Raw genomic sequence first — 288,358 nt, 5'->3', positions numbered from 1 at the left:
TATTGCAATTGAATTTTTATTATGAATAATTTTAAATGCATAATTTATCTGACAAATTCTAATTGCCTAGGTTTGAAAGTTTCTATTATTTCATTTTTTTATCATTGATATCTTTAAAAGTAGATCAATTTTTGTTGGAATGTTACAATTTTGAATTCATTCAGGGTATCTTAAATTGAGTTATAATATTGTTTATTTCCAAATTAAAGCTTAGAAAATAACATTAAAAGAGAATCTCTGGCTATTTCTTGTTTTTGTTGTACTCTTCGTAGTGATTATTATAATTCTTTGATAGTTTGTAAGTACTTGAATTTAAAAGCAATTAGGGATATGATTGTAGGAAATACTGATTTTAGTGTAACAAATTGTCCCAACTTTCCTTTATTACATTTCTTTAGTTAGAAAGTGTTGGGAAATTCTATGGTAATAATGAGGTGCGAATGATGAGGCTAGTGTTAGTGAAGAGATGTGACAATTAGGGTGGGGAATCCCCTCTGATTGGCGCAGGTCCAATGCAAAAGAATTCGCAAACCCGAAATCTAAGGCAGAAAAAAAAGAAGCTTTCCTAGTGGGCAAAACTCCTTATTAGGGGTTTGGCATTGAGAAGCCAGCTTTGCTAGGAAGACAGACTTCTTGGTGGTAAAAGGTCCTGTTTGGGAAATAACAAATGTTATTTTTTAAGAGAATATCTTCACAATAGATAAAAATCCTGGCAGGCCTTGCCAAGAAGAGAGCTTCCTTGGCAAAGCAAATTCCTGTTTTAGACTTCTGCAAAGATTTGGGGTTCAGAGTTGTTTTTTTTTAGCCTTCTGAGGTTTTAGACTTCAATGTTGTCAATACCAGGGGCTTAGATCTCTGATTGAAAAGAGCTTGTCTTGGGAGTTGAGCTACTGGGAGTGGTCCCAAACTAATCTCGAACTGAATGAGACCTTAACCCAGTGTGTCCAGGAAAGCTATCTTTTCTTAGGGGCTGGAAGCTCCCCAGAAAGGGATCCAGTACCCCCAAAAGATTTCAGTTTGCTTCAGTAGCCTGGGACATGCTATCTTAAAATTACTGGGACTTTGTTCAAAATGAGAACGTATTTCCTTTTCCTTAAAGTTCTCTTAGAAGTTGTGTCTATAACAATTAATTTTTAATATCTGAACCAAGAAAAGTATCAAAACAAGATTCATTTTCCCAGCTGACAATTGTTAACCTAATATTGCTCATTAATTTTCACTTTTTATCTATTATTTATATATATTTATTATCAATCAATGATATGTTTTTAAAGCAGTAGATATTACAGCTATTGAGAGCAGACAATTTTTAGCCATATTTCAAAGATATAAAATATTGAAATAATTTATGTATACACATGCTCTTATCTATATGGACTTCCATCATTTCAGATTGTAAGTTGTGCATGCCTTTTCATGCTGGGTAATTCTTGTTTATCTGCTCTGGTAAATCCCTTATAAAAAATATTCTCAATATGCTGGAAACCTTTCTCAAAGTCTTTTAATACTTCATTTTATACCAATACAACACTTGGCCTGTTCAACTTTCTATTGCTACATAACAAACCTGCAAACTTTTCTGATCATACATGTCTACATTGATGCTTTTTATGCCCCTTTGTGAGTCACCTGCAACTATGATTTTCAGAAACTGTAATTTATTCATGCACCATTACTTTAAAAAAAAAAAAAAAAGCTAGGGTTTGGCAGGAGGAAGTAATTTAGGATTACTAAATGCACTATCTTGTCTCCCAAGCACCATCCAGCTTTGTCTTTTCCTCCAATTCTATTCTATGCCCAGTTTATTGTTCAAGATATATCTCTACATAATGGAAGCTTTCCATAACAGTGATTAAAAACTAAGTAATTATCCCTTACTGGACCAAGACCACTAGAGGACCTTGCTATGGAATTACATTAGGAAGCAAAACTCAAAAAAGGAATAAAGCAGAAAAGGAAGCATATGGAGGTGAAACCGGTCAAAGGAAATAGAGATTGAGAATAAATTCAAGTTGCTCTCACAGTCTGCATCACTCATTCCCACTCACAGGCTATATAACAAAGCTTCCGAAGTCACATATCTAGGTAGACTAGAACCACTGCAATTTTCTTAAATCTAATCTGTTAGAAAAATCTTCATCCACTGCCTCTGACTGTCTTTTAAACCCTCCAAAGTCTCATCACTCAACTGAAACTGGTCTGTCTGAAAGTACCAATGATCTCTGAATTGCCAAATCTAATACCATTTTTTAAAATTTTCATTCTTTTTAATCAATCTGCAGCATCTTAAACTCAACATATCTTAGAGAGATCTCATCTTTTCCTCAAGAGAAAATTAATTATCTTTTCCATTTACCTTTTTATGAGTTTTATTCTTCAGTGTACACAATCCTTCCAGGTAATCTAAATCATAATCTAAATGTTATCTTTAAATCTGAACTCTTTCTTTCCCCACAATCCCAATCAATTATCAAAGCTTGTTTCTGTTTCTGTAACATCTTTCATTAATGTGCCCTTCTCTCTCCTGGCTATACATAGCCACCACCTCAGTTCAGGTACTCCTTACTCCTGTTGTATTAGTCTAATTGTTCCCCCCTTAAAATTATCCACTGAGGGATAATTTCAAAGGGGCAAGATGAAAGAGGAAAAAAATGGAGCAGTATTTCCATGGCATCTCCAGACCCAAGAGTTCCAGTATATCTTAATAATCCCAATACCCAGATGAGAAGCCTCTAGCCAATTCAACAAGCAAGTTTAGTACTATAAAGATGGTGGGAACACAAAAAACAAAACAATCCTGGCCCTCAAGTAGCATTATTTGGGGCTGGGAGGGGAATTGGGGGTGAGGGTAGAGAATATATTAAAAAGATAAATAAACACAAAATCTAAGTAAGGTAAATATAAATTAATTACTGAGGAGACAGATTAACAACCAGAATAACCAGAAAAGACTTCACAAGGGTTTTAAATGGCAGACAAAGGAGTTTGTATTTAATGCTAAATGTAATCTGGAGCTCCTGAAATTTCTTGAGTAGGAAAGTAACCTATACTTTAGAAATATCAATTTGGCAACTATGTGAAAAAAAAATCAAAGAGGGGGAGATGCTTGAAGCAGGAAGACTTTCTACATGAATGTCCCATAGTCATTTCAAAGGCAACCCCATCTTTCCAGTCACTCAGGTTCGTAACATCTGTGTCATTCTTGGTCCCAAACTTCCTCCACTATCTATATCCAATCTGTTAGTAGATCCTGCCTTAACAAAATTTTTACTTTCCATCATCTCTTCCTCATTGATGGTCATAAACCTAGTTTAGGTCTTTATCAGCTTTCTCTTGGACTATTGAAAGCCTTATTGAGCTTCCTGCTTCAAGAATCTCCCTTTATTTGATTTCAGTTCCACTCCATAATAATAAGAAGGCTAGATGTGTAGTTTGGGGAATAATGTGCATAGAGATAATAATGGTCATCGAGGTATTTTATGAAATCTTCAAGAGAAATAATAACACTTTTTTTTTTTTTAAAGGGGGCAGGATAGATTCTATGGAGCATTATCTGTGGTTCAGGGAAGGGGCATGGATGATGTTCCTCCAAAGAATACTGAAAAGTATTGCCTTGGTCAGGCAGGTAGATGGAGAATCATCTTAGTGTCAAGAAACCCCAAGGGAAGAGACTGTATCCAGAAAATAACTGACAATATTAAAAACACTGTAAGGAAGATAAAGATGGAGAAAGGCTAATTGATTTAGCAATTCAGCAATTATGAGTAACCTTGGAGAGGACAATACCATTCACGTGGACATTATGGAAGCTAGATTATAAGATATGAAAAGAGAATAAAAAATTATAAAGTGAAGCCAACTCATGCAACAGCTATTTCTAGGGGTTTGTGACAGAGAAGAGAGCAGTAGTATGATTGTTGATTGTTCAAGGAAATAGGGCAAAGTAATTTTAAAAAATTATAGAGGAGATATATCCATATTTTAGGTAATTAAGAAAGTCATAGGTAAAGTTTGGAGATTAGAAAAATGAGGTAATTGTTATTTGTCCTTCAATCTCAAAGAGAACTATGACATCAGGGAAGGTGATGTCATGATTTCCAGGTGGATTGGAGTTACGTGAAAGAGGATTATGCAAAGTACCAGCCTCATTCACTCCTCCAGAGCAATCTGGGTCCAGTGGTAAAATATAAGATATAGAGATGGCCGTGGATTCAGTGGAAGTCCTTGATCTTTTTAATTTAAGGTCTTTCTCAACTCTCATCTAAGGCAATATCTACTTAGTGGTTAAAGCTAGGTAACAATATGGTAAAGAATGACCTTTTACCTAATCCCAAAAAAGAAAAAAAAAATCAGAGAGGGGAAGACCCTCAAGGTTTCTGGCCAAAACAGAAACAATTATTATTTACACTCATTCTAGATTATTAGAGTCCAAACAATGACCAAATGTGACTTAGGTTTGGATCTAATTGTTGACCACTCAGTGACAGCCATATTGATTTGGGTTTAAGCATAGTCCTTAAAAAAAAAAATCTAGAGCATAATAAGAGGTAATAAATGAAAGGGCAAGTTGCTGAAGGAAGCGGGAGGTGAACAGAGCCAAAGATAGAAGCAATCCCTTGGGGAACAAAGCCAAGGAATTGGCCTTGACAAGAAGAATCAAGTTTTTTCTCCAAGACTGGAATAAAAGGAAGAGATAGGGGAATAATTTTAATAGGAGCTCATGACAAATCATATAACTATTGTTAGTAAAATATGAGACAAGATGTTCTGCTAAGAAAGGAGGGTCAATAACAGTATAGGTGAAGTAAGGAAAGAAGAGAAGGTTTGGAACTATTGTTTTTGTAAGGAAAAAACAGGGTAAATTGAAAACAAATGTAAAAGTTTCTATGAAATAACAGGAGCCCAAATGAAATTAGTTAATGTAAATGTGTAGTTGACTCAAGAAGCTCAATTCTGTATTTTTGTTTAGTAGTGTTTAGTTGTACCAGAGGTACATAGAATTCTAGTGGTATGGATGATTCATTGAGATTTAGAAAAATGTTCCTTGAGTAATGTTGTGGAGAAAGGTCACATGAGCAAGGAGTTTCAGATTATAAAGTTGAAGTGATTATAGTATTAAAATTTCAAAGGGAAAAAAGTGAGACTTGAGGAGTGATAGACTAGAAAACCAGGTTTGTGTTCACTGACTGGAGACTATGGAATAGCAGTTACAAAATAATAGAGAGGGTCACAAGATCATAGACTTAGAATTGGAAATGACCTCAGAAGTCATCTTTTAGAATAATTTTGTTTTACACAAGAAGAAAAAGAAGTTAAATAATTTGTAGTCATAAATCTAATACATTTCAGAGGCAAGATTTGAACAAAGGTCTTCCTAATCTCCAAATCAAGCATTCTATCTGCTATTCCAAGATAACTCTAAGAATTTTAAAGTTATGGATTGGAGGGAAGGGGCAGAGGCAGAATCAAGATTGTAAAGTAGGTGGAATACAGCAGATCTCTCTTCCACAAAATTTCCCCAGAGATCTAAGAAATGCACCAATACAAATCTTAACAGGTAAATTCCACACCTACCCCACCCACAAAGTCACAGTGAGTCATTTAAATAGCCCAGATTGATAAAGGGAGATAAACAAAGTAGCAGTCTGCAGAAAGCATAAATCATATTGGGCCACCTACAACTGTATGCTCTCAACTGGACTCTCACTGACCAGGGAGAAACTGTGTATCAGGACTAGAGGAGGTCCCAGACTCATAACAATGTAGTTTTAGACCCAGACCAATGTACCATGATGGGCATAGGTGTTAACTGCCTACTTCCTAGTTCTTGATCACAGATTCAGAGCATATGAAAAAAGGGGACTTGAACCTGAGAATGGCACTACCAAGTAAGAAGGTTGCGAGTGGGTAAATCCTAAAAGTACACCTAGAAAGAAGGAATTTCATAAGCATCAGTAATGTGGCTCAGAACCTAGGAGCATATCAGAAGCTCAGTTCCAACATGTAGACAGATCTACCAAAGTAGGAATCTCAGCCCAAAAAAGGAGACTACAATTCTGTCACTCTGAACCAACAGTGCTTTCCAAATGGCTATTAAAGGCTGAGTCCAACTGCATTCTATGGTGGTCTAAACAGAAACCCAGTTTCGGAATTGGCAATGCTCAGATCAAGGCAGAGGAGGAAAGCAACAATCAAACTCTGTCTTGAACCAGATTACTCTGGGAGCACTAACTATTTGCAAGTTTCCCAAGATCTGAGAATACACAAATCCCAAGAAAGTAGCAACAGGACCAGCTCTGAACTTCCTTGCAAAAGTACCATAAAGCTTAGCCATAATATCAAGTCTGAAGTCAGGAAGTAGGCTGGAAGAATGGACAAACAACAAAAAAAAGAATCCCACACTAAAGAGCTATTATGGTATCAGGGAAGCTCCAGACACAAATAAGAATAAAAAAATCAGTCTAAAACATATACAGCATAGCCTCAGAAAAAAGCATAGCTTAGATAGACACTCAAAGATAATGTCTAGAAGAGTTGAAGCAAGAGTTTTGGGGGGGTTTTAATTAATGTCTTTTATAAAAATAATAAGAGAACCTAAAGAAAACACTGTAAAAAATATGAAAACTATGAAAGAACTGGATAGATGATTAGCAATTTGGCACAAGTGATACATACCTTTGCCTAAGCAACAAACACTCTAACAATTAAAATGGACCAAATAGAATCTGCTAATGATTCCATGAGATGACAAGAAATATTAAAACAAGGTCAAAAGATTGGAAAAGATCAAAGAATATGTAAAGATTTTTATAGCAAAAATGACTGGCCTGGAAAACAGATCTATTTAGGAGGAAAAAATTAAGAATCATTGGGATATCTGAATTCCATTACTAGGACTGGAAAAAAAAACAAAAAACAACAACAAAAAAAAAAACCCAGACATCATATTTCAAGAAATCCTAAAACTGTCAGGATATCTTAAAACTAGAGGGGAAAGTAGAAATGGAATACACCAGTCAATTTCCTAAAAGAAATCTCCAAGTAAAAACTCTCAAGAACATAACAAAACTTAAGATATCCTATGTCAAAGTAGTATTTTTGAAAAATACGACAAGCAGCCACAAAGAATTCAGCCATCAAAAGCTACAAATGGGATCACAGTTTTAATAGTTACCATTGTAAAGGAGCAAAGAACTTAGAATATAATATTCCAGAAGGCAAAAGATATGGACTTAAAGCCAAAAATAACTTACTTAGCAAAACTGAGTATAATGTTATAGAGCAAAAAATCAAAAGAGGATTTCCAAGCATTTCTGATAAAAAAAAAAAAAAGACAAGAGTTGAATAGAAACTTTGAAATTTAAACACAGGAGTTAAGAGAAATACAAAAAGCTAAACATGAATAAATAATAATAATAATAATAAAGGGCTAAACATGGATAAACAACTTATATTCAAATTTGGGGAGATGATGCATACAGATGAACCCTATAATCATTAGGAGTTAGAAAAGGCCTTGGATTGGTTCTATTATGTCTTGATCTTAAGAAAAGAAGAGAAAGAGAAGGAAAAAGGAATATAGTTTTGGGGAAGGCAGAGAAAGATTAGGAGAAATTATATCTAATCAGGATGTACAAGTAGACACCTATACAAACAGGGAGAAGTGGCAATACAAGTTCCAACCCTTAAGCCTTATTAATCTGAACTAGTATTAAAAAAATTAATTAATTAATTGCAAGGATTGAGCAGATTTTTTAATGTAATCAGAAAACAAAAAAGAAACATTTTCATAATAGGATAGAATATTATCTTGTGTGGTATGGAAATGGTGAGAGGTCACCATTTAATAAAAAAGCTGGAAAGAGCTCTAGAGAAAAGCAAAGTTTATTGTACATTCTCTCAAGAAGAGCGTCCCACCCTTCAAGCAGACATCAAAGAGAGGAAACGCCTCTTGTGGGCAGGACAGCACCTTTAATCCTTAACGCAAAACACCCCCTTCCACCACTGACCCTCATCCTCATTGACTGAGAGTCTAACATTCTAAACTCAAGATCTACCCACGAAACTGAACTTGACCAATAAGTACATAGTTGCCCATATTTGACTGAAATAGGGAGGAGATTGTGTCATGGGAGGAGAGCTAGAAGAGAACTCAATTATGCCCTTGAATCAATGCTCAAAGTCCTTCAGGCCTACTCAAACTCTGAAGCAGATGAAGCCTTACTCGATTTTCACAACTGTCTTGAAAGATCTCACCTCATCTCATTCAGTCCCTCCTCTTATTTTGTACACTAGATCTCTTCAAATTTTTTTAACATAATTTCACATTCCCTAAGAATTCCTCACTTCCTTCTGGTTCCTGTTGGCCTTGGGCCACTGGCTCCACCCTTGTCCTTTTAACAACATCCATCTAACAGACCCTTCAGCTTTCTCTTCCAACCTGATCATTCCAGATAATGAGTTTGGGACAATTCTGATTATTAATCTGATCAAACAATGGATGTAGATAGGGAATAATATAACACCACTAAGAGCTATAAGGCCAAACCAAAGGAGCTGCTTCCACCAGCTTTCCAAACCAGGACCACCAAGAAGTATTGAACAGTAAGGTCCAAGTTTGTGTAGGAACATGAGCAAGTTTCCTAATGTTCTTAGGGATTTCTCTTACTAGATTTCTGTGTCATCAATCTCTATACAACATGTTGACAAATTTAGTTTAGCACAAACTCCCCCTTCCTCAGCCAACAAATAATCCAACACAAGTCTATGTTCTAAAATAACTTCTCTGGTTTGAGTAGCTTCATTAGCCAAAAGATCTAGTGCCTTAGCCCTATGATTGGTGATAATCTACAACTGCCTGAAGCCTAATTATCCTGTTCAACACATATATTGGGGTTCTATATCCCCAACTTCCATCTTGAGCCCAGGTGGCTGGCTCATATTCTTTAACTATTCTTTCTGGAGACCAGGCGTCACCCCAACCATTTGCATCTTCAGTCTGAGTAATGGAGGTATCTAAACTCCATTTCCCTCTTCCCGAATCATCGTACGACTGAATCCCTAAATTTTGGTTTGCCTATTCAGGAAGAAAGAAGATTTTGGCCTTAGTAGTCCAATATAACAAATCCCTGTCCAATTAAGAGATAAGTGAGTATAGGCAGTTAAACCATAGATCCAATAATGACCCTTTAGAGCAGGTTGTTCTATTTGGAAATATGTCTGAACTATTCCTTGTAAAAGGGTAATATTGTTGGTCTCTCATCCCTAGGGGCCCCCCCCCAAAGGTGACATACTGACATTTCCATGAACCTTGCTCCTTCCTCCAACTACAATTGGCAGCTGGCCACTGATCTATAAGGTTAAAGGCACTCCAAAATGTGGGAAACAGAGTCCCATGTTTCCGGGTGTCCCTGGGGTGACATTGTACCAACCCCATTGATAACTGTACCCAATGTATATGTTCCCTTTGGGATTGGTTACTAAGGACCCAGGCTGGGCTTAAGGGGACAGGTACCCATGGCCATTGGTTTAATTATTGGGATCCAACACAGATCCAACAATTTGATAAGTTAAAAGTTCTCCCTATATTCTGCATGAGCAGGAGGAACTGGTTCTCATCTCTGAAAAGTAAAGGTCTGGTTTCTATGCCTGTCATGAGGAAATAGGTAAACCCAAAGCTCAGGGAAAGCCCCATGAGGTTCAACTATTACAACACTGTGAAAGCTGCTTTGACTAAGTCCTAACAGTCTAAATCACAACCATTTAAAAAAAAAAAAAAGTTGAATTTCCTCTAGATTCAAACTAAAACACAAGCAAAATGAAATAGATGGATAATAATCCAGAGAATTTGGGCTTTGTAGACACATCAGTGTAATAACCCATTGCAGGTCAGGGCTGACCAAGTCAATATCTTACTTGTTTGTATTTGAGACCAAAATGAAATCAGATACTTGTAGTCCCACTGAACAGGTATAAAAGGAGATTTATAAAAGATTTACTTAATCATAAAAGGGAAAGAATACTTATCTACCATACCACAGGTTGATGTAGCTGAGCAAAGATCTTTTGCCTCTGAACTGCCCATGGTGTTCCACTGGTTAAGGAGGAACTAGAATTTCTCATGGATTTTTAAAATTCAGGTGACCAGAAAATGATAATAACGACCAGTCTTTCATTCCCTTAGCCAATTAAGTTTCAAGGATGGTTTCAATGTATTTTCAGTCCCAGTCTGAAAGTCAAGGGAGCTAATAGATATGCTTCCTACCATGTAACTTAACCTACAATTTTTACAGATTTTAACATTTGAAAATGACTTCAGCAACCATCTAGTCCAATTTATGTATGAAAAAAATTCCTTCCATAACATACCTGGCAAGTGGTTATGCAGACTCTCTAATGCAGATATTTAAGAAGTGAGGAACCTACTGACTCTCAAGGTAAACAATTCTACTTTCAGAGAAGTTATTTTTCATTAGTAAAGGTTTGCCTGAACATACATGTGTGTAGGTAATTCTTTATTTTACTTATTTCAGTAGAGCTAATGGCTAGGCAGTTTTACACACACACACACACACACACACACACACACACACACACATACACACACTCATATTTAGAGTAAAATCCCTGGAAAAATCTATTATTCTGGATGGTTTCATTTTGTTTTTTATGAATAGCTCAGGATTTAGGCATCAGAAATTTTTTTTTTAATCTTGTCATATCAGGGAGACAAGGCAGTTGAAATATGCAAATAGGAATAGTAAGGCAGCATCTGCAGTCAGCTGACTATTGCTGACAGTAAGAAGGGCATCTGAGACTTTCTGCACATAGTGATAAATCAGGGGAAGCTAGAGGCATGGGACCGGCAAAAAAAAAAAAAAAAAAAAAAAAAAACAGCAGGGCTCACTTGTGGCGAATGCTTGTAACTGGAGGAGATCTGCTGTTTTTAAATGGATTTCTATGAGTCTGTGTTTGTGTTCTCTGGTTTACATATGACCTTGAGGAAGTTTTGTTGGGGGGTTTTTTGTTTGTTTGTTTTTTTTTGCATCAGAGTATGCTTTGATCAATTCTGAAAGCTCAGGGATAAAAAATACTAAAATTATGGGACAAATTTAGTTTATCTGATCACATGAAAAAAATGAGAGTTTAATTACTAACAATACCCTAAGGTGTAATCATTCTGAATCAATGCAAAACTGTGGTACCTGCTTTTGTTTGATGAGAATGAAAATAGTGACAATCTTTTTTTTCCTCTCTTCCTCCCAAGGGATTTGTATTCATTCCAAAATGCATCTCTATTTCTTTACTATCTATTTTGTATTTCTGTCCATCTAATCTCTAAAAGCTGACATTAAGATAAAACTGTGGTTAACCCAATGCATTACTGGTCTGTATGTATTTCATTTTCTTAAAGACAAGTGCAAAAAAAAAAAAAGATATATAGACAGGTATACACAGAGAGAAAGAAATTTTCTTTCTAATTTTCTGGGATCACCAACTGGACATTTGAGAGGATACCAAAGAGATTTTATTGGTACCTTTTATTATTATAACTCTCCTAAAGCAAGGAAAAGATCAAACAGATTTGAATCCAAAAAGAAACCTAGACAGATGAGTCAGCAAAGTTCTAGAAAGAGGAAAGTTTTCATTAATTAGAGAATAGAAGTTACCTTGGGCAATTCTTCTGCCATAATTCTTTCCCCCTCTGAAGCAGGTTAAAGATAATGGAGGTCAGTGACTAATGAAAAAAACCCTGCTTATGGGAAAACTTCAAAAAAGGAAATAGGTGGCTCTGGCCATATTGTGTCTCAGGACAGATGAAAGAAGAACCAAAAATCCTCTTCAGTCAGATAACTTTTTATTATCACCACTGGTGGAGGTAATTAATCTTTATTTTTAAATTAATCAGGTTTATCATTTTAATTTCCCCACCACCATTCCAGAGAAGTAATTGCAGTAGTCTAGGTGAAGAAAGGATCCTGAAACTCTAAAAATCCTTGAAGGAGAAAATCTTCAACTCTGCCTCAGGGAGGGATCCTGCCCGAGGGAAACAAGACAGTTTCAATCTGTTATCTAGGTGGGGTTGGTTCAGTCCTAAGCAAAAGAATTCCAACCTCATTGAATTAAAGAAATTCATTCAATTCTATTCAAATTCCAGCTCAAGCTGAAACCCAATTTATAGATGAGCCAATTTAGGACTCCATCCATTAGCCCCCTTCAGCTTGTAGCCAAAGCTCCTATTATAAAAGAGCCAATCTAAAATCCTCTCTTTGCAGCGGTTCTAAATATGCCATACTATGCCAAGGAGTCCTCTGCCCACTGGAATAATATTCTTTTCCAGTGCTATCTTCTCTTTATCCTCACCCATTTCCTTAACAAGATTTTATGCCTCTCTATCAGGATTTCTAACCTTATTTCCCAATCCCTATAGTAAACTTCTTTAACAATCTAGGTTTTCAGGTTTGTAAATTCCTTTACAGAGAATTTCTACACCACCAGAAGGGGGATTTCCCCAAACTCCCTACTCTTGTGCCCAATCCCAAGGGGATGCAGGGTAGCCAAACCTCTCCATTTGGTTTCCTGAACCCCAAACCTGCCACTAGATCTTATCATTTAACACCCTGATCACCAGAAACTCTAATCTCATTTTAGTTCCCAAAATCTAAACCTCATCGTTTGGTTACTTGAAAAGGGAACTCCAAAACCTAAATCTCATCATATTTTTGATTCCCATACCGGGAATCCTGAAAACTAGAATTCACCTCATCATAGGGAGCTATTCGGTAAGGAAACTCCCTCTATTAATGCAGTTCTTCTTGCCTACAGCTTGAGCTATCTAGAACCCTGAAATGTTGAGTGACTTGCCAGGGAAGTCATATAGTGAGTACATGTCAGGATATGCTCTTGAACAAAAGCCTTCCTGACTCCAAGAACCAACTCTCTATCCACTATACAACTCTGCCTTTTTCTCTCTCTCTCTCTCTCTCTCTCTCTCTCTCTCTCTCTCTCTCTCTCTCTCTCTCTCTCTCTCTCTGTCTCTCTCTGTGCATGTGTGTCTGATATTACGAACACCAACTATTATATGTTTTAATATAGTGATGCCTCCAGGATCATCAAGTATGTACAACTATTTGTCTTCCCATAAGAGTTGTCAGTCTACTGAGCTATTTGAATTCCAATGTCTGATTTTTATAAGGTTGGGGGTTTTTTTGGTACCTATATTGTCACTTGTTACTTCCTGTTTTACAAGTCTACATTCTCCTCCTAATTTTCAAATTCTAGTCTGCTTTTGATATAGAAGAAAATTGTCATTAGGATTCTTTGTTAAATTAAGAACAAATATGTTCTGAGTAAAGGTCTAAAAGTCTTTCCATAGGTAAAATTAAAATGGACTTTACATGAACTTTACAAAAAATTTTAAAAAAGGAGGATGTTTAAAGGGGCTTTGTGTCTACTTTCTGGTTCTCAACTGAATTCCAAAATGTTAAGTGGTGAGATGATAGTGTAGATTCCTCACAGAAAGTTGCTAAGATTAAAATGATATTTACTGTTATAAAAGATAAAATGTCATTCAAAGTAGAATCTTGAAAGATGGCTATTAATTGAAGATTAATTGTTAATTCTCACCTTTAAAGACCTTTAAAAGCTCAGAGTCATAACCATCTCTAATCTTCACATAAAATGAGGTGTAATATGAATGCCTTGGCCCCACTTTCTCAGAATCAAGTATATCCCCTCAGTGTTCTCAGGTTTCTATTGCCATTGACTCAAGTCCAAATCTGCATTTCCTCCATACTTTCCACAAAAACCTCAAGGATAAAATTCCCCATATGCATAATGCCTTCTATACCAACTCAGTATCTGGGAAGGGTTAGACTCATAATTTAGCTCAATTCCTTCAATTCCTTAGTCACATTGAGTTCATATACAAATGGAGCAGAACTACTGAATGAATCTTTCAAAGGAGCTAGAGTCCTGAAGGTCATTACCAAAGATCACTACTTATTCCTCAGGGCATTGATGCTGAGTAGGAAGCAATATTGCTTTGAATTCTGAATCCTGGATTCTTGTGACCTGTGTTTTCAAACTAGATCAGAAACTCTTCCCTACACTTGGAACACTTGAAGAAAAAGACAAAAGGGGCATCATTTTTCAGGGGCCATTGGCCTTAGAGAGGAAACAAGGTTCTAAGATTTCTCCCTTTCCTCCCTTATCACATGGTCTCATTGATGTCACAGGTAAAAGAATGATTAAGCTTCCTAAACATAAATATAGTTAAGACAAGGATAAAGCTGACCAAAGTCAGTTGGTTCCAGTGAATTGAAAATGACTCCTCTCAATTACATGATTAACCAATCAAAATCAGTCACAGAATGTCAAGCTATGCTCCATAGTCTTGTCAAGGTATTTCCTTAACTTTGTTATCACAATCCTTTCGGAAGCATCTTCCCCCAGTCCTCCATATGGAGAAAGATCATCTCCCTACCATCCTCCATGTAAAGATGCTATCTGAGGCACTCTGCATATGCACCAGATCCCAATTACACAGAAAGAATAAGTACAATAGAGACAGGAGGAACAGCAAGGCTATGAACTCATGGATTATACTGTTGCAGCCCTATCCAAAAGACATAAAAAGCCTGAGGCCATTCTCTATACTTTCCCATCAAGAGCTTTCAACATTTCTTCCCTCTTCATAGAAATATATCTTGAAAAGATTGAAGATTAACCTCACTTCAGCTCATTCATGCTTATTAGATGTAGCAGAATTCTAGCTTTCCATGCATCTTTTCATCACATTTTTTGTTGTTTTTTTAGTTATTTTTTAACTTTTCATCACCCTATCTGTCATTTCTTGACAGTGATTTGCCATTTCCTTTTCCAGCTCATTTTACAGATGAGGAAATAGAGGCAAACAGAGTTAAGGTCCTTAGCCAGAGACAAATAGCTAGAAAATGTCTGACTAGATTTGAACTCAGGAAGATGAGTCTTCCTGACTCCAAATTTGGTACTCTATCCATCTATCTGCTCCTATAACACATTTAGCTGATCAGAATGAATTATAGAATGTTCTATGCATGCTCCAAATCAGGGACACTTCCACTATATATCATCATGCCTTTCCAAAAGCAGGCTGTCCAACGTCTTTCAGAAGGAGATTACCTCCAGTTACACTAAATTTTATTTTCATTTCACTCTTCTAAATTTTAACCATTACGTGAATTAGATTTTATCTTGGAAAAATCCCATAATATACTCATTTTCTTTATTGGCACTGTATGTCTGTATGCTGTCTTTTTCTTATTTGTCACCATTTATCATTGTATCTTTTGCTTGCAAACATTATGCACAATATAAATCTAATATAAATATTCACTCCTAAAGTGCATATAGTCAAGGACTATAAGCATAAAATAAGTTGAGTTATACTTCCAAAACTATATCTTTCTCTGTGAAAGTTTTTGTGAAAAATATTTGTCTCAAAAGACTCATTTGCATAGAGAACACAAACCTACCTAGTATACTTCCCCTTTTATACATTCCTCTGCTGAAATACCACTCATTTCTCTTTTCTTGCATCATACAAAGATAATTATTAAAATGAGTTCATTAATAAAAATGCATTTCTGAATAATGAGCTGTGAAGTCTCTATTTTCTCCTATTTACTTATTTATTTATTCAATAAATAAATAAGTGTGTTGGTGTCCGTGCTTTGCAAAGTAATTTGAGATGAACTGACTAGGAAGGCTTAGCCACATGCAATTAGCACCAAGCATAGTACTGCTGTGTGATTCGATTAATAATTCATAAAGTTATGGTACAATCAAAAGTCCTTTTTAAAAAAAAGTCCTGAAATAATTATGCCATAATCTAGCTCAAAATATTGCAGACTCTTACTGATTCTATATTATTTTATAAAAATGAAAATGATACACTTGTCAAGATGAGATGGGGAAGTAAATCATTGGGAAACTATGAATTCTAACTATCACCTGCTATTCCCAGAACAAAGACCAAAAATAAAAGATACCTGGCCCTGTGTAACAGCATCTTATTCCACTACTCAATTTTAAATATAAGGTCCCTTTAATTTTTTTTTTATCCTCTTGATTTGCAAACCATCTTTGGGGAGGAGAAACAAGGAAAATCCCCTTTTGTGCAGAATTTTAAATTTTGTGTCAGCATAATACACATAAATAAAATGGACACAGAGGGCAAACTTATAGCTTAGTTCATGAAAATTGATGATTCTTTATAATAAATCTATTGATGTAGATGTGCAGACAGACGCTAGAGGTTTCACATAGAATAAAAGGATTTGTTTGTCATCCATGTCATAATACAGAGGTCCTGGTAAAAAATAACATAAGCATGTGTTTACTATGAGCCTCCACCTGACATATTTGATGGAGGTAAGCATTTTTTTTTTTTTAGCTAACTGAGGCCCTACTCTTTTCCTTAATAACATTTACATGTTGGTAGCCCCAGAATGTCTCTGGAAACTGAGATCAGATCTAGAATTACCCTACCTGTTATCTGTATGGAAGGCGGCCAAGAGTGACAAAGCATGTCCACTCCAAAGGGTCCTGGAGATGACCACTAAGAGAGATTGGGATTATGAAGGCCATATGGCTATCCTGGACATCTACTACCTTATGTTAATGTATCTTAGAGATCACTTAGGTCAACACAGTGCCAGTAATCATTTAAATCTGGAACTCTCAGAAACCTATGAAGACTAACAAATACCCAGTCTTCTTTTGCCAATACCAAGGTTCTTTTTTCTTGATGTTTATATACACATAGATGGAAAGTGAAAAATTCCCTTTATTAAATTCTTCCCTCATCTAGAATATTAACATTGTCAGATGCAGTGACTAATAATACTTTTCAACAATGTTTCTGACACATACAATCATTATCTTATCTATCAGAGTGAATGGTTGGAATAGCAATGTTCCTCTTCTGACTGTAAGTCAAGGAGTTTTAAACTCATACAATTCTCATACAATTTTTTTGCAAATACGTATTCAAACCCACCCTATCTCATGACAGTGTTCCATTTGAAGGATGACCATCATTAAAATTACTAATTGAAAAAATGTTAATGTCAGAAATAAGGTTGGATCTTAAAAGTCAATTTGCATCTGGGGGTTTCTTCCCACTTCACTACAACAGACCAATAGAGGACCTTTTCTGAAAGAAATCCATCTCTTATCTTTGGCTTCTGATACAAAATGCCAAGGGAACTCAAAGTCACTACAGATCCTATTTTTCAAAGAATCAAAGGTCTTGAGAGTGGGAGACAGGATGAGGCTTTGCTTCCAGGGACTCAAAGAATAAAACTTTAATTTGTCAGCTCCACATTCAGGGGATTTTCTAGATTGAGCCTTATCCTCCATCACTTTATGAATCTCCAAGGAGTCTCATAATGAGCTGAGTTCAGCACAACTCTCTAAAGATCCATTTACCATTTTATAAATTCCTCCCTCCTGCTTCCCCATCCCTCCCATTTACCAGGATTATAAGAGTTCCTGTGAACCAAAGACAGTCAAAAAAATCACACCAACTTCATGCTCTATCATTACTAGATACTAGAAGATAAGTGCCCAATTAAGATTATTCCACTATGATATGCTAAGAAAGCTCCCAATTACTACTCCTCTTTTATCTTGTGAGTCAAAGTAGTGTCTGACAAGGAGGAAAATCACCCTTCCTATGTCTTCCTGTATTCACATATCAATATGTCTTACATCTGTTACTCTACAGTCAATAAATACCTTCTTCTCTCTCTTTACATAGCTACATGGCAAGTCTTTTATTCTTGCCTGATCAGCTTTCTATTGCAGTCTCCACAAGATCAATTCTAAATCTCCTCCTCTTTCTGTCCTTTTAAATCACATCCACATTCTCACTACCTCAGCAGAAGACTACAGTTACTACTTTATTGAGAAAATCAAAGCAAGAGTTCTCTCTTTGAAAGGATCAACCAAGATGATGAAGCAAAAGCAAGGACTCACCTGAGTTCTCTCCCAAGCCTCTCAAAATACCTTTAAATAATGGCTCTAATTTACATGAACTGATGCTAAGTGAAATAAGCAAAACCAGGAGATCATTGTACATGGCAACAACAAGATTATATGATCAATTCTGATGGATGTGGCTCTTCTCAATAATGAGACTATTCAGGCCAGTTCCAATGATCTTGTGATGATAAGAGCCATCCACACCCCAGAGAGAGGACTATGGGAATTGAGTATGGATCAAAACCTAGAATTTTTGCTTTTTTTGTTGTTGTTTGCTTGTTTTATTTTCTTTGTCATTTTTTTTTTACCTTTTTGATCTGATTTTTCTTGTGCAGCAAGATAATTATGTAAATAATAATTATATAAATATGTATACTATATTGGATTTATAAATATATATTTATTTTTTAATTTATTATTTACTTATTAATATTATTGTTTAATTTATATATATTTATATACTATATATATTATATAATAATATTAAATTATTATTTATTATATATTTACCATGTTTAACATAAAAAATTTTTAATTACCTTTTTAAAAAATAAATAAATAAATAATGATTCTAAACTCTAAAGCTGCAAAACTCACAAAAATATGGAGAAAAAAACACACTCAAAAGTAAACAAAATCAAAATTCTTTTATCCAAAGCCTTAAAGAAAAAAATATAAATTTGTCTCAGACCACAGAAGAGCTCAAAAAAGATTTTTAAAATCAAATAAGACAAGTAAAAAAAAAAAAATGGGAAAAGAAATAAGAGTAATCCAAGAAAATAATGAAAAAGAGTCAACAGCTTGGTAAAAGAGGAATAAAAAAACACTGAAGAAAATAACTAAAAAAATAGAATAAGTTAAATGGCTTTTTAAAAAGGTACAAATATCCAAAGAAAGAAGAAAAGAATGCCTTGAAAAGTAAAATTGGCCAAATAGAAAAGGAGGTACAAAAGCTCACTGAAGAAAATAATTCCTTAAAAATTAGAATTGAGCAAGGGAACGCTAATAACTATGAGATGTCAAGAAACAAGCAAAACAAAAATATGAAAGAAATATCTCATTGAAAAAGCAACTAACTTGGAAAATAGATTTAGGAGGTAGAAGATAAGGGATGGATCCATTGTGGAGGGGTAACTAATAGCAAGGCAAGTTAAGGAGTAGAATTTACTGTTTTTTAGATGAATGTCTGTGGTCTGTGTATATATAAATGTGTATGTCTATGTGTATATAGATATATGTATATGTGTGGTTGATATATATATATATGTATGTGTGTGTATATATATATATATATATGTATGTGTGTGTATATATATATATATATATATATATATATATATATATATATACCCATACTTAACTGTAGCCTGTTTAGGACAGGTGGGGGAAGGGGAGAGAGAAGAATGAAAGGGGAAAATAAGAATAAAGTAAAAAGTCTACAGCAGAAAATAAAAGAATAACCTACAAGGAAACAAAGCAAAGAAAAGATGAATAATCATAAACATATAAAATCTTCTATTATTATATATTTTTTCTTGAAATAGAAATTTATTGTTCCATATTTTGAATTCTCCATGGCACTGAATAGTTGTTTTGTTTTACTTTTATTTTTCTATTTTTTCTTATTATTTATTTAGTTATAAGTAAATCTTAAAACTGAAAAATAAAAATAAATGATAAATGATAAGATAAATAAATATATAAAGTAAAATAAAACCAAAAAAAGTTGACTTTCAAATACAAGATGAAAATGAATCATAGGCATGAGAAATCATAAGGGATTCAATAAAGTTGAACTGTTTATATTCTAAATGGGAAAATAAAATGTATAACTCCTAAAAAAACTTTCTCATTATTAGAACAGTTAGACGGAGCATACATAGATAGAAAGCAGAAGTGTGAGTTGAATGGGATAGTATGAATATCTAAAAAAAATTTTAATTAAATTAAGGGATGAGAAAGAAAATTGCACTGGGAAAAGAAGAAAGGGAAAGGTAGAACGGGATAAATTTTACATAAAAGAAATTGAAAAAGATTTTACAGTAGTGAGGGAAATAGAGAAGCAGGGAGGGAAGCACATGAACATTACTCTAATCACAACTGACTCAAAGAGGAAATAATATAACATTCTTTGAGTGTTGAAATCTATTTTACTATACAGGAAAGTAAGAAGTAAAGACACTAAGAAAACATGGTGGAGTGAGGTAATAGGAGAGAGAACAATTTGGGGGATGTAAAAGTCAAAAGCAAAACATGAGAATGGAAAAGGTAAAAGGAAAGAAAGAGTAGGATAAACAGGGTGAAATATGATGGAAAGGAATACTTCATTGGTAATCAGTAGTGTGAAAAAAATTTACATGAGTTTTTCATTTCATTTTTCAAACATAGAGAAAACTAAGTCAAAAAAGAAACATTTCTCAATTGTTAAATGACCAAAGGATATAAACAGGCAGTTTTCAATAAGCAAAAACTATCTATAGTCATATAAAAAGAAAGAGCTCTAAATCACTATTCATGAGAGAAATGCAAATTAAAATGATTCTAGTTACTACCTCACATCTATCATATTGGCTAATATAACAGAAAAGGGAAATGACAAATGTTGGAGGGGATGTGGGAAAATTAAAATATTAATGTATTATTAGTGAAATTATATACTATTTCAATCATATTAAAGAATAATTTGTAACTATACCCAAATATTATAAAAAACATGCATATCCTTTGACCAAACAATATCACAACAAGGTCTGCATCCTAAAAAGATTTTTAAAAGGGATAATTTTTTTTCAAAAATAAAAATATAATAATTCTTTTAGTGGTGGGAAAGAGTTAAAACTTGAGGGATGTTCATCAATTGGGGAATGGCTGAACAAGTTGTTATATATAGTTGTGATGGAGTGTTATTGTGCTTTCTTTAGGAAATGATGAACAGGATGCTTTCAGAAAAACATGAAAGACTAGCATGAATTGATGCAAAGTGAAATGAGCAGAACTAGAAAAACATCATACACAGTAGCATCATTCCCACCACTAAAAGAACTACTATTTTGTGTGTATGGATGATCTACTATAAATAATTTAGCTATTCTCTGCAATACAATGGTCCAAGACAATTCTGTAAGACTTATGATGAAAGGTGCTGTTCATATTTAAAGAATTGGTAGAACCTGAATGCAGATCAAAGATACTTTTTCTTTACTTTCTTTACTTTTTGTCTCTGTGTGTGTGCATTTTCTTTCACAGAATAACTTACATGAAAATGTCTTTTGCTTGACTGTACTTGAAAAATCTATGTGGATTTGCTTGTCTTTTCAAAGGGAAGGAGGAAAAGGAAGAAAAACAATTGGTACTCAAAACTTGAAAGAAAAAAAAGAATGTTAAAATTATGTTAACATCAAATTGGGGGAAAAAAATATTAAACAAGGTTTTTTAAGTTCTCCCTTCTCACCTACTTCAATCTTAAAATTCAACTTTTTTCAACCTATATTCTCTTATTCTTTGCTCCAGTCTCTAAGGAAAAAGTGATCCTCTCCTATAACAATCAAGCTTTAATCCCATATCCTCCTGTCACAACTTTATTCCTTTGATCATAGAACTGAAAGGAACATTAGAAAGTTATATAGTTTTAATTCCTTCATTTTATACATGGGGAAAGTAAAGCTCAGAGAAATTAAAGTGACTTGCCCATAATCACACGAGTAGGTGCTCTTCCATACTTATTGCTTCTTTTTTTTTTTTTTTTGACACTTTAATGAGTGACAAGTGAAACCTCTGAAGTATTTTGATTTGTGACTTTTATTATTAATGATTTGGAGTCATTCATATGGTTGTTAATCTTTTCCAGTTTATCTTTGGAGAGCTTTTTGATCCTTTTCCCAATAACTTATTAAAGAAGAACTCCTTCTTAGATATTTGTGTCAATTTACTGACAGATATCTATCAAAAACATTTAATGAAAATATTTTTTTCTACCTAACAATTCCTTTTCTTATTCATCATACATTTTAAATGCATAAGCTTTTAAATTATATATAATCAAAATTAGGTATTTTTGTGATTGCCTCTACTCCTTGTTCAGTTAAAAATTCTCCTAATAAATATAATTATAGAATATGCCTCCTTTCCTCCCCACAAGATTTTTATGATGTGAACTTTTGTATTTAGATATTTTATCTATTTGGAACTTAACTGCGAAGGTCTGGTCTAGCTCCTCTTGTCAGGATAAGCAAAAGTCCTTGCCCCACGTTGGGCGCCAATTGTAACGAGCTGTCGTCTCTAGAAGCTGCCGGATCACTCTCTGGGAAGAGATCTGCTGTGTCTTCTACTCAAATCTCTCCGACAGATTCTTCTTCCTGTAACGAACCGTTGTCTCCAGGCAGTTGCTGTTAACTCTTGTCCAGAGAAGTGACTTCCCTTCCTGCAGGGAGCCCCGTCAAGCCTGATGCAATGCAGAGTCTTCTTCTATCTCTGGGAGTCCTCTCTTTTATTCTCCCAGAGAATGGGCGTGGGATAATGCAAGGGCTTCTGGGAAGAACCACCTCAGCCAATGAGCCTGCTCCTTCCATCAAGTCAACCTGAGTTCTCACCTTGTAATTGTCCAACCTGAATTCTCACCTTGTCACTATCCAGACAATCCGAGTTCTCACCTAGTAATCCCAACACTTAACAGTTATATATTGTGTAAAATGATGGTAAATACCTAATTTGTTCCAATATCTGTTAGAAGATTCTTACAAGGTATTAAGACAGTGGAATTGATAGAGAGAAGAAATAAGATGGGTGCCAATGAACCATATTCACCTTCTCCATCAGAGAGAGATAGAAAAAAAGAAAAACCTCGAAACAAAGGAGAAGACCTAAGAACAAAATCTGCAGGAATCATTGGATTTCCTAACACAAGATAAGACTGTTGCAGGACTTGAAAACCAGCAGGAATCATTGGATTCCTTGAGATAAAAAATTGTTGATGATACTATTGCAGGACTTCAAAATGTGCAGTATTTATTGGATTCCTGGCACATGAACTAGAGGACAATATATTCCTTTTTTAACTATTTCTAGGATTTATGGACATGTATAATTCCTCATGTTGATTCATGTTATTTGTTACATCACTACTAGCCTGTGTTATATTGCTTTATGCTTATATAATTTATGTAATTATGTGTAATACCTTTCATATTGATAGATTGATGTATACCTGTTTTAAGAGTGAAACCTTTCAGAAACCTGCTAATCTGATTTGATTTCCCATTTCCTTTGATGTCTTCATTTCCCTTCTTGAGATGTCAGGGAGGGCGTGATCACCTTCTTTTTTGGGATTCTCACCTCCTTGAGAAGTCAGGGAGGATATGACCACCTATGTTCTAAATTAAAAGGAAGGGGAAGATGTTCGAATTTTTACAAGGTGCTAAGTCATTGGAATTGATAGAGATAATAAATATCTAATTTAGCATGGTTCAGTATGATTGATCTGATCCTACAAGGAGATGTTATGGGCCAGAACTTGAAACAAAGTACTAAGTGGAATTGAGTCTCCTCAGTGATTTAATCCTACACAAATAATGGTTTTCTAGTGATATAATGATTGATGTGTATAGCATATAAGCAAGAAGCTCTCAGAGCCAGACATAGAAGCCTACTAGAAGCTCATTTGAAGGAAGCTAGAGGCAGAAGCTGGCAGAAGAAAAGGACTAGTGGCAGGAGCTCTTGGAACCAAGGAAAGAGATAGGCCTCTAAGAAAGCTAACCGGGACCTAGGAAAAGAGACAAGACTTTGAAGGAAACAATAAAGGATTTGGACTTTAATACCTGGGTGATTACTCTGAACTGAAACTAAGGCTGCCCCCAGAAGTCCCCCAAGAAACCTACTCCCACAGAAGATTAAATTTTAGAGTAGAATATTACAAATGTCTTCTAGTTTTTTCCAGAAATTCTTGTCAAATAGGAAATCTTTAATTCTTCCTCCCATCCAAAGTATTTGTGTTTTGGTTTTATTGAATTCAATACTGTTTCAGTATTACTTCTGGGTCTTTCTTATATAGTCTATTCCACTTACCTTTCTATTTTTAAGTAGTGACAAACAGTTTTTCAGGGAAATTTTATTTTCAAAATGTATAACATGCTATATTTTTCTTCTTACAAGTCATATGTAGAATGTGAAATCATAGGAATATCACAACAAATTACTTGAATTGATCTATATTCTTATAGATTTTCATATTCACTCTGATATATTTAGATAGCTGCTCATTCATCTCTATTCATCTTCCATAACTCTTAAATATGTTGTCTTATAAAATTCCAGAATAGAGAAAGATGAGAGTATCCTACCCAAAATGCTAAAAGACTTCTACAAGATATTTCATTGAATGAACTTCTATTGAGAGCTGCCAAAAACACAACAAAATACTCAAATTTCTAGAAAATGGTAACATATTCAGATCCTTTATATTTCTGCTAATTCCAGCATTGAATTAAGTAGCAGCACCTGATATATGGCATGGCCCACTCTCCCTCCCCCTCTCTTTCTCTTTCTCTACTGATTTGTAAATACCTACTAGTATGAAAACATATTTATTGATATGAGAAGAAGGTGTGTTCTCAGAGCAGGACCACCATCATAAGACTATGTATGATTCAAATTCTAGAATTATTATGAGCAAAAAGATTTTGTTGCTACTTTAGTAAGTCAAGAGTAGAAGCAGCATAAATTTGCCTTTGTGATAACCAGAAGTGAAGCAACTAACAAATATTCTAGTTGGTACCATTAATAACATAATGAAACATCATGATCAAGCACAAAGAATACTTGAATTAGATTTGAGTTGAAATACTTTACTAATTATATGAACCTAAACAAATAATTTAATTTCTTTACTATCAGAATAGGGGATAATAATTTCTTTTGGTCAACATGGAAAAATAGCTATAAATGTATTTTGAGGGAGGATAGTAGAAAAATAATGTTATAAATGGGAAAAGGAAATCATGAAAAAGAGATGAGCTCCTTAACTTTTTGAAAAATTTAAATTGGGTCAGTGCCATACCAATCAAACTACCAAAAATAATTATTTTAAAGAGTTATAAAAATGCTAACAAAATATATCTGGGAAAACAAAATATAAATAATATTAAGGGTTTGTCAAAGATTAGATTGCTATTTTTATTCACTATCTTGCCCTGTGAACCTAACCTATGCCACTGATCAACTAGTCTATTTCTTAGCCAATACCAAATGGTTTTGGTGACTGTTGCTTTATAATATAGCTTTAAATCAGGTACACTTAGACCACCTTCCTCTGACTTTTTTTTCATTAGTTCCCTTGCAATTCTCGACCTTTTATTCTTCCATATGAATTTTGTTGTTATTTTTTCTAGGTCATTAAAATAGTTTCTTGGGAGTCTGATTGGTATAGCACTAAATAAATAGATTAGTTTGGGGAGTATTGTCATCTTTATTATATTCGCTCGGCCTATCCAAGAACACTGAATGTCTTTCCAATTATTTAAATCTGACTTTATTTTTGTGGCAAGTGTTTTGTAATTTTGCTCATATAATTCCTGACTCTCCTTTGGTAGATATATTCCCAAATATTTTATACTATCGACTGTTATTTTGAATGGAATTTCTCTTTGTATCTCTTGCTGTTGGATTGTGTTGGTAATGTATAAAAATCCTGAGGATTTATGTGGATTTATTTTGTATCCTGCGACTTTGCTAAAATTCTGAATTATTTCTAATAGCTTTTTAGCAGAGTCTTTGGGGTTCTCTAAGTATACCATCATGTCATCTGTGAAAAGTGATAATTTGATTTCTTCATTTCCTACTCTAATTCCTTGGATCTCTTTCTCGGCTCTTATTGCCGAGGCTAGAGTTTTTAGTACTATATTGAATAGTAATGGTGATAGTGGGCAACCTTGTTTCACTCCTGATCTTACAGGGAAAGGTTCTAGTTTATCACCATTACATATGATGTTTACTGAAGGTTTTAAATATATGCTCCTTATTATTTTAAGGAATAGTACATTTATTCCTATACTCTCAAGCGTTTGGATGTTGGATTTTATCAAATGCTTTTTCTGCATCTATTGAGATGATAATATGGTTTTTATTAATTTGATTATTAATATGGTCAATTATACTAATAGTTTTCCTAATATTAAACCAGCCCTGCATTCCTGGTATAAATCCCACTTGGTAATCGTGTATTATCCTGGGGATGATTTTCTGAAGTCTATTTGCTAATATCTTATTTAAGATTTTAACATCAATATTCATTAAGGAAATTGGTCTATAGTTTTCTTTCTCAGTTTTCCATCTACCTGGTTTAGGTATCAGTACCATGTCTGTGTCATAGAAGGAATTTGGTAGGACTCCTTCAATCCCTATTTTTTCAAATAGTTTACATAGCATTGGAGTTAGTTGTTCTTTAAATGTTTGGTAGAATTCACATGTAAATCCATCTGGTCCTGGGGACTTTTTCTTAGGAAGTTGATTAATAGCTTGGTCTATTTCTTTTTCTGAGATGGGACTATTTAGACTACTTACTTCTTCCTCTGTTAATCTGGGCAAGCTATATTTTTGAAGGTATTCTTCCAATTTATTTAAGTTATCGAATTTATCGGCATAAAGTTGAGCAAAGTAGCTCCTAACTATTGTTCTAATTTCCTCTTCATTAGTGGTGAGTTCACCCTTTTCATTTTCAAGACTATCAATTTGCTTTTTCTCTTTCCTTTTTTTAATCAGGTTTACTAAGGGTTTGTCTATTTTGTTGGATTTTTCATAAAACCAACTCTTAGTTTTATTAATTCAATAGTTTTTTTACTTTCAATTTTATTAATCTCACCTTTTATTTTTTGAATTTCAAGTTTTGTGTTTGTCTGGGGGGTTTTAATTTGTTCCTTCTCTAGCAATTTTAGTTGTAAGCCCAATTCGTTGGCCCTCTCTTTCTCTATTTTATGCAAGTAGGCCTGTAGAGATATAAAACTTCCCCTTATTACTGCTTTGGCTGTATCCCACACATTTTGGTATGATGTCTCATTATTGTCATTTTCTTGGGTGAAGTTATTAATTATGTCTATGATTTGCTGTTTTACCCAATCATCCTTTAGTATAAGATTATTTAGTTTCCAATTATTTTTTGGTCTATTTTCCCCTGGCTTTTTATTAAATGTTATTTTGATTGCATTATGGTCTGAAAAGGATGCATTTACTATTTCTGCCTTACTGCATTTGATTTTGAGGTTTTTATGCCCTAGTATATGATCAATTTTTGTATAGGTTCCATGAACTGCTGAGAAGAAAGTATATTCCTTTCTGTCTCCATTTAGCTTTCGCCAAAGATCTATCATATCAAACTTTTCTAGTATTCTATTTACCTCTTTGACTTCTTTCTTATTTATTTTGTAGTTTGATTTATCTAATTCTGAGAGTGCAAGGTTGAGATCTCCCACTATTATAGTTTTGCTATCTGTTTCCTCTTGCAGCTCTCTTAATTTCTCTTTTAAGAATTTAGATGCTGGGGGCAGCTAGGTGGCGCAGTGGATAGAGCATCAGCCTTGAATTCAGGAGGACCCGAGTTCAAATCTGGTCTCAGACACTTAACACTTCCTAGCTGTGTGGCCCTGGGCAAGTCACTTAACCCCAGCCTAAAAAAAAAAAAAAAAAAAAAAAAAAAAGAATTTAGATGCTGCACCACTTGGTGCATATATGTTTAATATTGATACTGCTTCATTATTGATGCTGCCCTTTAGCAGGATATAATGCCCTTCCTTATCTCTTTTAATTAGATCAATTTTTGTTTTTGCTTGATCTGAGATGAGGATGGCTACTCCTGCTTTTTTGGTTTTGCCTGAAGCATAATAGATTCTGCTCCACCCTTTTACTTTTAGTTTGAATGTCTCACCCTGTTTCAGGTGTGTTTCCTGTAAACAACATATAGTAGGATTCTGACTTTTAATCCAGTCTGCTAACTGCTTCCTCTTTATGAGGCAGTTTGCCCTATTCACATTTATGGTTAGAAGGACTAATTCTATATTGCTTGCCATCCTATTAACCCCTGCTTATGCTTTTCCCCTTTCCTTCCCTTTTACCCTTCTACCCAGTATTAAACTGGTGAACACCACTTGTTTTTCGCAGCCCTCCCTTTTTAGGATCCCTCCCCCACCTTAAAGATCCTCCCCTTATTTTACCCCTTTTCCTCAAAATTTCTGTATTCCCTTCCCCTTAGCTTACTCCTTCCCTTTCACTTTTCAATGAAGTGGAAGAAGTTTCACCATAAATCGAATATGTCTATTGATACACGCTATGTTCATCTCCCTCCTTTCTTTCTCTCAGATATAATGGGTTACCTTTGCCTCTTCATGAGATGTAGTACCACCACTTTATACTTTTTTATGATATAATCTCCTTTCCACCTCTAGTTTCTAAGACAAATTGTACATATGTTCTTTACATATTTTTTTGACAGAAGTATAGTTCTCAAGATTTCTTTTTACCTTTTTAGAGATCTCTTGAGCTCTGTATTTGAAGATCAAACCTTTTATGTAGGTCTGGTTTTTTCATCAAAAATATATGGAATTCATTTATTTCGTTAAATGTCTATCTTCTTCCCTGGAAAACAATGCTCATTCTTGCTGGGTAAGTTATTCTTGGCTGCATACCAAGTTCCTTAGCCTTTCGGAATATCATGTTCCAGGCCCTGCGTTCTTTTAATGTGGACGTTGCTAGATCCTGGGTTATCCTTATTGTGGATCCTCCATATCTGAATTGCTTTTTTCTAGCAGCTTCCAATATCTTTTCCTTTGTCTGATGGTTCTTGAACTTGGCCACTATATTTCTTGGCGTTTTGATTTTAGGGTCCCTTTCAGTAGGTGATCGATGAATTTTTTCAATGTCTATTTTCCCCTCTGTTTCCAGAATGTCTGGGCAGTTCTCTTTGATAATTTCCTTGAAAATGGTGTCCAAGCTCTTTTTTTCCTCCCATTTTTCAGGGAGTCCGATTATTCTCAAATTGTCTCTCCTGAATCTGTTTTCCAGGTCTGTTGTCTTTCTGGTAAGGTACTTGACATTCTTTTCAATTGTTTCATTTCTCTGGTTTTGCTTGACTACCTCTTGGTTTCTCCTTGAGTCATTCATTTCTACTTGTTCCAGTCTAATTTTCAATGATGTATTTTCTTCACTCACTTTTTTTATATCTCTTTGTAATTGTCCAATTGAGTTTTTATCTTCTATGGAATTTTTTTCCATTTTATCCATTTTATTTTTTAGAGAGCTGTTTTCTTTTTCCAGCTCACTAATCCTATTTTCCTTGGAGTTGTTTACCTTTTCCAGCTCACTAATCTTGTTTGTCAATGATTTGATTTCTTTATCCACTCTGTCTTTGAATGCATGGGATGACTTCTCCAGGCTCTCTTGCCAAGCTTCCCTTTCCTTTTCCCATTTCTCTTCCAGCTCTCTTGTGAGAGCCTTTTTGATTTCCTCTATGAGGTTCTTTTGTATTGAGGAGCAGCTTATATCCCTCCCAGGGGATACATCTGGGGACAGTCTGTTCCTAGTCTCCTCAGCATTTGAAGTCTGCTCCCTCTCCATACAGAAGCTGTCAATGGTTAGAGCCCTTTTGAATTTTTTGTTCATTTTGTCAGAGTAGGAATCAAAGAAAACAAACTGACAAGAGAAACAATTGGTCTTTTTGCGGGGGATGGGGCTGGATGGTATTAATGGGCTTCCTCTACAGACTGGGGGTAGGGCAGCAGAGAGCCACTAACAGAACAGCAATGACTGTACTGAGTCTGAGCTCTGAGGCTCCGAGAACGCACGGAGTCAGTCCAGGTGGGGTTTGGGGTGGCCGGGCTCTGAGAGAAGCTGGCTTTCTGGGGTTTTAATCTTCACCTCTGGTGTTTACACCCTCTCCGCTGCTCCTGGCTTGCTGCCAAGACGGAGCATCCACACTGGGGCAAAAGCCCTTTCACAGAAACGGCAGAGATCACACCCCTCCCCCTCAGGTCTGAGCTGTGTGAGCTGCCTGTCTTGCTCTGGCTGCCTGCCCTCAGTCTGTGCCCAGTCTGATTGACCCTCCCCCGAACAAACAGAGACATTTTCTGGCGACTTTCAAGGATGTCTTCTCTTGGTGATTATTTGTGGATTTCTTTCTGGGTCAAGTATTAAGTCAGAGGCTTGTCATGAAGTAAGTTCTGAGAGAAAACGAGGAGCTCAAGCAGCTGTCTGCCTCCACGCCGCCATCTTGGCCAGAAGTCAGATGTTAGGTTCTTACTAAGTGCTAAACAGATAATGAGATATTAGGTTCTTACTAAGTGCTAAGTCGGTACTTGACAATTCTCTAGTTCCGGCCTTTACTGGGAGTTTTGTCTGGAGGAGACTTGAGGCTGCTCCTGCAGGAGGGGAAGTTGGCTCTCTACAGGAAGAAGAAACCGAAAGATCCCAAATTTTGGGATAAGAATTCATTATTTGACAAAAACTGCTGGGAAAACTGGAAATTAGTATGGCAGAAACTAGGCATGGACACACATTTAACACCACATACTAAGATTAGATCAAAATGGGCCCAAGATTTAGGCATAAAGAACGAAATCATAAATAAATTGGAGGAACATGGGATGGTTTACCTCTCAGACTTGTGGAGGAGGAAGGAGTTTGTGTCCAAGGGAGAACTAGAGACCATTATTGATCACAAAATAGAACATTTTGATTACACCAAATTAAAAAGTTTCTGCACAAACAAAACTAATGCAAACAAGATTAGAAGGGAAATAACAAATTGGGAAAAAATTTTTACAGTTAAAGGTTCTGATAAAAGCCTCATCTCCAAAATATACAGAGAATTGACTTTAATTTATAAGAAATCAAGCCATTCTCCAATTGATAAATGGACAAAGGATATGAACAGACAATTTTCAGATGATGAAATTAAAACTATTTCCACTCATATGAAAGAGTGTTCCAAATCACTATTGATCAGAGAAATGCAAATTAAGACAACTCTGAGGTATCATTACACACCTGTCAGATTGGCTAAGATGACAGGAACAAATAACGATGAATGTTGGAGGGGCTGTGGGAAAACTGGGACACTGATGCATTGTTGGTGGAGTTGTGAAAGAATCCAACCATTCTGGAGAGCAATTTGGAACTATGCCCAAAAAGTTATCAAACTGTGCATACCCTTTGATCCAGCAGTACTACTACTGGGCTTATATCCCAAGGAAATACTAAAGAGCGGAAAGGGACCTGTATGTGCCAAAATGTTTGTGGCAGCCCTTTTCATAGTGGCTAGAAGCTGGAAGATGAATGGATGTCCATCAATTGGAGAATGGTTGGGTAAACAATGGTATATGAATGTTATGGAATATTATTGTTCTATAAGAAATGACCAACAGGAGAAATACAGAGAGGCTTGGAGAGACTTACATCAACTGATGCTGAGTGAAACGAGCAGAACCAGAAGATCATTATACACTTCAACAATGATACTGTACGAGGATGTATGCTGATGGAAGTGGATTTCTTCACCATAGAGAAGAGCTAATCCAATTCCAATTGATTAATGATGGACAGAACCAGCTACATCCAGAAAAGGAACACTGGGAAATGAGTGTAAACTGTTATTTTTACCTTCTGAATCCAATTTTTCCTGTGCAACAAAAAATTCAGTTCTACACACATATATTGTATCTAGAATATACTGTAATATAGTTAACATATATAAGACTGCTTGCCATCTGGGGGAGGGGGTTGGGGGAGGAAGGGAAAAAATCTGAATAGAAGTAAGTGCAAGGGATAATGTTGTAAAAAATTATCCATGCATATGTACTGTCAAAACATGTTATAATTATAAAATAAAATAAAAATTAAAAAAAAAATAAATAAAATAAATAATATTAAGGGAATTAAAGAAAAATGCAAAGAAAGGTGATCTACTCAAACCAGACTTAAACCTGTATTAAAAAGTGACAGTCATCAAAATCATTTACTACCGACTAAGAAAAAGAGTGGTGAATCAGAGGAATAGTTTAGGTACACAAGCACACTAGTAAATAAAATAATAATCTACTGTTTGATAAATCTAAATATTCCAGCTTTGGGGATAAGAACTCACTATTTAACTCTAAATCAAATGTTCTTTTCACTTGATCATGATGTTTTATCATGTTATTCATCTTACGAAGTAGATTATCTGATAGATGCTCCCTTCTGATCCTCACAAAGACAAATTTTTACCTCTTCTATTCTTGAAGCACTGAAACTGGAAAAACTGGAGAATAGTGTGGCAGAAATTAGGCATAAATCAACATCTCACATCCTCTGTCAAGATAAGTAAGGTAGAAATAGATTCATGATTTAGACATAAAGGGTGATATATAAGCAAATTAAGAAAGCAAGGAATAGTTTACCTATCAGTTCTTTGGAGAAGGGAGAAATGTATGAACAAACAATAAATACAGGATGTCATGAAATGCAAAATGGATAATTTTGATTATATTAAAAAAGGTTTTGTACAAACAAAACCAATGCAACAAAGATTAGAAGGAAAGCAGAAAAATGGGAAACAATTTTTACAGCCAATATTTCTGATAAAGGCCTTATTTCTTTTTTTTTTTCATTCCTTTTTTTTTGCTGAGGCAGTTGAGGTTAAGTGATTTGCCTATGGTCACACAGCTAGGAAGTGTTAAGTGTCTGAGGTCAGATCTGAACTCAGGTCCTCCTGACATCAGGGCTGGTATTCTATCCACTGTGCCACCTAGTTGCCCCAAAGGCCTTATTTCTAAAATATATTAAGAACTGAGTCAAATTTATAACAATACAAGCCATCCCCCCCAATTAATAATTGGTCAAATGATATGAATAGGCAGATTTCAGATAAAAATTAAAACTATCTATAGTCATATAGAAAATGCTTTAAATCACTATTGATTAGAGAAATGCAAATTAAAACAAATCTGAGTACCATCTCACACCTGTCATATTGGCTAAAATGATGGGAAATAAAATGATAAATATTGGAAGGGTTGTAGGAAAACTGGGACACTAATGCTTTTGTCAGTGGAGTTATGAACTAATCTAATCTAATCATCTATAGAACAATTTGGAATTATGTCCAAAGGACTCTACAACTATGCATAATCTTTGACTCAGCAATACTACTACTAAGTGTATCCCAAAGAGATCCCCAAGAAAGGAAAAAGAACCACATGTAAAAAAATATTTATAGCAGCATTGTTTTTCTTTTTTTTGTCTTTTTTTGTGGTGGCAAAGAATTGGTAATTGAAGGGATGGCCATCAATTGGGGAATGCTTGAATACGTTGTGGTATATAAATTAAATGGAATACTTTTGTTCTATGAGAAAAGATGAGCAGGCAAATTTCAGAAAAAATCTGGAAAGATTTACATGATGCTGAGTAAAGTGAGCAAAACCAGAAAATATTGTACACAGTAATGGCATCGTTGTGTAATGATAAGCTATAGACTTATTTCTTCTCAGCAATGCAGTGATCCAAGACAATCCCAAAAAACTTGTGATAGAAAATGCCATCCACATTCAGAGAAAGAACTATGAAAGAACTAAATGCACATTAAAGGATAATTATACAACTATAGCCAGATCATGTAAAACTGGTATCTTGGGGAGGAAGAGGAAAAAGAAGGAAAGTAAAAAATTTGGAGCACAAAATTTTACAAAAAGATTGTTGAAAACTATCTTTACATGTACTTGGAAAAAATACTATTAAGTAAAAAAGAAAATTTTAAATTATGAACTAGAAAATCATCAATAAACATGAATATATTGAGAAAAAAGATCATAATTGTTATTATGTACTATAAGACAAGCTATTTAATATTAAATTTTAACATGGTGGTACTGTTTATGTTCCTTTCTGAACTTCTGTTTTCCTCTGTGTACTTAAGTGATTAATAGATGCTTCAGAATCATTTTCACCCCTAGCATTTCCCTGAAAACTTCTCCCCAAATAAAAACCCTCCTTTGTAACAAATAAATCCAGTCAAACAAAACAAATTTGTGTTATCATGGTTATTTCTAAAAATACATGTCTCATGCTTCAATATCAACAACGTTCAGTAGTCAGAACAGTTGTTCAGTTTTTCAGTCAAATCTCACTCTTCTTGACCCTATTTGCAATTTTCTTGGCAGAAAATCCTGGAGTGGTTTGCCATTTCCTTTGTCAGCTCTTTATATCGATAAAGAAATGGAGGCAGATAGGGTTAAGTACTTTCCCCAGGGTAACACCCAGAAAGTGTCTTGTGGCTGGATTTAAACTCAGAAAGAGTAGTTTTCCTGACTCAAGGACCAGCACTCTATGGACTCTTCTGAATTAGAACTAGTTATTACATTCATTAGAGTTTTTGAGACTTTAAAAGTTGTTTTCCTTTAAATTGGCATGGTTATATATAAATAATTTCTTCTCACTTCACTTTTTCTCACTGATTCTTCTCACTTCACTTTTTTTTTTATCAGTTCATGTAAGTCTTCTTTTTAAAATTTATTTCTTTGGTCATTTCTTAAGACACAATAATATTCCCTCAAATTCTATACCATAATTCATTGGTTCAGCCATTCTTTAAATGATGGGTATCCACTTTGCTTCCAGATCTTTGTTACAAGGCGAAATGTTCTGACAAATAATTTTAAACATATTGGAATTTTCCCTCTGCCTTTGATCCTTTTTGAAGTATATAAATAGCAGTGATATTATTGAATCAAGAAGTTTATTCAGTCTAAAAGACTAAGGAAGTATAATGAGTCCCTCAGCAAGCATTTATTAAATTCTTTCTATATACAAGGTACTGTACCAAACACTGGGGATTCAAAGAAAGGCAAAAATGATCTCTGTCTTTTACTAGTGTACATTTGAAGGAAGGAAAGCAAAATGTAATAACTATAACTATATATACATACTTACATCTCACAGAGAATGTGAAGGTACTCTTAAAGTGGAAGGCACTAATAGCTGAGGGAAATAGCAAAGCTCTCTCATAGAAAGTAGCTTTGAGTTGAGTCCTTTTATTTTATTTTTTTCTTGGTAGCCTTTATTTTTCTAAATATGTGGGAAGAGGGTGTTCAACATTCATTTTTGTAAGATTTTGTGTTCCAAATCTTTTCTTCCTCCCTCCTTTATCTCCCTCTCCCCAAGACAACAAGCAATCTGATATAGGTTATCCTTTTAAACATATTTCCATATTTGTCATTTTGACCAAGAAAAGTCAAATCAAAAGGGGGAAAAAAAAAACATGAAAAAGAAAAAGCAACAACAAAAAAAAAAGGTGAAAATACTACGCTTTAATCAATATTCAGTCTCCTTAGTTCTCTTTCTGGATACAGATGGCGTTGTTCTTCCCAAATCTATTGAAATTGCCTTGAATCACCAAATTGCTGAGAAGAGCTAAGTCTATCATAGTTGATTATTGCATGCTATTATTATGTACAATGGTTTCCTGGTTCTGCTCACTTCATTCAGCATCTGTTCTAAGTCTTTCTAGGCTTTTCTAAAATCAGCTTGTTAATCATTTCTTTTAGAGCAATAATATTCTATTATGTTCACATACCATAACTTATGTTTTGAGATGAGTCTTGAAGAAAACCAGGAAAGTTAAGAGAGTGAAATGAGGGGGAAGAATATTTCAGGCATGGGGGGACAGCCAGCACAATGACATGGAAATGGGAGATGATGTTTAAGGAATTATAAATATGCCATTGTAGCTATATCAAAAAGTATATAGAGAAAAATAAAGCATAGAAAAGGTGAAAAGGGTAAAAAGGGGGGAAGTAGGGAGGTCCTGAAAAATTTCAAATGTTAAACAGAACAGTTTGAGGGACAGAGTTTGGAGGAAGGAATAAATTATTTTGGAAATGTTCAGTTTGAAATTTCTATAGTTAAAAAAGATGAGGTAAATCTGGGAATCATCTACATAGAGATTATAATTGAATCCAAGGGAACTGATAAGATCCACAAGTAAGGTAATAAAGAAAAGAGAAGGTTAGGCCCTTAAGGGATATATACATTTGATGGACATCTAGCAAAAGATCTACTGATAGTAGGAGAATCAGGAGAGAATAGCATAATAAAAACTAGAGAAGAGTGAGAATTCAGTAGAAGATACTGATTGATAGGTTTATAGTTCAAGATGATGAGAACTGAAGATTAGGCACTGAACAAATCACTGGAAACTTTGAAGAGATTAATTTCAATTGAAGCTAAATTCCACAGGGTTAAGAAAAGAGTTGAAGAACTAATTCTAGTTGTTTAGTGATGAAGAGAGCCATCTACATCCAATGAGAGAAAGGCCCATAGGAGCTGAATGTGGGTCACAATATAGAATTCTTACTCTTTCTGTTGTTGTTTGCTTGCATTTTGTTTTCATTCCCAGTTTTATTTTACTTTTTTGATCCGATTTTTCTTGTGCAACAAGATAACTGTATAAATATGTATACATATATTGGATTTTTTTTTTAAAGCTCCTTAGGCACAATAAATAGATAGATACAGCAGTCTTTGTATTGGATCATTTATAATTTCAGTACAAAGGTATTGAGGAGGAAACTTTTGTACTTATATAGAAAAAAAAAAACATTTACTTGTGGATATTTAATACTTCACAAAATTTTTATATGTACTTTTGTTTCATAAATTCCTTAGGACACTTAGAGTCCAGGTGTACTATGGGACATTTTTCAAAATTTCTTTGAATCGAAGCCACTACCTAGGAAACTCTGAAAAACAAAATAGACATCACAACAGATACTCCTCTTAAGAAATTCAAGAGAGTCTTAAAGCCTCCTGTAAAGTCTGAGGGACCTTCATTGATTTGGCCACTAAAAAAGAAAACAACAAGAAGGTTTTTTTTTTTTTTTCACATTATTTTCATTATAAGTCTCATAGTGAAAGTTCAGGCTAAGAATTTTTTCTCACTGATGTTATTATTCTTTATCAGTAATCCTGCCAAAATGTGCGGCCCCAAGTGCTTGATCAGGAAGCAAGGCCACACCATATTTTTGCCTTTTAAGAGAGCTAATAATGTTGTGTTTTAATATGGAGGCTTCAAATCTTTTTATCCTTTTTCTTTTGGTAGTCCTAAGGAAACTTTCAAAATCTAAGAAAATATACATACTACTTGTTAAGAACATGAGTTGAGAAATTCCCAAGTTTCTCACTAATAATCTCTTTATAGGTCTGGATAATTTTTCTAATGCTAGTGAGTGGAATTATTCAAATCATCCTAATTATTTTTGCTGAGCAAAAATAAAGAGGTTTGGTAGGATAAGTTATATATTCTCAAGATACTCCAATATGCAATCTAAGGACACAATATGTTTTGAGATGGAGTAATTGAAAAATATATAAGTTATCAGATTCCTTAAATTCGAATATTTTCTCCAAACTGAATGGGAGACTTAATACAATGAATGACAGTCAGGATCCAAAAACGTTTTCCAGGCTAAAATACTAGATTAAATCAAGTAATATGAAATTTAAGAGGGCTAAATGAAAAGCCTTACATGGGTCTAAAAGGTCAAATTAACATGTATAAAATAGAAGATACATAGTTGAACTATGTATTCTTTTTATTTTTTTATTTATTTATTTTTTTTTTTCCTGAGGCTGGGGTTAAGTGACTTGCCCAGGGTCACACAGCTAGGAAGTGTTAAGTGTCTGAGATCAAATTTGAACTCGGGTCCTCCTGAATTCAAGTCTGGTGCTCTATCCACTGCGCCACCTAGCTGCCCCCTATTCTTTTTATTTATTCATTCATTCATTCATTTTATTTTCCTGTAATTACAAGTAAAACCAATTACAAATATTGTTGTTTTTTTTATTTTGAATTCCAAATTCTATCCTCTTTTCCTTCTCCATCTCCCTGAAAAGATAATTTGATATAAGTACATAGGTAATTGATATAGGCTAATCATGTAAAACATTTATATATTATGGACTATATATGTTCTGGTGGTGTTAACAGACTAAAGATTAAAGATTAGTAAAAAAAATATATGATGTTAAAGCTTCCCCTCCCTCCCAAAAATACTAATGCATTTTATATAATATTTCATTTTATCTCAATTACATGTTAAATTAAAATTTTTTTTTCAAAAAAGAAAAAAAGAAAAGAGTTGAGGGAGAATAATTAAGGTCACCAATTGCAAATGGTTTTCTCAAGAGTTCATCCATGAATGGGAGGAGATTATAAAATGATAACCAGAGGGGCTAAATGGATCAAGTAAAGTTTTGTTATTATTGTTTTTATATCTTTTTTTTGTTTGTTTTATTATTAGAAAGAGGGAGACATGGAAATATTTGTAAGCATCAGGAAGGGACATAAGTATAGAGTGAAATACTGATGATAAGAGAAAAGGGGGTGATAGTGAGAATAATTTGCTACATAAATTAAAAGGGTATAGGATTAAGGGAATATACTAAAGGGTTTGCTTTCAGAAGGAGAAGAGACATTTTCAACTGAGATTGGAGAAGAGATAAAAGAGGAAGTTTCTTTAAAAAATGAGATAGTGATGTAGCTTGATGAATTGGCTTAATTATTCCAATGAAATATGGTTGAGATCCCAGGCTAAAAAGATATGATAAACATATCTTGTGAGACTTAAGAATCAAGATTTGAAATAACTCTTGAAGAGTAGGATAGCAAATCAATTAAAGAAGGATAGAATATTTCTCTTGTCTTACTGAAAGTCCAGTTGATATTAAATAACATGCCCAGTCATTATGGTTTTGTGATTTTTCATTACCTCTGTTCAGCAACAAATAAATAGGAATAAGAAAGGTGGGTGGTTGGTGCCTGAGTGTTGGACACAAGAATTACAAGAAGAACCAGCATCATTCAAGAGCTTTTCATGAGTAGGATCCTCCCAGAGTTCCTTCCTGAGGGGAAGGAAAGGAGAAGAGACCTGTTAACAGTTGGGGTAATTAAATGGGCCAATACATCAAAAGGCCAAGCCAGGACACTAATGAAAGATTTAAATGCTTGTTCTGACTATAGTCCTCTTCTCCATTTGAAAATTTGCTCCCATGACATCTCATAAGATTCAACACCTGCTATAGTGCTGTTTGCACTTCCTAGCATGAGGAAATTTACTGACTGTGCTGTGGGGGGAAAATAATCACATTTAAAACAAAAAACAGGGAATTGTTAAGGACCATGTCTAAGTGAAGGGGCAGGTCAATTCTCTGGGAGCCTATACAGCTGTGGATCATGACACTTGAGGGAGTTGTAGCTTTTACTAACATAGGTGTTACATGCAGACTGGGAATGAAATAAATTGGAGGCAGAAGGAAGAGGAGAGAAGTCAGCCGACACAACTGCCTCTCAGTTGAGAGGTCAGTCTCCTTGTATCATCATCATCATCCTCTCAGACGAATAGAAACATTCTACAGGTCTGAGTAAGACCTCCAGCAGCCACTGGCAGGTGATTCCCATATCACAACAGGTGGTGGGAGTATTACTGAATTGGAGCTTGGCAAAACATGATTGGAAATATAACAAGGACTCAAGGCAATAAAGAATAGAAGATAGTGTAGAGCAGAGTTGTTTCACCATGGGATAGAGATTGAGAAGGGAGATTATAGCCAGTTGGGAAATGATAGCCCAGGAAAAAACTGAGCCATGAAGGCAATGAAGATCATATTGAGGACAAAGAAGAAGGTTAAATATCAAAGAGAGATACAAAAAGATGGAATGGCAAAAGATTATTATCAGATAAAGGAATTTCAAAATTCATGAACATGGAAGTAGAACTATCTTTTATGTAATTGAAATATAGTAGAGGAATTCTTCATGAATTGAATAGATAGAGGAACTGGGAAGTTAAGGTAGTTGAATGTATATATACTGAAATTCCCTGGTATGAAGGTAGGAGATGGGGAGATGAAAAGAGTATGTGACAGGCATTGATTTCATTGAAGAAAGGAATACAATCCTTTGGAGGTGGAGTTATATGATTAACAGCCACTAAAGTTTGAATTGGAGTAGATGATAAATGTGTATATTTTGAATCTCAAAAAGGGTCACTTAGAGAATGAGGTCAAGAGATGTTCTGAAAGTGACAATGGAAAACAAGGAATAGTCCAACCTCCTTTTTTCCTGACATATGAGTGTAGTGGAGTGGGGAGGAAGAGTGGGGAGGTAGTATTGGGGAATATGAGAAAAATAATGTAGATCTTCATGTAGGGTTAATGAACAAAACAATGTCATTGAAAGGTTGGTGTATCTCAGTGAGAACCAGAAGACAGAAGGAGTGGGAAGCAAAAAGATTTAAGATGATAAATAACTGCCAGGAATTACAAAGAGCATAGTGAATGTACCAGGCAGTTCTGAAGTGGGATATCATATAAAGAAAATGGGAAGTAGGGTTGAGATAAATAGGTGTGAGGGAGAAGTCATTTGAGAATAAGGAACAGAGCTTGTAAATTGGCATCTGGCAGTTCAGAATAACTAGAATGGTAGAAATATAAAGGAATATTAAGCATTGAATATGAGTACAAGCAGAATGTCAGGGATTAGAGAGAAACTTGTTCAAGAGACACATGAAATTAGACCGTTCAAGATTCTCTCTTGAGGTTTAGTCTCCTGGCCAATATGTGAGAGCTAACCAAGTCCACCAAAAAGAAGGATCTAGAATAAAGACTATATAAAAGGTCATGTCTATAGGACAATCCAGTGCTGAAGACTATTTTGATGGAGCTCCACTAGGGTGAGAAGCAAGCAACAAATCTAATACCATCCCTTTCTTAGTGGCCCATATATATGTGATTCATAAGGCCTGAGAAATAGGCAGCGTCCAAGTATCTTCCCCATTCCCTAATTTTATGTGGCCAGTTTTAAGAAGTAACCCTAGTTTAGAGTCTTGCAAGAAGTCAGCAAGGGACACAAGAGGCTATAACCTCTTTCCTTCAATTCAATACTGGAGTAGCCCTAGTTCAGGGTCCAAATTATTATCCAGAAAATTAGACCAACTCAATTATACCAGTTGCAAATTAGTGTATTAACCTTACCACACACACTCTAACAACTGTTATTATTATTATTTTTTTGGTCACTTTTACTAATCTAAGCAGTGAGGATAGGAGAGGGTGGTACTACACTTTTTCATTTGCTTATTATTCATTGCTCATTTGCATTATCTTCTTCTGAGAACTACCTATTTATAGCCTTTGGTCATGTTTTAGGAATTGTTTTTGTTCTTATATAATCTCATCAACTATATGTTTAGGCTATTAGACCTTTGGCAACAACAACAACTACAACAACAAAAAAAAAAAAAAAAAAAAGATTCCTTCTTAATTCCATTTATGCCAAAATTTCTATTTTATATACTTACAATTGTCCATTTTATTTTCTGTAATTATTTGTATTCCTTAATTGGTCAAGAATTCTTCCTCTCTTCATAGCTGTAAAAGGTATCTCCTTCTATTTTCCTTTAATTTACTTATGATATGAACTTTTATATCTAGGCCATGTAACAATTTAAAACTTATAGTGGTAAATGGTGTGAGATGTTGATCTAAGGCTAATTTCTCTTGGGTTACTTTCCAGTTTTCTCAGCAGTTTTTGCCAAAAAATGAGTCTCCAACCTCAGTACTTGGTGTCCTTGGGTTTATTGAACACCATATAACTATTCAATTACTTCTAGACATTGTGTATCTATTCTGTTCTTTTGGTCAGCTTGTCTTTTCTTTTCTTTTCCTTTCTCTTCTTTTCTCCCTTTTTTAAAATTAAAATTAAATTGTCTTGATGATTACTGTTTTGTAGTATATTCTTTAAGATCTTATAGGTAGATGCATTTTCTTCCCACTTTTTTTTGTATTACTTCCCTTGAAATTCTTGCCTTTTTGTTTCTCCAGATGAATTTTGATATTATTTTGTCTAATTCAATGAAGCAATTATTTGGTATTTTGATTGATTGGCATAGCACTATTATCATCTTATTATAATGGCATGACTAAATCATGAACAGTTAATTTCCTTCTAATTATTTGTCTTCCTTATTATATAAACAGTATTTTACAATGATAATCATATAATTTCTCTGCATCTCTTGCTAAGTGGACTCCCAGATATTTCATATATTCTGTGATAAATTTGAATAGAATTTCTTTTTTCTTCCTGCTTCTCTTCCTTCTTTATTTTATTGGTAGTATAAATAAAAATTTACTGTATTTGTGGATTTGTTTTCTATTGTGTTACTTTAATACATTATAGGTCATTTCTATTAATTTTGTGTGGAATTTCTAGGGCTCTGAAAATAAATATTATCTGCAAAAAATGAGAATTTTATGGGTTTTTTGTCTATGCTTACTTCCTCAATTTCTTCCCCACTTTATTGCTATAGTTAGTGTAATGAGCTGTCGTCTCTAGAAGCTGCCGGATCGCTCTCTGGGAAGAGATCTGCTGTGTCTTCTACTCAAATCTCTCCGACAGATTCTTCTTCCTGTAAAAAACCGTTGTCTCCAGGCAGTTGCTGTTAACTCTTGTCCAGAGAAGTGACTTCCCTTCCTGCAGAGAGCCCCGTCAAGCCTGATGCAATGCAGAGTCTTCTTATTGAATCTCCTCCAGCTCTTATCCTTCTCCAGGCAGACTCACTTTCCAGGCCCACTGTTGCTTTTTATCCTCCCAGAGAATGGGCGTGGGATAATGCAAGGGCTTCTGGGAAGAACCACTTCAGCCAATGAGCTTGCTCCTTCTATCAAGTCAATCTGAGTTCTCACCTTGTAATTGTCCAGAAAACCTGAATTCTCACCTTGTCACTGTCCAGACAACCTGAGTTCTCACTTAGTAATCCTAACAAGTTAGTATTTCAAGAACTTATTTTATTATTATAGTTGGTATTTCTAAAACAAATAACAGTGATGACAATGGACATTAGCATACCAGTGTTTGTGTGTGTGTGTATGTGTGTGTGTGTGTGTGTGTGTGTGTGTGGTATGTGTGTGACATGTAGAGGGATATCACTTGTACCAATCCCTGTCCTTTAAGTTTGCCCAAGTTCAGCAGAGAAAGCCAGACCATTCAATAGAAATTCCCCTCTCAGTTACTAGTTCAGAGTACTCACTGGTTCAAGGTGTCCACACCAGGAGCAACTCTATCTTTGAATCAAATTCAGCAAGAGTGAAAAGGGTTAAAGATTCCTTGAATGTATAAAATCCAGAATGATTAGAAAAGAATCCAAGTACTTATCTACTACTATCATCTACTTCACTACTAGCATAAACCTCACTGGGACATTTGCAAGATGTTTCTTTTTGAGGGTTAATTGCCATTTTGCATTTTTAACATACAAAATCTGATCAATACTTAGGGGCATTTTTCTTTCCAGTGGTTTTTCTCTCTTTGAGTATCTCTTCCAATCTGTCACTTTTTGTCACTGCAACTTTTCTGGTAGTTGCTAACCTTCTGTTCAAGTACTTGGGAAGAATCTGGTAAGGTCCTCTACCATAAGAAAGAAGACACAAATGGGAAAGTGGTCTCCACATGTATAGTATTGCTTAGGAGGTCATGAGCTCATGGCTTGTAGATAGATAAGGAGAGTTTTCTCACTCTTACCAGACATAACTTAATGAATTTTCTGACACTTCAAATCCTGTAGAAAGAGGAGGTCTTAGTGGTGGGGTTCACCTTTCTATAATATGGAGTTTTGGCTCAGCAAATATTTTTTTTTTTTGCCTCTATTCTGTAAGCAGCCCTAAATCATTATTTAGTAGGAGACAGCCAGAGAACATCTCATCCTTGAAAGAATACCTGAGATAGGATTTGAGAACAGAATTTGGAGGCTGGATTAGTTCTATCACATATGCCTTGAAGCAGAGTCTCCCTAATCTTTTATATGCTTTCTTGGAACAAAAGTTAGCATGTCCAAAGGAGAAAGCTACATTTATTTTGCCACTACTCTTATTGAATAGGTAGGCCTGTGGTGGTTTTAAAAAATTATTATTCTTGATGATACTAGCTCTTGGTTAAGTTTCCTTTAATATAGAACTTCCAATATTTAGAAATCTCTGTGTTTTCAAGTACATTCAATTGGGATAACATAAAAAAGTTGTTAGGGGTAGGGTTAATATCTAATTCTGTTAGTTTAGGTTTGATGCTGATACAAAATGCAAAATGAGGCACCCATTTCACAATAAGAGAATTACTTCGTTGTAACAACAATAAGAATATGCTTGGCTTCTATAGATTATGTGTCCTTGGTTTCCATGTAAAAACTCATCATATCAACAGGGCAATGTGGTAACTCTCTGAGGCTGAGAAATGAGTGGGACCTTTTAAAGTCCTTAGATGGCCAGAAAGCAGCAATCACTGAAAGTAAAGTTTCATCAAGTACCAGTGACAACTTTGTGTTACCTTCTAGAGAAAACAAACCTATGTCTTGAGACTGTAGGGATAACCTTGGTAATTAGTCTTTTCACATAGGTGTTTGGAGCTTGAAACAAATTGGAAAATAACAAAATCAGAGAATTTAAAGTGTTTTTAAAAAGCAAAATGAATAATAATATAAAGAAAAAAGAGTTTCTTTCAAATAAGTCAACATTGATATGAAAGTCAAGCACTTCTGAAATTCATATTCATGAAAAAATTTAAAGTTAACTTGAAGAGCTAATATTATTTTATGTTTTATCATTTTAAATATCCCGGAAGTGGAAGAGAATTTCCCCCTAAGAAAGTAATTAATATTTCATTTTGAATTGCCCATTATTTTCTGGGTATCAGAGTACATTCAGCATAAAACAGGAAGATGTCATCCCTCAGAGGAAGGAGAGTAATGTTAATATATGCTTTGCTAAAGTATAATGAAGCTAAGTAAAATTTAAATGTGGTTAATTAGTAAACATATTTGAGTATTAATAAGTTAGTATCTGAGATGAACTGATCAACATTTATAGAAATGAGGAGAAATTTTACTTCTTTGTATGCATTTTTTGTCTGTATGTGATGTTGGCAAAAATTCAACAAAGCAGGGGAATGTAAAGAACTGAAGCAGCATTAGAAAGTATCCTTGCAGACCAGCTTTCTGAATGGCTTTGAACCGTTGCTTATCATTATTTTATGCACCTTTCCTTTGTGTTGATGGTAGGAAGAAGAAAAACACTGGAGACTAGCCTTTAGGATTTTTAATCAAAGCTACTGCTCTGCTGATTGCTGTAGTAGATTTTCAAAGGGAAAAGCAAATGGGCAAATTAAAATCCCATGTTCCTGTGGGCTGGAAGCTGAGCTTTTTGAAAAACTCTACAGCAAGAGCATGTTTTCAATTGTGTCTTACTGTTACCCTATCCTTTCTGAGAACATCCTCAATACATTTTTCTCTTTCCAGTTGATTGGCACAGAAGAAGAAAAAAGAAACAAAAACATACAGAAAGAGGCATGGAGACAGAAAGATAAAAAGACAGAGAAAGAAATACACACACACATATACACACACAAAGATAGAGAGATAGACAGAGAAAGATACAGAGACAGAAGGAAGAGAAAGTGGAGGTGAAATAAAAGAGAGAACAAAGATATAGAATACAGAAAGATGGAGACTTGAAAGAAAAAAAATGAAATAAGCAAAGTACCAAGAAAGTGACAGAGACACAAGAAAAAAACATAAGGAAAGCATTTTATGAGCCTTAAAACACCAATACTATTTTAAGAGAGAGATATAAGTATCTATATTAAGATATAGTACAAGGATAAAATCGAGAGCCCAAATAAGCTGGAGTTGAAAGTAATGAACTCCATTAATAAGTGACAACTGGAAGTATAACAGAGATTAGATAGGCAGACGGATCAGGTTCTTCATTTGAATTTTTGCCCTCCAAATCTTCTCAGCGTTGGCAGTGTAACACAGTGAAGAAAGAAAGTGATTTTTTTTTCTTTCTCTGAACAACACCTCCCACTATCACCCAAAGTCCCAAACATAGTCACTTTAATGGAAAGTTTCTTTTTCTGACCATTCTAGGTTGGTTGATTGGTTTCTTTCAAACGACAATTTCTCGCTCTTAATTAAACTTGCAAGCTACAGTTCCCTCCCTGCTTAACTCTTAAAACAGTCAAAAAAAAAAAAAAAGAAAAAGAAAAAAAAAAAGAAAAAAAAAAGCTCAAATATTACTTAGTAGTGGCACGATTAATTCTCATAGATTTCGAATCCCTAACACTCCAACTATGATCTGTGGGCAGATTTTTAGGGTATGCATGGACTTAGATGAGGAAGAATTATATTTTTATTTTAATGTAATTAGTTGCTTTTATAATTTAATGTATTTTTCTTTATGAATTTACAAACATTATTCTGAAAAGTTCACAGTTTTCACCATATTGCCAAAGGCATCCATAATACCCCTCTTCCCCCCCAAAAAAGATTAAACAAGTCTCATCTATCTTTCGATATAAAATTTATAGCATCATTTCAGTGTGTGGGTAATTCACAAAATGTTGAGACCGGAAGGACTCTTAGAAATCAACTTTATTTAAGTCCCTTCATATCACAGACAAGAAATTTATGGGCGCATACAACCTTCCATACTTTCAAATTTTATAAACCATAAGATGATGTAAAATATGAAACGTCTGTCTTATGGCTTAGGTAAGGAAAACAAATAGAGAATGTGACTCCTAGCAAGAGGAAGGAAAATGCCGGAGGGCTAGACAGGACCAGGCTATTGTGCTCTCTAAGGCTCAGCTGGTTTCTGGACACGCCAAGAAGTGGGGCGGAGCGTTTGTTGACTGCTTAAATACTTTGATGTAGAAACACGCGTTGGTCACTGCTCCGTCCAGGCAAAGCCTGAAACAGAATTATGTTGTGAACAAGTGCTGCGGGTGGGAAAAGGCGAGTCGGCAGACTGGGAGGCACTGAATGTTACCCCCGGTGAAAGACACCCTTTGTGCAAGCCTTCTGGAAAAGGGGGAAGGGAGTTGGGCAGAGAAAAGGATAGGGGAAACTGAAAGGCCAGGATTGCCATGCCCAGCTGATTCCGCCAGATGTGCAGGTACATTCCAGCGGTTACAGTAGCTGCTGAAAACTCCTGTAGGGGGCCATGTGGATTTCAGAGATGAGACAAGAGAGGACCAACCAGCACACTCCCTCGACCCTTCTTTGTAGGGGGAGGGGCGGGGAACTAGGAGGAAGGATAGTTTCTCAAAAGAGAGAAAGGAATTAAGGAATTCCCTCCTCTCCTCTATATAGGTGGCGGAGAAATCACGCTGTCATTAAAGGCACAACACCTCCCTTGGTTGCTGAACCAGGCTTCTGAAGACCCGTTAACCGACACTGAGGAGGGCAAGCCCCTCCAGGGTAGAGGTGTTAGAGATTTTTTTACCTTGGGGGGGGGGGCGGGAAAGGGGCGCTCGGACTGCGCTCCTTCCCTCCTGCACCAAAGCTGTATGGCTTGTGGCTTATTTTCCCAGCTGGCAAACGTCACCATGAAGACAAGGGAATGCCTGTGGTGAGTTGTTTATTTTGTTAGTTTGCGGTAGGGTTGGGATTGGGGGGGGAGGTGAAGACAGGGAATGAAGGGGTGTGGAGGAGAAGTAGGGGAAAGAGGGCGGTGGGAACTGAACTGCATTGCTTGGGTCTCCACCGGCGTAGTACAAGTCTTTCAACCCTAAAGGAAGCCACTAAGAGAAGGAGTAGTGTTAAATATTGCTTCTTCCTTTACAAGAATTGCCCTTTTACAACATTTGCAGAGTTGAACTAATTTAATGCATAACACTAGTAGGCTATAACAGACACTCGGCATACACACACTTTCACACAACACACTAGTTGTAAAACAGCATGTTCAGGCAGCAGGTTTCCAGTGTTAGCAACAGCATTTTTTCCAGAGCTACAAAATCAGCTTCTGTCTTTTCCGTTACTTCCAGAAAAGGGGTTCCTGTAAGATGAATAAGTGTGTATGGTAAGTTGGTGGAGTTGATGAAAAACTTGTCCCGAAGGAATCCCCCCAAAATAGGTAAACTTAGTGTATGCTTTCTTTGTATGTGGGTGATTTTCCTCATAATTCTTACAAATAGTAATACTGACTTAGTAGTATTTATCACTCGTGAGGATAAACTGGCTCTGTGCCTAACAGATGGGGAGGAACCCCCCCATAAAAGTATTTGATGCCCCCATCTTTGGGGCAGGTGGTTTCAGAGCCTGATAAAATGAAGCTAGGCCTAGGCTCAGGATCACAAAGTGTAACTGATGGTAATAATTGCCTGGAAGAAAATCCTAAATACATTAGTGAGATGGTAAAGCTTTTAAGGCTTTCTTGGGAGTGAGTGCCTGGCTAATGAGAGGTTAATTTTGTTTCGAAGGGAAGACTGTGCTGGTTTCCTGAGATAAATGGCCAGGAAGCACATTACCTCTCTGGCTCTGGCAATCGGCTCCCAAATGCTTTTTGCACCTGCTACTTTCAAGCTCAGTGAGTGGTTGTAAAGATGCTGGGATTCTGTCAGACAATTTTTGAAGGAACAATTAATGAATGCTTATCCTTCCACTTTTGGACAGGGTACTAACTGTTGTGTCTATTATCTAATACATAGGTTCAAAAAGTAAGTGCCAGGGTCTGAGCTTTTCAAGAAGTTTCCATGCCCCTTTGGCCCTCCAAGAACCTTACAGGACCATAAGGGTTAAAGATGATGTAAGTACAAACACTTGGAAGATTTGTATTCTTTTAGAATTTATTTTATTTTAGTCCCTTGACTGCACTCCTCAAAATGGTAGATAACAAGGGTTGGGGGAAGGAGAGTGGGAAACATATCACATATACTGTTTTAAAAATTGAAACCTCAAGTCTGATACCCAGCTGCTCTTCCCTAATGCATTGTGTATTAAACGGACAGACCTTGAGACCTGTGTTGGATTTCTGAAAATGGAGATTATATTAACAGGGGAACAGTTAAGCCATCACGAATGCCTTCAGGAAAAACAAACCACATTTTGCTTAAAATCCATTAATGCTTCTTGCATATGTTTGAATTCTACCCAGTTACAAATTAAGTTTATATTTTGCTGGGTTCTTAAATAGGTTGCTACCTTGTTTCCTCTTTCCTGGACTAAAAGAAGGGGAAGAGGAACTAAGTAACTGGATAAATTCCTGAGTTGTTTAGCATATTGTTAGTTTGAAATTTAAAGTCATTATATATGAGATGGAATTTTCATTGGATACTGTTTTTCCCAAAGTTAATGCTGGGGACCTCATCTCATTTTGAGTAAAAAAAAAAAAAGGCTGTGCCATCAGTGTCCATCTACAAAGTTCTTGGATTTAAAACCTGATATATTTTATTGATAACAACTCTAATTCACTGTTCCATTCCTTCAGCTCACCTAATGGCTTGACACTTGAAAATGGGAACCTCCATCTAGGTTAATTGTAAAAATTAGCATTTCCCTCTAGCCAACTATACACTTATATAGCAATAAAAAGTGAATTGTTACATACATAAATCTTGGGCTTGTCAAATTTTACAACAGAGGAACAATAAAGCACCTTAGAGGAGATTAAATTTTTCCTGTTAAGGAAGTGTCATTTAGTGATCCCAGAGTTTGCAGAGAGCGCCCTCTATTGTTACCAAGCTCTAGTGTGTCTTTTATTCTAGTAATGAAACTAAAAATTTCGAAATCAGGGAAAAAAAATTACCTAAGTTATTTTCTTTATTTTGAATATCTGTTATGTGCTGATGCTTCTTTAATTGGCTCTTAAAGCACAAGCTGGCAGGGAAAATGTTATTAATTGTGTCAGTTTTGTTAAAATACTTTGAAATATTTAATTGCACCTGTTTCTTTTTTAAAGAAAAAACTTCCATTGCAAAAGTTTTGATTAACTTAATATAGCATGATCATTACTTATGTCCTACAAAATAGCTGTGGCAACAGAATAAGACTTTGGTTTGCAACAAAATCTTGAAGTATGCTAATTCCATATTTGATTCCCCTATCAAAAATCATTTCTCCAGGTCGTAGTAAAGCTATTATTATGTTATAACATAATCAAAACTTGAATTATATCTTAGGCAGTGAAAGTTATGTTTACTACTTGAGTCACCACATTGTGTGTAATCATTATGCAATGAAAAAGGGCTGGCTGAATAGTGGAGGCAATCCTGCAAAAAGGCCCTAATCTTGGCTACAGCAGAGTCTGTAAGGAGTAAATTGTTGAGGGAGGATGCTGCAAACCTCCACACTATACAAATTTATTCGAATAGTGCATTGTTTAAAAAATAGGGAGGGAAAAAAGATTAATGTGTCCATGGATGACTATTTCCAAATAATGTCAAAGTTGTGAATCTGGAACTTATATGGGCCTTAAAAAAAAGTCTTGACTTGGACAATATAGGAGAGAGAGACAAAGTAGATTCAAGTAGATTGGATGGTATTCACAACTACTAACAATCATATTGAATGCTATTATCTTTTTGATAATTCAGTTTTCTCCCTTTTCAGTTTCCTTACAGATTTGTTTTTTCCTTATTGTTTTCAATTCTGGAAAAAAAAATGAGATTTAGCTAATGTGTTGGCTGTTAAGGCCTGGGATGCTTTACCTAAGCACGGTTACCGTGAGGCATAACAATAACACATTTTAAGTGAAATGCTTTCCTTAGGATAAACCTGTGAGGTAGGTAAAACAAGTAGCTACCTTTTTCAGATGAAGAAACTGAGGCTGTGAGAAGTTGTGACTTGCCCTAGCCATGATTTCACAATTAGTTAAGCATCTGAGGCAATGCATTAACTTCTCATTAGTCTAAATTACCATCTAATCGGGCATGTTAAAGTTTGCCCACTTTGGATGAACTAAGTAAAAACTAACCTACGGGGCCTAAACTAACAACTCTTGGCTGGTAACTCGCTAACTAGCCACTAACTCTTGACTTTGAAGTTCAAGTCAAAGGAGAGAAATCTCACGGGCGCGGCAGTTCCTGGGCCCGAAGGAGTGCCAATGGGCGATACCCGGGCCCGATTAAAGCTGCCAGTAAATTCCGCGAGTCCACAGAGACCTTTCTCAGCCAATCAGAGGGCCCCCGACCCGCCAGTAACATTCCGACCGAGAAAGCCTCATTTCTTTCTTGCACCGTTCCGCTCTCCAGATCCAAGTCGGAATGTGGTTTCGAGAGAAGTGATTGGCTGCGGAGGTGAAGCCCCGCACACGTGATTCCCAAACGCAGCTCCTCCGGAGCGTGGACGGAGATAGGGCGTGGCTGGCGGGGGCGGGGAGCACGCGATAGAAAACAAGCGAGCCGAACTTGGGAGGCCGAATGGGGCCCTGTAAAAGTAACCCAAAAAAGGGGTTTCCCGGCCCGTCTGTTTATATTAGACTACTTTAACAAAGCAAAAAGTAAAGCGGTAAATGGAGGTGGCGAGGCTGAGCGAGAGCGATGGCAAGTTGCTTCATCGCAGACAGTCTGGAACAGCCGAGCTCTCACGGCCCAGGGCGGGGAAGGCGGGCCCCTGAGGCCCCGAGAAGTGTCGGGTCTGTCTGGGTCGGCCGGCGCTCGCGGCCCCAGGGACGCCGCTGAGGTAGGAGGAGAGCGCGGATTGGCTGGGGGCGCGCCCGACGTGGGAGGGGAGTGCGGCGCTGAGATTGATTGATGGGGCGGGGGAGGGGCGTGCGAAGACACCCGAGCGAGGTAGGGGCCCCGCGCGCACACTCGCCCCCCACACCCCTCGCGCCGCACGCAGCGCCTACCCATGTTCTCGCCTGAGCCCGCGCGCTAGTGGTTTTCGGAAGTGGAGAGGAAGGTGGCGAGACTCATAGACGTTCTTTGTGTTCTTTTCTCCTCTTGTGCTTCTTGTGATGCTGCCGGGGGCCGTTCTGCTCCTCCGGCGCGGTGTTCGGTGCTGCTGCGGCTGCTGCTGTTGCTGCGGGGGTGGCGGCCGCCTCCTGCCGTCGCGGGACTGAAGGAAGAAGAAAAGGAAGCGAGGCCCGATTGCGTGTCCATGCAGCAGCCCCGGTTCCCGGGCCCCCACGCCGCCGCCAGAGCCCCGGAGGAGACCTGCATGGACGGGCATGGGGAGAGCTGCTCCTTTCTGCGCCGCCGCCGGGGCTGAGCCGCGCCGGCGCCGCCCCCATCGCGGCTGGCGCTCGCCTCCGCTGGCCGCCCTGCTGCTTCTGCTCGGCCTCGGAGGGTTGCCCGCAGGTACCGATCGTTCCCTCTCCCGCGGGGGGCAGCGTGGGGTTGTGGGGGGAAGGGTGCTCCCGCACGTGCCCCGGCTCCCACGCACGCGTACCCACGCACCGCGCCAGTGACAAGCGTGGACTTGCGCGGGGATGGGCGGAGGGGGAAAGTGGGAAAGACGCCCTTACTTTTACAATATTTGGAGAAACTCCCCCGGGGGAAGATGGTTACAGTGTGGTTGAGTTAGGAGGAGGGAGCCCACGGCAAAGCTTCGATTTCTTTGTTTCTGGCAAAACTCTCTTGAGATTGCATAAGTGTGTGTGTGTGTGTCTGTCTGTCTGTCTGTCTGTCTGTCTGTCTGTCTGTCTGTCTGTCACACCTGGCTGCCTAGCCACCTTTCAGCAAGACCCTGTAGTTACAACAAACTGTTTAAAACATTTGGCGAGTCTGCGAGATGCGTGTAAGATGGCCCCTTCTCCCGAGCCTCCCTCCCACTTTGCCCAGACCTCTGAGGGATCTCCCTCAGTGAGAGCCTGAGAGTGCTAGAGGGAAGCGAAGTGGGGGTGGGGGAGAAGAGATTTCTTTTGCGCTTTAGACAAATGCTCAGGATGCACTATTGCTTACTGCGATCTTACTTACCCAAAGTGGAGGATCTGATCTACTTTCCGTGGCTGCCTCTTCCCTGCTGGAGAGAAGGAACCTTGGGCGGTTTCTCGAGTGGGGGGGGGGGGGAAGCTGGTGAAGCCGACTGATTGTACGTTTTAACTAGAATGTGGAAACAATCTCCACGTAACTAAAATACTTTTAACCTGGCTTAAAGAAGCCTCCAATTCTCTCTAAAAACTCAGGATAAAAAACCATTTTCGGGGACTGTGAATGGGACGTGAGAAAGCCGTTGTGTGATCCATATTCTTCTCTAATAAAAAAGCACTATTTGGGAGCAGCAAGAGAAAGAAATACGTCTTAGCGGGCCAGAGTATATAGACCGGTGGAAGTGTTAAAAATTCATTGATTCGTGCCGCCTAAAGAGCTCCGATAGGCTTCTTTGTATAAGGCACTGGCTCAGAAAAACACGTACTAAAAACTGGGAAAGAGCTCTTCCTGAAGTTTAAATAAGCGCGAAGTTCTCTCCTTTTGCTTCTTCAGGATCTTTCCATATATTTATATTGCCCCCATTCATCAGAGCTTCTATCTGCAAAATATGTGAGTTACTGTGCGGTTCGTACCGTCCGGATGTAGTAATTGTTTATTTACTAGATCACACCCACCAAGTTAAAAATCGGGAATGTTTTGGGGGGAGGAGACAGAAGAAAACACTTTACTCCTTTTGGAAAACGGAACAATCAACTTTGTCTTGTGTTGTTTCCTATTGTAATTGCTGATAGGAGGGAGAGATAGAGACGCGAAGATTTTAAATGTGTCAGGTTTCAGAATTAAAATTTTAAAGGATTGATTTTATTTCCTTTAGAAAATAAGTAGCTAATTGCTAGATATATGTCCTCTTTGGCTGTGTTTAAATTATTAGAGGTTCTTTTGTAAAGATGGGAGGAGTCATTGCAGTGCTTGCCTCCCTTTCTGTTTGGGCTCCAAGAAATTAAATTGGACCAAAAAAATGTTTTAACAAAAGAGCATTTTTAACAACCGAATGTTTTGTATTGTATGGATTGATGTATAGAAAGTACTAAATGTCTGTTCTAAGAAAATATAAAGCACAATGTCTTGTTCATAGTTGTAGTGATAACCAATATTTATATAATACATTAAAGTTTGACATATATCTTCTCATTTGAGCCTTACCCTCTATCATTTTACAGAAAAGGCAACTGAGGCTCAGAGATCAAGTAGCTTGCCCATAGTTCCATAGTGTCAGAGGTGAGATTTTTGCTTAGATCTTCTGATTACCAAGTCCAGCAGGTCATCCAGTATACCGTACTGTCTAGTGATACTTCATGTGTTTTTGTTGTAAATATTAAACCAAGCCTGTGCTAATCTTAGCTGCTCTAGGGGATACATGCTTGATGGTGATGATAGAAATCCTATTGGAAGTGTAAAATGTGGTCCTTGAAGATTATTATTCTCTTAGATAAGCTGCAAAAAAAAAATTAAATCTTGACTTAGAAAATTAAGATCTCTTGGAATCAGAAACAAATGTAGTTTTTGGTTTGTTGTTTTGTTTTGTTTTTTAACTCATTTTTAATGCAGTCTCACTTTATTAAGTTAGTTGTGTTGAGAGCTTTCTTTGAACATGTGTTTCAGTCTGGCTTAAGCAGTTTATGTTCTGGAAAAGGATAGCCTCGCCCCCTTTCAGTAGTGTGAGCCTTCTCCTAAGAATAGTACTTTTTGAAAATGCAAGGAATGGTTTATGCTCAATTCAGAGTACCTAGTCAAGTACTTTTTGCAGATGAGTGACCATGTGTCATCACTATAACCATGGCATTTGCCTCAGTACTCATACTGATTAAAATTTTGTACTTTTTAATATAGCTTTCACATATTTTACATTATCCAAAAAAAATCACTATATTTCAAAATTGTATGGATAAATTTGGCACTTGATTTGTGACAGTTTTGTGTTGAAATCCTTGGCAATAGGTTCTTTTGTAAACACACATCCATTAGCACATTCTTCTCCATTAACTGAAATAAAAATAGAGCAGCTAGTCTTCCTTCACATTAATAACAAATAACTTGATGGACAAAATATTGAAACCTTTACCTGTAAATTTTTAATTTGTCCCCTTGGGAAAGCATAGAGTGCATTATTCACGTATTTTTAACAAAGCTCTGCATTTCCTGACTGAGGATAAAATATGGAGCAGCTTGCTTCCTCACATGCTTCTTGGCTTTCTTTTGCTAGGTCTTTGAGATTATTTCTATTTGGCCTTGTTTTGGCATTTTGATAGGAGGTTTACTTTACCACTTATAACAGGCAAAGTGTCTGTTGCCATTATAAATTCATGAAGCCTAGATACTTCTAAGAAAGTGCTACAAATTAGTCATAATAAAGAAACTTGGTGTAAGGAACTGAGAATGTTAGACTTAGGACTAAATTTCCTTTTCTTTTTCTCCAGTTTTTCTCCTTTATCATTCCATATACTAAAAGGCCAAACAGTACTCCAACACTATTTAGTTCCTCATCCCTGTAATAAGTGGTTTCTGTTTTGTATAAGATTTTACAAAGGTATCAATACCCACCTACCAACTAAAGAAAAGGAGTGGGAGAAAAGGAAAGCAAAGGAGTTAAAAAATTAATTCTTCCTTTTCCATTTGGACAGTTAGTGCATTTGCATTTCCACACCACTACTTTTGATAGTTTATGACTATTTGAAATAATTACAAGTAAATGTATGCTTGGTTGAATTTTATAGACCATAAAAAAGAACAAATAGGCCCAGTAAGTTTAGCGGAAAGTTCTTGTGCTATCACACTAGCATGAAGCTGAATGTTAATCAAGTCATCTTAAGACCATATTTTCATTTCTTTACTTCCTCCTATGCTGTGAATCAGTTGCTTGAATCTTTACTACTATGAGCATTACTAATGTAAAAATGATAATACCTAACAGAAAATGTAGCCTTGAATGGAAGGTAGGAGGCAGAAAGAACACTCAATTTGATATCAGAAGATGTTTGACATGTTTTACTTATTTTACCTTTCTTTGGGCAACAGTGTTGCCAAATATATATAATGAATTTGATGACCTATAAGAATCTTTTCTGCTCTAAATCTGTGATCCTTGATCCTATGAGACCTGGGAATCAATAGTCAAGTGTGGAACCTAGGCTTCAATACCAGAGGCCTTTAAAATTAACAAAAACCTAGAGTTTCTTGTTTCTTTAATTTTTTTTTTAAATTTAAAAAGATAAAGGGGGAATAAAATGTTTATGTACTTTTAAAATTTCCTAACAAAAATTATGTCACCAATGGCTTAGTGCAGACTTTAACCATTTCTCACTAAAACATGTTAAAAGTTCTTTTGGGTTCAAATTTAGGAACATTGTTCTAATATAAAGTTGAATTGGAATTTATTTAAATTGTTTTATTTTTAATACTCAGAGGTAGGTACCCATGGCTTGTAAATATATTTCTATATTCCAATATTTATTTTAGGTTAAATGCTGATTTTGTTCTGATTTTTTTAATATGTGCTTTCATAACTCAAGGGCAAATTGTAAAGATGTTTTGACAGCCATTATTTTGTGGTTTATGGCACATATTATGCATTATTTTTCTCTTTATTGTGTGGAAAGCATCATTTTGGAAACTTTTCAACACAGCTACACAGGTTTTCTCAGTGTTAGGATTTAAGATGTTTGCTATAATTTCACTTTTAATTTGCTAAAATATAATTATTTTTGTTAAGATAAAAGGCAGTAACTATCACATTTAGAAATCAACATTCTACATTTATTTGCTCTTCTTTCAAAATTTTAAAAGCACAGTTTTAGTCATATATCTGCCTCTGTTATAGAGAATATCTCAATATTTTTTCCTTTTTTTTTCTTTACCTATCATTAGCCATCCATAGAATAGTAAATTCCATGCAAATATTTGGTCCAGAGCATTTGATCTCAGGACCCTGGAGAATAGGAGAAAATGAGAAAAAATAGCTGTTTTTGACAATACATTTTATAATAGATAAGGAGTTAAAACTTTCTAGAAGGCATGTAATTGTTAGTACAGAATGGAGTGCATCTGTAGGCTTGCTAATAGAAAGTCTTTTTTATTAGTGACTCAGTACTTTCATTTTCTTGGTTTAGAAATGGCATAAAAACATAGCATATTATGATGTCAAATCCATATTTTGAACTTTTAAATAGTTATTCTCTATTTTAGAATTTATTTTTTTTTTGCATAATGATAGTGCTTCTACTTTTCACAATATATATATCAGATAGTTCTGCTTTACTTCCAAAAGCTAATAATTCTTTTTTTAACAACACAATAGAATCCTAGTAGTAAATACATTTGACCTGTATAGTAACTGGGTGTATTAAGTGTACTTGAAAAAAAACACAACAATTTTAATGCTTATTTTGACTTAACCATTCTGTATAGCTTTTCTCTAAAGATCATCTAAACTGAGAATAATGCCCATAGTTGGTTCAAGATGTTTGTCTGACAACCAGTGTTTTTCTCAGAAAAGATACAGAAACAAATGTGTATCTGTATTCTTAAAGACTCTTTTAAGTTATTGCTGAAGCACATTCCCCTCTTCTTTTTCTTCTTGATCAAGTGGGCATAACAAATAGCCCCTGAAGGAAAATGTAGTTTTCTTATGTGGTTCATTCAGGAAGTAATATAACTTCTTAAAATGTCTCAACTTTTAAGCAGTTTGTTATTATCTTACTTCCTTTAGGATATTGCCAACAGCCAACCCAGTGTCGAATCCAGAAATGTACCACAGACTTTGTGTCACTGACTTCTCACCTGAATTCTGCCATTGATGGCTTTGATTCAGAGTTCTGCAAGGCTCTTCGTGCTTATGCTGGCTGTACCCAACGTACTTCCAAAGCCTGCCGGGGAAACCTTGTCTACCATTCAGCTGTGCTAGGAATCAATGATCTCATGAGCCAGAGAAACTGTTCCAAGGATGGACCAACATCCTCTACCAACCCTGAAGTCACCCATGACCCTTGTAACTATCATAGCCATTCAGAAGCTAGAGAACATCAAGGAGGGGACCAGAGTCCTCCCACTTATCTTTTTTGTGGTTTATTTGGAGATCCTCACCTTAGAACTTTTAATGATCACTTTCAAACGTGCAAGGTGGAAGGTGCCTGGCCTCTTATAGATAATAATTATCTTTCTGTACAAGTAACCAATGTACCTGTGGTCCCTGGATCCAGTGCTACTGCTACAAATAAGGTAAGATTGACATTTCTTTTCTAACTTTGACGTAGTAAGCCGAATTTGAAGTGAGAAGCAAAAGTTTCAATTAAAATGGAGCCATTTTATTCTGTTTTTAGACTTAATAAGGTCAGTTTTGGTTAGCTTTTGAAAGCTCTGAGTATAAGCCATATTAAAAAATGAAGATATGTAAGGTGAAAAAGATAATAACAAAACTTGAAGAACTGGGCAATAATAATTTTTAACCACAACATGCCTGTTTCTATCAATTTTGCCTCTGTATGAATATGTTATTCTTGTCTCTTTAAGCATTTAAATAACAAACCAGTTGAAGCATATGAGTTGCTAAGAGTAGGTGTCTGAGGCCCAAGGAGATGGGAACCAAATTTCACTGGAAATTTAGAAAAGTTAATAACATAGTAAGCAGAACAGATGTATATTGTCTGAGGTGTCTTAACTATTAACTTAGTGATGGCCAACGGGTGTAGAGTATCTATTTCAATGCAATAATGTATAGTCACAGGATAATCTGTGGACCACAGAATAACAATTTAAGGGCAAAGGTGGGAGAAGAAGCTAAAGAACATTTAGCTTATCCTTACCACTTGGTCTATGTTTTATATAACCACTAAATCAGAGATTCTTAAACTTATTTGTGTTTTGAGAAGTCTGAAATACATGTAACCTCTCCTTAAAATGTTTTTAAATGCATAAAACAAAATGCATAGGACTACAAAGGAAACCAATTATATTGACGTGTTTGCTATAGTGTACATACAAGGTGTGACTAAAAATAGGTTGAAAATCTCAGTATTAGTGTTTTACATAGAACTAGATAGAAACCTACTAGTTGCCTTCAGAGCATCTATGCTGTTCTTCCCTGCGGGAAGGAAAGATCTATGTGCTGAGGTAAAAAATAGTAGAAAATATCCCAAGGATTTCATTAACTTAATCTCTATACTAAATCAAAACTTCCTTAATCTCATTGCTAGGATATCAAGGATTTCTTTAACTTCCTTTTTCAGAACTTACCCATAAGCTATTAAATTGTAGTAAGCTCCATTAAGGAGATTGCTATATTTAAACACATTCTTATTTTGTTTCCATCACCAAATTGGACAGTTCATTGTACTTGATACTCTGCCTAATCATCTATCTTAAAAACACAAGTCCTTCCTTTAAATAGATACACATTGGGGGCAGCTAGGTGGCACAGTGGATAGAGCACCAGCCTTGAATTCAGGAGGACCCAAGTTCAAATTTGGTCTCAGACTCTTAACACTTCCTAGCTGTGTGACCCTGGGCAAGTCACTTAACCCCAGCCTCAGAGGGAAAAAAATATATCTCTATATATTTATACATTGCCAGGGAGGGGGGAAAGATATAGTGAAAAGAATTCCTAAGTGAAATATTCCTTTTTTAGATAGAGCCTCACCACTTGTTTTCTTGAGCAGACTAATTTGAGAATAGATTTAGAATTGTGAAGAAGACATTAAGTGATGTGCTCTTAGGTATATTTGTAATGAATCAGAAGTGGGATTTGAACTTAGTTTCTCTCATTCTAGAGTCTATAAGTTCTCTTTCCCATCCCTTTTTAATTCTCTCTTTCTTTCCCCTTTGATACCTTTCTCCTTTCTCCCAGAAAACTACCCAAAAGAAAAATCCAGTGAAGTTTTATCTTTTTTTTTTTTTGGCTTCAGGAAGCCTTTTCTAACTAACCAAAATTGTGAAATATAATGTAAATAGAAAGCTGAAGGGCAAATAGCTTTGTTCAGACAAAGCATCCAAAGAAATATTTACAGGAGTTGGAAGGGTTCATCTAATCCAACCTCTTCATTTTACAAACAAGGTCATTGAAGCCTAGAGAATCTTACGTGTTTTGTCCATTTGTCACCACATGTATACACTTAAGTCATTTGTCCATCTTTTCTTCCCCACCCCTAGAATAAAATGTAGCTTGTCTTGGTGTTTTCAGATTTATTTTTTTCAGGAGTTGTTTTGTGCATTCCCTCTTCTTTCTCTCCCCCTCCTCCCCAGTTTAATAATCCCCCTCTTTTTGGGGGGAAGAAGGGTTGTATTGTACCTACATGTTGTATTTTCCGCATTATCAAGAAGGTCCTTAACTTAAGGCAAGGGTCTCATTTTTCTCTCAGCCCCCATTCCCATCCAAATAAGGGACTGTAAGGGTTTTTGGCATAGCAGCACTCCTTGCAGATCCCTATCAGCTTTGGGCTGCTTGAGATGAGTGTAGGCACCCACGCATGGAGGCCGGGTAAGATGAGAGCCACAGAACTGGAACTTCAAATAGATTCTTAAAGGAGAAGCATTTCTCTGTAGGATGAAAAGAGCCCAATTACATTGGCTCCCAAAAGACTGAATATAAGCTGCCTTGGATAGGGCTTTATTTAGAACTGCTGGACTCCTTAGTGCAATGTTTTCAAATTCATCACTAATGTGTTTATAAGAGTCCTTGCAGCCTGCATATTGACAAGAAAACTATATATTAATATTATCTGCGTTCTATTGTGTTTGTATTTATTTTGTTAAAATACTTTCCAATTACATTTTATTCTGGTTGGGCCACATTTCCTGCATGTTTGAAACCTTTATTGCATCCACACTTTCTACTGTAATACACTCACTGTAAGCTTTTGGTTAGCTAAATTGTGTGTATTATGTATCCTGATTTAAGCAAATCTAGGATAAAATATTAAAATCCAGATTCCCAGACAATGTAAATTTAATTAGATTATTTATCTTTCAAAACAGTTACTATATTTAAAGTGTTAGAACAGGAAAGAACACTATAGTCTAAAAACCTTATTTTTATGTATTGATGCTTGGAAACATGAGATGATTTAAGGGCACATAGATCATTATGAATATATCTGGATCTAAACTTGGTTTATTAACTCCAAGTCAGGGGGCTGTTCCATGAATCCTCTCTGGAGCAGGTTCTACTACAATGTTTGAAATGTGACACTATTTATGGGAATTAGATTTTTATGCCATAATTCAGTAATAGTAATACACCTACTTTTAAAAGCAAAATATATCTATGATGGCAAATTTTAAAAAACTAATTTCCTTATTCAACTAAACATTCTGGTCTCTGTGATCGATCCTTGCTTCTCACTCTAATCACTTGCTCTTGTGTTCATGTTTTTTTTCTCTAATATCTCCTTTGCTTTCAGTTACACTAATCCTACCTTGTTCTCAGTAAGAAAGGAAAACGACAGGATCTTTCTATTGCCTTTCATTGTAAATTTTCCTATTCACTGGATCATTGTAGAAGCTCGTTTATTTGCAAGTAGATTTATGTGTTCAGGACTGGAGTTTGTGACTTTTTGCACATTGCTGTGTCAGATACTGCTCATGAAGGAGAGTGACAAATTGTTTTTGATGGACTAGCATTGGGATAAGCTGGGACTACCCTGGTGTGTTTCCTATTTGTCACCACTTTACAAGTTACTATGTGTTACCAGTTTTCCTGATTCAGGTGGGCAGGATAAATCTTGACAGCCTTCCCAGAGCTATTAAGAGAATATACAAATTGCTTTTCTCACTTGGAAGAGAAGTTCTATTCTCCAGTCCTCAGTGAAAGCTCTCAAATTCTTCCAGTCTAGCTTTTGAGCCCCCTTCATTCTTTTTGCCTTGGATGTGGACTCAGTTAGTTTTGGGGTTAAGCTTCTAATTACCCTGCTCTCTAACTACATAGTAACTTTCATTGAATTCTCCTAAAATTTATAATGGGTGATGAGAGGAGTAAAACATTTTGATTTGAATGATTTTTTTTCTTGTCTGCCATCTTCCTCAGGTATGTTTCATCTAGAGCAGGGCTTCTTAAACTTTTTCCACTCACAGCTCCTTCTCACCTGAGAAATTTTTACATGAACCTAAGGTATATAGATATACAAATCAAACATCTATTGATAATAAATCCAAAAAAATTATTTTTAAAACAATTGTTTGATATACATATAATTTTAGCATTTATTAAATACAAAAGCAAATTTATGTATTAATGAGATTGATGTGCTTGATTATTTTTGCACAAAGAATTAAATTTTGGCAGAATATTTGATACCTTTTATCTTTGCCAATATGTTTCCCAACATTCTCAATTCAGTTCCATGACCTCATATGGGGTCACAACCCACAGTTTAAAAGCTTGGATCTAGAGTCTGGCATGATAGAAAGTGCATTAAATTTGAAAATGGAAGTCCCATATTTATATTCTGTATCTTCTTTGTTCTTCTATATGACCATGGACAAGTTACTTTTGTGACCCTTATTATTTTTCTATAAAGTGTGAGGATATCAGTGTTATACAAATTTTAAAGAATTGTTTATAAAATCACACTACTGGAAAAAACCTCATCTGGTCCAACCCATATGTGAAAAGGAATCCAATATCCCTAGCAGTGGTCATCAAGCCTTTATATAACCTTTCCAAATGAAAGGGAAACCATTGTCTTCTGGCAGCAGTTAAAGCACCATTAATTACCCTGAAAGTTTCTTAGTGGCTACTTTCGTGTGTCTTAGTTCCCTGAGAACATTCTTCTGTGTACATGAAGACTTCAGTCAGTTCTTGTATTTTGTTCTTGAATTTCAAAATCAGGATCAGGACATAGTCATGTTTCCAATAATTGAGAAGAATCATTCTACATTGATTTTTTAGTGTGATAGCTTTTGGCTGTTTGCCCTCAAGAGTGTACAGTTATTTGAGAAATGTTTTTATAACCTAGTCTCCTTTAACTGCCAAGATAGGTGCCAGTTTTAGTGGTATTCCTTTGTGTTGCAGCAGATGACCTTGATAGTTTGTATGCAATGGCTACACTAAAAGAACTGGAGCAGGGTGTGTGTGTGTGTGTGTGTGTGTGTGTGTGTGTGTGTGTGTGTTTAATGTAAATGTATACTGTGACAAACTGCTTGCTTTTTCCAAAAAGCAAAATTTTTTGTATTACTGATCCTGTATAACTGTGGATTAAATAAGTACTATATATATTATATATATATATGTACATACTCACATACACAAATATAATCAGCCTTTGCCTTTACTTGAAGGAAAAGAATATAGAAGGAACTAGTTAGAAATGGGAAAATGGGAAAGATCTCAAATGTGCCTTGGAAGGAGGAATTGGAAAAATGGAGTCCTGATTATCCTTTCCTTAATTAAAATTAACTCAGAAGCTGACTGTTTTAAGTAGTTTTCTCATTAAGGAACAGCATACTTATTGCTTTAAAAACCAATACACTGGGGCAGATAGGTGGCACAGAGGCTAGAGCACCAGCCCTGAAGTCAGGAGGACCTAAGTTCAAATCTGGTCTCAAACTTTTAATACTTCTTGGGTGTGTGATCCTGGACAAGTCACTTAACCCCAATTGCCTCAGCAAAGAAAAACCCAATACTGCTTGCATCACCTATTAGAACTTAGTCTTGTGTACTGCTGAAAGTTAGGACTTAATTCTCTGTCACATTTCCAAACTATAATTCTCCTAAATATAAGAGAAGGGGCAAGAAGAAACATTAGGTGGTTATTCCTTTTTAGACGACATCAAGCAGTATTAACCAATTAATTTATTTGTATGTAATGTGGTGCGTAAAAATTGCCTATCAAATTGAGCAATGAAAAATGCTTTCTTACTTATTTTTTTTTATTCTGCATTTATTTTGACGAATGGAACTAACTTACTCATCTACACAAAGTTTGTTGTCTTTTGAGTAGAACAACTTAAATTGTGACTTTTTAAAAAAAACACTGCATTTTTAAAAATTGCCAGTGAGAATGGAATGGCTTACACTTAAAACTATTTAACACAGTCAGCCTGAGAGCGGGGTTAGGGGGGGATGCTGAGGGTCAGAGGACTTATAGTGAAATTTTAGTCCTCATTTGTAGAAGAATGAGGACTTTATGTTGCATTTAGATGCTTATTTTGAGGCTGCTAAAGAAAAAGGCACTGTATAGAATTGATATGAAAGTACTTTATAGACTAACTTATGGGCCATTTTTTGTTACCAAAATGAAGGTAATCTTTAGATTTAAAAGTTTTTGTGTATGTTTGGGCATTCTTTTTGCTTATGAAATTAGGATTTAAAAGAGGAAAAGACCATTGATTTGGAAAATTTCACTTAACAGAATCACTGGACTCTGGAACTGCAACAGTCTCTGTGGAAAGCCTTCAAGTTTTCCTACCTTTGTTTTCTTTTTTTCTTTTTCTTTTTCTTTTTCTTTTTTTTTTTTTTTTTTTTTTTTTAACTATTTTGCATTTTTCTGGATCTGAAAAATATTTTTGATGGACTCAGCAAGAGTAGCACTCCATTTGCCTTCCTCCCCCATCTCCCCACTTGGTCTGGACCAACTCTACCTTTGCTACTTCAGAGTTTGCCTGAGCAACTTTAAGGATCAGTCACTCAACAAATATTTAATAAACATCTACTGAGTGCCTAGTGTGCAAATGTAGATCATTTGCAGCTTCCAGATCATTTCACTGTGACTTTTTTTTTTTTTTTTTTTTTTTTTTTTTTTAATTTGGCTCCTATCCGGAGACCACAAAGAGTGGGCCTGGCAAGCGACCAATGACTAAACCCCTGATTTCCTTGGTCTTTTCAGACCTCTGTGTAGCCTGGGGTAAAATCTGGGCCTCTGAGGACACCCAGGCCTAGGCAGAAAGCTGTCTGCACTTGTCTAGCTTCAGGCCTACCACTTGAGAGCAACTTCAGCCTTTCATAATTCAATGGTTATTACATTGCAGAAAATAGAAAAGAGTGGTGGTAAATTTTGGTGCAGGATACACAGTCATTCAAGATGGAGTTTCTCTTCTTGAGGTCCCACCTGAAATGCAGGTAGCGATAGCAAGTTCTTTCTGGGTATGTTTATTCTGTTGGGTTGATGAGAGGCAAATCAATTAAAACACAATGGAATCATGATTGTGATTGTCTTGCTAAAACACCCCCAGTAGTTCCTAATTAGTAGGAATACTACTACTAACAAATACTATTAAAATAAAATATATATATACCTGGGCCTCTTTATGTATTACCTGTGGACTCAACAAGCAATTTACAAATCTTTTTGGGCTACTTTTATGCTATATGTCTTGACCTATCTGCTTTCCTGAACTATACACTATTTCCTGAGCTCATCTCACATTCTTAAACTTCCATATTCACTTTATCTCCTGGGCTTGATGTAGTCCTACTCTCCTTTTCCATCACTCTTAACTCTACACATAGTTCTGCCTTTTGAAATCCTTTTTAAGAATTCCAGCTGAGATGTTACCTTCTTTCATGAAACCTTTCCTGACTCCTCTCCTCTCCCCTTCCCAATAAGTGATCTTATTTTCCTCAAAATTCTTATATTTTACTTTGCCTGTGCATTCACCATATTATGCTTTGCGTGCACAGTTTTGCTTTTGCATGGTGGAGTGGTACATATTATACATTCTTAAATGTTAGTGCAAATAGAACACATACTCTAGCAGAATCTATTAGCCTTACTTAAAGATAGGCCTAGTTAAATGTAGGTAATCTTATCACCAAAAAGTTGGTTGAGTACAAGATGATTTAAATTGTTGTTTTGGGGGTGAGGAGGGCAGGGTTATCATGGACAACCTTAACCATAGAATTATGAAATGTCATTCACAAGAGTTACCTATATCTGTGAAATCTTGATTCCTTCAAGTATTGAAATAAGTAACTTCATTACTTCATTGTTGTCTTGAATCACCTATAATTGCTTTTGATTCCAACCTTTCCCATCTTCTCTAACAGTTTGCTAATACAATCTCTCTAATCTTCCTTTTCTCTTTCTTAAAAACAAGACCAAATCTCTCCATCATCAAAAACAACTCTTCCTCAATAGATTTTTAGCTTCCCTGTGATTAGATTATCCCTTTTGAAGACAAACTCTTCCCTCCCTCAGTTGCCATTGCTTCCTTTCTCTCTATTTACTTCTCAACCTAGAAATTCTTCTTTCCATTGTTGACTAATTATCTATTAATTGCTAGATCTTTCCTCAGTCCTCACTTCTTGACCTTTCTGAAATACTGGATATTTTTTGACCACTTTTTGCTTGTGGATACTCTCTTGGGTTTTTAATGACACTTTCTTCTGAATTTCTCCTTTTAACTGTCTATATATTCCTCAAGGGTCCTTGGTCCTCAACCCTCTTCTTTCTCTAGCATCTTGCTTGATGACTTCATCAGCTCCCACTGGTTTAATTATTTTTTCTGTGGTGATAATTTCCATATCTGCATATTCACACCTCCTCTCCTGAGTTCCAATATCACATTTCCAATTGCCTTTAACATTTCAAACTGTATGTCTCCTAGGTATCTCAAACTCTCTTTTTCAAAAACAGAACTCATCTTTCTTTCTGGACCTGGCCAACTTTCAGACATTTCTGTTAATGTTGAAGACCCCACCAGTTATCCAGGACTTCAAATATCCATTCATTTGTTAAATCATCTTGTTTCACTCACATTAAGCTGTATTAGATCCTCATCATCTCTCACAGAAACCTCCTAAGGGACTTAATTCTAGTCCATTAGTTATTCAACAAGCACTTATTATATACCTGTTCTATGCATTTTCCTTGATATTGGGTATATATACAAAGACACACAAATGGAATATTCCTTGCCTTAAATGTCAAGTTATTTTTCTAAAACAGTCTCACTATACCATTCCCCTGTTCAGTGAACTCCAGCAACTGTATTATTTTAAACTTAAATATAAACTTCTCTGTTAAGCTTTTATAGCCTTTTAAACCTTTTCCCACATATTTTTCCAATTTTCACATATTTTCTGCTCTATCAAAATTGCTCTTGTCGTTCCTTACACTTGGCCTTTTATCTCTGTGCCCTTGCCCTGGTTGTCCTTCTTGCCTGGAATTCACTCTCTTTACATCTGTCTTTTATGATCCCTTATTTTCTTCACAATTCAGTTCAAGTATCACCTGCTACATAACCTTTCAGCTCTGCCTCTTTATTAGAATTCTAAACCCCCCCCCCTATATACACACAGTACCTTCTAGTGTGTGTGTGTGTATACTTACATACATACACATTACCTCCTCTGAAAGAATATAAGAACTATGAGGGCAGAGACTTTGATTTTTCTCTTTAATTTCCCAAGTCCTAGTATGGTACCTGACATATAGTTGCCAAAAACGTGTTTTATTTGTGTATTATATGTTACATTTGTGCTTAACAAGTATTTGTTGAATTGTTACTGAATTTAGTTGTTTTGCAAGTTAATTTGTGACAGTTAACTTCTTTTACCCCTTCCTCTGAGATGGTTCTTCTTTGCCAGAGGATTCCCACAGCTGGTTTCCATGTTAACATCTCAGACCACCCTAAAAATCTTCAGCTTTATATAACTATCACCCCATTGCTAAATGATCCATTAGCTGCCAAGCTGCCTCTGTTCCTACATAGTACTTACTTAGCTAAGACAAAATCAAGCTTGGTCCATTTGTTACTCTTTGGATTGAGAAGAAATGTGCTTCAGGAGTGGGGAAAAAAGGATGAAATAAACCATATGAATATTACTTTTAAAAGTGATGAAATCAGTCTCATTCTGAACCTACATACCTACAGAGAGAGTTAAAAAAAATGATAGATTTGAAGCCTTCCTTTCTATAAAGTAACACTGGATTACTTAAAAAAAAAAAATTCTGCATCTTGGTTGTAGCTTCCATATACATATTTGATTAAGACATGTGATTCATCTGTGTCAGATATACCCAAGTGCTCCTTTCTCATTCCTTTTTAAATGCAAATTACCACATGCTCTTAGAGAGTTATGGGGATTAGGAAAGATTGTGACTTATCCTTGGGTAATACAACTAGCTGAAGTCAAAGACAAGATATAAAAGTTTTTATTGACTTTTAGATCAGTATTCTGTTACAGTTCTTATTCTCTTTATCACACATTGACTGTACCATATATTGATAATAAAGTTTTATTTGGTTCCTTAATTTATATATGGCTTCTTGGCATTGTATAGATTTGTAAAGTCAAAGGAAATTTGTTTTTGGTGAAATGTGAAAATGCATCTTATTTTTCTAAAGCTAAAATGTAAAACCTATGTTCTACATCTTTGTGAAGTTCTAAAAATATATTTTAATTAGCATAAGTAATAAATTTCATCTAGACTATCAAATTGGGGGGTATTCTCAAAATTTTTAAAATTAATTCTTAAAAAATTTTAACTTAAATACTAAAAAAGCCTTTGAATATGAAAACATGTATCTCCATTTTATTCCACTTAGCTTTAAAATATATATAAATATGACATGTATATCTTAATAAATACCGTACTATCAAAACTGTCCTGCTTATCTTTGCTTTTGTTCTCTTTTGTACATTTTAAAAGGTTATAGTGGCCTTTTATTTATTTATTTTTTTGGCATTTCTTACTGATCTCAGCTAAAAATTGAAAGGAAAAAAAATCATTTTAATAAATAAGCATAGTCACAAAAATATTAGTGCACATAGTAGCCATGTCCAAAATTCTATTTCTTTATTTTGTGTCCATCACTTTTCTGTCAAGAGGTGACTAACATGCTTCATCAAAGGTCCTTTGAGACCCGGTTGCTTATTATACTGATCAGATTCCTTTAGTCTTTCAAAGTTGTTTTTGCTTTATGTTGTTGCCCCCCTGGTATCTCTTATTTACTTTTGTTAACTTCTTTTTGTGTCAGATCATACAACCAGGATTCTCTGAAATAGTTTCTTTCATAATTTCTTATCCCATAATAATATTAAGTTCATATACTACATATTAAATTTGCATATCACATTTTGTTCAACTATTTTCCAGTTGTCTAATAAACAGTATAAGGTATATCTCCTTAGATTCTACTTCTTTTTTCTTTTTTGCCCTTTTGCTTCTTCCTTTAAGAGTTCAGTTTATTTTACTTGTGACTGTTCCCCTTTCAGTATTCTTCCATATTACCATCCCCTATTCCTCCCTTGTTTGTTAAGTTTGATGTATTTCTATGTGAAAATGTGTGTGTTTGACCATCCTTTATTTCATTTCAGTTAAGAGTAAGATTCATCTTCTGCCTTCTCTCTGAGCTCATTTCTTCGAACTTCATGTTTGTTTAGTCTTGGCATAACCCAATTAGAAGAGAGAGCGAGTTCCAAACTATTTTTTTCTTGTGTCTTTTACCCTCTCTTCTTCTTTCCCTTCTTCAAATGCTCAGAACCAAACCAGTCTAAGCCAGGCCCCTTTTTTTCCCCTTCCCTCAATATTCTTTGAAAATAATAAAGTTCTAAAGGGATGCTTATTTCTTTTCCCTCTAATAGAATATTCCTCATTCCATCACTACATGGTTCTTTCCAAATGCCCAAATAAATTTAACTAAATTTCTCTTGATTCTGTGATTATATCTCCAAGTTATTTCTCAGCTATAGTATTTTTTTAGTCAGAAATACTTAAATATACTTCCATTAAAGATGCGTAGCATCACAGTAGAGTATATAGGCATCTTGTTGCCACTGGGCATGTGGTGTCTGGATCTGAGGACTACAATTGCATGGTGGGGATTGCCAATGTCTGGGGTTTTCAGGCTGCATGTTTTACTGACCTGTTTCCAATGTCACTGGTAGGCTGACGCCCTTGTTTGCCTAAAGTGGCATTGGGCTTTACTGCCATTGGATTTTTGGCTGACTTTTTCTATAGTTCTAGGATGGAAGAATTGACTAGTTTCTCCTTGGTTTTTTAATATCCTTCAGTCTGATTGGAACTTCTAGTTTTTGCTAGAATAGGCTTGTGGAACCTAGGCAATATGCTTCTATTCAGGCAACCACTTTGGCCAGAAGTCTGTAGGTTTTATAATAGGTTTGTAGGTTTTAATAATAATGATAACTCACTTTTATATATAAATCATCTTAAGGCTTACAGAGTTTTTCTTCATAGCAATCTGTGTAAGTTGTATATTACCATTCATGTTTTAGTCTCCATTCCAATCAATCTGGTTCACCAGTTGTTTCCCCAATATGGTATTCTATCTCCTACATTAACATTTCAGTACATATCAGGTCACTATATCTAGAATGGACTCCCTTTTTACTTCCTCTTAAAAAGTACCATTGACATGCTACCTCCTACACAATATCTTCCCTGTTTACTCAGTTATTAGATACTCTTATTCCTGAAATTATTTTGTATTGTGTTACATTTACTTGGACCAGAGAAGTCTCTGTAGTTTTTCATTTTTTTTAATTAAAATTTATTTTTAGTTCTAAAGTTTCTTCCCCGACTTTCACCTTTTCCACTCATGCAGAAGGCAAGAAAAACAAAATGTGTTACAAATATGTACTGCCATGCAAAACAAATTCTTGCATTAACCATATCCAAAAAAAAAAAAAAAAGAACAAGAAAAAAAGGAAAATAAATATTATTCGGTTTGTACACTGATTCTATCAATTCTCTATCCGGAAACAGCATGTTTCATCATTACTTCTTTGGAGTTGTAGCTGGTCATTATATTGATCAGATAAGTCTTTCATAGTTGATTACAATTGTAGAAATTGTTCTCCTGGTTTTGCTCACTTCACAAGTATTCCACAGGTTTTTCTGAAACTATCTCCTTAATTTCCTAGAATATGATAGTATTCCATCAATTTATATGCCTTATCTTTTTCAACCATTTCCCAGCTGATCGTCCAATTTTTTGCCACCACAAAAAAGATGCTATTAATATTTTTTTATATATTGGCCTTTTTTCCTTTTCCTCTGATCTCCTTAGAGTATAGACGTAGTAATTATTGCTGGTTCAAAATATATTGCGGGGCATAGTTCCAAATAGTTGTTCAGAATGGTGAGCTAGTTCACAGTTCCACTAACAGTGCATTAGTGTATCTGTTTTTTGACAGTCCTTCCAGCATTTGTCATTTTCCCTTTTTGTCATCTTAGCCAATCTGATCTGTGTGAGTAATAACCTCATAGAGTTGTTTTAATTTCTGTTTCTCTAATTATGAATGATTCAAAGCATGTTTTCATATAACTATTGATGGATTTGAATTTTTTTCTTTAAAAACTGACTTCATATTCTCTGACTATGAATTGAGGAATGAGTCTTCTTAGAAATTTGACTCATTTCTCTTCGTAGTTTAGGAATGATACCTTTATCACTTGCTTTTTTTTTTTTTTTTTTTTTTTTTTTTTTCAGTTTCCTGCTTTTATTCTAAATTTAGCTACATTGGTTTTGTTTATTTAAAAACTTACATTTTATGTAATTGAATTTATCTGTTTTATCTTCTGTGAACCTCTTAACTGATCATAAGTTTTTACTACATCCATAAATGTGCCAATATGTGTTTTTTCTATGTTCTCTTAATTTGCTTATGATATATCCTTATCTAATATCTAAATCATCTACCCATTTTGATGTTATAGTGGTATATGGTATGAGAGGTTAGTCTTTGCCTATTTTCTGCCAGGCTACTTCCATTTTCCTTATAGTTTTTGTTGAATACTCAGTTCTTGCCCCAGTATTTGCATTCTTTTGGTTACTGGCCTTAGTTGCTTCTATATTTTACATATTCTGTTCCACTAAATAACCTTTCCTTTTCTTACCCAGTAATAATTTGTTTTGATTATTTCAACTTTCTAGAATATTTTGAGATCTCTGGTAGTGTTAGCCCCTCTTCCTTTTCATTTTCTCCATTGAGCCTTTAATATTCTAGACCTTTCATTTCTTCAGATAAATGTTTTTTCTTAAATCTATAAAGTAATTCTTTGGTAGTATGATTGATATAACATTAAGTAAACTAATTTAGGTGGTTATTTTATTATATTGACTCATTTTACCTATGAGCAATTAATATTTATACAGTTTACATGTCTTTATTTGTGTAAAGAGTGTTTTATAATTTTTTTAAAATTGTTTGTGTGTCATGTCAGGTAGACTCCATATTGGCTGTGGTATCTTTAGAAAAATTTCTTTTCCATTTTTATCTTAATTAAGTTTTTTATTGCTTTTTCATCCTCTGAGCATATAATTGACTTTGTAAGCTTTATTGATTCTAGATGCTCATTAATAGAGCATCTAGAAGGGAGCATCTAGAATATTTAAGGGCCTCAAATCTATATTTTCCAAAGATTAATTGTAACAATTGGAAATGTTTAGCATGGAGAAGAGAAAGCTGGAAGGAGGAATATGATAAGTAATGTGGAAAATAGATTAGAATTATTTCCTTTAGGTATAGAAGGCAGAATTTAGTCATCAATAAACACTTATTTAAGCCACCTAGTAGGTGGGACATTGGACCTGGAGTTAGATACTTACTAACTTTGTGCCCCTGAGTAAGTCAATTGACCCTGTTTGCCTCAGTTCCTCACTTACAAATGAGCTGGAGACAGAAATGCCCTCTCCCCCCCCCCAAAAAAAAAAAAAAAAACCCAAATCCTCCAGTATCTCTGCTAAGAAAACCCCAAGTGAGGACTGAAAGAAGACAACTGTTACAAGTTCCTGTGGCCAAACAGTGTGTTAAGTGTTGCCTTCAAGGAGCTCACTATCTAATAGGAATAAAAAAGAGCTTAAATGGGAAGGGTCCAGCGTGAGAAATGGTCTGAGGAGGTTCGAGTTTCAGAGTTGATGTGGAATTCAGGAGGCCTGGATTGTAAATGAGGTGTGAGTTTGCTGAATGCCCCCTCTTCCTTAGGGAGGAGCTCTCCAATGTTTCTGGTCTGTGGAAGGAAGAACCTGGGAGGCAGGGGTGCTTGAGGTGTGAATTTCAAAGTTGATTTTAATCTTGGAGCATGCATGTTAAGTTTCTGGAGATCATGAAATCAAGATCAGGGTGGAGAGTGAGCTAGAACTAGGCAAACTTAGTCAGAAAAAATTTTTTAAATAAATCAGCAACTATTATTAAGTGTTTACTCTGCAAAAATGAAACCGCCCCAGCTCTTAAGGAACTTAGAGCAACTCTAAAATGGAACTCTAAAATGGACTGCACTGGGAGGGAATCCCCCTCACTTATGGGTCTGAAAGCAATTTTACCAAGTAGGAATTCTTTTCTTAGGTGTGGATTGGATTAGATTAGGGCTTCTTAACCTTTTTTCTCTCAGGATCCTTTTTTGCCTGAGAAATTTTTATGTGATCCTGGGTATATAGTTATATAAATGAGTCCACCAATCAAACATTTATTGATAATAAATCACAATTTCACGGACCAACAGTTTAAGAAGTTTTGGACTAGATTACTGCTAAGGTCCCTTCCATCTCTGAAATTCTCAGATTCCTTAAATTATAGTTGTTGGGTTTTTTTTTTGTTTGTTTTTTTGTTTTTTTGTTTTGTTTTTTGTTTTTTTTGTTTTTTTTCAGGTTGCTTTGTATTCTTTCTGTCTCTCTATTTCTTGTTCTCTCTCTCTTATCCTGTTTTCCCTCCTTTCTCTCTCTTCCCTCCTTGCTTTTCACCCTCTTTACTCTCTTCCCCCACTTCTTTCTGTCCACCCCCTCTTTTTCACTCTTTATATTCTCCCCCCATTTCCACTTTACCTCTTGATGGCCTTTGTGAGTGGTGAAGATCAGAGAGAATAAAACATTAAAAATGAATGAGAAAAACTGGAGTAGTTTGTCTCAGGATTGGTGGTTGAGAGGGGTGGGGTGGAGGAAATTTAACAAAAGGCATTGATGTTTTAAATGCACAGCAATAGAATCCATCAATAATAAATGGTGTGGCATAGAGCAAATGTGCCAAATTGAGTTATTACAGTATATGGATTAGTACATAGAGAAAAAATAAACTGTATAGTTGGTGTCAGAGATTCACTGGGTTCTGATTACAATTTACAAAATTATGTTCATGTTGACAAAAAGCTTTTACAACTTCTACTTGGAAACATAAAAGTGTTTTACTTTGCAAAAAATATTTTTGAAAAAACAATTTGAAGTATTTTAGGAAAGAATTGCTAGGAATGAATAGATTTTTCTGACCTTAATTAGGAGAGAGTAAATTTCTGATAGCTCGTTCCATATAATGATTACAAGGAAGAAAATCTTTTCATGATTGAAGGTAAAAGTAGAATACAGATGTGATTTTATATAAAAATCATTGATCTAGAGCAAACAAGAAATTGTAGATGTCATCTATTCTTTGTCTCTTCTCTCCCCCTCCCCCCCAATTTTATAGATAAAGAAATGGAAGACATGAGGACACTTGCCCCTTGTCACAGAGATGTTGTAGACAGCAATGAAGGATTCATGCCCAGGTTCTCTAATCCCAAAGCTGACACTTTTTTCCTATGGCACAATATTTTTGGTCTTTATTCTTCTGGTATCTCTGGTTTTCTTCATTTTCTCTTTCTATCCTACCACTTCTCATGTAAACAAATCTGCACTAGATGGAATCCTCTGAAATAATCTCAAACTGCTTTGAAAATGTTCGTTGAGATACTTTCTAGAATGGTATCATTCCACACATGTGTTATGTATGAGATCATCTTACCGAACAGAAAACCAGACCAAGAAAAATCTGTAGTTTTTCCTATAGGCATACATTATCCCTAGGAAATTGACAAGAGACAAAAAATTTGTCTTGAGTAATTAGAATTCCTTATTGGTACAGAAGAGTAGGAATAAAACTTAATATTTTGAACACTATAACAGATGAAGACAGCCATGTATGGGAATCAACAAAGTAATTTAGGTGCAAGTGATAAAGTCTGTGTGTGTTGTTTCTGGATTGAAATGAGTGTTAATGAATAAAACAGATTCTTGGTTAAGATTAGTGAAGAGTTCCATATGTTTTATGGAAGTTTGTTTGCCTGTCTTGGAAACTGTTATTGAGAGCTGGATGATATCAGTACTTTTTTCCCTGTCCCAACCAAATAACTTACTCTTGGTTTTTCTCAAGGTGAGCAAAAAATGCTTATTTCTGGAGATGATGCCAAACTGGGTTAAATTTAGTGTTTGGTAAACTAGAAAGACAAATTGCTTGGCTCTTTGAAGCAATGTTCATTTAATCATTGAGTGCTGATGCTGTAATTCTTGAGAATGAGGGTAGTTATTATATGAAAATTCCAGTTCTGTATCTCATGATTTCTGGTTTTCATATTAACTCCTAACTTGCTCAGGTGCAGAACTGATTTGAATTACTCCTTATCTTATATTTTTGGTGTCATACTTAAGCTGTTTGAATTTAGAACCATGAAATAAAACTATTTAGTAGTCCTGATAAATGCCCACTTCTACAAACTTTATTTACTTATGAAGTTCATATACACAACCAAGTTTCTGAAATATTTTTGGTCCTATTCCTCTAGAGTATTATAAGGTGTTGAAATGTGAGGAGACTGGGAGTGAAATGAAATTGTGGTTCAGGGTAATTGGAGGTGGGGAAAACCCAGTATTTTCATAGTGCATTGTCTGCTTTTGAGCTGTTTTTCAATCCCAGCTGCAGATGGCGGATATGAATTGTGAACCAGCTGCTGTGGTACAGCTGGTTCAGATCTGACTTTAAAAGTGCTTGAATGAAACAAAATGAAATGTCTGGAAAATTCCAGTCAGCAACACCAGTGGACACATGTGAAATTAAAATTGTGTGAGCAAATGTGTGGGCAAATGAGACAAGCTTGACAGTAAGGTGAGAATCTATAGAATGGGGAAAGACACAGAATTGCTCCAGCTTTTAAAACCTCTTTAGCAAGAGTTGTTCTTTTGATTTTTCTCCTTGACCTCATTGGGCATCAGTTTTCCTCATCTGTAAAATGAGGGAGTGGACCAGATATCCTTTAACATTGATTCCACTGCTAGCTTCTGTGGTCCCTTATGGTAACTTTCCTCATTCAGGGACAGAAAAAGGAAAAGTTAGCAGAACGAGTATTTATGATGTTAAAGATTAGACATACTTTCAGAATACAGTTGATTTATTATTCAGAACTGATTTATGGTACAAAAGAAAAATAATAGTGGATTTGGAATTGGAAGATCCTAGTTCTACCACTTTAGGCCTCAGTTTCTATATCAGTAAAATGAGGGATTAGATTAAATCATCTTCAAATTCCCTTCCAGCTCCAAATTTAGGATTCTAGGATCTTTTTCTTATGTTAGTCAGTATTCTTGTCTTTAAATTGCCTGGCAGTGTGTTGAGCACTAGGAATACAAAGAAAGGCAAAGGACGGGCCCTGCTCTCAGGGAACTCACAATCTAATGGGGAAGATAACATGAAAACAACTGTGTGTAAATAGGATATATGTCCTCATCAATTGAAAATAGCCAGTAAAGGGAAAGTGTTAGACTAGATAGTCTAGTCTTCAGGCTATGAATTCTATCAGAAATCATTTGCAGATACCGTTGAGTCTTCCTCTCTGTATAATCTCTTGTTCTGTAGTTTCAGAGTTAATCTAGAAGTATCCTGCCCAGAAAATGAAAAGGCCAGGGTCCAGAATAAAAGTGATGTTTAAGTGCACTATTTGCTGTGATAAAGTCAGGTTCTTTCTACCCCGCCCACATGCACCAAATTATATTGCTCAGAGCTTCTCCTGTGGGGATGAGATGGGGAATGCTTCCAACGGTTAAGTGACTTTTGTCTTCAAAACACATGGTTGGTAACTTGTTGGGATTTCCCTCACTTCAACTCTCAGCTTCTAATTTCAGTATTTATATTTGGTAGTGGCTATGCCCTGGTTTGGTGACTTTGTAGTTCAAAGAAGAAAAGACCTTATTGGTCCAGTGTGTTATAAAGTGTTCTGGGGTTGGAGTTTGAGCTCTGGCTCTGGGACCTTTGGGCATTCATTTAACCTTCCTCGACCTCAGATTCCTCATCTTTAAAATGAGGGGGGTTGACTGGTAGCCTAATGACTAAGAAGGGTCCTGAAGAATTCTTAAATTTTCCCATTAGCACGTTTAATTTATTAGATTTGTTAATTGTCATCTTAAGAAGACTGGTGAGTCTTTTGGAAGGGAACTAGGAATGGGACCAAAAAATTGGATGGAAAGAGGAAGAGGAGAGGAAAGCTTGGCTGCATCAGTGGGCTCGGGATACAAGGATAACTGACTTAGGGAAGGAAGAGGCTTGGAGTCTACCCTACTTCTTCCTTCCCTAAGTCAGTTATCCCTCTATTGGGCAGGGCATGTGGGCTATTCATTTAAACTCCAGTAATTTTTGGGCCTCGTTTTCTTTCTAGTAGATAGCATCACCATGCTTTAATGGGAGAAAGCAATACACTGCTAAAGTGTAGTTTCAACTCAAAGAATCATGTATAAATTTTAGCTTAACACATTTTTAATACAATCTGGAGCTATTATAGTCTTCACAAGAGCATTGGTTTCCATCCTGGAGAAATGAAGAGAAACTCTTCTTTTGCATTTGTTCCCTTCATTTACCTTTAAATTTGGTTCTGAAAAAATAGGGATCCTATACTAAAATGATACCACGGAAGTGTCAGGCATGTTGTCTGTAAATGATTTGGAATTGAAGATAAAAAACACCAGGTGTCCCTAACTATTCATTACTCCCTCTTCCCAAGTAAATGTGACCCCTTGATATTCATACTATGACTGCTTGAATAGCCAGAATGTTGCAGGCCAATTTTTTTTCTTTTAAAAAATAAAACACAAACAATTTTTTTCTAATTATTTTTCACAGATAACTATCATTTTCAAATCTCACCATGAGTGTACCGATCAAAAAGTATACCAGGCCGTGACAGACGACTTGCCAGCAGCTTTTGTTGATGGCACCACCAGCGGTGGGGATGGTGAGATCAAAAGCCTGCACATTGTGGAGAAGGTGAGCGGCCATCATGTGGAGATGCATGCCCGGTACATCGGAACCACAGTGTACGTGCGGCAGCTGGGGCGCTACCTGACTTTAGCTATCCGTATGCCCAAGAACCTGGCTATGGCGTATGAAGAGAGCCAGGATCTTCAGCTCTGTGTGAATGGCTGCCCTGTAAGTGAGCGCATTGATGATGGACAGGGGCAAGTGTCTGCTATCATGGGACAGATGCTTCCCCAAGCTGCCTCAGCCCCAGCCTGGCCTGGGTATACACTGGAGACCGCCACTACTCAATGTCACGAAAAGATGCCGGTGAAAGACATCTACTTTCATTCCTGTGTCTTCGACTTGCTCACCACTGGTGATGCTAACTTCACCGCAGCAGCTCACAGTGCATTGGAAGACGTGGAGGCACTGCACCCTAGAAAGGAACGCTGGCACATTTTCCCCAGCAATGGAATTGAGGGCCTAATGGGAAGCAGCAATTTGTCTGTCAGTCTTAGACTCATGTGCTTGATCCTTGTGGCGTTTTTGTAGGGTTGATTTTTTGTCTATAACAAAGGTTTTAAAATATATATTGTCATAATATATTGAGTAAAAAGATAAGAGTATATATGTATATACCATGTATATGAAGGGATGTTTGTCCTGGGACACCCACCGGATTGTACATATTGTGTTGGACTGTTTTTCATGTATGTTGGATGTAGTATTCTTTGATTGTATCAATTTTGCTTTGCAGTTTTGTGAAATGTTTTATAATGTCCCTGCATTGGGACCTGTTAGAAAGCACTTTATTTTTTATATATTAAATATTTATGTGTGTATATGGTTAATATGTACAGTCTATACACACAGATACCACATCCAGTCCTCCCTCTGAAGAAGGTCTACTTAAGATGCAGATAAGCTCATTACTACTTTTTTATTACCTGATCCTATAGTGCTGTGTTGCCAAGAGCCTCAATTGTCATGTTCATAAAAATCACACTTTATTTTTATAGATCAAATTGATTAGGTCATTTAAACTGTATCTTCATGTTCTTTTTTTCCATCTTTCACCCAATGATAAGCATACATGCTTTATCTTAGACTACTGAGGAAGAGAGACCACCTGCCAGGATTACATTGACATTTTTGTCCATGAGAAAGGCTCTCTCTGAGTCAAAATTTTTGTCACCTGATGTACTGTCAACATTTTTTTCCTTTGAACATCTGCCTAAATGTCATTATATTGTTTCTCATTTCTGTTCTTTTCCAAGTTTTTCATAGTTTCACCTTTCCCAGTTAAGACTGTATCTATCTATCCAAAATGAAATGGAGCATGGAAGCAATGACAATACAAGCTTTGTTATGCTGACAGGGCAAATTAGAAGTGGGTGGTTAAAGTAATAGTTGTTGCCCAGGTCATTGCATTGGCTTTTCTCCCAAGACCTCTAAGTGAATTTTAAAAGTAATAATTTATCCATCTAATTCAGTGTTGTTTTCAAAACTGGGAACCAGAACTCTAATTTTTGCTTATCTGTACCACTCTCCCATCCAAAAGAAAAAACAAAATCAAATGACTCTTTGACCACCTTGTATATTCTTGAACCAGGTGGAACTACGAGCTCACCTTTACCAAATTTGGATAATTTTTGGATATATATAAATCTGGGTTTAGCTTCTATTTGTCAATTAACTGCCTCCTCCTTCCACATCACTTTGTAGACATAGCAGAGCTAATGACCAAGTCTTAGTTTCATTCTCTCAGCTGCAGAAGCTGGCTGAAGTTCAACACAGCAACAATCTTGAGTGATTTGAGGCTTCTTTACATTGAGAAATTCTAGTTTAATTTAGGACTGTGATAAGATAGATATCTCTGGCTCCTTGTCTATTTATGTATCCAAGAGCTTGAGAGAACAAGTTGATGCTAGGTCTGGGAAGATGTTAAAAAGAATCCTGGTTCTCACATGGAATGATATATCTGCTCCAAAGCTAGGGACTGGACTTTTAGTTTCAATGGTTATAGAAAACTTCCAGAGGAGCAAACTCCCTCTACCAGTGCAAGTTTCTGCCATTTATAGTCTTAGAGAATTAGAGTGTAGAAGCACTTAGAAGTTAAATAAACTTTCTAGGATCTCAAAGTCAATTTGTGTCAGAAGTGGGACACATTCCAGAACTAGTTCAGTGGAAATAGATATTGAAAGTATCTTAGAAATTATTTACCAGTCTCCTTGTTTTACACTTAAGAAAACCAGAGTCCTGAGGTTAATTGGCTTGCCAAAGTCACATAGATAAGTAATAGAATTTGGGATTTGAATCGAGGTCTTCTACCTTCGATTCAAGCACGAGTTGAACAAATTAATTTTTTTCTAAAACATAAATTTTGCACAAATTGTTATCAAATTGAATAAAGACCATTACTCAAAGCAATATGTGAAACCCTGAAGACTTGGATTGAAAGGTGTTATTACTTTTCTACCCTTTTAGGTCCTTTTTAGAGAGGAAAAAAGTACCTCTCTTAATGGTTTGAAAAAATAAAGCTGAGTTTTTTATTTCACATGAATGGATAAGTGGAAATGGTCTATATTCTAATGCAAAATCAAATTATGGATGTTAAGTACCTAGTCTCTCACAGTAAACTCAGCCAATTCCCTTTCTTGCTAGAATAAATTATATGCTCCTTTTCTGTAATCCGAGGCCCCACACATCAGTAAGTTTCAGAAATGAAAATTCTTCCCTAGGGGAGAGAGAGTGAAGTTCATTTTCTGATGTTCCTTCTCTCGGGTCTTTGGAGAAAGTGTTACTTGCATAAGTGGGTTCCTAAAATTCATCATTAACCTCCCAAAAAAGTTTCCCTTCATCCCAATTATGTGGGTGGGTACCCCAAAGCTGGTGAATGGTCTCCTGGGGAACTCAAGCATAGAAAGAACATGATTTTTCCATAGATGCTTCCAGTGACTGCCTTAAGAAGCCTTCAGTTCTTTTCTTTTTCTTTGTGTGTGCCTCCCTCCCCCCCAATGTGTCAAGATTTTGCAGGAAAGTTTTAGATGTGGTTCATGGATATACTCATAAGTATTTGTGTAAAAGAGTGAGTGTGCAGTGTGTAAATACTTTAAATTATTATGCTAGAAAAATAAAGTTGCATACCCTGCTGTGGAGTGCTTGTTGTGGTTATAGTGACACCTGCTGAAAATGCAAAGAAGCACAGGTGCAGAAAGAGTTTACAAATCACCAGTGCAGGATATCAAATAACCATCTGATTATACTTATTGTGTCACCTACCTCTAAACTAAAAAAAAAAAAAAAAAAAATAGTATTTTTTCTTCATTCTTCCTTATTACATGGTGTATCTTTTTTTAAAGGGGTGATGGCATGCATGAGGGGTAGTGTTTTTTTGGGTGTTTGGAAGTTTTTAGATAACTATCAGAACTGAAAAGTACCTCAAAAATTACTCCGTTTAAATCCTTCCATTGCCTCAGTGTTCTAAGATCACTGTTTTCAGTAGAAATCTATTCATATTCATATTCACTGTTGACTTTAGACAGTTTTTACTACTAAGATTGTTAGATTAGGAATAAGAACTGACATTACAATTTATATTTTTTTTTTCTCTTATTTTATCCTTATAACAATGCTATGAAGTAGTGCTATTAACCCTACTTCACAGTAGGCTTAAACTTAAACTAAGGCTTAGTTTAAGTGACTTGCCTAGGATCACATATTGCTATCAGTTCAGATTTGATCCTAGGACTTCTCGACTTCTACCATCATTCTGAAGACGATTGGGGATTTTTAAATTTTAATGGGTAAAAATACAGATATTTATGGAGAGACATAATTATTTACCAGTTTTGGATATTCTTTAAAATTGCATCACAATTTTTTCTTTATTTAGGAAACCCAATGAGAGAACAGTTGGGTCTGATTCTTTGGTAAGCAGCCCAACCCCCCCAAAAAAGTTGTCTATGGTTAACTACTTCAACAATGCCCTAAGTTCTACTCTAGAATGTTCTATCTTGACCACCTCTGACAGAATGGAATCATTCCAATCTGCTTGTGGATGTTCATGTATGCTAGAGAATGTCATGAAATTTAACTGGTTCATACCACTATATTTGTACAATGTTATCAGTTGGACCCACGCTATTGCTTTTGTTATTATATATATATTTATATATATATATATATATATATATATATATATATATATATATATATATATATATATATATATATATATATATGTATATAAATTTTTTTTTCCCTGAGGCAATTGGGGTTAAATGACTTGCTCAGAGTTACACAGCCAGGTAGTGTTAAGTGTCTGAGGCCAAATTTGAACTCGGGTCCTCCTGACCACAATAAAAATATATATTTCTTGTTTACTTACTACATTCCTCACATGTTTGGATGCTGTCTCCACTTGTGCTTTTTGATGATAGACTGACTTTAAACCTCTAACTTTCCCTTGTCTCTCCATAAATATCTGTATTTTTACCCATTAAAATTACTCCTGAGCAAGAGATTTACTTTCTTGCCATAGGCAATTAAACCTATCCCCACCTCCTCTGACATTTTAATTTATTGCATTTCTCCTGTGTATCTTGTGTGTGTGTGTGTGTTTAAGTCCATCAGCTTTAAATCATTATCTTGGCTTCTTTGCATCCTACAAAACCTTTTCAGCATTGCCCTTGAACTTCTTTAGTGACTTACTGTTCCCCAAAAATGTCTAAAATTTTTTTGGCTTCAAGTTTTTGTTCGTATTCTCTTGAATGCCTTTTGTCCCTAGTTCATCCCTACATCTGTTCTTAGTGAAGTCTTATTTTTTTTCTTAAATTTTTCATTTATACACACTTTTTCTTAACACAACCTGTCATTTTATAACAAAGAATTTAAAAGAAAAAGTAGTTTAACTAAACCAACTCATAAAAGTTTGAGTGTATGACATGTTCCGACTCATGGCTTTCCTTCCCCTATCTCTGTAAAAAGGTAGGGAATGACATTTTCTCATCATTGACACAATGCTCAAATTGGAGTTTCTATTTATATTGTTGCACTCATGCATATTTTTCTCCAGTATTACTTCATTGTGCTTCAGTTCATTATGTCTTCAAATGGTTTATTGTACTCATATTGTTCCTTAACCTGTATTTCAGAGGTGATCTCAAATGTTTCCTTTTTCATGACTTTTTCCTACAATATCTCCCTCCTTTAGTACCCCAGTAACATTTAGTATCTCTGGTGCAACACATTCCCTCTTGTTCTCTTTATTAATATCAATTCCCAGAGGGCAGGGATTGTGTCATTACCTGTTTTCTCCCCAGTTGTACCTGGTACAATTCTTTTCATGTAGCAAAGCTTAATGAAAATTTGTCGAATGAAAGAATGGAACTAACCAAATGGGATATTATTATAAAATATCTGCTGCCTCCTTAACAATATTGTGCCAGTACTGGACTAGGCTTAGGATACATGACAAAGTAAACAATAAGTTTTTTGTTTTAAAGGAGCTTAACTTTGTGCTAGATAAACACAAGATAAATTTTAAAAAAAGTAATTTTAGGAGGGAAAGCACTGAGGGTTTTTTTCGTATTTTTTTCCCCACTGTTTGTCTTATAATTACTTTCAAACTCTTAGAATTCCATCTGAACATGAGGCAAGTCTTTTTCTTCATAATGATATCAATTTGTAATCTCAAAAAGGAAAAGATCTCTAATAACTGAGATGGGGTGGGGTGAAATTACTATTGCATTGTATAAATGAGTGCACACTCACAAAAGTGACTTATTCAAGCTCAAGATAGTAAATGATAAAGAGCTTGGACTCAATCTCAGGCTTACTACTTACCCTATAATATGATCCTTCACTCCTTGGTACTTTATTAGATAATATGATTAATGAATTCAAGTGTACAGATTACACTATAGCTCCTTTTTGCCAACCAAAACACATAAATCAGTTGCATCTTTACTATTCAGATGTAATTTTATTCGATCCCTTTTGAATGTTCCTTTTTCAAAGCTCTAGAAATCAAGCTTGAAACATTTTCAACTAAATTGAGCTAGTTCTAGAATATCCATCACACAAGGATAGAAACTGGTCTTGTGGTTATTGGTTTAGGCAACTTGGATGAAGAAGCTCATTTTGGTACAATTTTTGAGTACAATTTGGTACTCATTTTGTCCTTCTACAATTTATAGTCTTAATTGTCTAGGGCACTGAGGGCTTAAGTGATTGGCCCAGGGTCATACACAACTTAAACCTGGATCTTCTGTCCTCCATATAAAAGTGACTAATAGCCTGTCATCAGGGGTACATTGAGTTCTTTTCAGGAATGGTATTAAATTTCTTATTTCTCTATTTTTTTAAAACCTCTGTATGTATTTTCTAGGTGATTGAGACCAGAATAAAGGTGAAATCAGTAACCATGGAGCAGAATGATAAGTCCTCGGCACAAATATGTTCAGAGGGTGTAAGGACAAAATTAACAAACCAGAAGCTGGAGAGCAAAATCAAGTCTGCCACCTAGTGGCTTGCATCAGTGTTTATTCATGAATAAAGTTCCCGCAGCACTCTGGAATTTGAGCTCTCACTGCCCTTCAAGGATCTGTGATTCCTAGTTTATATTCTCATTCTGACCCTATGCTCTGCCTTTTCCTCTACTCTAGCTCAAAGCCAGCTTGATCAGACAACCATTAATCTCTTAAGAGAAAGCACCCTATGATTTTTTCCCAAAGAGAACTAGAACTTGTGACCTTAGATTCAGCATGTTTCTCTAACAAGCTTAAAATGATGGAAAATACATAATTAGATCATTGGTATGAATGTGCATGGAACAAGTTCACCTGTAAAATACAAAGTTAGCAAGACAGAATAAAAATCAGAATAAAATAAAATCAGATATGTGAAGTATTTTGCAAATCTTAAAAGAGTGAATAAATATTAGTTGTTTTATATAACTAGTTGCATCAACTGAAACATAATTAGTTAGGACTATTTAAACTGCCAAAGAATAATTATAGCTTATGTTTGTCTGTCCAGATGGTGGTATATTTCAAAAAAGGGTTGGATCATTTCACAACTTTACCAACAATGTATTAGAGTTCCAGTTTTCCAACATCCCCTCCAATATTTATCATTATGTTTTCCTGTCTTAGCCAATCTGAGAGGTATGAAGTGGTACCTCAAAGTTGTCTTAATTTGTATTTTTCTAATCAATAGTGATTTAAAGCATTTTCTCATATGACCATAGATGACTTTAATTTCTTCAAATGAAAATTTTTCATATCTTTGACCATTTATCAATTGGGAAATGACTTGTATTATAAATTTGACTCAGTTCTCTATATATTTTAAAAATATGGCCTTTATCAGATACTGACTATAAAAATTATTTCCCAGCTTTCTGCTTTCTTTCTCATCTTGATTGCATCGGTTTTGTTTGTACAAAATCTTTTAAATTTAATGAAATCAAAATTATTTATTTTGCATTTCATAATATTCTCTAGTTCTTTGGCCACAAATTCCTCCTTTGCTTTACTAATTTGCTTAAAGTATCACCTTTTATATCTCAATCATGATCACATTTTGACCTTATCTTTGTATAGAATATTAGATGTTGGTCAGTGCCTAGTTTCTCCCATATTATTTTCCAATTTTCCCAGAAACTTTTGTCAATTAGTTGTTATCCCAGAAGCTGGGTTCATCAAAAACTAGATTATTATTGTGTCTTGTGTACCTAACTTATTCCACTGAGCCACTACTCTATTTCTTAGCCAGTACTAAATGGTTTTGATGATCATCACTTTATAATATAATATTAGATCCATTATTTAACTTAAGATCCTTCTTAAAGTATGATACCCTAAACTAAACACAGTATTTCAGATTTGATCTGACCACTAAATTGGCCCTGTGCTTTTAAGTTACACATGGCTCAGAATCCCAAATTTTAGGTTTAAACAGATCAGTTCAAACTTCCAACCTTAATGATACAGCCTCATCAATTAATGTATTTCAGTTACAGGATAACTTTCATTTCACCCCCATAGAAAATATAAAACAGCATAAAGGATAGCAGTAGTTTATTTTTTTAAAATCTCTTTTCCTCTCTAAGAAATCTTACTTCCCTCTAGGGACACATATAATCTTAGAAAGTTGTGAGCTTCAGATTCTAAGTTCACTTGCTTAAGTATAGAAAGTTAACAAATGGTCCTCCACACTTGTTTTGGCTTGCCATAACCAACCCCAGAATGGCAGAGATCACAATAACAAGGAAAGTCCCCCAAAACATTTTTGTACCTCTGGACCAATCCCTTGTCCAATAGGAGCAAATGACCATCTTATGACCACTCAGGTCACGGGCTATGATAGCTCTTGCCCAAATTAAAGAGAAGCCTTCCATCTTGTGTGGAAATATTCCTTAGTTCACCCAACTTGTGACCCTGCTGATATATTTTGCTTATTTTGGCTAATGCATCACATCTCCATCAATGGAACTATTCTGTATTTGGTACTGCTGTTCCGGAATGACTGGACATGTACCCTTATAAAAATAGGGTTTTGAAAGGAGGAACCATCTTAGATCATGAGGAAGATCTGAGGTCCACTTCATTTAAAGGGACCATGGACTCTTTAATAAAAAGTGCTTTTGGCTTAGAGCTCTGTCTCAGTTACTTTTATTATAGGTAGGATCATTTTAATCCCCACATAATACCTGTTCTCTTCAAATACATGAATAAGGGGACTTGATGCACAATTTCTTCTTCTGATCCTAGTCAGGGCAAGCTTACTTTCTGGAATACTGATTCATAGAACCCTATTTCTTTCCTTCAAAAAACAGATTTAGGAAATTTCCTAATCTTGCCCTGTCTGCTCTTCCTGCTGACAGCCCTTGAGCCTAGAAGCTATCACCACTTCTCTGTGGTTATCACCTACAGCACTAAGGTTTCTGAAGGCTTGCTCTGATGCACAGTTATATTCTAAAACCTTTAAAGTGATGTAGTTTAGTTAAGGTAGAAGGAGAAATCAGTGGTCATCTAATCTAGCCCATACTGAAAAAACAAAACACAAAATTTCTCTATATCCCCGAAAGTTAGGAAGACCTGCATTCAAGTCCTTCTTCTGATATGACACTGCCTATGTATCCAGGAGCAATAGAGAAAAACTGAGGCATGATCAAATTATTAGCATTGCTTATGAATACCAATAAATTGGCTCCATGTTCCCTTAGTAATCTTAGGCATCTGTCAAAGCAACTCTTTTATAGTATTTATATAGTAAATATACAAATACATTTTGCTTCTGATTGGTGGTTGATCACCTGGTGGACCAATATTCTCACTAATGTCCTTTGGAAAGTCTCATAGTAGATTATCTTATCATCAGATTGACTCATCTTCTCTAGAAAGTCCTGTGGTAGTCAAATATCCTATAACCTGATGGATACATCTCTCTTCACGGGTCAGCAAGAGTTCACAAATTGGAATCTTTGTGATTGGAATTTAGCCTATAAGAATCGGGAGGTTAAGTTCTTCCGGATTTTACCAGCAGAGCCTGTGCAATCAAGTTTGAATTTGATCCACAAATATTGATTCTGATTAGATGCAATTCTCAATTAATAATCAGACAATTCAAGTTATAAGCTTAAGGGAATTCAAATTTACATAATGAGGGGGCCAATCAAGATGTAGTGAATTGACTAAATCTTATTAAAATGATACAAATTAAAGTGGGGTGCCCATTTTTAATTTCATGATATCCTTTAGTCACTAAGTCTTGTTTTACTTATCTTCATGACATCTCATATCTTTCACATTCTCTCCACTCTCACAGACACTAATATTAATGAATACCTTCTTCTATGGGGTAACTATGATGGCCTCCTAATTTTGCTTAGTTCTCTTCCTACTCTAATCCATTCTTCATTCAGTTTCCAAAATGATTTTTCCAAGCATGGGCGTAACTACCTTGCTAATTAAGGAATTAAAGTTGACAGGAAAAATATCAACAATCTCAGATATGAAGACAATATCACTCTGATGGCATAAAATTAAGAAATAATAAATCTTAATGAGGGTGAAAGAGGAAAGTACAAAAACTGATTTAAAGATTAAAAAAAACCCTAAAATTATAGCAACTAGTCTCATTACTTCTTGGCAAATAGAGAGAGAAATGGAAGTAGTAGCAGATTTTATATTCTTGGATTCAAAGTTCACTGCAGACAGCATTGATTGCTGATATGAAATTAAAAATACTTGCTCCTTGGAAGGAAAGTTATGGCAAATCTGTACAGCATACTAAAAAGCAGTGAAATCACCTTTCTGACAAAGGACTATATAGTCAAAGCTATGGTTTTTCCAGTAGTAATGAATGGTTGGGAGAGTTAGATTGTAAAGAAAGCTGAGAGCTAAAGAATCAATGCTTTTGAGTTGCAGTGCTGGAGAAGACTTTTGAGAATCCCTTGGATAGCAAGGAAGTCAAATCAGTCAATACTTAGAGAAATTAATTCAAACTATTCACTGGAAGGACAAATATTGAAATTAAAGCTTAAATACTCTGGCCACACAAAGAGAAGACAAGACTCCCTGGAAAAGATCTCAATGTTGAGAAAGATTGAAGGTAAAAGGAAAAGGACAGATGGATAATGTCTTGGGAGCAATGAACATGAGCTTGGAAAAACTTTGGGAGATAGTAGAGGATAAAGGTCCATGGGGTCACAAAGAGTTGGACACAACTGAATGACTGAACAACAAGAACAATAACAACTATACCACTCCCATACTCTCTAAATTCCATAGTTCTCTATTTTCTCTGTGAGCAAATGTGTATTCTCTAGTATTTAAAGGCTTTAACAAGATGGATCCAGCCTATTCTTTCCAACTTTTTTTTATATTATTCATCTGAACTATAGTTCAGCCCAAGTGGCTTTCTTCCATGGAATATCTAACTCCCACCACCATACAGGATGGCCCCCATACCTGAAATGCACCCTCTCTTTACTTCCTAGAAACCTTAATTTCTTTCAAAGTAATCTTTGAATTGATTACCTTTTACACAATGATTCCTCTAGCTACTAGTGCCCCATAAATATTTTGTATGTATATATTTTATATATATTTACATATGTGCATTCTGCCTTCCTTCAGGAGAATGTAAGAACTAAGAAGGCAAGGGCTATTTTATTTTTGTCTTTTTATTTCTCATTATTTTTTGTTCATAGCAGGAACTTGAATACTTCATAAAATCAAAATTTTAGATTTGGAAAGGGCCTTCAAGGAATCATTTTACAGATGAGAAAACTGAGGTCAAGAGAAAGTTATTATATGACTTGCCCAATATCACACTAATAAATGTTTGAGGCAGAATCTCAACTCAGATCTTCCTGATTGTAGGTTCAGCACTCTATTCACTGTGCCACCAGTTGCCTCAAACTTAATTGACAAGTAATATCTACAAAGAATCCTAGAAGTAGATTAAAATCCCTTTCAAATACTTGGATTGGGGATAAAAGAACATATGCATTCATTTCTCTATCACTGATTTCCTCTTTCAAGAAAAAAATAGCATTCAAAGCTTAGTCAGTGAAGCAAGAAGTTCATTGTGTATTTCCCTCTATCTTATCCTTCTATACTTTCCCCTTTCCCCAAATTGCTCTTCTGTGTTTGGTACTGGAACCTGATTAGGCTGCTAATGGTTTAGGTAAAATCCTCTTACTTTCAACGAAGGAGAGACAGAGTTCAGATTATAATGTCAACAGTGAATCACACACACATCTATGTATCTATGCCATACATACATTCATGCATATCTTACAAAGATCATAAAGAGAGAGGACACTATTTGTCTCAGAAACTGTTTTCCATTTCTGTGTCTATTTTTAAAATCATGATTACAGGGATTTGAGTACTGTTGGCATTGTTCCAAAGTTCTAATTCACATTCCCAAGTAATACTTGAAACTTAGAGATATTGATTGTCAAAAATTAGACATTATGAACCTCAAGGGCTTCATCCAGCCCTTCTCCCCACTCACATATCTTCTGCCTCATAGTCTCTCACCTAGAATTTTGCAGTGGCTTCTTAATAGGCCTCCCTACCTCTTTTCCCTCTTCAAGTCATCCTCCACACATCAGACAAAATTATTTTCCCTAAGACCAGATTTGATATTCTTCTCAATAAGTTCCAGTTGTTCCCTATTCCTCTGAGCAAAATAGAAAATTTTTCTCTTATTTAAAGTCCTTTACAATCTGACCCTAATTTATCTTTCCAACCTCATTATACATTTTTCTTCCCATTCTCTAAACTCCATATAAATTAGCTTTTCTGTGCCTCATATAGAGAACTCCATCTTCTGTCTCTGTACTTTTGCATTGTAGTTCCCCATACTTGGAATTCCTTCCTTCCTCAATGCCTTCTTCTTCATTCTAATACAGCTCTGTCACTATCATGTACACAAGCTTGTCCTGATCTTCCTGAAATTACCTTGTGTTTAATTATTTTGTATTTATTCAGCTCATGCTTATATATCTACATACAGAATGTAATGTAATGATAGAATGTAAAATTCTTGAAAATAGGGATTATTTCATTCTATATGTTTAAACACCCATTGCCTGGCAAATATTGGGCAAAATTACTAGCAATGTGACTATGGGCAAATCATTTAACCTCATTTGCCTCAGTTCCTCATCTGTAAAGTGAGCTGGAGAAGGAAAAGGCAAAGTCTTCCAGTCTCTTTGCAAAACAAAATAAAACAAAACAAACAAAAAAACAAATGGGATCATGACAAATGGAAGCATGACTGAAACTACTCAACAAAATTGTTTATTGATTGACTCTATTTAAGTTAATACCTATAACCAGATGAAGCACACATCATTCTAAAGCAAAACTTTCTTAATCAAAATAATAATTATTATTTTTGAGTTATTTTGTCCTGGAATGTTATGTTGGAAATAATATTTTGGACTTGCATGCATAGTAGTGGTTTTGTTTCAGTCCATGTTTCCAATTTGGTTGGTTTCAAAGGAATAGCGGGCAGGAGAAAACTAATTTATTTTGTCCCTCATCATTATGGTAGTGTGTCCAAGAGGAAAAAAAAAAAATGAGATCTGAACTTAAAGGATTTGGGCTTCCCAAATTTCTCAGTAACAGCTCCTATCTCTTGGCTATTTAGACCCTTCTGAACCTTAGTTTTCTTATCTATAAAAAGAGGAGAATGAATTAGATTATCTCTAAGATCCTTTCCAGGTCTAATCTATGATCCTAAATATTTTGAGAATAGATTGTTCAAAAATACACAGGAACAAATACACTATTTTTGATTTGTAGAAACACACTGCCCTCTAGAGCCATGAACGGGAGATTGAGTTCATAAGAGAATGTTCACAGGGATCATAAATTTAGAGATGGAAAATGATAAAGAATAGGTAGGGAAAAGAACAAATATGGAAATAATAGATAAATCATCAGAAGAAAATGATGACAATAGACCTGAGATAATATACTTATGAGTTGCATCGAAAATAGTCTGTAGAGGAAATGTCATTCTTAGGGCATAAACTCAGTAAGACAATTCACATTTTAGTGACTTTATTTGCATAATTTCAAATTTTTTTCCCAAATGGTGGTATCAATTCATAGTTACAACAATAATGAACCAAGAAAAATGTTTCTGTAATCTAGATTAAAGAGAGTAAATAGATGGTGAATGGAGATAAAGTGAATGCAGATAAATTGCTAGTTATGAACATAATTTCCCCTTCCTCCTCACCCTACCTTTTTCTTTGAAAAAAAAAAAAAAAAGATGGGGAGGTGGGGAAAAAGAGAAAAAGGGTGAGAGGATAAGGGGAAGAGAAATACACAATTTACAAACATTAATGTGAATGTGTCTGGAAATAAAAAAGGATACAAAAATTGAGTTGAAAATCCAGTATGAGATTTACAAAAAACACGCCTGAAATTAAGTTTCCCACAGAGTTAAAGCAAAAAGCTAATCCAGGAATTTATGCTTCAGGTGAAATTTAAAAATCATGGATTATTATGATCTCAGACATAAACACAGCAAAAATAGACATGATTAGAAGAAACAAATGGGGAAATCATATTATGATTAGAAACATGATAAATCAATTTAAATATCTAATGTTTTTACTGGATACTATAGAATCAAAATAATTTTTTAGAAAAGGAAACTAAAGTTAAAGGGAAAAATATCTAGTAAATCTGTGGTAATAGGGAACTTCAATGTACTCCTTTCATATTCAGAAAATTCTAACACAAAGATAGATAAAAAGGAGGCAAGGATGTGAATAGAATTTTATAATAGTTAGAAATAATAGCTCTGCACATATTGAATAGGAATAGGAAGATATTTTTTGTTTACATATTTTTCAATTCATCATTGTTATATTATAAAAACTGACCATTTTGGCATTTATATAACTTTATAACTACAGAAAAACAAATATATAAACTTGTTCTTTACTGACAACCCAATAAAAATAAATGATCTTTGTAGAAAATATTAACATTAATTAAAAGTAGACTTAATCCTAAAAAATTCATGAGTCAAAGAACAAATCATAGAAAAATTAGAAATTTTTATCTAAGAAATTTCATTGAGACAACATTCCCAAACTTCGGAAATACAAAGTAGTCATGAGCAGGGCAGAGCCAAAATGGCAGAATAGGGGCAGCAACCAGACCAACTCTACTAATATTCCTCTTAAAACAATTTTAAAATAATGCCTTAAATAAATTTTTGGAGCAACAAAGCCAACAAAATGTTGCAGTGAGATACTTTTACAGCCTGAGGTAATTTAGGTGAGCAAGATAGGTCCTGTGAAATCAGGAACTGGCCTGAAATACACTTTATATAGTGCTCGCAATGGGCCTAGGAAGCAGCCAGGTAAGAAAATTAGCATCAGTAGCTTTGGGAGCTTTTAGTTCAGTGCTGGTAAGAGGGTTGGAAACATGTTAAAAATAGATTGCCAATGGTCATTTGTTGACATTGGGAATAGTTGACATGAAGTAGCAATTCTATTGCCTTGGGGTACTGGGTTGAGGTTTCCATTTGCAATTCCAAGGTGAAAAGTAGAGCTGGGAGTTGATCACAAGGGAGCAGGGCTGCAGTTCTAAGACAGAGAAGGGTAACAGCACTTTGTGCCTCAGGAGGGAGCCTTTCTGGGTAAAGAAAAAAGCATAGACTAGGAGAGTAGCAATCACACCTCTTTGGAAGTACAAAAAACTTGCAGATCCTCAAAATTAATCCTGAAAATAGCCTCCCCAACAGCTTGAAGCTTGTGAAAATGTTTTCCTATTCCCAAGTGAGCACAGCCTATCTTTAACATAAAGTTCAAATGAAGCAAACAACAATAAAAATAATTTGACCATAAAAATAACATTATATAAACTTAGAACACAACAATGTAAAAACAACTACAACCAAAGTCTCAAAGAAAAATATAGATTGGACACAAGCACAGCAAAATTCCTGGAAGAGTTAAAGGAAGAGATAACAATGGGAAAGGAAAATTTGGGAAAAGATAGGAGAGTTATGTGAGAAAATTATTAAAAGATAACAGCTTGGCTTTTTTTAAAGGCACAAAAATACTGAAGAAAACTATTTTAAAAAGCAGAATAGGGCAAATGAAAAAGGAGGTATACAAATTCACTGAAAAAAGAACTCCATAAAAAAATCAAAATTGACTAAATGAAGAAAAAAGAAAGTACAAATGCTAACTGAAGAAAAATAATTCCTTAATAATGAGAAGACATCAAAAAAATAATAAAAACAGGGGCAGAGCTATGATATCAGAAAGAAGCCAGACCATTGCTGAACTCTCCCTAATTTCCCTCAGAATCAATACCAGATCAAGCCTCTGAACGGATTTTGGAGTGAAAGAACCCACAAATATTTGGAATGAAACAATTTTCCAGCTTAAGATATCTGGAAAGTACTTTGAGAAAGGTCTGTTTCACTTGGGCAAGAGGGAACTCAGTCCAACAAGGCACAGTGTGGGGAATCTAATGGGAGGCTCTTAGGCAAAGTGCAGCAGTATTGGTTATTCCATCCTACCTCAGAGGGCCATCAACATAGCTGGCCAACTGTGAGACTTCCAACTCAACCACAGAAGGCAAATTATGAACCCCCAAGTCCCAGCATAATAGTCAGGACTAGGCCAGGCCAACTCAGCACAGTGGAAAAGCCAACAGCACTGCTGGACCCAAAATGGAAAGTCAGTGAAAGGCCCCTCCTCCCCTTCAAAAAAAGGTTGGGACAATCTTCCCTGTGCCCTAGAAGCAGTGCTCAACTTTTAAAAATGAGCTAAATAGCAAAGAGTTCTGACCATAGAAAGCTACCATGGTAACAGGGAAGATCAGAACACAAACTCAGAAAAGAACATCAATGGCAAAATACTTACATATGAAACTTCAAATTGGGGTATGAGCTGCTTTCAAACTCATAAAGCTCTCTTGGAAGAACCTTGGAAGAGAAAAGATTTTAAAAATACAAGAGAGAGAGAAGAAAAATGGGGGGAAGAAGTGAGAGCTATGCAGAAAAATTATGAAAGCTTTTAGGGGTAAGGAGAGCAACCAGCTTGTAAAAGGAAACACAGAAATTAACTGAAGGAAACAACTCCTTAAAAATAGAATGGAAAATGGCAAACTAGGAAAAAAAATACTTAAGAAAACAAGTCCTTAAAAAATAGAATTAGTGAAATGAAAAAAAAAAACCTACTAAACAAAACAATGCCTTTAAAAATATAATTGGCCAAATGACAAAGGAGTTTAAAGCATCAGGAATCAAATAAATTTTTTTAAATGAAAAAATAGAAGAAAATGTAAAATACCTCAATGGAAAAACAACTGACCAGAAAATAGATACAGGAGAGATAACTTAAGAACTACCTAAAAGCCATAATTTAAAAAAACAAACAAACAACAACAACAACAAAAAAAAAACCTGGACAACATCTTTCAAGTAGTCATCAAAGAAAATTGCCCTGATATCTTAAAATGACAGAGTAAAATAATCATTGAAAGAATCCACCAGTCACCTCCTAAAAGAGATCCCCCCCAAAAAACTCCAAAGAATATTGTAGCTAAATTCCAGGATTATCAGGTCAAGTAAAAAATAGTGCAAGCAACCAGAAATAAATGATTGAAATATGGAGGAGCTACAATCAGGATTACCTAGGATACAGAAGCTTCCATGTTAAAGCATCAGGGACCCTGAAATATGATATTTCAGAAGGCAAAAATCTTGGACTACAACCAAGAATCAATTATCCAGCAAAACTAAGCATTATCTTTTGGGGGAAAATGAACATTTAACAAAATAAAATAGGGGATTTTCAATCATTTCTGATGAAAAGACCAGAGGTTTTAGAGCTAAATAGAAAATTTGATCTTCAAATCAAAATCAAATCAAATCAAAATAATATAAAAAGGTAAACAGAAAAGAAAAAAATATATGTTTTCAAAAAGTTTAACTATTTACATCCCTACATGAAAAGATGATACTAATAACTCTTAAGAATTGTATTTTTGTCAGGGCAGTTCAGAGGGATAGAATAGAAATAATCCTTAATGTCTATAACCCACAGAGGCCATTCTCTAGGCAATTGAGTAGGAGATGGAAGTCCAGGCTGAAGAGTTCCCATAGTTTCCATCTGTTCATTTACCTTTCTTAAATTAGTCAACAAATTTTCCAGATTTCTTTCTTACAACAAATGCTCCGAGGCCATGTCGCTGTATAGGGAAGGCTGCTCTCCTTGAGGATGAGGACAGTACCCATCTTTAGAGAGGTGTGGGGGAGGAGCTGGGAATGGGCATGGTCCCAGATCTCCTATTCTTCAGCACCACCTCTGCACACCCAACACAAGGCACTAAGTCCTTGGTCAAGTTGCTCCTGTACTATATCTAATAAGGCCTGAATTTTATCTTTGGCTAAGGGCTACTGTTCTATTGACACTGGTGTATCAGTTTTCTATTGAATAGGAACAGGTGAAAGTATAGGCAGGCCTTCAATAGCAGCCCTGCCTAAAAAACCTACTAAAAAACTTTTACTGCCTAAAAAAGTACTCATTTTTAATCCTAATTGTTGTAAAATGTCTCTTCCCCACAGATATCAATCTGGGCATTTTTTCCAACTATAAAAGGAGTAAAAACTCCTGTTTCACCTTCAAATATCCATCTCAAAGGGGTAGCAGTAATTTCAGCTGCTATTGATCCTCCTATGCCAGACATATAGGTGTCTGCCTTAATCTTTGGCCAGTGACTGGGCAAGTTGGCACCTCTAATGACTGCGATCTGCACCAGTGTCTACCAATCCTTCTAATGGTATGCCATTTATATAGTGAGCATAGGGTGGTCAGCTGCAACTGCTGCAGTTTAATATATTCCGGGATTTTGTTGTTTGGAGTCAGAATCTGGGCAACTATCACCAGATTGCTTATTAGGAGTTTATATGCTACTCTTCTCCTGGTTGATCAATCACACATTGTCTACCTGTGATAGTGACTGGGATATTATCTACACATTCCCCAGTTTCCCACATCAGTGTATGAATGAACACTGTTTTGTAAATACTCTCAGGAAGTGAAATGGTCAAGCCTACTGTGCCTGGAGGCAAGGGATCCATAGGCTAGAGAGAAACAGATTTCCCCTCTCCAGGGAGTATCTCAGTAGTCCCAGATGCATACAACTCTATTCTCCCCAATTGTAATCCCTTTCTCCCATCAGGTTGCTTCCTGGCTGATTGGTCATGTCTGGGTACTGGACTTCTAGGCACTCTCAGGGTGTAGCATCAGCTGCCATCTTGCCCCAAGTGTTTTTTGCCTTGGGCCCTGGGGCTGAGCCCTTCACCCCCTAATCCCAACTACAAATTCTCTGTATACACCAAAAGATTGAGCTGGCACAGAATAATGGGAAAGACCATTTTCCAAGCATATGCTAATGGAGTAATGTCTAATCAGTAATTAATCTTAAGTGCTCAGTTGTCCAGCCCTAGTGCATTAACTCAGAGTTTCAGCCCTTCACAAAATGGTATCCAAATTCTTAAAGAAGTTAATTGAGTTGCTGGAAGAAGTACACAGCAAAACTATACTAGTAAAGGACTGTAACTTCCTTTTCTCAGAACTAGATAAATTTAACCATAAAATAAACAAGAAAGAACTTTAAAAAAAGGTGAACAGAATTTTAGAAAAGTTAGGTTTGATAGATTGTTGGAGAGAATAGAATGGACATAGAAAGAAATATACCTTCTTTTCAATGGTAAATGGCACCTACACAAAAACTGACCACATATTAGGGCATGAAAACTTTCAATTAAATGTAGAAAGGAAGAGATATTAAATACATCCTTTTCAAATCATGATGCAATTAAAATTACAGGTAATACAGAAACATATAAAATAGACCAAAAATTAATTGGAAATTAAATAATCTGATCTTAAGAACTCTTCACACACACACACACACACACACACACACACACACACATTTGAACAATTTAATAAGGAGAGAACTATCAGAGAAAAAATAAGTCTACAGACTAATATTCCTAATGAATATCAAAAGAAAAAATTAAAATAAAGTATGCTATGCTAGAATGCTATAACAGACAGATAAGAAAAAAATAGAATAAGCTAAGAGAAGTAATAAATAATAATAATTAGCATTTAATAATAACTTTAAAGTTTTTGAAGCACCTTACAAATATATTATGCCTCTAAACAGCTCTGGAGATGGAAATGTTATCATCCCCATTTTACAGATGGGAAAATCTGTATTTGATGTGAGACTGTGAGACTGATAGCAAGAAAAACTTTATTCCAGTTCATATAATCAATAGTTCTGAAGTAAATGGACTCAGGTCTTCCTGACTCCAGGAAAGTTACAGTGGAAGTATCTTGAATTTCAGTATTTAGAGTACAAAAAATAAAAAGATACAGCATGAGATATGTATTTTTGAACATAGCAAATGTGTCCAATTTTATTTTTGCATGACTACTTTTTTATAATATTTTTTAATTTAAGGAATTTAGAGAGGATAGAGAGGGGTTCAAAAATAATTGAAAAATGGGTAATATTATATATAGAAAGTCTGTCTAATAGACTAAATTAATTGTAACACTGCCTTGATGATTAAATCTACATCCATTTTTCTTCAGCATTTGGATTTTAATTTTGCAAAGTATCAAGAAATGTAAAGAACAGGTAAAAAGCTCATTGAAGTATGAAACAGCAGATCTATTACATATAGTTCCATTTTACCTGTGTTTCCTTTTGGACATTCTTCTGTTTTATTCTGTGTATTAAAGAGTTCCACTAATGGTTTTTATTGCTTTTTAAAAAAATACTTTTCCTTTTTTTCAATAACACTTTCTCAATTTCCTTATTTCCAATTCTTTTTCTTCTCTCCAGCCCCAAATTCCTGAATGTAACAAATAAGCATAGTCAAGTAAAACAAATTCACAATTTGTCATGCCTGAAAATGTTCTCATTTATACTTTAAGTTTCTCATTTCTCCATTAAGATGTTCACGACATGTTTTATCATGAGACTTCTGGAGTTGCATTGTGCTGATTATATTGGTTAAATGGTTCAAAGCTGTTTTACTTGTTTTTCTAATTTTACTGTGCATCACTTTTTTATGTAGTGTTTTTTTTTTTATTATAGCTTTTTATATACAAAACATATGCATGTGTAATTTTTCAACATTGACCCTTGCAAAAACTTCTGTTTCAACTTTTCCCCTCCTTCCTTCCACTCCCTCCTCTAGATGGCAGGTAGTCCCATGCATGTTAAATATGTTAAAGTATATGTTAAATACAATCTATGTATACATAATTATACAGTTATCTTGTTGCACAAGGAAGATCAGATTTGAAAAGAAGGTAAAATAACCTGAGAAGAAAAAACAAATTCTGCATCACTTTAAACAAAATTTTTCTGAATCTGTGCAATTTGTTATTTCTTACAGTGTAAAGACAATGAATTGTTCCAGATAGACGACATATATAGAGTTCTAAATTCAGACACTCACTGTGTGACAAGTCACCTAAGTTCTGTCTGCTTCACTTTCCTCAATTATAAAAATAGGTATATAATAACCTCTACCTTAAAAAATTGTTGTAAGAAATAATCAGAGTGTATATAGTGTCCAGTATATAGTAGGAGCTTCATAAATCCTGAGAGAAGAGACACAGAGAGAGAACAAATTGAGATTGAGAGAAAAGGGAGCTCTTGATAAATAGTCCCACTTTTTAAAGGTGAAATATGAATCAAAATCCTCAATTGAAGATTTTTTGTTGTTATTTTTTTTTTACTCAAGAGCTGCAAAAGCTTATTCTTAACTCATTAGTTCTTTGGAATATTTGTTCCATTTATATTTAATTTTTTAATTCCCATAATCATAATTTTTATTATTTTGTGATCAATTTATGACATTTTAAATATTTTTATTTTTCTACAATGGGTAATGTTTATATGTCCTAACATATGAATATGCTTGGTAAAGGTGCCATGTACAGCTGAAAAATATGTATATTACTTTCTATTTTCACTCCAACATCAGAGCTCCATAACATCTTTTCTTCTTCTTAAATTTTTTAAATCTTTTCCCTCATTAGTACTTTATTTTTCCAAATACATGTAAAGATAGTTTTCAACATTCATTTTTGTAAGATTTTGAGTTCTAATTTTTTTCTCCCTCCATCCTTTATCCTTTCCCTTTCCTCAAGACAGAAAACAATCTGATATAGGTTATAAATGTACACTCCTTTTAAACATATTTCCATATTTGTCACGTTAAGCAATAAAAATCAGACCAAAAGGAAAAAAAAAACATGACAAAGAAGAAGCAAACAAAGGTGAAAATACATTGCATATACCAATATCTCACATCCTATACCAAGAAAAGGTCAAAATGGATTCGTGATTTAGACATAAAGAGTGATACGATAAGCAAATTAGAACAGCGAGGGATAGTGTACCTGTCTAATCTTTGGAGAGGGGAGAAATGATCAAATAATTGTCGGAATACACAGGAGCTATTGGAATGCACCAGAGCCACCTGACAGTGGCTGCTGGAGATCCAACCAGACCTGCAGAATGGATCTTCTTTTGTGAGGGAATGATACAAGGAGACTGAGAGGCAGTTGCTGTTCTCTGCCCTCTCTGACTGAGAGGCCATTGCATTGTCTGACCTCTCTCCTCTTCCCTCTGCTTCCAAATTATCTCATTTCCAGTCTGCAACATCTGTGTCAACAAAGGCTGCCTTGCAACTCCTTCAGATGTTATGATTCACAGCTGTGGAGGCTCTTGGAGAATTGCTCTGTCCCTTAACAATTCCCTGATAGTATACTTAGAGAATCGTAGAAAATCAACTAAAAAACTACTAGAAATAATTAAGAACATTAGCAAAGTTGTAGTATACAAAATAAATCCACATAAATCATTGACATTTCTATTGTTACTAACAAAGTCCAGCAGCAATAAATACAAAGAGTAATTCCATTTAAACTAACTATAGATAATATAAAATATTTGAGAATCTACCTGCCAAGACAAAGTCAGGAACTATATAAACACAATTACAAAATACTTTCCATAAAAGTAAAGACCTAAACAATTGAAGAACATCAAGTGCTCATAGGTAGATAGGCTGAGTTAACATAATATAACATGATATATATAATATATACTACAACTTTGCTAATGTTCTTAATTATTTCTATTAGTTTTTTAGTTGATTTTCTACGATTCTCTAAGTATACTAACATATAATCTACAGAATGATAATTTTATTTCCTTATTATCTACTCTACCAGTCCTAAAACTATATTATAAAGCAATAATCATCAAAACCATTTGGTACTGGCTAAGAAATAGAATAGTAAAGGAGTGGAATAAGTTAGGTTTATAAGATAGAATAGTCAATGACTATAGTAATCTAGTGTTTGATAACCCAAAGATCCCAGCTTCTGGGATAAGAAAAAAACCAAGCAAACAAAAAAGGTGAAAATACTATGTTGTGATCCACAGTCAGTCACCATAAACCTCTTTCTGCATGCAGATGGCTCCTTCCCCTACAAGTCTATTGGAATTGGCCTGAATCACATCATTGTTGAGAAGAGCCAATTTGACAAAAATTTCTGGGAAAACTGGAAAATAGTATGGCAGAAATTAGGCATTAACCAATACCTAACACCCTATACTAAGTTAATGTCGAAATGGATTCATAATTTAAACATAAAGGAGGATATTGTAAGCAAATTAGGAGTACAAGGGATAGTCTGCCTCTCAGATTTGTAAAGTAGAAAGAAATGTATAGCCAAAAAAGAACTAGAGAACATTAAGAAATGCAAAATGGATAATTTTGATTACATTATATTAAAATGTTTTTTGTACAAAGCAAACCAATGCAGCCAAGATTAGAAGGAAAGCAGAAAACTGAGGAAAAAAAATTATATACAAGGGCTCAGATAAAGGCCTCATTTCTAAAATATATAGAGGACTGACTCAAATTTATAAGAATAAAAGCCATTCTTTACTTGACAAATGTCAAAGAATATGAACAGACAATTTTCAAACAAAGAAATTAAAGCCATTTCTAGTCACATAAAAAATGCTTCAAATCACTATTGATTAAAGAAATGGGAATTAAGACAACTCCGAGGTACTACTACACACCTCTCAGATTGGCTAAAATGGCAGGAAAAGATAATGGTAAATACATTGTTGGCGAAATTGTCAACCACTCCAAATATTTTGGAGAGCAATTTGGAACTATGCCCAAAGGGCTATCAAACTGTTCATACTCTTTGATTCAGCAGTGTCTCTACTTAGTCTTATCCCAAAGAGATCATAAAAAAAAAATGAAAAAGACCCACATGAGCAAAAATGTTTGTAGTAGCCCTTTTTGTAATGACAAGGAACTTAAAAGTGAATGGACATCCATCAGTTGGGGAATGGGTGAATAAGTTATGGTATATGTATGTTATGGAATGTTATTGTTCTACAAGAAATGATCAACAGGATGATTTCAGAAAGACCTGGAGAGACTTAGATGAACTGATGCTAGTGAAGTGAGTAGAACCAAGATAACATTATACATGGCAATAAAAAGATTATGTGATGAGCACCTCTAATGAACTTGGCTCTTCTCAACAATGGTGATTCAAGCTGCACCTAGAGAGAAGACTATGGTGAATGAATGTGGATCACAACATAGTATTTTCACTTTTTTGGTTATTGTTTGCTTGCTTTTTTTTCTTTTTTCTTCCTTTTTGAGCTTATTTTTCTTGTACAGCATGATAAATGTGGAAATATGAATAGAAGAATTACACATGTTTAACATATATTGTAATACCTGCTGTCTAGGAGACAGGATTTGGGGGAAGTAAGGTGGAAATATTTGGAACACAAGGTTTTGTAAGAGCAAATGTTGAACATTATCTTTATGTATTTTGAAAATAAAAAGTTATTTTTAAAAATAATTTTTCAATTAATGAAAATCAATTTTCCTTCCCTTCTCCTTTATTAAAAGGAAAATATTAGAAAAGACGTTCTAATAAAAAAAAGAAACTTATTCCTAAAAAAAAAAAAAAATTAAGTTTTACAAGTATAAAGTCAAGCCATCAATTCGAATTTAGGAATATGGCATTCAGATTTAGTTACAATTCCACCTGAAGAATTTAAACTTTAAATGCATTACTATGAGTTGAGATTTCCGCACCCACTATTTTCTTTTTTTTTTTTTAATTTAGAATTTTTTTTCACAGTATATGTGCATGAGTAATTTTTTAAAAATAATATTATCCCTTGTATTCATTTTTCCAGATTATCCCCCCCCCTCCATTTTCTCCCCCGATGACAGGCAATCCCATACATTTTACATGTGTTACAATAAAACCTAGATACAATATATGTGTGTAAATACCATTTTCTTGTTGCACATTAAGTATTAGATTCCGAAGGTATAAGTAACCTGGGTAGATAGACAGTAGTGCTAACAATTTACATTCACTTCCCAGTGTTCCTTCTCTGGGTGTAGTTATTTCTGTCCATCATTGATCAACTGGAAGTGAGTTGGATCTTCTTTATGTTGAAGATATCCACTTCCATCAGAATACATCTTCATACAGTATTGAAGTGTACAGAGATCTTCTGGTTCTATTCATTTCACTCAGCATCAGTTGATGTAAGTCTCTCCAAGCCTCTCTGTATTCCTCCTGCTGGTCATTTCTTACAGAGCAATAGTATTCCATAACCTTCATATACCATAATTTACCCAACCATTCTCCAATTGATGGACATCCATTCATCTTCCAGTTTCTAGCTACAACAAAAAGAGCTGCCACAAACATTTTGGCACGTACAGGTCCCTTTCCCTTCTTTAGTATTTCTTTGGGATATAATCCCAGTAGTAGTAAGGCTGGGTCAAAGGATATGCACAGTTTGATAACTTTTTGGGCATAGTTCCAAATTGCTCTCCAGAATGGCTGGATTCTTTCACAACTCCACCAACAATGTATCAGTGTCCCAGTTCACCCACTATTTTCTTTAAAATTTAAATTTACATTGTGGTAATAAAATAATCACAGTCTCAAATCAGTGATGATTCTAAGCTTTAGAAAGTTCCTCTAGTCCACCAAGATCGTTCTTTTTCAATAGGTCAAGTTCCTATTGGACAGCAAGCTATTCCTGCTAAAACTATTGCATTTGCCAAGCAGACTCCTCATGATTTTAATATTTCATATAAATCAAGAAATAAGGCATGCATTTCCAACTCTACATGGCATATTACAACTAGATGCCAGACTTTTGTCAATGACAATGTAGTCTCCTTTACACACCGGATACTCAAAAAACAACAACAACAACAACAAAAAAAACAAAAACAAAAACAAAAACAAAACAAAACAAAAAAAAAAAAACCCTGGCTTCTGAATTATTATCACTGTAAGAAGAATTTCAGACTTCCAGGGATAGAGCCAAGATGGTAGAGGGAAGCTGAGAAGCTGCTCCAGTTTCTTCAGTTCCCCTTGAAAATTCCAGCTCTGAACAATCTGGAATAAAAGAGATACAAAGAGATGAAATGAAAAAAAAATGTTCCAACTCAAGATAAACTAGAACTTCAAGAAAAGTCAGCTTCACTGGAATAAGAGGGGTGCTCAGCCTAGCTCAGATCATGTTTCAGAAAGCCAGCGGGAGGGGATTAATCACAGTGGATCAGCAACTGAGATCTTTTATCCTGTTTCAATAGCAGAGCAAACCAGTGGGCAACTTCCAGTTGTAGCATAGAAGGCAAACTGCCACCCTGGGAAACCAGGCATCAACAAGAGAGACTAGTTCAGGTTACTCACAGTGCAGTGAGCAAATTAACAAACACATAGAGCCCCTGTGCTCAAAGTCAAAACTCAAATGTGCACAAGAAACTTGGAATAATACTCTTGGTGCTCCAGGAACAGAGCTCAACTTTAAAAGTTACAGAACAGGGCACACAGATAGGATGGAAAAAAGAAAGAAAATGAGCAGGAAACAAAAAAAGAATCTTAACCATAAAAGCTACTTTGGTGAAAAGGAAGAGCAAAACAATAACTCGAATGAGGACAGAATGTCCACATACAAAACTTCAGAGAGTCCAAAGAGCCTTAAGCTTGAAAGAACTCATAAAGGATTTTTAAAGTCAAATAAGAGAAGTAGAAGAAACACTGGAGAAGAAATAAGAGATATGCAAGAGAGAGTCAACAGCTTAGAAAAAGAAAACAATTCCTTTAAAAAAAATCAGTCAAATGCAAAAGTAAAAATCCACTAAAGAAATCAATTCCTTAAAAAAAATACAATTGGCCAAAATCCATTCAAGAAAACATCTTTAAAAGTAGAATTAATCAAATGGAAAAGGAGACAAAAATTATGTGAATAAAATGATGCATTAAAAACTATGGAAGCTAATAACTATATGTAATATCAAGAGTTAGTCAAACAAACTAAAAAGATTGGAAAAATAGAAGCAAACATGAAACATAATTAGTAAAATTGACCTGGAAAATAGATCTAGGAGAGACAATTTTAAAATTATTGGACTATGTGAAAGCCAAAACCAATAAAAGAGGCTGGATGGCATTCTTTAAGAAATCCCAAAGGAAAATGACCCTGATATACCAGAGTCAGAGAGCAAAACAGTAGTTGAAAGAATCCACTGATCATCTCTTGAAAGAGATAAGGAAAACTCCACGAAATATTGTTGCAAAACTACAGAAGTATAATCTCAAGGAAAAAATACTTCCAGAAAAAAACAATTTAAGTATTGAAGAGTCATAGTCAGAATTATCCAGGATTTGGCAGCTTCTACAATAAAGGATTGGAAATTGTGAAAGGCAAAGAACCTTTGATTACATCAAGAATCAACTTGAGCATCATCTTTCAGTAGAGAAGACGGACTTTCATTGAAGTAGGGAATGTTGGATCATTTCTATTAAAAAGACCAGAATTAAACTGAAAATTTGATGTACAAGTACTACACTAAAAAAAAAAAAAGCATAAAAAAAGGTAAAGAGGAAAGAAAAAAAATATTATTTAAAGGTTAAACTGTTTACATCTCTACATTGGAAGATGACACTTGTAACTATCTTTTATCAGGGCAGTTAGAAAGGGTATACATAGACAGAGGGTATTAGTATAAATTGACTTTGATGAGATGATATTTTTAAAAAATTAAGGAGTAGAAAAAGGATTGTACTGGGAGAAGAGAAAAAGGGAGGTATAATGGGATTAATTAGATCACATGTAGAGGTATAAAAGGCTAATTAGAATAGAAGGAAAGAAAGGGTAGGGGATGAGTATTGTGTGAAGCTTAATCTCATCCCTTTTGGCTCAAAGATAGAAATTTGTTTTATCTGGGGGCGGAGCCAAGATGGCGGAGAAGAAACACACGACTCTGTGAAGGTCCTTACTCCCTCACAACCAATTAGATAAATCAGCCTCAGAAATAGCGCTGGACTGATAGATACCACAAGGACTGGAAGCACGACTTACCAGCTGAAGAGAATCTGGAGTTTCAACAGAAAAGGTCAGTCCCCAGGGGAGGAAGAAGAAAGGCCAGCACAGACGGCTGGGTGCTGGCATACTGCTATGATCACGCTGGGGAGGGCTCTGGGATCAGAGAAGCCATTGAGACAAAGGAATCTGGCACAGGCTGTTAGCTCTTCTCTGCTTATAATACAGCAGTTCAGAAGAGAAATCTAAACTACTTTAAAAATTCAAAGATAGATTAGATCTTCCCTGATCCTGGGGGTGACTCAGCAGATCTCGGCACTGGGGGATGTGGCCCCTAGCTCCCACCTGAGACTAGTTAAGAGATTGAGAAGTGGGCGGATACGGCCCAAGGCAACACACACTGCCTAGCTCAGCTGGAGGGTGTGGAAGTCCCAGAGAAGCGGAACCTTTGAACTAGGGACCGCGGTTTCTGGCAGACACTTCCAGTTTGAGCGCAGGGGCTTTTCACATCACCTGCTGCAGACATCCACGCCCCACCAGGACCCATAGACTGGGCTTTGTGTCGCCTTTACTGTTCGGTCTCAAACCTCAGGGAAGCCGCTAGAACACAGCGCCCTCAAGGCACAGCAGTGCTAGTCACCTCTGAGTCACATCCAGGGAGGGGGTGGGGAACTCTCTCCCAGAGCTCTATCTTAGCTCAGGCGCAGGAGCCGCTGCATCCATCTGGTCTGGGAGGAAGCTGGTAAAGAAATAAATAAAGAATTTCCTACCCCAGGGACAGACCCCAAAAGATTTTTCAAGTATGAGTAAGAAGCCAAAAAGAACCATTGACTCATTCTACACAGAGAAAGAGCGGGTATCCAATCCCGAGGAAGTTAACATGAGAGAGTCAGCAGATAACAATCTAAAAGGGAATGATTCCTGCCCCCCATCACATAACTCTCTCCTAGAAGAGACTATTAAAAAGTTGAGAGTTTGAAGAAAAATGGGGAAAGGAAAGGGAAGCTATGATAGAGAATAACAATGTCCTGAAATTAGAGTTGGAAAAAATAAAGAATTCATAGGAGATGCAGGGAAACAAAATCTGTGAATTAGAAAAGGTTAAAAAATCACAGGAAAGTAGGATTTCTGAATTGGAAAAGATAAAAAAGTCTCAAGAAAATAGAATTTCTGAATTGGAAAAAGAAAATAATTCTCAAAAAAAAATTAGGGAAATGGAAAAAATTCAATGGAGCAAAATAATTCATTTAAAAACGAAATTGGGCATTTACAAAAAGAACTAAAAACTGTGAAAGAAGAAAATAACTCCTTAAAAGTCAGGATGGAACAAATAGAAATGAATGATTCACAGAGAACCCAAGAATCAGTCAAACAAAACAAAAAAAATGAGAAGCTGGAGAACAATGTCAAATACTTACTGGGAAAATCTATAGACCTGGAAAATAGATCTAGGAGAGATAATCTGCGGATCATTGGACTTCCCGAAAACTATGACCAAAAAAAGAGCCTAGATTCTATTTTACAGGAAATTATCAAAGAGAACTGTCCAGAGATAATAGAAACAGAAGGGAAAGTAGATGTGGAAAGAATTCATCGAACTCCTTCTGAAATAGACCCTAAAAAGAGAACACCACGGAATATTGTGGCTAAGCTGCAGAATTACCACACAAAGGAGAAAATCCTGCAAGCAGCTAGAAAAAAACAATTTAAATACCAAGGTGCCACAATAAGGGTCACTCAAGATCTGGCTGCCTCCACATTAAAAGATAGAAGGGCCTGGAACCTGATATTCCGTAAGGCAAAAGATCAAGGACTGTAACCAAGAATGAACTACCCAGCTAAGTTTAGCATCTTTTTCCATGGAAGAAGATGGTCATTCAATGAAATATAGGAATTCTATGTGTTTCTAAGAAAAAAACGAGACGTAAACAAAAAATTTGATCTACATCCACAAGACTGAAGAGAAACAGAAAAAGGTACACAGAACCCTTGAGAACTGTAACTCTGTTGTGGGTATATAAAAAGTACTCATGGATAATTTGATTTTACTGATATAAAAGAAAAAAAGGGGGGTGTAGTAAAGGGAAGGAGGTCGTTTCAGAAAAAGGGGAAGGAATGATAAAAAGAGGGAAACTACATCCCAGGAAGAGGCATAGAAAATACACCATATCTGAGGGAATTTAGTGAGGGGGAGAATCATTGTGTGAATCTTACTCTCATCAGAAGAGGCTCAAAGAGTAAATAATTGACATATTTCTTTTTCAGAGAATTTTCTCTCACCTCATTAAAAGGGGGGAGAGGAAAAGGGAAAAGGAAAAGGAGAATAAGTGAAGGGACTTGGAGGGAGGGGGGAGGGATCCTAAAAAAAAAAAAAAAAGAGGGAGGGTTGCGCGTCACAAGGGGGGGTCTGTAAATTAAATATCGGGGAGGGGGATCAGGGGGGTCAAGGGAAAAAGCATAATCTGGGGATAATATGATGGCAGGAAATACAGAATTAGTAATTTTAACTGTAAATGTGAATGGGATGAACACTCTCATCAAACGGAGACGGATAGCAGATTGGATCAAAAATCAGAACCCTACAATATGTTGTCTGCAGGAAACACACTTAAAGCAGGGAGATACATACAGAGTAAAGGTAAAATATTGGAACAGAGCCTATTATGCTTCAGTTAAAGCCAAAAAAGCAGGGGTAGCTATCCTTATCTCAGATCAAGCAAAAGCAGAAGTTGATCTAGTTAAAAAAGATAAGGAAGGAAACTATATCCTGCTTAAAGGTAGCATAAATAATGAAGCCATATCAATACTAAACATATATGCACCAAGTGGTATAGCATCTAACTTTCTAAAGGAAAAGTTAAGAGAATTGCAAGAAGAAATAGACAGTAAAACTATAATAGTGGGAGATCTCAACCTTGTACTCTCAGATTTAGACAAATCAAACCACAAAACAAATAAGAAAGAAATTTAAAAAGTAAATAGAACATTAGAAAAACTAGGTATGATAGACCTTTGGAGAAAACTGAATGGCAATAGAAAGGAATATACTTTCTTCTCAGCAGTTCATGGATCCTATACAAAAATAGACCATATATTAGGACATAAAGATCTCAAAATTAAATGTAGGAAGGCAGAAATAATAAATGCCTTCTTCTCAGATCACAATGCAATAAAAGCTACATTCAGTAAAAAGTTAGGGGTAAATAGACCAAAAAGTAATTGGAAAATGAACAATCTCATCTTAAAGAATGACTGGGTGAAACATCAAATTATAGAAACAATTAATAATTTCACCCAAGATAATGACAATGATGAGACATCATACCAAAATCTGTAGGATGCAGCTAAAGCAGTAATAAGGGGAAATTTTATACCTTTAGAGGCTTATTTGAAGAAAATAGAGAAAGAGAAGATTAACGAATTGGGCCTGCAACTTAAAAAGCTAGAAAAAGACCAAATTAAAAACCCCCAACCAAAAATTAAACTTGAAATACAAAAATTAAAAGGAGAAATCAATACTATTGAAAGTAAAAAAACTATTGAATTAATAAATAAAACCAAGAGTTGGTTTTATGAAAAAGCCAATAAAATAGATAAACGTTTGGTAAATTTGATCAGAAAAAAGAAAGAGGAAAATCAAATTGTTAGTCTTACAAATGAAAAGGGGGATCTTTCCACCAATGAAGAGGAAATTAGAGAAATAATAAGGAGTTACTTTGCCCAACTTTATGCCAATAAATTTGATAACTTAAGTGAAATGGATGACTTCCTCCAAAAATATAGGCTCTCTAGATTAACAGAGGAGGAGATAAATTGCTTAAATAGTCCCATTTCAGAAAAAGAAATAGAACAAGCTATTAATCAACTCCCCAAGAAAAAATCCCCTGGACCAGATGGATTTACATGTGAATTCTACCAAACATTTAAAGAACAATTAGCCCCAATGCTATATAAACTATTTGAAAAAATAGGGAATGAAGGAGTCCTACCAAACTCCTTTTATGACACAGATATGGTACTGATACCTAAACCAGGTCGATTGAAAACTGAGAAAGAAAATTATAGACCAATTCCCTTAATGAATATTGATGCTAAAATCTTAAATAAGATATTAGCAAAAAGACTTCAGAAAATCATCTCCAGGATAATACACTATGATCAAGTAGGATTTATTCCAGGAATGCAGGGCTGGTTTAATATTAGGAAAACTATTTATATAATTGACCATATTAATAATCAAATTAATAAGAACCATATGATCATCTCAATAGATGCAGAAAAAGCATTTGACAAAATCCAACATCCATTCCTACTAAAAACTCTTGAGAGTATAGGAATAAATGGACTATTCCTTAGAATAATCAGGAGCATATATTTAAGACCGTCAGTAAGCATAATATGCAATAGAAATAAACTGCAACCTTTCCCAGTAAGATCAGGAGTAAAACAAAGTTGCCCACTATCACTATTACTATTCAATATAGTACTAGAAACGCTAGCCTCGGCAATAAGAGCCGAGAAAGAGATTCAAGGAATTAGAGTAGGAAATGAGGAAATCAAACTATCACTCTTTGCAGATGACATGATGGTATACTTAGAGAACCCCAAAGACTCTGCTAAAAAGCTATTAGAAATAATTCAAAATTTCAGCAAAGTGGCAGGATACAAAATAAATCCACATAAATCCTCAGCATTTTTATATATCACTAACAAAATGCAACAGCAAGAGATACAAAGAGAAATTCCATTCCAAACAAATGTTGAGAGTATAAAGTATTTGGGAATCCATCTACCAAAGGAAAGTCAGGAATTATATGAGAAAAATTACAAAACACTTGCCACAAAAATAAAGTCAGATTTAAATAATTGGAAAGACATTCAGTGCTCTTGGATAGGCTGAGCGAATATAATAAAGATGACAATACTCCCCAAACTAATCTATTTATTTAGTGCTATACCAATCAGACTCCCAAGAAACTATTTCAATGACCTAGAAAAAATAACAACAAAATTCATATGGAAGAATAAAAGGTCGAGAATTGCAAGGGAACTAATGAAAAAAAACTTAGAGGAAGGTGGTCTAAGTGTACCTGATCTAAAGCTATATTATATAGCAGCAGTCACCAAAACCATTTGGTATTGGCTAAGAAATAGACTGGTAGATCAGTGGAACAGATTAGATACAAAGAACAAAAAAGGGTATATCTATAGCAATCTAATCTTTGACAAACCCAAAGATACCAACATTAGGGATAAAAATTCATTATTTGGAAAAAACTGTTGGGAAAACTAGAAATTAATATGGCAGAAATTAGATATGGATCCACACTTAACACCATATACCAAGATAAGATCAAAATGGGTCCATGATTTAGGCATAAAGAATGAGATAATAAATAGATTAGAGGAACAGAGGATAGTCTACCTCTCAGACTTGTGGAGGAGGAAGGAATTTCTGACCAGAGGAGAACTAGAGATCATTACTGATCACAAAATAGAAGATTTTGATTACATCAAACTAAAAAGTTTCTGTACAAACAATACTAATGCAAAGAAGATTAGAAGGGAAGTAACAAATTGGGAAAATATTTTTAAAAGCAAAGGTTCTGACAAAGGTCTAATTTCCAAAATATATAGAGAACTGACCCTAATTTATAAGAAACCGAATCATTCTCCAATTGATAAATGGTCAAAGGATATGAACAGACAATTCTCAGATGATGAAATTGAAATTATATCCACTCATATAAAAGAGTGTTCCAAATCACTACTGATCAGAGAAATGCAAATTAAGACAACTCTGAGATACCACTACACACCTGTCAGATTGGCTAAGATGACAGGAACAAATAATGATGAATGTTGGAGGGGATGTGGGAAAACTGGGACACTAATACATTGCTGGTGGAGTTGTGAAAGAATCCAGCCATTCTGGAGAGCAATTTGGAACTATGCCCAAAAAGTTATCAAACTGTGCATACCCTTTGACCCAGCAGTACTACTACTGGGCTTATATCCCAAAGAAATACTAAAGAGCGGAAAGAGACCTGTTATGTGCCAAAATGTTTGTGGCAGCTCTTTTTGTTGTAGCTAGAAACTGGAAGATGAATGGATGTCCATCAGCTCGAGAATGGTTGTGTAAATTATGGTATATGAAGGTTATGGAATATTATTGCTCTGTAAGAAATGACCAGCAGGAGGAATACAGAGAGGCTTGGAGAGACTTACATCAACTGATGCTGAGTGAAATGAGCAGAACCAGAAGATCACTGTACACTTCAACAACAATACTGTATGAGGATATATTCTGATGGTAGTGGAAATCTTCAACATAAAGAAGAGCCAACTCACTTCCAGTTGATCAATGATGGACAGAGGTAGCTACACCCAGAGAAGGAACACTGGGAAGTGAATGTAAATTGTTAGCACTAATATCTGTCTGCCCAGGTTACATGTACCTTCAGAATCTAATGCTTATTGTGCAACAAGAAAATAGTATTTACACACATGTATTGTATCTAGGTTATATTGTAACACATGTAAAATGCATGGGATTGCCTGTCATCAGGGGGAGGGAGTAAAGGGAGGGGGGGATAATTTGGAAAAATGAATACAAGGGATAATATTATAAAAAATATATAATAAAAAAATGAAAAAAAAAAGAAAGAAAAATTATCCCTACATGTTTTTAAAATAAAAAGCTTAATTTAAAAAGAAAAAAAAATGCTAAATAAATTATTAATTATTATCTTCAAAAAAAAAAAAAAAGAAATTTGTCTTATCTTATAGGGAAGTAGGAGGAGAAAAGGGAAAGAAAACTAGAGAGAATAGAGGGTAAATCAGAGGAGAAAGGGGAGAGAGGGAAGAAGCTGTGATAGAAGGGTTGGTCAGAAACAAAACACTGGTGAGAAGGGACAGGGTAGAAAGAAAGGGAAAAAATTATATAAATCGGAGAAAATAGGACAGAAGAAAATACACAAGTAGTCAGCATAACTGTGAATGTGAATGGGACAAACTCTCCCATTAAACAGAAGTATATAGCAGAGTGGATTAAAAGTCAGATATTTCATATATTTTATTTATTTGTTTATTTCAATAAATGGTCATGTATTTATATTTATTTATTAAAATATTTATATACTATTTTACAAGAAACACATGTGAAATAGAAATACACACAAAGTAAGGGTAAAAGACTGGAACAGAATATACTATTCTTCAGGTGAAGGTTAAAAAAAAAAAAAAAGCAGGGATAGCAATATTGACTTCAGACAAAGTAAAAGCAAATTGGATCTAATTAAAAGAGATAAGGAAGGAAACTACATCTTGCTAAAGGGTATCAGGTACCATAGATAATGAACTAATTTCAATACTAAACATACATGTATCAAATGGTATCCAAAACTTAGAGAAATTAACTGAGTTGCAGAAAGAAAATCAAAACTATACTAGTGGAAGACTGTAACCTTTCTCTTTCAGAAATAAACAAAAAAGAATTTAAGGAAGTAAATAGAATTTTTTAAAAAGTTAGATATGATAAACTTCTAGAAAATAAATGAATGGGGATAAAAATAAATATACCTTTTTCTCAATGGCACATAAGCACCTTCACAAAAATTGACCATGTATCAGTAGCATAAAACCTAACTATCAAATGCAGAAAAGCAAAAATAGTAAACACATCCTTTCCAGATCACAATGCAATAAAAATTACATACAATAAAGGACGAGGAAAATATAAACTAAAAACTAATTGGAAATTAAATAATCTAATTCTAAAGAATGAGTGGATCAAGCAAAAAAAATAGAAACAATCAATAATTTCATCCAAGAGAATGACAATAATGAGACAACATATCAAAACTTATGGGATACAGTCAAAGTAGTTCTTAGGAGAAATTTTATATCTCTAAATGATTACATGAATAAAATAGAGAAAGAAGAAGCCATTGAATTGGGCATGTAACTAAAAAAGCTAGAAATTTAAAATAGTGAAAATTAAAGAAGAGATTAATAAAATTGACAGTAAGAGAACTATTGAACTAATAAAAAAACTCAGAGTTGTTTTTATGGGGGGAAACAACAAAATAGATAAAACTTTGGTTAATTTGATTAGAAAAAAAAGAAAAAAATTTAAAACAAAAAGAAGAAAATGAAATTGCCAGCATCAAAAATGAAAAGGGTGAACTTAGCACCAATGAAAAAGAAATTAAAGCAATAATTGGGAGTTAGTTCATTCAACTGTATTCAAACAAATCTGATAATCTAATTGAAATGAATAAATATTTACAAAAATTAAAAACTGCCCAGATTAACAGGAGAGAAACTAAAATACTTGAATAGTCACATTTAAAAAGAAAAAAGAAATTTGAATAAGCCATTAATGAACTCCCTAAGAAAAAACCCAGGGCCAGATGGATTTACAAGCGAATTACTATATAAAATATTTAGAAAAATAGGCAAAGAAAGAGTCTTGCCAAATTCCTTTTATAACACAAATATGGTTCTGACACCTAAATCAGAAAGCGCCAAAACAGAAAAAGAAAATTATGGACCAATAGGAATGAATATTGATGCAAAATTTTTAAATAAATTATTAACAAAGAGATTAAAGCAATTTATCACCACAATAATATACTATGACCAAGTAGGATTTATACCAAGAAGGCAGAGCAGGTTCAATATAAGGAAAAGTATCAGCATAATTGACCATATCAGTAACAAAATTAACAGACATCATATGATAATTTCAATAGATGCAGAAAAGCTTTTGGCAAAATATAGCACCCATTTCTATTTTTTAAAAAATTAGAGAGCATAGGAATAAATGGAGTTTTCCTTAAAATGATAAATGGCATCTATCTGAAAGCATCAACAAGTATTATATATAATGGAGAGACTAGGATTCCCAATAAGATTAGAGGTGAAAGAAGGATTCCCATTAAGACCACTATTTTTGTTCAATTTTTGTGCTTGAAATGTTGTCTTCAGCAATAAGAAAAGAAAAAAGAGATAGAAGAAATTAGAGTAGGCAATAAAGAAATAAAATTATCACTCTTTGCAGATGATATGATGGTATACTTGGAGAATGCTAGAGAATAAACTTCAAAAACTGCTTAAAACCATTAAGAACTTTAGCAAAGTTGCAGGATATAAAATAAACCCAAGTAAATCACCAGCATTTCTATATGTTTCCAACAAAGCCCAGAAGCATGAGATAGAAAGAAAAATTCCATTCATAATAACGATAGACAAAATAAAATATCTGGGAGTTTGCCTTCCAAGACTTCCAGGAGCTACATAAACACAATTACAAAACACTTTTCACAAAAATAAAGTCAGGCCTAAACAATTGGAAAAATATCAATTGCTTATGGATAGGCTGAGCTAATATAACAAAAATGATGATTCTACCTAAATTATTCTACTTATTCAGGACCACATCAATCAAATTGCCAAACAATTATTTTACAGAGCTAGGAAAAAAATAATGGAATTCATTTAGAAAAAGAAAAGGTTAAGAATATCAAGGAAATTAATGAAAGCAAGGTGGCCTAGCAGTACTTAACCTCAAACCATATTATAAATCATCAAAACCATCTGGGCCTGACTAAGAAAATAGAGCATGTAGTAATGGACTAAGTTAGGTACACCAGACACAATTACCTCAGAAAAAGAAAAGAAAAAGAAAGAAAGAAAATTGCTGGGAAATAGTATGGCAGAAACTAGTCATAGAACATCATCTCACACCTCATACCAAAATAAGATCAAAATGGGTACATGATTTAGGCATAAACAGTGGTATGGTAAACAAATTAGTAAAGCAATGGATAGTTTACCTATTAGATATTTGGAGAACGAAGGAATTTGTAACCAAATTAGAACTAGAAAACATTATAAAATACAAAATGGATAATTTTGATTACATTAAATTAAAACGTTTTCATACAAACAAAACCAATGCAGCCAAGATTAGAAGGGAAGCAGAAAGCTGGGGGGAGGGGAATTTTACAGCCATTTCTAAAATATATAGAGAACTGAGTCAAATTTATAAGAATACAAGTCATTCCCTGTAATGTTCTGTTGTCTCCAGAAACTGCTGATCGCTTTCTGGGAGGAGATCTGCTGTCTCAGCTCAATGCCAGACTAGACTCTTCTTCCTCCAGAGAGCCTTTCCAACTCTGTCCTAGAGTAGACTCACTCCTTGCTCAATGTTGTCTTCTTTTATCCTCCCAGAGAATGGGCGTGTGAGAATTCAAGGGCTTGTGGGAAAATTACTTCAACCAATGAATTTGCTCCTTTTAAAGGTTGTGTAAACTCCTTTTCATGTGTAAACTCCTCCTCAGAAGTTCAAAGGGGTAAACTCCCCTTAAAGGTGGGAACCAAAGGTGTGAATTAGAGAATTGTTAAGTACCATCTTAGCACTTAGTAAGAACCTAACAATTCCCCAATTGATAAAAAGTCAAAGGATATAAACAGACAATTTTCATATGAAGAAATTAAAGCCACCTATAGTAATATGAAAAAAAATGTTCTAAATCACTATTGATTAAAGAAATGTAAATTAGGGAGCAGCTAGGTGGCACAATGGTTAGAGAACCACCCCTGAAGTTCAAGTCTTGTTTCCCAAAGAGATCATAAAAGAGAGAAAAGGATTCACATGTACAAAAGTGTTTGCAGCAGCTCTTTTTGTGGTGACAAAGAATTGGAATAGTGGGTGCCCATCATTTGGAGAATGGAATATTATTGTGCTGTAAAAAATGGTGAATAGACTGATTTCAGAAGAGCCTGGAAAGATTGACATGAACAGATGCTGAGTGAAACAAGCAGAACCAAGAAAACTTTGTTCAGAGCAACAAGATGATCAACTATGATAGATTTGGCTTTTCTCAGCAATTCAGTGATCCAAAGCAATTCCAATAAACTTTGAACAAAAAATAACATTGCATCCAGACAGAGAACTATAGAGACACTATTTTGAAACACACTATTTTCTTTTTTTTTTTTAACTTTTTTTTTTTGACAGTACATATGCATGGTTAATTTTTTACATTATCCCTTGCACTCCCTTCTGTTCCAAATTTTTCCCCTCCTTCCCTCCACCCTCTCCCCTAGATGGCAGGCATTCTCATACATGTTAAATATGTTATAGTAGAAACACACTATTTTCACCATTTTTTCCCTTTTTTTTCTCATGGTTTTCCTTTTTGTTCTGATTTTTCTCTCCCAACATGATTCATGTAGAAATGTGAAAAAAGTGAGTGACCATGTATAGACTAAAAATAAATAAATATATGCAAAAAAAAAAAAAAAAGAATTCAATTTTTTCTATCAGCTGAAGAAATCTCTTATTTCCAACTTTTCTAAAAGCTGGATAACAATGACATAGTTCCCTACATTGGAATGCAGCATCACACTCCATGAAAAATGGTGTGAGGAAGCATGAACTGATTCTTTAAAAACTCTGCTAAGAATTGTTAAATCATTCCTTCAATTGCTGCTGACCTGTCAGGTCCAGAACTCCCCTGGGATTGAAGGAGGGCAGATTGGTCCCCAAAGATCAATACAGATTTGACGATCTAATTCTGGTCCAGTGAACTGCTTCTTAGAAATGAACTAAGGCTTGGGGGTATGTCCAAATGATTTCAAAGCTATACAAAAATTGTTGATTGCTATTTATCTCATAGCCACCTTTATCTGGAATCATTTGTCACTTTTTCAATGAAGTCTGATCCACTTTGGAGGCAAATATACTTTGGAAATTTAGGACTGACTTTATCCTTGCATTGATTATATAAGTAGTTTCCTAATCTGTCATTCACTCTTGGGATAGGGTGGTTGAGCTGTATTTGGTGCTTATCTCAATTTCTTTAGCTCCCATTGCTGGTTTCTACCTCTCCCAATGTGCCTGTGCTTATTATTGTTGCCAGCTTTTGGTTCTCATAGATGGTTATGACGACTCACAGTTCTGCCATCTTCAAGCTGTGTTGGAGGGTCCTTTGTCACAACAATGCAGTCTGCGTTTTCAAACTCCATGTGACATTTTCAATCAGAGGACTGTGGATTTTCATTTGCCTGGTGAAACCATAGTGAAATAACCATATGACAAGCTTTCATAAACTTTAAGACCATTAAACACTGCAAAGGATTTTAAAAGTTATCTAATTTATGGTTATAAATCCATATAGGATGTGGATTACTGATTTTTTTTTAATTAAAACTTTTTATTTTTCAAAACATATGCATGGACAATTCTTCAACATTAGCCCTTGCAAAACCTTGTGTTCCAGTTTTCCCCTCCTTCCTCCACACCCTCCTCTAGATGGCAAGTAATCCAATATTATGTTAAACATGGTAGAAATATATTAAATCCAATATATGTATACAATATATTTATACAATTATCGTGCCACACAAGAAAAAAAAAAAGAGAAGCAAAATAAAATGCAAGCAAACAACAACAAAAAGAGTAAAAATGCTATGTTGTGATCCACAGCTCTCTGGTGTAAATGGCTCTCCATCACTGAACAATTGGAACTGGTTTGAATCATCTCATTGTTGAAGAGAGCCACATCCATCAGAATTGATCATTGGATAGTCTTGTTGCCATGTACAATGATCTCCTGGTTTTGCTCATTTCACTCAGCATCAGTTCATGTAAGTCTCGCCAGGTTTCTCTGAAACATCCTGTTGGTCATTTCTTATAGAACAATAATATTCATAACATTCATATCCCGTAACTTATTCAGCCATTCTCCAATTGATGGGCATCCACATAGTTTCCAGTTTCTAGCCACCACAAAGAGGGCTGCCACAAACATTTTTGCACATGTGAGTCCATTTCCCCCCTTTAAGATCTCTTTGGGATATAAGCCCAATAGCAGAAATGCTGGATCAAAGGGCATGCACAGTTTGACAACTTTTTGAGCATAGTTCCAAATTGCTCTCCAGAATGGTTGGATCTGTTCACAGTGTGAATTACTTTTTTTCAAAGGATCTATTGGATGTTGAATTTTTTTTTTTTTTTTTTTAATTTTCACTAAACCCTACCTGAAATTTAGCGTTTCCTAGAATTATGAATGCAGGCAACAAATATCATTCTGAAAAGTGGTCCCTGGTTTTCACCAGGCTGCTGGAAGCATCCATGAAACTAAAACAAAATAAAAAACAATTCAATCTAATTCAATCCTATTATATCAGAGTTGAAACATGAATCAAGTATTCCTGAATCCATTCTGCTATTTCCCTAGATTTGTTATATAAACAGGTTCCATCGGGGCCAGTATACTAGAGAGATGAAGGTAATTCATTGAAGGTTATGGTTGACTCTAGAACTCTGCTCTTTTTTAAGAGTTCTTTGTCAATTAGCATGAATTAGTGAAAGAAAATGGAGGAAATCCAATCACCTTTTTGTTAAGCCACAAATGAATAGACCAAATTCACTGTAATAAAATTTTATTGACAAATGTTAGTGTGGTCATTTCCTGTTCAACTAATTACAATAAAAAAAAATTTTTATTGGAGTCTTTTATAATGTTTATAAACTGCAGCTAATAATAATTTCACTTTATCCTATTTTATAGTTCTCATGTTAATTAGGTCTTTAGATACTTCTTATACATTAAATACTGAGTGTCATGGAATAAAAATGATGAATCAGATAAAGCATTCTTTCTTTGCTTATCCATAAATTTTTAAATTAGTTTTTGTTGTCTATTTCATTAGTAAGTTTTTATAAATTTCTCTGGGAAAACCCAGTAGGTTCCTTCACAAATCAAATAATAAAATTTGAAAATTCAAGAAATGGAAAGAATTTTGAAATCTATTCAGAGAGTAGTTCATGGGTCTATAAAATCCTTTTCAGCTCTTAGTGGTCTGTTTCTATGAATACTTGATGTTATATAACAATCTGATTACAGATGCCCCCAGGCACTTGGCCTATCTAAAATACAACAAAGACAAATAACTCGTTTCATTTTGCCTAAGAAATATCAAATGCTAGGGCAAACTTTTTGACTAGATTTTAGAAATATGTTATGTAGTTTATTTCCATTAATATTGCTATATAGTCTTATGAAATTCTAGGAAGCAAATATGCACTTAGATAATATAAAATAGGATACCTAAATTTATGTCTTCAAAATGATGGCAATTACTGTAAATCTTAGTCAAAATACATATAAGTAGGTCTCAAATTCAAGATTTCCCATTAAAATTAAAAGTTATAATTCACAAATTCTGATGAATTCATTTCCAGGAAAAAACTGAATAGCATACTTCCAAGAATCATCCCACATGTTAGTTACTTCCATAACTTAGCTGGTTCACAGACTGAGTGCTTTTTTTTGTTGTTGTAATTTAAATATTGGACTTATAGGGAAGAGAACTCCTTCTACCTATGCAGATCAAAATCTGCTTGAAAATTCTTGTCTCAGAGAGTTACTTGGGCGTCTATTTTTCAATCAGCATATATCAGAGTTGGCAATCCAATTCAAGGTCTTTCTTATGCTGAGACTATCTGTCTAGTAGTACTTATACCATACTACCTAATATTCCAGTTTAAAAAAAAAAAACAAAACACCTACATTCTCAAACAATACATAAAAACAGGAAGTGAAAGAAAATTGGAATAGTCAAATTTATCTTTCTTCTGTGTATTTGCTTAATGCACTACAGAAAAACTATTTTCATCTCAAGGTCAGATTTTGAATAGTAAATTAATTTTACCAAAATTACCTATGGTAAAAGGATATTAAATATGTAAGGATATTCATGTATTTGTATTTTGTATTTTATAATTCTCTCTAGTTAGTAAGGTTTGTCATAACATATATACACATACATCAGGACTGAGATAGGCTGAATAAAGGAGAAAAGTCATGTCAGTACTTTGGGAACTGTAATTGCATTGTCATTTCCAAGTAGATGAAAAATAATAGGCCGGTACATAGTTTCAAAAACAACAACTTTATATTAGTCAATAATACATTTATGAAGACTAGAGACAAAATAGCTATGTCAATGACTGAGTTTTATGTCCCTACAAGAGGCTAGGTTTTTTTTGCCTTAATATATTTTCAATGTTTATTTTTTTTAAGCCCTTAAAAATTCAGTATTGTGGAGTAGCTGGGTGGTGTAGTAGAACCCAAGTTCAAACTTGGGCTCAGACCTATGTGACCCTGGGCAAGTCAACTCCAACTGCCTCCAAAAAGAAATTCAGCATTGGGAAATTCCTTCATTGTTCTGTGTCTTAATATGGGAAATTAACATACCTTTACCAACTGGTACCTCTACCAATGCTGACTGGCAACTGTTCTGCAGCTGCTTAGGAGTCTTGAGATGTTAAATGACTTTGTCCAGGATTATACAGTCAACATGTGTAAAAGGCTTGGCTTGAAATCAAGTCTTCAAATTTTATATTTTAAAGTCTATTTTTAAGAGGAACTTCAAAGCTCAAATAGAATAAAGAGCCTAATATATAAAGATATTATGTAGTCATTAAAAAGTTATGTAAATTTAATTATATCTTCCAGGGAATTAAAAGATCTCTACACAGTAGGAATTCTTCTTAATCTTTTTTGTCATGGATCTAGTAAACCCCTACTCAAAATAAGGCTTTTAAATATATAAAATACTTAATATTAAAAAAGATAATCAATTATATTAAAAGTTATAAAAAAGTTTAAAACAAGTTCATCCTCTCCAAGTTAAAAATCTTTGCTATAAGGGGCAGCTAATGCTATAAGGGCCAGTGTAATGGATACAGCACCAGCCCTGAAGTCAGGAAGACCGGAATTCAAATCTAGTCTCAGACACTTTAACACTTCCTAGCTGTGTGACCCCGGGCAAGTCACTTAACCCCAATTGCGTCAGGGAGGAAAAATCTTTGCTATAGATGAAAATTCACTTTAAAAAATCTCAACTTTGTTTACACATCAATACATTATACTTTCTTCAACTCTGTTGTTACTCTGACAATCTATTTACATTAAAAATAAGTCTTGCATTTAAGCATAAGACTACATGAATTCATAAAATAACCAATAATTTAATATATTAACTGATTTGTAATGATTAAAACAGTTAAGTATACATTGGTGTGGAGAACATATGACCTTTTACAAGCATAGTCACATTTATTAGTTCATGCCTAAATGACACACCACTACAAATGCCTGCATCCCCAAAATATCTAAAAGCCCTAACATTTATTAAGTTTGCCAATTTTAAATGAGTTCCATTCAAAATAATCTTTATGGCTGTGACCATAGAAGGTCCATCCAGAGAATATGGCATTTGCTGGATAGGTAGAAATACTAAGTCACTTCCTTTGAATCATGAAAAAATAAAAAAAATTAAAAAATTTAAAAAAAAAATTGGTGGACCTAAAAAGCAGTAAGCTAACTGATGCAGATTACAAAAAAAGTTCTCTAGTTATTCAACTATATTATATAAACCTCTACAGTTATCACTTATAAAAATCAGAATTCCATTTTTATTAAAATGGTCATTTAGAATGATTCCAGTCAAATTCTGAAGTTTCTCTCATTTTCTAAAAGTTTATCCTTTAAAATATGTTCTAATTTTTAAAAGATCAATCTTTTTATATAAGCAAACAGGCCATTGCTTTTATAAGAATTATTTATTATATATTATTGTAAAGTGGATGTTTAATACAGTACTGTGCATAAGATTCTCTCATTCTCAAACAGAAATGAACTAAAAAACTCTAAGCAAGTGGAACACAGATTTTTAAAAAAGGGTCATTGTGCAGAGAATTTTCCATTAACAACATCTATGTGGCAAATGTTCTTCTCTTACTTAATTCTGAGTATATGGCTATTTCCTTTTTCACATAAATTTTGGATTCTTGCCAAAAAAAGAATAATTCTCACAGTAATTCTCATATTACATAAATATTCTAACTAAATGTAGCACCGTAAGATTTAAATCTAGCCCATTCTAATGTTAACAAAAATGTGTGATGGGTTGAACATAATACATCCGATAACAGATCGAGTCTATCTACAATTAAAATAAAGAAAAAGGTTATCAACCCTAACATATTTTTAATATGTTATGATTTTTAACTTAGGCGTTATAAATCTTCAATTGATTACCATTTTGTGCAATAAAATCATGTTTATCAAGAGCAGAATGTGAACAAGATGAAAAAATAAAAATCATAGAATCAGACTTGAACTTTTCATACTGAAGGAGAAATACTGTATTATCATTTGCTGATAATTATATTTAAAGGCAAAACAGACCTGAAAACTTTGAGGCATTTCAATTTGGGTTCTCCCTATCTAACAGGAAGGTGGCATCTTCCTGATTTGCCTGGCATGGCTACCTGATGGAAAAGATGAAGCTTTGCTTTTTTTTTTTTTTTTTTTAAATGTACAGTCAATATTTCAATTGCTTTATTATACAGTAAAATAAATTTGAGATGCTAATCAGCTACAGGGCAAACAAATAATATTTTAAAAAAATATTTACTTATAAACAAATTTATCCCATTACTGCTTATAAAAATATTTTTCCATAATTAAAAGGCTCCTGTGTTCTTTGAAGATTTTGACTTTTAATATTTTACATGGAATAAAAATTTACAAAACCAAATAATCATGCAAAATACCAAAAAAAATATAAAATATTTGCAGAAGTCAGAGTTCCAAAGCAGCTTAAAACAGTGATCCAGATTTTAACTGTCAGCTGTTTATTATATTTTTTGCCCATATATCTTTAAATCAAATATAACTGTAGTGTTGATGATTGATATTCAAATGACTATTAAAAAATATATATAGTTTTGGCATCTCATAAAAATTTTAGTAAGTGCTGAAAGAGTAAAAAGGCAGAAAAGTACAGGAGTCCATATATCCTTTTTGTTAAATTTAATTTGTCATATGTAGAAGGTTTCTATATACAATCAGTGTGCACTGTAACAGTTTCTATTAAAAGTCAATCAGTTCATCTAAAATATTAACTGGCTGCATAGCACATTTGACATTATTGCCCACATTAAAAAGGAAAACAAATGGATTTACAATAAATTTTGGCTGATTTGGGTTCTGATGTGTTCACAAAAGTATTTTTTAAACCAATGCATCTGAAAAAAAAATTTTCAGAGCATGCAGTTTAGATAGTACATGTCCATTACTACAAACAATCACAACACTGGCTTTTTAAAAAATGTATCTAATAAAATATTCAATATAAAAGGAACCCTAAGGGATAATATAATGGAATAATGTTCTTTTCCCCCATTTTTTACATTCTAAACAGTGATTCCATCTAGACAATTTATTAAAAAACGCTGTTAATACATTGATTTTTTTTGTCCTTTTTTTAATAACAAGGCCTGAGTTGTTGGGGAAAGGAACAATTAAAAAAAAAAAAAACCTGAGGGGGAGGGAAGGAAAGCTCATTTAATTAATTTACAATAATTTACAACTATTTTATTTTGTAAAAAGGCATTACAATTTATCACAAACAAGAATTCCTGGATATTTTACAGTAATAGGTACAGAATTTAAATATTCAAGCTTGTGATGAGAAGCGGCAAGGTGGTCGCAGTGTACAATGTAAACAAGTAGCTTTGGAAAGTGAACAAAGTCCTTGAGAGTTCTTTGCTAAAGAAAAACAAAACAAAACAAACTCTTCATTCCTTCCTGAAACATGATTACAGGTCAGTGTGTAAAGTTCATTTACAAACATAATTTAAATGGAGTTCAGCCTAAAATCACTGACACAAAGAATTTTATCCAGTCTAAATGGGGCAGTGTTGAGGTCCCTGTAAAAAGTAAACATCTTCCATTATTTAAAAAAAAAAAAAAAAAAAAAAAAAAGTGTTACAACATTATGTAACACAGTGCAGCATAATCCTTAAATACAAAAATATTTTTCTTCTGTTGGGATAATAGACCTTGCATCCTGGAAAGAAGTAACAATACTGCTACTGATGGAGGATCCTGTCCATATCTTTCAAGTCATGTAAGGCAATTACTGTGGTAGTTTACGATATATGGCTAAAAGAAAGTCCAAACAGGCAATGTCAGTATTTGTTATGTTTTCCGGTTACTCCAAGTATGCTCAGGTGTACTTTTGTGATCAGATGAATGTTCAAATGGAGATCTATGACCTAAAGGTGATCTTGAGCCATATGGAGACCTCTGATCTAGTGGTGACCTAGGGCCACTACTGGAAGCTCTGTGGTCCATCTGCCAATCTGAATGATATCTATAATCCCTTGAAGTTTTATGATGTGAATATTCAGAACTTGATCGATGGTCTGAGTGTAACCGGTGATCTGAATGAGAACGGTGCTCAGAATGAGATCGGTCTTTTAAACTTCCTTCCAAACCTGATCTGTGATCTCTACTTCTATGGTCATCCATTTTTCTGTGTTTGCTATCATTGTAATATCTGATGATAGAAAAATAAGTATATTACAAAATTAAGGAAAACATATAAAATTAATTTTACTAGATCTATCATGGAAAACTACTCATTCACATCAGGAACTACAAATTCTTGGTATAAACTCATAAAAGCCTAATAATATATAATAATATAATATAATAAAATAATAAAAACCTAATCTTGAAAAAAAACTAAAATAGCTTTTTATGTAATAAACTAAACAAGTACTTCCTATGTGTTTATTGAAATGACAACTGAGGAAAATAATATTAATTCTTGACATCGAAAACTTGTATAATAAGTATTGCTTCCTTCAGTGCATTCATTTTAAGCTTTTGTAAATCCACTTTGGTTGCAGTGTAGAGGTTATTCACAATAGTGCATTATTTTCTAAAATCAAAAATACTTAAGGGGCTTGAGAACTGGAACCAGACCTTGGATATCAGGTCTACTTTATTTTAGTACACAGCTATAACTGATTTTTAAGTTCTTCAAGATGAACTTTAGTAAAATACAACAGAAAGGGTTTTTTTTTTTTTTTTTGGCTTTGTTTTGTTTTTTTAACAAAAGAAACACTAATAGCAGAGAAAACAATATACACATTATTTTATAATAAATTTATTGAACTGATTTCAGGAAAGATTATTTTACTCAGTAATTTTGTGTTCTACTGTAACCTCATTTTAAAAAATGGAGAAGGAATTTTTTTTTCCTCTTCACAAAATGTCTTTTATCAAATAACTGGCAAAGTTTACCTGCTTTCTTGTTTGTAATGATCCCATTCCCGGTGATCTTTACCATTGCTAAAGGATGAATATGATCTTTTCCTGGACTCATTCTTTTTGTAAGCATCTCCTTGATGCCTATCTTTGTGGTCATGATATTGAGACAAATGTCTATCAGAAGAATAACTGTCCCTGCTGCTGTCATCATGATTTGTATTCTCTTTTAGTCTTTCCACATCTGTTAAAAAAAAAAAAAGTCTGACTTGCGTTTTCAACATTAAAAAAGTCTAAAGGGAATAAAACTAACTGAAACAATGATACTCCAATTCCCATCCCCCCCAAACAAAGTTCAATTTTTAGGGAGCACTACTTTTTTTTGACTGAATATGAAAATAATAATTAAATAGTGGTATTTCTTTTTTTTTTTTCCCACCATTTGCACACTTCCTATGAAATGTCATTAAATTATATTAAGAACAGTTATTCATAAATATGGCAACTGGCAAAATTTTTTGGGCTAAATTCATAGTATGTGATACAGCCTAGGAAAAGCAAACATTTAAGCTAAAAAAATTTGTTTTACAAGTTTTTATTTAATTAAGCTACCTTAATTATTAACCACATGCTTATAGTTTTCAATAAATAAAATAACTCTACTTACTGAAATTATTACTAAGAAATGATTTAGGAAAAATAGCTGATATATAACATATATACATGAGAAAATATTTAGTGCCAACATAGAAAATACTCCAGATGACAAAAATAACATGCAAACACTTAATGAGATAACTATACAGTTTCAGAACAAAACCAAAGTGTCTTAAAATGTATACAAAATATTTATGTTTCTTATTTAGACAACAATAAGTAAAACTAACCTGGATTCCTAATCATATGAGTATTCATGCTGCTGCTGTTTTGGTCATTGTTTTGCTGCAAAAATATATACATGTAAAATCATTAAAAACATTTTTTGAAATAATTTTCAAACATCCTAGAAAAATCCATCTAGGAAAAGTTGAATTTTTGTGCACTCATTTTGGTTTTACTAAAGCATGCCAATTAAGTTTCTTCTGTTTCTTTGGGATTGCTGTGGCATGCAGTGAAAAGAGTCCAGGTTTTGAGTTAGAGGGTTACCTGGACATGAATCCAGACACTTCTACTTAAGCAAGTTACTTCACTATTCTAGACTTTAGCTTCCTCTTTGTAAAGTAAAGGGACTGAACTAGGCAGCTTCATGAGTACTTCTGTGATCAAATCAAGCCATCACCATCTGTGAAGAGGGATAATTTTGGTTTTTTTGGGGGGGAGGGGCTGGAGGGGACAGTGTTTATTAATACCTCAATTTTTTTCCTCTTCTTACTGCTGTAGCTAATATTTTAATATTAAGTCAAATTAACAGTGAAGAAAAAAGGATGCTTACTTTGCTTCTAAATTCACTTAAGTTTTCATAGCTAGTTTTTGATCCAAGATATAAGCTTCTGACATGTAAAATGCCATGCTTTTTCATTTTAGGAGTCATTTATTTTCTTGAAGGTACTTTCTCAATTTATTTATGCAATCATGTTTTTGTTATTTGTATAATTATGCTGTTTTCCTTATGATAAAGTATACTTGCATTCCTTTCACAAATTCAACCTGAACACTCATAAAGCATTTACCAAATGCCTATTACATGCTAGGTATGATGTGAAGGATACAAAGAAAAAAAAAAAAAAAAAAAAAAAAGGAATATCTCCTTTCAGGAAGCTTACATTCTGTCATTTCATAAGGACTATTTTTGGGATAAAATTCTCTAACTCTAAAATTTTTGAATATAACAACATTCATTTGTAAGATTGCTCTACAGTTATCTTTCTTTGCTTTATTTTTCTTAGCTTGAGTTATCTCAGTAGTGTGGGATTTTATTTTCTATTCCTGAATTGGGTAACATTAATTGTTCTTCAAGTGTATGAGAATATTCACTTATATCCATAAGAGATGAGTAGTCCATTTGTAGTTCATTTATGGCATGCTCCATTTCTCTTGGTTGATTAAGATCTCTTTCTTGCCTTATTAATTGGTCACTTTATATTTTTATAGACATCCAGTCATTTTCTTTAAATTCTCAGTTTTGCAGGATTATTTGTGCTCCACCAAATCTCACAATCCAGGGCCCTATTTAGCCCTCAAACATCAAACTTCTTGCCTTTAAGGACCTCCTTTAGAAATAAAACTTTTAACACTAGACTAAGATATGATTCCATATTCAAGATATCATCTAGTTTTGTATTATCTCTTGATATCATGGGATGAAATAAAGAAACTGATGGTTAATGTGGATTTCATTCAAATCCCAGGTTACTTAACTAATTACAATTTATTTATAGAGTTGAACGCCTAGTTATTAAATTAAATTTATCTTCCACCCTAGTGTTTTAAGAGAAATTAATGACTCTTTCTCTACCTTCATAGTTTCCTGGAAGGCAGAAATCCTTATTATCAAAAAGTTCAAATCACTGTCTTCTAGCTAGTGCTAGAGAAAACAAAACACACTTTTTATAATTTTGGATACATGCTATTAAAAGTTTTTTATTTTGTTTGCAGGAACAATTCAAGACAAGGGAGAAACATAGGCTAGCTCAAAGACAATGTCTTCTGAAAAGTCATGTTCCACAAGTATTTAGAACATACAAAAAACACATTATGAATCCAAAAGCAGTCATTGGTTTTGGGAGGAGTTTGTTGGTTTGGGGGGAGGAGAAAAATTTCCTAATCTACTAGTCTGCCATTGACCTTTGAAATCTAAGACAGAGTAAAAAATCATATATACATATACAGGTAGGCTTGCTTAAGAAATGAGGTAAGGGGCCTCAAAACATGGATATTAGATGTAAGTAAATGAAATGGATATGTATTCTAAAATGATATCATTCATGTCAAGAAGGGGGAAAATACAGTGTTTACTTCTATTAGTAAATTTCCTTTTCTCCTTCCCTAATACTAATGGCTGAAAGTTGCTAGTTACTTGCTATCATATTTCAGCCCTATCCCTCCCAAATCCCTAACCTACCTATGATCCCATTCTTCCATTTTGTAATCTGGAACCACAGAAGTTTGTTTTATCATTATAATACTTCTTCCTCTGACAATAACTCAAATCTTTTTAGATTCCTGGAGAATTTTTCTCCTCATCCCTTGAAGCCCCATTGGCATCCTTAACTACTATTTTGAACCCAACACATTGGCTAAAAGAATCATACATATTCTTTGCCTCTTGATGACACTTTCAGACATTCCCTTTCTTATTAACAATTCTTCTATGTGTTTATATCACATTACCCAGATCCTGAATGCTGTTATCAACTGGGTTGCTAGTACCAACACCTGCTCTCTCAGTTCATGTTCTTCTTTTATTAAGGCCAGAACTAAATACATGATCCTTGCCTTCTCTTTAGTTTTTGTTCCAGTATGGAAACTTAAATTAGGTAGGGCTAGTATTCCAACTGATTAGTATCCTAAACCATCATGATCTTTCCTGCAGCTATATACTGGAATGCATCTTTATTAATGATCTGAAATTCTATCTAATCCTTACTCTCCTATCCTATGTCTCCCTTTAAGCTATTATTTTGTACTAATAGAAACTATTATATGATCTTTCTCCTTCTTGACCATAGTCCAACAATTCTGTTTTGACTTTTTACCTGGAAAACAATGACCTATAAAAAGTTAGTTTAATTACCCATTCTCCCTCAATTCAAATATCTTGCCTCACTAGCTCCATGCTTTGTGAAATGTTTACTCCACAACACATGTTGTCAAATGTTTGTGTATAGTAAGTTGGACAATAATATCAGAAAAATTCATTACAAACTGATGACTTTTCTTTTTCACTAATATGGACAGCAACTCTATCAAACCACCCTTTTTCTTCAAGTCTCCTATAACAGCTTTCCCCCCCTTCCTCTCATCTAAGTATCATGTCTCATGGAAAATGGTGCAATTCATTCTAAACTTCTCACCCACTCCACATCTCAAAACTTTCAATATTAATCCCTTTAAGCATTTTCCTTTGTGTCACTCTCTGACAAAGGTGGTCCTTCCTGCCAATGGTATATTTTCTTATAAACTATTAACCCCAGCCACATGGTACACATATTGTATAGAACTCTGAACTTGACATCAGGATGAACTGAAATGCGGCCTCAGAAACTTACTAGCTGTGTGTGTCTAGGCAAGTCATTTAACTTCTGCACATCTCAGTTTCCTTAATTGGAAAATGTGAATAATAATTATATCTATATAGCTCAAGGTTTTCATAAGGACCAATACTTGCAAAGCACTTAGCATAGTGCTTGGCATATAGAAGGTGCTTATTCCTTTTCTCTTATTCCTTCCTTTCTACTTTTTCCCTCACATTTTCTCCAAGTATTCACCATTCCTTATCTTTTAGTCATCAAGATAATAGACTAGAAAACCCAAAGACACAATAAAAAAACTAAACATAATGACCTCCCATGGTCCCTTGAACTTCCATTTCTTCCTAGGCTTGCTCCCCTGTACTAGCCATTCTCTCCTCTTTCCTCATTTTGACTCCATGGTGAACCAAATCACTTCTAAAATGTCCTGCTCTCTAAAATCCTTAAGTCTCTTCCCCCCTCCCCTTTTTAAAAATAAGAATATTTTGCTAATTACACTCTTCCAAGCCTCAGCCTTGGATTACTGCCCCCATTCACTAGCTTCACTATTATGCATATACTGCTTAATGAAGATGGGGTTTGCTATAGTTAGACAATTTTTCTATAGTTTCCTTATCAATTCTCCCCAGCAGCAACTTTTCATTCTTTGCCAATCTCCCATGACTCCTTTTCCTGAATCCTAAGAATTCTCAGATTTTACAGGGAAAAAAACCTGAAATCATTCATCTTGAACTCTCTTCTCTCCTTCATCTCATATCACTCAGATGCTTTTTGCCACTGTCCTATTTCACTGTACCATAAAAAGAGCCCCTCTCTCTGTTCAAGCAAAGTCTCATTCTACTCCTCCTCCCTTGTCATTTATTTCAATCTCTCCCTATGGTTTCATTCTTTATTGTCTACAAATATGACCATATCCCATTCATCCTAGAAAGAACAAGACCCCTCACTTTCATCATTGCAATCATCCATTCTGTCTTTTGTCCAAAAGACTAACTACAATCAGTGCCTCTACTTTTCTTTCCTTATTCTCTTCTTATAATACTGCTTACAATTCTTACAATTTGGGTTTTAACCCTACCATTTCAATGAAACTTCTTTCCAAAGTTACCAACGATGTTTTGGTCTCTAAAATTGGCCCTTACTCAGTCATAATTTCCTTTAACTCCACCCTTTGATATGTTTTTGACATGCATCATCCTTTCCTTGACATTTTCTTCTCTGTAGGGTTTTTGGAATATCATTCTGTTTATATACTGATCCTCTCCTCCTACCTACCTAACTGTTCCTTCTCAGTTTCTTGTTAGATTTTCATCCAGCTTATACTTTCTATCCATAGGTGTTTTTCCCCCCATCCTTTATACGCTGCCCTAAACTTTCCAACTGTCTTTGATACTTCTCAAACAAAATGTTCAGTAAATATTTAAAACTCAACATATTCAAAACTATCTTTCTTCAAAGATAATTAAGAAACAGAAATACTTAAACTAAATAACTCAGTGTTCAATAATCCTGATATTGAATTATGTGAGGAAGTACTTTCTCTCTTTGACATTTGCTGGGAAAATTGGAAATGAGTTTAATATAAATCAGATTTAGTCCAAAAATTTTATCTCATATCATAAAAACTCAAAATATTTCTGACCTAAACAATAAATCCATATAATTAAAAAAAAAATTTAACCAGTAAAAATGGCTGAGGAAATCTCTTAACTAAATGAGGGTTATTTCAATTTCAAATACATGAAAATAAAAATCTTTGCATTCAACAAAATAAATATGAGTAGGATAAAGGGGAAGGGGTAGTAAGAGGTCTGCATTAAATATCTCTATTCAAGAAATTAGCACAAATATAAAAGTTCGAAAGTCATTCCCCAACAGATAAATTGTCAAAGGATACTGGCAAATCCCTTTCAAAAGAATTGCTAACTAAATAACCATGAAAGACTGCTCCAAATCACTAATAATAAGAGAAATACAAATTAAAACTAACCTGAGATTTGTCTCACATACAAACTGGGAACAAAAACTGCAAAGATGGGAATAATCAATGTTGAAAGAAAGATAGAAAGAGAAATACAATACATTGTAGAGTTGTGAATATGTCTAGTCAGTCTAGAGAGCAATTGGCAATTATGTCAAATGATTAAAATGTTCCTAATATGATGAAGAGGTCCATACCCAAGGAGGTCAAAGACAGAAAGCAGTTTTCCTCTACTATACTTCATGATAGTCCTTTTTTGAAATATTGAAAAATAGGAAGAAAAGTACATAATCATTAGTTCAAGGATGCACAAAACCAACTGTGATATATAATGGGAAAAAAAAAAAAAAGAAATTAAGTATTAAGAGAATCAGTGAAGACATAGGAACTGGGATGTAAAGAGCAGCAAGCATTGTATATATATATACAATGACTAGAACAATGTAAATGGAAAGAATAGGAGAACCAAACACTGTAATTATAATGACCAAATGATCCCAAAGAATGGCAATGTACACCTCCTCCGCCTTTTTTTTTTTTTTTGGGGGGGGGGGGGGGGAGAAGATGAAGGAGATGTAATGTTGGTTAGTTTTGCCAATACTTTTTTTCTCCTTTCCTTATGTAATCTTTGTTACAAGGAATGGTTCACTAATTAAGGGAAGAGAAAGGATCCATTCATAAAACAGAGGGTGATGTAAGAAAAGAAGCTATCAGCAAAAATGAATCATTAAAATAACTATAACACTGACAGTGGCTTAGCACTTTTGCCATTTCTTTCAGCAGTTAAGGATGAGGTTTATCCTTGTTACTTGGGAGTCCCAAGTGACTTGAAAACACCAAAGGGAACTAAATTCTTATTATCTTCTATGAAATCAAATTCTGAAAACAAAATTTTTGTTTTGGGCTAAGAAATACTGAATAGCTATACCTTTTCTCTCTGCTGTCAGTAATCTTTCTTCCATCTACTCTAAAGCAGCAGTACTATATCTTTTTTTTTATTCTATTCCTCCTTAATCCCCTCAAATGTATCTTTAAAAAATCTTTGAATTTCCTTCAAACACTTGAACCTATTTTTCTGGACAATGGAAAATGCTACACTCATATTCTTACTCTGTACCTGTTCTTACTTTTGAATTCTATGCTTAGCTTAAAAAAAATCTAAATTGATTGGTGGGTTCCATGTACATACAGTTCAAAAACTTTATATAACTGCTGGAATTACTCACTGCAATTTCCCCCTTTGTAACCAAAATTTCACTCTTACAAGTCCCATCTTTTGTAAGCTGATTTTTCCCTACACAATTTTAGTCCCCAAAACCTATCCTGATTCTAAGGATCAAAATATGATTTACTTTACTCTTTTATCATTCTTGTCTCCAACACCCAAAATCTCACAGACAGAATTATTCTTGTTAGCTTTGAAAAGATGAATTATCATTAAGGAAAATCAAGAAATTACTAAGTGTTCTGCTTTTGGCAAGGAGTTTCACAAGGTTTCTGAATATTTGAATTCCTTAACTGTGTTCACTCATGTCTATATGCTAGGCTTGAGATTTATCTCCCTCTTTCTGTTGAGGTGTTCCTGTAAGATACTTAAATTTTAAAATTCTTTGTTTCTTTACCCAAAGGCTTCTCCTTCTTTGCTTCCTGGACTACTTCATATTATCACACAAAACACAAAGCTAAACACTTTTAATGTACCTTGTTTCTACTGAATAAGATATCTTTTCATGATCATATTCCAAGTCCTGGATATCATCTCATCAAATATCAATGACACATGTCAAAAATTTGTTTACTTGCATATTAGGACATTTACCTATTTCTTGTTTTTTATCTAAAGTGTATTTAGACATTTGAGGTCATGAGTTTTACTATTGGCTCCTTTCTTGAATATTTTCCTCTTGCTATTCTTGTCTAAAATACTATTTTTATTCATTTTAGCTACTTTCTATATCTAGATTGACATACACAGCCATTTTCCCCTTCCATATTATTTTTATTGCTTAAAGCCCTTTTGATTAGATTTGTAGGGAACTCTGTTAATATAATCTTTTTAATCTTGATTTAGTATAACAAAACTCTAGCAAGGAATGTGTCATCCCTATATTTTAAGCCACTGCCCAGAAACTCAAAACCTCTTTTCAAACACTACCTCCTTAGTCACCATTTGATTCTTCCTGAATTAGTTTTTCTCTTTTGCTTCTCTTCCTTGGCAAGAATAATGCAAACACAACCTATGCTTTAAAGGTCTTCAGTTTCTTTGCTAAAAAGTTCATTTATCTAAAGCAATTTTTTAGATTGCTTCTAACAATCACAATTGTGATTATCACCAGAAGTGTGAAATAGCAATTTTGATAAGTGTTCAGAGGTTTGTCTTCAATACATACCAAGAAAACAACAGGTTCTCTGCTGTTTTAGGTTAACAAATAGATGCTTTAGTACCCATCAGTAAGAAATTGCCAACTGCTGCTTCTCTTTGCTTCTTCCTGTGATTCTTAATGACTATGGCACAATGATATCATTATTTGGAGGGCAAAGTGCTGCTTCCTTCTCACATCATTTACCTTTCTCTTTACGAAAAACCTCAAATTTTTGTTGTTGTTGTTTAAGAGATTTTAGCTGGGATTTCCCCTCCTTTTTTTTGTGACAGTTCATCTCCAGACTCCTAACAAAAGTGAAGTCTCTTTCTCTATGGCAGTCCTATTTTCCCCCTATTAAAGCCCCACTTCTGTTTCCTTTAAGAACCCATCATTACGCCCAACAACTAAAAATGTGGAGAGACATCCCTTAAATCCCTTTACCTCCTCCTTTCAGGAGGGAGCCTAATCTACACTTAGTGGGAAAGGAGTAGGGGAAATTCTCAGTGTAGCACTTAAAAGCATTTCACAAAACTGCTGCATCTTACCTTTTTTAACAAACACATTCGAGTTTCCAGACAGACTGGCTTACTTGGTGTTCTCTGACCAGTGCATTATCTCTTGTTTCCAAGACTTTCCTCATCTCCATATCAAAAAACCCTATCTCCAACAGGTTCCTCTCCTAATTGCCTCCTCAAATAACCACATGTGCATATGGTTGTCTTATCCAATAAAAGGACTTAAAACAGAAGGCAGAACTTATTTCTCATTTTGTTTTTGTATTCCCAGAACTCAATAAAATGTAAATGCATACTAAAAACTGGTTTGATTAGGGGAAAAATTATGCCGCGGTAGTTTCTGAAAATTCTCCTTTCCTCTTCATTGTGAATTTGCCTCATTCATTTTTTATTATAATAATTTGAATTTCTTACATACATGCTCTTTTGTTGGGGTGGCAGGAGGGACAGCAGGATGAGAAGCTAATTCATTAGCATCTATATAGTTAATTAAAAAGAAACTTATAGCAAGACAAATTACATTCAAAACAACTTTAAAATATAAAAATATCTGGAAATTAATCTACCAAGATTCATTCATGACTTACTTAACTACAAAACATTATTTACAAAAATAAAGCTGAGACTTCAAATACTGGAAAGATAATAATTATTTATGGATGGGATGTATATGCCAGCATAATAAATATGACAATAGCAACTAATTTATAGATTCAGTGTTATGTCAATCTAACTTACAAGTATTTATTTTATAAAATTAGTAGAATAACAATTGATTTGAAAGAAAAAAGGTATAGAATCTTGAGGAAAGCTAATTAAATAAAACCATGTAGGAATGAATATGACCTAATGCTATCAGATGTGAAATGATTATTATAAAGATAATCACCAAAATTATTTGATACTGGTTAAAAAAATAGATCAGTGGAACAGACTACATAAGCACAACTCAAAAATAAATGAACATAGTACCCCAGTATTCAATAAAGTCCAAACATAAATTACTAAATTACTTATATGACAAGAACTGCTAGGAAAGATGGAAAATGGTATGGAAGAAAATAAATTTAAATTAATACTTATGATATATATGACAGTAAGCTCCAAATAGACAACTGATATAAACAGTCATGTTAAAAAAATGTAGAAGAAAATGGAAGATGATGCTATTAACAACCAAGACTCCGGTGAGAATTCTTTAAAACATTTTTCTTTAAAAAGGGATAAAAATGACAAATTAAATAGACAACTCTGACTATGTAAAATGATAATAATGGCAATAAAAAAAAAAACAGTAGCTAGGTTAAGAGAAAATGCTAACGGGGAAAAAAAAGTCTTATTAGATCTGATAATCTTAATACTTCAATGAATTTATGGATGCAAATATCACTGCTAAAAATAAAGATCATAATCCATCCTTGCTTGTATATCCTATTGCAACTACGGTTTATATGTTCTCATAAGTTTGCCAATGGGGAACGATCTATCTAAAATTGTGGGGTACCCTTCTTGCATGGTCTATGTTTTTTTGGGTATTTCTTATCCTAGACATGTTAATGTCATAATTTCATTTTTAATAAAACATTCCTCAGATAATATCCTTCCAATTTGTGCTTCCCTGGTTTCCTTCAAGTCCCAGCTAAAATCTCTAGAGACAAAGTCTTTACTAATACTTCTTAATTCTACTAACTTCCCTCTGTTAGGTATTTTCTGTTTATCTTGTAAGTAGCTTGTTTGTATGTAAGTGTTTGTGTGCTCTCTCCCCTACTGATTATGAGCTTCTTGAAAACAGGGACTGTCTCTTTGCCTTTTTTTTTTTTTTTTTTTGGTATCCCCACAGTAGATGCTTAATAAATGCTTATTGATTGCACAGAGTAGATGTTTAATAAATGTTTATTGACTGATTGATTGGCCTTTTGTTTCAGAAAAAGATTGGGGGTCACTGAAAAATTCTGCAATTTCTTAAAAGACAATCCAGCTCCTTTTCTTCCTATTCAATTCTGAGCTCAGTTCATTGTCCATTTGCAGTTATCTATAACTCACACGCATATGTGCGCGCGCACACACACACACACACACACGCACACACATGCAAACTTGCAAGAAAAAAACAGCGAGAGCAAGGTAGAAAAGATATATTCTATAGGTTGTCTTAACTGAATGACATAATCTTAGCAATAGGCATCATTCATCTACTTGGGTTTTTCCTGTGTGAATAATTAGGCCAAAGTCTTGAGGGTGATTAGGAATCTCATTTAAGAGATTCTACAACGTTCTGGGGTTTAATGCAATCAATACAATGCCAAATGGAACACCAGGAAGACCTTACCATCTATAGGTAATCCCTCTTTAATATAAACACTAACACATCTCCCTCCATTACTGTAGAACATTTTTGACAGGCATATATCTCCCTATTTAATGGTTCACTTGATATTGGTAATAACAAGATCAAACAAGGTTATCTTCTTTGTTTATCTTTCAAAGAATTTCATAGAATTATGACATACGTAGGAGACAAAATGTTGGAGAAGTTTTAAGGTGGCATTTGCTCTACCAAATCAAATGCTTTTCTACTCAACAACGGGATCCTGTATTTTGTACATCTTTCAAAAATCTGCATGATGACAAAAATGTGGTCTACTGTAGAATCACATGTTAAAAAACATACCAGTCCCTTTTAATACCTTCAAAAAACCTGTCATTGATGCACGTGCAGGTTACTCTCATTCAAAAATCTATGTAGATGGAAAAATTTGTCACCATTTAAAAAAGAGGTAAAAGTTTTTTGTTTGTTTTTGCCATTCTTAGCATCTTTCCCTCCTTTACCCACACTAAGAAATGACTCCTCAATGCCCTCAAGACTGTTGATCAAATATAAACAAGAGTCTGTGTTGGAGGCTTCTACCAGGTTTGTTTTCTTCAGTACAATTCCGCTTTCTGAAAAAAAAAAATACATCTAAGACTATCTTTGATGGCGAAAAGAATTTATTATAAAAATATAGATCTTATCCATTTTTTGTCTGTATATTCTTCTGGTGTCATCATAAGGGCAGCCCTCTGAATAACTTAATTGGGTCTCTCAAAAGCTTTCTTTAATCCTGTTTTTAATTTGATCTTTTCTTTGTTTTAAGGAGTAGTATAGCTCATAAGCTTTCACTGATCTTTTCTATAACATTTAACAAACGAACTTATATTCCAAACTAACCTTGACAGTGGCTGTATTACCAACAAAGATATCAATGGCTTGTTGACTGATGGTTTTTAGGATATTTTGCTCTCTCTGCTTCGACAATTAATTAGGCTTCTACGCAAAACTATCACAGTCCTTTCTGTCACTAATTTTTTTTTAACATCTTATTTATGATTTATTCATTCATTTATTAATTTCATTACACACCAAATGGGAATTTATTTTTGCTTTAATAAATTGCTAAGTCAGAGTTCTCAGACTGATTTTCCTCAAGAGATCCCAAGCCCTTTGGTCCAGCAAGCACTTCACACTTGGAAAAGAAATCTAATTTTTAACTCCTACTTTTATAGGTTATGTTGCTCCCACCGTTATAATAGCCTAAGCAGTTCCAACAGGACAAGAAAGAAGCATACACCCCTACTGCTGGTATGGGTACCCCTACTTTTACTTTACTTACATTTCTTCACCTTCTAGGAAACAAGACAGAGAAAAAAGATTCTCAATAATGCGAGGCAGCTGAATAGGCCTCTGGGGGATCAGTTCTGCCAACCCTAATATAATGGATTCTTTAAACAGGATGGGCTGGTATTATTTAATTGCATGGTATATATTTTTCCTTACTTTTCTAGTTTAGAATTAATTATTCTATCAAGATAATTTAATAATGCTCACCAGATGGGTAATAAGTAAGATTCTGTTTATTAAAATATAATCAATTTAATGTTTTCTGACATTGAGTTGCGTCATATACAATATCTTCTGCTTATTTTTTTTGAGGAAAATATTGAGTACAGATGATGAGACTCTTTTCTTGTCTGAAGTCTATAGCTCCTCTTATTCTTTAATCTATATTTTCCAACACAATTTTGCCATGCTTGCCAATGTACTAAAGTCCATGAGTTTTGGACTGGACCTGTGACTTTAATTTTATGTAGAACTTCTAAAAAAGAAACTCTTTCTACCTAGGTAGATGGGAATTTATTTGGCAACGTTTATGATACATGTTAGAGCATAAGCTGCAATTTCTATGGTAGTCTTTTTACAAATGTATACTAATGAGTACTATTATCCTCTACAAAATATTTCTCTATGAACTTTGGACTGTGATAAAAGCAATTTCATCAACTTCTTTAGTTATCTCTCTAAATGGAACCTGAGCCATTCTTCCACTTAGCTGTACTTTCCTATTGTCTTTTTGTTTTGTGTCTAGTGAGTTATCAAGATTACTAATAATTACTTTTAATAGCATGTCTAACAGTTAGTTGGTCTGTGCATAAACATCTCTAAGTTATTATTTATAGATATTCTAAAACCTGTTTGATTCTTATTCTTTTTTCTCTGATAAAAGTCTGACATAAAAAAATATATTAGGAAGTTACACACTTCCTAATTAGAAAGGGGAACCAAGATAGCATAGTATACAGAGTGCTGGACTCAAGAATTTGCAACATCTAAATTCAAATCTGGCATCAGACGTTTATTAGATAGGACAAGTCACTTCTGTCTGCTTCATTTCATCATCTATGAAATAGGAATAATAATAACATCCAATTGTAAGGATTGTTGTATAGATAAAATAAGGCAATATTTGTAAAGAACTCTGCAAACCCTAAAGTGCTGCATAAATGCTAGCTAGCTATTATTAGATAAAGAGAAGAGCATCAAAAAGAACTATAAGGTTTTGGTACTAAAGAACAGAAAAATAGAAAAGTGGAATAAACTAACACAAGTAAAACTCAGAAGTAAACATCCCAGTGTTAGATAAATTAAAGAACATAAATCAGTAGCAGATGTACTGAATAGGGAATTACACAAGAACTGGAAAGAATTTGACCATACACCACAATAAGTTCCAAATGAAATTAGCTAAAAATAAAAAGTAACATGCAACTGATTGGTAATTAGATTTTACCATTTGAAGTAGAAGTGACAACAAAAAATAAAACAAATAATAATGCCTTAATTAGACAACTTTTGCCCTCAAAAAACTAAGCAAGGAGAATAAGAAAAATTATTTATGGAGAAGATAATCTTTGTATTGATTATCTTAGCTAAAAGTCTGATATCTAAGATACATGGGGAACTGAGAAAAAAAATAAAGAAATCTCATTTCAGTTTCCTAGAGAATAAATTGTTAAAGCAAATAAGCAATTTTCAAAAGAAACACAGAAAACCATGTAGTCCAAAATTACTATTAATTAGAAATAGAACTCTAACCTCATATATATTAAATTGGCAAAGAGAAGTTAATAAAAAATATTAGTGTTAAAAAAGTGAGTACAGGAACACTACTGTATCAATAGCATCAATGTGAACTACCTTGACCATTCTCAAAAACCATGTGGAATTATGGAAAAAAAAATTAATCCTCATAATCATACATCATTTGGAGTGAAAAACTGGAAACAAGTAGATTCCCACTGACTGGAGTGTATGAATATAATATAAAACCAGTGAGCCATTACATACTTTTAGTTTGTGAAGGAAAATTTTTATGGGAAAAGGGGTAGGAGGAGATGGACTTGAGCTGAAAAAAAGAAATCAACTATAAAAATGATTTGGAAGAACTCTGGAATTATGATGGTCAAAGACAATTTGAGGAGAAATTTTAGAGCACTTGAGAAGTTGAAGAACAATAAAGGTGGGAGGTGGAGAACAAAAGTGGTAGAGATGAAAAAAAAAAAAGGATATCTTAGAGCTGAATAAGAACTTGATTGAAAGGAAAAGCAAGATGATAGAAAAGAATCTTAGTACAAGGAACTGAGAAAGGAAAAAAAGGACATAATGAAGAAAAAACAATAGCATGAAAACAAGTAGATGAAATGATGTAAATAAACTAAATTAGTTAGATAAGGTAAGAGATTAATTAGACAGGGGAAAAGAAAATGTGGCTTTCAAGATTTAAGAAAAACCAAAGAGATTATCAAATATTAAAGACATGAGAATAAGAATAATAAATCTGGAGTTATGTTCACCCATAAGTAATTTGTTAGAGGGATTTTATGGAAGAGTTACTAGTAAGAAAGATAAAAAACTTAAGTAAAAACACTTCAAATAAATATGGCTAGGAGGGAATATTTTGCAGTCGCCTACACTGTTTATATTTCTTTGATGATCAAGTGACTGCTAAGAAGAGTTTTTTGGTTTTGTTTTATTTTAACTAAGAAAAAGACAAAAAGGATAACTTTCTAGACAATCAGGGTCAAAATCTTCATTTGAAAACTTAAAGAACTTTAGTGTGAAAACTAAGAAGTGAAAAAGAAAGAGGAATCTTGATTTTTGTCAGTAAGTTGGAATGACATAAAAGCAGAGCAAAGACAAGGTAGATTATGATTATAAAACTAATTTGAGCATGCTCTTAAAAAATAAGCTGGATGTTCAAAATTAGCTACTTGTTCTCAATAAATGATTATTACATTCTAAATTATTTTGTAAAGAGAAATTACTTAAGAGAATAATAGCAGTGATGACTCCTGAGGGGCTATCAAACCTGGTTACAAAAAATGTTTATGATCTTCCCAAATCATGCATTCAGATAAACTACTTAAAGACTTGTTAAAAACAAATGAGCATTATTATCTTTTGATAATTCCCTTGGGTACAAATAATAGTGCCAGAAGATCTATAAAATACTTCTCAAGATTATAAAGTTTTGGGCAAGAATGAAGACTTGAAGCAAAAGGTCACTATGTAGCTAAAATGAAGAAATAAAAGAAAAAATACTTTTATTAAATGAAAAATTATTCAAGATTAAGTATCTGAGAATGGGATTTGATTCTCTGGATCACATGTTAAAATAATGGAACAACAAGCTCTTGAATAGGCATGAGATATAAACCCAGAGGGGTGCTGGTGACAGCCTTTATTAGCTTTTGATTCAGCATGAAAATTTGTACTTCAGAAATCAGTAAATGCTACCAATAAAGGCTTGATCTGTTATTTTATTAACTGCTAAACATAAAGTGATAAAGAAAATGGTAATGATGAATACTGAACTTAAAAGTGTGTTGTGCACTTATATTTTCCCGCATAAGAGCCAAATGTTAAACATTTACCATTACACTCTTGGACATATCTAACTAGGGCTAGTAAGAACAAAATTGTCTAAACTTTTGTGCACCAAATTGAAAGGATTATAAAATGAAAAGGTAAAAATTTACCTATGCATCAATCTAGACACTTAAGTAGTAGCTTAAGTAAGATTAGTAACTGAAGTATCCAGAAGTTCATACAGTAAAATCTAAGAAAGGAAACAGTAATAAAAATCAATGACCTCATGTGTCTTTATATATTTATACAAAGTATGGGCAAAAAACAACATAAACTACAGATCCTAGGGGTGGTGAGAAAAATATGACCTCATGGCTCAAATCACTAATACACAGGGGATGAAACCCCTGACTGAAACATGTGTAACTTTGGTCAAAAGAAACAGTGGGGTGTGATTATATGTAAGAAAATATACTCAGGTCAAAGTTCCTTCATGAAATAGTAGTGAAGGAGCCCAGACAATACCAGTTTTAATTTGGCCTCTGGTATTTTAGCCAATTAATGTCCTCATAGGCCATGGAAAAAAAGGTTATGAAATGAGGGGTACCACTTAAACTTTAGAAGCATAAAAGGAGGAAAGTAGTCAACCAAATCCCAGTGCTATTTATTCCACAAATCTCTCAACTGCTGGTACCTGTGTTGGTATTGATGAATGCTATATGATCTGAGATTCTATGGGTTCAGGTATAGTTTACTCCCTTACCTACAAACATCTGAGAAATCCCTTCAGTAACTAATCCACACGTTTGCCAATAGTCCAAGAGCTGGCTGATAGTACTAAACACTTTTCAGAATATGTGAGTTGTCTTAAGGATTATTCTTTTCCTTTCTTGAAATGGTTATAGACTTACAATAAGAAATAGACATGACAGATCCTTTTTCATCTTTCTAATCAAATTCCAAATAAAGCCCTGTCTGATATTAGTCCCAAACATGGGATGAAATGAACAAGATGAAATTTAGTATAAATAAATGTAAAAATTACATGTGAATTCAACTGAGCTTTCACAAAAAGCTTGTTTTTTGCCTTTCTCTGGTATCTTTTATTTAGTATAGTGTCTGGCATGCAGTAAGTACTTAATAAATGCTTGTTGATTTGAACTGACTAAAAAATAAAAGGAAAAACAGTAATTTGGGGATGGGTGAGAATTGTTTTTAGTCAACTACTAGCTCAATATAAATCAAATTGTGGCATGCAGCCAAGAAAGTGAATATGATCTTAGATTATAATAAGTGTCATATAGCTGCAGGGAATAAGATATAGTTCTGTTGTATTCTGAATTGTCTATTCAGTTCTAAGGGGCGCATTCAAAAAGTACAAAGATGATTCTGAAAGCATCCAGAGGAAGGCAACCATGATGTATTCTGAAGGAAGAGGGTGTATTTAACCAGGAAAAAAAGAAAACTTAGGGGATATACGAGAGCTGTTTAAGTATTTGAAAGGTTATCACTTAGAATAGAGATTAAACATGTTTTCCTAGTATCTAGAAGAGATATAGCTGAAATGGATTGAAGTTTCAAAAAAAGCAAATTTAGCCTAATTGGAGATATAAAAAAATGAAATGTGTTGCCTTTAGCAAGCAATCTTTTCCTCTTTATTGGAAGTTTTCAAATAAAGGCTTGAAGATCAATTTCTGGATATGTTGCAAAGAGAAGTTTTTATAGATATGAGTTAGACCAGATGGCTACTGAAGTACCTTCCAAATTTTAAGTTCTATGATTCTGTCAAGGGACTAATATGAAAGCTTTCAGAAATGTGGGAAGACTTATATGCAATAAAGTAGCATAAGAAAAGCAAAAGCAGAAGAAAACTATATACAATGATATAAACAAATACAACAATAAAACCCAGAATAATTCAGCTTAAATGCAATGACCAGTGCTGATTTTAGAAGACTAGTGATTAGACTTATTATTAAAAAAAAACCACAAAACCAAACCAAACAACAAGAATATTTCTTTCCTATTTATAAAGATGGGGAAAGCAAAGCTACTTAGATATTGCTTATGGTGTTTAATACAAGTCATTGTATTGTTTAGTTTTATGTAAAGATTTATCTCTGCTACATTGAAGAGATCAATAGGAAGATTTATTTGGGGAAATTATTCCAGCTTGAATGACAGAAGGCATTGATAAAAGCAATGAAAGAAAAAAAAAAGTGCTATACACAAAGGTAAAGATATGCATATTCTACCTATAAAAATGAGTGAGCCTCATCATAATGTTATAAAATGCTACTGCCTTGTCAGAATTAGAGGCACTGTTCTTTTGAAACTAATTGCCACATATTATGTGGTTCTACAAAATCTTGTGCTTTTCACAACCAATTAACACTTTTCAAAAGGTCACAAATGCATTTGAATGTGGGCTCTTAGGAAATATATTTTTAGTTTCCTCAGACTGCTCTTTGAAAATTCATGACAGTAAATTTATGGGGGAAAAATATAACTGATTACCTGAGAGTCTTGCCGTTTTTTAATTGCATGCTTATATAATTTGTGTAGTTTCCTTGCATCAAATTCTGTAAACTTGGATACAAAAATCCACAAATTCCTAGAAGAAACAAATTGTTAATTTTTATGAAAAGTAATTTTTAAAAAAATCATATTTCTTGGTTTTTTTCATTTTATTTGATGGAAGATAGAAGAGTTTCTGTTATTTATCTAGTGGAAACTCTCTCAAACTGCATGTCTGAGAAGACACATATGCATTATAAGCTTCCAAAATGAACTCCTTCATTTTAAATTATTTAGGATGGAAAATAGTAATGACATTTTTATTATACTCTGAATCTTTAAATCTCAAAGGACATCTTTCTAACCTATTTAAGGCCTGTCAATCTGCTATCAGCTATCTTTTAGATTTATCTCAAACCACTGTTGTGTTTGAGCCAAAATGAGCCATTCACTACCCTCCAAAGTATTTTATCTCCCATTAAACTTTTGCACAGACTCCTGTAGGTTTAGTTATTGAAAAGTAAAGAGTTATATTGTAAAACAAAAAAAACACTACTTTATGCCAAGCCTCCTACTAAATATTTTGCAAATATTCTCATTTGAACCTTGCATTAAGCTGGAAGGTTCTATTATTATCTCAATTTCTAAGCTGAGGAAACCAAAGCCAACAAAGGTTAAGTGACTTGCCCAGCTAATAAGTACTTAACATTGGATATGAACTCATAAGAAAGGTCCCATATATTAAGAAAATTTAATGAACCACTTTTTTGTAGTAGCAAAAAATTAAATGGGAAAGGGCTAAACAAATGACTATAATAGAATATTACTAAGCCATACAGAAATGCCAAATCTGAAAAATTCAGTGTAACATTGGAAGACTTATAAGAATTGATAGAGAACAATTTATGTAAGAAACCAAATAAAATAAAGGAAGTAACTCCAGAAGACATCAAAACTCGCATCATTGAAGTAAGCAATCTTGACTTCAGAAAACTGATAGTCAAACATGCTTTTTCCTCTCTTAAAAGAATGCTGGCTAGAGATATTTAGTGAAGCGTAAATTGTCATTTATGACCAATATGTCAGCTTATTTTCTTCATTAAACTTTTTGCTCCAGTGTGAGTTCCTATATGTCTTTTGCTCCGAGGAGTTAAAAAAGGGGATGAATTATTTAGTAAAATTATCCCCAATGTAATTTCAAATGTGGACTTTTGTTAATTTTAGGATGAAAAACACAATTGACAAGATAATGGCATTCGTCACTTGCTTTTTCAAAGGTTCATCTGCCACCTAGTGGTTTAATACAAAACCATTAGAAGGACATAATGCCACACTACAATATTAATATGAGAAATATAGCTTTGAAATTAATTCAAGTTACTTTTAAAACAACTTACATAGTTTAACAAAGTTTAAAAAATTCCATAAAGCTGAAGGGGATAAATGGAAATGCATAACAATATGCAAATGATGATATGCAATTAGAAGTTAAGGTCCTGAAAAAAGTCACTTACTTTCTCCACTGTTTAATTTGTTCAGGATTTGTATATTCTTTCAGACATTCAGTGATATGATCACCAATTTTGATTAGACACTGTCTAGTATGTTCCAGCTGTTCTCTTTCTGAAAGCCCTTTTTCAGGTCTATCAAGTTGTTTTAGCGCAGCTTTGACAGGCCTCATTCTTTCTTTGCACTGTACCAAAAAAGGGGGGGAGAGGGCAGAGTTTAATATGTTAAAATGACAAATTCCAAAATATCATTCATTTATCAATGATATTTATAATAGACAAATGCAGAATTATCCTAATTAAACAATCAAATCAAACAAAATAATCAAAATAAAATTAAAATTTATTTCACAGTTCCTATGTTTGTTTTACTTCAAGTTGTCTTTTGTAAAAGTAATAATAAATACACAGTTTAAAATCACCATTCATATTGAAATACAGTAAAAACACTGAATTATACTTGGTGCAATTATAAAACAATTTATACTAGTGGATACAATTATAAAGTTTCAGATACTATAAGATGAAAAAAAATTTTTTAAGAATTATTTTCAATTTTCTATAATAACTAAGGTATATATTCTTTCAAAGAAATGAAAATCAAGGGTAAAGTTTATATACTGCTGTATGGTACAAATGAATATTGATATGCCAGTCATAAAATCTATATGCTTATTAACAAATATGATCAATATCTGTGTTCCTTAAAAACTACCATGGCAAAATGCCAGTCAAAAAACTACCTACTTGTATTGAAATTGTTGCTGTCACTGTTCAAGATCTTTGAATCAAAGCCTTTAAGTAAGGGTTCCTTTCTAGGATACATTCTGGGTGCAAAGTACCTTCCTCTATATCATTTTGGTAAGTCATTATACTCTTGGCAATTATTATTTTTATTTTTTTTAGTATAATACTTATTTGGACAATCAGTCAGATGTTACACCAGATTTGGAAATAACCTAATATAAGTGCTTGACCTATCAATACTAATCACTGAGCATTGTTCTAATTGTCAAGATGAGCTGTTTCAGAAAAAAACAAAAACAAAAAAATTTCTCAGATGATATTTTGGTCCACAGCATCAGTGAATTCATGATTTATCATATAAATAATACCCTCATGCCATAACTGACTGAAACTGTAACCACAGTACAATTTCTGGTTGATGGAGAGTACACCAATTTAAGTACAAGCTTTTTTAGGGACACAAACCTTATACTATTTGGTAAACCAGAGACATATGACAAAATAACAGGAACTGAAAACTTGTTCAGTTTAAGACAGTTATTAGCTATCAAAATCAATGTTATAAAAAGCCACCAAAATGTATATAAATTGTGACTTGGATTTTGTTTTCACCTTTTACTGGTATGACAGTAATGGAACTAGCACAAACTTTATTAATTTATAGAGCATTGATGCTAAATGGTGTGGAATGGATAGCACAGCCTAACTACCTTACTCCAGCCCTTGGAATTGGCCTTCTAGCATTCATATTTATTCAATGCCATCCATCAAAATTTATTATGCATATACTTTAACACACTAAACTATTCACTAGGGGAGAAGATGTATAATTTAAATAACACATAGACCTCATGGAGCTTATAGCTTAACATAGCATATAAAAAAAAACAAACAATATTAAAAAATAAGTATTTAAGAAAGTTGTGGGGGAAAGTTCTATGTAACAGGGATGATCATTATGTATTTGTGATTTCATGAATGGTATCACATTTGAGAATAAAAATAGTCCTCCATCTATGTGTATTTTATTTCACTAAAATTAGAAAGTAGCTAATAATGAGAAGTCAATAGGCATAGGACTTGAAAAAGAGATGAAGACGACTTTCTTCAACCTCTTGTTTATCCTATGTGGATATACATCTAATTCCTTTGAATGTAGGTATCTTCCAAAACACTCTATGTCATCCTGGCGTTTGATGTAATTAGAATTATGACATCTGCAAATAGGAACACCTCACCATCCACAGTGAATCCTCTTGTCTTAGACTTTGGACTGAAATCCATAGTCGTATCTATCCCCTTGTTTTGTGTTTTGTCTGATATTTATCGTCAAAGGGTTATCAAATAAGAGTTCTTTTCCAAGACCTCTTGAGTGATCTTAATGTATGGAGAAAAAAATGCTTTGCTGGAAAAATTCTTGTAAGGTGGCATTTTTTTTCTACCAGATAAAATGCTTTTTTTTGGTACAAATAAACAAAAAACATAATGAAATATTCTATTCTCTGCATCTTAAAAAGTTAATTGTGAGATGATATAGATACAGTTTATTATTGAACAGTTTGCAAATGCTTACTTATTCCCTTTTATCTTAACAGAGATCCCATACTCATGTACAGATAACTTATAACAAAGTTTCCACAAAAATAGGTGTATTGGCACACAGGTCTATACCTACTGATGTTCTCTTCGTCATTTTTTTTCCCCAATATTAATAAAATCCGAGACTTTTTTCCCCATGCTTTTAGCATCTTCTTCAGGAACCTTGTATATTGATTCCTCAGAATTTTCACAGTTGTGCAGCATGGCTCTTCTCTATTATGTACTTGGTCTAATCTGGCTATTTTTCACAATCTTTGTTCTCTTTAATACCATTTTCTACTCCCTTTTTAAAAAAAAGCATCATGACATTAAGGTTCAAAAATAGTGTCTTAATGGAATAAAAGTTTGTTTAAATGGTTTTTGCAATATTTTTCTATTTTTCTTCTGTTGGCATCCTTCTTCACAGTCTTGAAACCCCTAGGGATTACTTTGCTTATTTAGCAATCTTGCCATATTTTCTTGGAGTCTTCTACTACTTCTCTAATTTATGACATGCTGTTGCTCATTATTATTTTAAACTTAAATACAAAATGAGAAAAGGAAAAAAAAAATTCCAAGTACACTGCAGACAATAAGAGAGGATAAAACAATAAATATCCATTCAAGAAAACATATATAATAAATACAATAGATTGTGTTCAAAGCTACCCTGCTTTACCATTTACCCTTACTTTACCTTTCCCCCTTCCTTCCACCACTCCATTTAACCTGGAGACACACACACACACACACACACACACACACATACACACACACACACACATACATCTATAAACATATGCACTCATACACAAAATTTGTAAGATTGTCCTATGCTATTTCCTCTTATCATCTCTTTCTCAAAATGTCATTCAAAATTATAAAATTGTTAAAATTATTCCTCAAAAATTTTACAAATTTATAATCTAATCCAGTGTTGCTGGGTAGAATCTCTTTCTGTTTAGCAAGTCAAGTTTGATATTTACTAGCTAATATGCTTTCTGGGTTCTTTTCGACTCACATGTTGGAAATTAATTTTCACTGAATAAACTTCCAGACAGAATAATTATAGTTAGAGCTATACCAATTCTATTGACCATTAGGAAATACAAACTATATATTCTTGTTGGTAGGAACTATATACATATATCACTAACTCGTGTGTGTCTCTGAGTGTGTATCATGAGTTAGTGATCTCTATTAATAATAAATATATGTATGCATGTGAGTATGTGTATATATGTAAAAGCAATTCTCTGCCTTTAAAGAGTTTGCATTATAGTGGGATATTGCTACATGTTCATAGATAAGTTTAGGATATATACTGAACAAATACAGTGTTGAGGGTGACAATAACTGAGGGAAATCAAGAAAGGTTCCCTGAAAGAAATGGTACTTTGGGAGATTTCTAAGAGGTGAAGAAAAGCAGGGAGCATAGGCATAAGGGGCATCCTATGCAAAGACATGGTGGGGAGGAAAGGTGGAAATAAAATACCATGTACCATTGATAACTAGCCAATCGATTTGACTGGAAGGTATAATGAGTTATAAGATGTAATATGTAATTACAGACTGTTAAAAAGTCATTACTGACATAATCAGTATAATCAGATATTTTAGGAATATAAATATGATAGCTATGTATAGAATGGATTGCTGAGGGAAGAAAATTGAGGCAGGGAGAGCAATAATGAATCTAGGTGAGAAATGACAGGAGCCTGGACGAAGGTGGCTACAGTGTAAATAAAGAAGATAGTGCCTAACTTATAGTTGACTAATAAATGTCCACTGAAGTGAAAGGCAATGAATGGATCTCTAGTGTTAGAAGTTCCAAAAATGATAGCTAAACACAAGACAGATAATATCCATCAAATTTTTCAGTTCATTCATACCTTGCTTTTTATGGCATCTAGATTTCTTGTTTCCTTCATGACCTTATAATGTCACATTTATGTATTTTCAAAGCAGTCTTGTTTGACAAGATAGTACATATTTAGACAGCAGAGTACAATGAATTCTCATGAAAGCTGAGGCTCCGTCTCAGACTGTCTTACAACTAAGGCAACTTTTCCCAGACTAACTAAATTTCCCTTAGGGAACAATACAAGATGCACTTATAAAAAATCTTTAATTTCATCTATAGTAAAAGGCATTTTAAGTGAGGGAGCTCCACTACTTTAGATGACAAATGACATAATTAAGAAACTTAGACCTTAGAATTAGGGATAATTTAATAAAATATATTCCATGTCCTTACTGAATGTGACCTATTAAAAAACTCTGTAAATGTTATAAATGACATTATGATGGTAATCGATTTGAATTACAGCATTATTCAATTTAACTCTAACATAAATTTGTTTAACCTCTAAACTATAGATATCTAAATTATATAGTTTCAACCAAAATAATATTAAAATAACTCAATGTTGACAGAAAGCCTATTACTTACAACACTGAATGTCTTCTGATCCAGCTCTTCAGAATCCTCAGATATAGGAACTGGTTCCCCACTTGCAGTGATATGAACCGGAGCATCTGAAATTGTGGATTTCTTAGATTTTTCTTTGCTATCAGATTTGGTTTCACTGAGCTAAGGGGGGAAAAAAAAAAACAAAATAAAACTGACTATAGCAAAAAAATATACTTTTTCAAACTTCTGATTCAATAGTATTTATCCTTGCTAAATTTCTTCAAATTCTACCTTCCCCAAATTGATGTGGGGAAGTGAAAAATGAAGAAAATGTACAAACTTTCTATAATTTCTTTCTCTGGCAAGTCATTTAACCTCTCTAAGCTTCAAATTTACTCAACTATAAAAATAGGATAAAAATGCACTTACTAGTAATTCTAATATTACCCTACCTACTAGGGTTGTTGTAAAGATTAAAATGAGACAATGTATGCAAAATGAAGCAATGAACACAAAGTATTAAGTACTACATAGATATTTTTTATAATATGAAGAACATATTTTCAATTTGTTTCCAAACTTTTCTGTTAGCAACGGAAATAGTACTTGAGGGGAAAGGTTTTCATTTGAAACTAAAATATTGGAAGAATTGTTAGACAGTATTTCTTCCCCTAAATGTGAATATTTTATTCAATTTTCCATATTTTAAAGTTGCATAATGTGATTATCATACCTTTTCTTCCTTTATGTCTTTGTCTTTCTGCATAGCTTCTTTTATTTTGCTTTCTCTTTTTTCTTTAATATCTTTTTCCTTTATATCTTTCTTATCCTCCTTTTCTTTTCTCTCCCTTTTAAGTTCTCTCTTATTTTCCTTTTCTTTTGCTTCCCTTTTTTCTTCTTGTTCCTTCTTTACACAAACATCTGGCTCAGATTTTTCTTCACTGTCTTTTTCTGCTTTTACTTTTCTATTTGGATGTTTCACAGAAGTGATCTCATCCTGCAAAGTGCAAAATTTGCACCATATTACTAACCAAGTCTCAGTAATAGCTAACTAATTAAAAATTAATAATCCCTTCTACAATAAAGAGTGCTTGCACAAATATGAAATCTGAGTGAAAGAATTTCAAATCCTATTGATATATGCAAGCTTTTCTTGTAATAAAATGAAAACAAGTAGCCCCACCAAATATTCATAATGAAATAGGAAGGAAAAAAAATTCAAATGGCAAATTTGGGAGGAAATTTTGAAAGAAAAATCTTTAGTGATGAGTAAAACTTTGTATCAATTGAGCCATGAAATAGAATTTCCATGTGGGAAAACTATGGCAAATATCTTAACTCAAATTATTAATTTACATCATCAATAAGAGACTCACCAAATACCTTTAAAAGAGAAAAAAAAAAATTAGTTGTTTCAAAAAAATTATTCTCACCTTGTCATCATCTTCATCAGATTTGTCTGAGGGTAATGGAGAAGAATCACTTCTTATTTCTTCTCTCGTTTTAACAGTCTTCACCATTTTATTTTTCTTAGTCCTTATTTTCCTCCTCTTCGAATTTCCCTAAAAATAAGGATTTCACTTTTATACTCATCAACTCTTTAGAGAGTTGTGGAGAACTTAATTCATTACATCACAAATTTAGTGTATCATTTTAACACCCATTTAAATTATTTTTAGTGTCAAGCAATTAGCAATCATAAAAACAAATGCACAGAGATAACGAGGGTCAAGTAATAAATTACGTGGAATTCAATAATAACTCCCCAAATCTACACCATAAATACTAATAGCAATTGTTTCCATACTCAAAAAAAAAAAAAAAAAAAAAAAAAAAGGAAGAAATTAGGAACACTTTAATCCCTAGAGCATGTATCAAAGGTAAAAGTGAAAATGATTCCAAGTTTCATGAATTTCCAATTGTTGCCCCTTAAATCTTATACAAAAATGAAAAATTAATGTTTATTTTCCTACCTCTCTTTTAGTAATCCTATCCCACTCTTAGGTATTTCATCTCACCAAAGACTAATACCTTCATCACTTCCTGCCTAAATTTTCCTTTCCTTTCCTCTCTCAGAGAAGATACCTTCTTCTAGCTGTACCATTTCTATAAATGTAATAAACCTTTGTCTTCTGATCCTACCATAATGTCCCTTCTAAAAAGGAGTCAGATGTGTTATCACATTTCTGATATTCCTTGTCCTATGATTCATGATAAAAGATATTATAAAGAAATGAACAAAAAGGAGAAAGTAAAAACTAGATTTCAAATAATAAAACTTTGGATCAAATGTGTAGAAACCTAGTAGTAAGCAAATTGTACTTACCGCACCAGAAAGTCTCTGGGCTTCTTTTTTTGCTAGGTCTTTATTAAGTAATTTAATGAGGTAGTCTGCTCGAGTCTGCAACTGCTTTGCTTGGGGTTTTTTATCAGGATCATCTGGTAGAATCTGAAAAGTAATTAACTTTTAAAGTCTCATATTGAATTATTAATAACAACAGCAATAACAGCTAACATCTATGTAATTCTTTAATGATTACAAAAAAATTTATTATATATATATTATATCATCTGGTTTTCTATTTACTAATAATACTGGTAAAAAGTTTAGAAAAGGCAGTGGGGAAAGATGATGTGCAACATGTGCATCGATCCTTCTCCATAGGATTGGAAAATTCCAGACTGTTTTGTGGGAATGATCTCTCAAAGAATATAAAGCATTAAATGATATAACAAACAAAAAGAATTTCTTCACAAATAGAACTATTCTGTTAAAAACTCTTCAAAATGAGAAAAAAAAAGAGATCAGTAGATTACACCAGGAAAACTATGGTGAAATTCTTTAATTTTTGCATTCATAGAAGGGCTCTTACTAAAGCAGAATTTACTATAAATCTTCACATCCTATGTTAAAAAATTGTTACACTATGCAGTGATCATTCATGTATTTATGTATGATCTCCTAAACATAGTAATATATAAATTATCACTTATATGGAGATACCAGCAAATAACTTTATAAGCCTATCTTTTCTTTGACAAAGATGAACAAATTTAATATAAATTTTAAAATTTTAAATTAAAAAAAAAGTTTTTCTCTCTCTGACAATTCAAAATAAATTGATATGCTCTCTGATCATTTTCATACTACCTTCTAGTCATTTCTCCCTCAACTTATTATGATGAATTTTTTCATCCAACTAGAACTATTATATTTATTTCCATTAAATCATATCTTATTCAACTCAACAGTCTAACCTTTCAAGGTATTTTTGTATTCCAACTCTGATAAACAAGATGTTAATTATTTTCCCATATTATGTCATTTGTATATCTAGTAAACATGCAATTCATGTTTTATCTAAACTATTGGCAGAGAAAAGTCTTACTCTAATGACAATATTGGTTCTGTTTTTGCCTTTATTAATCCTTACCTGAAATATTTTCCACCACACTTCTCCCTGTTCTGGCTTCTGATTTTCCTCACATGAATATATCTTCCTAACATATGATATGATAACCCATTTTTTTGGACTATTCTATTTCTTTTGAATGTCTACATTCGTAAAGAATCTTACTTTATGCATAGGTCGCATCCTACAAATATCAGTAATACTTGTGAGAGATCAAATTTGCTATCTTTCATTAGGCTCAATTTTGCTTTGAGTCCCTGGTACTTAGAAAGATTCAAGTAACCTAAAATTTTAAAACATTTAATTTTTAAAATAATTATTCTGAACTTTTTTTAAAATGTCAAAATTTTCTGGCAATTTTTTCAGAAAACTGAAAACATTTATCAAAAGTCCATATTTAAAAATTTAGTAATCTAAAACTTTCAAAAATATATTTACAGTAAGGAGGTTCTTGGGGAATTAAGAATTTTTTAAAATTTGATAACTTTATTTAATATTATTGGTTTCCTTGTTATGGTAAGTATTCAGTTTTATGCATTAAAAACATTCTGAGAAAGCTATACCTTTATTAGGGTGCCAAAAGGCTCACTGACTCACAGAAAGGTTGAATCTTAGAATTTGCTTTAAAAAAAAGAATTTTTGAACTGGAGAAAACTTGGTATTAGAATTATCATAAAAGAGGATACCAGGGGTTCTCAAACTACAACCTGCGGGCTACCTGCGGCTTGCTGGGTTATGGTACATGGGCTGAGAGGCGGAGACAGAGTGTGAGTTTTTGTCTTTACTATAGTCCGGCCTTCCAACAGTCCAAGGGACAGTGAACTGGCCCCCTATTTAAAAAGTTTGAGGAGCACCGGAGAATACTATACTGCATTCAGAAAGGGTCTATATCCTATGTTAGGCAGAAATGAATTTCAATTATCCCCATTTTGCAGAAGACAAAACTTGGGCTGACAAAAGTCAAGGGATTTGCCCACTAATAAAGAAATATGAAGGGTTTCTACTACTATATTTCTACTTGCTATAAAAACTAAGTAACCTCACACATAAAAAACTAGAATATAGATGCCCTGACTCCTAATCTAAAGCTTCAGTTTAAAGAAACAAAATTTACATTAACAAAGAAAAATTCAAGAATGTAAATTGAGAATGTTTAAACATACATACCTTGTGTGTTAAACTAAGATCAGGATCCATTTTAATCATTTCCCAGCTGCCATAGCCATATTCATAGATACCTATTAATAGATTGGAATCATCTTCTTTGCCCCAGTCTATATCAAAGTGAGCTGCCTTTGTGTGACACGGGATGGTATACCTAGCAAGAAAATTAATTACGCTTATTAAGTCACTTCATTTTATTTTTACATAAAAAATACATACATATATATATATATATATATATACATATATAAATTTCAAGATTATGGGACCTAGGATCATGAAAGACAAATTATAACTAATACAAATCATTATAAAAAAATAATTTTAATAATAGGAAAAAACTTACTGTTTTCTTTCTTCTGGATCTGAAGGAATTGATTTGTGCAATGGTACTAATTCTTCTTCATGAGAGATAACTAGTTTGGCATTCACTTGTACTCCTGATATTCGGAATGTTGGACCCTTCACTTTTCCAAGTCTACCACCTTAAAGAGAAAAATAAAATTTTAAAATCTAAATTTTTTTTTAAAAATTAAATTTTGATATAATTATATATAATGATGACATATAATAATTTTATAAGATACAAATTATAGCAATACAAAGGTAAGACAAAGATAAAGAGAACAAGTTACAGTGAATTAATATAATATGGGGGTACTATTAAATCATTAGAAATCACAAAAGAATGATTTCAGAGAAACTGGGAAAATATGTATGAATTGATGCAAAATTAAGTGAAAAGAACCAGGAAAAAACTTTTACACAAAAGAATACCGTAATGACAATTTAAAACACTTAAAAATTCTGTTCAATTTTATGACCAATTATAGTTAAAGAGTATTTCTGATAAAAACTACTATACACAGAAAAAAAAGGATTTAGAATGAGAGAATCACTATCCTTCCAAGTCCTCAGGCTTGTCAACTTCATATCATCTTCAACCCTTCACTATCTCTTCCCTCAAAATCCACTATGTTGCTAAAACCCCTTTATTTCATCTTTGGAACATCTCTCCATTAATCTTTTTTAACCTCCCCTATACCTTACACCTCCCATGCACTCTTTGATCCAATGACACAAGCTTCCTTCATATTCCATATCCTTTTAAAGATTTGGCCAATGTGATAATCTGTTTTCTTTCCTTTTTTTCCCAAAAGGAGAGAAGGAAATTAAATTCCCATTAATGGAATAAAATAAGTTACAAGGGAAAAAAAAAAAAAAAAAAACCAGCAGTAGGTATTTTCTTAGAATGACCTGTCATAAAAGGTCTGTGTTCAAATATCAAGAGTCCAATAATACAGTGGAAAAAATTTTAAAATCTCATTTAATTAGCTTCATGTACAAGTAATTTTCCACTTAAATAATATCATAAGAAACAAATTGGCCTGCTGTGATATTTTAGAATATTCTTATGTCTTATTTTTAATCCACAGATTTTATAGTTCATTTCATTTAAATTAACCATCTACTTATTTGTTTTTGTTCAAACTGCCTCACAGATAGAAAATATACATGTCATTCAAAAATTTGGTTAAATTATTTTATATATCAAAAAAACAAGCTAATAACCAAATAGCTTCTTTTTATGCTGCCATTCTTAAATTCTCAAAAACAAACCTGATTTATATTAAAAATCATTCAGTATTTAAGAGATTTGCATTTCACATCCTTTAAATGTAATGACAAATAACTAATCAAAGCTCACTCAGAAATCTCAATATATTTAAGTAAATTATGACCAATTTCATCAATGTTAAAGATGAGATAAGACACTTGCATAATTTAAAATTTTCTGGATGCCTTTTAACCCCACAGTCATAACTATATATTACCTCTACTACCCAAAGAAGTTTCTCTAATAACCTCCCTGACCCCAAATAATTAATCAAAACTGCCACATAACGAAATTTTTCTGTTAGCACATACCAAATGTCAGAACATACAACATTTAGCATGTCTTGACATCATTTTTGTCAACCATTTTCTCAATACCATGCAGCCTACTTCATGCTTTGCATCTCTCTTTCCTGCCACCCAAGAACAGCTCTGCTTTCTTTTGCTAAGACCAATAGAAAAAATCCAGGAAATATGTTGGGGATGATTTTGAACCGTAGACAGCCCAATAATATAACCTTATTTTAATTCATTAAATTTGTAAAGTACAAGAAAACTTGTAAATTCAAAATTGGTTATTTTAAGTCTATATAAGTTTCCTACTGGTCTTCCAGAGACTCCTAGTTGGAGATTATTTTTTTTCTGGTTGCATCATCATAAGATCTTCTTGTTAAGTTCTGAAACTACTAAACAGGAAAAATCAAATAGATCAAGAATACACATTGTCCAGGCTATGACATGCAGTTAAATGAACAATCTGTATAGCTGGCATTCATCAGTATATGCTTTGGACAGACAGTGTAAATAGATGAAATGGGCCCAATACTGAAAAGACCAATATTGAAAAGATCACTTTTATTGGCTCCAAAATTCTTTCTGATATTAAAGCCTAACTTTTTAATATAAATATTTGACAATTATTATTGTAAGGCTGTGGGTTATAGAACAGTATTCTCCAAAGAATTAAATTGTATCACCCAGGGCAAAGGAAAGATACATGGTAGGTATAATGAGGCTGCAACAAGTATTAAATAAATAACATAGTGAAATGGATGTCATCAAAAAACTGTATGAACAAAAAAGAAGGTGGAGTGGTCATGTGATAAGAATTAAAGGTAATCAACTTATGATCTGTATATTCTGTTAAGATACTTGTAATATTACATGACAGGAAAAAAGAACCAGCATGTTGGATGGACTCTTAGCTTAAGGACTGACATGGACAAAGTACTGCACAAAATATGCAGGCTTAAACCAGGTTGCTACCTATATTGTCAAAGGGAATACACTTCAACAATGAGATCATGAATCAATTTGGTTCTCTCAATGAAATTAACTTAAATAAAAGCAAAAGTTAGCCTCTAAGAAAGCATGTTGGGCAACTTGAGCACCTATAACAAGAGTTAGCATCTGGTATGTATGATGCCAATGAATGACATCATTCCTCATTATCCCCATTTTACTGGATCCCAGTACTTATTTCCTAAGAATAGCATTCAAAAAGGATTAGGCCAAACAGTATGCATGGATTAATGAAAACTCAATGAAATAAATGACTCATTTCGTCAATTTTTAAAAATCTGTGATTCTCTTCTGAAGGCAGACAGCTTTTAATGAACAATGAGATTTTTAAAATTTTTCTAAAGAAAACATGTTACTTAGTATTACTCCAATTAAAGTTTAATAAGAATTGTGATCAAATATGGACTTTTAAAAGAAACTTTCAATAGTACTTTGACATTATACCTGTTCGGTCCTGTCCAGAGGAACTATCCTTTAAAGCTTTGACACACCCATTATGCACCAGCTCCCCTAGTCGTCTCAGGTCTGTCTCTGACTTATCAACTAATTCAGCATCTCGAGCAATTGCATCTAATCTGTAATAAAATATCAGCAAAAGATTTATTAGCTGTAATAGGTTGCAGGCTATGTCAATAGTTGACACTTATACAGAACCTTTATATTTACATAAATGATCTCAGGGAAAGAGCAGAGAAGTGTAGAGGCTATTCTAGCTCTAGTTAAGATCCTATAAATTCTGGTTTACACAACCTGAACAAAATAATTAAAAATCACAGGAATATTTAGTGGGAAATACAGTTTTTCCACAAGAATAGTATTTTAGTATAAATCTCTTCTTTTTTTTTTGGGGGGGGGTCACTTGCTAAAATGTCATTTTTCTAATCTGGAAATCATGAATCACCTGACAATTTTAAATGACAATAAGAACATTAACATTTCTGATAAATATTAAAAAGTTTAAAAATTAATAAATCAAACAAATAAGATAGAGAATATCATTTCTCATTTCCAAGAATAAATAAGATATTAATACAAATATTATTGCAAACAATTTGTTTAAATGAATAATACTCAAGTAGGTTTTCTGGAACCAAATGAAAATTAACTATTAAAATGCAATGTTTTACCTGAACAAAGAAATGTCATCAGAATACAATACGTAATTTCCTGCATTTAGTGGACAGTTTGACCAAAATTAAATTTTTAGCAGTAGTTTGGCTAAAAAAAGGGAAAAGAATATTCAAATCACTGACTATTATAGGAGTTAACAGGCCAGCTCAGAAAAACCCAAGGTTTTTCAGTTTGAATGTTGGTTAGATTTGCATAGCAAACTTATGCAAATCAGAATAGTGTTAAATTATTTAAAGAATCACAGAATTTTGAGCTGGGATTTTAGAAACTAAAATATATCATTTAGTCTTCCCATAAGTAGAAAAAAATGTTCTTAAAAGCTTTTTTCCCCAAATAAGTAAAAATGAGGCACCTAAATTTAAAATATAAGCACAAATTTTCTGAACAAAAAAGAAATACAACCATCTATTTGGAAATAATAAAATTTTACTTCAAGGATAATTGCATTTACCTTTCCAGAGGACCACCAAATTTCTTGTAACTCTTGATAAACCTAACAGAAAATAATTGTTGTTTAAATGTATGCTCAACTAAACTTCATTATTAAAAAATATATATTTATATAAATAGTGGGCATAAATGCTTATTAATGGAAAAAAAAAACCAAAGTATTGTTATCATGAACTAAATGGACAATGCAAAAAAAATAAGAATGACCCCCCCAATCCAAGGGCTATATATATATATATACACATATATATACACACATATTTAAAAACCCAGTCTTATGCTAATTTTAGAAACCAGTACAAATAAAACAATAGAAGCTAAAATTTATTTCAGAAATTATTTTATTATTTTCACAAGACAAAAATTTTTTTCAGAGCTAGACATTAAGTCATAGGAAATGGAGGCTTCAATGAATTCAGGGTGGGTGACAACCATATTAACACTCCCTTGATACAGTCAAGTTGAAAGTAAAGAATTCTGATAATTAGTCAAGGATTTGAATTCCAAGTTATGAGGTGACACCAATACTGAAAAATGGAAATCTTATTTAAAAAAACAAAAACATATGAGTGGTTATGGAAGGGAAGAAGGGTCAAAAGCCTCTTCTAAAGAAAGGATCCAACCACTCAAATAAGCATGAAAGTATCTTTAATAAAAGCTGCAGCACTTTAGCTTTCTGATGGAGAAGAACTTTATGTCATGTCTATAATTTAAAAGAAAAAGGTTACAATGGTTTTAATAGAAATAATAAATAGAAACTCTGAAAATACAGAAGCGAATAACATTTTTACAAACTTCAAATCCAAAGATTACATAAACAAAAATGACAGTTATTTTTCCACTACCATTAAAGAAATGCATTTGCACATACATGAACATATTTGAAGGGATATTCCACTGTATACTGCATAACTATCTGACCTTACTTCCCAATTGCCACTCTTAACTCAAATATCGTAATTAACATGGTTCTTTAAAAAAAAAAAATCATTGCAGTGTTTATAGAAAAAAATGCAAATAACTTATCCCTTCATAAAAATAAAGATGAGTTAAGATTCTTTAATGTATCAAGAATGTTTTGGATTAGCAAAAAAAAAAAAAAAAAAAAGCAAAAGAGGATAAAGAAAACTCTTGTGTCAACGTATACTTTTATTACTCAAAATGGCAACAATTTTTAAGCTAGCTACATTATGGGACCAAAAACACTAAGTTAGGTATTCAGTATTTTAAATAACCTAATAGTACATAAATAGGATGAAATGCAAGGCCAATACCACACAGAAGCAGAACCACAAAACTGCTTGTGAAACAAATCTTAGTTAACAAATTCAGTTCCTGCATAAGTTGAACTTGACCTTTGGAAAAGATGGGAGAGTTTGATGTTATTTTAGCTGTTACCCTGTATTAACATCAAGTTGAAGCAAAATGGTTTTATTTAATCTTACCGCCTAATTTCTGCATCACTAAATCCTTTAATATTCTCTCGTGGGATAGTCCTTGGTCTTCCACGTTTCTTTGGCCTTTTTCTTTCAGATATTGAATCACTATCAGACCCAGAGTATCTTCTACTTCTGCTGCGCCGGCCTTCACTTCCATTGAAGCTAATCTGGAATTTTAAGATGTCAAATTTTTCTAAGTAACCAAAATAATAATGTTCTTAGAAATAACTCCATATTCATGCATGTACATGTTTCATTCTATGTCCAGTTATAAGAAAATTCATATTTAATTTCAAGTCACAAGCCATTCCAAATATGATATATCATTATGTCATTATACACACACACACACACACACACACACACACACACACACACACACACACACACACACATATATATATAATTTTTTTTAAATGAAAAGCTACCTGTTTTGCACAGTTTCTCATCCTTGGTAGCATATATATTTCTTCAAGTTCCTTTTGTCTTTCTTCTTCTTCTAGCCTTCTTCTTTGATCTTCAGGAATGATTTCCTCCCAATTTCTTGAATTTCTTTCAGGTTCTAATTCAATATCATCTTCATCCATATTTGAAAAGTTAGCCACCTAATAAAAATGAGAATTTTAAAAAGATCATTGGAGGAATTCACATAATAATTAGTTACTTAAGATTAAAGAAGCATTGTTTGTTTTTCCTGTGAGTATAATCATAAATTGTGTATTCCCTGGGCTTTTCCTGGCTAATTTATCAGATAAGGGGGCTTTACTGGGCAATCTCCAAAGTCCCTTCAAAGTCTTAAGATCTTATTTTTCTTTAATTTCCTTAACAAAAATCTTTGTTATTACATAATATGTTAAATCAGAGTAAAAATTCTAAATAAAAAACAAGTATCAAGAAAAACTACTGATTAAATAATCACTTATTTATTCATAACAAGCTTATTCTAGATAAGGATAACTAAAATTTACATTTTCTAAAAGAGAAAACAAAAAAAACAAAAAAAACAACCTGGTTTTAAAGTATCTAAGCACCACCTAACACTTTTACAAGGGAAGTAAAATCAATGTTTTTTTTTAATTAGTCCTGCAATACTTGTACTCTGAGAGGCTATACACTACTGATGATTTCTAGTTCTCTGGTGGTCAAATAAGAAAGCATAGATGATTGAAATTGTTTTTGATACTGGTTTTCAAATTATTTTAGTCCAGCTGTTGGAAAATATTGCAAGGAAAACAATATCACAATTAAAGCATTACTGACTTATTTAGATAATGATTCTAGTCATCCAATTACAGAGAACTGAGAATGTTAGCATGCAAATTTGTGAAGACATACACTTTCTGTGTCTAGCCATGTAAATATGGTCTTTTAAAGAAAGAATTCTATACTGATAAATTTCATATAATCATAATGATGATTATCATTATCATGTCAGCAATGAATTATCCTTAGGTATAGTATTCAGTATTTGTTTTAATTTTACAAAATTTTGCTTCCTGTACTTTACTGCTTTATAATAAGTTTTAATTACATTTTATCTCTTGCTACTATATTACATCAATAAACAGACCTAAAATGTTATTTTAAAATTTTTTCATTGACTATTTCACCACTTTGAATCATGGACTACATTTTACATATATATAACTGGTGATGGTGTCTAAGCTATCAATTTTTGCTAGTGCCACTAATTTCTACTGTCTCACATCAGGAACGCCATCAAGATCAACAGAAGTGTGATACCACATTATTAAATTCAAGGACTCCGTTATTCCAAAAAGGGAAGGTGCAACCTAAGATTCCTGGATTTTGTCCTCTACATTTATGGTCATTCCTTCATAGTGGAGCAGCATGGCAAAAAAGTCCTTTTTTTTTTGGAGATGTTTTTTAGTTTAGTTTCTCTCCCCTCTATCTGATAGAGACTTTTGTCAGGCCCTTTACATTTGCAAGAATAGGAAAGTTCAGTAAAATTCCTATAGTTCCTTATAACACAGAAGGTCTTCTAAAGGGTTTTTTTTTTTTTTGAAACTTACTACAGGAGTACAATGTTAGGATCAATACTGACAAGGTTTTCTCTCCCTAATCAGTTTAAAAATAGCTTTTTCCCCATTTAAATGTTAAAGAAGCTGCCCCCCAAGAATTGATTAGCTCAGAGGAATAAGACATGTTAAGCATCATTTTTGTGGCTGCAGTTTCCTGGTGGTCTTAAGACTATACATACTAATGTGGTTTTACACTCACTTCACTATGCTCTATCCTACTAACTATATGTACCTCTGCAAGGTGAAAAATGATGCAAGAAAAGTGCAGGAACCTTCCTGTAGAATAATAGAATTTCTATGTTTTGGCTTTGTAAACTTTCTTTTATTAAATGCTAAATGATGTAATGTTAAGTGAAAATGTTTCATTTCAATATTAAAACTGAACTATCAAGGCACTAGCCCGACTTAGATATGCTTACTAAACAGACCCTTAATACTAATAGCAACACCATTTGACATTTTTAAGATAACTTTAACAAAAATCCTACTGCCAGTAAAATTTTTTCTATATTTAACAATTAAAATTTAAGGGACAGCCAGGTAGCACAATGGATAGAGCACCAGTCCTGAAGTCAGAAAGACCTGAGTTCAAATCTAGTTTCAGACATTACTAACTGTGTGACCCCAGGCAAGTCATTTAACCTCATTTGCCTCACCACACAAATCAAATTTATATTCATGCTAATATTTAACCTCAATTGCCTCACCAAAATCAACTCTATATTCATTCTATTATACATATATGTATGTATTGTGTGTGTGTGTATAGATTTAAATTTACCTCCACTACATTCATATAATGCTCCCTTCCCCATTAGAGTGCTCAAAACACGAATTACTGAAATTCAAAAAGCACTTTATATAATCTCATTTAATCTTCACTATAATTCTGTGAAACTAAGTGCTAAAGAAATTAATTTGTATTTTACAAATGATGAAACTTAAGATTAAAAAGGTTAAGCAAAGAATCATAAATAGTGTATAAGGTATGATTCAGACCTCTTCCTATATCAACAGGAGCTCTTCTGCCTAATATATCATCTAGATATCAGGGTGAAGTAATTCTGTCAATGAACAAATATTTATCTGTGTATTTATTATTTATATCAATTATGTACAAGGCACTATCACTCAAAAGGACATTTAAAATATCTACTCTTTAAAGCAGTTTATATCTTGAAGAGAAGGAAATATTGCAGGGAGATGGACACTTAATTTTACACATAGAGAAAAGAAGAAAATGGTCTTTAAATACTTTTTTAAGGTAATATAGCTTTTAGTAGAAATAGACTAAGTTCATCAGTTACTTGAAAATTTCTAAGCTATGCTACACACACAGAGAGAGACAATGCTTTCCAGAGAAGTTGGAAATAAAATAAGGGAGATTAGCAGAAACTAATATGCTGAACTCCCTACAAAAATCCTCCAAAGAAATCTAGTAAATGCACCAGATCAAATCTTAATGGAGGGAGGAAGGAAAAGAAAAAAATTCAGAGTCACTTTGCCAATCCAAATAAACATGGAGACTACAGACAGAGTGTGGCCAAGAACAATGCAGGAGAAGTCCAGTCCAGGAGAGACCGTGCCACAGGGTAAGAGGAGCTCCTACAGTCAATCCTAGACTAATGACAGAACACTGAAATGGGAACAGATGCCTTGTGGAAGCTTTATTGCTCACTGATTAGTTCCTGTTTGGGAGATGCAAGACAGAAGAAGCAAGTTTAGAAGCCAGCAGCTGTAATATACCTCTGATCTTATGATTAGAGTGAGGTTTCAGTTTAAGTTTCAGCTTCTATACCCATCTGAAGTCTGCAGAGAAAAAACACTGCAGGATTCCCAGACCAAGAAGAAACTTTTAATTCTGTCACTCTGAACCTTCATAGTTTCTCAGCTAGTTGAATTGTTTGTGAATTCAGTAGCAGCCCACTGTGGTTCAAATCTAAATTGCAGAACTCTGACTAAGGAGGCAGCAACCAGACCTTGCCCTGGGAGCACTGAAAGCCTCCAAGTCTCTAATCTGACTTTCCTTGCATTCTTGAAACAACATAACACCCAATGCATCAAGAAACCACTTACAAGGAAAGTCTTAAAGAAAACAGATTACACACAAAGTCAACTAGAATTTCTGGAATTTATAAGAGTTAAAAAGGGAATTTAAAATATTTTACATGGAAATGAATATGACAAATTTTAATAAAAAGATCAATTTGAACAATCAGGGACTAAAACAAGATAATTTACTTACATTCAAATGTGGGGAGATGACATATGTTGTACTCCCCCTAAATCTAACATTATCAGGGGTAAGAGAAGAGATTTAAATAGAAGGAGGGCCTAGAAATTGTTTTCTATCTTGATTTTAGGAAAGCAAAGGGCAAGAGGAATACATTGGGGAGAGAGGGAAAATAAGTTTAAAGACATTATCTCACACAATCAGGAGTACACAAATAGACACGTATACAACGCAGGATGGGATGAGAGGAGTGGATTTTACCTGAACCTCATTGCCATCCGAACTGGTCAAAAGGGGGAAGGACACATGCAGATAGAGTTGGATATAGAAAACATTTCACTCAAGGAATAGAAAAGGAAAGAAAAAAGAAAGGGGAATTATAGGGAGGGTAAATTAAAGAAAGAATTGATTCTAAGCAAAGCAGGCTTTAAATATGTACAAACATTTTTATAGTTCTTTTAAATGTGGCAAAGAATAGGAATCAGGAAGTTCCTGCAAACTGGGAAATGAATGAACAAATTATAGTATATAAATGTGATGGAATATTATTGTGGGTTCTTTTTTTCAATGATGAAAAGAATGCTTTTTAGAGAAACCTGGGAAGATGTCTACAAACTGGAGTGAAATGATCAGAACTAGGAGAGCAAATTATACCATGATAAAAAATATGGTAAAGACAAACAACTCTGAAAGTATTACATCTGAACAATGTAAATGATTAACTACAAGTACAGAAGATCAAACAAAATATGTCAATCATTTTTTTCTTATACACATTCTTATTTGGACATGACCTATACAGAAATGTGTTTTGTTTAAATATACATGCTAGTCTTCCTTTTGTTCTTCCTTTGTTTCAACTGAGATGGGTGAGAAGATGAATTATTGCTGAGTGAAAAAAATAAAACAATTTAAAGATAGATGGATTAAAGAATTATACTTAATTTTTTTAAGGTTAAGTGCATATAAAAAACTATATAAAACCTCCAGCAATATCTTAGATATTGACATTTAGAAGCTTTGTGTCTACAATTATTGCTATTTGCTATTTTATATGATTACTTAAGATTTCTGAGAAAAAAGTGACCTCTGAATATCTTATTTGAAAACTTATATTCTGCAACAATTTTATTTCAGTGGCTAGCAGACTATAATTAACCTGATTGAATCAAGTCTGCTAAAAGATTGCCAGCAATGAAAATTATAATAAGAAAAGCCTAATCCTCAAGTTAATTAGCTTATAAATAATTTCTGTTTCCAAATCATATTCTTAAATTTTGACTAGGAAAATAACAAGAGTTAATGATATTATGAAAATTTTTATATAACCTAACTTCATTAACTGTTAAATAGGCTATCCTAATAAGACAAATATTTTCTTTAAAAAGGCTATCTACATGTGGAAATATGTAAAGAAAAATTGCATATGTTTAACATATATTGGATTACTTGATGTCTTAGGGAGGGAAGGGAGGAAAGGAAAGAAAAAAAATTTGTAACACAAGATTTTGCAAGGGTGAATGTTGAAAACTATCTATGCATGTATTTTCAAAATAAAAAGCTAAAAAAAAATTTTAAAGGCTATTTCTTTTTATTTCCTAGCAAATTATGAAGTAAAAAAAAAAAAAATACTTAAGTGTGACAAAGGAAAAACTATGCTCCTAAATCAGTTAACAGGGAAATTAAGGTCAGTTAATAGATAAGGAAAATGAGGTCCATTAATATTATAACTTTTAAATATTGTATAATTTACCCAAGATCATGCAAAATTCTTTAAACTTACAGCTAAAAAGACATCCCCATTCAAAATCTCAATCATATATCTCATCGCCTTTTAAAGCAACACAATTCACTCTAACAATCTAATAATTAGGAACTTGCTTTTTAAAAATTAAACACCAAGCCAAAATCTCTATCTTAAAATTGATCACTATTAATTTTGCCTTGAGCTTCAAAGCAGAGTATTTTTTTTTCCTTCTACAAAATAGCTTCAAATACTAAGATGGATGTCATGTTTTTTGTGCCTAACCCCAACTAAGTCTTCTCTTTCCCCAGGAAACAAATGATCAATGTATGGCATATGTCTCTTCTCAGTATGATAATCATCCTATTAGTACTGCCACTTAATACAGAAACAAGAACTTAAACCCACGGTCCCTGAATTCTGATAAGAGTGTATTTATCATGATTTGAAATGATATTGACTCATTTTTCATGTAAATTATTTCTTTAAAAAATGCTTCAAAAATGAAAAATATACCTTAAACTGGGAAAGCAATTCATCTCCTACAGTTAATGGACCTGGTTCATTTTCATGAGTTTCAGCCCTCTTCAGGATTTCATCAATATCCATCTCCTGTCATTGGAAAGAATGTTTTAATCTTGGGAACTTAAAGTGTGGCCATAGCTTTCCCCACATAAATCTTTTAAGTTCTTTTTACCTGAGGCTCTTGTTCTTCTCCTTCAGGTTCTTTAAAAAGTTCTTCGGCACCAAATTTTAAAATTGCTGATAGTTCTTCCTTATTAAAAGGTGTAGAACTAAAGCAGGGAAAAAATGAACCATGAATCATATATATGCACAAGATAACTCAACATGTAAAAATACCTATTTAAGTGTTTAGTTATATAAAAAGTTATATAAAAATCAGAACCTAAATCATATATAAAGTTATATAAAAATCAGAACCTAAATCAATTATTTGATGTTATCAAGTCATTTTCTGCTTATAAAACATCTACCTTGAAGGAGCAGAACCTGTATGTAGTACAGTCTTCCCAGTTGTGTCCATTCTCTGAATTACTAGGTGATCAAGCACCATCTTTTTTTTGGCTCTTTCAAGAATATCTTCTTCAACAGATCCCTTTGTAACTAGACGATAAATATTAACCTATATAAAAAAGTACACTTCAATTTATATAAACGACAAAATAAAGTTATTATTGTTACAAAGAAAGATGCCTTACTAGGGAATACAACTATTAACATAGTTTATTGATACACGCAAAGCACCACTGTTTGCAACATGAATATACAAAGACGAAAAGCTTCTTTTGTTGAAGGAGACTTTAATTTAGTTGAAAAAAAAAAGGACAAACAAAACAACCATAATGACATATTAAAAATAAGAAATAAAAATTTTGAAGTCATCCCCAAAAGAAAAAAAAATCTTAGAAACATCCATAGAAATTTTTTAAACTCTGGGCAAGTCACTTAACCCTTTTTGTCTCAGGTTCTCATCTGCAAAATGAACTGGAGAATAAAATGGCAAACCACTATAATTTTTCTTTCAAGAAAACCCTAAATAAGGTCAAAAACAAAAAATGACTAAAAAGTTTCTTAACGACAAACACACAAAACAAATTCCTCACAAATCGCATCTGAGGTTTTAAAAATATATAGAGAAGGAAGAAGAGTAGTGAGGAGATCAAAAAACTTAAATCATAAGAGCTCCAGGGAAATTCAATGTAGAAAAACTAAGGAGAAAGATTTCTGAACAAATAAGGATAATGATAATGATAATGATTTCTGACAAATAAGGATAAATTTCTTACTTTACTGAATAAACTGTGCCAAAAACACAAGAACCTCCAAAATTTACAAAAAGCTCATATATAATAATTTCCAAACAATGACATTTAGATATGATTCCTAATATCCTGATAGCATGTGTCAAAATGTAATACTAGAAGGAAGTGATCCATTTCTACAATAGAGGTAGATCACACAATTAAATACCTATTATCTGCCAGATTAGCATAAACTAAAAATAGTTATTTAATAAAATGGAAAACTGGAATGGCTTTTAAGTGTACAGTTTTTCTAGGTATGAAGAAAGAATGTTATTGTCTAAGAAAGCTAAGTCAATACAATATCAAACACTGTTCTGTTAAATATAAGTGTGAAATTATTCCCATATTTTTGTGTTCAAACAAAAGGACTAAAAATATCACATTTTACAGTTATAAATGTCTTAAATTATTTTAAAAGCATGGCCTTCTTAAAAATGAGTTCCAGCTTTACCTGCAGTGAGTTGTTGAACTTTGGGACAGGGTTTCTTAATCTTTTTTATGAGTCATGGATTCAAGAACTCTGATATGGAAGTAAGGTCTGTGGATCTCCTCTCAGTATAAGATATAAAGAAAATATTATATTGAAATAAAGTTGCATTTTTTTATATACAACTTCTAAGATTCCCTGAAATCTACCCAGAATCCCTTTAGGATCGGTGGGCCTAAAGCCAAGAATTCACCATATATTTTAGAGACATGACTATCTAATTTAAATTTTCATTAAAAAAAAAAAAAAAAAAAAAACTATCAATTAAAAAAAATCCTGATTGAAAACTGGCTTTCAGATTGATGATGTATTTGTACCTGTTTCTTCTGTCCAATTCTATGGGCTCTAGCTTGTGCCTGAAGATCATTTTGTGGATTCCAGTCAGAATCAAATATAACAACAGTGTCAGCAGATGCTAAATTTATGCCTAGTCCTCCAGCCCTTGTGGAAAGTAAGAAACAAAAGTCCTATGGAAATAAAAGAATATAGATGTTAGGATTACAAGGTGATAAGTCAAGTTGTCTAAACAATTCTCTAGCTCAGAATTCACACCTTTGGTTCAGGCCTTTGAAAGGAGTTTGAACCTTTGGACTTCTGGGGGGGGGGAGTTTACACCTTTAAAAGGAGTTTACACAACCTTTAAAAGGAGCAAGTTCATTGGTTGAAGGAGTTCCCACAAGTGCCTGGGAGTTCTCACAATTCCATTCTCTGGGAGGATAAAAAGAGGCAACATTGAGCCTGGAGTCAGTCTAGACTGGGAGACTGAGTTTAAATGGCAGTCTAGAAGGAGAGTCTAGAATGGGAGAAGAACAAGACTTCCCGGGAGAACTTCAGGGAAGCTCAAGGAGATTCAGAGCCAGGATTCAAGAAGAAGAGGATTCAAAATTCTACCTTCGCTCTGGCTGGAGGCTCCAGAAGCCTCCCAAGAAATCTGCTCACAGAGGAAAAGATTATACAGAAATCTCCTCCCAGAGAAGGACTGCAATTGAGAGACTATCAGAACATTACACTTTTAAATCCATCATGATTGAATATCATTATAAACATGATATAACAATAGTAATTCTGAGTGGAAATTAGTTATATTAGGGAATTAGCAAATTTTAAACGTCAAAGGCAATTTTACCTTTCAACAAATGACTCTGCATCATAACTTATTCTATAAAAAATTTGATGCACTTCTCTCTTACATAGGAATAAAAAAATTCTTTAAATGCAAAAATATTGGAGAAATCTATTTTGGAATAACTTTCTTAATTGACTAATATATAGATATTTCAAGAGCTTTTAAAAAATTACACTAGAGTCATACATATATTATATGTTTAAATGGGAGAAAAAAATCAAATTCACACCTCAGATCCTTCAGCATTAAAATGATCTAATGCTTGTTTTCTTAATTCTCCTTTGATTGAACCATCTAGTCTCTAGAATGACAAAAACATATCAATTAAGATAACAGATAGAAAAACAGTAATTAAGTCAAAATTTATAAATGATAAATGAAGTAAAATTGCAAAATAATGTAAATAAAAATATAAAGCTCACTAATAAAATTAAAATAATTCTATTCTCTCTTAATGGGTTTAAAGGATAACAGATAAACATGGTCCTTTCTTTTGGGAAAGGCATACATATAAGTCACTTAAATAATGAAACAAACTTCTTTAAAATAATTTACAAAATTGCTAAACATTTTTCTGTGTCAATTAACTTTAACAATTTAACTTTGCCAATTACTCTCAATTTACTGTCATAGTTGGCACTAAATACTAACTTTCCAGATGAATTTATGACCAATTGACTAAGTTCAGAGAGGCTTAGAATCACATTATCTAGAGGCAGAATGGACCTGAGAGGTTCTCTAATCCTATAAAATCAAATTCAAATGGGGGTGTGGTGGACAACTGTAGAATACATAAGGACCCATGCCTATTACATAATGAATTACCAAAAAAAAATAATAATAAAATAAAATAAATTTAAATTATCTTTGATTTTATTTTTATTTATTTTGTTAAATAACATCTTACAACCCGATTACATTTTAATCTTTCAGTTACTGTTAGACATCTCTGATCTAGTCAAATCCTCTCATTTACAAATTAAGAAAAGGAGACCTAAAGCATTAAACTGATTTTCCAGGACCACACAGTAGCAAAGTCTGATCTTAAATGAAGATTCTGTGATTCCATGTCCAACAGTCTTTACACTAAATAATGCCACCACCAAGGGCAGCTAGGTGGCTCAGTGGATAAAGCACCAGCCTTGAATTCAGGAGGACCGGAGTTCAAACCTGGTCTCAGACACTTAACACTTCCTAGTTGTGTGACCCTGGGCAAGTCACTTAACCCCAGTCTCAGAAAAATAATAATAATGCCACCACCAACTGGGAGTAAAAAGGCAGAGATAATTTGGATGTTTTCTCAAGGAAAGAAGTTTTATTTTCAAGAGGTTTACAAATACAGAGTATCTCTAGATCCAAAAATCTAAACTAGACTTACACTAATTTGCAAAGCCTACCTTGCATAAAGCATGTGCTAAATAAATACCTTCTGAATTCAATTCCATTTTATGAGAGATTATTTCTACTTTTGGTATTTTATTATCTTACTTCATCATGGCACTTATAAACTCATAAACTTGAGATATAATGCATTTAAAAAACACCTAAGTAACTCTTCTTAGAATTCCTACATTCTTAGAATTCCTACATTTACTTAACTATCACAATGTTACCAAATAGTTTCATAGGGGTTGGTTAGTTCCACAGGAACAATTATATAAATCAGATTTGAGTGAAATGATGTTATAGTGGGATTCTATAATATCGGTAGTATGGTCTGGTTAAACATATTAGGAACATTTCAAAATCGTGTTGGCCTAATAAGTCTCATGAGGAATGCATTTGAAAATTGTCTCTAAACAATGATCTCTAAGAAAAGAAACTATTACCTGGAACATGCCTATCAGTCAATTGTATTCTTGGATTTGGATCAATCCCTACAGAATGTTTGTAAGCCATTCACTGAGCTTTTAAAAAAGGTTAAATGAAATTATAACTATGGAAACAATTCAGAGAATGAGAAGGAATAGTTGTGGCTAGCGGTAAAAAGAATGAGCAGAAATAAAGATTAAAAAAAGAAAAAGAGGAGACTTATTGAAACATAAAAATGATAAAAGCAAAAGATCTTTTAAAAGAGTCAGTCTTTCCAACAATGAGATGATTGATGCCAGTTCTAATGATCATGTGATGAAGAGTGACATTTACATTCAGGGAGAGGGCTGTGGGAACTGAATGTGAATCACAATGTAACATTCTCACTTTTTGTTGTTCACTTGCATTTTGTTTTCTTACTCATTTTCTTTCCTTTTTTATCTGATATTTCTTGTGCAGCAAGAGAATTGTATAAATGTTTACACATATTGGATTTAACATAAATTATAAGTAGTATAACATATATTGGATTGGTTGCCATCTAGGGGAGGGGGGGAAGGGAAAGAAGGGAAAATCTGAAATACAAGATTTTACAAGGGTCAATGTTGAAAAAATTATCTGTGCATATGTTTTGAAAATAAACTTACAAAGAAATGTCAGTATATTAATGTCATTTAATAAATGTCTTAAAGATAATTTTGTTTAATTTTCTTGAAAAGTAGACTAAAATGTAAGAATTAACAAGTTTAAAATTAAGATCTTACTTGAAAAGGAAACTGACGATACTTCAAATATTCTGCAAGTATGTCTAACATCCGCACCATTTGAGAGAAAATCAGAACTCTGTTGCCTCGTTCTTTTAGCCGAATCAACAGCTTATCGAGAAGAATTAATTTTCCACTACTTCGAATTAAATGCTTAAAAAGAAATTATAATTATATAGTATGAAACCAAAATGAAATGTAATTCTTCATAGCAGCTTGTTATACACAGCTTAAAGAACATAATGAAAAATGAAATTAGCTGAAGAAAGTTTATATTTATAACTCTTAAAGACCTATATAAATGAAATCAACTATTATTACATTTAATCTGCTTTTTCCCACTTTTCTTTCACTTAAAATTTTTTACTATTATATGTTACTATAGGCCGAATTGTTTTCCTATACAAAAATTCAGGTTTCATCTTATACTTGCCACTTAATTCCAAGTCTTGAAAAGATTTCTGCTTCAGACAAACCTTGCATCAGCAAGAAAAAAACTAGAAGTCAAAAACCAAGCCAATACCCTCTTGCCATACCATTCAAAATTCAAATGAAATCTTGATAAAACCTTATGCATAGTTAAAATACCTGATATTCAATGTCACTAAAATTCCTCAGTTTTCAATTGATCTGTCATTAATTAGGAAATGTCTATTATATAAAATACAAGCTGTCTTTTCCTAAAATAAAATAAAATACACACACACACACACACACACACACACACACACACACTTTTTTCTCTCTTTTATGATATTGCTATTTTCTACCCTTTGAACTTAGAACAAATGAGAGGAAAGAGTATAGCAAGTAAAGAACTGGCTTTGTATTCAGAAAGTCCAGAGCTCACATACTGTGCTCTATACACATCTATACAATGAAGGACAAATTACTAAATTACTCAGTGCCAAAATAAGCAACTGATCAGGACTCATTACAAAATAAATTGTTGGCTTAAATTAAGATTGATTACCAGGATTTCCCTACATCAATGAAATTCCATACCCCCTCCAAAATAGCAGCAAATTTTACTATGGATCCTCTTTCAATTAGGCCTATGTTTATTTGGGAAAGGGCACTCCAAAATGACTGGGAAATAGAAACATTCTATAGTTGTAGTAAATTCCATTCAACAACGTAATCTGATAGTAAGGGGAACTAGATCCATAAATTAGATATGAAATTCACAATCCAATTCTAAGTTATTCTAAAGGAATTTACCTGGAATATTTCTTGGGTCAGATTTTAGATTCAAGGATATTTTAAAAGAAACCTAACACAGGAGTTACCAAATGATGAAATAAAGAACCCCTGAGATATTTTTCATCCCACCAAGGAAAAGTTTATCTACAAGGGATATTTTTAACATGATTACTGAAATGGAAACAGAAAAGTTCTACAACATGACTGCAGACACAAATCATTCTAGGGTCTTTACAGGTCAAAAACATGCACTTTTAATCCTATTTCCACACCTTTTCTGACAGATTAGTTTGTTGGAAAAAAAAAAAAAAAAACAAAAACAAAAACAAAGGACTCCCCACCATCACACCACAAAGCTATAAATAAAGGTTCTGAGAAATTAAGACTTTGCTGGTAATTTATATACAGAAGACACACAGAACAAACCACTAACTACTGCTGATGTTTATATTATGTTCCTTTATGGCTAATAGTAGCAACTAGCTCTAACTTCTGGTTTGTCTCTTCTTTTTGCCACTAAAAAGCTGATTCTAAAGTCAGAATTTTACTTATTGCAAAATTTTAGATTAAACACTGAAGTTCTAAGTTGACTATTTTATAAATACGATTTTCTAATTTAAAAGATTGACTTCTTTGCTATGATATATGATAATGGAAACCCAGTAACACTTTTAGCAATTTGGCACAAATATTGTTTAACACACAAGAATAATTTCTGAGTAAAAACTAAATCAATACAACTAAAACATTTATGTAACAATTCAAAATAGTTGCTAAACTCATTTTATAAACTTTAACTTTAAATAACTTATGTGTGCTCAAATATAAAATATTTTTTAAAACCCTAATAATATTGGGCTATTGCCAAAAATGAAAATTTTTACCAAAAGATTCAACTACCTGGAATATACTTTATTGAAATATGTTTCATGAAATGCTTTACTGAAATCCAAAATAAAAATATGAAAAAACCAACCTGTAAGGCCTCCTGTTTATTGTAGAATTCATTATTATCAGGTGGTTTGATGAGGTAGCAATGGTTACAACACTTTTTGAGCTCCATCATTATATTCAAAAAGCCTGAGGTACTGCCCTTTGAACCTTTGCTAAGGGCTTTGTAATTCCTGGTTAAAATCCATCTAAAACAAAAATCATAGATGTAGCATATTCACATTTCTGAAATCTTAAGAGAACTCAAGACACAACCTAGCTTACTAGAGTAGAATTCCTCAATGGCACTCTTTTATGTGTCTGTTTTCATTCTGGACTTAGGCTTTCATCAATATACATAACTTTTATTGGGAAAATATCTCTGCCTAAGCAGAAATCAAATTATATTCTTCAAAACAGCACTGATCCCTTTAAAATATGGTAAGCCTAAAGAAGCCAAAATTAATTTTCTACCTTAAGTTCTAAAGGCGTTTCAACATATCAAAAAACTAATCACTCTCATATACTCTACAGATCAGTCAAATTAGCCTTAATCTTCTTCCTCGAGTTAAGACACTCTAATCCCCTTCTCTATGTATGTGCATTGGCTGTCCTCATTCTTCTTACCTCTATACTATAATTTCTTTCAAAGCTCAATTCGAAATGATAAGTGACATCTTTTAACTCCTGTTCTTCAAGATTCTTCATTGGTTATGTGTCACAACCTGCTCAGAAACCAATCCATTCCCCTTATGTGATACGTCTTTTCTAATTTTTCATTGGCAGAATGCTGGTAAAAGAAAGCCACCTTTGCTTTCATAGAAACCCTGGGATCTCTGGAGGAATTTAACAATTCTCTGAAGGTATTACAGACAATATTTCTCTGATTCAACTCTGGTATCAATTTGCCAGTCTATAACCTGAGATATTCATACTCATGGAGCAAGTCTTATCAAATATTTAGTCAAATGCAGATGTTAAGATGGGAAACAAACATTCTCCATCTACAAGGATGATCAGGTCAAACTCCTTTGAATGATTACCGATCTCTTCCAGGAAGCTCTACAATACTGGAGAACCTAATGAAATAAATACAATGTCTCCCTCAAATAAAAGCAATTGAAGCCTCAACAAGTGATATCCCTATTCACAGGGAATCCTTTGTCTTAGTCTCCTGGATTTCTTCCATCACAGTGAAAACATTCTTCTTATTGTATACCTAGTCTAATGTTTATGATAACAGATTTCTGCGGTTTCATCTTGAATGAAAAAATATAGAATGATTTTGTTCTGGCACATAGTAGGTATTTAATTAATGCTGAAAAACAGATTTAATTGAAATACAATGTGAATGATAAGTTCCTCATAAAGAGAACTTCACAGGAACACCTAGTCCAGCTGTTTCCTTCAAGAAAAAGTGAATAATTAAGTCAGGGAACAGAAGGTGTTAAATGGTATTATTTTATTTCCTACAAAATGGATATCAGTACATTTTGATGAGAATACAAAGTATTTCACAATATTCAATGAGGCTTGGAAAGATAATTTGGAGTCATATTGTACATGACTTGAAACCTCAACCTAAGAAGTCAAGAATGAATTCATGCTATTAATGGGAAACCACTGAAGATTATAATAACTGGAAAGCCACGCAAACTAAATTCAAACGATAGGAAGAACAAACTCTTCTTGAGGATCTCTGTGGATAGCTATTTCAAAAATATCTTGGTAATATATTATTGATTGTTACCATTTGATTTTCAAAAAGTTATTCTTTTATGTCCAACAAATTCATCACATGAGAAGACTTTTTTTACTAGTGCATTAACTATACACTTCTGGAGCAGGTAGATAGTGCAGTGCATAGAGCACTAGGCTTGGAATCAGAAAGACATCTTCCTGAATTCAAATCTGACCTCAAATCCTAATAGCTGTATGATCCTGAGCAAGTTACTTAACCCTATTTACCTCAGTTTCTCATCCACAAAATAAGTTGGAGAAGGAAATGGCAAACAATTCCAATATTGATCTTTGCCACAAAAACCCTAAATGGAGTCATGAGGAGTCAAACATGACTGAAATGACTGAACAGAAGCAACAGATTGCTAAACAGTTCAAGAATCAAACTGGCTTTTCAGAATGTGTTATGGATGATAAAACTTACTTGTAATATTGTTTCTGCAATGCACTCATTTCCATTCTTAAGATCTGTTCAACTTTGGCAGGCAAAGATTTTTCTACATCTTTCTTAACTCGGCGTAACAGAAAAGGCTCCAGCTCCTTGTGGAGACTTGCATATCCATATTCTCTCCCTTTGCCATGTTCTTCTTCAAAATCTTCCCAGGAAGAAAATCTTAAACATGATTGGACTCATTATTGAAGGAAATAAAAACTTTGGTTTAAAGTAAGTCATTAAAAATACAGTTTTTAAAAAGGTAATAAGACAAATGAATAAAACAACATCTCTCAAAGTTGGAATTCTCTTAATACTCTGGAAAAATCCTCCCATTTCCAAGAAACCAATACAGAAGACCTTTTGAGTTAAGGGATATTTAAATTATTAATTTCAGGAAGGTTTATTTATTTATTTATTTTTTAATCAAGGAATGCATCTGAATAATGTTGCATTCACTGTAAAAGCTTTAAAAGTATTTTCACTATTTTGAGACTTCAATTTTTAATCATTATGTTAAAACACTTCCTTTTACATCTTTCTTACAAAAATAAGTTTCAGGGCCACAAAATTTATTATTATAATTAAGTTTAAATCCTTTTCCCTTTTTATTTCCTCCGTGGAAATTTTTTTTTTTTTTAATCCAGAACGAAATCTCATTCCCATAAGTTGGCTTACTTTTCTGGCATGATGAAGTGAAGCAAAGACCAGAGCTCTTTGAGGGAATTTTGTAGAGGGGTTCCCGTAATAAGAAGACGATGATTGGATTTAAAGTCTATTAAGGTCTTATATAAAAGTGAGTCGTCATTCTTTAATCGATGAGCTTCATCTACACCTATGAATGCCCAATTCAGGCCGCCAAGGAATGCCTTAAATATAAAGTTACATATTTTAATTAGAAGATGTTATTTAAACTTTTAAATACAAAATGCAAATTTAATTTTGCTAAGTACTTTCCCAGAATTTACAACTCAGGCAGAATAATATGATTATGAAGAAGTATAAAGTTAATTAAATAATAACTACATTAGACATTTTCTATACATTAATAACCACAGGATCATCTTAGATCAATACCTGAAAGGGATCTTAAGAAACCATGTAGTCTAATACTCTCCTTTTATATCTGAAGAAAACTGAGTTCCAGGGAAGTTAAGTGATTTGTCTAAAATAATAGGTAATAACAGTAGATAGTGAAGCCCAAGATTCTAATCAGTGTCCTCTGAATCCAGAACCTATGCTATTTTCACTGTATCATGCTGATTTCTTGGCTAAATTATATACTATGAGTAGGTAAGATAGGGAATATGATCCAGAGTCTACAGATATGAATAAAATAGACTATGCTGTATTTTTCTACTTTTCTTCTTGTCTGTGTAGATACTGGTATTGTAGCAATATCTATCCTTAAACTTTTCCTCAACCATGAATAACTACCATCACCACCACTAGCACTTTTATAGCAAAGCATTTAACACATATCATCTGTTTCATTTGATCCTTATAATAAATATGAGGGAGGTGCTATAATAATTGCCATTTTACAAATGAAGAAAATTAAGAGCACAAAATAAAATTTTATAGATGAGAAAATGACTTGCTTGGGTCAGCACTGGATGTAGTATTTGCATTCAGGTCTTCCTCATTTGGAGTTAGGCATTCTATCTATTCTGCCACCTAATTGCTTTTAATCTCCTCCCTTTCTCTCATCTTTATTGGCATATTTTTGCAATGAGGTTTTTCCTTTTATTTTTGAGGGGAGGAATGAACAACATTCCTGTACCCTCTTTGTCTCTATAGCACTGGTAATAATGAGGGGTATATAGGTGGCAAAATATTTAGAATGAAAGGACTGCTTTCAGAAAGAACAAATTTAGAGTATCAACCCTAAAATCAGGAGGACCTGAGTTCAAATTTGGCCTCAGACACTTAACACATCCTAGCTGTGTGTCCTTGGACAAATCACAACTCCAATTGCCTCAGCCAAAAAAAAAAAAGTTTACAACAGAAAGAACAAATTTCAAATCCTGTCTAAGATACTTGAATACCTCTGTGACCCAGGGAAAGTTAGCTAAGTCTGAGAGCCTTTGTTTTATCATCTATAAAATGAAGCAATGAAGCTCAATTTGATAGCCTTTAAAGTCAGTCTCTTCTAGATCTAAATGTCTGCTTATAAAAGCTATAAATGAAGTAATTTCAACTTCCTTTACTAGGGTCCTAACAACATTCATTAATCTTGAGTTTCATCTCTGGCTCATCCTCTGTTAGAGATTATAAATCAATACAGAAATGGTCCAGACAACAGAAAAAATAAAATAAAATAAAATAAAGCAGTGGTGGCAAACTTTGCTTTATTCTAATGTTCATATTCTACTTTACAACAAGCATAAAGATTAGAAACTAGTATTATCTTGAAGGACCAAGTTATATCAACTGATACAAATGAATTTTTAAAAAATACATAAAGCAAAGAAAACAGATTATAGGATGAAAATTTTTGTTTCAAAGTAAAATTATTTTTATTTTGTCACTTGACATACTTGGTTTTTTTAGTACTAAGCAGGGAAGAACTGATACAGCCCATCTACCCAAATCTGTTTACTCATTCTTCTTACAAATTAATCAGCAGAGCTATTTAATCAAACTGAAGACATGGTAATAACAGGAGAAGTTTTTTAAATGTCTTTCTGATGTAGAAACCTAATATAAATCTGCAAACCATGAGTAATTAAAAATCTTAGAATCTTACCACAGACTAAGAGGTTCCAGTGATTTTGAACATCACCAAAGATATCATTTAACCAGGTTTTACTGCTTATAAAGTCCTATATCCCAACATACTACTGCTGAAAAATAAAACTAAGACTAACAAATAATATATTCCGAATATATTCCTCACTAAAGTCATTTAATTGACTATGAAGTCAACAATGAAAAGTTTTATCCCTATTTTACAGATAAAAATGACACTTGGAGAAATTGAATCATTCATAAACACAAAAACAATGAAAGTGACAAAACAAAAATTAGAACTATATCTCATTCCAATAACTGTAATCCTTCCATTGGAATATAATTTTATACCTGGAATAGACCCTAACAAGCATTTAATCCCCTACCTTCTTACTATATATCATCATTTGAAGTTGAAGGAATTAAAATATTTTTATTTTTCTTGAGATATTTAAATAATAAAAATTGAAGTAGCCATCAACAAATTTTAAAAACTTACAACTACAATGTATCATGGACAATGTAAAAAATAATGTTAATAAAAATGGTTCCTAATCTCTTGCTAGCATTTATTACCTTATAAAATATATGTAACATACACAGAAGGATGTTTTTAATTACTAGTCATCACATACCTTATCTTTCAATAAAATTTCATAAGTTGTCAAAAGAATATTAAATTTTAACCGTTTGGTCTGAAGATGCATCCATTCATGGGTTCTTATCTACCAAATAAACCAGAAAATGGAGTCAAACAAAATATACTAAGAGTAACAAATTCAATGAGCTACTTATCTCTAATGAGATATGCCTTACTATGGTTATATTGAAACAACTTACCATATTTCTGCTGTTAATATCCCCTAAATAGACCACAGCATTCATCTGGGGAGCCCATGTCTGAATTTCTCTTTGCCAGGAAGTAAGTGTGGAAAGTGGTACTACTAACAAGAAAGGCCCATATAATTGATGTTCATGGAAAAGATAGTTAAGAAATGAGATCGTCTGTATTGTTTTTCCAAGGCCCATTTCATCAGCAAGTATACAGCTATTTCCTCTACAAAATACAAGAAAAGACATGTTTTCCACATATCAAACGCTTATTCAATAAACATATATTCAGTACCCATTATATACAAGATACTACAATAAATCCTGAAAGCAATACAAAAATGTCATATTCCTTTTCCAGGAACTCCCTGTAGACAAGGAAGACAAGAACAAAAGTAATGAATGATGAATCAGAAATGACAGGAAGAAAATAGGAGAAAAGAAGAGATAGAGAAAGGAGAGGGACAAAGGAGAGAAAATGTTCTTTATCATTTCTTATCCTGCATGCCAAATAATTGAGATTTTTGCCATAAAAAACCTACATCTGATTTCAAACTCTTAAGTAGTGTTCTTTTCAAGGGTGAAGTCTATAAAGGAAAGCACTTTTTTTTTAAACTTATAAGACAAAAAGTATAAGCATGGAAATTGCCTATACTTATTGAATAAAAAATTAAAATTTTTGACTTTACATTAAAAAATTATTACTATAACAGAAGAATGACAAAAATCTGATTAACCCATCAGGCTTTCAAGATGATGTTTCAGAGACCTTACAATGTGCCAGATAATACAGTAAGGATAGAGGACAAAAAGAAAGGCAAAAAATGTCACTATCGTTAAGGAATTTATATCTGGTTAAGTCAATTTATGGACTACACTTTTTAATACTAACTAAATTAAATGAACTCTTTTAAAAATTAAGGCATAAAGTAGCCTAAAACTTTCCTACAGTGAAAGGATAGATTAAATACTACATTTGAAATTCTATTATAAATGAAACAAGACACTTTACCAATTTGTAGTATGAATTTTTTTGTGAGTCATATTACAAGGTAAAAAAAGATGACAAATCTAACAAGTCAGACTGAAAAATTAAAATTAGCAAAATTATTTGAAATATAAATGAGTACATGCTTTCTTTACTAGAAATGCTGCAAAGAGTTTTTGTACCATTTATAAATGATTTTTATGGCTTCTTTCATCTTTTTTCTACTTTTAAATGCCCTTTTTTCCCTTGAATTTCATTGAATATATTAGCACAATAGATCATGAATATAAAGAAATATACATGTAATAGGAATGCTCAAAATTTTTTTTACTGATGAAGTGATTTGAAAAAGTTTGAAACTACTGATCTAACTTATCTCTCAGCTATATAGCCTTTAGTATAAGAAAAATAGTTTTCATTTAAGAATTGTACATCTTAACTTTAAAAAAAATTCTGATCATAAGAGCCTATAGAAGGAAATTTTTAATATGATTTAATGAAAAACTAATTAGTAATTACTTTAGCATTATTTAATATTCACTCTTTAATAATTACTGATTTCATTAGTAATGGAAAACTTTTTTAATTTACATAAGCACATATACATAGAAAATGTAAAATTGAAATATTTTCATAGTTTGTTTGAATAACTATTTGTCATTTTTAGAAAATTAAATGATTACCAAAAGGAAAAGTGAAAAAGGATATGGCTGAATTCAAGCATAAAGGTGGGAATTAGGTAGAAAAAACAATGGCAACTGAAGAATAGTAAAAAGGGTAAATATTGGAGGAGGAGTGCAGAAAACTCAGAAGGGAACGGGTTGAAGTTGGGATAACTAGATAATAATCAGCTGTCTATTAAAGATAGAAAAGTCAGGGAAGAAGTTTAAAAAAAGATACAGAGCAACTTGGGTTGGGTTGTTAATTGGAGGTATTAGTGGAATTGAGGGAAGTAAGGAGAAATTAAGTGTGAAAAGGACCTCAGGTATGTAAATTTACAAAAAGGTAAAGTCAAGTTCAGAGGCATATCCTCCACCTCCCAAGTTTATTGCCACTTAAAATTAACTGGAAAAGTACCCAAAGGACAGAGTAGGAACATTATCTGAGATAATATCTGTAAAGAGCTTAGCACAATTCCTGACACATAAAAGGCATCTAACAAATGCTTGTTTCCTTTCTACTCCCTTCAGATAATGGCCTATTTATTCCATTCTTTTAAATGTTAAAAGTAAGTTTTTGAAAATAATATATCATTCTAGATGTAAAATGTTTTCTATGAATCTAAAAAAAGAATACTTATAGTATACTCACTTGCACCAAGAATGAGCAAGCCAATTTAGACCATTCAACTGATAATCTCTTAATTCTAAACCTTCTGGTCCCCCAATATAGGATGGTTGCTTCTTCAGTGCAACAAACCTTGGCCTTTGTTTTAATACCTTAAAAAAAAAAAAAAAGGATTAGTATACAAGACTACTAAATATAAGAATCTACGCTTTAGTTATATTTATGATATACTTGGATATCACTATAAGTATCCAAACTGATCTATTAATATCAGTTATCAAGACAAAATTTTAATGATTCCATGATTGGGGAAAAAAAAAAGGCAATACAGTCCAAAAAAAGCTTTTTAGTCCAAGAGGCAAAAATGAAAGATTAAAAACCAGCGTGCATTGTTTTCTTGACAAATACCACAACAATTTGAAATTCCCTTTCTTATACCACTTATACACTTTTACCACATTACTTATCTAGAAATTACAAGCAATATCAATGCCAAATTCAACTCATGTGAACTGTCACTTTACACAAAAAAATCAATCAATAAATGAAAGAATAAATAATTTTTAGAAAATAGTAAGTTTGAAAGACTAGCCATTGCCACTTAAATCTGGACTTTTCTCTTTGACAGTTATAACTTATTATCATTTGATTACACTTTCAATAAGAACTGAAATTAAAGTCTAATATCCGGAAGGACAATAAAGAAACAAAATAAAATAACAGTAAGTATTTGAGTGTCAGAAATGTAAAATTATGATTTAAATCTATATTGAAAAATTTAACTTATACTTACTTTGCAATCTTTAAAGGGAGTGGTTTTGGATTGATTCCTGCTGAAATATTCATCTATGCGTAGCTGGAACTTTTTGGAAATAAGGGCCCCATCTTCCCAGCTACACTCTGAATATGGGAGACCCTGCCATTTGCAATAATAATCAGGATATCCAGCTGCTGACTTTTGATTGGAATGAGCTGTGAAATATAGAGACTATGTTAATTTTTTTGATATCTAGTAAGAGAACTTCTCATTGAAAATTAACAAAGCATAAAGAGGAAACATGAAAATATAATGAAAATGACATTACTACTGACCAATTATTCTCTCCACTATTTGATACTGCTTATGTAGGTCATCTGTAAGTTCTTGCTGACAATTATAATACTCCACATCTTCTGGCGAAGCATTTTTCAACCTAAAAAGCAAATTAATATTTCACATTTTTCATTTGGTAATTTAATAATTTTTTTTCTACTTAATTCTTAGATATGTTATACAAGGAAGAAAAAAATGGCATATAAGAAAAAATTAGGAAGAACAGCAAGGTAGAAACAGATTTATGAAAGAGGCAAGACAATTTTCAAGGCTTTCTCAAGATATCTGAAAGAGGTGAGGATCCTAAATGTATGACAAAATCTGAAAATTTTTTCTTAAAAAGTAACCTCAGTCAAGATGGCAGCATAGAAAAAGAAAGAAGAAAATCTATCAAAAATATTTAGGGTGAATGCACCACCAATGGAAAAGATAGTATTCACAAAAATATAAACTGCCCAGATGCAAAAAAGAAAAAATAAAAGACTTAAATAACACTATCTTAGAAAAAGAAATTGAATATACCATCAATGAACTAGTACCAGACAGATTCACGTTTGAATTCTGCCAAACATTTAAAAGGAACTATTAATCCCAATACCATATAAACTATTTGAAAAAATAGCTAATGAATAGATTTTACAATTTTTTTTAATGATACAAATATAACTTTGAGACCAAAATGAGGGAAAGAAAGAACGTTATAGACCAATTTCCTTAATGAAAATCAATTCAAAAAATTAAATAAAATACTAGTATTGAAATTACACTAATCTAGAACAAAGATCATATACTATGACCAGGTGGGATTTATACGAGGAATCCTGGCTCAATATTAGAAAAGACTACCTGTGTGTAATTGGCCATATCAAAAACAAAACCAACAAACTCATGCAAGCTTTTGACAAAATATGGGACCCATTCCTTTCCTATTAAAATGCTAGAATTTTTTTTTAAATGATAAGTAGTATCTAACTAAATCATTAGCAAGGATTATCTACAATGCTTGGAATAAATAAATAAAATCAGGAATGAAGTTTACTTTTAAAAAGATTTTGAAGGAATTAGAATGGACAATGAAGAAACAAAACTATCACTCTTTGAAGATGCTAAGATGGTTTAATTAGAGAATCCTAAAAAACAAATTTAACAATTGGTTAACTGTTGACAATTAGATTACCTAATGACAGAAAAGGAAAATGACAAATGTTCAGAGATGGAGAAAAATTAAGACAATAATATACCATTGATACTAAGTGAATTAATCCAACTCTGGAGAGCAATATCATTATTGGGTCTTTACTTCAAAATGATAAAAAGAAGAGAAAAATACTTATATAATTAAAATATTTATAACAGCGTGTGTGTGTGTGTGTTGGGGGGGTGACGGCAAACAATCAAAAATTGAGAGAATATTCATCTACTGAGTAATGACTGAACAAGTTGTGGCATATATGACTATGGAATACTATTGTATTATAAGAAATGATGTGCAGGAAAATTTCAGAAAAACCTGGGATTGAATACTTAATGGAACTGATACAAATTGAAATGAGCAGAACCAGAAGAGCACTGTTAGATGATCAGCTGTGAATGACTTATAAATTTTCTTGGTAATATAATGATCCAAGACAATTTTGAAATAATCATGATGAAAAATGGTATTTCACCTTCAATGATGAAGCCTGAATGCATATTAAAGCATTCTTCTTTTTTTTTTTTTAACAACTTTCTTTATTGCTCTTCATTTTTTGTCTGTTTTTCTTTTACAACATGTGTAATATGGAAACATTTTGTATAGGTGCACCCTATAATTTATATCAAAAATCTTAAAGGAAGAGGATTTGGAACTCAAAATTTTAAAAAAATTAATGTTAAGTTTTCTTTATTTTTTTAAAAAAAAACTACAAGTTAAATGTAAAAAGAAAGAGAAAAGGAAGCAAGAATAGGAATTAATGGCCTTTATTAAAATAAATATCTATATAAAAACATCAGCAAAGCCATCTATAATAGGATGCTTCAAACCTTCCCAATAAAATCAGAAATGAAGCAACAATGTCCACTATCACCACAATTTAGAACTAGAAATGATAACTACAGCAAGACAACAAGAAATTGCAGGAATAAATATTGGCAAAGAGGAAAATAAAATTATCACTATTTGCATAATGATATAATGTATTTAAAGAAATAGAGAATCAACTAAGTCAACTAAAAAACAATCAACTTTAGCAAAATTGCGAGATAGAAAACAAACCTACATAAATCAGTAGCATTTCTACATCCTACTAACAAGATCCAGCAGGATGAGATAGAAAGCTTCCATTTACAATCATTGCAGACAACATAAAATTGTCTACCTGCCAAGACAAATCCAGAGATTATAGGAACACAATTACATAACACGTTTCACAAAAATAAGGGTGGATCTAAACAACTGGAGAATGTTAAGTGCTCATGGACAATCGGAGACAATAGAACTGACAATTCTACCTAATTATTAATTATTCAATAATATAATAACTTATTATTTGGTATCATACCAATCAAAATACCAAAGAATTATTTCATAGAGCTAGAAAAGATAACAAACTCATATGAAAAACTAAGTTCAAGAATACCAGGGGAATCAATGAAAAAGAAAAGTATAGGAAGGTGATCTAGCAATTCCATATTTCTCACTATATTAAGATAATGATGAAGGTCCAACACTATTGTTGAGTCCTTTGTGGGAGATTTACTAAAAGACATAAAACAGAATCACAGGGGATAAATAAGGATGGAGTACATTACAATCTATATCTCTAGAAGGAGAACTCACATGTCAGATCAGATTCTGTGAACTATTTATTAAAGAGACTAAATCTTACAGACCTGTGAATTGAATTAAATATGAAAATAGACACATTTGCAATTATGATTATTGTTGTTTAATTGTATCCAACTCTGTGATCCAATTTGGGGCTTTCTTGGCAAAGATACTTGAGTGATTTGCTATTTCCTTTTATAGATGAGAAAACTGAGGCAATCAGAATTAAGTGACTTGCCCAGGGCCACATATCTAGCAATCTGATGCCAGATCTGAATCCGGAAAGATGAATCTATGACTTCAGGCCCAGCACTCTATCCACCGTGCCACCTGGCTGTCCAAAAACTACCAAAAAAATAAAAAATAAAACCCTTAAACATTAATTTAGAAATTACCAGTTTGAAATTTCTGATAATTCAAATATAATACATATAACTTCTAAATAAAATTTCAGAAGTAAATGTTGCAAACTAAAAAGTTTATTGTATATCATTAAGTAATATTGACCTACCTTTTTTGACTATGGTAACTCATGAAAATAGGTTATGGATCCATGATAGAATTTGTATAAGGAGCAAACTGGCAACTGGACTGCACATTACTGTCCAAGAAACTTGTCTGGGAGTCTGAAAGGCTTGGGCACTTTGCCAAGACCACATATGCAGTTAATGACAGAGGTCAGCCTTGAACCCAAGTCATCTTGACTCCAAGACCAGCTCTTTATCTCCTATCCCATGCTACAATTCACAAAACAAAGATGAGCAATGGTCCTGTTGGAAATCTAAATCTGCAACAACCTATTTTATATATATATATATATATATATATATATATATATATATATATATATATATATATATATATATATATATAACTGTAAGAGGAATTAAATCATATATCTATGAACTAAGAGTCTTTGTGAAAAGTAACAAAGAGATGATGTAAATGAAGGCCAGGTAAATAAAAGACCACCTCGTAGGGTATCCATAGAGAGAAGAATAAAAAGAGGTTTCACTATACAGTCAAAAGATACAAGAAAACCTTTTGAGGCATATTTGGTTATTTTGCCTTAAAGTGACTTATCTCCTCTGGTCCACCTTCTAAAGGTTAAGGGTGAGGCATTTAACTACAGCCAATGTACTACCAAACAGATAGAAGTAAACTTCAGCCTATATAGTGAATGACACATTCCTAGACGCAAAGGTCCAGTTAAAGGACTGTATAGTTATACAATAGAAATAGCTATGTAGCACTAGGATTGAGTACAAGGCTAGGAGTCTGAGGAACTAAGTTCAAATTTCACCTCTGATTTAATGACCCTGAGAAAGTGGCTTAACTTCTATTTGCCTCAGTTTCCTCATTTAGAAAATGGCAATAAAGGTTGCTCTAAGAATCAAATGAAATCATATAATGTACAGCAATCATATTTGTATAGCACTTAGCACCGAGTCTGGCACATAGTAAGCATTAGATAAATGGTAGCTATTATTATTAAGTGGAAGCCACAGACTGACCATCAAGTAATGATAAAATCTATACTTATAGTCAAACAAGTACCCAGGACAGAAAAAAATAAAAATAAAAATAAAAACTGCGTAATACAAAAACCCCCAGCAAAATATTAGTGAATATTCAGTAGAAGAACTATTAAGACAGAAATAGAGCAAGAATATAGAGTTAAGGTTCTATAAAAGTATGAGAGAGACATAAAAATTTATTCCGCCTATTTATGTAAAGTTGTTTTATTTAAATTTGAAAATATAAGACTAGTTTTGCTGCTACATTCTCAGTGATGGGACACAGTTCTAAGGATTCAGCTAGCTGATCACTCTAAATAAATAATGCTGTAAATCTTCAATATATAGATGAGAACATTTTGTTATAATTAGGAGTAGAGATCAGTTCTCAAGATAATCCTAAACCAACAGACCACTAGGAAGATGATTCTTAATGACTCATGGAAGATAAAGATGATAAAGTACTAGTTCTATATAATTTAAAATCAGTGCAAAAGTTAACATAGAACTGAGAAGACTATGAATAAAAAATATGACTAGAGAATCAAGGAATCTGTTTTATAGATTATTTGTATGTCTCAGACTTGTATTTATAAGTAAACAAAAAATCAGAAAGAAGCTCATTAAAAAATACTAAAGTCAAAAAACAACTTATTACACACATGATATTCATTTCTGATTTATCTATGTGTGATCACATCTCCAGGTGATGAATGGAAACAAAAAGTTGGTAGAAACATCTTAATCAGCCATATATACCATTATATATCATATTTACAAATCATTTTTAAGTGTGGCATCAACAAGTATGTATGTCTGTATATATGTGTGTATATATATGTATAAAAGAATATTTATACTAATAAAAATCAAGATTTGATCAAAATATAAAGGCCTATTATTTTACCAAATTATACAGATTATTACTGTCTAATTTGCCTCTGGAAGTTCCTCAAAGCCAGATTACATACCATTGCCAGATATTTCTTCCTAAACAATAGTTCTGAATATGCCAAAAAGCATTAATTGGTCATTTACCAAAATGATGACAGAAGAGAACAGCTAGATGGATCACAGATTAAAAGTTAACCAATACTTAAGAGAGCAGTAGTCTAGTTTGAATGTCTATGGATTGAGTCTGGGAATATGGGATGGTGAAAAAAGGTATAAATACACAAGAGAAAAGCCACACATGAAGTTAGATTCAAATAGTAGTTGAATTTCTAGGAAGTTAACCTAAATGGATGCAGGAATCAGAAAAACCTGGAAGAGCATAGTGACTGACATCTAAGTTGTTTCTGTTTACGCTATAAGCAGTTGTTTGTTTATACTAATGTATATATGTACCCCCTTCTGGTTCTGTTATCTGATGAGTAAATTCTAACACTTTCATTTTTGCAAAGAAGCTTCCGTGAGTCTAAGCATTTTAGTTTGGTGAGTCAGATTTGTGGTTAATGGAAATTTGTATAAGTTGTGGTTACAACTGAAATAAATAGCTATTAAGACAGTCTTTTTTTTCTAGCATTCAATGAAATATGTTTTGCAACTGTTATTGTATTTAACATCTAAATGAATTATAAAATCTAGGAACTGCTTTAGATCCTTTACAGTAGCAGGTATATCACCATTTCAAGACAGCTTCTATTTATGAGAAAATATTTATCCTCTTCTCCAAGTAAACTATGCTCTAGACCCATGGAGATTATTTGAGTATACTCTTAAGGTATGCTATTAAAGTACACCACATTACCCTGAGGTCTAGCAGGTCTTGGAAAATGTGGTGACACATGCCTGTAATCCCTGTTACAGGGAAGGCTGAGGCTGGTAGACCACTTGAGCTCCATAGTTCTGAGTTGCAATAGGGGTAAAGCTGACCAGGAGTTATCACTAAGTTCAGTATCATTATGGTGAACCCTCAGGAGCACAAGGATCATTGGAATGCTTAAGGATCAACCCAGGTCAGAAACAGAGCAGGTCAAAGCTTCCGTGTCGATCAGTAGTGAGATCAGGCCCCTGAGTGGTTGCTGCACTTCCAGCCTGAGCAAGATAGAGAGACCCAATCTCAAAAAAAAAAAAAAAAAAAGAAAAAGAAAAAAGAAACACAGAAAGAAAAAAGTAAAAAAAAGAAAGAAAAGGAAAAGAAAAGGAAAGAAAATAATAGAAAAATGTGGTTCATATATCTCTGGAACAATACAATTACATTGCATGGCCGCAAAATCATGAGAGCATACAGTTTTGGGCTGTTTTTTTTTTTTTTTTTTTAAAGAATCATAGAATGAGGAGTAGGAATCCAGATCTGCTATTTTATTAGTAGGGAATTCATATTAAATAAACTCCCTCAAAAAATGCAGATTTGCAACTATTAAGCCACTTAAGAGTCACAGATAATTTCCTTGAGAAATTAAATGACAAGAAATAACACTACCCAAATGAAACAAAGTAGAGACTTGAATCTAAGTCATTCAGTCTCTAAAGCTAGATTTCCATAAACTATACCATATAAATCTAATTCTTCATTTATAGACTACTTTCCATTCTTTAGCTTCCTAAATTCTTATTAGATTATAAAGTATCAGTCTGAGAATCAAGTAAATTGTACTAATTAAGATAAGATTATAGGAATTAATGATAGAGATGGTAAGTCACATAAGAATGTAATGTTCAGAGGACAAAAATCATGACTACAGCATAAGTCTATACATTTCCATTTAAACAAGTCAAAGACTTAGTTTGGGGAAGTCAAATATCAGATGATGGCTTTGTATAAATGTGCCATCATGAATTCAGGGGCCTCAGTTTCTGAACCTATAAGGGTTTAGACGTGGGCTGCTGGGCTGGGGCACCTAAGACTTGATTAGTACAATCGTCAGAGAGAAAGTGATTTTTAGGCCTCTTTTGAACTGACAATGCCCTTATAGTATTTATGATCAGAATGAAAGTTTTTCATCAACAAGAAAACTAAAATTGGCTGCTTACTACATCGCTCCAGCTATTTTAATATAAGGAGATGTGAAGACTCAAATGCTAGTTGAGTTACAACAAGACAGTCATTTAATTTCTAAAAGTAAAGAATCAGAGGAAGTTAGTTAATAGCCAGGGAAATGAGATCAATATATGCACCTATGAAATATGCTCCCATGAGTATGGCCTGCAAAGTTACTCCTTGATTATATTAATGAGTACCAGTAATATAAGAGTATCTATTGGCTACAGAGAAATCCATTTTACTTTTGCACAGTTACACATAGGAATTTCTAAAAGGCACATAATCTTTCAGAACAATGATATAAGAAACTCAAGTTCCAAGGGTCAGACATATTTCTTCAGTTCTTAATGATCACTAACTGAATAAGAGTGATATCAGCATAAAAGTTAATGCTCCCTCACACTTCTTAATATTGTACAGTTTAATCTATTCTATTTCTATTACCTATTCTTCTACTCCAAAATTGCTACAAATGGAGATGGTCATGCCCTTAATTTACCATCCCACACGCAACAAATATTTTCTTTTCTTGTTCAAATTCATTCATTCTTCTTTATCCAATCATAATTTTTTCTTTCTATCTCTCCCTATACCTTACTCAAATTTACTCTTGAATTTTCCTGTCACATCACATCTTTTCATTCTTCAGTACCATGCCAGGATATCATTCCTGCTCTAATTAGTCTTTCTTCCCTTCCCTATGTCACCACTTGGTGAAACAGCTCAAGTGTACAATACTTCACACTTGAATCTCTTGCCCCCCTGCACTAATGCCAAATCCTAAGCCTAGATTATTCCTATTAGTCACATCCTTAGCAACTAATTCATGTGCTTTTGACAAAGCTAAAGGAAATCACAAAACTGTGTTGACTTGAGTCTTGTACAAATTTGTAATCTAGCCTCAATTTAGCTTTCAATAGGAACAAGACAAATGTTATATGCATATATCCTCTACAGTGGTGTTTTAATATCAGCTCTGATTAAGGTCAATTATCTTTTTTTACCAGATCTGTATCTCTTCTTATCCAGCTATAACATCTCCATTCTTGTATCTCCAGATGCATAATGGACATTCTGAATTAGATATTCAATATGATGTGCCTCTTCTTTTTTTCTCTCCCCCTACTGCCATACTAATCTGTTGCTAAGACCTACTGATTTTATCTCTGTAGCATATTTTGCATATGTCTCTTTCTCTCTTATACTGCCACTAATCTGATATAAACCCTCACTCCCTTCATGTCTGGACTATTAGTCCTCACATCTTCTGATTGGTCTATTTGCTACGAATCTCCCCATTCTTTACTCAATTATATAACTGCTCTTGTTAAAGTGAAGGGCTGACCATGTCATAATACCTATTCAATCAACTCCAGCGGATTTATATCACCTACAGGATTACATATAAATCTTCTGACATTCTAAACCCTTCATTACCAGCTTACCTCTTTCTCAGCTTTCTAGTCTTCATATAATTTTCACAGACTCATCATCATTCTAGCTCTTGATTCTAATAATTTTTACTAGTTATTCCTCATATAATGCTCTTCCACTTCTTGGTTTTCCTGGCTTCCTTTACATCCTTGCTATAACCCTATTTACTACAGGAAACTTTTCCAATTCTTCTTTAGTGCCTTCTTTTTGAAATAAATTGTTTTTAATTTGTCCTGGGCATAGTTCATTTGTACATAGTTGCTTGTATTCACTAAGTGTGTACTATGCCAGTCAGTCTATGTTAAAACTCTGGTCATTAGACTGAATTCTGTCCAAGTAGGGATTTTTACCGGTCTATCTGCAGCATTTAGCACCTAATGCTTGGCACATAATAGGTGCTTAAATAATCTTTATGGGCTGACTAACTATAAGTTTCCAGTCACTAAAAGGTAATGGAAGGCTAAACTGAGTTCCTGAATAAAAGTTAACCAGCACTGAAGAGATTCCAGTAGATCCTGATTCATCACTTACCAGAAATACTGTAGAAGGATTTTTGGGGGGAATGGGTTGGACAATCATTAGGGATTTCTAAAGACTTTTCTAATTCTGATATTCTTTGAATTGGATAAAAGATCACCTAGTAGATGGCAGATTCCAACAACTGTGAGGTTACAAAAGTGAAGTTAATATAGTCTGTATATAATTTCTGTTGGCCACAATCCTAAAAGATTTAGTACAGAAACTTGAAACTTTTCAGGTTGCTTTATTACATTGATCAAGAGTGATTAAGCAGTTTCTATTTGCTTCCATGTTCATTTATATTACTCTTATAGAAAGGAGTTCACATCCTAGATTCAAGAATGTTAACTTAATGGTATCTTTTTCTACATGAAATTAGTTGCACTTGAGCTAACTATTTTTATCTATAATTTTTATCAAGAACATTTAATAGTTATATATGTGATCTATACATTTAAATGAGACTCACCATCTTTTGGTTTCCTGATCTTTTTTCTTGTAATTGTCTAATTTCTTCATTCCTTTCACATTCTGCTGTTTTAAGGTTTCTTCAGTCTCCCAAGTATTATGGATATGGGACCATCCTTTCCACTTAATTAAATACTGGATCTCTCCTGGTTCCTTAGATTTTTCATATCCAGCATTAGGATCACCATCTGCTTCAACTGCATAGATGGTTGTAGTAGCACCAGTTGCTGAAAGCAAAAATAAGTTAGTTTTCTTATTTTTTTTAAAACCACACTATTAGTTAAATTGTATTTGTGCACTTAAGAATGTGTATATTCTTTTATAAGTACATAATATCAAAAGGGCTAAGTAAAATTCTCATGGTTAAAAAAGCTGTTTTCAACTCAAATTAAGAATTCAGTCAAGATTTTATTTTTAAAATATTATCTTCCTTATTTTAAAAAGGTTCTTTAAATTAGTGAATAGGGCAATTATAAGAATAACAGAATCAAAATAAATGATAAAAACTCAACTTTTAAGAATAATATCTAAACTTTTATAGCACAAATGTTTATATCAGTATAATATAGGCAATTTTAAAAAATGCAACAAGTTATTTATAACAAAAGTCAGCTTCCATTTTCCAACAATTAACTAGAATCTGACTTTTCATTGACTATTCAACTTAACAGGCCATTTCAAATAACATATATAATTTTTTTTTCTTTTAATATCAACAAAACAGATTTTAAAGCTTATATCTCAACACAAAAATAATACTGATATCTCAAATTTGCACAGTGAAAAATAATAAATCAAATCTTGGAAAAATTCAGGAGAAAGAAATCTCAATGCTGAAACTATCATTACCTTCTTAACAATATTTCATAACAAGAAACTCAATAACTTTAATTTTAAAACTTTTAATTAATCTCAACACATGAGAAAGAGAATATGATAGTATCCTCTTTTGCAGAAATAATAAAAGTACTTTCCTCAGCCAAGTAGTAAACCATTAAATAGTAAGGACAGGAAGATATTTATTAATATTTTCTCAACTACAGAATGTGAAGAATACAACAAAATATTCATTGGAGTAAAACTATTTCCAGTAACACAAGATTAGAATTGTTCCTCCTTATAGTATGTATTAAAAAGTAGTAAATAAATAAAAATACCTCCTTTTCTTCCAATCCTACTGTCCATAAACCTTTCTATTGTCTCAAATTCATCTTCTTCAGGTTGAGGAACATCCTCTCCACAAACCTCCAATAAATCATCTGAATCCGTTTTCATTTCTTCATCTTCCTTATAACTAACATTGACAGTAGCCTGGCGACGAGAACCTCTTTTATCATAATCATCATCATCATCATCATCTTCAGAGGAATCAATCTGTCTCTTCTTCTGTCCAGAGATCTTCTTCCCATTTTTTGCTTTAGTTCTATGAAAAAAAAAGGAAAATGCAGACATTCTGGAGAACTGTTCACAATAGTTCCGTTAAAAAAAATAGCACAGTACAGAGGAAACAAGAGTAGGCCTTAGAAGCAAGAAACTTGGGTTCAAATTTATGATATTAAAAAGTTGATTATATTCCACCATTGGAGAGTGCACACTAGGAGTTCCCCACATCAATGAAATGAAAGGCCATTCCCCTTTTCCCTCCAAAAATGGTTTAATATTAAGTGCAAAATATCTATGTACAAAGGAATTATTATCCCTGATAAAGATTCTTAATATCATTTTTAAAATGGAAAATTTTACCTGATTTGCGGTTTCCTGCTTTTGACTTTATTTTTTGGCTCATAGTCAGATTCACTTTCATCACAACTGCTTTTTTCTCTTTCTTCTTCTGATTCAGAATCTGAACCCGTCTGGGAGGGAGATCCTGACCCTGACATCTGCCAATCTTCACTGCATAAGTTAAAGGAATAGTCAGTGTTAGTGTTCAGATTTTTGAATGACTTTTTGTATGTTAATATCTGGAATAAGTTATACTTGTCTTAATCAAATGAAGCTTAAAAATAAGATAAAAAACATAAAATTAGCAAAACAGCATGTGGGTTGATATATAAAAGGCCGCGATTTCAAATTTAACTAGAATATTAGAAATATTGTTTATCCAAATATTGTAACATGAAATTGAATCCTACCAACATCTGTAAAACTATTACTTTATACAAGGCACTAGGAATATAAAACCAAATATTATATAAACCCTGTCTTCTTTGATTCCAGATTCAGCACTCTATCCACTGAGCCCACCTACCTGTCCCAGCTACAGGCAAAAGTCAGCATTTACTCTAGTCATGAATTTTCTACTTTTAGAAAAAAAAGTCAATAAACTTTCTAGTCATAGATGTGATGAAGTAAAGAAAACAAAATTCACTGATGTTATTTTCTACCTATAGCCTAAATATCATGTATTATATCATGTAATATCATGTAAGAAAAAAGGAAAAGGAAGAAAAAGAACTAACAAAGCTATAGGAAGAAGTTATGGTAATATGTGGAAGACTATCAAAATTAAAATGCTTAAATAATACTTTAAGTCATAAGCCATCTAACTATTCTAGAGCTTCTTGCTTTTTAACTGATAGCAGATTAGGAAAACATAATGCTGTGAAAGTAGAACAATCTAAAATAATTATACCATTGCACTTCAAAGACTGTTCAAATGATCCCCAAGGTCCCTTCTGCCAACAGGCTGAAGCTACAACTTAGCTCCATTTTTTCCAGATAAACTGAGCAAAATCATGACCTTAATGACTTGATATGCACTTATCACTTTTGTGAAGCAGTGGTATAATGAAAAAAGGATGCTGGTATATATGACAGCTGTCTTCAAGTATCTTAAGGCTTTCATATGGAAAAAAGCATTTCTTAGATGTCTTAAGATTAAGAGTTAATGTGCTTTGCCCTGGGGATTAAAATCAGGAAAAGGCAGAAATTTAGGATTAACACAAGGAAAAACTTTCTAAGGTTTAAAACCAGCCAAAAATAAAATGGGCCACCTTCATAGGCAGGATCCTCTTCAGAGAAAGTCCTGAAACAAAGATTTGATGAAAATTTCCTGGCTCTTGTTCAGGTATGAATTATACTAGATGGTTCTGATGGTTTATTCCAATTTTGTTATTCAAAATAAATATTCATTATTATTATTATTATTATTACACTGTTGTTATGCAATATTTCTTAAACTGTAGGTATAGACTCACATAAGGTTGTGAGGAAGTTCTGAAGGGGTTCCAGAGATCAGGAAGTTATCTAAACAGATGAACAGAAAGGAGTAAACCTTCATGTCATCTAAATAACACTCCTTTCCCTCTAGCTATTAAGATTCCTGGGATAGTATGGAAAAAAAAAAAAGAATGTATAACTTTTATTAATTTGAAGTGAGGGTGGTATGAAATAGAGAGGTGCAGAAACCCTCAAAAGTAGTCATGAAAGAAAATAAATATAATTTAATAATGGCTTAAACTAACTATAACTACCAATATGAATCAAATGCTATTTCTGAATTATGCACGCGCGCACACTCGCGCGCGCGCACAAACACACACACACACACACACACACACACACACCCTCTTCCATGTGATTACTACTAGAATTTTAGGTATCAAGTTAAATATAGTAATGTCGAATTTAAAAGACACCCTACTCTTTATGTTTTTTTTCCTCTTGACCTCACTAGATGACTCATCTTCAGAATCTTCACTGCTAGAGGAATCCTACAAAGAGAAAAATAAATATTACCACATAAATTTAGTATCATGAGGTTAAATCCTAATCATAATGCTAATTCTAAATGCCTAATGTTAAAAAATTTTAAAGTGAGGACAGATTCCTGAATTAAAGTTAAGCATGCTGTCATAATTTAGTTCTGAGTGATATGTGTAAAATGCTCATGAAATTATGTTTGAATCATGATGGACAGAAATAACTATACCCAGAGAAGGAACATTGGGAAGCGAATGTAAATTGTTAGCACTACTGTCTATCTACCCAGGTTACTTATACCTTCGGAAGCTAATAATTAATGTGCAACAAGAAAATGGTATTTACACACATATATTGTATCTAGGTTATATTGTAACACATGTAAAATGTATGGGATTACCTGCCATCGGGGGAAGGGAGTGGAAGGAGGGAGGGAGGGGATAATTTGGAAAAATGAATTTTAAAAAAAAGAAAAATTATGTTTGAATCTCTAAATTATATTTCAAACAAAAAATTTTTCCTTTTCCTCTATTACTTTATTCCCTCCCCCCATAAAATAGTAGTATAACTATCTCCTTTTTTTTAATTAATTTTAAAATTTTTAATTTTCAGTTCAGATGGCAAAATAAATCACATGATTTTAGTTTTCCATACTAAAGTATAACCTTGTTGAAAACTACTGATGGCCCTCCTCTTGGCCACTTGCTAGTAATAATATATTCATGGTGGAGAGCCTATGTATGAACATGTCAAACATCTAACACTACTTTTTCCTCTCCCATTAGAGTTCACTAATTACCAAATTACCAAAAATATACATGAAAGCCTTTAAAAATAAAGTTTAAACAAATTGACCTCTGGGTAAATTATCTTATCTCTCTGCTGAGCTAATGTGATTTTTAAAATCACATCAGCTGTATAGAGTAGGTAAAATACATAAAATAAACATTAAAAAATAACCTTCAGTAATGTACATCATTTAAGTGATGAATTTTTTCCCTATTCCACTAATAAAAAAAATTTCTAAAAGGTGTTAGCTAAGTTCTTCTGTCTCTGTCATATTTTAAATTAGCAAACAGTTTAACATTAAAAGTTAAATATTAAAATATAAACTGATGGATGCGATTTTCTAGTGAAAAGAGAGTTTACTTTTTGATGCCTGATAGCTTTCCTAAAAAAAAAAAAAAAAAAAAAAAAAGACTATTTAATTAATGATTTTAATTTAATAATTGTTTAAAAAAAAAAAAATCAGTATAGCTTTACCAAATGAGCCGTTCCTTAAAAACTAAGCTTTTAAAACCCCAAAACTGTTTATAAATGTGCACATATAAAAATTTATAGGCATTCTGAGGGAAGCAAGGTCGTTTAAAGTAATTCTTCTTAAAAAAATCAAGCATTTAGCTCCAGAAGACATAAATAGTAAATAAGAATTCTTATGTATTCTTTGGATTTCAATAATGCTGATTTTTTTTTAATGAACTGACAATATATACTTGCTTAATCAAACCAGGATGAAAGCATGAGCTTGTATCAAAATCAACCAAATAAGAAATTCAAAATTTGTCAAATGAAATACAAACTAAAGTTATCAAAAAGGTACAATTTTCAAGAACTGTATAGATGTAGTACCAGTTTTAAAGATGAAAGTTAAATTTGTTTGCAAGAATCACTTTGTTTTTACTCTCTATTTTAGAGTAGAAGTTCATTACTTAAAAGCTTATGAGAGTTATCTGAAATAATTGCTGTGGTACCTGAAATTCCACTTCCTGATGAATTCCCACATATAGACAGAGAATTGATAACTTAAACATGTTAAGACATAGTCAATTCAATTTTACAATTTATTTTAACACTACTGAGATGCCTCAAAAATTGGTTTAAGTATTTAGTGAAGGAATCAAATTTCCCAAAATGTTCATTCTGTTTTTCAAATATAGTCACAAGGTCCAGAAGGCAACATCGTAACTTTGATAGCCAATCAATGTTGTCTTGAGTATGTCAAGTGAATCATAGTTCTGGTTTTTTAATTTAAATTCAAAAGAGTACACAAATTATCCTCGAGCAAACATATGACCAATACTTTTTTAAAGAGCAGTTATTTTCCCTAATTAATCTTTCAAAATATATAGGCATTCCTAAGAGTTTGACTTATCTACAAAATAAAATGACAAATTATAAAATATTGTCTGATAAAAGTTCACCTCTTCTGATCCACTATTGGAGGAAGTTTGCTGTTGCTGCTGCTGCTGTTGCTTTCTAAGCATTGCAGATCTTTGGACAGCCAGAATACTAGGATTTGATTTCCAAAACTAAAAAGAGAAAAATATTAAATAGCAAAGTACAAAAGTTTACAAAAGTAATAAATGGTAAATCTATATAAAATAATGTAAATATAGATAATTTTATATAATTATATAAATATGCATAATTTTATATGCACATAAAATTACATAAATCTATATTAAATTAATAAATGGTTATATCTATATAAAAAGCAAGGGAAACTCACTCATAGAATTTATTACTCTAAGTACTTAATACTATTTCAAAACGGGGACATATATAGGTACAGAATAGTTTATCAAACTGCATTGTAAGTACTGAAGCATATTAAAACTTTTATTAGTATTTTCAAATATACCAGCAGTATACTAATTTTCAAAAAAATTATTACAAATGGAAATGATGTACTATCAAGACATAAATGAACAGAATACTGTTTAATATGAAACATCTAAAAACTGAAGTACAGCAGCTTATTTTGATCAAAAAGCATTATACTAATCTATATCTATACCTATAGTCTGTTTAGATCCTACTATTGTTAGATATTAAAGAAGCTAAGTATGGAAATAGAATAATTTTGAAGTATATAAATTAGATGACCGTACAAATATTTTCTAAGCCTTATTCAGTAAGAACTAATTAAGAAACAATTTCAGAAGAAAAGGGATACTTATGTTTTGTTTCTGAAATATGCAAGCACCAATCCATGGACTGAGGTGCTTAATTTTAGCCACCTGCTAGTTTTTGCTGCCAAAAATAATTCTTAAATAGAGAGAAAATATTTGGGGAAAGGTAAATTTTAAAGGAAAATTAAATATTTTTAAAATTTTTACATAATTTTTAAAGTAAAAGAATCTTTAAAAAATGTCTAAAAGATGAAATAGGAGGGAAAATGCAATAATTCAAGGCACATATATTTTAATGTTTTGTTTTGATTTTTTACCTCAGAGCTATCAACTTTTGGTGGTTTTGATTGAACTTTCTTTTCTCTAGAAGTATCTGACTCAGAATCAGAGTGACTGCCTGAGTCAGACCCGGAATCAGAATCACTGCTGCCTGACTGACTGCTGCTCCCATCACTACTGCTTCCAGAGCTTGATCCAGAACCAGAACCAGAGGCTGATCCAGAATCATCATCCGACTGGCTGTAAATTAAATAATTTTTATTAATTTTAAACCATTCACTAGGAACACAATTCAATCTTTCTTGAAATGATAATTTTAAATAAACATTTCCCAAAATATCATTTCACAATTTTTAAAATGTCATTTAATAATTTTTAAATAAACATCTCCTAAAATTTCATTTCACAAAGGATTGCTTTTATGCTATATATAGGGGAACTGAAGTAGAGTAATTAGATAATTTGCCCAGGATAACAATTTAGTCATCTACTAATGACTCACAGACAACTTGGGAAAAAACCAAATAATGCTAATATTTCAAGAATCTATTATTTCTTCTTTCACCCACATTACAAATTGTTAGGCAGAATTTCAAAACTGTTAAGACAAAAAAAAAAGTCACCTTAAAGCCAAACTAAAAAGCAACCTCTTTTAACCCAATAAAGATGGTCATCAGATGATAAAACATATTCTATGTAACGTTAATCATAAAATTACATTTTTCTAAAAACCTTCTTTGCATAATATAGCCTATCAGTTTATGGAATCTAACAACCCAGTAAATACCCATTCCATGATAGGATTTAACTAAGAGACTAATTATGTAATTAAAACTGCAATTTAAAATCATAAACTAAATTTGTAGTTTTAAAAAATTAAGCAAATGTTTTCAATCTGCAACAATTGTCTTTTTTTCCCATTGTACTATTCCCCAACTACCACCAAATTAAGAAAACAAATCAAGCAAGAGCTCTCTTACAAACATGCACAATCAAGTAAAACAAATTTTATTTCCCAAGTCAAATAAATTATAGATTTCTCATTCAATACTGTGAATTGTTCACCTCTCTCTCATAAGATGGGTAACGTGTTTCTTAATAGTCCTCTGGAATTGTAGTTGACCATTATATTGACAAGCTGAACATTAAATTGGTTAAGAGTTTCTAATTCTGAACATTTTTTAAATAATAAATTTTATTGTTATTTATAGTCTTTTCAGTTGTATCCAACTCTTAATTAGCCTATTTTGTCATTTTCTTAACAAAAAGATACTCGATTGATTTGCCATTTCCTTCTCCAGTTCATTTTAAATGAAAAACTAAGGCAAACAGGAGTAAGTTACTTGTCCAGGTCACACAGCTAGTGTCTAAGACTGGATCTGAACTCAGGAAAATGAAGTCTTTCTGCAGGCCCTGCACACACCCTCTACTATGTAAACTAGCTGTCCTATTTTTTTCTTTACCATAATGTTTTCAGGGCATAACTTGTTGTCCTGTTCTTTCTACTTCATTCTTCATCAGTTAATAGAAGCCCTCCTAGGTTTCTATGAAACTAACTCATATTTTCTTAAGGCAAAATATTTATTTTATAATATTTATATACTATAACTTGCTCATTAACTTACCAATTTATGGGCACCTTCTCACATTCTTTACCACCTCAAAAAAATGTTAAAATATTTTGGTACATCCTTTTAACTTTTGTGTAGCTTGTAATTAAGCCTTTTCTTAATATATCTTCCCTCTAACTTTCCTTGTGCTCATTCCCTGCTATTTCCCTGTTGAGAGAAATGCATTTTTGTACCCAACTGTGTATATTCTTTCTAACTTTAACCAGTACAGATGAAATTCAGATTCAAGAGTCAGCTGCTCCACCCTTTCATATTAAAAAAGATAATTTTACCTTACTCAGTGTTTTTCCCCTTTCCATTACTCTTTAAGATCAACAAGATTGTACTCTTCCTAGAATTACATGACATGACCCCTGATAACAGGATTCAAAGGAGATACATATATTATTTCCTTATACTTGAATATAAGCAGTTAATCCTTATTTAATCCTTTTATTATTTTCATTCCTGTTTCCCTTTCTATGTTTCTAATAACTTTTATGTTTGAATTTCAAAGTTTCTATGCAACTTTCATAAAGAATGCTTGGAAAATCTTCTATTCTAAGTTTTCCCTCTTTAGTATAATACTTAGCTTTGTCATATAAGTTATTCTTTGTTGTAAAACTCTACAAAGTTAACTTATTTACCTTACTATGGGAAGATGACACATGTAAACTATAAGGGCTCTTAGAGATTGTCTAATTAGACAAGAGTCACAGAAGTGATTCTATTATTTGCCTTCAGGAATACAGTATTCCAAGTTGTCCATTATTCTTTTCCCACCGTGGTGTATTACTGGACTTTATCACAATCAAAAATCCAGAAAGATTAAGTCAGCCTTGGTATTCATCTCATCAGTACTCTGCACAAGATTCCTTTAAAGGAAGGATGGAATAAGAATTCTACCTAAAAACTCCTCTTAAGGAAGACACCCATCTCTTCATTTCCAACCTAGCTGTACTGCTTTGGACTTCATCAAATCCTCATCCAACAATATTCTAATATTTCCCTTCCTCCATTATTTCTTCCACATTAGATATTAAGCTCTAAGAGGGCAGGTTCTACCTTTCTTATTCCATGTTTGTATCCCTCTACTTAGTACAATATCTGGAACATAACAGTCACGATAAAATTTTACTGATGGTGGTTCTTCAATCTTGAATTATCTCTGCTTTATTTTTTATAGTGTTTTGGCTACAAAGTTCCTTGGAGTTTTCATACTGGGATTTCTTTCATGAGATGACTGATGGATCCTTTCAATTTCCAATTTTACTCTTGATTCTAAGATAAGAGCATTATGGAATATTAGCTGTTCAAAGATTTTTAATGTTTTTCAGTTGCTTTTGTTGTAAAATATTCTAAATTTTCTTCTACTTTTTTCAATCTTTTGACTTGATTTCTTAATATTTCTTGTCGTCCAATGAAGTCACTGGTTTCTATTTGGTCCACTCTAATTTGGCAAGGTGTTGTACCTATTATGCCAAGCTATTAATTTTCTTTCTAATTATTTCTTCCATCACTCTCATTTCTCTTCTATTTTTTTTCTCCAAGTTTTCTCATTTCATTTATAAAACCATTAAGCATTTTTTTTAAAACTCTTGCTTAATCTCTTCCTGGAATCCTTGTTGAATATGCCCAGACTGTATTTTTCTTTGTGGCTTTTCTTATATTTTCTAATTGTTTCCTTCTAGATATGTGAGTTGGGCATCTACCTCATTATCATAGCTTTCAATGGCATGACTTTTTGTCATAGCTTTTGACTTCTGTCTTGATCTCTTTGATCCAGCATGTCTATACTGGATCTGTATCCCAAAGAGATGCCTTAATGCCAGGCTGTGTACACTAGTGGAGGGAAGGTCTAAGTTTGTCCTTTTGCTGCTTTCTTGAATAACTGGGATGTGCTGTGTGGATATAAGACTACTGCCCTCATATAAACTGTCTTGCTTGAGCATGACACAGCAGGTTCCCATACATATAACTTTCCTGATATTTAAAGACCTATGTCAACCTGGAATGGAAAAATGGCTATGACCTTTTTCTAGGATTTCCCCATCAAAATTTGGTCTGTTGTGTTTTTTAAATCCCTTTGGAGACTTGTCTGTGGATCTTTGGGAGAAAAAGGAGTTAGGGGTTAGAAATGGGGAGAATGACTGACTACACTCAAATCAGGATCACATTTAGCAACCATAACTATAAAGAAGCAGAATGATTGGAATGTTATTCCAGAAGGGAAAAGAGCTCAGATTGAAACTAAGAATAATCTATCTAACCTGGTAAAACTAAATAAAATCCTATAGAAGAAAAAAACAGCCATTTGATTCTAAGACAAGAGAGAGCTTTCAAGCATTCTTTATAAAAAAGATAATGAAAGAAAAAAAATATGACTTTTAAACACAAGATTTAAGAAAAGCAGAGGTGGATAGTGAGGGAAACAGGAACAAAAGAAAGAAGAAGTGAAGGTGAATGGCATGATATGGCATCATTAGTCCTCTGATTGGTTACTGTTTTGATTGTAATTTTTTAGTCTTTCACAGTTGCTTTCCTTATAATGTTGTTGCTAATATTAAACTGCTCTCCAGGTTCCATTCTCTTAACCTTAAATCAATTTATACAAATCTTCCCAGGTTTTTCTAAAATTATTCCTCTTATTGTTGTAACGTTTTATTACATTTATATATCACAATCCATTCATCTATTTCCTAATTGATGACTACTTCTTTAGTTTGTAGTTCATTACAATAAATAAATTTTTAAAATACATGGATATATTTCATTCTTTTAATAAAATTAAATCTCAATGATAAATGTTGGAGGAAATGTGGGAAAACTGGAACCCTAATACAGTTGTGAACTGATCCAACCATTCTGGAAAGCTATTTGGAACTATGCCCAAAGGGCCATCAAACTATGCATACCCTTTGATCCAGCAGTGTCTTTACTGGATCTGTATCCCAAAGAGACCAAAAAAGGATCCATATATGCAAAAATGTTTATAATAGCCCTTTTTGTAGTAGCAAGGAACTCAAAACTGAGGAAAAGCCCATTGGTTGGGGAATAGCTGAATATGTTATGATACATGGATATAATGGAATGTTATTGTTTTTTAAGAAATGAGCAGGCTTATTTCAGAAAAGCCTGGAGAGACTTACATGAACTGATGTGAGTAAAACCAAGAGAACATTATATACACAGCGGCAACAAGATTATGTGATGATCAACTCTGATGAACTTGGCTCTTTTCAACAATGAGATGGATGAGTCAGGCCAATTCCAATAGACTTGTGATGGAGAGAGCTATCTGCGTCCAAAAAAAGGACTGTGGGGACTGACTGTGGATCACAACATAGTATTGTCACCTTTTTTGTTATTTGCTTGGTTTTTTTTTTCCTTTTTGATCTGATTTTTCTTGTGCAGCATGATAAATGTAGAAATAAGTATGGAAAAATTGCACATGTTTAACATATATTGAATTGCTTGCTATCTAGGAGAGGGGAATGGAGGAAGAAAAACTTGGAACAGAGGGGTTTGCAGGGGTCAATGCTGAAAACTATCTTTGCATGTATTTTGAAAATAAAAAGCTATTATTAAAAAAAATAAATCTCTGAAGAATATGATAAATAATGGTTTGACTAGATCAAAGAATATGCATGATTCTGTGATATTTTTTGGAGCTTTCCAGAATGGCTGGACCAATTTCCAGCTATGTTTTGAAAATCTTGCCAAAATCTATATTTTTATTTTTTTGTCAACTTTGACAATCTAACAAGTGTGAAGTAGAATTCTCTGAATTGCATTAATTTGTGTTTCTCAAATTTTGAATGATTTGGAGTATTTTATTTGGTTGAATTCCTAGGAAGGAAGAAATGAAAGAAGGGGAATAAGCATGTATTAGTTGCCTACTATGTGCTAGGAATTCTGCTAAATGCTTACAAATATTACTTCATTTGATTCTCAAAACAACTCTGGGAGGCAGGTGCTATAAATATTCCCCTGTTATAGATTAGTAAATTGAGGTTGACAAAAGCTAAGCGACTTGCCTGGAATCAAATAGTGTTAGAGGCCCAATTTCATCTGTTTTCACCATAGTTCTACCTACTTATTGAAAGGTGTCTTCCTTTAAAAAGTAAGAGACATAACACTTTTTAGTTGTGTGACCCTGGGCAAGTCACTTAACCTCAGTTGCCTGGGGGGAGGGGGAGGTAAGGGAGAAGGGAGTGAGAGACAAGGCAGTTGCCAAAATGCAACATAGTTTTCAAGTCTTGTACTAGCAATATCTATAATTACCACAAAATGCAAGTATTAGTCTAAAAAAAATAAATTATTGCCTCTCCCATGCATCCTCCATAGATGTGAAAGTGAATGACTCAGGTATTATCATGTCAATCCCATAGGTTTCCTATTATCTAGGGCAATGGTGGCAAACTGTTGACGACTCAAAACTCTAGAGTGCAACCAGAATGAAATTAAGCTATAATTAGGAAATATTGAAAAAAATGAAGAAAAAATACAATACAGCATAATGTTGGAATTTGTATTTTTCTAAATATATATATATATGTTCCACAGAGATTCTTTTCTATTTGAGTTTGGCATCACTAATCTACAGGATCAAAAACAAAACAATTCTGTTGGATATTTAAAACCCTCCAAAAGCTCATTCTATCCTAACTAAATGTTTAACCTTATTACAAGTTGTTCCCCTTTGTGCATTCAATAGAACAATAGTTCAGTCAAAATGACAACCCTGCTGCTCCTCTCATGCAATAGCTATGATTTCCCCCCCAGATGCTAGTGCCTCTCCCAAATTATTTTACATTTCTTTCTTGTATTTATGTGTACATATATAAATACACACAATGTGTAAATGCATATGTTTTTTCTCTCAGGAGAGAAAGGATTCATTTATTATTTGTATCCCCAGTGCTGATCACTGTGCATGACACAGGTACTTTATAAAATTGCCCTCCGGTCATTCAAAAATAACACCAAAAATTATCTGCTATAACTGTATACTTCAAAAATATTCAGGAAAAACAGTGGTAGAAAAGTAAATGTGATAGAAAAAAAAATACAGGAAATATTCAAAATAATTAATAGTCTAATTTTATATAATCACTCTTGATAGTTACAAAGAATGAGAATGCTTAGAAACAATATGCTAAATCAAAATTCTTCTTACATTGGTTAAATATGTAATGAACAAATCTTCAAGAATTCAAAGTAAATTAAAGGAAACTATAAATGCTCAATGCTGTTAAAAATAAAAATATTTCAATAATCTTCCCACCGCCCCACCCCCCCTGGAGGCTGGGGTTAAGTGACTTGCCCAGGGTCACACAGCTAGGAAGTGTTAAGTGTCTGAGACCAGATTCTAGGAAGTGTTAAGTGTCTGAGACCAGATTTGAACTCGGGTCCTCCTGAATTCAGGGCTGATGCTCTATCCACTGAGCCACCTAGCTGCCCCAATAATCTTAATATTAGTTTAAAATCAATTGTAAAAGGTTTTTAGAAAACAAAAATTCATAAAGTAACAAAATCCAAATTCCAAATAAAAAGTATGAATATTGTACAAAAAGTACCTGAATGTTGAGAAATAATGATGAACATAAAAGAAAAAAGGTAAAGGGCATGGAGGCACTAAGGGAAACATAGCTTAGAGAGAGTGAAGTGTGATTGTTAAAACTACAGAGAAACTGTATATTCTGTCTCATTACCAGAAGGATCTCTCTTCCTGATCCAGAAAGATTCCTCCAAAGACAAATAACTATCAGTAGACCAAAAGAAGGAAGTCCGAAGAATTGCAGGAAAAAAATCCTCCAAATTGTGGCTGACCCTCATTCACCATTCTGTTAGGTGGTGTGGGTGGATGGGGGGTATGGCCAGATACGCCAGGCCACCTTGACTTAGAAAATTCCAATTCTAGGTTCTAAAAGGATCCTAGTTCCAATCCCTAGAACTTTCAGTTCTCATTATTTTCTAACACTTCATGAAGGGACAGTGTGAGGAATGTCATCTTGAAGAACAAAAACTCAGAATTGTTCCTGGCAGAAATCATAAGCTCCTATCTTCTCTGAGACAAGGACAAATAGCTTACAATACAGAAAAGATCTCTCAGTGAATCATGTCAGTGAACAGTACATATAAAGTACCTTATTTCTCTTGGAAATTATTTTTCCTGCTTATGTACCCAATTCATATATCTAATTCAGATCTCACCTTTTATACTGGCCTAAAATGTGCCCAGCTCCCATCTGTAGTCTACATTCTTCAGCGACAGGATGCTTAAATCAGGAAAACCAAGTAAGGCCCTGGAAGGGACCTAGGAAATTCTACTATAGCTTCTCCACAAATGGGGGCCCAACTTTCAAGAAAATGGGGAGGATATAGCTAATCAGTTTTAGATGCAAATGATGCAAGGAGATATAATATCAAAGCAAATTAAACTATGGATTGGGCTAGATGACCATTGAGTTATTTTCAAACTGAAATGCTGTAATTCTGTGTTTAAGAACATCACTTTAGACTATAAGTTGCTCATAAATTTCTACCATGTTTAACATATTGGACTACTTGCCATCTAGGGGAGGGCATGGGGGAAGGGGAGGGAATTGGAACACAGGGTTCTGCAAAAGCTAATGTTGAAGAATTGTCCATGCATATGTTTTTAAAAAGTAAAAAAAAAAAAAAATATATATATATAAGTTGCTGCTCAGTAATTTTCAGTCATGTAGGACTCAGTGATCCCAAAGACACTAGAGTGATTTGCCATTTTCTTCTCCAGCTCAGCTCATTTTACAGATGAGGAAACTGAGGCAAACAGGGTTAAGTTACTTGTCCAGGGTCACACAAGTAGTATCTGAGTATTTGACCTGAGGAAAAGGAGTACTCCTGATTTCAGATCTAGCACTCTATCCACTGTACTGTCTACCTGCCTCTTTTGAACATAAAGTTGTCTATAAATTCCCTCTACGATATATTTAAAAGGTGATCATCCAGCCTTTGCTTATAAACCTTCAATGAGTGAAAATAACTACTTCTGACAATAATTCATTATAGTCTCAAATAACTCCACTCACTAGAAATTCTTCCTTTGTATTAAACCTAAATTTCTCTCATGGCTACTTGTCCCTATTGCCTACCAGGTTAAAAAAGAATAAGTCTAGTCTCACTTCTACATGACAGCCCTTCAAATACTTGTCATGTTCTCTGAGTATTCTTTCTAAAATAAACTTATGTAGTTCTCTCAATCAAACTACATATGATTTTGAGGCCCTTCACCATTTGACATCACCCACTGTCTACTTGACAATTCACAACAGTTGTCCCTGAGATACTGTAAACTCAACATATCCAAACTGAACCCATTATTTTCCCCACTAAACTACTCTTTTCTTCCAAAAATCCCTAATTCTGTGGAGAATTTCCATTTTTCCAATCTCCCATGCTCATAACTTTAGCATTAGCATAGACTCCTCACTTTCTTTTTAACATGGTCAGTTGCCAGATCTTTCAATTTCTACCTTCACATCTCTCATATTTGAACTTTTCTCACAACCTACAACTTTACTGCAAATTATTACAAGAGTTTCCTACTTGATCCCATCTCAAGTCTTTCCCCCTCAAGACCATCCTACCTTTTTCAGCCCAAGTAATTTAAATGCAGATTTAATCATTTCATTCCCCTACTCAATCATCTCCAATGGTTTCCCATTGCTTCTAAGAAAATATAAAGACTTCTGGTTAGCTTTTAAAGTTCTATAGCAGGGGTCCTCAAACTAGGGCCCGCTGAGAACGTTTATGCGGCCCCACCAGGTTATGGCAAAATCAGACCAGAAGTGACGTTCAACCTAAACTTGCATTAGCAATGCACACTTCTAGCACTGGGCTGAGGCGGCAGAGACAGAGTATGAGGTGATACTGAGGTGAGGCGAGTTCCCAGGCCGGGGTATATGGTGTGGGGAAGGGAGAGAGATGCAGAAGACAGAGAACTGACAGCCCACAGACTTGTAAAGTAACGGAAGCCACCACAACAGACAGGCGCAAGGGATGTACAGTGCATGCTGTGCATGTCACGGCCATTGCAGGGGGAATATATAGGCTGTGTCTGGTGCGTGGATATAGTAACAGTTAGTACTACAAGTCCCAGCTTGACTATATCATTGTCATTATGCTATAATGACAATGTAACGGTTTCCTCTCTAGCGCATGTTGCGGTACTGTCTGCTATTGTCGCCCAGAGTGAGACTCCTGGTACCAGGCCGTGGCGCTGTATCCATAGTGACCTCATGTCTGGCTGTTGTGGTCATCAGCTTTATCATTGTGTGTATGTTCTGTAGTTTCATAAAGAGATGGAATATTGCTAACATGTGTCATTACCTTATAATCGCTGGGGGTCTGACCTTAGTGCTCCCCCACTTATCCTGAGTATTAGGGGATGCAGAACTGGTGTATTGCTTCATCCCCCTCCAGATTCTTAAGGCCCCCATACATTTTTGCAGCTTCAAGTCACATGATGACCTCCCCTGGAAGCCCCAATGTATGATTTGTCACTGAAGCTCATTATGTACATACAATATATCGCGCAATTATATACATATATGCACAGTCTTGCTTGCGATTATGATAAATTATGAGTGCAGCACGTACGATCATGCAGCACTGGATCATGAGAATTAGTCCCAGGATTCAGAGGAAGCCAGGGCATTTGGGAGGGCCTCCTGAGCACTTGTGTGCAGTGAAGGTCTGAAGTGGGAGAGATAGTGTGGGAAATGGAGGCATCCCAGCACAGAGGTAGCTTGGAGGAAGTTGGGCATTGCAGTCTGTATGTCTCTGTGTGGGCAAAGTTATTGCTGGTATATTATTTTTGTAGCGTTGTTTATATATATATTGGTATTTTACTATTAGCAATTTGGAATCCCTTAGAAGTAATGATGCCAAGAAAAAGAAAAATTGACTTGGAGTGTAGGATATTCAAAGAACAGTGGACTTATGATTATTTTTTCATGCAGTACAAGAAAAGAGCTGTATGTCTGATATGCCAGAATATAGCGTCCCAGGCCGGGGTATATGGTGTGGGGAAGGTGTGTTCAAAGAATATAATTTGCGTTGACACTATGAAACTCAACATAAAGATAAATATGATTGTTTGGTTGGAGAAGTGAGAAAAGATAAAAATATTAAAACTGAAAAATACATTGACAACTCAGCAAAATATTTTTGTGAAGCAGAAGCAGCTAAATATTTCATCACTGCGAACAAGTTTTCAAGTTGCCAAGCTAACAGCACGCACTGGCAGACCATTCATGGAGGGAAAATTTGTTAAAGAATGCCTTCTTTCTGTTGCCAAAGAGATATGTCCAGAGAAGGCCGATTTATTTAGTACAGTGAATCTTTCAGGACCTACAATTACATGGAGGATTGAAGAAATGGGAGACAATCTGCATCAGCATTTGCAAAACTCCACAAAAAAAATTTCATATTTTCCTTGGCACATGACAAAAGCAATGATGTTCGTGATGCTGCATAACTTCTAATTTTTATTCGTGGGACGAATGATTATTTTGAAGTCATAAAAGATCTTGCTGCACTGCAAAGCATTAAAGAAACAATTACAGGAGAGGATATCTATGAAAAAGTTTGCCAAACTATGAATAGTTTGGAGCTGGACTGGGCTAAACTAGCCAGCGTGGCAACTGATGGTGCCCCTAGCATGGTGGGGCTCTAAGAAAGGAGTAATTGCTCACCAAGAGATGGACAAACATAACCATTCTCATCTAATAGCCATACACTGCCTCACATCCACCAACAAGTGCTGTGTAGTAAATCACTGAAGTGGGACTCTTAGGAAAATTGTGGTATTTTGTGTTAACTTCATTAGAGCTAATGCAATAAATCACAGACAACTTCAGGAATTTCTGTCTGAACTAAATGTTGAGTATGAAGATGTTCTATATCACACAGAAGTCCATTGGCTGAGTTGAGGGAGAGTTTTGAAACGTTTCTATGACCTACTTCCACAGATTACAACTTTTTTGCTTTCAAAAATAAAGTAGTATCAGAGCTCAATGATGCAGAATGGAAATGGCACCTTGCCTTTATGACAGATGTAACAGAGCTACTCAACAATTTCAATATGCAACTTCAAGGAAAGGGGAAGCTCATCTGTGATATGCAATCACATGTCAAAGCATTTAAAGTAAAATTAGGCCTCCTCATCAAACAAATGGAAGGAGGAAAACTTCTGCCATCTCTCCACAACTCAAAATCTATTAGCAGAAAAACCACTGATTGCATTCCCAAACAAAGCATGTGTGGATTCATTGGAAAAATTGCAAAAGGAGTTCCAATTTAGATTTAAAGAGCTTCATCTCCATGAATAGGACATACAACTTTTCCATAACCCATTTTTTATTGATATTGAAAATGTGGATACAATTTACCAAATGGAACTGGCTGAACTGCAGAACTGTGACTCTCTGAAAGACACATTCAAGTCAAGCAGCCTTTAAAATTTCTACGCATCTCTCCCCTCTGAGACATATCCTCATCTCAGGAACCATGCACTCAAAATGGCAACCATCTTTGGCAGCACTTATGTCTGTGAACAGACTTTTTCTAGAATGAAACATTTGAAATCTCCAACCAGATCAAGACTAACGGATGCACACTTGCATCACTTGTCCAGACATTGACTATCTCATTATCCAAAAGCAGGACCATAGTTCCCATTGAAATACTGGTAAGTTTGTTGATTTAACTTTACTTTTTAAATATTGTATTTGTTCCCATTTTGTTTCTTCACTTCAAAATAAGATATATACAGCGTGCATAGGAATTTGCTAATAGTTTTTGTTTTACTATAGTCCGGCCCTCCAACAGTCTGAAGGACAGTGAACTGGCCCCCTATTTAAAAAGCTTGAGGACCACTTTCTATAGAATCCAATTCTAACCTAGCTTTCCAACCTCACAGGACATTTATTCCTGTTTCACACTATGTAATCTAGGCAAATTTACTTTTATATCCAACAACCTTATCTTCCCATTTGTGTATCTTTGTACTGTCTTCCATACATAAAATGCATTGTTTCTCAGAGTCCCTCTGCTTTTATAAACAACTCATTCACTCTTCTTTACAGAGCTTTTTTCCTATTCACTCTGCTATCTCCTCCCCTCTCCAACTTATATATAATACTACTTTATAGATTTGTATTTATTAACTTTGTATCTAGGTATTTTATTCTGTATGAACCCAAGAGGTAAAATTTGCATAAAAAAACTTGGATGCTAGAAGTTGAAAAAAAGAAATCTAGTTTTATTATAAAGACTTCCTAAAAATTAGAGGTTCCTACTCATTGAAGATATAAAAGCAAAAGCTAACCACCTGTTTTGCATCTTGCAGAAGTAAGTGTGCATAAAATAAGTGTGTATGTGTGTACCCATACATGCCATTTCATATACACATATGTGCCTCATTAGAATATAAGCCTTCTTCCAAGTCGGAATTGTTTCATTCTTTGAATCCCTAATCCCTACTAACATGGTACCTGGTGTATACATAGTAGAAACTTAAATACCTATTGAGAAATTGATCCTGTTTTCCCTCCTCTGGATGCTCTCAGCTTATCAATGTAGTTCTGAAAACAATGTGATCTGACTTTGGCAGAACACACAAGTGAAACCCTCTTATTCTTGAAAGCTATCATTCTCTTATTAAGCTCACTTATCTTTTGTGGTTGAAAATCTCAGAAAGTGGATTTATATTAGGTTCATAATGTACTAAACTCTCTAGATCTTTTTATATATACATCTAACCATGCATCCTTTATCTTGGCTTTGCAAAGCTCATTTTTTAAAAAATTCAAATACATTTAACATCTATCCCTATAAAATTTCTTCTATTTAGAGTGAATTTAATTTCTTAATTGTTCAGATCTTTTTGGTGGTTAACCAATATTTTAACTATACTTCCTAATTTTGTATCATTTGCAAATCCAATAACCAAGCTATCTTGGTCTTTAACCAAGATAATAATAAAAATGTTAAAAACCAGAGGACCAAACAAAAAAGTTTAGGGGATACTCTATTAACTACCTCCTTTTTACAATCAAACCACTGATCACTACTCTTTGAATATGACTTTTCAAACTATTCCAAATTGAACCGTACTATTATCTACTCTATTTCAGTCCATTACCCCCCATATAAATAGCATGAAAATCTTTTATCAAATGCTTGGTACAATCCAATTAAATTACACCTGTAGCAACCCCATTATCTAAACAGTTTAGAAAATTCTAAACTAAGTTTCTAAAGTCATTCAATCAGACAATATTAAGCATTTTCTAAGATAGGCTCAATTTCCTGGATTGAAAAAATTGAAAGTTAACAAGACAGGGACAGCTAGGTGGCACAGTGAATAGAGCACCAGCCCTGAAGTCAAAGAGGACCTGAGTTCAAATCTGTCCCCAGACACTTCTTAGCTGTGTGATCTTGGGCAAATCACTTAACCCCAATTTCCTCAGGGGGAAAAAAAAATTAGTTTAACATTATAGAATGGGAACAATGAAACAGTACAAATAAGAAATCCATGCTAGAAGAGCACAATTGTCAAAGCACTGAGAAATCATTATACAAAATATCTCAGAAATAATAGGATACCAAATAGGGAAAGGAATGACAAAAGCTTCTTTGATAGTGGTCAAAAGGCATTAGAAGAACATCAATAACTAATAACTCATGTGCTTATTTTATTTCCTTTTAAAAGTCTCTGAAAGAATGTTCTACCTAGGTATCAAAAGCATCCTTGAGAAAATGAGAAGAAACAGTCCAGCCTTCACAAACTATTTTTTTACACCAAATCACAGCTTTATAATCACACTACTGACTGACTACAGGAACCCATGATTTAGTGTAAGATTACAAAATAGTCTTCTGAGTTAGCAAAACAAAACAGCCTTCAAGGTTCAGCTTCAGTAAAGAAATTTCTCATGTCTAAGTTAAGAATGTACAAAATTCCCTGATTAAAAATAACCAAAGAGATAACTCTTTCAATCATACTCTAATTGTCAAGCAGACACATAATAGAGATTTATGTTTATCGAAAATGTTCACCACGATCATGGAAAATTTCCTAGATAGGGTCCAATAGGAAGAGGATTTCTTATTGATAAGGAGTTCTCTCAAATGCTATTTCTGGATGAAAATGCACTGAATGAATCAAGAACCAGGATACTACAAACCCTCTTCAATGAAATTATCCCCTAAAATTAGAGACTGGATTAATAAACCATACAGGAAAATTAAATGGTTAAAAAGTTTCCTACTGCTCAAATCATAATATATTCTTAGAAGGGTTAGTCCACTGAATTAGTGATGTACCGAATTAGGACACCAATGCACGCGCACACACATATACTCACTTCTTGAGAACACTTATGTTCTCCCACTGTTAAGGCTGAGAATTTCAAAATATCCATATAGTTATAAAACAATGAAGATTATAGCTGACCTAAATAAAAGGCACTGAGAAAAGGACATAAGGTGGAAATAGCTATACCATACTTCCAATGCTAATCTATGAATTAAAATACCATACAGAAAATGTATGCTTGGAAAAAGTGAACTATAATACAGTAAAGGATAAAAAAGTCCTGTAAAATGTTTTATAGGTAAACATTTCAGGTAAATGTAGGTTTCATTTCACATGTAATTTTTTTTTTAAACAAACGAACAGGGGAGGGAAAAATAAAACGAGGGAGGGAGGAGAAGAAAGAGGGAAGAAAGGTAGACAGGGAATAGAAGGAGAGAGGAAAGAAAGGATGGATAGTAAAAGGGAGGAAGGGAATAAAAGAAGTATTTGAAAGGAAAGAAAGGAATACATTCTTGTGTCACCTGACCATACTACTAAGACCTGACATACTACTAAGGCCATACTACTATGGCCTCTTTCAGGACATAGCCAAAGAAAACTTCAATGAGAAATTCAAGAAGCTTAAAGTTATAAGTAAGTAGGGTTCCATGTTATCCCAACATGTCAAAAATCACTTCTTAATGTAATTTAACTGGATATAAATGGAATAATCCTCTATTATCTGCTTTCTGATCAATTTTCTGACCCATCTCTGAAACAAAACAAACTTCTGGCTTTCCCTAAGCAGTGGATGTAGATGATTTAAGATTGAAGCCAGGGCAGCGAGGTGGCGCAGTGGATAGAGCACCAGCTTTGAATTCAGGAGTTCAAATCTGGTCTCAGACACTTAACACTTCCTAGCTGTGTGACCCTGGGCAAGTCACTTAACCCCAGACTCAAAAAAAAAAAAAAAAAAAATATTGAAGCCAAATTAATCCTAAACTACACAGGCCTCAATTGAGGGATGAGTGTCTTTTAGGGACTATTAGAAATAGAAAAGGATACTAAATCAATGCTAGTTATCTGTGACCTTTGCAAGAAGCTATTCCTCACTCTCTGATTTAACAGTATTCTAATCTTCCACCATTTCTGAACTACACTCTCCTTTGCCTTCAAAACTTTGTTAAAATCTCATCTGATCCACAATTCCTTTTTCAACTACTTCATATTTCAGTAATCTGCCAAATTATCTTTTCTCTGCACATATTAACTAAACTCTTCATGTAATAACTAAATACATGTATGTCTATCCAAATACATTTTAAAATATGTATTTGCATTTATATTCAAATATATACATATTCTATACATATTAGACTGTCAATATTTTTAAACTTTGTAACTGACTACTATGTAGTGATAGCAGCAGTGAGAAGCAATCAAATACCCAAGAATGATATGGGCCTGACCAACCACTAGTGCTGAAATCACCAGGGCAGATAGGTATCTCAGAGAACACCAGACCTGGGAACAGGAACAGGTGTCAGTTGTAGCCCATTACCCAATTCCAGGTCAGAGTTCCTCTGTAGAGAAGAGGGTTAAGGCTATAAGTAAAAAATTCCCCAGCTGAGTACAGAGCAAGGAACAAATTCCAAAAACTTAGCTCTGTGGTTCTGAGTCTAAGAAGAGAGGAGGGACTTAATTAAGTTTCAACCTTTAGCCCTGCAGTCTGCAATGGAATAACCAAGGCAAAAAAAAAAAAAAAAAAAAACCAAAACCAAAACATGAAAAAACAATCTAACATCAAAGAGAATTTGAACAGTTGCCCTCTGAACTCCCAAAACCTCCTAATGGGTAAAAAGTAACTAAATTCAATAGCAGTGTAGGAAACTCAAGGAAATTGTAACCCAAGGAAATTGCACATGAGCAAAAAGGTTTGTGGCACTTCTTTTTGTGGTGGCAAAGAACTGGAAAATAAGTAGATGCCCATCAATTGATGTAGTGTCTGGACTTGTTCACTATAGGATTTTGGTACCAGCCCCTGATTATAGGCTGATTATAGGTGAAGAGTGAAGAGGAGAAACTCATGGATGGTCAAACATGAAGTTCATTTATTTTAAGTTCTCCTGCTATTGTTGTGTAGCAAGTTTTCTTGCTACATTAGTATTTCTGCTTCAAGTACAACACAGGTTATCACACACCCCCAGGGGGATGGAGAGCCAAACCAGACATCATTAGCAGGTTCCCTGACTGGGCTGGACGATCTTATACCTCACTCAGAGTTCCCCCACTATCTGTGGCCCTCTACAAATTGGGAAATGGCTGAATAAGGTATGGTATATATGAAAGTAATGGATAGTATTGTTCTATAAAAAAATGATGAGCAAGCTAATTTTAGGAAAGTCTGAAAATATTTACACAAACTGATGCTGAGAGAACAAGTAGAATCAGGAATACATTGTACAATGAACAAGTTTGTGTGATAATCAACTATGATAGGGTATGTATGTCTTTCTTTTTCTCTTGATACCAACAATCCCACATTTATAGTAGTCACTAAATAAATGTTTAGCAAGTGTGATCAATTTTGTGTAGGGAGAGGTACAAAGATTGTCAAAATTCAGTTAAGTATTATGATATTAAAATATTAAGTATTTAGGAAATGAGTATTATTTCTTGGTTTATGTAAAATAGTCCCCAGAAAGCAGACAGAAATATTTGCTGCCATGCTAGAATGTCAAATTGACGGATTATAATTCTCTTTATGTTAACTACAAACTTGAATGAATGAATGAATGAAAAAAGAATTTAATAAGCATTTGCTATGTGCAAAATACTAGGGATACAATTGAAAATGCAAGACAGTTCAAGCTCTCAAGGAGCTACATTCTAATTCAGATTATAATCAACTTGTAAAAATTATTTATAAAGAGATACAATTTTGAGGTAATGTGAAATGACTATAGGTAAAACTAACATTTAGTATCAAACCTACATCTTATCTTTGTAACACAACCAATACTGAGTCTATGTATGAAGCATTACTAAATTGTGATACAAAAAAAAAAAAAAATTATTCACAAGAGACAAGCTGAAACAAGTTGCTGACTTGTAAAAGTTAGCAAGGTCACCAATTTCCTTTCTGCTCAGAGGGCCAAAATGATTAAAACTAATAAAAATGGAGCTCTCACAATTTCAAAAAAAAAAAAAAATAACGCACCTGATCTGCTAACCAAGCTTTTAATGAACAGCAAATTATGCATACACAACAAATTCTTCTAAAGTAAAATACATACTAATCATTCAAAAACCAAACAGGTACTGGATTTTCTGCTTCTTCAATCTATTCCTGCAACACAACATACTATAGGGAGGTTAAAAATGAGAATATCCCTAATCAAGCTTGAAAAGTCTGGTTGCAAGTAATATACAAATAAACACAGCTGGCAACTGTTGTGATGAAATGATCCTATGAAAGAACTGTCTTTAGAAGTCTCTTCTTCAGTTATGTACAACCTTGTGTTGAGCTGAAACTGTTGCAGGTGCATCCTGACACACATTTCCCAGAAGATATATTTCAATGTAGTAAGCAACCACAGTACTAACAAAGTGACCCATTTTACTACCTATTTTCTCTTTATCACCTTCCCCCCATTAGTCAACAGGTTTGCCCCTCCATACAAAACCCAAGAAAACACTTTCAAAAAAAAAAAATCTATTTGTATATTGTAAAATTTCAATTTTAAAAGTACAAATACTATAACAGAGATACATGATATTAAGGGGGCATAAAGAGTATGATAACAGATACCAAAAAATCAAGTCAAATATTTAAGTTTATTTTAAATAATTTTTTACCTTCAACAAATATTTAAAGATGCTTTAGGGTAGAGTTAATTATTTTTTGTTGTTAAGACAACAAACTGCTTCACAAAAATCTGAAATGTTACCTTCTCAATTTCTTAGCTAGATATAATATTATGGAGGACTTTAGAAGATATTAATATTAGAGACATAGAAAAAATGAAAGCACCTCACAATAAAAGAATTTGCTTCTAGAATACATGGTATTAAAAAAAAGCAACTGTCCAACTTTAGGTTAGAGGTGTGCATATTTTTCTATGTGTGAAGAATACATGTATGTGTATGTGTACACATATGTACCTAAAGTAATGGTTCTTAACCTAGTGTCTGGAGTCTAATTTGGATGGAAAACTATATTTATTTTCACTAACTTCAAACTGAAATTTATTTCCTTAAATATTATTCTAAGGAGTCCAAATGTTCTAACTGAAAACCAAAGAGGATGACACAAAAATGTTAAAGAATCCTTGCCCTAAGAGAACTCAAAACAATTTCAGAAACATGTGAACCTAGTCAGTTAGAAAGCTTTTAACTTTTTGTTCTTCTTGCTTCAGATTATTTTCATGACAATATATGAAAATAGGCCAGGGGAAAAAGCCAAAGATAAAGATAAAAGAGAACTAATTCTTTTTGCTCTGATTTAAAACCAAACAAGTGGTTTAAAAGGGGGGGAGGGGAGAGAATCTTTTTAATAAAATCAATATCATTATTGAAATTGCAGTTTGTTGATTCTCTCTTATAGAAAGTGCTTATTAAATATGTAGGGGTCCATTACCACCTTTTTCATTTAGAAATGTGGTTAAACTCGAATCAAATTCTCTACTGAGGTACAACAATGCCTTCTTTTAATAAAGAAGATGCATTCTATGATCATGTCTTATTGGGTAGAAAGAAGGAATCCATTCGATATTTCCACACACCACTTAAGAATGAATAAGATATGGGGCAGCTAGATGACAGAGTGCATAGAGTACTTGCCCTGAAGTCAGGAGGACTAGAATTCAAATCCAGCCTCAGACATTTAACATATTTCTACCTGTATGACCCTGGGCAAGCCACTTAACTCTGATTGCTGTAGAGGAAAGAAATAATTAAGATAGAAATTACTATGAAAGATGAAAAGGGAAGTAAAGAAAACCATGAAAGTAAAATCGATAACAATGAAAATAACAAGTTTTTAAAATAACTGAAAGTGAATGCTGTGATATTATAATGACCACGGTGGACCTCAAAGGCTGCTTAGCAAACAGAATAGTGATGGATTTGAAATCAGGAAGATCAAAATTCGAATTCAACCTTAGACACAATGTAAACCTGACTACATCACTATACTGCTTCAGTTTCTTAGTTGCTACAGTGGGGATAATAATAGCACCAACTTACAGGATTACTGGAAAATAAAATGAGATATTTGTAAAGCATTTTTGAAACCTTAATGAAAACATCACATGAATTCTGTTATTATTATTGTTATTGTTACTAGGAGAAAGATGAATAGGGACCTTCTCCTGTGCTTACTTTCAGAGGTGGGATACTATGAATACGAAATACTACAAATGTCAGATTCTAGATGTGTTGTTTTTCTTTTTTTTGCTGAAATGCTTTCCCATTCCATCCCCTTTAAAATTTTCAAGGGAGGAAGAAAAGAATACATAAGGAAATTTAGGTGAAATCAAAATAAAAAACATCAATAAAAATTTACTGGAGAAAAAAAAAGTGGCCCTGGGCAATGATAGATTAATGAGTTAACTAATAGCACACAACTATTATGTGCAAAATTTGGAAGAACTTGAAATGATATCTTCTTATTGGCTTCAAGACAGGTTCTCCACCCACTATACAATTCTACCTCAAAAAAAAAACCAAAAAAAAACAGAAGAGTAAAATTGCTAGCTGAAAATAAAATTTACAGAGAGCTTATATATTTATCTATATCAAATGTTCATTAAAACATAAATAATCAAAAATTGGATTGGATATAAGCAGGACGGTAGTTGTAATTAAAAGGACAGGATCACAAGTGTTCAGGTAAAGACACTTCACAGTCAGCTATCTTTTCCTTTCACACACGCTACCAGACACCCCAACTCTACTTCTAGTTTTTCCATACTTGATATGTTCCTTATCTTTGCGGCTGTACAAGTTGCCCACCATATCTAAAGGGACTTTTTTTTTTTTGCCCCTCATCTCTACCTCTAAGGATTTTTATTTTGCTTCAATGTTCAGTTCAGATGCTATTTACTCCACGAAAACTTTTTTGATTATCAGTTGTTAATGTTCTATCCCTACTCAAATTTATCTCCTAAGCTCTTTTAAGGGGAGAGACCTTTATTTATTGTTTGTGTATCTCATCAAATTAGCACAGGACTTGGTATTCAATAAATGATTCTTGAATAGAACTGCAATCAAACTTAAAAATCATCACTACTCAATGGATTATCACATAAATGTGGGTCTACACTACCATCAAGGTAGTATGTTTTCTTATTCTGTGTTATTCCTCTAGATATTTCTCAGAAGATAAATTTAAGGTGTCAGAGGATTCTCCCTCGATTGTCCTACAATTTATGTGTATAAGTGGAGCACTCTCGCTGTCCATCTGTTAAACCCTCCTCTTAAAAGCCATCCTGCTCTTCCACTCATAGATTTTCGTCATGACACCCTTTACACCAGAGGTATCAAGCATACTGGGCCTGTAATATTCGCATGCATAATCTTAATCAGATTAAAATGAAATTGGAAAATATGTAACAAAATAAATAAAAATACAATAGAATATAATATTGATATAAGATTTTTCCAAATAGAAGCTTCTATATGATGTTCTAAAAACAGGTTTAGTGGCATCTGTTTCTGAGTTTATCATTACTTTATATCATCTCTGCTGCTTATGTCATCTAGACAATTATGTTACAAATTACTTTCACTATTTATGTATCTCTTGATTACTCTTTATATTCTTTGAAGAATGTGGTGTTCTAAGGTATATAACTACTGCCAAAACATTTCTATTGAAAGTAACAGCTAAAAACTAAAATTTCGATTTCTCTGAAACACATAATAATAATAAAATGATAAGGATTAAGATTTGATTTTCAAAATAAAATTTATTTCAAGAAAAAAAATCTTCAAAAAGGCAAAGGAGAAGAAATGCAAAAAACAAATAAACTGGCTTTTTGTTTTAAAGCTTGAAAAAAAATCATTATGTTCTTTAGGTAGCAACTTCCCAAACAAAAATTTTAACTCAATTGTGAGAATTTTTCATAACAAGTCTTCTAAATTTGCTTTAAAATATTTCAGAATTTTAAAAAATTTATAATCAGAAATTACTGCCTACTTAGATTAGATTACAAAGTATTAGCAGTTAGAATTAATTTCCATTTTTGCAATAATATGACCCCAAAGTACCATAAACATAAAATACTAAACAAAAACATGCAATTTGGAGATCATTTCATCCAAACCACAAATTTTTTAGATTAGGAAACTAAGGCCCAGAAATGTTAAGTAGTTTATTCAAACTAGAATAACAGAATTGAAATTAGAATCCAGTTATCCTAACTCCTACTTTATTGTCTTAGCACAACAATATGCTTTCTCACATATATAATAGAGGGAAGAGGGATTTTTGTTTTTTTGTCATTTGTTGAATAACACAGCATATTACTTTTTCCCCCTACCCTATATACTTTTATGACTGCCCACTATTTCCCTAATCCTTGCCTTTCCTGTTTCTCCACCACAAGTACACAGTGGGGAAAGATATTATCTACTATTTTTCTACCCTCTAGCAGAAGAGTGATTTTCATTTGTTGCAAACAATTTTTAAAACTTATGACACAATCAACTGCAATATAATTTTAACCAATCTAAAAATCTGAAGGAGTTATGATTGACTAAAGTTCCTTCTATTTTTTTTTCTAATTTTCATCAATGAATATACTAGAAGTTTACTTTGTTAGGATATGTAGATATACTGTCTGAGGCTCATCATATTTAAGTTCAGAGAAGCTTGGTATCAGCTTGGTAGCCTAATAATAAATTCTGGGGCCTTAGCAACTCAGTTCTTCAGTCCATTTTCTGAGTTACAAAGAGAGCTTAATTCTATGTCAATGAAATAGGCCCCACACCAATTAAATTATAGGTCCTTGAAGTACACAAAGTAAAATGTAAAATCAGAGAGAGGAACATGGAAGATTTTTAGAACTATCATCTTTTACCATGATCACAGGAAATTGGTAAAACACATTTTACATGTGCTCTGACAAAATAAGAATAATGGCAATTTTTAGCACTTATAGCAAAACAAAACAAACAAACAAAAAAATCCACTCTGCATGTTAACATCCTTGTGCAAAGGATTTAAAGTTTGTGTGTGTGTGTGTGTGTGTTTGTGTGTGTGTGTGTGTGTGTGCATGTATATAACTATGGTATGATAAATAATAATTTCTTTTTAAAAAAAAAAATTGTTTTCCCCCATGCTTGTATAAAAACCTACATGATTTATTTGGAGAGATAGGCACCAACTGATCATCTTCAGTTTAAATACACATATGAAAAAAACTCATAACCAGTATGTTCACTCATTTGCCAAAGAAAAACCTCAGGCTTTTAGAAAATGGTAAGGTTATAACATTTCTGCAATAAAAGTTTGAATCACAAAGCATCAGAAGGAAACATAGATATTACATATTGTTTTTTTTTATTGGTTATACTATTTGTAATAAAAATGTCATCAAATCCAAAAACTTATCACTAGGCATTTTCATCAATGGTCTGACAAAATGAGAGCAGATTTACTCTTTATAATAAACATTTAAACATTAAAAACAAAGACAAAAACATCCGGTGCTAATACAAGATGAAATAATGCAAAGATGAAATTATAAGAATATAAGGACGAAATAAGACAGGTAAGATATATAGATAGATAGATAGATAGATAGATAGATAGATATGTAGAGAAATAACAGTAATACAAGGCAGAAAGTGTGCATGTAAGGGTGAAAAAAGACATGATTTTTGATAAAAAGTTCACTTTCAACTGGAAAAATAAAGATTTAAGAAAGTTTCATCTCAGCTGGGCTTTAAAGAATGATTTAAACTTAGAGATTTTAACAAGACTGCTATGGTGAATTCAAGCATTAAGAACAGCTGGGACAAAAGGTAAAAAAGCACTGAAAGCAGAGTAGGCAGAATGAGAAATAGAAACAATTAGTGATCCAATTTAGCTCAAATGATATAAAGATAAAGAATAGGTGTAAATTAGCATATATGACACAAGATTGAAAATGTAGTAGGAAACTGTGGAAATGCCTTTGTGTACACATTGTGTGTGTGTGTGTGTGTGTGTTTGTAGGGCAGTGATTTAACATAGTCAAGTAAATTTTTAAAGGTAATAGGAGCTGTATAATGGAAGGATCTAAGTGTCAAAGATTTTTTTTAGGTTTTTGTTTTGTTTTGCTTTTGGTCTAAGCTAATGATTTCATAAGAATAGAGAACTTCAGAACAGAAGATTTCCTTTAGGAATGTGGAATGCAGATCATCAACTGTTCAGAAACTGAAAGCCTTAAGAGCATGCATAGCCTGGGGCGCTTAGAGGTAAAGTGACTAGCCCAGGGTAACAAAACATAAAAACCAGGCTTTCCAAAAACTGGTTCCCTCCATAAGACCCCAAGCTTTCATCAAAGTATCAAAATATGAAATATAAATTTTATTTAGTAGGCAAGGAGGATCCACAGGGCTAAGAAAATGAACAGACAATAAAGGGTGACCAAAAAAGATTCAAGAAATTCATTAGAGAGGTCCTATTTGACTAGAAATGAAAAGTTGGATTAAAGAGACAAAATTAGGCAGGAAAAGTTAAAACTATAAAATAATCTAGGTAAACTGATGATGAAAACTTGAAACAAGGTGGTTTCAGATGATAAAAGCTATTTCACTGTTACAAGTGGCAGAATTTGGCAAATGGATGCAGTTGGGGGAAGAATTAAAGGATCAAATATGAGTCTGAAGTTTCAAGCCTAAGTGAAAGTAAAGATGGTGGAATTATCTACAGAAAAGTTATGAGACCAGATTTATAGGTGGGGAATAGGGAAAAGGAGAGAAAGAAGAATTAATGACTAAGTAATTAAGATATTGGAATTTCAGGTGCCAGTGAAAATGTCCAGGTACATGGAAACATGTTACTGAAGTTCTAGAAAAGTGCTAGGGATGAATATAGATTTGGAAGTTAGCTACATTGAAATGATTAATGAAAGCATAGGAAGGGATGAAATTACCAAAGGAGTCTACAACTGAGTTAAAACTTATTACAAAACTAATTTTCTCTTTATTACATTAGCAAATTTTGAAACATAAAAATAAATTATGTGAAACTTTTATAGAATTTTATTCTTTGATTCTCCATGTAACAGAATGGGACAAAATTCAAAATATAACATAATTCTTCTGCAGCTACTCAAATATGGCAAAGTGACAAAATTACTTAAATAGCTCAAAGAAACCAAAAGTCCGAAAACTTCTATAAGGAAGCAATTGTTGAGTTCATCCTTTGCAAAGAAATTTGGCGAAACACTATTTTCTATAGGCTTCTCATAAAAAAAATTTTAAAATGCTTACCTTGATTCTCCACTACTGTTTCTAACACTTTCTTCATCACTGTGTCCATTCATTGTAAATATTCAGAAGTTTAAAATAAAATATAAATCCTCCCGGTTTACAAGCTAGATTGTTTACTTGAGACGGCTCTTTGCTTCTTTCCAAATGGTCACAAGTTATTTCGGATCCTTTTCAAATTACCTAGAACAAATCAATCATTTATTTTTTAATTAAGACTTAAAATTCCTATAGAAATCACACAAATTAGGCACATAAAATCTATCTTGGATTTGCCTAGATATATGATGAGATTGTTTTAAAAAGATATTAGAAAGTGCTTTAAAAAGGGCTGAAATGTTTCATATTGCACAGTAGTTCATCAGTATACCGATATTCACTGACAAAATGCAATATTGATATATAATATCCCTGTGGATTGATGAATTTTTAGCAGCAATATGAATTCAATTCACAAAAATTAGTCCAATTGTAAAGATTGATAAAGTATAAAAAAGTTTTACATAATAAAACATTTCATGACTAAAGTAAAATCCAAAAGCTTGGCTGTGGAATGAACAGAGAGCAGTCCTTAAAGCATTAAGATCTGGGTTCAAGATGATAACCAATTTATAGTGGGTGGAGAAAACTGTACTTCCAAACTTTATAAATTCAGTTCACCTATGAAATCTCAGGGCCAGACCAAAAAACATAAAAATAAAGGCAACTATTCCAAACACTAAAAGAAATAAATTTCCAAAAGGGAATAGTAGAATTGTAGTGTTTACTGAAAAGGGGGTGGGTGAGAATCAATCCAATAAAAAGTTATTAATAGAGAGGGAATATACTTTAAATTCTTATTTTGCCCAATTTAGAAAGGGATTCCAAGACACTAATTTTGAATCTCCAGTATGAGGGTTAAAACACCACAGTAGCTCCACCTCCTCAGACAAGATCCCAGCACAAAACATAAGAGTCACCTACAAGCCATCAATGAATAAACAAAGGAGATCTCTAGCAGGGAACCGAAAGGAAGCAGCAGAGGCGGAGACAGAAGATCCTTCCTCAGCCAAAAAGTAACAAGACAGCCTGCTGAGAGTAGAACTGTTGTAAGCTCAGCACAGAGTAAATCCACTTCAAAGATTATTTTTCACAAAAACGGAATGAAAAATATTATCTAATGGAAACCGAATCCTACAGAAAGATAGAGACTAATTCCATAAGGTCCTGGGTCTTTCTATGCAAGAGCTGTTTGTTCTTTATGGATCACTAGTCTCACCAGCATTTCTTCCTGATGTGAAAAAGGGTGTCCCAGAGTCTTAATGAAGTTTAAAAGCTGAAAATTTAACTAAGACTTTTGGGTCAATCTGTATTAATTCTACTTCTACCCTAAATCTTATATGCTAAATCCTCTTCTAAACTCCACATAGCTTTATAACTTTTCTTCGTTCGTCCCTTCTACTCAGCATAGCTCATAGCTCTCTACTATGCCATCTTCTTCAACCTCATTATTTCTCACATCCTCTCCCTTTTCTCAGAATTAAGTCCTATACTTAAAGAGTCCTTCTGTCAAGGACCTCCCCCTACAGAAGCTCCTATACCCATCACTGTCTTCTGCCTTTCACTAGCTTCATCCAAGATTCTCCCCTAAGATCTCCCATAACTGCTTTACTCTTGAATTTTACAAAACGGGTTCCTGGACCCCCACCCCTCCCACTCACCTACAGCTCTTCCTCATCCAGTGTTCCATCAACCCTCCTCATCCCTTAGCGGAGTTTTCCTCCCTCCTCCCCCAGCCTAATAACACTCTGGAACTGTTGCCCTGCACCTCCCTAGATCCGCTTCTTTCCCGCCTCAAACTTCCCCGAGGTGCCCCTTTTTCCTGCATCACTTCCAGCCTAGTCCTTAAGAGCCTACTCCCGCACTTGGGGCCCCGCCCGCCTACCCCCCCCCCCCCCGCAGCTCCCCACGTGCTGGATGCTGCGGGGCTGGCAGCTAGAAAGTGCTGGCTCCTCTCTCCACTTTCCTCCTCGTTCTTTCAGAGGTACCGCACCGGGGAGGCCTAAGCGATGGCGACTCCGCAAGAGAAGGGAAACATTCCCCGCTCTCCCTCTCTGGCGATCCCCTCTCCGCACGCACACGCACACATATACACACACACACACACACACACACACATACACACGCACACGCGCGCACACACATACACACACTTCCCTATCCCACGCGCCGCCTCCCGATAACCCCCTCTCCAGCCCCGGCTCGATCTCTTCCGCTGGGCCGCACAGCCCCGGGCCTCTGCTGGCCGACCAGCCCGCTTTCCCTCCCCCATCCCGCCCGCCCAAGGGCCGCTGGGCCGCTGCACTCGGCCATCACGGAAAAGCCGCCTCCGGCCGGGCAGGGCCTCCCTCCCCCCCTCCCCCAGTCGCGGTCCCCGCCGCCCCCAAGCCTCGCCGCGACTGGTTCCCCTCCTTTACCTGTGGAAAGAGTGTCCCCGGCCGGCGGAGGGACTCTGCTGATCTCCTCCCGGAGCCCGGGCCGCGCTGCGGCCGCTGTGGAGAGACTCAGGTCCCGGTCGTCCGGGTAGTGTCTGTGTGTATGTGCGCGCGCGTGCGCGCGTGTCTGGTGTGTGAGCGTATGTGTGTGAGCGTGAGTATGTGTGTGTATGTGTGTGCGCGCGTGTGTACGGAAAGGGAGGGAAAAGGGGGAGGAGGGCGAGGAGGGGAGGGGAAACGCTGGCCCGTGGCACGAACTGGCGATTCTCAGTTGTGGCTACAACAATCAATTCATTATTGAAACACAAACAGAGAGAGAGAAGAGGAGAGAGAAGTAACGAGCCGTCCGCGAGCGCGCGCGCTCCCGCTCCCGCCGCTTATCGCCTCCCGGCAGCCGCCATGACGCCAAGCGAAACCACCTCCTCCTCCTCCTCTTACTCCTCCTCCACCTCCTCCTCCTGCTCCTCCTGTTGCTCCTCCTCCGGCTCCGCCTCGGTCACCGCGTCGCCTCCACTCGCGCGACGTCGAGTCCAATCCGCCCCCTCCCCTCTCCGGGTAGTGAGCGGACTCGCGCACGTCGGGACCCCGGAGTTTGCGCGCGGTGGGGAGGGGGGCGGGGTCGGTGGCGATTCTCCGTGCGTCTAGATTGGGGCCGCTGAGAATAGCGACCTCTTCTGCCCCCGCCGCTTCCGCGGCCTCGGTCTCGGTCTCGACGGGGATTCTAAGAGACGGAAGCTCGTGCGGCGCCTGTGACCTGGACGCGGAAGCTGCGCGGCCACGTCTGTGCGGCCGCCGTCCGCTGAAGGGCCAGAGGGGAGCTCCGAGGAGCTGCGCCGGCGCCCCGGGCTTGTGCTTCCTACGCTCTCCGAGAAGTCGCGAGCGCTGGTACTCTGAGGGGCCGGGTTGGCTGCCTAGTATTGGTGGCCCGGAAACCTCGTTGTTGGGCAGCTCGCCGCCCTTCCCCCATCCACAACTTGGGCAACAGCCTGTTTGGAAGACCTGGTTTGGGGTTTGCTCTTGTTTCATGTGGGCTTGGTTTAGGGATCTGGTGGGGGGCGGTGAGGGTTTAGAGGTGGGGCGTCTTTTTTTTTGTTTGTTTTTTGGTTTTTTTTTTTTGTTTTTTTTTTGCTTGGGGGTGGAGCCTGGCTCTTCTTGGGGTTCCCTTTTCGCACTGCGTAGTTACTGCTTAGCCACAATAACTTAAAGGGACTTTATAACCGCTGCTCTAAGTGTCTGAGCTGGAGTCTCTTTCCTTTGATTGCAACATCAATCCTTGGTTTCACCTTCAATCCCCCAGTAAAACTAACTTCTCTCCCTTTGCTTTTCCAACTAGCTCCTTACTGCTTTTCAGAAGCTTAGTTTTTTGTTTGGATGTGATTATTGTTGAAAGGCGTTTTGTTGGGGTGGTGGGTGGTGGCGGTGCCTTTCTTTGTATTCCTTGCCCTTAATCACATCAATCAATAAGCGTAATATCGAAAAAGTGCATAATAGGCACTTAATAAATTCACATTGACTTTCCCTAAAGTCATTAGTTAAGATTTATAATTGTCAACCTCCTATCATTGGTCAGGAACCGCACCAATTTTATTGCTACGTAATTTTCTTTTATGCTGATCCATTGCATTAACTTTATAAATATTGTTACGTTTGGTAAAGGTGGAATGAATGAGATAAACGATTAGATAAATCCTCCCACAAATGGGTTAGCAACTGTCTAATTTTACATTATGTGCCCTTTTACTTGATTCTTTTCCCAAGATCTACATATTTCAAATACTTTATTATCATGTTAGCTGAATCGTGGTTTCCTTCTACAAGTTAAAAGATTTCTGGAAAAAGTTTTATTTTCATCTAGCAGATCAAAGCAATTTCATAATATATGGTGTAAGTGAATTTCATCAAGGTATTTGTCATAGTCTCTCATGACCCAATGTATTTAAATAAATTCATATTTGGTTGTTTGACCAGATCCAAATAATGATTATTAATGTTTCCATAGTCTTCTCAAGCCTTGATAATTTTCTTTACATTTAAGACTCAATCAGTAAACATTTTTAAAATTAAAAAATCCTCTTTCAGAGAATTCACATCCTAATAAGTGAGTTAGCAGATAAATAACTGTCCATAAAAAGATTATATGAAAGGTACATCTTAGAAGGCATTCTGAGCAGGAGTGATTGGGAAATGCCCCCTCTCAAAAGTTGAAGTTTGAGGTGCATATTGAAAGGAAGTCAGCCTAGCTAACACCAGTAATCGTGGACCACTAATTCAAAGCCAGAAAAGTGTCTGCTAGGAAATCAGTGAATGCAAACATTTATTAAGAGCTTACTGTTTGCAGACATTGCTGAGTACTGGGGCTACAGAAAATGGAAAGAGGAAGTCTCTTCAAGGAATTTACCATCTAATGGGCAAAATAGCATGCAAGCAACTAAGTACAATCAAGTTGGCCAGTATAGCTTGATCCATACAGTGCATGGAGGGGAATAAAGTATAAGCACACTAGGAAGATAAGCCAAGGGCTTTAAATGTCTGAAATATATCTTATCTCAGTCTCTTAGAATCCCTAGCTGATTTCCATGCTCCTACACATAACTCCCTCCCACCCCCAATTTAACTTGACTCATACATGTTTTAGTTTTAGGAAACAAGCTTCTTGAGGGAAAAATATATGTAAATTATAAGAATTTACACAGGATTCATTTTGCCTTTGTTTTCCCAGCACCTAGCATATTTTTTAAAAACTTGTGTTTAATAAATGTTTATTAATTGAATGAGTGTCTCTAGTAAAGTGCTGTCTAGGACCCCTCTTTTGCCTGTTAAGTGTGATATTTTTTATCAGTGATTTGGATAAAGGCAAAGATGACGTGCTGTTGCTGACAACATAAAACTAGGAGGGATAGTTAATAATTTGGGTGACAGAACTGAGATCCCAAAAAGTCTTCACAAATTTCTATGAGAGATCCAATCTATTAAATAAAATTTGATATTTAAAAAAAATTAAGTCCTCTGTTTTGATTCAGAAAGTCGATTGACTCAGGATGAGGAGGGAGATGGGTAAGAGTTCATGTGAAAAAGATGTGAGGTTTTTCTGAATAACTTAAATTATACCTACATTATTCAAGTAATATAACATAAAGTGTTTAATATCTAATGTGTTTCTATAAATACAGTTTAAGGAATAAAAAGTAATTAATATACTGTATTTTTGCCTTTCTTAGGCCATATCTGGACTACAAGGTCCATTCTCAGTGCCACATTTTCTGAAGGACTTTTATAAGCTGGTAGGCATCAAGAATGGGTGAAGGGGCTTGAAACCATTCCTTACAAGGAACAGCTGAATAGCATGAAAATATTTAGCCTGGAAAAAAGAAGAATTAAGGGGAATATGTTCTCCTAAGTCCCTGAGAGTAGATGTAGAAAAGGATTTAATATTAGAAGTTGTCAGAAGGCAATTTTTGGTTTAATTTTAGGGAGGAAAAAATTTCCAGCAATTTAGACCAAGATAGTGGAAGAAGAAAAGAAACATTGGATGGAAAGAGACATATGAATTCAAAATCTCCCTGCTACTAATTTGTTGTATGACCTTGGACTCACCATTTTCTCCCTTAGCCCCAACTATGAAAAGGGAGTATATCTAGTCATTTTAAAAGAGAAGTTGTAAAAATTAGTGAGATCATAAGTTTTAGGTTATGTTCCTTCAAGTGACTAGTTAATTAAAAAAAAAAAAAAACAATGCACTATGGTTTCACCATGCAAGGACCCTTTTTTCTTTACTGATCTCTAATTTACATTACTAGAAATTTAAGTAATATAGGACAATAGCTATCACAACAAAAATATTCTTAGTAAAGATACTTAAATTGCAAAAACAATTTTTAACACATTAATGGAAATATTGGCCGTAAAATGTAACTATATGATGCCAAATTCAGATTATAAATGACTGAAAATGAGCATTTGGATAGCCTTTAGGTACATTTTTTTAAAAAAGAAAAATTAAGCTTTTTACATTCTGTAGGATGTGATAATTCAGGCAATTGTAAGTTGAGTTAAATAGATTCCCTGTTGTATTTTGTAAAGGTAAGATCTTTCCCAAGTTATGTTTTGTCCAATAAACTCCCCATTTAAGATTGCCATTGCCATCAGTACTTTAATCACTTAGACTTGCAAAAAGGCATTGTTTCTCAACTAGCATTTTACTGTGTGCATTTATTGTGACCCAAGGCACTATAAGAAATGCTAGGGATTCTAGAAAAACTAAAGCTGTCCTTTACCTTAGAAATATACATTCTAAATGGGGAAAATCAAATGTAAATAATTAGGTACACCCAAGATGTATGGGAAGATTCAAGGTAAGTAGAAAATTAGAACAATAATGTTTTAGTCTTTTTTTAACAGCCAAAACATTAATGCAAAAGTGTTTTCATTCTTAATTATCTAGACAATTATTTTAATTCTGTACTTCACTTTCCCTAAGTAATCCAGCTTGTTTTTGTATTCCTTGATTAGTTTTAATTAAAATCAAGCATACATCAATGGCTGAAATCTAGTGGGATTGGTTTTCTTATATTTGAATCCACATAAATTTGTCAGTTTTATTTTTGGGGAATGTTGTCCTTTCTTAAGATAAATCTGATAACAAATTATTTGATGAAAATAGATAATATTTTTCCTTGGAAATTTTGATGCGAAGAAATATTTTTTCTATTTATGGAAAAATACTGATTTCTAAAAGAATACCTATCCACAGGAAACAACATGGGGAAATAAATACTTAAGTCCCCTGTTAACCATCCTCAAGGTTCATTACAAGGAACATTAAAATGGATGAACTTATGTTTTGTACTGCCCTTAATTGAGGTAACATTCAAAAGAAGTTCACATTGCATCAAATTAGGTCCTATATAAACTTCCAGTAATAAACACAATAAATTCATACCATTAGGTTAGAAGAACATAACTTAATGCCTTTCTGGATCAAATTAACTTTACTATTAGAAATCTCAAATAAAAAACACTTAAGTGAGACATAAAATTATTTCAAAATTAAATAGAAAAAGTCCTAACAATCACTTTTATAGATTTTTAATATTTTTAGAAGGGGCTTATTTGTAGCTATAGTACATGATTTTATTATTAGCTAGGAGGTGCTAAAACATTAACTTTATAAATCTGCTATGCCAATTTAAAATTTTGTTAATAAGCCATTCTGAGATAAAGATATTAGTCTTTTGATGAGTACCTGATGGCTGGAATACAGATTTAGGATCTCTTTCTATACCTTATACTGCCATTTGTCATCCATTTCCACCGTAAATCTTCTATAGAAACGTACTAACATTTTAGAACCATCCTTTTTCCCCTCCCCCCTTCCATTTTTACTATCTCAACTGTAAAACTAATATGTGGATTATCTGTTGCCTTTCCTTCTTATTGTATAGCCAGGTCATCCTCCTTTTTATAATGTCTTCCAATAATGCCTTTGAAGTGGGAAAAGCTCTGTTGTCTCCTTTATAAATGTAGAGAAAAGTGTAACAATTACAAACCATTAATTCCTTATTTTAAATTAGTTAATTTGAGCCTTTTAAACTTAGCAAGTTGTTTAGTCACTTTGCTTTTGAATGATATAACTTTCTCTTAATTTCATAAAAAGAGTGTAAAAATGTGTAGAGCTAATACAGCTCTTAGGGGAGAAGACCATACCTCAGTATTCTTGAGGATCAGGAATGGGAGTCAGCTGATTAATCATAAGGAGGTGAGAGAAGGAATCTGCTAAAGTGGGAAGTTAATAGAGCTTAAGAGAAACACTTCTCAATTTTTGCCTAAAATCACATCTGCTTATTGTCTGTAACAGGTTCCTCAGTGCTAAGTTTGAAGAAGTAAGAAATAAAACAGTATTTAAGATGACTTGCAACGAATTTCATATTAAAATTAGTTACTAGGTGTAGGGATGCGGTTCCCACAAAACAAGAGAAGGGAATTGTAAGAGCCCTTTCAATGGGCGGACACAGTGCAATGTGAGATTTGAGTCCCCCAGGAAGTAATCTCTGTGGATATTAGGACTGCCTTGTAGGTGGGATCTTGGCCACATTAAGATAGCTTTGTAATGGGTGACTCTTGCTGATTGGCTGTGTGTGTGACCTCAGAGGCCCTTTATAAGCCCACTGCAGGCAGCAGTTGCTCTCTTTAACCTGGCTCCCTCACCTGGGTGGCCAAGCCGAGATGGATAGCTGAAAGATGTAAGGATTTTGGTGAACACATGGGTCTTCTGACCAGGTGTTCACTTGGGAACCAACAAGTCAGGGCATTATGTGAGTAGGTATAATAAAGGTTTTTAAAATTACACGTGGCTGTTCTTGAGTGCACTACCAGTTATTAAACTATAGATTCAAGAAATCATGGCCAGAGACCTTTGAAGGCCGCAGAGGAGGCGAGCCGGGTAGAGTTGACACTGCAAAGGTCAGTGGTCAAAGGTACTCTGTTGGGCCTAGGACAGACTAGTAATTGTAACTGCCAGGAGTGCATGCTACAACTAGGAAACCATGGGCATGCCAAGGAACAGTGGTTTGTAAACTGCTAGACACATTGTAAATACTCTAAGGGTTGGCAGTATGAATAGTCCAATTTAAGAGGGAAAACTAATGCATTTTTCATTTCCTATCTCCCAAGATTAAAGACATAAACATTAATATGACTTTATAGGTCATTGGATAGGAAGTAACAGTCTTTGTAGGAGAAAGAAAGGGGACAAGAGAACAAATGCTGAATTTAGTGAATGAGTTGTTAAAGTTTACATTTAGAAAAGCCTTCATTCTTAGATCAACCCTGGTTTGGGGAAACAAAAAGAACATTCTGTACAGAAGCTTCTCTCCCCCACCCCTTAGTTTAAGTTCTTTTCAGTTATCCTATGGTTTTAAAAAATTGGACATATAACATGTACAATTTTTTTTTTTTTTTTAATTACCTCATATGGCTAACTCTGCACTGGAAGTCTTAGATCATGGATTAATGCCTTGGTATAGTTCTAGGGATGTTCATCTGTTGCCCGTCATTATTGCTATATGAGTAATCTAAGCCTTTCTTATATATTTTGTAAATAATATCTTTTAGAGGTAAAATACAACATGGTGTGACTAGAACAACTTTGAAGTAAGGAAGATGAGTTCAGATCAACCCTTGAAAACTACAGAAATTGCTAATGAAGAGGGGAAAACAAGGAAGTTGTCATAATAGATTGACACAGAAAACAACAGAGTTTGGTTTGTTTTGTTTTTTTGTTTTTTAATTTTTTTTTTGTAAAAATTACAAAAGGTGTAATCAAAGATTGATAACCAGAACACAAAAATGTGACAATCTAAGAGAATACTGATAGGAGGGCTAATACTTAGAATGAGCGGAAGCTAGTGAGAATAGCTAAAGACAACCTCAAAAAATTTTTTAGTTATGTTGGAAACCAGTTGATGGATGAAGGTAAGGAACCACAGCATGACCAAAAGAAGACAGAGCTGCTCAATTCCTCTTATTTTCTCTGAGGGAAAATGACTCTGGAACAATGGTGAAAAAAACAATTGCTAATAATAAAAGAGTATTTAGTACATATAAGAGGATAAAGCATTTAGCTACATTTGAATTAAAATAATCTATCCCGGAAGGACTGGATACTACATTAGTTTTTTCCATGTATAAAGTACGGGGGCTGTATTCAAAACTCTTAACTCAATCCTAGGTATAATTGGGGAAACACTATCAACAGCATTTAAAAGATGGAGAACAAGAGAGGAACTAGGATTAGAAAGGGACAATTTTTTTTTTAAGAGAATAGATAAAGATTTTAATAGAGTAGAATAAAGAGAATAGATTCTGTACAGTATGATTCAAAGAATTGTTTCTTGGCCAATATCTAGAACATTCAGGTAAAGAGATTTCTAGAAAGTATATCACTAAAAGCCAGCATGGTTGATTCAAAGATAAGTAATGTTATGTTAACATTTTCTTTTTGACAGGATAACACCAAACTGTTAGGTTGGGGGTATGCTTTAAATCTGTTTTGCCAAGATTTTAGGCAAATTTTTGATAAAAGTATCTCATTTCATTCTTTTGGAAAAGATGAAGTACATACAATTAGGTGGTTTCAGTAGTAATTGAGTGACCACACTCATAGCATTAATTGTTCTATTCATGATGAAAATAAGTCTCCAGTGAAATTCTACAAAGATCAATGTTTGATTCTTTGCCATTTAACATTTTCCTCAGTAACTTGGATAAAGATATAAATGGCTTGCTTATCAAATTTGCAATGGATTGTTGACACATTAGATAAGATGCAAAACAATCTTCATAGATGATTAGGCTGAATTTGATAAGATGAAATTGGGTAAAACATAAACCATTACAGTTACATTTAGAAAATGTACTTCATGGATACTATATAGGGGAGGCATCAGTAGTTTAAACAAGATCTAGGAGTTTTAGTGGACTGTGAGCTTGATGTGTTGGTCAAGATTGTAACCATGGATTGCTGTTGGAGAAATAGTTTCCAGGAGTAAAGAGATGAGAATCTTTTGATATTTGTTTAGTCTGATGAAATCTGGAGGATTGTTTTCAATTCTGAATGCCATAGATTAAAAAGGAGATTGCTAAATTATAGAAGATCCTGAGGAAGACAACCAGAATGAAGAAAGGGTTGAAATTCATGCCATTGAGAATTGTTTGGAAGCTCTGAAGATGTTTGTCCTGGAGAAAAGATTCAACGAAGACATGGTAGTTGTCTTAAATATTTGAAGCATATTATGAGGAAGAAATTTAACGTATTTTACCTAAGAAGTACTTTATGGAGCAACAAATTGAGCAGAGGCAAATTAAGTGCCCATCAGGAAAAGTTTCCTAACAAATCTATCCAAAAGTCTGGATTGAGTTCCCAGAAGAGAATTTTCAGGGGTTTTCAATAAGAGACTGGATGACCATCTATCAAACCAAGTAGAGATTTGTGGGGGTGAGGGAGGTTGGGAGCCTACATTGTCACTCGGAGTTCTTCTAACTGAAGTTCTGTAATTGGCTATGCAACTAAGTCACATTTGCAAACCCAAAGTCTGTGGCAAAAGAGGTTTTATTTAGACTAGGAAGAAAGCTTTCTTAGTGGGCAAGGTCCTGTCAGCACTATTGCAAAGATGGGTTTGCACTGAAAAGAAAATATCTTCATCAGGATGCAAAATCCTGTTAGACTTATGCAATTATGTCTGGGCATATAGCTCTAGATATTTTGGGGCTGCTTTAATCTTTGGCCCCCGAGTGAGCTGGGGGCCAACACCAGATGAATCTGAGAGATTGATTTTCAATTCAATTCAAAATTAAGATTACTTATCTGGGTGCCCTTATGGGTGTGCCTCTTCTAGAGGAAGGTTTGAGACCCCAATCACCCTTCTTCCACAGATTACAGCAAAACCATGATTCATTTCATATTTCTTGCGTTTTAAAAAGAATAAAACACATTTTTAAAATCATCCTGTTTGTATTTTATAACTTCCTTGTCTGTGAAATTATGAAAGTGTTTCATTGGCCTTATTTTTTTTTTAAATAAGTGTTATTGGGGCAGCTACGTGGCGCAGTAGATAGAGCACCAGCCCTGAATTCAGGAGGACCCGAGTTCAAATCTGGTCTCAGACACTTGACACTTCCTGGCTGTGTGACTCTGGGCAAGTCACTTAACCCCAGCCTCAGGAAAAAAAATAAATAAAAATAAATGCTATTTCTGACTGCTACTCACTTTTGCCCCCTTCCTCAATTAAAAACATAAAGAGAAAATTTGTAGCAAGCATAGTGAAAAAAATAGCCACACAGTGTCTGAGTCCAAAAATATACAATTCTGTTTATATTGAGTTCATGATCTCTCAGGAAGTGGGTGATATGTTCACATATCCTCAAAATATCACTATATATATATATATATTGTTCTGGTTTTCCTCACTCATATTGTCTAGCATTCTCTGCATCATCTTTGATTTCTTACGGTACAATATTTCATTGCATCCACAAGCCACAGTTTGTTCAACCATTTGCCCCAACTGATGAGCATTATGTTAGTATTGCTTTTCTTTTTCTTTTAATCCTCTCTTCCAGATCCCACCTATTCTTTTCCTCGATTGCTTTCTATCCTTTTTTGTTGAGTTTAATATATTTCTATAGAAAACCAAGTGATTTGAAATGTGTATTCTCAATCCATTGTCCAGGTAAAAGTAGTTCACCCAATGCCTATTCCCCAGAGCTCTTCTTCCATGAAAGCAGCTCAGCAAGCATTTATTAAAAATCTGTGTCAATTGTGTGCTAAGTTCTAAGGGTGTAGAGAAAGACTAAAAGAAACTACCTTTGAGCTCAAAATCTAATGGAGAAGTTAACATGCAAACAACTATGTATAGACTGCACACATATCCACATATAAATAGGACAATTATGTGTATACATGTGTCATATATATTCTATATATGTTATAGTTATGTTCTGTAATATATATTACAAAATAATAAATTGGAGCTAATCAGTGAGAGAAGGCATTAACACTTAGGAGAATGGAAAAGAATTTTTGTAAAAAGAGGTTTTAGTTGAGACTTGAAAGAAGCTGAGGTGGAGATGAGAATTCCAGAAATGTAGAAGAGTAAAGTATGATTAGAAATGGTCCAGGTGATGAAGAATTTAAAAAGCCAAATAGGATTTTATATTTGATCCTAGACATAATAGGGAACCACTAGAGTTGGTTGGTGGACGTGGGGAGTGAGGGTAGGCAAAAAGATGGGATAGCTTCACCAAAACTGCCCTTTGGAAAGATCACTTTGATAACTGGATTGTGAACTTTGGTAAGGGAGAGAGCCTGAAGCAAAGAGACTATCCAGAAAGCTATTGTTATAGTAGGATGGTGTGATAGCACTGTTACAGAAGTACATACACAAAAGAGATGTTTTGAGTATAGAGTTGACTGTGCTAAGTAACAGATTGGATAAGTGGTGAGAGAAGATTTGAGGATGTCATATTGGTTGTGAGCATGTCAAGAAGGCTGTGCCTTCCACAACAACTGGGAAGTGAAGGGGAGAGTTTTGTTTTGTTCTGTTTTTTTATAATTCTTCTCATGGGCTTTCCCCAACAATTATGAGACTCTCTGGCCCTTTGTTTTTCTTGTTAGCTCCTTCAAAACTCTTTGAAGATACTGTTCTGAAGGAACATTTTTCTTTTCCTCCATTAGGATATCGGTAATACAATCATACAAACTTCCCAATTGCTCAAATAGGTTTACCTTTATAGATTTCTTTTGACTTAAATATGCATTTCAAAGTCTTAGATAATTCTACTCTTTTTATCACAAATATTTCCATTTTTTTTATTCCATTAAAAGTCTTTCTCTGCACTTCCCCATCTCAATTTTTTAATCCTTTGACTTTATATTAATCTTTCATGAAGGTATTAATTTATGTTTGTTTTATTCTAGTTCATAGGAAATATGTTTCTTGAATAAGGCATACTACTGTTCTATCTATTCTTTTCCCTAAAATTTGTATTTCCTTGTTTTTTAACCGCTTGCTTCATTTCATCTAATCATTCTTGTAATAATATTTGTAGAAAATCATTTTTTTTTTCTTCCACATTCTAAACTAACTTCTATTTCCCTTAATCCTATCTTTAAAAGGTTTAGAGTTCTGGCACCTTCAAAGTCATTTATCACATAACAAAATACAAAGTAGCCATTACACGTTCCATAGCAGTGACAATTGTCTAGCTTTCATGGCTAACTACTTTTTCTATTCCTCTGGAGACATCATGAAATGGCTTGGCCATTGGCCAAAAAAGTCTATTAATTCTCCTAAACTTGTGGATAGCTTAGCTTAGTTATCTGTACCTCGAGCTTCCTGTAAATTCTTTTATATATAGGGGCATCAGAAAGTGGAATATTTTGCCCAAAGGAGAGTGCTTGGTTTAATCCCCATAACATCTGAATAGAGGTCTGCCTCAGGCTGATAGATTTTACTTCCTGTTCGGTGGATATCAACATATTATGTCCTCACTTGAACCATAATTTGAGTCCCTACTACATCAGCCATTGTCTAGTTCTAATAGTCCTTCAATGACTACTAAATAGGCCCTTCTTGTTAAAGAGTATTTAGATGAATTTCCATTCCTTTTGTCCCCCCAATTCATCAAGAGATTATTTTGATATATTGCAATGTAGATAAATTATTCTTTACCAACATTTCTTAGCATAACTCTTATCTCCTTGCTAAAATTCTTGACAGCCATAACACAGCCGTTTTTTTTCTATCAGAACTTTTCTAAATTGAGGCTAATGCAAATGATAAGCTTCACTCAACACACATTATACATGGAGTCTTTATGTGTTTTCCATCTTTAGAAACTCTAAAGCGCTTTGAAAGGATATGACTCTCAACCCAATACAAGATAAGAAATTAATTCTTTGGCATCCTTCTTGGTAGTATTGTATATATGTGTTGCAAATGCCACATATTGATTATCCTGAGTCTTCTACTCGAGCCTCTAGATCTTTATATTTTCATAATATGTTTAAATGGTTAGGTTGTGGGTTTCCCTAAGAGTAGCAAGTAGTTCTAGGTTTCTTGATTCTTTCCAAAGTGATGATATCCTTAAGTAGTTTAATCTCATTTATGATCAGAGTGGAAGTTGGCAGTGAAGTCATATAAAGTTTCAAAGACTCTCATATTAGTGCCTGCATTAACTTATTTTTTCCTTATTGGTATGCATAATTTATGACAACCACTAGTATGTTGCATATGTTTTTCCTATGCTTATATGTAAAAACTCCAAAGACTTGCTAACATACTCTTTAGGTGAGTGGTCAGTAACACCTTATTTGAACATACAGAACTCAAACCTATCTGCTGCTATCTGTGCCAATAGCACAGTGTTGTTTCCTCACCCCAGCATCCAGTATCATGTTGTAGGTATTTTCATGGCAGTGAAAATGTTTTGAAAGAACAAAATTTGCAACTGGTAAATTATGTCATAGCTCTTCTTGCCATTTTCTCAATAGAAATGAACCTATTGAGGAATAAAGTTTGATTCCCATATATATTATATGGTTTTTCCTCCTATTAGTCATCTAAGAGGAAAAAAAAAAGCAAGGAAGATTGATTCAACTTAATGAAGTTCATGTTTACACACACTCTCTATGGAGCTCTATGAACTTGGGCTACTTGCTGTACTTTTATATGAGAAAATTCCAATTATCTTTGTATCACAGATAGCCTTCATCCTATAAAGATTATTGTAATTTTGAATCTATATGTTTTATGAAACAGGATATTTGTAAGCACATTTGTCTTCCCAGAGTAAAAATGAATAATGAATAAATAATTGACTAGTGCTAATATCCAGGACTGACAGTATCTAAGTTGACACTTATCTAAATATGTTAGTTGGTTATTGTTTGTGCATAATTCAAATCAAGATAGTCAATTTATATTTATTGACTAACAATGTACTTAAAGTGTTTGGCAAAACTTAAAGTGTTATATGAATTAAGCTACTTTATTATCATTATTTTTATAAACACTTATTAACAAGAGCTAATTAATCCAGGAGTTTTAATTAGTGTATGGAATAACAAGTTTCACTGTCTACAAGTCCTCCATTGGGATTGGAATAACAATACTCCCAAATTTTACAGATTATTTTCACTGTAACTAAAGGACTTACTAGGATTTACATCAGTAAGTACTTGAACATGTGTGGAATAATTGAGCAAGTGTTTAAAGGCTATTCACATTTCTTATTCTAGCTTATTTCAGATAGCTATCTGAAATATGGTGAATTGGGCCAAACCACATTGACCTTTCTTGGCTTACTTTTGGGTCTTCTCAACCATATTCTTAAGAATTCATTGAGCAGCTTATTGATGAAATTATAGGTACATATTTTTAATAATGAGCAAGCATATCCCAAAAATGCTTTTAATTAAAAAAAATTTTTTGGCATATGATTAGGTGGCAATTACTTTTATATTCTTAGAAGTCATGCTCAGTCTCAACAGAGACATTGGTGTAACCCAAATACTTGATGGAGCCTCTATAACACTGACTTTGGAATCTAAGTGCTACAAACATTGAGAATAATTAATTTCAATTCTGCATGAAATAAAAAAAAAAAAAATTGAGAAGCAATCCTACCCTAATGCCCCTATGACATAAATATGGTCTTAATACCTAAGCTCTGGAGAGTCAGAACAGAAAAAAAAAAAAAAAAAATGACCAAGATAAATTTAGCCAGGAAGATAGGATTGGTTCAATATTAAGAAAACTATAAGCATGATTGACCAATATGGCCAGATATTATAAAAATCACAGGATTATTTCAATAGATTTTGAAAAAGTTTTTGATAAAAATACAGCACTCATTTCTATTAAAAACTACTAGAAAGTACAGGAATAAATGGTACTTCCTTCAACTTAAAAGTATCTATCTTAAACCAAAAGCAAACATTAGCTGGAAAATGGTATTAAGCCTGAACTTTTCCAGTAAGATTAGGGGTGAAACAAGGATATCCCTTGTCACCATTTTCTATTCAGTATTGCACTGGAATTGCTAAATATATCATTTAAGATGAGAGGAAAAAAAATATCACTTTGTAGATGGTATTATGATTTATTTAAAGAATCTCAGATAATCAATTAAAAATAGTTGAAACAATGAACTTTAAACTGGGAATTTAATGGCTGACCACCACTCCTCCCTCCATCCCCCCATCCCCCATGCTTGGAACATTATCTCTCCTCATTACTACCTCTTGGTTTCCCGGGATTCTTTACAATCTCAGATAACTCCCACCTTCTGCAATAAGTCTTCCCTGGTTCTCTATGGCTTTAGTGCCTTCTCTCTGAAGTTAACTCCAATTTATCTTATTTGTACATAATTGATTACTTATTGTTTCTCCCAGTAGGTTATGAATATCTTGAGAGCAGACTACTTCCCCTTCTTTTTTTGTCTCCTCAATGCCTAGCACATAACAGGCTCTTAAGTACTTGTTGACTAAATTTGACTTGGTTGCAGGGTGTATTACAACTGTGAGCCATTATGCCCATCAGGACACAATGCCTTTCACACAAATCTAAATGAAGAATAAGCCAAAAGGATTGACAACTATTATTGAACATGGGATATTATGTGAAGTGACAGATAAGAAAACTAGCAATTTGTTTCAATGCACTATCCTTTTAGACTGATGTTGAGTTACTAGTTAAATATGCATTTGGTAAGTTTGGTAAGTGTTATGAATAATTCCTGCCACTGGTACCCAGCTAGATTCAAATTCAATGTTGGGATGATCCAATTAACAAAAATTTAGGGTTTTTTGTTTGTTTTTAAGAAAAAAATGAAAAATATCAGTAAGAATACAGTAGTGTTTAACTTCACATTTGGTGAAACACTCTCCAAACTCATCTGGTAAGCAGAGAAGAGTATAATGATTCTGATGGTCTCAGACATGAGAAAGTCTGAGAAGTCTGAATTCCATGTGGGTGAGAATTGTTTCCAAGAAATTATATCAGAGGACTCAGGGACCAATCAATTTCCAAGTATAGCTTTGTCACTTTTTAGGGAAAACTAATCTTTGATGGCTGGGAAATTGAAGTACAAGGAACAGTTTTCAAAATATTTACAATTGACAAAAATGCTAAATTTCAGACAGAGTTTAGTGCAAATAAAAAGATAAAATTTTTTATATCCAAGTTCAAAGGCCTCCTAAAATCTATTTGTGGATTTTTTGGCTGTCAATGGACTCTAGGCTAAGAATCCTTGCTTTATAGGATTTTTTCCATTATCAGATACTTTTAGGCCACTAGACAACACTTCTGACTAGTATTTTTAAAAAGCCAAGTCAATAAAAATAATATCAATGACTAAAACAACAGTAGCAACCATATTTCCCTCTGGCCTAACACAGATATTTCCTTTGTAACACAAATGTTCATATTTCCTGAATATATTACATGTAGTGTGATGAAAGTAGGAATAACTACCCTCTGGAATAATGACATGATCTAATCATAGAAAGCCTATTTCATAGGCAGATTATTCATATTTCCAGATTGCAAATAGCTTCAATTTCTTAGCCATCTTTTGTGTCAGCTATCCCTTGTATTTAGGTCAATTCATAGTTACTTCTAGGACTCATTCTTGATCAAGTATGGGAAGGAAGGCTAGAGAGTTCAATTATAAGAAATGATAAGGTGTATTTTAGTAGAAGATATAAACGCCTATGATAAGGGTCTCATATCTGAGATATGTAGACATTTACCAGAAATATATGAGAAAACACTATTTTTAAATTGCAAACTGTTAATGATAATATGAAAGGTTGTTCCAGATCACTAATAATAAAATGCAAATCAAACCTGCCTTGAAGTTCAACCTTACAACCTTGAAATTGACAAGGTAATGAGAATATTCAATGTTGATAGAATTTTGAAAAGACAGGGACACTAATACATTGTTGATAGATCTGTAAATTAATCTAGCCATTCTGGAAAGTAATTTAGAAGTAGACAAATAAATTGCTGTTTTTGGGAGAGGAAGCATAGGAGGGACTAAGTTGGAAATGTAGGTGATATAAAAACAAGATATAAATTTTTTTTAAGGGGTAAGAAACAAAATGTGGCCTGGCATTTGGAATCCTTTCCTGTTTAGATCCAAAGATCAATTTAGGCTACTTCCAACATGGAGCCGTCCCAGATTTCCTCCACCCCCAAAATATTACTGCCCTTTTGCCACTCAAACTGCCTTGTGTGTTCATGTTTGATATAACTATAAATGAATATAAATATATGAATATTTATATGAATATAAATTATTGAGGGCAAATACTATTTCATTTCTGCATTGTTTCCTAAGTGGTATGAGTAAATAATGAGGCAGGATGGATTAAATAAGGAAAATTGAAAAGTTCCTTTATTGATCCTAAACTTTTCCTAAAATGAAGTCCCCTCTTTTTGATTCCATTATTTTTAATACCACTATTGTACAGGGCTGTGAGTTATGGAAAATGACAGTCTGTGAAGAATTTTTTTTAAAAGTATTACTAAGAAAGTAATAAGAAAAATGATGGTTGTGTATAGGCTGTAAGAGTAAATAAGCTATGGAGAGCCAGAATAAAATATGTCACGTCCCCCCCCCCCAAAAAAAAAGATATGAACATAAACGAAGATGAATTAATTAAGTGGTTAGAGAAGAAGTAAGCCTGTTTTCCTCTGGGATCTTAGGGAAAGATGTTGTCTTGTTAAGGACCTTTTCATAAGGAGCAGTTAATGATTAAATGGGAAGAAAAAGATTTTGTGTAAAGGAAAAGATGTATATTGATTGTTAAATGATGTGAGATATTGTGGCTATTAGAAATGGATACATTGGATACTAGAAAAATAACTTGCTTTAACACACACTGTTAATATATGAGTATAAAGAAATAGTTTTTAGACAGGATTTGAATAGTTTGAGAGACAACATGATTTGTGATATAAATGTGAGAACTTTTGACAACTCTTTGTCAACAATGTGGAGATATGAAAACTTGGATCTCCTTTTTCACACAATATCTCATTTGTGCCCACAGCTTAATGTTATAAAGAGGCAGGAAAGCATTTTTTTATTTATTAAAACTTATAAAAATGTAAATTTAAAGATTAAATTTTAAAAATTAAATTTAAATTTAGTTTCCACTGTGCCAAAGACATTGATATTTTTGCTGGAAACTTCAGAGCATATGATAAATCAACTAATTAGTATGCAATTTTTTTAACTAAATACTAAATTATGACCAAACTAAAAAAAAAAATCATATACAATCTAAGTTCCAAAGCCCACTGATATAAGATGCTTTCCTCATTAGTAGTGATCCTGCAGCTGGATGAAGGGCAGGGTGGAGTTGGCAAGAGCAGGAAAGTAGAGAATTCATTAGTCTCTTTAGGCCTCTTCAAGTCTCTTCAGGCTATGCATTTGCTTTGAACCATTTTGGCTTTCAATTTCAAGAAAGATGGATGATATTAATCCTACCTCAGGTTACTGAAGATAAAATAAGGCTCTGGGAAGAAGCCAATATGAAAAAAAATTAGGAGTCTTTGTCATGTACCTATCCCTAGCTTTCTACACTAGAGACAGGTAATTTCCCTTTGGTGAGACCTGAAATTCTCTCTGTCTCTATTTCTGTCTTTCTCTTTCCCTCTCTCCCTCCTTCCCCCTCTTGTTTGAGCTGAGTTATCTCATTCCCAATGGGAAAGAACTTTGTATGACGTTATCTCTTCTCCTTTGTAAACTTTTTCTGATTCTGTTTTACTTTTGACATACAAATGGTGTGTGTGTGTGTGTGTGTGTGTGTGTGTGTGTGTGTGTGTGTGTGTGTTGGGAAGGGGTGGATGTTTTGCTTTTTGTTTTTGCTAGTTATTATGTGTGTGATTATTGTGCAATTCGTATAAAGGAGGGGAAAAAGTCTAGCCTTGGATAAAAATGATAGGTTCCTCTTCTCATCAGTGAGTGACAACCAGAAGTTTAGCTTGACCATGTAGACTAAAGCAATTAACACCTCTCTGAGAAAAGCACAGTGGCCAAACTTCTGACCTGAATTTCCTATTTCTGCTCCTGGCAGGAATTAAAGTCTTCCTTGAAGAAGGGGAATGGAGGGAGAAGAGACTAGAAATGTCTATTTTGCACACAGTGACACCCTCTGTACTACATGTAAGAGAAAACTTTCGCTTCACATATAAATTTTGGAGGCTGAAGCATGGCTTAAAAGGAATTCTCAACTTGATAGGAATCATTTGAGGAGTTGTGATCTTTTAAGGAAAAGATGAGTGAGTGAGAATGAGGAAGCTGTCATTTAAGTTAAAAGAATTTAAAGAAGAGATGAAGAAGATGGAATAAGCATAGTAGGAAGGCTGGAAGCCACTATGTGACAGAAGCAGTCAGCTAATAATGGAGCCTTTAATTAAGTAACTGCTGATTGTTGGGAGAGAAGAATTACTTTACTGGCAAGATAGCTGTTGCTCTTCATCTAAATATATAAATTTGGAAAGAGGTAAAACTTCTTGTAAAGATTTGTTGTTCTCTGCTGCTACCTCTGGCTTGAAGAAGAAAAGCTAAGGTCTGGCTTTATAGCTGCTTTGATATCCTGGTGAGCATCAGCCTGAACTATATTGTTGTCACTTGTGTTCTGACAGACAACCAACATTTGGATAAGTGAATAAATGACAGTTGTAGTCTGCAGAACTCAAAGACAGGCAGTTTGATGAGTTTGGTGTTCACTGTTTAAAGAGAACTGTTATTCACATGAAGACCAATTCATCCATTAAAGCCTATAGTACAGAGTTGTGAATTACCCTAAGCTTATGAAGGTTTCTCCTTCATGGACTTCCCTGCTAGGTAGCTACAAATATGTGTTCTATGTGTTCACTCTTTATCATAGATATTGATTGCTTTGGAGGGAGAGTATGATTTATGTATGTGTGTATGTATGCATTCACACATATAAATATATATATGTATACGCATATATACATGTATGTACATACACATATTATCTATTCATCTACTTATCTCTATCTCATGCAGTGAATAGAACATTGGGCCTGGAGTTAGAAAAATAGGAAATAATTAAGAGAGGAAAGGCAATAGAATTAAGAGGCACTAAGAAAAGCTTCCTGTAGAACACTGAATTTTAGTTGGGACTTGAATCTAGAGAAGTCAACAGTAAGAGATGAGAAGGGAGAATATTATAAGCACTGGGGAAATAGAGAAAATGACCCAAACAAAGACAAAGTTTCTTTGTGGAATAGCAAGAGGACTAATAAATGGATAAAAGTACATATTTGGGAGTAAGGTATAAGAAGACTGGAAAAGTAGGAGAGGAAGATTGTGTTATGAAGGGCTTTGAACATCAAACAGAAGAATTTATGTTTTTCCTAGAGGCAACAGGGAGCCACTGGATTGTTATTGCATGGGTAGGGTGGAGTTGTAACATGATCAAACCTGCTTTTTTTAATGGCTGGCTAGAAGATGGATTGGAATGGGAAAGAGACTTGAGGCAGGCAGACCCACCAAGAGATTAGTCAGTAATGCAGGCATAAAGTGATGAGGGCCTACACCAGAGTGGAGCAGTATTAGAGGAAAGAAAAAGGCACATTGGACAAGCCTTACAAAGATGAGATGGTAGGCTTAGACAATAAACTGGTTAAAGGGGATGAGAGATAGTGCAGGATTATAGATAACACTTAGGTTACAAGCCTGAGGGACTGGGAAGATGATGTTGCCTTCATTAATATGGAAGATAGGAGATTTAGGGAGAAAAATAACAAGTTCAGTTTTGGACATTTGGAGTTTAAGATTTCTATTGGAATCCATTGCTATTAAATCAAAGGTTGGTTAAGATCTTTAAAAAATTATTGAGTTAACAAATTTTACTCTTAAAGATTAATTTTGCTTTAAGGAGTAAATAAAAAATATCCTTAGAGAGAGACATTAAGTATATATGTTCATTTGATGGTTTACAGCATTTGGTCAATATTGGTTTTAGGGATTATAAGTAAGGTATCATATATTTACTATTTTATGTGGGATTCTAGAATGTAATTATTTTCTTAACTTCTGGTGATATATTTGAAAGACAAAGGGAAGGAAAAGATATTAAGTAAATTTTTAAAGTCCTGATAAACTTTGTTAATTGCACACACACACACACACACACACACACACACACACACACACACACACACACACATATACATTTATGAACCTCTTACCCATTCTAAATACTTTTTGATGAGGGGGGTAGTAATTTAGAACTTATTTTGGTTTTATGGAAGTTTGGGGATTTATTAATACAACTTAAATATATTTTACACAACCTTAGTTTTGATAAATTCTAATTTTAAAGATTTATTTTTGCTTTAAGGTTGAAGAAGAGAAAAATATCTATCATTTTAGAGGTTTCCAACTAATTTACTTCATGAAAGATTAGTGATTATACATTTTGAACATCAGAATAAATTTTAAGCTGTTTTTAAGAAAGGGAAATACTTTTAGGAAAGAATGTTTAAAACAACTTTGTAAAGACTTTTTGTGTGGTTTTTAAATTTTGTTATTAAATTTTATTTCTAAGCTAATTTATTACAATAATTTGATATTGATAACTATTATGTTCAATTCTACTGTAATTAGTGAGACTTTATTGTTTAAGGAGAAAGAATTTTTAGGACCTTGAGTATTCTTTCTGAGTTCCATTCTTAAGTTTCTTATGCCCTTGGACTATCTTTAAATGAGCACTTTAAGGAAAATATCAGCAGTCAGAAATTAATGGAAGCAACATCTGAGATCTAAGATTAATGAATATCTGTCTCTGGCAGTAAGGGACCTTGGGAAATATTAGACATCCCCATACCAAAAAAATCTGTCTACCTGCTTCCATATGCTAGGCTACTTAAAGTATGTAGATTTCGAAGATCAGTTTTGATGCTTTTTATAACCATGCCCATTTCTAAATCTCACAGAAAATTTCTAGTAACAGGGGAATCAAAAAGTGAAAGTTTGCCATTCTAATACTGAATCTACTAGTTATTAGACCAATACAAAAGCATCTAAATTCATGTAATAACCTTCAAGTGAGAAATGCCTTGTTTTGATCTGAATTTGTTGTCATTCTATGGTCTAAGCAAGACTTAAATGTGTTTGAATTTGTCATATGTGTGAAATTAAGTTCCTGAAGTAATTCTTTTTCAGAATGCTTTAAGAATAATTAGAAAAATGTAAACAAGTTGTGAAACAAAGATATAAATCTATTTAGTGGTGAATTTAAAGTTAGGAACCAAAAGAGGTTCTTGTTTTAAAGAATAGGATTTCAGTAGTCTGTGACATTAGTGAAGAGTAGTAATAAAGAAGCTATCTTGTATCACCTTAATGGGAAGTCTAATTTTATTTATGTTTCTTATTTAATCTGGGATTATAAAATGTATAGAAATCCACACAAACTCCTAGAGATTCATCTTAAAGATATTCTGATTGTTTAAAGGGATCCTGAGAGTAGGAGTCTGTTTATGTCCATTTGAACATGGTTAATAATTGAACATGTTTTACTACAGATTGTTATATATAATTTGTTTTCTGTATGTAACTTGGGATTATTATCCTTATACATCTCTTGTAATTTATTATTAAGCACCTTAAAACAAAATTATTTGTGTAATAGTAAACTTAAGGATGACAAAAAATTTTATTTACCATTAGTCCTAGTTTTTTCCCTATGCCAGTGGAATAAAAGATCCAAATGATTCCTCCTCCACAAATGATTACTTTTATTCCACCCTATTCTTTGTTTTCAAGATAATCATTCAAATATGTAATTCCAGTGGTTTTTGTGAATTCCTGGAGGAATCTCTTCCCAGATTCTTCAAATTGAAATGTTCACACTGGACAATTTTAAATATTCTTTTATATGAAATTCAAAGGCAAAGATGTATCTAGAAATAATTTGGCCAATAGAGATATTCTTCAGAACTAGTGACCTAGTTATCTGATAATAATTATCTGACAATATTTTATCTTTTTTTGTCAGATGTTGAAGAGAAACTTTGTCATCTATTCAAGGAGAGAAATATTATAAATTGATAATGAATCATCAGCCTAGGTCTACAACAGTGATGGCATTTTAGACATATGCCTACCCTTCATTTCTCTGTCAAGTCAAGAATGGTGTCCTTTTTCAATGTTACCTGTATACTTATCTTTATTTTGGAATAGTATTATATTGTAAATATTCTACATTGTTGTATGTAAGATGATTTTACTAAAAAAGAAAGCCTTGCTTGACAAGATTAAAAGGGAAGCAATAAACTGGAAAAACATTTTTACATCCAAAGGGTATGATAAAAACCTCTTTTCTAAATATATAGAGAATTTACTTAAATTTATAATAGTTCAAACCATTCTTTAATTGATAAATCGTCAAAGGATATAAACAATTTTCAGATGAAGAAACCGAAAGTATATGTAGTCACATTAAAAGGTGCCCCAAATCACTATTGATCAGAGAAATGCAAATTAAGACAACTCTGAGATAACCACTACACACCTGTCAGATTGGTTAAGATGACAGGAAAAGATAATGCTGAATGTTGGAGGGGATGTGGGAAAACTGAGACACTGATACATTGTTGGTGGACCTGTGAATAGATCCAGCCATTCTGGAGGGCATTTTAGAACTATGCTCAAAAAATTATCAAACTGTGCATACCCTTTAATCCAACAGTGTTTCTACTGGGCATATATCCTAAAGAGATCTTAAAGGAGGGAAAGGTACCCACATGTGCAAAAATGTTTGTGGCAGCCCTCTTTGTAGTGGCAAGAAATTGGAAACTGAGTGGATGCCCTTCAATTGGAGAATGGTTGGGTAAATTGTGGCATATGAATGTTATGGAATATTATTGTTCTATAAGAAACGACTAGCAGGATGATTTCAGAGAGGCCAGAAGAGACTTACATGAACTGATGTTAAGTGAAGTGAATAGAATCAGGAGATGATTGTACACAGCAACAGCAACATTATATGATGATCAATTCTGATGGACATGGCCCTCTTCAACAATGAGATAATTCAAACCAATTCCACGTGTTCAGTGATGAAGAGAGCCATCTATCCCAGAGAGAGAACCGTGGGAACAGTATGGAACACACTCTCTGTTGTTATTTGCTTGCATTTTTGTTAAGGGACAGGTCAATTTTTTGAGAACCTTCATAGCTGTGGATCATAGCATCTGAAAGAACTGCAAGGCAGCCTTTGCTGACACAGGTGTTGCAGACTGGGAATGAGATAAATTGGAGGCAGAGAAAAGAGGTCAGACAATGCAACGGCCTCTTAGTCAGAAAGATCAGAGAACAGCAACTGCCTCTCAATCTCCTTGTATCATCCTCTCACACAAGGAGATCCATTCTGCAGGTCTGGGTTGCATCTCCAGCAGCCACTGTCAGGTGGCTCCTGTGTATTCCAATGGCTCCCATGTACTCCCACACATTTTGTTTTCTTTCTCAATTTTTCTTTTTCTTCCTTCTTGAATCTGATTCTTCTTGTGCAGCAAGATAATTTATAACTATGTGTACATATATTGAATTTAACATATATTTTAACATATTTAACATGTATTGGAGTACCTGCCAGCTAAGAGAAGGACAGGGGGAAGGAGGGGAAAATTTGAAACAAAAGATTTTGCAAGGGTCAATTTTGGAAAAATTATCCATGCATATGTTTTGTAAATAAAAAGCTTTAATTTAAAAAGAAAAGAAAAGGAAAAAAGCCTGCTTCCTAGCTGTGTTACCCTGGGCAACTCACTTAAACCCAGTTGTCCCAGGAAAGAAGAAAGAAAGGAAGGAATGAAGAGAGGGAGGGAGGGAAGGATGACTTTAAGCGTGGCTCAAAGCAATTGGTCCTAACTTTTACTTAGAACTGATATCAAACTAATACTGCATTTTCCTTTATGTCCCTATTCTCCTTTTGTGACAAATTTCTATAATCATCTTAGATGATCATATTAACACAATATTAAATCTTTATTTTATAGGCTAATATTGGATCACACCCAGGTTACTATAGTAAGATGTAGATGTAAGATATGAGTTATTCAGCCTAGAATTTCAATCCTTTCTGTATTCTAAATAACTAATTAATTATTTAGCTTTGACATCTTTTATTAGTTATATATTTCTGTGTAAGTTAAAATCCTTTAATTTTTCACAAAAGCATGAGGCAAACAATGCAAAGATTTATGAGACTGGGATATGGTTCTGTTATTCAGTGAATATCATAACTGTTTCAGTTCTATATTAAGAAAAGAAATATCTACACAATTAGTTATCTTAAAAGAAAAATGGCTTGTGGTTTATCTTATAAATGCCTTAAAGAGAAATTAACTTTTGTTTGGGATTATACATTTGAATGTGTTTAGAATTTGGAAATTTTTTATTATAAATAATCTTCATATATGCTCTTTTAAAATTGGTTACTCAATATATTTATATATCCCATCCCAGAATTTTTTGTTACAACAGAAATCTGGCAGCTTTTAAATGAATTAATTTCTGTGTCATAGTCCATCTTCTTATAAAAAGTTTTTTTGTTATTAATTATTTAGTAGAATCTTGTCTTCCTACTTGGGAAGAATAAATAATGACAAGTATAAAAATTGGGTTCTAATTTTCCATTTGTATCTGAGTTTCATCTAGTGTATGTACCTACATATCAGTATGACAGTTGACCAACCTAAAATTGTAAATTCCCTAGTCTAAATGGTTCCAGATTTGCTTATCTAGTAATACATAAAGTTTGTTAATTTTCATTACATGGCTTGGTTATTGGTAAGGCAAATATTAAATCATATTAAGATTAATTTTGCCAGTAATTTTTAGCAAAAAAGAGAATTTCTGCAAGTTATTTGAGCCAGAGAAAAATTGTTCTGAGACCTCACCCAAGTAGATGGTGTCCTGAGAATCAAACAGCTATATGAGACGACACTTCTTAGCTTTAAGAAAATAATTTTATTTTGCTATTTACATTTCCACTTTGTGCCTTTTATCTGTATGGTTTACTTATTACAGGGAATTGCTTTCTTTGATCTTGTCAAAATGTTATCAAAGGGGATTGCTCTCTTTGATTTTGTCAAAGTGCTCCATCCATCGGATTTCCCTTTATCCCTTCTCATTTTCTTCCTTCCCATGGTTAGAAATTCTTGATGAAGTGTCAGTAATTCACTGAAGAGACCCCGTATCTCAATAAAATCAAATGGAGAAATGAGACCAATGATTATTAATAACCATCTCTACTATAGATTTAACACTAGAAGAATATGCCTTAAGGAAATAAAAACTTTTTTTTTGTTAAACCAATCCTCCAATTTTGTTCTTGAATGACTGGCATGGGGAAGAACTGCATGATGTTGAAGGAAATAAAGCTGGCAGATGTTTATGAATGAAGCATTCTACCCAATGCCTTTTTCGCTATTGTCATGAAGTTCTTGTAGGATGACATTGGATACTTGAATCAAGAGACAATTTGATCTCTACTAGTCCTAAATGACAGCATTATCTTATAGAAAGCATGCAATTTATGTTCTTTGTGTTCAAATTGGGTACTATCAAATCATACCATTTACCTGGCAATGGATTGTTTTATGTGAGGAGCAGAGTGAAGGTCAGTTTCACTGGATGATATCATGTGTGTGTATGATGGTGGGGGGGGGGAGTGTTGTCCAATAAGGCAGAAAGGCAGGTTAAGGCTAATTTGTACAACAACTTAATAATAATGGAGAGATACTAGATTTGATTGAGTAGGGGAATCACATAGTCAAATCTGTAGGTAAGGAGAATTACTTTTAAAGCATTATGCAAGCCCTCTTTGTAGCGGCCAGAAACTGGAAACTGAGTGGATGCCCATCAATTGGAGAATGGCTGAATAAATTGTGGTATATGAATATTATGGAATATTATTGTTCTGTAAGAAATGACCAACAGGATGATTTCAGAAAGGCTGGAGAGACTTACATGATCTGATGCTGAGTGAAATGAGCAGGACCAGAAGATCATTATATACTTCAACAACAATACTATCAATTCTGATGGACGAGGCCCTCTTCAACAATGAGGTGAAACAAATCAGTTCCAATAGAGCAGTAATGAATTGAATCAGCTACACCCAGTGAAAGAACTCTGGGAGTTGACTGAACCACTACATAGAATTCCTAATCCCTATATTTTTGTCTGCCTACATTTTTTACTTATTCACTGGCTAATTATACACTGTTTCAAAGTCCGATTCTTTTTGTAGAGCAAAATAACTGTTTGGACATGTATACATATATTTAACTTATACTTTCACATATTTAACATGTATTGCTTAACCTGCCATCTGAGGGAAAGGGTGGGAGGCAGGAGGGGAAAAGTTGAAACAAAAGGTTTTGCAATTGTTAATGCTGGAAAATTACCTATGCATAAATTTTTTGTAAAAAATAAATAAAAAAATAAAATTAAATAAAAAGTCAGTTCCAAAAAAAAAAAAAAAAAAACATTATGCAAGATGGACTGGAATGGTGATTCATTGAGGAAGGAAGAACATTATAAGGAGGTTGTTCCAATAATCGAAGTGGATAGATAAGGTTCTAAATTAGAGAGTAGCTGTATAAGTATGAAAATAATAGTAATGATTATAGTAATCATAATATCATTAACATATCACTTTAAGGTTTACAAAACTGCTGAGTTGTCTCAGATGTCTGAGCTCAAACTTTCCTTTTAGCTATAGAGCATAATGGTGGAAGGGCAGTAGGGGAATACCAACCTTTAAAGGCCAATGAAACTATATTCAAAGTAAAGATAGGTCATATCAAGGTGGTATTTCAAACTTTACTTCTGATTGTGGAATGTTATGGAAATAGTCTCTTGTTTCAAAGTATAGAGAGAAGAGGCCTCAAGGCATCATGATGATTGTAAAATCTTATCTACAAAGGAAAAGGGTGATGGTTGAATAACTCATCCATGCTAGGATCTATTTTCTTTCCTAAAATTTATAAGAGTATCATAAGCTTTGGGAACAGTGTTGACTACAACCAAACAATGAACTATATACAGCATAAACTTCAGGATCAAAGTTGATGGTAATAGTTTGCCTGCATCAGTTGCTCTGCAACTCTACAGCAGAAGAGATATGAGTTAATACTTCTTAAATGTACATTGGGCTATATATGTACCCTACATATATGCCTCTCCACTTGTGGACACTGGATTTCTACTCTTTCTACTAATGTGTGTTTGTATGCCTCAGGTTAACTGAAAAGATGTTATATTACTGTTTTTCTTATGGTGCCATAATGATGAATAATTATCTTGAGCTAGTTGTATTATTTGGCTATCTACTGTAAAAGTAAATGCATGAGTGGAGGCTTGTGAAACATACTTCTAGGAACAGTATATCTTGAATCTGAAAAAAATCACCCAACATATGAATGTGATTTGGGGATGGGTTTGGGCCAAAAGAAGTTTCTATACAGCTACAGCTATATGGCTATCTCTGTCATTTCTATTTATCACAAATTTGTGCCAATAGGACTGAAAATTCAAAGGAAATAGATGATTATACCTATTATTATTATTATTGGCAAATATTTTATAGACATACATATACACATACACAAATATATATGTGTATGTATGTTTATATTCATGTATGTGTAAAGCACACATACATACTATGCTTTTGCTTTACTCCTCCACAACCACTCATATTTGCAGATTGGATTCCTTGGTATATGTTTACCTCAGGTTCAAAGTATTCTGTATGTCTATTCTCCTAGAACTACCTCATGAAGATTATTTAAATGGTATTTTGTCATATGATTGCTTGCAACAATTTCTGATGATCCTTTTTATTTCTTCTCATTGTGCTAACATATTATTTGTTTTTGTTAATTTGACTTTCCTATTTTCTTGAAATAAAAAACATAGCTGATGATTAATTAGTCTTAACTCAAAAAGTTCAATAGTTTTTGTGTATTGTTTTCCTTTTAAGTTTCTTTTTTTTCTCTAATTTTCATGGTTTTTTGAGGGGTGTTCTTGTCTCAAAGTTCATTTGTATACTTTCCAGTTTTTTTTTAATTGCATGATAAATCAGTAATCCTCTTTTTTTCCCCAATTGTGTCAACGAGTTTTGAGTGATCTAAATTTCCTTTCAAGACAATTTTAGCTGTTTCATAAAAGTTAACCTCTGAGTTACTAGAGTCTAGAAAAACATAAGCTAATAGAGAGTGAATAATTTCCTTTTTGTCTTTTTAAAAGCAGCATCTAAAATGGTCAAAGGATATGAACAGACAATTCTCAGATGATGAAACTGAAACTATATCCACTCATATGAAAGAGTGTTCCAAATCACTACTGATTAGAGAAATGCAAATTAAGACAACTCTGAGATACCACTACACACCTGTCAGATTGGCTAAGATGACAGGAACAATTAATGATGAATGTTGGAGGGGATGTGGGAAAACTGGGACACTGATACATTGTTGGTGGAGTTGTGAAAGAATCCAGCCATTCTGGAGAGCAATTTGGAACTATGCCCAAAAAGTTATCAAACTGTGCATACCCTTTGACCCAGCCGTACTAATACTGGGCTTATATCCCAAAGAAATACTAAAGAAGGGAAAGGGACCTGTATGTGCCAAAATGTTTGTGGCAGCTCTTTTTGTTGTAGCTAGAAACTGGAAGTTGAATGGATGTCCATCAATTGGAGAATGGTTGGGTAAATTATGGTATATGAAGGTTATGGAATACTATTGTTCTGTAAGAAATGACCAGCAGGAGGAATACAGAGAGGCTTGGAGAGACTTACATCAACTGATGCTGAGTGAAATGAATAGAACCAGAAGATCACTGTACACTTCAACAACAATACTGTATGAAGATATATTATGATGGAAGTGGATATCTTCAACATAAAGAAGATCCAACTCACTTCCAGTTGATCAATGATGGACAGAAATAACTACACCCAGAGATGGAACACTGGGAAGTGAATGTAAATTGTTAGCACTACTGTCTATCTACCCAGGTTACTTACACCTTTGGAATCTAATGCTTATTGTGCAACAAGAAAATGGTATTTACACACATATATTGTATCTAGGTTTTACTGTAACACATGTAAAATGTATGGGATTGCCTGTCATCGGGGGGAGGGAATAGAGGGAGGGAGGGATAATTTGAAAAAATGAATACAAGGGATAATATTATAAAAAAATTACTCATGCATATATTCTGTGAAAAAAATTCCAAATAATAAAAAAATAAAATAAAATAAAAATAAAAATAAACTATTATTATAAATAAAAAGCAGCATCTATTATAGTGCTTTATATAGTAGCCAAATCATAAAAGTTTGTTGAGTTGAATTATCATTGCCTTAACAGTTATTTTCTATTTGTACTTTAAAAAGAACCCTATTCAGGATGCTCCCTTTTGCTTAGATTTCCTTTAATTAATAACAATTTTTGTTGTTTTAGGGCCTATAAAGGATGTGTTTAATAGTTATGACTTTTTATAATTATTACTTCTTTATGTTCTAGCAAATATTTATTATAGAATAAGATTTATTTACTAAAATATTAAATCTGAGTGTGCATATTAGAGATAGAATATTAGTCCAAGTCTAAGAGTAGTCTTAATTGTATGACCATGGAGAGATCACTTAACCTCTCTGAACCTCAGATGAGGTTGATAATACTTAAACTTATTACTTTAAAGGGTTACCACAGAGAAAACACTTTGCAAACTTTAATATCAATTGTGATTATTGCATTATGAAATTAAAGTCTCAGATCTTTATTTTAAATAAAAGTTGTAGAAAATTTGTTTCAAAATAATTTCTTTTTGAAGCATCCTATTTCTATGTTTATTTAGTTTAACTAATTTAAAATCAACTAAATTGAAAGTTGCCCTGTACTAAATAATAGATGTCCTAAATTTTTTCATTGAAAGAGCTTTAATGCTTGAGAAGAATACACTTTTTAAAAATTCCAACAAAGTTCTAGAATGCTCTTTGGCTCTTAGGAGATCATCTATCTCTATAAGATAGGATTTCCCTGAGGGTAAGTTTCTCTTTTTTGTAATGTAGTGAATGCCATTCATAACAGTATTTTCAGGCTTAAATTAAAGGCTCTTAATTATTGAGATGTATATTTAGGCTTGCCCAGAAATATCCTGCTATAATATTAAATTCAGTATAAGACAGATTTATTTTGTACCTGATCTAAATTCTTGTCATCATTCTCTCCTATGTTATAATATAGTTTTGAGCTGTAAAATATTCTTGAGGTCACCTGGTCTAGTACTTTGACTTTATAAATGAGGAAAATAAAGGGAAGGTAATTAAGTCACTTGTCCAAGGTCACCTAATTAATTAAAACATATCTGAGAATCAGTTGTTAGTAGGATGGGAGTGATCAAAACTTTGCCCTGAACGCTTAATTTAGAAGCTAACTCAAACCATTTCTGTTCTTTAGCAATGTAGAAACAACAGCATTTAGTACCTGGTTAGCAAGATAAAATATTTAAAATAAGGAACTGCCAGATGACCCTTTGTCAGCTATATTCCAGGATGACTTAGCAAACATGACTCTTGGTGTCCCATGGTTTAAATGTTAAGGCTGTTTTCATTTTCCCTAATTTCAGTTTGTGCTGCTCCAGGTACAAAAATTTCTAGTTATGGTTCTGTTAGGAATAGACTCAGGTCTTCTGACTTCTAGTTTACTATTTTTTATTACTATTTCAGTCTGCCTGTAATGTAAGATGATACTAATATTAAATTTAAAGGGACCTTCCCTATAAAGTGGTTCTAGAGATGGACAGCACAGTAATAAAAAAAATTTTTAATTAAAGCTTTTTATTTACAAAACATTTACACAGATAATTTTTCAACATTGACCTTTGCAAAAACTTCTGTTCCAAATTATCCCCTCCTTCCCCCATCCCCTCCCCTAGATGGCAGATAATCTAATTATATATGTTAAATATGTTAAAATATGTTATATCCAATATATGTGTACATATTTATACAGTTGTCTTGCTGCACAAGAAAAATTGTATCAAAAAAACAAAACAAAACAAAATAAAATAAAACTGGGAAAGAAAAGAAAACGCAAGCAAACTACAGAAAGAGTAAGAATGCTATGTTGTGGTCCACACTCAATTCCCATGGTCCTCTCTCTGGGTGTTGATGGCTCTCTTCATCACTGAATAATTGGGATTGATTTGAATCATCTCATTGTTGAGGAGAGCCACGTCATGGTAATAAGATTTCAGCAAACTTCAGGTGCTCTATTAGAAAATATTGATTTATTATTTTCATCATTTACACTTCTATCTCCACCTTTTTCCAGAGAAATATACCTTGTAATAGAGTATTTAAGAAGAAGAACTAAGAAAAAATGTTCAGCAAAACCATCAAAAAAGTCTAATGCCATATGTAATATTACACACCCACAGAATTCTCTCTCTGCAGAGAAATGGGAAGAGCTCTCTGTCTTTTTGTTTCTCTTTGTCTCTGGCTTTCTCTGTGTCTCAATATGTATGTGTATGTGTGTGTGAGAGAGAGAGGAGATGATCATTAGCTCTGATTCTTTTATTTTCTGTTTGCTTCACTTTATATAATTCTTTCTATGCTTTCTGTATTCAGCATATGTATAAGTAATGGGGAAGGAGGGAGGATTCCACATGGGAAAGAAGCCGGGAACATGCATCTGAAATGATGCACTGATATATAATGAAAGTGTCTTGGGGAGATTTGGAGGACATGCTAACATTTTGTGATTGATTCTGCTAATCATATAATAAAGAGGAGACTTTTTGATTGGCTGCATAGCCAGAACTGAATGTGTTCAAAAAGTTACTAGTTACCAAGAACAGTGTTGATATGAGTTCTTTCTTCACTTGCTGGCTTTGGAAGAGGAGGACTGAAAGCCTTTGGGTAAGGAACAGACCTGTAGTCTTTTTTTGTTCAGAGCCAGTATATAGTTGAGAGTGCATATCCCTACTATTACTTATGTTGCTGCCCTTCCTTCCTCCTTTCTTTCCTTCCTTCCTTTCTTCTGAAATTGGGGTTAGATAACTTGCCCAGGGTCACATAGCTAAGAAGTATTAAGTATCTGAAGCCAAATTTGAACTCAGATCCTCTAAACTTCAAGGCTGATGCTCTATCCACTGTGCCTGCCAGCCACCTCTCATTTTTTCTAAATGGAAGAGTTCTAGGACCAGGATCCCTGCTAGGTTTAGCAACCAGCTAATCCAGCACTGATGCTCCAAAGAATAACCTTAGGACATAGCTCAAGAGTCTGAGACACAGACTCATCTATCAATTTTGTCACATTTGGACATGAATTTGAAGGGGTGAATGCTATGCTGAAACTAAATTAAGTGAAAGTGCTCTTTCCTCAGAGACTGAGGGGAGAATGTGCTTCTCTGGTGTTGGTTGGAATGTTTGTGTAGCTATCTCTTCCACATCAGGAAGGGGGGAAAGGATGGGGAGGTAGGGACAAAGAATTCCTGCCATCTGGAAAATCAGTATAAAATTTTTTACTCTCCCTTTGTACCAAAGAAGTCTATTTTTTTCCTTTTTCTTTTATGGGGCATTTACAGAATCTTATTGTAAAATTTAGGTTAAGTATTTAGTCATAAACTATATTACATAATACTATACATATATTTTATGCATTTCTGAACTTGCAAATTTTTTCTGTGCCATCTGCTGACTTTTGCAGGTGGCTTTTGCAAAACTTCCCAAAAATCCCATTTAATTTCTTATGCCAACCCATAATATAGTGAAACCACAATGGGGAAAATCACGATGTGGAAAAGATAACTACGTTTTATACTTGCTATAATTTTGAAATAAATATCCTTCTATAAAAGCTAATTGATATAAGTGGGTTAAATGAAACTATGAAGAAAGGCACTAACCACTTCTGGTGAAGTGTGGGAATCCTACTGGAATGGGAACTTAGAGAGTGATATTTCTCATCCCCTCAGTGGTACCCCCAAAACCCAAAGGAAAAATGTAATTGGCCTCTTGGGAGACAGTTTGTACAGAAATAATTGCTATTTATGGGGAACCAGAGCTATTGCTACATATAGTTTCTAAATTCACAGTAATGCTATAAGGTATAACTTGATTTTTTCCTAAGAATATTTTTCTCCATCCTTCCCCCTCCTCACCAAAATCAATGGTTGGCTGTGTTTATGGCTTTTAAAAGAGATATAACAGAAGATAGTCTAAGAATTGTGTTATTCTTAACATCTGGCTCTCATCATCACTATAAAAATCATAAAATATTTGAATAGGAAAGTATGTTTTAAAATTTTCTCTTTTCATTGATGCCTTCAGTTAACAATAGTGTTGTGTTAGTCAATAAAAGATTGAGATTTTATGTTGTTAGTTTAGTAGCAAAATACTTTCAGAATGTGAAGTGATTTTGAAGACACAGTTTATTCACTTTATCTTACCCATAAGAAAGTGACCTATAAAGAAATGAAGAGTTTATTAATATAACAGGCAATAAGCATCACAGTTCCTATAATTCCTTTGACTCAAAGCCCAACACTCTTTTTTACACTTTACCACAGTGCCTTCCATTCAAATTATTCTGAGTTGATCTTTTCTGTTTTCATCGAACATATGAAAAAGTTTCACTTAAAAAGAAATGTTATGATGTTACAAATTATGAAGTATGTTTTGCTTTCTTTAGGAAATGTAAGATGATCTTACATCAATGTCTAATTGGTCTTAAATACTTGGTGTCCTTGATTGTATGAAATAAGAAGCAAATTTAAAAGTTTATGACACTGAGGATGAATTAGAAGTTTGTTATGGGCCAGAACTCTGAAACAAGGATTCTTACAAGGTGTTAAGTCAGTGGAATTGATAATACAATGGTTATCTAGTTTAGCATGATGATTAATAGTTCTCTAAATTCAGTATGACTGATTTAATCTTACAACAAATAATGGTTTTCTAGAGATATAATGATTGGTTTATACTCAGTGTAGAGCATATAAGTTAGGACTCAGAGCCAGAGACAGACTCAGAAGGGCCAAACACAGAGTCAGAAGGGACCCAGAGACACATTCATTTCATCATCCACCTTTGTGGTGGCTGGAGGCTGAAGCATAGGCCCTCAGACTCAGAGAGATTCATTACATCTTCATTAGCCTCATGGCCTATCCTCCTGCACTTCCCCCACTGAGACCAAGGCTAGTCCGAAAGGCTCTCAAGAAAGCTAGCTGGGCTTCAAGCAAGGAGGCAATAAAGAATTTGGATTTTAACACCTGGCTATTCTCGTGGTGATTACTCAACTGAAAGGCTGCTCCAAAGACCTCCAGAAAACCAACCAAGAACATTGCAGAAGTTATAATTAATTATTCTTGTAGAACTACAAGGTATGCTTTATGTCCATTATGAGTTTGAAGGAAAAGTTATATTTTCACATTTTGTAAAAAATTTGCAATTTATAAAGAGATGAATTATAAAATTGTATTTAAAGCATATATTCCCTTAACTGGAATAATACACATAAGCATTATTTTCTCTTAATATCAGTATAAACAGAAAATGGTGTCTTCCTTTATTAACAGATATATAATTTATATGACTAGAATTTTTATGAAATGAAAAATTTATTTTATGATTGCATTTCAATTAAATAGAATTTTATCTTATTTTGATTGGGATCTTAATTTGCTTCTGTGATTAAAATGTAATATTATTGAAATAAGTCAATCTTTCTAAAATTATATTATAAAGCAGCGGTTACCAAAATCATTTGGTATTGGCTAAGAAATAGACTAGTTGATCAATGGAATAGGTTAGGCTCAAAGGACAAAATAGTCAATAACTTTAATAATCTAGTGTTTGACAAACCCAAAGATCCCAGCTTTTGGGATAAGAATTCACTGTTTCACAAAAACTGCTAGGAAAATTGGAAATTAGTATGGCAGAAACTAGGCATTGACCCACACAACACCATACACCAAGATAAAGTCAAAATGGATTCATGACCTAGGCATAAAGAATAAGATTATAAATAAATTAGAAGAACATAGGACAGTTTACTTCTCAGACCTGTGGAGGAGCAAGGAATTTATGACCAAAGAAGAACTAGAGATCATTATTGATCACAAAATAGAAAAATTTGATCATATCAAATTGAAAAGGTTTTGAACAAACAAAACTAATGCAGGCAAGATTAGAAGGGAAGCAATAAACTGGGAAAACCTTTTTACAGTCAAAGGTTCTGATAAAGGTCTCATTTCCAAAATATATAGAGAATTGACTCTAATTTAGAAGAAATCAAGCCATTCTCCAATTGATAAATGGTCAAAGGATATGAACAGACAATTCTCAGATGAAGAAATTAAAACTATTTCTAGCCTTATGAAAAGATGCTCTGAGTCATTATTAATTAGAGAAATGCAAATTAAGACAACTCTAAGATACCACTACACACCTGTCAGATTGGCTAGAATGACAGGGAAAGATAATGCAGAATGTTGAGTGGATGTGGGAAAACTGGGACATTGATACATTGTTGGTGGAATTTTGAATACATTCAGCCATTCTGGAGAGCAATTTGGAACTATACTCAAAAAATGCATACCCTTTGATCCAGCAGTGTTACTAGTGGACTTATATCCCAAAGAAATCTTAAAGAAGAGAAAGGGGCCTGTATGTGCAAGAATGTTTGTGGCAGCCCTCTTTGTAGTGGCCAGAAACTGGAAACTGAGTGGATGCCCATCAATTGGAGAATGGCTGAATAAATTGTGGTATATGAATATTATGGAATATTATTGTTCTGTAAGAAATGACCAACAGGATGATTTCAGAAAGGTCTAGAGAGACTTACATGAACTGATGCTGAGTGAAAAGAGCAAGACCAGGAGATCATTATATACTTCAACAACAATACTACATGATGATCAATTCTGCCGTGGCTGTCTTCAACAATGAGATGAACCAAATCAGTTCCAATAGAGCAGTAATGAATTGAACCAGCTACACCCAGTGAAAGAACTCTGGGAGATGAAGTGAACCACTACATAGAATTCCCAATCCTTCTGTTTTTGTTTGCCTGAATTGTTGATTTCTTTCACAGGTTAATTGTACACTATTTTAAAGTCCGATTCTTCTTGTGCAGCAAAATAACTGTATGGACAATGTATACATATATTGTATTTAACATATACTTTAATATATTTAACATGTATTGGTCTATCTGCCATCTGGGGGAGGGGGTGGGAGGAAGGAGAGGAAAAATTGGAACAAAAGGTTTTGCAATTGTCAATGCTGAAAAATTACCCATGCATATATCTTGTAAATAAAAAGCTGTAATAAAAATAAAATAAATATAACAGAACTTAATAAAAAAGAAATAAGGCAATCTTTGATAAACCAAAATAGAAGAAAGAAGGATCTAAAATTTATTATTACATAGCAGTAGTTTTAAAAACAATTTTTCATTTTGACTTCTGCACTTTCTGGTCCATTATTTGCTTAGATGTATCCAAATATTTGAAGATAGGCAAAGAGAAGAAAAAGAAATTGGGTCTGACTTTCAAGGTGTTAACATGGGAGAAGGGTCTAAAAAGTTGTAAAGATATAAAAAAGGAATAAAAATAAAGATGTAAGAAAAGGATAAATATAATGTTCTTGATTCGGTTTTCTGGGAGTCTCTGGAGCAGCCTTTGTTTCAGTTCAGTAATCACCACAAGAGTAGCCAAGGGTTAAAGTCCAAATCCTTTATTATCTCTTTCAAAGTCTTGTCTCTTTTCCTGGGACCTGGTTAGCTTTCTAAAAGGCCTTCCCAAGTCTTGGTTTCAGTGGAGAAGCTAAGGAGGAGAGCCTGCCACCATGCAGCTGTGAGGTGGGATGAATGAATTTGAGTCCAAGGACTTGTGCTTCAGCCTCCAGTCCACTTGTTTTCCCTAGCTTTGAATGGGAGTTCTCTCAGTCCCCCAGGAGAGCCACCAGGAGCCTGACTGAAGGTGGAAACGAAATCTCTCTCCTTGGCTCTGAGAGCTTGGCTTATATGCTCTAAACTGAGTATAAATCAATAGGAAACTATTATTTGTTGTTAGATTAAATCAATCATACTGAACTTAGAGAACTATTAAGCACCATGCTAAACTAGATAACCATTGTCTCATCAATTCCGCTTAGTACCTCTTAAGAATCCTTGTTTCAAGTTCAAAGTTCTGGCCCATAACAGATAAAAACTACCAGTAAGAATGGAGAGCATTTAGAATTTTGCAGTGACTTTCATTGATTGTCGAATGGTTATAATTTCCATTCCCTACTTTCAAAACTTCAAATTACTTCTTATTCCCTCTTATCCTAAGTTTCTGACAAGTATATCTTTTTTCCCTCTCAGTTTTAAATGATCTACCTTTCACTTAAGCTACATTATTTTATATTTATCCTCTTCCCCTCATTCAACCAATATGTTTACAAAAATTCTGGTCACTCATTGACTTTACTTTATTTTAAAACCCAGATTTACTGGGTTGACCAAACTAGGATAGCCAAGCTTCATAGTTTCTAACTCAAAATTGAAAGTAATCCAGACAATAAGGAAGATATCAAAAGTCAAGAAAAGTCAGGGAGCTCTGAATTCTCAGCCTCATGTTCTGCCTAATGTAATTCCCCCAAGTAGATGTTTAGTGAATTTTTTGAATGTGTGTGATGGAGAGTCCTACTTTCTACTTTGGATACCTGAGTTATTCTATAATTGTTTTATATCTGTTTTTTCTGTGGCAATAAGGTGCCTTTTGAATGTCCTCTGCGCCAAAAGTGAGTGTGCAAAAGACTCCAATAACAGTCTCAAATTCTTTCTTCTTTTGGGTAAGTTCAAGTGAACTACTATGGTCCTATAGATAAGAAAAGGTCTTTTAGCCCTTTGCTTATCCAAAAACACCATGAGCACATGGCCTTCTAAGTAAGCCTGTGTATGGAATAAAGCAGCTTCTTATTTGTGTTTTCTTTCCTTTAGTACAGGTCTTGTGATATCTCAAAAAATCAGAAGTCCAGTTTGCCAACAATCTTTGGATTAACAGATTGACTAATCTGGGTGAAGTGCCTGAGGAGTGACTCCAAACCAGCAGTGATTCCACTATGTGGAATTCATCCATCAAAAGACTATATCATATTTGGATGTGAATTTAATGGGACAAATATTTTGTAGCAGATATTTTAGTTTAAATCCATTGATTATCTTTAAGAATAAAGCTATTATAAAGTTTAGGAGTGTTTTGATGGAACTTCTATTTTTGCTATATCTTCTCAATGCCTTATAGAATGTCATTTCAGTAGACATTACTTTAGTAAAATAACTATAATTATTATTAATTGATTAAGTTTATGGTAGAAAAGTAACGAAGTTATAGATTATATTGAAGCGATACTTGGTGACTGATATTAAGAGGGAGAACACAGAGGAATGAGGTTCAAGCTTAAAGAATTAGAAATGATGTACTATACATTGTTTTTATTTCTTCATTGGAAAACTGTTCATATCCTTTGACTATCAATTGGGGAATGATTTATTTTTATATATTTGGCAAAATTCATTATTTATTTTAGATATGCAACCTTATATAATAAATCTATAAAATTTCCCTCCAATTTTCTGCTTCTCATCTGATCTTGGCGACATTTGTTTTATTTGCACAAAAAAACTTTTAAATTCAAGGTAATCTAAATTATCCATTTTACATCTAATTTTCCTCTCTCTCTTGTTTATTCCTAAGTCATATATATATAATAAGTAATGTATTCTGTTCAGAAAAGTCTAGGAAGACTCCGCTAATGCTGAGTGAAGTTAGCAGAACTAGGAGAATATTGTACACAGTGAAAGCAAGATTATGTGATGATCAACTGTGATAGATTTAGCTCTTTTCAGCAATTCATTGATCCAAGATAATTTCAATAGAGTTGTGATAGAAAATTCCATCCACATCCAGAGAAAGAGAACTATGGATACTGGATGCTAATTGAAGCATGCTATTTTCACCTATTTTGTTTGTTTTTTCTTTTTTGTTTTTCACTTTTGTTCTCTCCTCCCCCCCTCCACAACATGACTGATAGGGCAATATATTAAAAATATATATATATATATATATATATATATATATATATATATATATATATATATATATATATATATTTATATAATTTATATTATCTGTATTAGACTGTACTATTTTGGGGAGGGAGAAAAGATTTGGAACTCAAAATTTTACAAAAATGAATGTTGAATCAGAGAAATGCAAATTAAGACAACTCTGAGATACCACTACACACCTGTCAGATTGGCTAAGATGACAGGAACAAATAATGATGAATGTTGGAGGGGATGTGGGAAAACTGGGACACTAATACATTGCTGGTGGAGTTGTGAAAGAATCCAGCCATTCTGGAGAGCAATTTGGAACTATGCCCAAAAAGTTATCAAAACTGTGCATACCCTTTGATCCAGCAGTACTACTACTGGGCTTATATCCCAAAGAAATACTAAAGAGCGGAAAGAGACCTGTATGTGCCAAAATGTTTGTGGCAGCTCTTTTTGTTGTAGCTAGAAACTGGAAGATGAATGGATGTCCATCAGCTGGAGAATGGTTGCGTAAATTATGGTATATGAAGGTTATGGAATATTATTGCTCTGTAAGAAATGACCAGCAGGAGGAATACAGAGAGGCTTGGAGAGACTTACATCAACTGATGCTGAGTGAAATGAGCAGAACCAGAAGATCACTGTACACTGCAACAACAATACTGTATGAGGATGTATTCTGATGGAAGTGGAAATCTTCAACATAAAGAAGAGCCAACTCGCTCCCAGTTGATCAATGATGGACAGAAGTAGCTACACCCAGAGAAGAAACACTGGGAAGTGAATGTAAATTGTTAGCACTAATATCTGTCTGCCCAGGTTACATGTACCTTCAGAATCTAATGCTTATTGTGCAACAAGAAAATGGTATTTACACACATGTATTGTATCTAGGTTATATTGTAACACATGTAAAATGTATGGGATTGCCTGTCATCGGGGGGAGGGAGTAGAGGGGGGGGATAATTTGGAAAAATGAATACAAGGGATAATATTATAAAAATATATATAATAAAAAAAAGAATGTTGAAAACTATCTTTACATGTAATTGGAAAAATAAAATACTATTGAAAAAAAATTTAAAGTAATATGTTCTGTGTTCTAATTTTTTTTTTTTGTTGGTAAAATATGTCTTTACATCTAGGTCATATATCCATTTTGACCTTATCTTGGTAAGGAGTATGAGATGTTGGTATATGCCCAGTTTCTGCCAAACTGCTTTTTAATTTTCCCAATAATTTTTTTACCAAAAAATGATTTATTATCCCCAAATCTTATCTTTATATTTGTCAAATTTAAGGTTATTATTTGTATTTGATATTATAAATTGTATGTCTACTCTGTTTCATTTATCTACCTTTCTATTTCTTGGCCAGTACTAGATAATTTTGATAATTACTGACTAATATGGTTTTAAAATCTGGTACTGAATTTTGTTATTAATTTTTTTAATCAGTAAAGACATTTTTTGAAAATTTAATTGGGATGGTATTGAATATATAAATTAATTTGGGTAAAATTGTCATTTTTCATATTTTTTAATTTATGCCTATCTAGCATTAAAAAACAACAATAATTTCCTACTATGATAAATAATAATCAAGCAAAACAAAACACCACATGGCATGTCCAAAAATGTGTATCTCATCTTGCATATTGAGTCTACCATCTCTCCTCAAGAGAGAGCATGCTTTATTTTGAGCTGGAAATGCATTGATTATAGTTCTTTAATCTTCTAAAGTTGTTTTAGCTCAGAATGTTGTATTTCCTATATAAATTATTATGGTTCTGTTCATTTAACTCTTTATCACTTAAGAAAACTCTTTCCTTATTTCTTTGAATCCATCCATTTAGTCGGTTCCTGTGGTTCAATAATATAATTATATCCATAAGTATGAGCAGCTCTAGGTGGTGCAATACATAGAACACTGGATTTAGAGTCATAAAGACCTCAGTTCAAATCTGACCTTGTCACATACTAGCAGTGTGTGAACTTGGGCAAGTCACTGAATCTCTGTTTGCCTCAGTTTCCTCAATGGCAAAATGAGGATAATAATAGCACCTACCTCCCAGAATTGTGAGAATCAAATGAGATAATTTTTAAAAAGTATTTAGTATAATTTCTGATGCATAATAGGTGCTACACAGATACTATCATCATCATCATCATCATCATTGATTACCATAATATATTGGTTACTTCCCATCTGATGAACACCCTTATTGTTGTTCATTTCTTCATTATAACAAAAAGTACTACTTTGGAATAAGTGGACTCTTTTTGTCTCTGATATCTTTGGGAGATATAAACTACATAGCAATTACTTGGTTTGTTAGTGTTCTTTATTCTTGAAGAGGACTAAAATGACATCTCTATGTTGAGGTCAAGGTACAATGTGTTCAACGATGGCTGATCAGATCAATATAGTCTCAGAAGGTTCTACCCTAGTTGGGCACAAATAGTCCATATGAACAGCTGGTGTTAAGATATCTAGAAATTTGTACATATCCTGCTTCCTATGACCTACTGCAATTTTGGTCATGGAGTATGGCACCTTCTTTGATGTGGACACACCATGCAGAACTGTCCTATGTCCCATAATTCCAAAGTTCTAACAGTATCTCAGAGTCAAAGAATATGCACAATTAAGTAAATTTAGTTGTATAATTCCAACCTAGTTTCTACAAATACTGGATTATTTCACAGCTCCAGGGCATTAACATGTATCTATTCTCTGAGTCCTCTAACAAAAACTGTCATTTTCCTTTTTTAGTTCATTGTTGTCAATTTTATGGGTATGGAGTAGAGCCTTGGAGTTGTTTTAATGTAAATTCTTATTAGTGATTTGGAGGAGTTTCCACAGTTGTTACTAACTTGTTTTTCTTCCATTGAGAACTGCCTATTCATATCCTTTCACATCTATTGTTCTTGTTCTTGTACATACATATCTTGCATATCTGACCTAAAGTGAGATTTTCTAAAAATGACAAAATGATAACCTGAGACTTCTTTTTCATTACTATTGGTGATACCTTATTTCTGATTAAATTAAAACCAATTAAAACCAAGAAAAAAAATTGAGGGAAAAAATGTCTTGTAACAGATAAGTATAGTCAAGCAAAATGAATTCACAAATTAGTTTTGTCAAAAAAATGTATGATTCTTTCTATACTTAGTATCTTATTATTTCTCAGATTGGAAGTGAATGGTATGCTCATTAGCTTAAAAACTATTAGTTTACTTCATATATGAGGAAGATCAGATCTTGGAAGGTGAAATAATTTGTCATAGACCATCCAGTAACTAAAGCCCAGAATTACTGAAAAAAATGCCCATTGGTTGAATGATAAAACAATATTATCAAACACATAAATGCAGTCATAAACACAGACCCACACACACATACACTTGATTTCCTCTATTCTAATTTGTTTAAAATCTATATCTATGTAATTAAAAACCCCATTGGTATAAAAATATTTTTTTCATTTACTTAAAGTGGGAACTTTTACCTAAGTGCTTTCCAAGGTATTAATTGTTAAATCCTTTCCACTCAACCAACATTTTTATTTGGTCTTTAATAGAAAACTGATTTGGAAAGAAAATCTAAACAGTTATTTTCTTCTTTTGTGTAAAGACTTTATAAAGTAGAAAGCAAGGGTGAGGAAGCTAAAAAAAGGAACACAAATGAGCAGCTTTAGTGACTCTTACTCTTTTCTAAAGATATGTCACAAAGTCAATAGACACTTATATGTGTTCGTATAAGAAATGTTTCCTATAGTTGTTATCTTTTTTCTTTTCACTGCTTTGATGTGTAGCCTTTTGTGTGACCAATCTCATTCTGAGTTTTAGTTGTTCAACTAGTCAATCTAGTTTGACAGGATGATGTGAAGAATTTGGAAATGCTTTGTAAGCATTCGCTAGCTAATTTTGGACTTGGAGTCAATTGTCTTGCCAAATTCTTATTTAGTTAACTAAAGAAAACACTAACTCTGTATCTACAAAAGTAAAATGGAGTGGAGACCTGAGGCAATTACTCAAGCAGTGTTTGAATTAGATGTTGTCTTGGGTGAATTCTGACACTATATTTTATGGTCACATGTCTATATTATTCTGAAACTCCTCTGTTGGTATTGAAAGACTTTTGTATTCTAGTTCTGACCTACCTTTCCAGTTATATTATTCATAACTACTCTTTACATACTCTTTGTGGTATTATTTACAATTGTAATACACTTTCTTTCATCTTAACCTGTTGAAAATCTATTCATTCTTGAAGGCTTAGTTCAAATGATACTTTCTCAGTAAATTATTCCTTACTATTCTGTTCAGACATGGCCTTTCCCTCTTCCAAACCTACAGAATTTTGCTCATAACAACAGAATATCTCACCAAATCTTTCAATAAAGTTATTTGTGAATAAGCAAGAAGAATGATGGACCTGGAACTTGATTTGAATTACCATTAATATGCCTATGACCTTTAGTGCAACCTTTGAATGGAGTTGCAAGCTTGATGACTTGGCATGGGAATGGCCAGGAAGTGACATGAAGAGATAACGTCAGGTCAAAATATGCTGAAAAGACACCTATAAGAGTCTCAGGACTGTCATCAACTTCTGGCAGGAGAACTCTGAATGGCTAATATTATGGCATAGGGCCTATCTCTAGTCATCCTGGTCTATATCTTTCCACTGGACCTAGATGGCTCCTGAGGAGAAAGTGAGACTGGTGACCTTGTATAGTCCTTCCAAACTTAAGTCCAATTCACTTGCATGCCATCATTTCCTAGATGTCATGATCCTCTTTGAGAATAAAGAACAAACAACAATTCTTCCATAGTCCAAAGTCTTTTCAATAATTATAATTTCTACCTTTAATAATATTTATCAGTATTGTAGGTATTTACATTCAGATTCCTTTATAATAAGTAATTTGAATCTCTTTTTCATATGACTTCTGATATCCTACATTCCTTAATTTGAAATCTGCCAGTTTATATTCATTGACAACTTATTTATTTATTAGACAATTCCACTCATTTTTCTATATTTGTGTAAATTCTCCATCCATGTAGATATCATACTGTATCAGAGAAATTTGTTCCAAAGAAATTTTGATCCTCCAAATTTGTCATTTCCTTTCCAATTCTAATAGCATTAATTTTTTTCAGGCACTATTTTCTCAGAATTATATCATGGCTATATAGTAATCCTCTCTTTTTTGCCCTTGCTTATAGCTTATGTATAGCTTTTTAAAATCTAAGTTGGATGGTGAGTTTCCTGTGAAACTCAGTCTCTTTCAGCAACTTGTTCCAATTTATTGAAATTACTTTCATTTGTGTCTAGAATTTCATTCTTTATAGTTTCCTATCTCAATTGGGAAGATTTTTTCTGTATGATTTTAATCCATTGTTGTTGTTATTCAGTCATTTTTAGTTGTCTAACTTTTCATGAATCCACTTGGGGGTTTGCCATTTCCTTCTCAACTCATTTTAGAGATGACACTGAGAGAAACAGAATTAAGTGACTTGTCTAGCTTCACACTGCTAGGAAGTGTCTAAGGCCAGATTTGAACTCAAGATGATGAGTCTTGACTCCAAGGCTGGCACTCCACTGTATCACCTAGCTGCCTAGAGAGAGGCTCCTGAATATATTTATGAAATGAATATCCCTTGATCTTGCCTAGGTTGTAATGTGCAAGTGCTTTTCTACATTAGGTCTATCAATATATTTATTGTGGCTCTTTGATTATGGGTTCTGTTATCTTTGAGAAATTTGCATTTTCCCAGCAGACATCAGTATGGCTGGCTTGCTTTAAATACATCCAAACAGGACCAATGTTCATTCCTTTTCCATTACTTCAACTTATCCTGGCATTAGTATTTTATCTCTTTAAAAGGACCAAAACCTATTTTCAAGTCTAGGATCACATTAATATTAATCACAAGAAACAAAGACAAACACCTAATTTTCACTTTTTTTCAATGAGGAAAAAAGTTATAGCAATGAAAAGAAAGTGAACAATTGAGGGGGGGGTGGACAGCTTGGATGGAAAGGGGCTAGTAGCTCAAGTTGCCAGCTATAAAGGTGGAATCAACTTTTCATTTTTCTGGACAAAAGAGACAGAACTCAGATGAGCTGGGACCTGCTCCCTTACCAGTATTAGAAAGAAAAAAGGATAAAGAACAGGGTATTTTCTTAGTACATGCATTTCTCAGAAATCTATCGATACCTCTCAATTTATACTGAAATGATAACTTAATAAACATGTTAAAGATAAGAGACAGGGAATTTTAGGTATCAATAATGGATGCATCACTCAATTCTGTCCACTGCTCTTCCTCTCTTATGACTCAAGTGGGAAATATTTCAACTTTGTCTTCCTAGAAGTCTCCAAAACCTTAGAGAGATTGGGTGTTGTAATGTTAGTAATAGTTGATGTCATCATGTGGTGTAGAGTGAAGTTGTAATTGTATTGATAAAAAAAAAAAGAAGAAGAAGAAAGAATAAAAACAAGAAGGAAGAAGAAGAAGAAAAGAGAACTGTGACAATGAAACCCTTAAAATATACAGAAGAATGCAGTTGGAAAACAACTAAATAACATAATGGAGATATATGTTTTGACATGTAATCTTTTTTTGTGCTATTTGTTTATGGAAATATTTGTTTATTTTTGTCAAGTAAATGTAAAAGAATGTAAAAGAACTGTAAAAGAAAATATTTTTCTCTTTTACACTCAATACATGAAGCATAAAGACCACTCATTTAATACAATGGAACTTTGTTCTTTCTTTTTTATGTATACATATTTTCCTCTACTAGACAACAATATTTTTAAGAAAAAAGGGTACAGCTTATATTTTTGTATAATATTCCAAGCACTTAACATATTGTTCTGCACATTTCAATTAATCAATAAAACATGTTGGTAATATACCTAGTAAAATCTAGTAGGTGAAATTACTTTATGTGGAAAATGTAGAGTCATTACTTCTTGAAACTGTCCCCATGATTACATTTCAAATGACCACAGAATCTAGCCATTATCCCTACTGGGCTCACTCTTTTTACACCATCCTTTAGAATTCAATTAAATCTAATAAATACTGAATGCTCACTATATGCTATTCACTTCATTAGGAATTGGAGATATAAAGATAAAAATAAGCTTGCAAATTTCTTGGGAGAAAGAGCACCTACTCTGGAATCAAAGAACCTGACTTCAAATCCTGCTTCTGATGTTTACTAGTTTATTTGCTCTTGGGCAAATTTAGACTCCCTGGGACTGAGTTTCATCATCTGCAAAATAAGGAAGTAAGACTGAATGGCCTCTGAGGTCCCTTTCAGCTCTATATGTATCACCCTGAGATTCTTGAGAAATAAATAATAATAATAATAATTTTAAAACTTACTCATCATAGATAAGTAAAGACAAAGTATACACAGAAAACAACAACAATCGAGTAGTCTCCTGGGATCCATAACAGTAATTTTCATACGAAAGTTGTGATCAGTTACTGAACCCCAAGTTGAATTATACATGAGAGCTCAATGTGTCTAATGGATGATTTCAGATCTCACATAACTTATTCAGGGAACAAACTAATTCTTTAGTAATTCTCTCAGGGTAATTCTTCTGACCTCAGAATATAAGTTAAAAACCATCCTGAGGCAATAAAGCATGTTCTGTGAAAGTGAGAAATTCTACTCAGAAACTGCACTTAAGCAGAGACAGCATATAATAGTAGAAAAAGGCACTGATTAAAACAAAAGACTTAGCTCTAAGGCTTACCTTAACTGCTTTCTGTCTTTGCCTTAGGAGGTTATTAAATCTCTTCAATTTCTTCATTTGCAAAATGTTTTGGATTAGATTATCTCTAGGATCCCTTTCTCTTAGAAAATTTTGTGATTTTTTGAGATTTTATCATGTGTCTGTCTGACTGTGATGACTCATCCCATATAGGCTATAATGAGCTTTATTGCTGGGAATTATATCATAGGTCGTTGGTAAATTATTTCTTTACTAAAGTGAAAACATGTATCAGGAAATATCCTTTCTCACTTACAAGGTATTCTCTTATTACAAAACTCTTCCAAATATAAATCTTTATTAACTGAGTAAATTCAGTTTTTTTTTTTTTGCAATTAATCTTAATTCATAATATATTCCACTAAAAACAAGCTCATATCATTTCAAGCACAAGCTAATTACACTCACAAAGTCTTACTCCTAAATGCAAGTTAATACTTGTGAGTACAAGGAATATTGCCAAGTTTTTATAGAGGCTTGACTGTAAACAGATCTCCTTTAAAGGGAGTTGTAAACAATTAGATAGATTTTCCTGCTATACATACAACTGGTGATGTCAAATGTACTTTCAACTTCCTACTAAATTTTAAAATGAAGCTAGTTTAAGTAGGGATTGGTGATATGGTTTTGCTTTGCTTTGCTTTGTTTTTGTTTGTTTGTTTTACAGAAAATAGCTTCAAGTTGTTGATGTATTTACTCTTTTAATTTAGATTATTTACTCAGAATGACACAAAATATTTGGGGACATGGGCAATTGTGCAAATAATCATTCTTTTATTTGCAGAGAGATTCTGTGTAATGGGTACTATAGTCCCAGATCCCCTGTATATATATATATATATATATATATATATATATATATATATATATATATATATAAATGACAGGGGGTATCATTGCATTAAATATATCACATATTCATTAGAAATTAAACTTATGGGAGGAAACCTAATGATTTCCACTAGAAGAGGATTCTATTATATCCATATTCATAAAATTTAAGGGTGGTCTATCTTTTAAAAATAATGGAGAATAGAAGGAGCTACCTCATGCAACTATGTCTGGAACAGGGATTCTTAGCTAAAAAGTAGAAGTGATCACGCCATACAAAATAATTGATTTCAATTGTATAAAGTTGAAAAGATGGAAAAAAATGCAAAAGTTTTTCATGAACAAAATTATTGAAGTTAGAATGAAACAAGAACTAGTTAATAAATAAAAGTTTGATATATTCAAGATATATAGGGAATTTAAGCAAGTATAACTAGGTTTTGAGCATCCCCAGCTCACCTAAAATGGAGGCACATATGCAGGGAATTACTCCCGGCAGAAGACATTTTTCATTGAGAATAGCCCCTTTCCATAGCTGCATAGCTGGAACTGGCTGGACCTTTACATCTACCTGACTGAGATAGTCAATCCTCTCTTTGCAGTTTTGTCTATGGATAAAGGTCATGTTCACCATGTGGAAACCTGGAGAGGCTAATATGAACTGATCCAGGGCAAAGTAAACAGAACCAGGAGAACAAAGTACAAAATGACCATGATAGCCCTCAATCATTACCTCAGAGGGCTTGATGATGAAGTATGTTTCTTGCATTTAGGAGGTGAACAATAGTTGTAAAATGAGACATACATTTTTCATCCATTTAATTTGTTGATTGGTTTTGTTTTGCTGCACTAATTTGTTATGAAGGATGGGTTCCTTGGGAAAGGCCAAAATCATAAGGATTGATTTCCTTTGATTAGTGATGTAGAAAAAAGAAAAAACTTCAATAAAACATTTTAAAGGATTAAATAATTGTAAAATTGTAGCAATAACTATAGCAATGCAACTCATTTAAAAACATTTTAAGTAAGACAAAATGTCTTCCTCAGAAACATTATGATTCATATTAAGTTATGAGGAAACAAAGGTTGAAAGAAATTAATGACTTCACCAGTTATCAGGTTAGTGACCTAGAACTTGAACCAATTTTTTTCTGGTTCCCAATCCTGTGATCTTTCTATTACATTTCTGTGGTACTTCCTCTTAGCTCAAAATTGTATTAAAATAGGTATTCTCAGTGGTGTACTCAGTAGTAAGTCAAAATCCACAATAGAAAGGGAAACCTGTCCCATAAATATCTGACTTCTAGAGTTCCCAAATTTCTGCAAATAAAACTATTACTGGGGGCAGCTAGGTGGCGCAGTGGATAGAGCACCAGCCCTGAATTCAGGAGGACCCGAGTTCAAACTGGTCTCAGACACTTAACACTTCCTAGCTGTGTGACCTCGGGCAAGTCACTTAACCCCAGCCTATTAAAAAAAAAATAATAATAAAATAAAAAAATAAAACTATTACTTGTATGGGAGTATATTAAAAGTCTTTTTCAATTCAACTAAAAATATTAAAAATTATTCCCCCTCCCCCTGGCCTAATACTTTCCCCCAAAACTTTTCCCTTTAGGAAATTATAAAAGGAGTTAAGGACAAAGGCTTAGACAGAATAAGAAATTATGATACTGATCATTGGGAGAAAAACCAGTCTTTTAGCTAAGTGGATAAGAAAAGAATTGAGGAGTTCTAGTTAAATATTGTGACTAATTCTTTTTGGAATGCTAATACTTTAACTGTATTTTACCTTTTCCTTGTTCAAGATTCATATAAATGTACCTCTAAATGGTTTTAGAAGAGAGCTGTTCAAGCACAAGGGACTAAGGTGAGGACTGTGTCAGTCTGGACATTATTCTCTAAACCAGAAATGCTTGGATTTAGAATCATGATAAATTAATTTAAAATTTTTTTCTCAGACTTATACTCAGAACATAGATTATAATATAATTTTTTTTTTTTGTCACTTATTATATTATATGTACACTCTAGACCAAGGATTGAGTTAGGAGAACTGGGAATTGTTTGTCACAATAGTCTATTGACTAGTCTTCTTTCGATCTTACCTGTTGATTTAATTTGCTTCAAAGGAAACCATTCAGGAACAAGACAGGAGCAATATGAAGAGAAGAATATCCCATATTATTCATATACCACAATTTATTGAAGGGATAATTAGAAGGTAAGGAACACTTGTTCTGTCTTATTCCCACCCCTCACTTTAGATACATGGTCAGACTCAAGCCCAAAGTGAATTCGCTGAGATTTTTACAGAGACTACTGTCTCTGTGGCATTTCTTTTCTTTTTTTTTCTTTTTTTTTTCCATTTCTTTTTCTTTATCTCTATTGTGTGTTTTTTTTAATTATAGTTTTTATTTACCAGATATATGCATGGGTAATTTTACAGCCTTGACAATTGCCAAACCTTTTGTTTTGATTTTTCCCCTCCTTCCCCCCACCCCCTCCCCCAGAGGGCAGGTTGAGCAAAACATGTTAAATATGTTAAAGTATAAGTTAAATACAATATATGTATACATGTCCAAACAGTTGTTTTGCTGTACAAAAAGAATCGGATTTTGAAATAGTGTACAATTAGCCTGTGAAGGAAATCAAAAATGCAGGCAGACAAAAATAGGGGTATTGGGAATTCTATGTTCATAGTCATCTCCCAGAGTTCTTTCCCTGGGTGTAGCTGGTTCAGTTCATTACTGCTCTATTGGAACTGATTTGGTTCATCTCATTATTGAAGAGGGCCATGTCCATCAGAATTGATCACCATATAGTTATTGTTGTTGAAGTATATAATGATCTCTTGGTCCTGCTCATTTCACTCAGCATCAGTTCATGTAAGTCACTCCAGACCTTTCTGAAATCATCCTGTTGGTCATTTCTTATAGAACAAGAATATCCCATATTATTCATATACCACAATTTATTCAGCCATTCTCCAATTGATGGGCATCTACTCAGTTTCTAGTTTCTGGCCACTACAAAGAGGGCTGCCACAAGCATTCTTGCACATACAGGCCCCTTTCTCTTCTTTAAGATCTCTCTGGGATATAAGCCCAGCAGTAACACTGCTGGGTCAAGGGGCATGCACAGTTTGATAACTTTTTGAGCATAGTTCCAAATTGCTCTCCAGAATGGCTGGATGTATTCACAATTTTGATAGAAAATTACTCCAAAAGCACATTTGGAGACTGAAGAAGCAGTTGGTGAAAAGAGTACAGGATTTGAAGTCAGAAGACATGGCATGAAACTCATACATTTGACTTTATATAAGCTATTTCACCTTTATGAACTTTAGATTTTTGTTTTATAAAATGCACTGTTTTTCCTTATAGAATTATTGAATAAAAATGCTTTTCAAACTTTTGAGTTTGTAAGTTTGAGTTACTGGCTTTTTACTAAGATTGGTGAAATGAGTCTCTGCAGTCATCATCAAAACTGTCTATGAGATTCTTCCCCACTGGGATACTACATAACCCCAAGCTTTCTCAACTATAATAAATCATTGGGCCTGATTTTTCCTTTCTGAGACTTTTATACTGACTCACTCTTATCCCCATAAGAAAGCAGCAAGAATCCAACTAATTTACAAAGAATTCAACTAATTTACAAATTAACAGAATGGGGCAGGGGTGCTATTGCCAGAAACTTGTCTTGTTCAATATCAAAACCTTGGGATCATGAGGGATAGCACATTTTTATTTTTTTAAGTCTCTGTTGGGAGGTTATGAGTGGATAAAACTTTTCCCTTTCCTTCATCTAGGGATTTAGGATTGTAACCAAGTTAGCTGAATGATCTTATTTTTTACAGTTAAATACACATTCACCATATTCTTCCATCTCATTAGAATTCAGGGCATCTACTGATAATACTATCTCTTGGTCCTCTAAGCCTTTTCTGGGAAGGAGTTGTTTGAACAATTCTAAAATGAAGATCTGGCAGTTGAGAACCACTTGAACCATTTTCCCTTAGGGGATGGAATAAGAAAGGACCAAAGTAGGTCAATTAGGATTTTGTCAAAAAGTATTTTTTCTTATTGGGTAAGTTTTTCTCAAGGTTGAGTCAAAAAAATTGCTGGACCCTAGATCCCTTCCCCTTCTAGGGCAACAAAAATTTATCATGAGCATTGGTTTAGGAAGAGAGATTATATGGCAGGATTATTAGAAAATCCACATGATGGTTATGGGTACTCCCTCAGGCTTCCTTTGAGGTGAATTGGGAGCCCTGATCAGAGGTAATTTTGCAAAGAGAATAGAACAGTAATAAGAAAAAATGTGTTCTATGAGAGTGTGGGTAGTAGCTTTTGCAATGGCAGCTTTGTCTAACACTGTAATGCCAATCCTGAATAGGTATTAAATGCAGTAAAGGCAAACTCCATGCCCTAAATTTAGGAAAAGGATCAATATAATCAATTTTCTGTAAGACTGAGGTCAAGATACACATGAGATTATGATATACCGCTCTTTTAGAGTTGTATGCTCTAATTAGCATAAGGAGCACTTCTGGGCAGAAGCAGGTGCTTTGTTGGAAGTTAAGAGGTTCATATACTCTAAAACCCATGACAATATGGCATCATGCAATATATTCAGATTGGTGATAGACCCATTTCCTAATCTCTGTCTATATCATAAAGGTGTCAATGTGATCATAAATTCAGCAGAAAATATATAAAGTCTCTGATGTACACTAACATGCCCTCAAAACTCAATGCAATGGGAGGACAAGATTTATTAATTGGTCCTGATCCTTAAAGGGAGAACTTTTGACTGTCTAGTTCTGTTTACTCCAGATCAAATACCTCTTGACCAGACCAATGACCACCACTCAGGAATCAGTATAGAAGCTTTTATCTGCTCTGTTACTCAAGCATACCTCATAAAATAGCAATGTAGCTCAACAGCACACTGGAAGGATTTGCCAGGACCTCTCAGAACATTGCCTGTTATACGACTAATGATTAATCAGGTCTAGTTGCATATGACCCTCTTCTAGAAGGTAGAACTGTCAGTGATTCAGGCAAGATGGAATTCCTCAGGAGCCATCCCCACACAGGCAGAAAGGCCCATTGTCTTAGTAGAGAAGTCAAGGCATTGGGAATGGGATTTCCAGTAGAATCACATGTTCATGAGGGTGTTAACACCTGAGAGAACTGGGTGAGCATGATATTGAATTTTAAAAATTAAACATTTATTTTAAAAATCCTGATCTTAAATACCATTACTGCTACAAATAAGCATTTTCATATATACAGCAGAATCCCAAAAGATCATTCTATCTGAAACCATGGTTCTTCATTAAATATTGTTTCTTTTAAAGAACATATAATAAATTCTAAATGTTATGTTCAGAAGACTGCTAGTTGTCTGTGCTTTCTTACAAATAGCCCTCTGGTAGCTACACCCAGAGAAGAAACACTGGGAAGTGAATGTAAATTGTTAGCACTAATATCTGTCTGCCCAGGTTGCATGTACCTTCGGATTCTAATGTTTATTGTGCAACAAGAAAATTATATTCACACACATGTATTGTACCTAGACTATATTGTAACACATGTAAAATGTATGGGATTGCCTGTCATCGGGGGGAGGGAATAGAGGGAGGGGGGGTAATTTGGAAAAATGAATACAAAAATAAAAAAAATAAATAAAAAAAACAAAAAAAAAAAAAACAAAACAAAAAAAAACAAATAGCCCTCTGGTCTCTTCTGTGCAATTTAAAAATGTATCAATGATCTTTTTGAAATATCTATTGCTAACCCTCCTCTCCTCCCTACTCCACTACAATTGAAAAATAAAGCATTATGATATATAAGTTAAGCAAAATAAATATAGAAAGTAGCCATGTAAAAAATGTGTGCTTCTACATTTGTGTCCATCACTTCTATGTCAAGAGATGGGTAACATGCTTCATTATAGATCCTCTTGAGACCTGAGTAGTCCTTGATTTGATTTGTGTTATTAAGTTTTTCAAAGTGGTTTGTTTTTATAACACTGTTATTGTAGAATTTTAGCAGTGAGTATTCTAGCTCTTTTCTCAATTCTAAGGCTTTCTTTCTACCCTGAAGCTTTCTCAAGAGAGCCTTCTTCTCTTGCTCCCTCCAGACACAAAGGATTGAAACCTACACTAGTTTCCCAGAATGTTTTTTGTTGTTCTGGAAGGCTGCCGGGTTGTTTTCTTACACCTGTGGTGGCTTCTTTGGACATCCCCTTTCTCATTGTCTATGGTCTACTGACTGTGTGTGTGTGTGTGTGTGTGTGTGTGTGTGTGTGTGTGTGTGTGTATGCGCGTGCACAGTTATCACATGGAAGAAATGTAAATTTGGGGTTTTTCCTCCAGTAGGTAAGTAATAGCTAGGGCATATCTTACAAACTCAAGAAGCCATCTTGGTGAGAAGTCTCAAACCATTTCTATGTAACACTGGAGGCATTTTGTGCCTTATCTATTTTACTAGAGATACTCTTGCATTGCTCAACTCATAAAATATAACTTAGATGAAAGGTGTTGGATGGTTCGCTTGAGGTTCTCAAGGCTGTTATCTGTTCTTGAACAGTCTCTAGTTTATCAATGTTCTTCTTAAATTATAATGCCCAGATCTTAATACAATACCCTAGATAAATACTCTACCTTCATTAGATTAGGTACCTTAAGATTATTACTTCCCTATTCCTGAAAGCTACATCTCTCATAGAATAGCCCAAGATTAATTCGCTTTTTGGACCGTCATATCAAACTGTTGACTAATATAAACCTTGTAAAGCACTAAAGCCTCCAGATCTTTGTGAATCTGACTGTGCCCACCCCATCTTATGCTTGTAAATTTGATCTTTTTTTAACCTAAGTCGAAAATTTTATATTTGTCCCAATTGAATTTATTCTTATTAGATTCAGCTTAATGCTTTAGTATGTCAGGATGCTTTTGAATCCTGATAGTCATCTACTGACTTAATTATTACTTTGGGCTTTGGGTCATATACAAATTTAATAAGCATATGTGAGATGGCTCAGGCAACTCCAAGAGATTCTATTTGATATTAGCACAATAACTAGTTGCTGTAAGGGCTTGTATAAATACTAACTCCTAAGAAGTTATAATTCCAGTCATATAGTACATTCATCATGTCCAATCAATGAGAATCAGAGTGGTTTTTGGCCTAAGACATGGTCCTTATAAAAAGAAATCTAGCCACTAAATCCCAAAATATCTTAGGAGGGTTTAGAGATCCAAAAGGGGAAAAAAAAAAAAAAAAAAAAGCTCTTAAGAGCATCTATCTATGATAGCTACCACATGGAGAGATTTTGCTCATGTCCTCCTAAGAAAAAAAATCTCTTTTTCCTCTGGTTCCTGCTCCTGAATGAAAGAATCCTGCTTCTGGATGAAAACTAAGATACCTATAAAGACCCACCAGAGGTACTATTTTTATCATAGTAATCTGGATGCTTATGTCTGCTTGCACTTTATTTGACAATCACTCTCTTTCTGAGCAACCTTGATCAAACATATAATTTTTGGCTACTTACTGCTCCTATGATGGGATAATCTTGGAAGAAACCCAGCTTTAGCCTTAAATGGGTCTCATTCCAGAAGTTCTGGAATGTTTAGCTCTAGACTATAGGCATAGATTTCTCAACTAGTGAAATTTGAGTGAAAAAATCAGGACAGGTCATTAGCAATATTTTAAGCATATGAATACCCTGCATAGCCAACAATTTATTGCTGGCCTTCCTAGCAAAATCTCAGTAAATATTTTTTTGTAAAAATTAATTTTCTCCCTCTCCCCTTCTTTTCTTCCTTCCTTCTTTTCTTCCTTCTTTTCTTCCTTCTTTTCTTCCTTCCTTCCTTCCTTCCTCCCTCTCTCCCTCCCTCCCTGCCTCCCTCTCTGCCTCCCTCCCTGCCTCCCTTCCTTCCTTCCTTCCTTCCTTCCTTCCTTCCTTCCTTCCTTCCTTCCTTCCTTCCTTCCTTCCTTCCTTCCACCCTCCCTCCCTCCCTCCCTCCCTCCCTCCCTCCCTCCCTCCCTCCCTTCCTTCCTTCCTTCCTTCCTTCCTTCCTTCCTTCCTTCCTTCCTTCCTTCCTTCCTTCCTTCCTTCCTTCCTTCCTTCCTTCCTTCCTTCCTTCCTTCCTTCCTTTCATTGTACCTGGAATATTGCTAATGACTTGTCCTAATTTTTTGCTCCTATTTCACTAGCTGAGAAATTCATGCCCTTCTGGTGATTTGGGAAGGACATAGTTAAATTCTGACACCATTCAGGCTGGGTCTAATTGCTGCCTATGCAGGGTGTTGTTCATAGAGTATAATGTACAGTACACACAGAATTATTTTACTGTTACACATGTTTATTTGAGCTGATGGTACATTAACTAGACATACTTAACAAAGAATACAATCAAACTTTATTGACTATTCAATGATGCAAACATTTAATCCCTCTAGGAATAAATCACCAACTGGATTCCCAAAGTTGAGGTAAGTAAGAGGTAAGTAAGTATCATACCCATGCTCATGACGTCCCCTCTTTGCTCAGCCAAAGGTTGTGTGCCTCTCTTCACGTGACATTCTGGAAAATCTCCATCAATCAACCATGTTTTCAAGAACAGCTAGGGTGCTTGGATTTCCAAGTGTGGGGAATGAAAGAATCTGTCTAGTCATGACTCAGAAGCAGGCTAATTACTGGGGCCTCTGATAGTGTTTTATGGTTCTGGCTAAGGCTGTTTATAAATTACTTTTAAGTTCTGATTAGTGATTGATTACTTAAGCTTATAATGAAAGGAAACTACTGGTAAGAGCTTTAGTTTCCTAATGTCATTACTGTAGAATTGAATGAACCACATTGGCTCTATCTTGTGACTCAATTCTGGCTCAGTTCCTTTTCTATTCAATTATGAGCCTAGTCCAATTTCTTTCTTGTGAGAAAACTTTATTCAATTATGAGAATTGTGAGAAAGCCTACTGCTTTTTTTGAACCTATCTCTAAATAGCTGGGAAGTTGCACCACTCTACCTATTGCTTAGAGATTCTTAACTGAGGACCTCAGTTATGTTGACCTGAAACCTAGTCTGATCTGAAGAATGTTGCATTGATTTTTCTCACAATTATTTGTCTCAAGAAATCCATATCTAGTATCTGAAAACTGGCATTCTATTGGTCATTCAGTTATGTTTTCATATTCCTTTGATTGAATACAAACACTTGGAGAGATTGATGAAACACCTCTTTCTGATTTTAGGAAATTACTTCTGTTCACTCTCTCTCCAACTTGGAAAGCCCCTAATTTTTCCAAAAATTAGAAATCAGATTACCTAATTTTATATCCAGATTAATTGTTTTCCTTTAATTGAATTGGTTTCATTTGGTTAATTGTTTTAATACATTAAAAAATCTGTCTTATTCTATATTTACGGACTTTGGGCTGACAGGGGAGTCAATGTACCCATTTAGAATGCCTGTTTTGCTAATAAATTATATAGTTAAAATTGTTTTTTTCAGTTATTCTACCACAATACCAGGTGTTTTTTTTTTAATCAATTGTTTAACAGACAGGGTATACATATGCCATTATTGTTTACCAATTACTCAAGTGTTTATCTTATTTCAGATTAAAAAAAAAACAACAACCCAGATTACTTAGTTATAAAATGGATATTTGAAACCAAATGAAATTGTTCATCCTAAATTAGCATACTTATTTCCACTACTTTGGGCATGGGAAGATCTGAAATGGGATTATACAGGACATAGATTCAGTCCATCAATATGTTATTTTGGGGAGGTTCACTTTTTCCCTTAATGAAGATTTTCCAGTTGTCATGTTCACTTACTCTCATTCAGATGTTTGGTAAAAGTCTATAAAGATTTTTTTTCCTTCAAAAATATCTTAGAATTGTGTTTTAAAAATAAACTTACTACAATAAAATAAAAACAAAAATATCTTCGAATAATGAGAATATAATATCACCTGAGTTCCACTGTCCAGGACAGCAGTGCATTCCAGTCTCAATTTTTATAGTCATCTCTTATTTTGGTCCTATGGGACTAGATGATATTCCAATTAGATGAGTTTATACTGTTTTGAAGTCCAGAATGACTGCTCCCTTCCCTCCCATCAACCTTAAAATTCCATTAATTTTCTCAAAAGAAGGGGAAGTCAAAAGCAATTTAATATACAATATAAATAAGGAAAGATATAAACAACTTATTTCTGCATATAAAAAGATATATTAAGGAACATAAAAGAAATGAACAAAATAGGGATGATATTCTGGGAGGTCAATATAAAAATTTCATCAGGACATAAAGCATTTTGAGGAAATTAAAATTAGGCATTTTAATTTCACTTTGTATGACACTGTTCAAACTTCTATATCATTGCAAAGGCCAGATTTTATACAATTTTATTTTTAGTTATTGTTCTCTATGATGAAGAGGTGTATATCACTTCTCTGTTCTTCCCTAGAACCACATTATTTCTTTTCTTGCTGGTTACTGGAACCTGGAACCTATGGATCAGTCAATTTTCAAATTTGGAATGGTCCATCTCAGTATATTTTTTTTCAAATAAGCTCAGAAAAAAGCAAAAAAAAAAAAAAAAAAGGTGGGGGAGGGCAACAGCAGTCAGGGATCAAGTTGTGTTAAGCCTGCCTATTTGAATTCCTGAATCTCTGGAAAACAGACATCATTGTTTTGTTAACAATGAAGAGAGGCTCTATACTTCTTTGCCTCTCACAGGGAGTTAACA

General features: G+C 33.9%; 2 protein-coding genes across 3 annotated transcripts; one reads left to right on the top strand and one right to left on the bottom strand.

Moving 5' to 3' along the window:
- The first annotated feature begins 46,824 nt into the window (after window positions 1-46,824).
- Window positions 46,825-80,876, top strand: RGMB (repulsive guidance molecule BMP co-receptor b). 2 transcript variants are annotated; one of them, XM_074282015.1, is made up of 6 exons: window positions 46,825-47,037; window positions 47,235-47,493; window positions 48,575-48,672; window positions 51,930-52,165; window positions 57,504-58,012; window positions 77,604-80,876. In XM_074282015.1, exons 3-6 carry the CDS (start codon window positions 48,668-48,670, stop codon window positions 78,270-78,272), a joined length of 1,419 nt encoding a protein of 472 aa, XP_074138116.1. In that variant the 5' UTR covers window positions 46,825-47,037; window positions 47,235-47,493; window positions 48,575-48,667; the 3' UTR covers window positions 78,273-80,876. The 2 variants fall into 2 exon arrangements, with proteins under 2 accessions (XP_074138116.1, XP_074138115.1); XM_074282014.1 differs by having other exon boundaries at window positions 46,825-47,493.
- Window positions 80,877-124,643: 43,767 nt separating this feature from the next.
- On the bottom strand, window positions 124,644-229,323 carry CHD1 (chromodomain helicase DNA binding protein 1). Its single transcript, XM_074282016.1, is given in 38 exon segments — window positions 124,644-125,158; window positions 125,911-126,118; window positions 126,762-126,816; window positions 144,624-144,720; window positions 146,138-146,316; window positions 150,909-151,049; window positions 151,603-151,866; window positions 152,303-152,431; window positions 153,196-153,318; window positions 155,450-155,600; window positions 155,793-155,931; window positions 158,810-158,940; window positions 159,948-159,989; window positions 161,392-161,552; window positions 161,814-161,990; window positions 167,921-168,016; window positions 168,102-168,198; window positions 168,400-168,548; window positions 170,035-170,184; window positions 171,073-171,144; window positions 173,420-173,572; window positions 175,599-175,761; window positions 177,717-177,905; window positions 178,404-178,594; window positions 181,094-181,183; window positions 181,299-181,515; window positions 183,589-183,716; window positions 184,358-184,536; window positions 184,657-184,757; window positions 194,389-194,614; window positions 195,545-195,810; window positions 196,131-196,280; window positions 198,031-198,044; window positions 198,047-198,100; window positions 200,291-200,398; window positions 201,319-201,520; window positions 226,724-226,903; window positions 229,177-229,323. Coding segments are annotated over 37 exon segments (5,406 nt in total). The 5' UTR covers window positions 226,777-226,903; window positions 229,177-229,323; the 3' UTR covers window positions 124,644-124,797.
- Window positions 229,324-288,358: the final 59,035 nt, after the last annotated feature.

The sequence above is a fragment of the Sminthopsis crassicaudata genome, chromosome 1 (genome assembly GCF_048593235.1).
Source record: "Sminthopsis crassicaudata isolate SCR6 chromosome 1, ASM4859323v1, whole genome shotgun sequence".
NCBI classification, from domain to species: domain Eukaryota; kingdom Metazoa; phylum Chordata; class Mammalia; order Dasyuromorphia; family Dasyuridae; genus Sminthopsis; species Sminthopsis crassicaudata.
Note: the sequence above shows the minus strand (reverse complement) of the source record. Positions and strands in the feature narration are given on the sequence as shown.

Coding starts and splice junctions, on each gene's coding strand:
- RGMB (XM_074282015.1), top strand. Junction 52,166..57,503: donor CCTCGGAGGGTTGCCCGCAG/GTACCGATCGTT, acceptor TACTTCCTTTAG/GATATTGCCAACAGCCAACC. Junction 58,013..77,603: donor GTGCTACTGCTACAAATAAG/GTAAGATTGACA, acceptor TATTTTTCACAG/ATAACTATCATTTTCAAATC.